This window comes from Sciurus vulgaris (genome assembly GCF_902686455.1).
Source record: "Sciurus vulgaris genome assembly, chromosome: 14".
Lineage (NCBI taxonomy): Eukaryota > Metazoa > Chordata > Mammalia > Rodentia > Sciuridae > Sciurus > Sciurus vulgaris.
The window spans coordinates 85,747,431-86,035,788 of record NC_136475.1 but is presented as its reverse complement, the minus strand read 5'-3'; the positions used below and the strand labels follow the sequence as shown (position 1 = coordinate 86,035,788).

The window sequence follows — 288,358 nt, the reverse complement described above, 5'->3', positions numbered from 1 at the left end:
GCTGGGGCTAGCTTCAAACTTCCAATTCTGCTGTTTCCTCCTCCTTAAATGACTGGAATTATAGGTGTACACCAGGCAACCACATATTATTATAGCAAACAAAGACAAGTGGAAGGATTGTTCAAAACAGAATATGAAACAAACTACGCATATAGGAAACCTTGATTTATGTCAAAGGTGGAGTACGGAACAGTGGGGAAAAGGTCATCTTTATCCAATAACCTGGTTAACTTTTTTTCCAATGGGGGAAAAAATGAATCTTGACCTTTATTTCACTTCATGCTCAACAATTATTTCTAGTAGGTATGTGGGTCTAAATGTGAAAGATAAACCAAGAGCACTTCCAGAAAATAATATAAAAATGTCTTTATGAGAGTCATAACTCAGACTACATAACCACATATAAACCTCTGTGTCTCAAAAGATACTGTAAAGACACAGAAAAGGAAAAACACAAAGATTTTTGCAACATTTGATTCATATTCAGAACATACAAAGAACTCGTTTAGCCAGGGGTGATGCTACATCCCTGTAATCCCAGCAATTTGGGAGGCTGAGGAAGGAGCATCCCAAGTATGAGGTCAACCTCAGCAATTTAGCATAGACTTTTACTGAGACTCATTCTCAAAAAAGAAAAAAAAAATTAAAAAGAACTGGAATGTAGCTCATGGGTAGAGCACACTCGTGTTCAATCCCCAGTACCAAACAGAAAAAAGAAAGTACTCTTCAAAACAAATAAGAGAAAGTATACACACACTCACACATACACACACACACACACACACACACACACATAATGAACAAGAGACTCAACAAGCTTTTAATAGTCTACTCAAAAGCCAATAAAATTAAAACAAAAAAACTACCCAACTGCCTTAGTAATAAAAATAAATTCAAAATACTACCACAAACTGGCCTCATATGAAAAAAATCCATACTACCTGTGTTTCTGAGAATATGAAACTATATTACAATTCCCATTACATCCTGCTTAGGAATTATTATAACCACTTTGGAAACCTATTTGGTGTTATCCAATAAAATATATCCAATATACATACTTGATATATCACTCCTAGGCATATAACTAACAGAAATTTTGCACCAAAAGCTAAATATAAGAAGATTCATGGCTCTTTCTGTAAGAACTGCAAGGAGCAAGCAAATGTTGAGAATGGCAAAGGTGAAAGGTCATTTGTGCAATGGGATTTATTTTATGCAATAGGAATGAACAAACTCCACCAATGTTACCACGTAGATAAATCTCATGAACATAATACTGAGGAAGAGATGTCAGAGGAAGGCTGTCTACATAGTTTGAGAATTCCAGTACAAAATGAAAATGTGGGGCCACTGTTCAAAAGCAGGGATAAAGTGCCTCTCAAGGAGAGTATCAACCTCCATTGATTTCCACTGTCTTTCTCTTACTGTGTGATTTTCAGTCGCTGTTTAATGACACTCTAGGAAAAAATAGACTTTTAAATTATTAGCATGAATTTTACCATTCAGCTTTATATTGCGTGATGCCAGAAAATGTGAGAAAGAAAAAAGAGGAAGGCAGGAATTTGGAGGGAGGAAACACACCTGCCAACATCGAGGTAGTACTTATTCCAGCTCTTTACTGTGAAAATCGGCCATTGAGGGAAGAGTTAAGCATTAACCTCCCCTTTTTTAAAATGAATTGTAATTTACTGTGCAGTGGTGATCGAAAAATCCTTATTTCATAAAAGAACATATAACAAATGAAGAATAAACAATAGTTGTATAAAGTTATTTTTTTAAAATAATTCAGTCAAGGATCATCATTGGATAAACTCATGAGATGAACAGTTGATAGAACACCATATCCACATCATGCTTTTCACCCTTCAGATGACTGCTAACTGAGAGGGAAGACTTGACCTCCACTAGGGAGACATCTTGTGATTACCACGTTAACGGAATCATCATTCCAAGTGTCACTAATAGCAATGCTTTTTATCTACCCATATGTTACAGCTTCATGAGAAAATAATTTTTCCAAAAACAATTAATTAAATCTAATCAACAGTTTATAGGAAGTGTCAGGGTATAAAGAAACACATTACAAGACACCATAGGAAACAAACAGATAGACTCAAAATGCAGATTTTCTACAAGGCAATGGGTCTGATTTCTCAAATAATTCAATGCCATGAAAGATATAATTGTACAAGAACTATTCTAGAATAATGGGACACAGCTCAAACTTTGTACTCAAAATATGTACCATGTGTTAAAAAATATATGAGAATTGTGAATTTTCTAGGTGCGATAATAGTATCTTGCCTAAGTGAGAGAATGTCCTTAATTTTAGCAGATGTATGCTGAACTGTTTAGGGGTGTAGTTTTCTCTGAAATGATTCTACAGGTAGGCTAAAATGTTGGCAGCTGTTGTGTCTCTTTGGAGGGCATAAGGCTGTTCACTCTACAAATCTTTCAACTTCTTAGTGTGCCAGAAAATGTTTATACTGGAAGTCAAAGTCTTATATTTGTAGTTTACTAACTTTCTCTGTAAAAGCTAAAATTATTCAAGCAAGGAGCAGTTGAACTGTCCTGATTGAAGCAGGTCAGTGAACCAAGGGTCTGTCCCTCTTAGCAGCCCTTCAGTCCATGAAGCAGCCCCGGAAGCATTCAGAAGGAATCAGTTAAAATCACCTGCTGGATAAATAATTTCTTATAGTGACAAAAAGGACAGAAATGGCAACAGAGTACCAATTAGATGCTGAGAAAAGGGCATAGGAAAGAAAACTAGCAAAGAGCACTTCCTATGTGCTCTAATTAAGATCAGTCCCCTCCCAGGGCATTCTGGGGCACTCGGATAAATTTCCACTTGACAGTCTATGCAGACCCTAACCTTAGATAGGAGACCTCCAGTCATTAGGTAGCACTGTCATTAAATCAGTAACGTTCACCATAAAACATTGAGCCAAAGTGTCCACCTCTCATTAACAGATACAGAGGGAAGGAATAGCTTTAAGTTGTCTTTCTTCATAAAAGACATGTACTTTTAAAATCCAATAGAATTGCTCTTTACTAAAAAGTTTTACATTTGATGAATTTTCTTAGGTAAAATAGCTCACATTAGATGTTCTTTATTTGCTTACTATTTGAAACACATTTCACTTTCAGAACATAGCCTACTAAATGCATGCATGTTTTAATTATGTACTGTTTAAAGCATAATTAGATAGTATGAGTTTTAATTAGGTACTGAGCTTTTATTTTCATTCTTTTGTATACTGTTGGTTATGTGCGGGTGTTTATGATTTGAAAGACCTGATTCTCCCTTAATTAGTTTCCACCCATTCTGAGATTTCTCTGAAATAATAAGCCCCATCATCCGTTGTGTACAATTAAATATGTACAATTTTCTATGAGACAAAGATTTTCTAAGGAAGTGAAGTGGTGGTGAACTTAATAAAAGAGAGTTTTTCCCAGGTTTCTTTTTTTTTTCCTTCAACTATGAATAGATGCTTGGGTAAAAGTTTTATCAATCTTGACCAGTCTCATAAATGTCTAAGTAGTATTTACATTAAAAAATAAGAACCAGTGGAGTTCCTTGAGAACATCCTATAAAAAATTTTTTATTGTCTTGATCTTTAATAATAAGCATTTCTTAATTAATTTTCTTAGCATTAACATACTTTCTAAATTGAATTAAAGGTTTTAATGCAAATGATCGAGGTCTCCTCCTTAATATACTCAGCAAAAAGTATTATCTTTATAGGCAATCAGAATCTAGTCAATGTTATCAATCATCCTTTAGGAGAGGTAACTAAAGGAAAGAAAGGTAACTACAAAGTCTGAATGACAACTGTGTCCCAGGTCCTCTTATGTTCGCAATTTCACTAAATTCTCATGACTGCCTTACTAGGTAGATATTACTTTCCACTCTGTAGAAAGTGTTTAAACTAAGATTAACATATAATAAGACCTATATTCTTAAAAACAATTATCTTCTTACCAAAATATCAATCTAGAACTTAAAATTTAGACAGGAAACCAAGAATATGCTACATCTACGAGTTACTGCATATTTGGGTGCATATATTGTGAAGTACACAGTTTTTATTGCTGGTAAGAAATCATGAGATGAAGCAAAGCATCAAAAAAGGTGCTTTTCAGCCTGCCTTGAATATTACAGAGACCAGGCACGGTGAAACTACAGGAATGTTGTCTCATTCTCTCAAATTCTAAGAAAAACATTAGCAGTGATCTTTTCATTTGCTTTTTCAGAAGTAGAAACAATCATATATTCTAAATAAACATGTTCTTATCTGTTCAATCAAAATAGGAATACCTACAATATGTCAGTAACCAAGGGGAAATTAATTGTATCTCATCTCCAACATGACCATTGGTCTTCCCCTCACCCAAAAACTGCATCAGACCTTTCTATTTGAGAGGTAGTCCCAGCACTAACCCAGAAACAATCATTTTTTAGCCTGATCTTTGCCCTTTATGTGGCATTATACTCCATACATCACACTATAGTTAATAGTAGATAAAATTCTAAAGACAAAAGTTGAGTCCAAGAACAATATCAAAGTAGTTGTCTTCTATCAAGAAGTCATAGTATTCTATATTTTGAAATTTGTTAAATTTGGATATTGTTACCTTATAGATCTAATATTAGGATTTGTCACAAATTTCTATAACATAGTTGCTATTCTTATGCCTCATATAAGTTGTTTGGAACCCAGTTGGACCCCTTGCCTTTGGTCTAGTTAAAACCTCCCCTCTGAGTGTGTGTGGTTTTTCACCATAACCACACAACTTGATTCTCATCTCACTAACCCAAAACCTAGCACACCCTGCAGTGCTGACCACGAAAAAGACCTGATGACCAACACAAATCATTAAGGTCTCCCCTTCATGCATGTTTTCTTTAAACCATCCAATCCACAATTCCCATAGGAATAACTCCATGGATTTTTTTAAGGTCATTTTTAGTTTGCATTATAGTTGTACATAAGAGTGATCTTCTTTGTGACATATCCACACACGCACAGAACCTGACTTGGTCAACCTCATTCTCCAGTACCTCCCATGGATCTTAAAGGCATAGTCCCACAGGTGCTCATTCACTCTGTGCCCAACCCCTCCTCCCTCTGCTCCTCCTCCTCTTTCTCCCCTACTCCCTTCCTGGGTCTCCGCAAACTGGTTGAACACGCTGTGGTCTCTGGACCTCCCACTGGCTCTCATGAGCTCCTCTCTTCTCTCTGAGATCTGAAAGTAATAAACTGCTTCTGTTATTACATGGGTTTTTTTTTTTTTTTTTTTTAACAGGGGGGAGGGTGGTGGTACTGGGGATTGAACTCAGGGGCACTCAACCACTGAGCCACATCCCCAATCCTATTTTTGTATTTTATTTAGAGACAGGATCTCAGTGAGTTTCTTAGTGCCTGGCCATTGCTGAAGCTGGTTTTGAACTCGCGATCCTCCTGTCTCAGCCTCCCTAGCCACTGGGATTACAGGAGTGAGTCACTGCACCTGGTGTATTTCGTGGGTTTTATTGTGCTCTCTTCTCTGTGCCTCACCTGTCCAAGTGAGGATCTTTGATCTTCAATTGTTCAGTTTGGTATGAAGTTAACTCTCCTCCCTCCCATTTGGGCCAATTCTAGGAATAAAGTTGACCTAGATCAGACAAGAACCAGTGGAAACAAGTTTCCCTGAGAAGGACATCAGACTTTGGGTCTACACTTAGGCATTGGGTCTTCAGCCAGATAAAGAAGGATCCCATGAAAGATCCACAGTAAAGATCCACAGCCATCTCCCCTAGGGCCCTGTCAATGCAAGCCACTATCCAGAGAGTGACCTCAAGACCAAAATTGCAATTTAAAAAAACACAATAAAATTAAGTAAGAATAGATACGTGAAAGCTGTCTTAATACCTGACATACTGTAGGTTCTTGCAATGTATACCTCCTAAAAACATTCATAACCTAATTCCTGGAATTTGTGAATGTTATCTGGTGAAAAAAAAAAGATCATTTCAGATATAAGTTCAAGTTCTTGAGGCAAAGAGATCATCCTGAATTATGTGGTTGGGCCCTAAATTTAGTGGAAATTGTCTTTATAAGAAATAGGGAAGTTTGACAAAAAGAAAAGAAGTAGGCAACATGAAGATGGAGTCATGTAGCCATAAGCCAAGGACAAAAAGCGATGCCTGAAGTCATTAGAAGCTGGAAGCAGCAAGTCAGAATTAGCCACCAGAACTTCCAGGGGAGAGTTCTGCCAACATCTTCATTTCAGGCATCTGGCCTTAAGAACTGTAAAACGTTAGAAACGGAAAATGACAAACCCCCAAGATAGTGAGAGCTGGGTAAAGGGAGTGAGAAAGAAAACCATACTTTGAGAGCATTGATCCTTTCCCAATACATTCTTTCCCAGTGATAAAAACAAACCCTGGGGAGGAGGTGTCCATTAAACCTAGAAAGAGAGTCTCCAGGAAGAGGCCAAAGCATTAATCCTATCCTAAACAAATCCTTTCCAGATATCGACCACTGATCCCAGGCCCTCCCTCCAGCCCAGTAAGATAAACCCCGAAGACTGACCATTGACCCCAGACTCCCTCCCATTTCAACCAGTAAAACAGACCCCAAATTCCTGAGTGCCCAAGTTGACACACTCATTAATTTAGTCACCTCTTGGTATAGCCTACATAAGCTCAGTCCCCTCCTTTGTTCAGTGGCTCATTTTCCACCAGGAAAGTGGGTCCAACCGCGTCACCCCATTCCGCACCCACCCTGTTCCCGTGGGAAACTTCGTTCCTGAATAAACAGCAGATCTGTGAAGTTTGCATCCAGTCAAGTATTTTTTGTGCTAAAATAAAAGAATAAATTTCTGTTGTTCTATGCCACCAATTTGTAGCAATTCTTTATGGAAGTCACAAGAAAATAATATAGTTCTCACATGGTAGTTATTAGGTCAAAGTCATTGCTATGCCATTTTGCTGGTTTAATTCAGTGATGCTCAATCTTCAATGCACATTAAAACATAGAGAGGCAATCCCCATTTCCTGAGTTTCCTGTTTAGTTATTAGGACTTAGTGGGTACATATCTCAGTAGTCTTTAAAATCTCCCAGGTAAAAATATATGGAGTAAATATTGAGACCCACAGTTATCATTGATTATTCACAATCCGTCTGCTCCTTTAGATTTTGTGTTCTATTAAGACATGAACTATGTCTGAATTGTTTCTGCCTAACACAGTGCCTGACATAGATGAATGAGAACCTAACTCTCTAATACATGTCTATTCAAATGTAAAATGTGATGTAACACAGCTCCTACCCTCAAGCAGTTCACAGTCATGGCAAGACAGGGAAGAGGGCAGGTTTGGGTAGAGAAGAGAGCCCTTATAGGAATGGTAACAATTATATCAATAGAATTGCATTCAGCTCAAATAATAGACACTCGAACAATAGCTTGGACAAGTAGACATCTGTCTCACACATAAAATAAATCCAAAGAAATCTTGTAGTAGTACAGAATTCATACATTAGTTCTAAAATTGTCAGGATGAAGCCAGAATTGAGGACAGGCAGTTAGTGTAGAAGAGGGAATCTGGTTGAATCTGGGAATGAAGGCCATCTGAGTCTGGGAAGTTGGAGACCTTCCTGGGAGACTAGAATGTCAAAAACCTCCAGAGCCCTTTGATATCAAAGTTGCCTGCCCTTACCATCCTTTTCCAAAAGACTGTGGGCCAAAAATTGCTAATTAATGCCCCTGGACTCCATTTGACCCCTCCCCCTGACCATCTGCTTCTCACCTTTTGGCCATCTCGGGCATCTCCAGGGCCTAGTCACTTAGGGAGGAAGGAGAGAGATGAGGGAAGAAAGAACAGGAGAACAAAGGAAATCCTAATCTATAAAAGATTTGGGGTGCACCAACTCCTTGGGATTCTAGAACATCAGTCATGGCCCCATTCTCCCTCCTAGAGAGAAGTCTGTATTATTACCTTTAAATAAAACTTGCTTAACATGCTTGTCTTGGTGTGCTTCTCTGGTTGTTATACTTCAACATCTGAGGAAGCAGAACTTGTCACCAATAAACAGTGGTATCAAGGAGCTTCCTTCTTAATTCCTCCCCGTTTCCTTAGTATACAGCTGCAATCCATGGCCCAGTTTGGTTGCCTGAGCTCCAGAGATGACAAGCACATTTCAGGACAGGCAGGGATGAAAATAAATATCACCTTCCCATTAAGTACCCTTAACACATGACATTTCCACTTGCATCCTAATGGCCAGAAGGTGGTCCTTTGACTTTTCTCTCTATGGGAGAGGCTGAGAATGCTTCTTATGTGTAGTTAAAACTGGAAATTCTATACTCAACAAAGATAAGGGAGAAAAGACATATTAAGGGAATGAATTACTATCTCTGTCATAATAATGTACTCTAATAGAACAAAGACACGGGGCCATAATAAAGGTCTATAATGCTTTTGGAGTACAGGGAAGGAAACTACAATTGCAACTAGAAGCATCAGGAAAAGTGTCATTTAAAAGTCGTCATTGAGCCAAGTCATGAAAGATAACCAAAAAGACATATGAGCAAAAAGGTACTCCAGGCAGAGGAGATACTGTGAGCAAAAGCATAGAGAGGGGAATGTACAGAGTATATATCAGAAGAGGTGTTGAAGTTCCCAAATAAAGGCCTTGTCCTCTCCAGCCTTTGTTAGGCCTGTGTTATGGGAACAATTTCTCAATTCTTCCACCTCCTGGTGAGGGAGTATTGACTTCTGTCATCTTCATGATATTCATTGACATGTTCCAGATTCTGCAATATTTATTTTGTATTAGTCTCATTTCAGTACTCATGTCTTTTTGTTCTTCTCTCATAGAAGCACCCACAAACCAGATGCCTTTATAACCTGCTCTTCCCCAGCGAGACTTCTACCATGGACCCCTCGATTGACCCGATTTCTAAGAGGGAACTCCAAACTGCTTGCCCCATGCTGCCCCCTTCCAGCTCAAAGAAGCTAGAGCAGTCATCACCCCCTTTCCCTACAGCAATAAGGAGTTCCTAAAACTAGAGGAGAGAATGAAGCCAGAACTGGGGACAGGCAGTTAGTGTAGAAATAGGGGATAGGGTCAAATTAAGGAAATGAAGTCCATGAAAGCCATCTGCCTCTGGAAGTCTGGAAGTTGGAGACTGCCCCTGGGAGAATGGAATGTCAAGGATCTTTGGAGCCCATTGATTACCAAATTTCCCTGCCCTTCTCAAGGACTGCAAGCAAGGAGCTGCTAATTAATGCCCCCTGGGCCCTTGCCTGGCTGAATTACTTTGGCTCTCCCCCTGCCCCATCTGCTTCTTACTTTTTGCATCTCACCTGCAAAACCAGGCCTAGTTACGCAGTCAGGAAAGGGGAGAGAGAACTGGAGAACAAACGATCTTCTTATAAAAACAAAAATGGAGGAATATAATATAATATAAAGCTTCTCCCCCACACTTTACGCTGTAGTCATTTCCCTACCTCCCAACTTACAACCTAGCTTGTCAGTTTGTGAACATCCTAGCTAGCTATTGGTTCATCAGTCAGCTTGCAAGTATCCTTCTCTGTTATTTGTCCCTTGTTAGCCAGCGGAATTCCAATATTTAGGAGAAGTTCCTGCACCATTTTCTCTCTCTTTTCCTTTCTTTCCAGTCCCAAGCGAACGCTCTAATTATCTGCCTAATAAAATCTCTGGTGTGAGTTCCTGTGTCCGGAGTGGCTTTCTAGGTGCTGTTGCTAGACTGTGACTCAGACCTGGCACCCCAGAGTGCCTGCTCCCCTTGATTTAAGGGTCTGAGCTGCCTTGGGGCCCAAAATGAACCGCACTTTTCTTACAAGAGGTGCATCTGATGTAGAGCAAGAAAGAAAGAGAGCATTCTGTTTTGAAAAAGAACAAGGTTCAAATCACAGAGATCAAGTTTTAAATCAGTAACCTCACTACTTAACAGACATAATGGGAGGCTTGAATGAGAATGTGAAACAGAGTTTGCAAACATGTATAAAACATGGATGAAGCAGAAGCCTAGACTTAGGGATGGAGGACATAATTGTAAGACTAATAACTTGGGTTTGCTCTGTTAGAATTAGTGAGATAATTGAATGTGTTAAATAAAAATTGTACTATTCCTCCCTTATGGAAAGTCTAATTGGAAATTTTGATAATAGACTTTGGTGACTTAAGTAATAAAAAATTATTTGGTGCAATAAGGAAATCTAGTTACCTTGGACATTTTTCACACCATTTTCTTCCTCCTTACAGCTTTCAAACCATCTAGTAGACACATGCAGAAAAATCTGTTTAAAAATGACAAGTAAAAGATGTTTTATAAACTCCAGATGGAATTTGGTCTTTACTTAGATCAAATATGAAAAGACATCCAGGCACCAGGGTGGATAAATAGCAAGCCAATTCTGATTTTGTGAAGCAAAATTTACTGCATCTTCCTAATTCAGCTTCAGTGTGGAAGCACAGTGATCACTCTACTTTGCAGGGCGGGTGAAGGAAAGTTGAGGGAAGGTAGAAGGCTACCATTACTTATCGAGAACTACTCGGGTCCCAGATGTATTGCCAGATATTTTACGTGCAATGACCCGAATAGGAATGAGGCTTGGTAAGGTAGATCTCTGGCCCAAGTCATTGTCACTGAATGACCAAGACGGAAAGCCTCAACTCTACCTCAGAAGCACTTCACACAGGGAAGAGTGACTTTCTTGCTCAACCACTCAACCGCTCACTAATTTAACTTCACACTATTAATTTTTTATTTTCAACTTATTCCTTTCACCTTTTAACCAAAACCTGTCTTTCTTCTGCCCTTTGCCCAGATGTTTCCAACTTCGATATTCACTGGTTTTCTTTGACATTCCCAAGTTATCTCACTTCCTGGTTTGTAATATAACAGACATTTTAAAATTTAAGAAAAAGTTTCACCAATGAAGTTAGCACGTGCCAATAATTCTGCCTTAGAACCCCTTCCATTCTTTCCTGCCCTTTGCATAAACAGCTGCTGATGGATTTTAAATCTCTTCCTTTCATTCTTCTGCAGGTGAACTAGAAAATACAACAAGTCTTTTAGTTCAAGAGAGAAATTCATATCAACCCAGGAATTAAGCTAACTGTATACAGAAAGCATTTGTTCCAAAAAAAGTATTTACAAGATGACTACCTGAGTCAAGAATATACAATACTTATCCCAAGTTATTGTCACTAATGTTTCCAAGGTACCAATATATCTTCCCTTCCACCCCTCCATCAAAGGCAACTGCAATCAAGCACATTTGGACCCGGGCCATTCTCTAAACACATTCTAGGTTTTCCCTCTCTAATTGTATATAGCCCTTTCTCCCTACCGAGCCCTCTCACATCTCACCGCACAGTCATCCTATAAAGTGACTGAACCTCACAAATTGCCTCCCCCCAGAAACCTTTCCAACAACCATAGCTGGAAGCCCCTTCTTTCTTCCAGTTGCTATAGCACTGTATTTCTTTTTTCAAGTACTTTTATAATATTTTATTGTACAATTATACACAGCCCAGGAAAATCACATAAATCAAACGTTTGACTTAATGAGCTACTTTAAGGTAAACACCACACAGGTTACAAGGAAAGCTTTTCATGTACCTCACATAAACCCAACTACTTCCCTCTCTGCCATAAATTAACTTTTTTTTTATTTGATCATTTTCTGCATTTTATTCCATGTTACTGGTTTAAGTAACACGTCTCTCTCCTCTATTAGAGTATAGGAATTTTCAGGGTCTTCTAACCTAATAATTTTTGTAGTTCTGCAGCTCTCTGATAATTTCAGATTAGTAAGGTTTATGAAAGAAATAAATAATCTGATATGACAGAGAATACCTGTAGTAGTGATACTGCCGTTTTCCGGTGACAAGTCCTGCTTCCTCAGGAGTTGAAGTATAATGCCAGAGAAACACGCCAAGATAAGTGTAAAGTAGAAAGTAAGAAGCTTTATTAAAGAAAAGTAAAAGTAGACTTCTCCCAGGTAGAAGAAGGGGACCCAAAGGCGGTATCCATGGGATGAGCAAATCTTGTCCTTTTTATAGTTTTTATTCTTCTGTTCTTTCCCTCTTATATCTTTCCTTCTTGCCTAATTAGGCCGGGTTTTGCAGGTGAGATGCATAAAGTGAGAAGCGAATGGGCAGGGGAAGGGCCAAAGTGATTCAGGCAGGTAAGGGTCCAGGGGGCATTAATTAGCAGCTCCTTGCCTATAGTCCCTGACAAGTGCAGGTAAATTTGGTAATCAATGGACTCCGGAGATCCTTGACATTCCATTCTCCCAGGGCAGTCTCCAACTTCCAGAGGCAGATGGATTTCATGGCCTCCATTTCCTCAATTTGACCCTATCCCGTATTTCTACACTATCTCCCTGTCTCCAATTCTGGTTTCAGTAGCAGAGGGAGGGAGAAACCGGAGGAGGAGTTGGCTACCTTAGGAAAGTGTCCAAGAAAAATCAGGATCTGCACGCTAAAAGGGGAGAAAGAGCTAGCAATGGAAAGAAGGAAATAGTAGCAAAACAAAACAAGCGTGGGACAGAACACATGCCTGTAATCCCAGTGACTCGGTGGGAGGCAGGAGGATCACAAGTTTGAGGCCAGCCTCAGCAGTTTAGTAAGACCCTGTCTTGAAATAAAAAAATAAAAGGACTGGAGATGTAACTCAGTAGTGAAGAGCCCCTGGGTTCAATCCCCAGTACCAAAACACAATACAGAAAAGAATAATAATAACATTTAAATAACAGAAAATGCCCTGAGGAGAGGGAAAGAATGTCACGTTCAAAGAATTTTGAAAAAGAAGGTCATTGGTACTGGAGTACAGAGAACAAAACTGTGAAAAGGAAGCTGAACCACGGCCATGACAGGCTGCGTTTAGGGCATGAAAGATTTCAGGCCTAGGTTTCTATCAGGAGCTAACGAGCCAATGCCTGACATTCCAAACCATATACGTCAATATGTTAAGACCTGGGTATCCCAAGCCAATGGAAACATGCCAAACCACACATGCTGAAAGATCGGCCAATCGCGTACTTTGCTTTGTTCAAATTTCCCGCTCTACTGTGGAGTTCATAAAAATCCCACTGAATCGAGACTCGGGGCCCTCAGCCAGGACCTGCTGCGTCAGTGAACGCTGTGAGTCCGAGCTCCAACTTGCAATAAAGACCCTCTTGCTTTTGCCTTGGAGCTGGCTCCCTGGTGGTCTCTGGGGATTGGTGATCTGGACACAGCACAAGGAGACACTCTGCCTGTCCACTTAATAAAATCTCTTGCATGAGTTCCCGTGTCCTGAGTGGTTTTTGGGTGTTTTCACTTAGGACTTGGATAAAAAGTATTTTAAAAATATAAAACAGATCATGTCAATATCCAAATTTAAATGCCTGAATAGCTTCCCAGTACATTTAAAATAAATTCAAACTTTATGACAACTTTGTACCCTAGATAACATTCTCCCTGTTCCCTTTCTTACCACAATCACTTGTGCCCAGATCACGAATCCCCAAAGATCACCAGGAAGCCATCTCCAATGCAAAAGCAAGAGGGTCTTTATTGCAAGGTGGAGCTCGGACTCACAGCGTTCACTGACGCAGCAGGTACTGACTGAGAGCCCCAAGTCTCAATTCAACGGGATTTTTATGAGCTCCACAGTAGAGCGGGAAATTTGAACAAAGCAAAGTACACGATTGGCTGATCTTTCAGCATGTGTGGTTTGGCATGTTTTCATTGACTTGGGGTACCCAGGTCTTAACATATTGACGTATATGGTTTGGAATGTTAGGCATTGTCTGGTTAGCTCCCGATTGGTTGTTTGTCAAAGGCCAGTCCTAATCTTGACTCATGTGGTATTCTCTTCGTTCTAGTGGAATCAGCTATCTGAGCTCCAGGAAATAGAAACCTAGGCCTAAAAATCTCTCATGCCCTAAACGCACAACCTGTCATGGCTGCGGTTCAATCCCTTTTCACCTGTAGGGTGAGAGAGAAAGAGAGAACATGCGCAAGAGAGAGAGCGTAAAAGGCAGGAGGAGAGAGAGAAAATGGCAGGGGAGCTATAAAGTAGTGGAATTTCGCAGGCTAATAAGAAACGACCAATGGTTGGTGAGGAGGTTCGAGGGTTAACAATCTGGACCAATTACTGGCTAGGAAGCTTGTAGGCTAACAATCTGGGTTGTAAAGAGGTGTGGGGGTGTGATGGGCTGAAAGATCTGGCTCCATGAGAATGTTATAGGCCAGACTCTAAGGGAAATGACTGAACAGACTCCATTTTGCTCTGAGACTCCATGTTATGTAGGAAATAAGCTTCTCCCATGGGAACACCCCACCTCTATGCCCACCAACAATTGCTTAGCTTCTCTCATGGGAACGCTGTGCCTCTGTGCCCATCATCAGTTACTTAGCATGACATGTTTAGCAATACAACATGACAATTCTTATGTAATGAAAAATTGCTCTCTTTTGATTTCTATTGCTCCTAAACAAGGGACCATAGTACCCACTCTTTAGTTTGTACCTAGGTAAGGGTCATTTTGACCCACTTCCCCCTCTGTCAATGATCTCATGATGTTAGTTTGTGATTTCAAATCATAACAACAGACACTTATGATTGATGTGATTTTTGGTATAAGAACCCCTACAATCCTATGGTTGGGGCTGTTCTCCCAATAGCCATTTTTTGGGGCATTGTATGAGACAGTCAGCTGGCCGGCTTAATAAAGACTCTCAAATTTGGACTTTTCAGTGGTGATCGGCCTGTTCTTAAGTTGCACCCCATAACAGGGGCGGCAGAATAATGGTGGCAGCAAAATAGCAGATCTGATGCTATTTTGAGCACTCATCCTTGGATGTGGCTTTAGCCAGTACTTTAATGTCAGTAGTACAGTCTCTTCTGAGCTCCAGCTTTGCATCTTCACCTGCCAATCAGATGTTTCTTCCTGAAAAACTCCTCTTCACCTCTGACTGGCAGATCAAAGAACAAGGCTGCCTTCTCCCAGGAAGGGACTCAGCTTCCACATCTCCCTGTTGGCTTACTCTCCACATGTCTTCACCCACTAAGCCCAGGTATGGCTGCTACTTAGGATCCTGTTTTATCCCCAGATCAGAGTTCACGTCAAACTCAATCCTAAATGCCAAAAATAGAACCAAAATAGATCTCTGCTTCTCTCAGATTTCCTAGTACCCTGCCGTTCTCGTTTAAACATTTGTATTTGCAAAAATGTTCAGAATCTTCACATAGCACTCAAGATTTCTCTTCATCTTAAACCTTACATTTTACTACTATACTAACTGAATTTGGTCTACTTATACTTTTTCCTTCACCAAAAATATGTTCCCCTTCTTTCCACTCATCAAGATTCTAAGTTCAAGTGCAGGTCACATGCCAATCCCTCTGTGAAGGCATAATTGACCACCCAAACTAGGATCAGTCCTCCTCCTCTGAACTTTCTCCTCAAAGTGACCTCTATCTGTATCAATCATCACTTAGACCTTTCAATCTTCTATTATTACCATATTTCCATATTTTTATGTTTTATCTTCCCAAATAATGGAAAAGTGGTAAGAAAGCTTGACTGTTTATCTGCCTTTGAACATAGAAAGATGCTAAATATGTAGAGTTTCTCATATTATGATTGATTTATCCTCTTAAACATTTATAGAATACCAAAGATATGACACTGTAATCTCTGGTTCCTTACAAAACAAATTATTTGAGAAAATTAAGTGAATACATGAATGCTACATTCTTCCATCTATTCAGATACATGCTCAATTTAGCACATTTTAAAGCAATGCTTTCTAAATTTTCTGAGTATTAAAGAAGCAGCTCCAATGTGCTATATTCTGTCTCTCGACCCTTTGCACTGTCACCAAAGCTTTATGGAGGCTGCACTTGAAATCAAGCTTAATTATCTCTCCTTGTCTTCACTAATCCCCACCCAGCATTCAATGCAATTCAAAATTCAAAATCCAAGAATTGAATTTCCTGACCCACAGCCATCTTAATACCCTATCAAACTGACTTTCCCACAAAGTTCAACAAAAGGCACTTTTCTCAACAGACATTTCTATGCATGTTCAGAACAAGATAGATATTAGAACACTCATTGTAAAATGCCCTTTTCCACTGGAATTGAAAGGGTTCAAGAGTTGATATAGAGGATCTGAATATTTGTGAAATAAATGCTGTATGTTTAAATTAACCATAGACTATACCCTCCAGAACCCTGCCTGCCCCCCAGGATTTAGTAATGTGACATTTTCAAATTCCAGTTCTTTCCTCTTCTAGTGTGTGACTTTATCTCTCTGCTTGCCTATCAATTTAGATTAAATGAGTTGTTCCTTGGTGTTCTAGCACACAGTATACACCACATAAGTGTTCATCATTACCGCAAAGTCTCTCCTTGCGTGTTCTATAAGGTAAGGAATCTTTGGAAAGTTAGACCTCATTCAGGTGTGTTTTAATAAACCACTGCTGCTTATAGGGTGGGTTTGTTTCTGTTAGAACCCACTTTGGTGGATCATTACTCTAGTATTCTGATACTAGACATGCCTAAAACTGGTATCTTAGGCACTGAACTAATTCAAAATATTTTTGATGACTAAGAAAATTAACTCTTTGACAGTCCTACACTTCCAGGATGCGGTGAATTACTAAGGGGGACCTCATACTAATTTCACCCAGGGGAGCACAAAACTACAAGAAATTATTACTCATGATAATACAGCTTAGAACCAAAGACCAGGGCCTACTTAATGCCAAGTCATATCACCTGACCACTGGAATTCTCATCTAACCTGGACAGAGGCAATGCTGAGATAAGTGGGGAGGACAGCTAGCCGCAGTCTATACAGACCACCGGTTAGCACAGGAGAACTTTCACTGTGACCTCCTCCTAATCACATTTTAGGTTCTTGTGTCCAGGATAAATCACAGTTCATTCTGAAAAAGACTAAAACCAAGTGTTGGCTGTCCTAACTTAGCACGTGCGTCAGTCTTCATGTGTCATTGAATGCAGTAAATAAGGACGCTAAGGGAAAAAGCAGACAAATATTTAAATCTTTGTAGGAGATACATTCCAGAAGTGATTTGATCTTTGCAGCTTTGTGATTTCACTTAAGTCTTCTATTAATAAATACTTAAGAAGGAAAAAGAAATTAATTTCCTGAAATTTAATTTCTCTTCATAATATTTTTCCTTTCTAGAGTTTACATTTTTCAAGGATTCTCATAGTCAAATACTACTGTCAAAAAGAAGAAATGCACAAAGCCTTGGGTTCAATCTTCAGCACCACAAAAAATAATAATAATAATAATAATAATAAACAAACAAATAAGAAGAAGAAACAAAGAGGGCTGGGGCTGTGTAGTTCAGTGGTAGAGGGCTGGCCTTGCACACATAAGGTACTGGGTTAGATCCTCAGCGCCACAGAAAAATAAAGAAAAAAGATATTGTGTCCATCTACAACAAAAAAAATTTAAAAAAAAGAAGAAACAAAGAATCCCCCAAAGGAAAGGAAATTTAAAAGCAGACAGATAAAATAGAAAAAGGGAATTGAAAATATTTAGAAAAGAAGGACTTGCATTTCATTATTTTAGTAAATGATGAAAAACTTGTGGAAAAGTTTAAAAGAAAAAATAAACAGGAAGCAGAATTAAATGAAAAGGCAAGTATGAAATTCAGTAACTATTTTCCAGAGAATAACATTAAATAATTTGCATAGGTTCTGTGTTGGGTGGTGCCAAGTAGTTAAACTCCTATTTCCTTAGATGATCCAGCACCAGCTTTCGTGCAAGAGTGAGGTTTGTGCTCACAGAAGCCCGTCCCCACAGAGGGCATCAAGTCAATTTCTACACACCCTTTCATCCTTTTGAGAAAGTAAATAAGAACATGGTTTCCCCTGGGCAAGTGCTTGACACATCCGAAATACTAAAGTCACAGACAAAATCAATCCCACTCTGAGAAGACTGAAAGAGAAAGAAGTGTTACCTCACTTCCAGCAATGGTTCTATGCAAGAAGGCAGAAATTATTCTCATAAGAGGTGCTGACTCTAGCCTTTCCATGTGTCTTTTCTGCATATTTCTCAAATGTACTGGAGTTCACGGCCATCCGCTATTGCTCCTAGCATGTTTCCAACAGCTTTATTGAGAAATCTTTTACAAATCATAAAATTCACTCATTTGATGAAATGCAACCATTCCTAATAGTCAACCATGACCACGAATCAGTTTTTAGAACAGTTTCGTCTCCTACTAAGCAAAATTTCTAATGACCATTAGAAATTTTTTTCTACCCCTAGACCTAGGCAATCCCTCATCTACTGTCTCTATAAATGAAATCATATATTGTGGTCTTATGTCTGAATGCTTTTGAGATATGATGTTTTTGAAGTTCCTCCATGAAGTAGTATGTCAGTTTACTCCTTTTTATTGCTGCATAATATCCCATTGTATGAATCTCTCCCACTGTCTACTCATTCACAGTTGATGAACATTTAGGTTGTTTCTAGTTTCTGACTCTATAAATAATTCTACCTTAAGCATTCACTCACAAGTCTTTGTGTGGTCATATGCTTACATTCTTCTTGGGTAAAAGTGTAGAGCAAATTGGCTGGATCATGTGGTAGTTTTATGTTTAATATTTTGAGAAACTGCCAAACTATTTCCCAAAGTGGCTGCACCATTTTCCATTCCCACCAGCACTGTATGAGGGTTCACATTTTCTACCTCTTCAATGACATTCATTATTTTCTGTCCTGTTTGTTACAGTCATTCCCAAATGGGGTTTCACTGTGGTTTGGGTTTGTCTCCCTAACAATGCATGAACAGCTCACAGCATTTTCAAATTGCAAGTTCCTTACTTTAAAAATTAGGAGACAAGCAGTAAAGAAGGGTTTATCTATGATGATTCAGAAATGTAGTGACAAAAATAGAATACACTTCTTTTGGCTTTTTAATGCTTACTTTTCCCCAGGAAGCAAAATATATAAATATATTATAAAGAAAGGTTAGATATTGCCCCAGTAGATTATGACCTTCTCAAATGGAAATCAAGACCTGTATCTGTTGCTACACTCAAAGCAGTTTTTATTTAATCTTTCCTCCCCTTTGGTTTCTATAGAATCTACCATATGTTTGGAGCTTTGTGAATATCTGAATATGTGAATGAATTAATGAACTCCAATAAACGTTAAAACTTAACATGTATCTGAGAAAAAGTCAACAATGCTAGAAAGATCTTACAGAAATGTGATGTGAAGTAATGCTGTATCCACACATTCAATAGATAAAGTGAGTCATTCCCTCTTCCTCTTAAATTGAATGTGTGCTCACCACCGCCAGTTACACTTTCCAAGTGAAATCATGTATCATCCCTTAATTGTATTACATCAACAGCATCAACACTGATTTTCCTACCACCAGCTTCCTCCAACTCCTGCTCACTGGTAAAAATAATACCTGAAGTCATTCCCCCATCTTTAAACTGTCTCTGCCTAGCAAGTATTACTAAGAAACAGGCCAAGCTACTTTGCAAAATATGCAGGTCCTATTGCATATTAAGTGGACCTTAAGGCCAGGGTGAGGAGGCTGGACATAGTGGATGACCCAACACCTCAAGAAAAATCCCCTTTCTGAGGCATGTTTTCAACCTAACCAATGGATTTGCTTAAACTTTCCATTGATGTACTTTGGAATTTTCAAGGCCTTTCTCAGCCCAGGGAATGAGAATAGGGAGGTCACAGAGAATAATATAGAATTAATATTTCCTTGTTTGGCAAAAATGTGAATACTTTCTAAAACTCCACAGTTCAGTGCCCATACCCACCCCCAAATTGGTTAGCCTATTGTCTGTCTCTAAAACAATTTCTGCTTCTCTTCTACTACTTGGATGAAAACTTAGATTTAATGCTTCCTGAAGTAGGTAAACTGAGCCTTAATGCTTTTTGAGCTCACAGATGCAGAAACCATGCTGATTCATTTGTTCTTGAGACTCTAGGATGACTCTTGCCATGCTCACATGCATTTTTGCAAGCATTATACACAGATTAATGCATCACCTCCCACTTGGCATGAGTTTACAATTTGTTAAAAGCAATTGCAAATTCAATTGTGACAGTAGATCTGTCTGTACAGAACACCATGCTCTCTCCAACTTCTGGAAAGCGTAATGCTACAGACAGTCCAAAGTAAATATTTCAAAATGCTGCTATATACTTCTGCCTACTCTTAATTTGTCAGTTTTGTTATTGATGCATTAAGAACAATCTCCAAATCTTTTTCCTAGAACACATTTGATCCACAATATTTTAGCACTATTAAAAGTGATTTCATTTTTGCCATAGCCAATGGCTTTTTCATGCCTTAAAATGACCTACAGATTTTGTGAAATGCCAAATTACATAAAAGTTTGGCAAAAGTTTTTAATAGTACTTCTTGTTATGCAAACCTCACAGACATGTGCACAAGTATATTTAAGTATCACATAAACTTGAGATATGGTTTTATATTTTTATAGATATTCCAGGTGGTAAAACACCTAAATTCTTTAAAAAAAATCTTTTAATCATGGCATAAACAGTTTGTGCTGGCATTCCAGGAACCCACGCATTTTATTAGCATATGCCTCGCTGTCGTACTTTGACAGTCCCTATTAATAACCAAAACACGTAGCACATAAATAGCATTGATAAGCAGAGCCAAACAATAATATAGAGACAAATATGGTGTGGTGACACAAACACTGAAAACATGTCAGGAAAGACCTCCCTGGTCTTTCCTGTGGCACTAACCACGGGACCTCCATTAATTTCCTCATTTTTCTGGGCTTCTGTTGCCAATCTTTCAGCTGAGAGTCCTCTCCATCAAGGTTTCCTGAAAGCAGAGTCTAGGGGAAAGGGCTGCATGCATGCAGTTTACTAGGAAATAACTCCAGAGAGCAGAATGGAAAGGCAAGGGGAGTGAAGCAGGAAAGGAGGCGAGGTCAGTGAAAGGGTGTTTATGTTATGGAGTTGGGCCCTGCTCAGGTAGTGCGACTCAGAACCTTCTGGGAGCACCATGAAGTGTGACTCAGAGCAACTCCCCCTGGGGAAGCATTAACTCATCCATGCCTCCTCCATCAAGGGTGATGCTCAGGGTGCTGAAGACCCTGCACCCAATGTTTGCACCCTCGTGAGTACAGAACAGGTCTCACAGGTGTCCACTCAGAGTTGTCAGGAGGTGAAGAAAAATGGGGATGAACTTGAAGCAAAGCGATCTTGGGTTGTCCTGAAGGAAGTAGGGCCAAGCCCACACAGAAGTGCCCATCTTAGCAATAACTAAGCCCAGCGGAAGTGCTGTTTTAGTAAGTTTTTCATGGCTATGACCAAAATACCTGAAAAGAAAAACATGGAAGAGGAAAAGTTTATTTGGGGCTCATGGTTTCAGAGTTTTCAGTCCATAGATGGCCTACATCATTGCTCTGGGCCTCGGGTAACACAGGACATCATGGCGAAAGGAAATGGAGGAGGAAAGCAGTTGAGGATACAACAATCAGGAAGCAGAGAAAGGCTGATCCTCTCAAGGGACAAAACAATATAAACCCCCAAATAACTCCCCCAATGACCTATCTCTTCCAGCCACACCCTACCTGCCTACAGTTACCACCTGACCTGAGGAGATAAACAGGAATTAAAACAGAGAGACAGAGACAGAGACAGAGGCTCTCTGTCTCTCTAGACAGAGAGAAGATAGGAGAAGAGAAGAGTCCCAGGCAAAAGGAAGAGTGTGTGCGGCCTCTGGTGCCAAGGAAGAACCTGTACTAATGCAAAAGAAAGGCTCTTGCCTTTAGTTGAGAATAGTAGTGTTTAAAGACATGTTAAGACTTCAGTCTTAAAACAAGAATAAAGAGAATCCACTGGAGTGCTTTATACTAAAGATAAGAGGAAAGGGTGGGAGTGGGGAGAGACATGACCATATTGACACCTCAGAAACTGTAGCATAAGACGTAAAAGTCAATGTTAAGGCCCTAGGGTTTGAGAGAAGAGTTGATAAGTCAAAACAGCTCATTTTCAAGGTTAAAAGAAATTGAACAAGTGGCAATAAACGATTGTAATGAGGTCATTTTGTGCCCTAAGAAATTGTAGGTGGCACTAAAAGACAGGGAATGTTCAGAATAAAGAAGGTGCATTAGGAAATGACCTCGAACACCACACCATGGATAATAAAGATCTTCTCATGAGGTTCTCCTGTGATATTTGGGGTCATGAAATTTTCCTTTTCCTTTTTTTGTTGTTCTTGTTGTTTGGTTACACAATTTCCTTAGAAGTAATATATGTTCATTTGAAAAAGCACAAGTGTAAAAAGGCAGATGATAATGATAATTCTAATGGTCATCCATAATCTCAACAGACTTTGTGAAGATATTACTGTCTGGCTTACGACTTTTAAGGGAAGCTTGAGTGGAGCCCAGCTTGATCTAGGGTAGATAGTTGGTTCTCTGAAGTACAAAGTCCCTACTGGAAATAACTGAAGACACGGACTGAGATTCCTGGATCAATCAAGTGTAGTGGATATAGAAGAAGCAGAATTCTAAGCCCTAGAAAAGACACATGTTAGCAAGAGGTCTGCAGCTGTCAGAAATAAGAACCAAGGTTTGTCAAACAATGTCAAGAGACAGAAGTGACGGAGTCAGAATTGCCTTGGTGTTTGAAGCTTCTTACTCCAGGCAGGTAGATTTTGTTTGTGATCTATAGAAAAATCCACCTGCTTTTAACACCTAAGTCAGGTTCAAACTGTTTTTTTTTTTTTTTTAAACCAAGTTCAAAACTGCCACAGATTCTTGTCAAAAATGCATACATGACTCACATGTGCACAAATTCTTAGTGTCCACCCCAAAGCTAAGGAATGAAGAATCTCTGAAATTAGATTCAGAATTGTGCATTTTCAAAATCCTAGATGATTCTCATGAACACCCACATTTGAAAATCACTAGTTTGGAATAAGGTTTAGCTTATTTTAAATTATAATTTTTCTACTGGCAAATCATATACAAAAACATATTGGAAAGATAGTGTATCATTATCAAGTGGAGTTCATCCCAGGGATTCAAGGTTGGTTCAACATATGGAAATCAATAAATATAATTCATCACATCAATAAATTCAAAGATAAGAATCACATAATAGAGGCAAAAAAAGCATTGGATAAAATACAGCATCCATTCATGTTCAAAAACACTAAAAAATCTAGAGATAGTAGGAACTATATCTCAACATTGTAAAAGCTATATATATTAAACCCAAGGTCAACATCATTCTAAATAGAGAAAAATTGAAAGCATTTCCTCTAAAAACTGGAACAAGACAGGGAGATAAACTACTTTTATTCACCACTTCTATTCAACATAGTCCTGGAAACTCTAGCCACAAGAATTAGAAGAAAGAAATTAAAGGAATACTAATAGAAAAAGAACTCAAACTATTCCTATTTACTGACAGCATGATTTTGTTTAGAAGACCTCAAAAGTCCACTAGAAAACTTGTAGAACTCATAAATGAATTCAGCAAGGTAGCAGAAGATCAAATGAACCCATAAATCAATTGTGTTCCTATACATCAGTGATGAATCAACTGAGACATTAAGAAAACTATCCCCTTCACAATAGCCTCAAAAAACCCAATATTTGGGAATCAATCTAACAAAGGTGAAAGACCTCTACAATGAAAACTACAAGCACAAAAAAAGAAACTGAAGAAAACCTTAGAAGATGGAAAGATCTCCCATGTTCTTGGATAGGCAGAATTAATATTGTCTAAATAGCCATACTACCAAAAGTGCTATACAGATTTAATGCAATTCCTATTAAGGTTCCAGTGACATTCTTCATAGAAATAGAAAAAGTAGTCATGAAATTCATTTGGAAAAATAAGAGGCCCAGAATAGCCAAAGCAATCCTCAGTGAGAAAAGTGAGGCAGGAGACATTACAATACCAGACTTTAAATTATATCACAAAAGCTGGGAGCGCTGTAGAGGAGGCCGCTCGGCACAGCGCTGGGACTCGGAGCAGCCACTGGGGCTCCGGCGGCTGCCCGGGGGAGGAGTGGCGGGGAGAACTGTGTGGACTCAGGACACCGGGGCCTGCCCTGAGGAGGAGGAGAGGAGTGTGGCCACTTGGATTCGGAGAGACTGCACCAGAGCTACAGGCGGTTGCCAGAGGAGAAGCTGCGCGGCGAGCTGTTTGGACTCGGAACGACGCTTCTGTACACCGGGGCCTGCCCTGAGGACGAGGAGGAAGAGGAGCGGCTGCTTGGATTCGGGTGAATACACGGGAGCTACAGGCGGTTGCCAGAGAAGGGGCTGCGTGGCGAGCTGTTTGGACCCTGACCACTTCTGAACCCCGGGGCCTGCCCGGAGGAGTAGGAGAAGGAGGAGAAGGAGCGCGGCGGGTCCTTTGGACTCGCAGTGACTGCATTAGCGCTCCAGGCGGCTGCTCAGAGGAGAAGGCGAGTGGTGAGTTGTTTGGTCTTAAAGTGACAGCTCCTGAACACAGGGGGGCTGCCTGGAGGAGAAGCGTGGTGGGACGCTTGGTCTTGAGTGGCCGCACCAGAGCTCCGGGCGGTGCCCAGAGGACCCGTGCAGCGGGTCACGTGGATTCAGAGCCACTCAGAGGGACTGCTCCTGAACACCCGGTTATCTGGAGAAGGAGGAGGAACGGGGAGGGTCACTTCGACTCGGAGTGATTGATTGCCCCGGGCTACGGGTGGTTGGTGGGAGGAGGAGGCACGAAGTGAGTTTCTTGGACTCCTAGTGACCGCACCGGCATACTGGGCGGCTGTCTGGAGGAAGAGGCCTGTGGCGGGTCTCTGGGACTCAGAGCGATTGTTCGGGGCCACAGGTGGCTGCTCAGAGGAGGGGCCACGCAGCCAGGCGATTAGGTGCAGAACAGGGTCCCAGGATCTAGGAGGCTTCTGGGTGGAAGAGCCGCACAGAGACAGGCTTAGGGCGGAGCGAAGGTTCCAGGCCTATGGGCAAATTCTCTGAGGAGGGGCAGCCTAAGGAGATTCATCTGCGAAGGGTGAGGCTCCCAGGCCCAGGAGGTAGGGCCGGGCCCCTGGAAACTTTGCAGAGGAAGGCAGCCCAGCCCAGGCAGTAGCTGTAAATTGAGGGGAACCTCTAGGAGGAAACTGACCAGCGAGACATCCCCACTGGGTGAGTCTTCCCTGCCTGGTGAGGTTTCCCCACAAGGACGGTAAAACCAGAGACACAGGCCCAAACAGGCCTTGCCTCAGCCCACAGCCTAGGTCCCCTTTGGATGACCATTGGTCAACAAGTGGAGGCACCTCTGCCCACTAGCAGGGAATATACCCCACCTGAAGGCCACCACTCCTAGAGAGGCAGCTTCCTTGTGGAGCACCGCATTATCAACTTCCTCCAAGTCTTCAGCCTACTGAAGGCTAAGAGGGGATATATATAGAAATCTTCAGAGACATTGTAAATCAACAGAGGAAATCTGCAATATCTCAGCGGTCCACTGATATCTGAACAATATGAGAAAACAAGGAAAGAAAATGCTGCAAACAAATCTAGATGTTACATCAATAAAACCCAATGACAGCATGGCAGAAGAAATGACAGAAAAGGAGTTCAGAATGTACATAATTAAAATGATCAGAGAAGCAAACGATGAGATGAAAGAGCAAATGCAAGCATTGAATGATGAGATGAAAGAGCAAATGCAAGCATTGATTGATCGCACCAATCGACAGTTAAAAGAGCAAATACAGGAAGCAAAAGATCATTTCAATAAAGAGTTAGAGATATTGAAAAAAAACCAAACAGAAATCCTTGACATGAAGGAAACAATAAACCAAATTAAGAACTCCATAGAAAGCATATCCAATAGGATAGAACACCTGGAAGACAGAACCTCAGACATTGAAGACAAAATATTTAACCTTGAAAACAAAGTTGAACAAACAGAGAAGATGGTAAGAAATCATGAACAGAATCTACAAGAACTATGGGATATCATGAAAAGGCCAAATTTAAGAATTATTGGGATTGAGGAAGGCCTAGAGAAACAAGCCAAAGGAATGAACAACCTATTCAATGAAATAATATCAGAAAATTTCCCAAATCTGAAGAATGAAATGGAAAATCAAGTTCAAGAGGCTTACAGGACTCCAAATACACAAAATTACAACAGACCCACACCAAGGCACATTATAATGAAAATACCTAACATACAAAATAAAGACAGAATTTTAAAGGCTGTGAGAGAAAAGAACCAAATTACATTCAGGGGGAAACCAATACGCATATCAGCAGATCTTTCAATCCAGACCCTAAAAGCTAGAAGGTCCTGGAACAACATTTTTCAAGCCCTGAAAGAAAATGGATGCCAACCAAGAATCTTATACCCAGCAAAACTTACCTTCAAATTTGACGATGAAATAAAATCCTTCCATGATAAACAAAAGCTAAAAGAATTTACAAAAAGAAAGCCAGCATTACAGAACATTCTCAACAAAATATTCCATGAGGAAGAGATGAAAAACAAAGAAGCAAATCAGCAAAGGGAGGAATTATCCTAAAGGAATTGTCAAATAAAGGAGGAAACAAGTTGTGTCAAACAAATAAATAAACAAAATTTTAAAAATGAACCAAATGACCGGGAAACCAAATCATTTCTCTATAATAATCCTGAATGTTAATGGCCTGAATTCATCAATCAAAAGACATAGACTGGCAGACTGGATTAAAAAGAAAGATCCAACAATATGTTGCCTGCAAGAGACTCACCTCATAGAAAAAGATACCCATAGATTAAAGGTGAAAGGATGGGGAAAAACATACCATGCACATGGACTCAGCAAAAAAGCTGGAGTATCCATCCTCATTTCCGATAATGTGGACTTCAAGCCAAAGTTAGTCAGAAGGGATAAAGAAGGTCATTTCATACTGCTTAAGGGAAGCATAAATCAGCAAGATATAACAATCATAAACATCTATGCCCCAAACAGTGGCTCATCTATGTATGTCAAACAAATTCTTCTCAATTTCAGAAACCAAATAGACCACAACACAATAATACTAGGTGATTTTAACACGCCTCTCTCACCACTGGACAGATCTTCCAGACAAAAATTGAACAAAGAAACCATAGATCTCAACAACACAATCAATAATTTAGACTTAACGGACATTTATAGAATATTCCATCCAACCAAGAGTGAATACACTTTCTTCTCAGCAGCACATGGATCCTTCTCTAAAATAGACCATATATTATGCCACAAAGCTAATGTTAGCAAATACAAGAAGATAGAGACACTAGCATGTATTCTATCAGATCATAATGGATTGAAGTTAGAAATAAATGAAAGAGTAAAACACAGAAACTATTCCAACATCTGGAGATTAAACAATATGCTATTATATGATGAATGGATAATAGAAGATATTAGGAAGGAAATTAAAAAATTCTTAGAGGTAAATGAGAACAAAGAAACGTCATATCAAAATCTCTGGGACACTATGAAAGCAGTACTTAGAGGGAAATTTATTTCATGGAGCGCATTTAATAAAAGAAGTAAAACTCAACAAATAAACAACCTAACACTACAGCTCAAAGCCTTAGAAAAAGAAGAACAGAACAGCACCAAAAGTAGTAGAAGACAGGAAATAGTTAAACTCAGAGCTGAAATCAATGAAATTGAAACAAAAGAAACAATACAAAAAATTGACAAAATAAATAGTTGGTTCTTCGAAAAAATAAACAAAATTGATAAACCTTTAGCCACACTAACAAAGAGAAGACGAGAGAAAACCCAAATCACTAAAATTCGGAATGAACAAGGAAATATCACTACAGACAGGATGGAAATACAAAACATAATTAGAAGCTATTTTGAAAATCTATACTCCAACAAAATAGAAAATTTCGAAGACATCAACAGGTTTCTAGAGACATATGAATTGCCTAAACTGAATGAGGAGGACATAAACAATTTAAATAGACCAATTTCAAGTACTGAAATAGAAGAAGTCATCAAAAGCCTACCAACAAAGAAAAGTCCGGGACCAGATGGGTTCTCAGCCGAGTTCTACAAAACCTTTAAGGAAGAGCTCATTCCAATACTTCTCAAAGTATTCCATAAAATAGAAGAGGAGGGAACCCTCCCAAACTCATTCTATGAAGCCAATATCACACTGATACCTAAACCAGACAGAGACTCATCAAGGAAAGAAAATTTCAGACCAATATCCTTAATGAACATCGACGCAAAAATTCTCAACAAAATTTTAGCAAATCGCATACAAAAACATATTAAAAAGATAGTGCACCATGATCAAGTGGGTTTCATCCCAGGGATGCAAGGTTGGTTCAACATCAGGAAATCAATAAACGTAATTCACCATATTAATAGACTTAAAGTCAAGAATCACATGATTATTTCAATAGATGCAGAAAAAGCATTTGATAAAATACAGCACCCCTTCATGCTCAAAACACTAGAAAAAATAGGGATAGTGGGAACATTCCTTAATATTGTAAAGGCCATTTATGCTAAACCCATGGCTAATATCATTCTAAATGGTGAAAAACTGAAAGCATTCCCCCTAAAAACTGGAACAAGGCAGGGATGCCCTCTTTCACCACTTCTATTCAATATCGTTCTTGAGACTCTGGCCAGAGCAATTAGACAAACCAAAGAAATTAAAGGGATACGAATTGGAAAAGAAGAACTCAAACTATCCCTGTTCGCTGATGACATGATTATATATTTAGAGGAACCTGGAAATTCCACCAGAAAACTCTTAGAACTCATAAGTGATTTCAGTAAAGTAGCAGGTTACAAGATCAATGCCCATAAATCCAACGCATTTTTATACATAAGTGATGAATCTTCAGAAAGAGAAATTAGGAAAACTACCCCATTCACAATAGCCTCGAAAAAAATAAAATACTTGGGAATCAATCTCACAAAAGAGGTGAAAGACCTCTACAATGAGAACTATACAACACTAAAGAAAGAAATTAAAGAACACCTTAGAAGATGGAAAGATCTTCCATGTTCTTGGATAGGAAGAATTAATATTGTCAAAATGGCCATACTACCTAAAGTGCTATACAAATTCAATGCAATTCCAATTAAAATACCAATGACGTACCTTACAGAAATAGAGCAAGCAATTATGAAATTCATCTGGAAGAATAAGAAACCCAGAATAGCTAAAGCAATCCTTAGCAGGAAGAGTGAAACAGGGGGTATTGCAATACCAGATCTTCAACTCTACTACAAAGCAATAGTAACAAAAACGGCATGGTATTGGTACCAAAATAGAAAGGTAGATCAATGGTACAGAATAGAGGACACGGACACAAACCCAAATAAATACAATTTTCTCATACTAGACAAAGGGGCCAAAAATATGCAATGGAGAAAAGATAGCCTCTTCAACAAATGGTGCTGGGAGAATTGGAAATCCATATGCAACAGAATGAAACTAAACCCATATCTCTCACCATGCACGAAACTAAACTCAAAATGGATTAAGGACCTCGGAATCAGACCAGAGACCCTGCAGATTATAGAAGAAAAAGTAGGTCCAAATCTTCACCTTGTTGGTCTAGGACCAGACTTCCTTAACAGGACTCCCATAGCACAAGAAATAAAAGCTAGAATCAACCACTGGGATAGATTCAAACTAAAAAGCTTTCTCTCAGCAAAGGAAACTATCAGCAATGCGAAGAAAGAGCCTACAGAGTGGGAGAATATCTTTGCCAATCATACTTCAGATAGAGCACTAATCTCCAGAATCTATAAAGAACTCAAAAAACTCTACTCCAAGAATTCAAATAGTCCAGTCAACAAATGGGCTAAGGAAATGAATAGACACTTCACAGAAGAAGATCTACAAGCAATCAACAAACATATGGAAAAATGTTCAACATCTCTAGTAATAAGAGAAATGCAAATCAAAACCACCCTAAGATTCCATCTCACCCCAATTAGAATGGCGATTATCAAGAATACGAGCAACAACAGGTGTTGGCGAGGATGTGGGGAGAAAGGTACACTCATACACTGCTGGTGGGGCTGCAAATTAGTGCAGCCACTATGGAAAGCAGTGTGGAGATTCCTTAGAAAACTTGGAATGGAACCACCATTTGACCCAGCTATCCCACTCCTTGGCCTATACCCAAAGGACTTAAAATCTGCATACTACAGAAATACAGCCACATCAATGTTCATAGCTGCTCAATTCACAATAGCCAGACTGTGGAACCAACCTAGATGCCCTTCAATTGATGAGTGGATAAAGAAACTGTGGTATATATATACTATGGAATATTACTCAGCCATAAAGAATGATAAAATTATGACATTTGCAGGCAAATGGATGAAATTGGAGAATATCATGCTAAGTGAGATGAGCCAATCTCAAAAAACCAAAGGATGAATGATATCGCTAATAAGTGGAGGATGACACATAATGGGGGGGAGGGAAGGGTTAGAGTTAGGGTTAGGGAGGGGGGCAAGTATGGAGGAAGGAACTACTGTATAGAGGGTAAAGAGGGGTGGGAGGGGTGGGGGGAAGGGAAAAAATAACAGAATGAATCAAACAACATTGCCCTATGTAAATTTATGATTACACAAATGGTATGCCTTTACGCCATGTACAAACAGAGAAACAACATGTATCCCATTTGTTTACAATAAAAAAAAAAAACTGTAAATTATATCACAGAACAACAGTAACAAAAACAGCATGGTATTGGCACCAAAACAGACATGAAGACCAATGGAACAAAATAGAAGACACAGAGACAAAGTCACATAAATACAGTTGTCTCAAACTAGACAATGCTTCTATAAAAATACATTGGAGAAAAGATAGCCTCTTCATCAAATGGTGCTGGGAAAACTGGAAATCTATATGTAACAAAATGAAATTAGACTTTTATCTCTCACCCTGCACAAAACTCAACTCAAAGTGAATCAGGAACTAGGAATTAGACCGGAGACCCTGTGTCTACTAGAGGAAAAAAAGTAGGACCAACTCTCTACCATGTTACCTTAGGAACTGAATTCCTCAACAAGACTCCTGAAGTGCAAGAAGTAAAATCAAGAATCAATAAATGGAATGATATCAAACTAAAGCTTCTTCACAGCAAAGGAAACAATCAAAAGCATGAAGAGACCCTACAGAATGGGAGATAATATTTGCCACCTGCACCACAGATAGAGCATCAATCTCCAGGATATATAAAGAACTCAAAAAATGAACACCAAAAAAATAAATAATTCAATCAATAAATGGGCTAAGGAATTGAACAGACCCTTCACAGAAGAAATGCAATCGGGCAACAAATATATGAAAAAATGTTCAACATCTCTATCAATTAGAATAATACAAATTAAAACTACACTGAGGTTTCATCTCACTGTAGTCAAAATGACAATTATCAAAAACACAAGTAACAATAAATGTTGTTGAGGATGTGGGGGAAAGGTGCACTCATACATTGCTAGTGGGACTGCAAATTAGTGCAACCAGTCTACAAGCAGCATGGAGATTCCTCAGAAAACTTGGAATGGAACCACCATTTAACCCAGTTATCCCACTCCTTGGCATATACCCAAAGGATTAAAATTCACATGCTACAGTGATGTAGCCACATCAGTGTTCATAACAGCTCAATTCACAATAGTTAAGCTATGGAACCAGCCTAGGTGCCCTTCAACAGATGAATGGATAAAGAAAATGTCATACACATACACAATAGAATAATACTCAGCCATAAATAAGAATGAAATTATGGCATTTCCTGGTAAATGGGTGGAAATTGCAACTATCATACTAAGTTGAAAAAAGCCAGTCCCTAAAAGCCAAAGACTAAAGATTCTCTCTGATATGCAGATGTATTCACAATACGGTGGGCAGGGGAGCGGGGAATGGAGGTTCACAGGATTGGATAGGGTGGAGTGGGGAGAAGGGGACAATAGACTGAATGTACATAACTTTCCTGTGTTCATATATGAATATACAACCAGTGTAACTCCACTCATGTACAACCACAAAAATGGGAAGTCATTCTTCATGTATGTGTGATATGTCAAAATACATTCTATTGTCATGTTTAAATAAAAAGGACAAATAAAAAAGAAAAGTAATAACAAAATAAAATATCAGTTTTCTTTATTACTGTAATATTCCTTAAACCAAAACAAAACCAGAAGAGGACTCATTACACTTTTTCTCAAATTTTTCCAGCATATGCTAGGAGGCGATTAAAACCTTCTTTATCAATGACTTCCTGCTGTTTAGGCTTCCAAAATGCTTAGCTAATATTAAAGAAGAAAAACATTCAATTTTGTTGCCATCTAACACACAGCAGAGGACAGGCTCTGTGTGAGTACAACAGAAAAAAATAAGAAATCACAAAAGATAAAAAAATGAATGAGAATCAACAAAATATCAGTTGTGTTTTGAGAGCAGACAGAACTGAAATTCATAAATAAGGAATAAAATTTATTTATAATTTATTATTTACAGATATAATCTTCCCATTATATCTAGCAACAGTCAGATACTCAAATATGGGATCGGATCCTAAAGTCCTAAAACCCCAAAATATATGTGACAAACTTATAAAGAATGTAGAAGACTAAAATTTGAATGTAGGCTTAGAAAATACTTACGTTAAATTACTTTAGCTAACAACAACAACAAAAAAAGAAGTGAACTTATTTTATTTATAGCCAGGTAGACAAGTTAAAACAAAAATCTTTTAGTTCTGATGTTAACTAGGTTTATAATCCCTAGGCCTCAGCATCTAGATTTATTATTTAGCTAAAAATTCAATAATAATTTATAGAAAGTGTCTTTAATTCAGATCTTTACAAAAACACAAATCGAGGTTTCGGACTAAGTATACGTAATGGAATAAGAATTATATATTTTTCCAATGAACTTGGGCATATTTATATATGCCAAATTATATAAGATACGGAACTGGAATCTGAAGTGAATTTTCAATGCTTTAATCCGAAAAAACACTTGAGCAGTTAGAAGTGGAGACTATAACAGTTAAAACAGACAAAAGCCCCTACCCTCAGAGAACTCATATTCTAGTGAGGAAATCCACTCAACGAACAGAAAATAAGCAACGAAATATTTTAGATAACAGTAAGTCCTTGGAAAAGGATAAAACAAGGAAGGAGACAGAGTTAGGTGGGGCAGGATGTCAATTCAAAATGACACACAGAGGACAGATCTCAAGGAGAGAGGGATAACTGAGCCCAAGCCTGAAGGAGGGAAGGGAAAAAGTCACGAGGATATCTGGAAAAATCTTCCAGGATCAGCAGTAGAACAAACTCTGGCAGGAAAGTACTGGATGGAGAAAAAGCAAGGAAACGATGGGGACCGGGCCTGACTGAGTGAAAGGCTGTATGACAGTAGTCAGTGAGGCAAAACCATGTCCCAGGAGCCAGACACCTAGGACCTGTATGCTGGGGCAAGAGGGAGGGAGCAAGTCATTGGAGGGGGCAGAGCAGACAACACGCTCATTCTTGACTCTGTTAAGAATAGCCCGTAGGAGGAATAAACACTGAAAAAGAGATTCATGAGGTCAGGGCACTAATCCAGTGAGAGGCACGGTGGCACTGGACGTGGTGAGGTTAGTTGGGGGCTTGGGAGGCATTCTGAAGGTAGAACCAATATGATTTGCTTAAGGGTTGGAAATTGGGGAATGAGAACAGAAGGGTAGAAAAAAATGATTCCAAGGACTTTGACCTGAGCAACTGCAGGATGGATCTGATAGGCAGATTCTGCTTCCTGAGTGTTCTCAGGGCCTGTTTTCATGTGTGGAGGACATGGATGTGTCAGTTTACCAGCATTGTTAAAGAGCTGATGGTCAGAACAATGTACACTTCTTCCTGACTCAAATGTAATTTCTTTTTATTTTAAGTCACTCTCTGTTACCTAGGTCTGTAAGTTGGAATTGATTTTTCAATATAGTGATTTAGCATGTGTCACCCAGAGAGTGCCTAACTTACTACAATTTCATTAAAAGGCTAAGCGAGGCCAAACCACAGAGGGCTGATGGATTCAAATAATAAAGAGAACGATAACTCAGAAATTGTTCAAGGTTGCTTTCACCGTGGCTAACTGCCAGACCAGTAACTGAGCTGGGCAAAGGACGGACAGCAAGCGAACGTCCAATGAGTAGATGTAGCTCCCCTAGTGCCTCTCCTTCTTCACAAACCAAAGTGAAGTGCTTGGCAAAACCACACAAAGTTCAGGTTATCAGAGAGTAAGAAGAAACCAGGATTCATTTAATTTTTTGCCATGACAGTGGGAGAGGGGCAATATCAGAATCAGAGTCCAGTCCAAATCCATAATAGGCAATTCCTGGTGTCTCAGTCTATAATTATACATGGTACTTCTCACTTTCATGGAGCAAATAGACCTGAGTGAATGGCCTCCTCCTATAAAGTGGCCATTCAAGGGAGTGAATCCTATTTGTTAACCACCACTAAGTGATTAAGATAAAAGAAACCATTGCACATCATAATTCATTTGTGTGTCACTAGCTACCCAAAGCCTGAAAGGATCTGCTAATGTGTGTATCATTGATATAATTTGGAAGCATAGCTATTTTTGAGACATACTGGACAAACCTAAATTCTAGACTGAAACAAATTTCATTTTTCTTTAAAAAAAAGAAAACCCTCTAATTTGCTTAGAATTGCATAGCTCCCATATACACCTTACATAGCCAAACTCCAACCATGCTAGAATTCTGCAAATACACTTAGAGCTGAAAATAGTTTTTATCGTAGCTTCATATTTCATCTGTAAAACCCACTGGCTCCAAATTGTTCACTAGTATCCATTCTGCTTCTTCCATCACTTCTAATGAAACAAGAAGAGGGTGAGAGAGGAACATGAGGAGGGTCTTCCAGACTCCACCACAGAGATCATCTTTAAACACTATGCAAGTCAATTATGTATTAAAACACTCTTAGGATAAGCCAGGAACCTTGTAAACATAATCAACTTAAATCTTTATAATAAACTACCTTAGGCTTTTCAGTGTATAGATAGAGAAAGCAAGTTACAGAAAGCCTCAGTAATAGGAATAAGCTCTGATAAGTAGTCAGCAGTGGTGCTTGATACAAACTCTCCCCACTTAGCTCCAGAGTCTGTGCCCTTAAATTCTGTAGTATGAGTGTACACACTCAGCCCCATTAAATTTCTCATAGAAAATAAAGTGGAAAAAATTACTAAGCAAAAGAAGAATGCACTATCTTACACTAAAATAAAGGCTTTGTTGTGGAGATACAGTAGCTCACTTATTGCTTTTCAAATGCACTTTTATTATGTACCAGAGTCAAAGACATCAAATCGCTCTCACACTCATGTATAAAACTATTTCCAGAAGGAATGCATATGGTATCTAGAGAAAATTAAAACTTTAAAGAACAATCATAGTATATTACTGCTTTAATATATTCATTTATGCTATTTTCTCTACCAAGAAACCATTTCAAATTCAAGAGTAGACCCTTGCTATGGTTTTCTCAGAAATAAAGTGAAACCTTGCTGTGTTTGGATTAGACTTCATCATCTCTTAAGAAACTCCACCATTTTTCATCTTCTTTTTTCCTCCATGATTGCTGCTGGCATTTCAAAACGTATTTTTCAAACTACAAAGTGAAGTAGAAGAAAAAAAATAAGATTCACTTAAAGCAAGAAAAAGAAACAACTTCTTTTTATGTAATTATTAAATGTCTAACATCATGGGAATTCTATGTTGAGTGCTAGTTTAAGTAGTGTTGGTTCAATTCACTGATACACTTTAAGAGCCATAGAACTAGCAGATAGTTAAGTTATACATGATCCTGTATAGCCCAATGTTTTCTGGACTCAATTATTTGACTAATTGAGCCATGGAATAAGATATCTTATTTTGTTAATAGGAGGATTTCTGGATAAGTTCTGAGTACTATTGAGAAACTAAAACCCATCACAATCTGTAATGTATTAACTTTACCTTATGTACCATATTGCTGAATGTATCCAGATAAACTATCATTGAGCATGAGAAAAAAATAAAGACATTTTTCAACATGCAAGAACCAAGAAGATTTTCTGTCTGCCTTGGTTAGGAGTCTTTCAGGATGCAAGCAAAATAAACTCAAACAGGTTTAAACCGAAGTACTCCATCAGCTCATGAAACTGGAAAGAAAAGTATGCTGGGGCCTCAGGCCTGACTCCAGGTCTCAACCATTATCATCAGCTCTCTCTCTATCCCACTCCCCACCTCCCCTTCCCCCACCTCCCTCTTGGTCTCCCTCTTTCTCTCCCCTCTAGACCTGCTTTTTCTATGTTCCAGCAATATTCTGTCTTCTACTGAGTACATCCTTCCTCCATGTTGCAGGAGGAGAAAGAATGGATCAAAAAACTTTGACTTTATACAGTTCACTAGTAAAAACAAAAGAATTACGTGAGTATATATAATTTCCTTGAATCATACACTCACCTCTTTTAAAGAAAAAAATCCCTGGACCTGGGGTGAGGTGTTATGAGTGACCAAATATTAATGAGGTACCTCTATTTGTGGTCACAGGCACAGAGTATTTTGACTAACAGCTCCATAAAGGTCACATCAAAGGGATGTTGCTAGAGTAACAAATTTCTAAAAGAAAGTGTGTAATTGCCAGAAGAAGGTAGAGGAGATAGTAGGCAGCCAAAGCAATGGTAATGCATTACCAATTTATCCTTTGTGGGAAAAACATTTTTTTCTACAGAATGTGCTTCTGAAAAACAAAAAAAAGTAGAATAGAGATTGAGAAAAAAATACCATAGAGACCAAAGAAACAGTAAAATGTATGATTCCACCCAAATAATCTTGATAATGTGCTTATGATACAAAATATAATAAGAATATATTTGTAATTGTTAAGAAAAGAGTTCTAAAAACAGAATAGGCTTATAAAGGGGGAAAAAATCCAAAAGGTTTCTGGATAGTTCAAAATTATTGCAATTGCTCTGGAGGAGGAAGGAAAGTAGATCAAGAGTAAAGTTGAGTATAGTTCATCTATACTCTGATGAACCCCAGATTTGTATGTCTAGCATAGATGTCTCACCAAAACTCCATTCTGATAAATGCTATTCTCTCTTCCAACATCTCTGCTTGAATATCTAATTAAATTCTCAAACCCAATGTCTCTAAAGCCTAATTCCTGATATCCAACCCCCAAACCTCTTCTACTCAGTGTATTATGTCTAATTTGATAACAGTATCATCCTGTAAGTTGCTACAATTATGCATAGTATCTTGGTTATTCTCTTTTCCTCACACTCTGAATCCCATGTCACAAAGTCCTTTTGCTTCTACTTAAAAAATATATGGAGTAAAATAAGTTCTTACCCACTCAATTACTGCCTTCTTCCAATGTTTTATTTTACCTCCTAATAAGTCTTTATCTTATTCTTCTCTCCTCACCAGCTGTGTCAATAACCAGAGTAATCCATTTAAATCATAAATCAGAGTTTCCTCTCTCACCAACTTCAAGCCTCTACGTATATCAAGCCCTATGCATGCCACTCTATTTAATATGACAACCTCCTCCCACATATAGGCCACCCCTCTCCCTTACCTCATTCTGCTTTTACTTAAGATCTTCTACATCTTGTTTGATTTATTTGTTATATTTATTGTACATTGTCTGTCTGCCCCCCATTAACAAGAGCATAAGAGCAGGAAATTTTGTCTATTTTGTTCACTAATATACCCCAAATGCCTAGAACCAGTGGTTACCCAAAAAATATTTTTGAATGAATAAATTAATTCTCTAAGTTCTGATATTAAGGAAGAAGAATAAGCATGTGAGCAATTGTTTTATGATAGTGCTCAGTTTAATGTTAATTCCTACCATTTATTAAATGTCTATCATCTGTCAGGTATCCTGTTGGACGACTTATAAACTTTACCTATAATTCTGATAAAAACTCTGAGAGATCTTACCATCAACAATTTGCAGATGAAGAAACAAAATTGAAGAGGTTGCTATGCATTAGAGTCAAATCTGTCTCCAAAAACCCATGTTCTTTCTGCTACAATGCACTGCTCTGCTTTTAGTTTCCTTGCTTAACACCCTTTTGGAAATGTAGGGTATGAGGCAACCAAAAGGCATGGTGCATTTTTTTCCATCTTTTGCTGGCCTCCTTTTCCGCTATAAAAATCGCAATGGAAGCTGTTGACTATCTCCCCATAGGTCAAAGAGAGAAGTACTAGTCTACTTTTTGCCATGGCACTCAGGTCAAAGGGAACTATTTAAAGAGTTAAATATTAAGTCAAAATGATGAATATATTAGCTGAAGTTACATCAAATCTTTTCTCACATATTAGTGAACATTATCAGATCTGAACCCATTGTTCTAATCTTGCCCCCTGAAGAGAAGGTTGTGTTTTAAGTTTTTAATGTGTTATTGTAAGATCAGATGCGGGTAGCCATAAAAGAGACCAAAAGTGGCTGAACAACGCTTTATTGGGATTGGCTCTCCGGCAAGATTCACCAGTCCTCCAGGGTGGAGGCCAAGATAGAGGGCCGGGGAATCCGCCCGTGGCTCCAGCTGGCCCGGGTCTTCATAGTCCGGAATTGTCTGGGGGTCCCGCTGAGTGACAAGTGGGTGCGAGGAACCGTTAGGGTTCATCTTCCAAAGTCTGATTGGCTGTTCTTCGGAGCGCGGGCTGCTTGATGTTCCACCGCGCATGCGCGGGTTGCCCACTGCCCCTCTCCCTCTCTTCTATCTGCCTGAATCCAACCTAACAGTTATATGCAATAAATTTAGAAGTTCTCCTGGAATTTGGCAAAATGGTCTTCAGCATAAATAAAACTAGGATTAAAATATATACACGTGTTTAAGGTGATATGAAGTGTGGACGTAGGCATAAATTGTTTTATGAAACTCCTATCACATAATCTGATCTGCCTGAATTGAATATTCATATATTCAAATGTTTATTAATGTCTGACTTCTTTGCAATCTATCATATTTTCAAAACAGCAGTGACTAAGTACCAACAACTAACTAATGGAAAACAAAGAGTACATTTTTAGTACTTTTTTAGGACATCAAGAACCCATAAAGTTTGACATCACTTAATGTTATGTCTTCATATAAAAATAAATGTTTTAATAGAGTATTAAATTTTCTCACTAATTTTTTATTTAAGCCAGTACTCTACATTATTAAAAACCAAACAACTTTTTCATGACTATAATTGTAAGCATGAAGATTTATTTTAACATTTAAAAGATTAATTGTTATGCTGTGTATTATGGATAGATAAATGTGTCTACTTTTTTTTAAAAATTTCTTCCGTTGTTCTTCTTGTCTGTAATATTTAAGAAAAATGAAAAATAGTTTTTATTTTATTTGTCTGATAGATTCAATTAGATTGCCAGGCTCATGAGAACAGAGAATACATTTTACGTCCATTATATATACAGGAGTTAGGTTGATGTGCACATACAATAGTGCGTGAAAAAAAAGGAAAAAGTGATGGAAAGGGAATAAAAAGTAAAACAATCTGAAAGCTGATAACAGTTAATGAAGTTAATGGTCAGAGAGAGCATAAACCTCATTTCAGTTCAAAAAGTTTTTTACCATTGGACGGATACGTGGTTAGAATCTGAAGTGTTACAATCTGCTTACTTGAGAAAGTCCTTAAGGACATCAAGAACCAATAAAAATTAGATTCATTATTTGAAAACAGAAATAATAATTGACTGATGGGAAGGTTTGACTAAGTAAAATATAGAAAGCATTATATATTTTTTTTAAAAATTATACAAATATACATTAGGATGACAGTAAATTAGCAATGATTTTGGCAAACATAATAATAGAAAATTAGGAATAGCTTAAGAGATAAGGTTAAATTTCCCTACTTCTTATAAGAATACAGCAACTTAGAAAAGGCTATCCTAAAGAGAGATGATAAAATAATATAAATAAAGAGAAATAAAATTAATATTTCATTCTTCAAGGAGAAAAATGTTGAATGTTTTAGGGGGCAACATAATTCTGAGGCAAAAATCTAAAATCCTTACCACCAATTACCTCGCAATTAAGTAAGGGAAACAAAATAGTAAAATGTATAATAACAGTTAAGAATAATAAATCTTATACTAGTGTGGAGATGTTTATCATGAGGTTTCTTTCAGTTCTAAAATTTTATGATTCCATGCATAATTAGTTTCAATCACGAACATTATAAAAAATAGAAAGCAGATGGTAGCTATATGGAGTATTTTATAAAAAGAATAGTATTTGGGAAAGGGAGAGTATGACAGAAAAGCAAACATAAAACCTTTGAAGAAAGAGAATTAAGATGGAAAGAAAAGAAGAGATATATTGAAGGAAGGAAGGAAGGAAAGAAAGGAGGGAGGGAGGGCAGTATGCTTTACTTTTAAACTACACCTAAACATAGTAGGATTAGAGAAATAATTTCTCCAAAGGCACATGAATCACTATGGCATTCGCTAATCTCTAGGGAGACTTTAATTTGTGAAGTACTAAAAAATAATTTGTTCTAAATTCTGGAATTTCAAGTTTACTGCTTCCAATCCCAGAAAATCTCTTTCACTCTTTTGATCTATAGAAACAAACCAAATTCTCCAAATTAAAATAAACTATAAAATATAAAATGAGGAACAATAATTTCACCTTAAGAACTAAGTCCTTCAACATATTTTGTTTGTTGAGGGTTTAAGTAAATGAATTAGGAAAGAGATCATATACTGCTCATTTGAAATATATGACAAATAAATAATATCAACTGTCCTAATCTTTATTCTTTTTCATTTTTATCAACCTTTAATAACAAAATTTTCTGATACTTAAAAAAATTATACATTCTTTTTTATTTATACTTAATACTGTTTGTATTTCTATTTTATTTCCAATTAGTCACCCTTAGGGTATTTATATTTAATTTGAAGAATATATCACAAGTTATTTTAGTGATTACAATAGGCCAAATAAGGAAACATATGAAAGTCAAGTGAGGCTACTAGACATATTCAGTCATGTGAAGAGAGTTAAAATGAAAGCTTAAGTCTCCTGTATTCTTTCAGCTGTTTAATGGATTTTTGATTCTTCCATTTTGTCAATTAAAGTTGCACACTCTCTAAAAGCAGGGACCACAATACTCACGTGCATATACTACATAGTACCTGGCAAGATGCTACATATTTACTGGATTTAAATAAATAACCTGATGGTGATTTTTAACATTCCTACTGAGTGCAGTGGCACACTCCTGTAATCCCAGAGGCTTGGGAGACTGAGACAAGGAGGATCACGAGTTCAAAGCCAGCCTCAGCAAAAGCAAGCCCTAAGTAACTCAGTGAGATCCTGTCCCTAAATACAAATACAAAATAGGGATGGGGATGTGGTTCAGTGTTGGAGTGCCCCTGAGTTCAATCCCCAGTACCCAAACTGCTCCCCACCACCCCTGCCACAAAAAAAAAAAAAAAATTCCTAAAAAAATTTGTAGTCACAAAATTGTAACTACTAATGGTATTCTGTTGTTCATTCAGCACATCATAGGGCATTAATTATCGAAGACATCACAACAGCAACACATTAAAATACTGCCTTATATTGGTTAGCACTTTGGATTTCCATTTACCAGAATTTTTCAGGTCTAGCATAGACTTTTATAGCATCATCTTAATGTCATCATAATCTATGGCTCATTTTAACTCCCAAATGCAGTTTCTGTTTAAAAAAAATACAAGACAAAACCTCCTTTGGAGTCATCTTACCAAGGCTTAAAGTGCTTTGAAATGTCTCAGCTTACAGGGAAGCTTCTGTCAATGTTGACAGTGCTGTTTCATTAAAGCTCAGAATCCCTACCAGGAAAGTCCTAGGGAAAAACTTTCAGAATTTAATTGGGGGACACAGCACAATTTAAAATGAACTCTGTGTTTTTCCTAAAAGACATTGTAATGATAGAAGGTTAATTCCTAAAATATTTGAGACAAAAGACTTCCACTAAATTAAATCCATCACTAGAAAAGTTAGCATGATAGGAGCCTTTAGTGCCTATTGCTAAATAAAAGAAGGTGGTCTGCAAAGTCTAAATACAAATTTCCAAAGTATGATGTTCTGTAACAGATCAGAAACAGATCAGTGATTGTCAGAGGTGGTAGGGGGTGGTGTGGTGTGAGGATTGAATACTTGAAGCAGAAGGAATTTGTAAGCCAGCAGAACGATAATGATGGATTTGTGAAATTGCATGTTTTGGCAAAACCCATAGAACTGTACAACACAAAGAATGAACCCTAATATAACTATGAACTTTAGTTAATAATAATATATCAATTGATTCACAAGTGTAGTGCATGCCACTGCAAATAGAGAAAGGGGAGGAAACATGGGAACTCTGTACTTTGTGTTCAATTTTTTTCTGTGAACCTAAAATTATCCTAATAAAAAAAGTACATTAACTTTTTAAAATTTACTTTTATAATTTTTAATATATTTATTTTATTTAGTAGGGGATACAGCAATAAATAAAATAGGTTAAGACCTTCACTTTCTGAGTTTAAACCCAGTGGGAAGAACTATCAATTAACCAGATAAATAAGCAAAATACATAATATGTCTAAACTAAATATTAAGGAGGTAAAACTAAAATCAAGGAATGTACATATGAAAGTTAGCAGGAATTTAAGGCCACACTGTAAGGTAACATCTGAATTAAGTTCTTAGCAAGAAGGTGCAAAGCAGTCTATATATATATATATATATCTTAGGAAGAAGCATTCCAGGAAAAGAAGACATATGTAAAGAAAAAAGGAGACAAGTGTCCTGAGGCAGGAACACATGTAACTTGTCCAAGAAGTAGCAAGGCTAGTGTGACTTCAGTAGAACAGACTAGAGAAAAATAGTAGAAAAAAGTTTGATAGGTAACAGAGGGTCAAATCATTATATAAGTCTTACTCATCAAAGTAAAAATTCTGGCTCTCAGTCAAAGCAAGAAAGGAAGACTTTGGAAGATTGAGTTGAATTGAGCTAAGTTGTGATGTCATGACTTGTATTTTAAAAAGAATCATTCTTTATATTGTGTTCAGAATAGACTGAAGGAGAGTTAGGACTGAAGTAGGGAAATCAACTAGGATCATATTGCAGTAATCCAGGCAAGAGAAGCTGAAACAGGACTTGCTGGTGGGCTAGCTGAGGGTTATGAGAAAAACAGGAGTGTCAGGATGACACCAAGATTTGTGCCCTAAGTGACTAAAGGAACGAAGTTACCATTCACTAAAATGAGAAATGCTGTGGGAAAGAGTTTGAAGGGAAATCCAGGAGCTTACTCTGGACCACCATGGATTTGAGATATGTAGTAGACACCATAGTAGAGACAGTGGATTGAATACCCGAGAGCTTCACGTTCAGGGCAAAGGTCCAATACACTCCTTTTCTTAAGTTAAATGTGCCCCCAATTAAAAAATACACCAAAGTACGAACACAGAGACCTTTAGATCATAATTTTATTCTTTTGCCCATAGACTGACTGGATAGGTGAAATACTTCAGCAACTATTTCTTCTACATTTTCTGTCATAGAACATGTCTGTCTTTTAAAACGTATATATTAAATCCACATATCTAACAAGGATAGCTTCAAATAATGATTTATTTTCCAATAAGGTGAGGAAATATAATTTATTCCCCTTCTGAAATCTTTGTTTTATTTCCCTTAGTCCAAAACTTACTTTGAGTAATATAAACTGCCACAAACTATTATGTCAATAAGAGTATATAACATCTGAATTATTATATTTTCCAGAATGATGACTGAATTTATAAATATTCTTTTACACAGTAATTTAGAACTAAAGATCAGCTACTCTGCATATTTTATTTTCCACTTTACCTAACCAAATAAAAGCTAAATGAATATTAACGCAGAGGTTTGCATACTTACAGCACCATCAACAGAACTTTTCCAAGCTGATTAAGTGTAGGGTCTGTTCTCATAATCACAGTTATGCATGCAAAAGCTTGTTACTTTAAACTCAAGTAAAACATTTATTCTAAGGCTGAATAAAAGCAAGTGTTTCTTGAAGTGGCTTTTTATCCTATGCATATTATTCTTCTGATCTGAAAGCATTCAACTTTTACATTTTAAGAACAATGATAAAAAGGACAAGTGAGGGGGTTCAATTTTAAATGTCTTCTGCCACAGCTCCCATGCAGCTTTTCCAAATTTGAGCAAGAAGATTCAAAAACGTAAGAACTAAAATGTCACCTTCCTTCTACCTTCCAACTAATTCCAGAGGAAGGACTCCCAAAATTAGGCAGGAAGGGAATATCTGTGTGAATGTAAATGTGTATATGGTTGGTGGTAGCAGGGGAAGGGGTGCTGGAGCGATGACACCAGCAGAAATAAGTTCTGCCTCTGGGGATATGTGATGCCTATGAAAAAAGCTCTCCAGATCAAAGCAGCGATGGGCAGCGGCATGGAAAACCATTTTAAACAGTGCAGCGTGTGCTCAGAATTTAAACTTATCACATAATCAGTTCAAAGTAGGAAAGAACCAGAGATGATTATAAGTGAATATTGCTGTTTATTAGTGAAAAGATGAAAGTATCCATAAAAGCCTCCTAGGGACTAGGAATAAGACCAGAAGCACATAGACCTGTCTTGGAGAAGCAGAACCAAGAACAGAACTCAATATCCATACACAGCAATAGAGAACAGGGAACAGGACCAAGATTTATTTGTATAAAAATAAAGGAGAGGGCTGGGGAGATAGCTCAGTCGGTAGAGTGCTTGCCTTGCAAGCACAAGGCCCTGGGTTCAATCCCCAGCACCGCGAAAAAAAAAAAAAATTAAAAAATAAAATAAAGGAGAATATTTACCTTGTATAAAGATAAAGAAAAATCCAATACGAGACTTATAATAATTAAAAGATGGAGGCAGAAGAGGAGGACTTCTGTAGGAAAAAAAAAAGAAAGAAAAGTTTTCAGAAAATTCTAAAAAATATCATAGTCCTATCGTAGAAACAACTGAATGCAGAATCCAGAAAAAAATTTTTTCAAGAAAAGGGAAAACATTCTAGTAACCGTCTATTGAGTATTTACCATGTATCAAACCTATTTCAAGTACATAGTATATATTAGCCCATTTAATTTTCACAATTATATTATCCCTTTTTTTTTTTAGAAATGAGGATTTACCAGATTATAAAACAATTAAGAATTTTAAAAGTGGACATTGAAAGTCCTCACCAAAAAACTGATAACTATGTAAAATAATGTGTATGTTATTTAGTGAGATATAACTATCCTACAATGTATAGATAGACTTCAAAACATGTTGTACACTTAAATGTACAGATTTTAATATATCAATGTACAATTTTAACTATTCATTAAAAATAAAAAGGAAAATGGAATTTAGAAATACATAGTTTTGAGACAGTTACAGAAATTTATTAATACTCAATAGCTTATAAATATTTACTAAGAGGCAGGTACTATTCTAAGCACATGAGATATGTAAGCAAAGACACAAAAGAATCTTGCCTTCAAGGAGCTTGTATTCTACAAAGATGTAAATTATAGTGTGAGGATTCAACTCCAAGTATCACAAAAAGAAAAAAGAAAGCAAATGCTGAAGGAAGGAATGCTACAGAGTAGAGAACTCCACACCAATTTTAATATCCCTACAGCTTTGAAAAGCTCATTCATTCTCTCAGCACCTCTACTCCTTCACCTGAAAAATGGGAGAATGAGTGGATTAGAATGGAGGTTCAGTATCTTTTTATGAACTATGAATTCTTTGAAAAACCTATAAAGACTACGAATGTTTCCTACAAAGGATCATATGCATATATCATGAAAAATAATAAATCATGTTCAATAGGATCAGGAAAATACTTTAATACTTATATTGACAATATATTATGAAAATATTAATGTAATGCTTTCAAACTTTTAAACATAATAGTTCACACTCAGAATAACTACCACACTTTAAAATCAATAAAGTTTAAAACCTCCAAGCTGAAAGAAAGCATTTATCCAAATAAAAAAAGGAAAACATTTCCATATATTTTGAATTTTTTTTAAATATGAAAGTCCAAAATCTTCTTGTACATTTTCATAACACATTTATTTCAGATAGGGATGGAGTTGTTTAAGCCTGGCTTTTCTTGACAAGCCAATCCTGATTGGTCGGTTGCACGTCTTAAGAGGTTGTACTCTTGAAATGCCATGTGAAAAATGACTACCTAAAAACACAAGACAATAAAAGTTACATAAAAGAGTAAAAAAATACCAATATGCTTTAAAATCTTTACTTATTACTGTTCACAATAGTAGCAACATATGCTGAGCATTTACTGAACATTTTTTATTTATGTGACAGACACTTTAAATGCATCACTTAATTCCCTATCCAGCTTTAAAATGTGGAAACATAAGCACCAAAAAGTTGAGTAACTTGCCCAATATAAAATAACAAGTAAATAAAATCAGCATTCCAGTCTGGCAGTCTGATTTAACAGCAACAAAACAAAATAGGTTTTAAAACTAACTTCATAAAGTAACTTTAAGCATGTCATTTTTCAATCAGAAATTAAACGACATTGGCATATTTTTAATGGTTATGCTTGGTTTGTAATAGAGATTACTATCAATATAGAGCTCAAGTGTATTCCATCTGTGATACATTCTATGGAGTACTCTGATTTTGAAGTTTTATTTAACACCACACTATATCATTTTCAAAGAAGTTCAAAATATTTCACAAAGGTTTACCTGTTGCTAAATAGATATGAAGATGTGTTGTACTACCTTTGATCATGAAATATAATACATCCAACTTTCAAAGTTTTTACAAAATAAACTGTAGAGCACATATGTAAAGCTAAAGTATAAATCAGCCTTTTGTGGACTAATATGACTTTACTATAGTATCACATTACACTAAAAGCAGTGTAATCAACACAATGTTAAACCTGAAAAAATATAAACAGCATCATTAAGTTGCACCAAACAGAATCTGTGTATCTATGTAAACATTAATGAAATAGAATACAAAACAAAACTATATGTAAACAAGGAGAAAAATAACTTGAGAAAATGACTGTAAATCAATTCAACATTAAAATTATAAATTTATTTATAAAAAGCAAAAGGAAAAATACATTTTATTATTAAATTTTTAAAATATTTCTAAACAGAAATGGATTGTCCAACTATGAAAAAATCATTAGATCATATCAAATATGCCAAATTTAGTTACAAATTAGACAACTTTAGCAACTTATACTAGTGTATTTCTTAAAAGATTGGGAGATTTTTATTTCAGAATAAAACCAAGATTAAAAGTCTATTTGGTTACCTCTTCAAAGTAAGATTTTCTTCTTTTATATTCAAACATGGTAGATACTTCTGGTGTTTTGCAACTGGTAGGAAATTGCTAAGTTGATTTCTATCAACAATAGGTCTTTCACAAAGCATATGACCTCAGTCATTAAGTTATTGAAAGAATGTAGTGAATGTACATCTTTATCTCCTTTGTTAAATAAGTGACCCCTTTATTATTGCTATGCACTAGATTAATTATTGCTTTATATTATTTAACAAATCTGAACATTCAAGATACTACCAGAAATTGCTCACTTTATAAAATCAGTGCTTAAAAATTCATGAAGTTTGTTAGCAGTCTTTTGGAAATAATGGTACCTTAAATAAAAACATTTTTATTATTTCACTGGCAAAAAAAAAAAAAAAAAAAAAAAAAATGTGGCCCACAGACTAGCAACATCTATATCACTAGGGGTTTGCTAAACATGCAGAATCATAGGACCTATCCAACGGCTGAAACAAAATCCCTTAAGGAGAGCCTCTGGTGATTCACACAAATATTACAGTTAGGAAAGCACTGATTAAATGATACATAAAATACCTGGTGAACTAGCTGGCATATAACACATGTTCAAAATAATTTAAAAATACTTGCTTTTTCTACTCTACAGAAAGAGAAGAGAAAGGACTCACTGAAAACATTAATGGTAAAAAATTACAAAATAAAATATCCATTGTAAAAAGGCTCATAACAACAAAAAGTATAATATACAATTGGGAGTGACATTTCTTCAATGGAAAACCAACTTAAATCTTTTTGATTTTGCTAACTAACATTTAATGTATTATATATATGTATATGCAACATCTATCTTACCATATGGTTATTGCCATGTATCAAAGCAAATATTTGAACATAGTTTTGCAGAGTGCATTTCCTAGTATTATTCCAGATAGCATTTTAATTTTTAATTGATTTCTAATTATTTAAAATTTAAATCAATAAATTATTAGTGTTTTTAAAAAGTGCAAAAAAATTGTATTTTCTAACAACCTTAGTAAATTTTTATCACGCTAAGAATATAAAAATGCAACAATCATATTAAAAGTTCTAGAAGATAACAAAAGATATTACCTTCTCTGAGTAGATAATTAAATTTTTCTTCCTTACATTCATCAGGAAAAAAAGCAAGTCTTTCAGGTAAAGGTTTTTTATCATCTGAAAGTAAAAGATTGATAAGTTACAGCAAAAAGTAACTTTTATATAAAAAATGTTAACATTATAAAACCAATTTATTTTTTCAGAAATTCTTCCTTCAGTTAGTTCTTAATATTTAGAAATGAAGTAAGACTCTTCAGAACTCCTTTTTAAAAAGTAATAAGTTGTTTCCTTCAACTTCAGCATATTATACAACATTCAAATAGATCTTTATTGAACAATAGTGTACACATAAATAAACATTTTCCTTCTATTTCATCTCTGTCTTCTTTTCTGACAAAATTACAAATTTACCCTACAGGGAAAAAAGCAGAAATTATTTTTATCATGGGAGAGAACATACCTTCCTCAAAAGTAGAATAGAGTAATTGTTTCTCTGATGTTCCACAGCAAAACTCATTGGGAACTTCCTGTTCTCCATTATTGGATATTGTTTTCCATTTAAACAAACCTTGGTGAGTTTTATGCTTACTAAGACCAGCTGCCTTTTCACAGGGCAAAGATGTGCATATTTTGTGGGCTGCAATCATTTTCAAATCTTTTTCTGTCTCTATTTCTGCGTCTTCAATATCATTTCTTTTTCCAAAGTCATTCTTTTGCCCATTGTTTGATTCCCTGGTGCTTGCAATTTCATTTTCCTTACTAATTTCATGAAACATTTGAAGTTCTTTAAGTACTAAATCAAATTTACTCTTCATCTCAAAATCTTTTACTATTGTCAGAGTTTCTGTTGATAAACATTTAGCAGTTAAATCCTGAAAACATTCATTGTTTCCTTCACTTGAATTAGTTTCAAATTGAAGATTAACATATAATGTAGAGTCATTCTTTGGATGAAAATGCTTTGAATTAACTAACTCACTTTCTTGCAAAATACTCTCATATTCATTTCTGTCCCCTACATTATTTTGATTAGCAGATTTCGTTTCTTCCACATTTACTTTCTTCCTCAATGACCCTGACTGCACAGAAAGCCTGCCACCCATTGGGAAAAAACTAGCCTCCTTTTCTAATGGAATACTGTGAAGTTGGCAGCTATCTGTTAAACTTTGTGGTGTGACTTTTACTTCATTTTTCAAAACAATGTCATATTTTTTTCCTTCTGTTTCACTTAGCAAGTTCTTAAAATTTGGCACCTGAGTTGTACACGTGGTATTGCTCTGTTCACTATGTACTGACTTTTGGCTTGCCAGTATGGCCTGTTGACAAACATTAAAGAAAGCTTCAAGTACGCACATAGAATTGAACTTACTAATCTTACTGTGCTCCCGTTTTCTTTCGGTATCTAAATCTTGGTGACATGTTTTTATTTCATAATATTTTTCATTCTTACATGCATGACTATTCTGTATAAATTGAGAACCACACTTCAGGTGTGTTTTAATAGTACTAAGACCACAGTGAGCCCAATTTTCCACACTCATGAGTTGTTCAGGACAACTCATAGTCTTATAACTAGTTTCCTTTGTCAAAGAAATTTCTTCCACATCATCAAATTCCATTTTTTCATATGCTTCAAAAGTTGGAAAGCATATATTTTTAGTCATTGTCCTGAAGGAGCTGATGTTTTCTTTCTTAGATCCTTCAAGAAGTTTGGTTTTAAATAGCTTTCTTTTCTTTAACAAAGGTCTCATATTATTTTCTAAGAGTCTTGAAAAAGTTAAAATCCATATTAGATATACAATAGGATTTTCCATTGTACTATTTTTTGGATAGTTTAAATGCACTATCCATTTGAAAATGCAGCCTTCTTCCAATTCAGAATCATTTTCAATTCTTATTAAAGAATCAAAATTATCAAACAAAGACACTATGTGAATTTTCAAAATGACATTTAAATGTTCTAGAACACTGGTTTGTAAATATTTGCTTAAATTGTAACTGTTTATATTAACATTCATATTCCCAGTTATTATATTTTGAATACCAATTTGCTTTTTGCACTTAAAAATTTTATACCAGGCCACAATATTATTTTTATTTCCTGAAATACTACTAAGGAAATTAAAATTTTCTATAGTGAAACTTTGAAAAATCTTGCTTAAATGAAAGTCTTTTTGTATAATGTAGTATTTCAACTGTAGTATATTATCATTTTCTCCTTTACCATTTAACCAATCAATTTTTATTAAATTTTTTTGGCTACCCGACATTCCTATCAACAGAGGCTTTGACTGTTGACGCACATTCATGACTTTTGTATTGTGATAATCTTTCTTGTTTACAAGGTCTTTTACTAGCAATTGTAGCAAATTCATTTCTCTAGGATTTTTCATATTTTCACAGTTGACCTTGCAATTTTTCATAATCCAACAACTCTGCCTGTTTCTTTTTAAAATACGTCCTATGTTACAGTCCCTGTTAGGGGATTTCTCCAACCTGTAACTGTTAAGACTTGTTTCTGCTTCCTCCCGATTTGCCTTTTCTAGAGTTACAGTGAAATTCTTTTTTGGGTCTCTTGCATCACACTTGATACTGCTGTAATGATAGCAGTTTAAACTGATCAAGTCTTTTTTACTCTCAAAATTGTTTTGGTTGCTCACTGACTGGGGGTTACTTTCATAATATTCAGTAAGACCATTTTCCACATCTACACTTTTTTTATCATCCTGTAACTTTTGCTTCTTAACATCAGGCCTATTTTGGGACCAGTAAATGTTTGTGAAATCCCTAACATATGCCTCCAATTTGTCACTCTTTTTCTTTGCCGTTTCCTTTAAATAGACAAAGGACACGTTGCTATTTAAAACCGTTGGAAACTCAGGGATTCTTATTGTGATGCTATCTCTAAAATAGCTGGGTTTGGCAATTTCCACGCTGCGCTGGTTTTGAGATTTTGGTATTTTTAGTCTAGATGATGAAATGTTATTTTCTTTTCTATTTGATGGCATAACACTGTCAGCTTCACATCTGTTCTTAATTTCACGAAACGTCGGTCTAGCTTCCTTGTAAAAGGTAACGTCTAAAAATGGGTTTTCTGCCTGCCTTATGTAACTATTGTCTTTCAGAACACTGTCCCTCCGTTGGGGTGAGGGCTGCTTTCCGTCCTCGTGCCTGCCTCCACGTGCGGAGGCTGGGGGCAGAGGCAGACCGGCCTCCGCCCCGGCTCCCCCGAGGCAGCGCGCGCTGGAAACCCCTGGGAGCAGCTGCCCGGATGGGGCCCCGCGAGCCCTCGGACCCGCGCGCGCGCGCCCTGAGGCGGGAGGCGGCGAACAGCCAGGCCCTGGAGGTCTGCTCTTCTGGCATCCCAGGCTGCCGGTCTGCTTCCCACTGACTGGCGGCGCCGCACGCGGGTCTGTGGGGCTCTCGAAAATCACATCCATTGAAATGAGGAACGCGTCGACGGGTCTGGGCCGCCACTCCCTGACCGCTGCCTCAGGCAAGCGAGGCACCCAAGGCAGCCGCCACCCCGCCTCAGAGACACCGCCAGGTTCTTCCAGACGGGGCCGCTTGCTACCGGGCGGTTGGGAATCAGGGTCCTCCGGAGAAGGTAATGAGGAGGGAGGCCCCCTGAGCTCGCCGAGCTGCGGCGTGGGGTGCCTGAGCGCCATGACCACGCGCCTAAGGGATCTGTCCGAGGTCCCGGCGGGGCTCCAGCATCTAAAGAGGAGAGAGGCGAACAGGCCCCGCCCCCGGCCCCACCCCGGACACGCCCCTCCGTGCGGCATCCCGGTCCTCCCCAGGGGAAGCTCCACCCCGAACCCGCCCCCAGACCGCCCCTCCGAGGACCCGCCCCGCCCCCAGACCGCCCCTCCGCGGACCCGCCCCCGCACCCAGCACCCCGCGCGCGGGCTCTGCCCCTCCGAGCCCGCAGCGCCCGCCGCGGCCGTTATATTGTCTATGTTTAGCGCCTCATTCTAAAACCACCGCCATAGCCGGTCTAGGTGTTTTACATATTCCTTCCGGAAAAAACTGAAGGGAAACGTCCGAATCTCTCCGAATTCATGAATGGAAACACCTGTTTTCAAAAATTCTAAAATTCTGTTCTCCTGAGAGGAGGCTTCTCCCCAGTGACTCGCCCGGGAAAGTGGCGCCGCCCGGAGCCCAGCCCGAGTCCTGGGTCTGCGCAGCTCGCTCGAGTCGTCCAGGGTCCCTTGAAACCGACTTCCACCGGGCCAGAAATGCGTCCCTACCCACCCGAGTATCCGAGGGCGCAGTGTGTGCAACTTACTATCCAGATAATTGTTCTTCACTCAAGACTGGAAGAAGAGAAAGAAGAGTGTTCCCATACTCTGTGGGATTCTCTTCCCAAACACTTTTGGATAGAATTGGAGATAAAAATCATGTTTGATCATCTCTGTTTAGTGTAAACAAATAATAATCCAGTCTCACGCTTGCCTAATAATGAATTCTTTAAATGCTGTTTCTTTTACTTTTTTTTCCCTCTGCTCTGACAAACATTTCTTTATGATTTTTCAGTCAATTCTAATTTTTGTGAATTCTGTAATCATAAAGAAAGTGATTAATGGAAAAACAGTAGAATGAAACAGACATTATTACCCTATATATATGTATGACTACATGAATGGTGTGAATCTACATTGTGTACAACCTTAGAAATGAAAAGTTGTACCCCGTTTGTGTACAATGAACCAAATTGTGTCTGTAAAAATAAAAAATGTTTTAATAAAAAAAGTGATTTTTAAAATGTTTATTATCATATGTACATGTATTAAGAAACATGTCAATACTGCTCAGTAATCAAAAATCTCAATCCTCGTGCTGGTTGTTTCAAAACCAATCTTTTATCTTTCTAACAATTTGTGAAAATTACTGTAACGTGTAACAGGAATCCTCATTCTCGAATCTGCGGGGGCATAGATAACAATGTACGACTAGCAAACTATTCTAGGTTGTGTTCATCAACCTCATGTCTTATAAATACTTGTAGATATGTTGTGATTCCAATTCTAGGCACTTGAGATTACTTTCATGTATAAATTCCTCTAGAGAAATATTTACTTAAATTTGAAAGCTCTTTAGTATAAGAACTTCATCAACATTGTGGGAATGTGGCAGTGGAGATCATACATCAGAGAGTTCTCAAAGTGCTATTTCTAGATCTTACGTTCTATTACCCAGATATTCCCCAGATTTCTCCCAAATCTGCGTTTCCATTCTACGGCAACCTGTTCTATCCTTGTGATCAGCGCGTACAGACCAACTTACATAGCTCAGTTAGATACATAAAGGGCACACTAGGAGCAAGATATAATACTAGCAGCAAGATTTTTTTAATCTGTAAAGCAAATGTCATAGCTCTGTGATTTCTAGATTAATCTGTAACTTGGTGTTTAGTGCTTCATTTTGCCAGCTTGATCAAAGATGCATTTATTTTCTAGCTTTTTATCATGGATTATTGAACATCTGTGCATTACAGATGTACACCACCATGCCCAGCTTTTCCTTTAATTTTTATAAATGCTAACTTGAAAACGGACCATCTGTAAATGAAAAATACAGAAAGTGTATCTTTAACTTATTCTAATCAAAATATAAATGAGATTTGTTCCATTTCAAATGTCACACCTTCCTATATTATGTTACCTGTCCTTCCTATCAAATCACTTACCTCTGATTGTAATAGTAAACTGAGTTTTAAGGGCAGCATCCAATTGGTTCCTTTGAGCTTGGTGTCTTACTACAGTTAGACTTGAATGCACGAAAGAATAAATGAGTTTAGGAGATAAAACCCATATTGAGGACAAGGCACCAACTCCTATTAAGAGTTAAATTAGAAGTTCACTCAGGGCAGACATAAGGGCACACACCTTGCAGTCCCAGCAACTGGGAGGCCTGGGGAGGAGGATTCAACGTTCGAGGCCAGCCTCAGAAATTTATTGTGACCAGTGTAAAAATTTAAATTTTTTTTTTTTTTTTTTTTTTTTTTTTTTTTTTAAGAATTGGGAGTGCTACCTAGTGGTAAAGCACTCCAGGGTTCAGTCTTCAGTACCAAAAAACAAAGAAGTTCACTCAGCACTGCCATGATGTGCCACATCCTCACAGTGAGGGTCCTACCTTAACTTCTTTAGCTTTATCCTTTTTATGGTTTTCTCCATGCTCCCTACCAGAATGTTTATTTTCTTGCTGTTCCAGTATGTTCTCAATGCCCTTCTCTTTTTCCACCTGGCAAATTCCTACTCTGCCTTAAAGGTCCTACCCTAAAGCCCTCTCCACTTTGAAAGCATCTGTACCTCCTTTCTGTTGTATCCAATCCCTGGGCAGAATTGCTTACCCCCTCATCAGTGTTCCTACAGCCCTGTATTGCTAAATCTAGAACGTTACTAACAGCTTATTGTTGAATTATTTATATGTCTCTTCATGAAATTCTGTGAATTAAGACAAGAATTTATTCATTTTATGCCCTCATCTATTAAGTAACTCAGTGAATGAGAAAAAGTAAAATGACACTACTATTAATATACCTTATGATTCAAATGAATCTTGTGGTGTCTTGAAAATGTTTTAAGTTTCTTGTTTGTTTTGTTTTGCTTTGGTTTTAAACATGCTAAGATAGAGATTTGCTTTTCTTAATTTTATTAAAAAGCAGTTTACATGAAAACTATTCTGAGCCATACCACCATGGAATAGCAAGAAAATAAATGTTCTGGCGTAGACAGCATGAAGCAAATTGTAAAAAGGATGACGCTGAAAAAATTGACTATTTTTTAGCGGTTTAATATCATTTAAATTTCATGGTACGACAAGAAAGGTAACATGGCAGTTTCTCTATTTTACTTCTGTTAGTAAATCATGTAAGTGGTAAATAAATATGCTAAACCTAAAGTTTTTTTTTCAGACCAAACAATAAAATATATTTAAAATACTTAATAAGAACCAGCAACAAAAATATTTAAAACAAACATGGAGGTTAAATAGGAAAATATCACTTACAAAAAATATTTAAAATAAATGCAGCTCAAAAACTACAAATAGCATTTTTTAATCAAGTCATTAAAGGCCCCAGGTGGAAAAATATTTAAGAAAATGTGATACTGTGTATCAGTAGAGCAATGTATAACATAAAATGTCATCTAAAATGAAACAATGTATATGCAAATGATTTAAACTACAAACCACCTCCTCCTCTTTAATTTTTATTTGAGGCATTATTCTTTATCCACTTTCCTAATCTAGAAATTCTTCTGAACAAAAGTTAGAGGTCCTCTTAACTTTTTCTCTTACTTACTTTCCCCAACATCCAATCCCTATTCAGATATTCATCAAATATGACCCTGAAATTAATCCCCACTTCTTTAGTAATGTTTCATGTTTATTTCAAGCCCTCGTCTCTTTCTGTAAATACTGCAATAAACCGATCTTCATTTTACTAGTCTCTCTTCAACTGCCCAACGCTATTACAAGAGTTTTCTTATTAATAAAATGTTAATCGTTTTGTTACTTCCTTACTCCTTTTGATTTTTTGATACTTACAGAGCAAAATACAAAACTTTGATTGGGACTATGTATAGTTCCTCCATAGGTCAGTTCCAAATTGATTTTTCAGCTTCCATGTCCATGTCCACAGCATAACTTGCTTTGCTGTGGTGCTAAACTTGTTGTCATTCCTTAAATATTTAAGGCCCCTGCAGAGTTTCAGTCTTGGGCATAGATTGGATCATCTGCTTAAAGGACAATGGCAGGTTTTATTTAGTTTTCTGCAGTGATTTCAAAGTTTGTAACCATCTTGCATTTTTTGGAAAACTACAGTTTTATCTGCTGAACATTCTTTTTTGACTCTAAATCTTACCTCATTTATGAACTATTATATTTTATGCATGCTTCGGTAATTAGAAAAATTGGAAAACAACATAGAATGTCCAATTGTTTACAACAGCAATATGATATTCTAACAAATTTCCTCATCAATTAAAAAGGTCTTTGTCACTAAAACAAAAGCAAGAGTTTGTATGAGTATTCATGCAAATGTAAATAACACTTCTTTTCAAAATAATTGTGAAGTCTTTCAATTAACTTTTCAGTTATTTCCAGTATTTTGAGATGGCAAATGTCTCTCTTCTTCAATCATACAAACTTATGCTTACTTGATTGATTTCTGTTTTTGTTTAGTTTTACTGAAATTGGTCACTTTATTTCAGTTGGTTGTACAATAAAAAGATTGACATGGAAAATTCATATAGCCATTACTTACTTCAGGTTTTTAAGGAATATAGATTCACATTAAATACAAAATATATTGAACATGAAAACTATGCTGAACATTTTTTTATTCAGAAAGTAAAATAAAATAGTATTTGGGTGAGTAAAGTCTGGAATCAAAATAATCTGAATCCATAGTCCATTTTTGTAGATATATAATATAAGCAAATGATTTATCTTTTCTGAGACACAGATTCCTCTAAGTGGGAATTATAGAGGAAAACCTCCCTCAGAGGTGATTGTGTTAATTAAATGCAATATACTATGTAAAACATTGAGAAAAGCGGTGGCATATAAGCCTGTGTTCATTTTTTTTCAATTATTATAGTTATTATTATCAAACTTTCAGTGTACTGAGCTGGCTCTTACAAACTCAGACAAGCTGATTGTCAGCATCTCTTCCCAGCTATGCATTTTAATGACTTCATGTGGGTAGTTTAGAGTAGGCCATGATGGAAGTATTTACATCACAGAATCAGCAAATGCTACAAATCAGACCTTTTTTTTTTTTTTTTTTTTTTTTTTTTTTTAGTTCTTCTTTCTAGAAAGCCAGTTGTTAAACAGTTGCCAACATGGTACAGCATCAACTCTATCTTACAATACTTCAGCTACAGTTCTACGTAAATCAGTTCACATTACGGGGCTGTAGCAGTAGTAAAACAAGTGGATCATATTAGTTTGGCTGAGATCAAAGTCAAGCAATTCAACTGTATTTGATGTTAGAACATATGTGAAGCTTTATTTTTAAAAATATCTTGTGTTTAAAATACCTGGTTCATCTCATTTGATAAGTTTTTATGAGTAGAGTTACCAGAATTAACCACATACAAAAAGCAAATATTTCCATATTTAAAGTTTTTTTCCAGTTCTGTCTGTAATTTTAGAATAGAAATAGGTTCAGATGGGGATGAAGGAATTGATCAAAAACTGTTTCCGGGCTGGAATTGTAGCTCAGTAGTAGAGTGCTTGCCTAGCACGTGTGGGGCACTGGGTTTGATTCTCAGCACCACATACAAACAAATAAAGATCCATTGATAACTAAAAAAAATTTTTTTTTAAAAAACTGTTTCCTCTTTCATTATCTAGGGAAGACTAGGCATTGCTTACTGCCAATGATCATTGATAATTTAATAAGTACTTTAAAATGGTTGGTCTCATCTGGTGTTTTGATTTAACTCTCCTTTGATTTGCTGAACAACTATTTTGTGCAAGAAAATGTCTGATGCTGTAAATACTATTATATAGATATTATGTTTATTGTTTATCATATAAGTATGATAATATGTTATATAATAGAAATACATACTTATTGATATAGAAATTATATACTATATAAATATAGTTATTATATCATATATGTATGATTCCTCCTCCATCAAGGATGCATTCTAGCAAAAAATATAGACATAAAAGGATGATTAGCAATACATGGCCTAGTTAATCGGGTTGTTCACAATTCGGTGGGAAGCTATTTTCTAGCCTTAACTCCAGCCACTTCATTCTCCTTTCTGCCTCTCAAAACAGAAAACTACTTCAATCCCCCAAACCTTAGGGGTGTTTTTGTTGCTATTGTTCAGTTCAGAAGACAGTTATTGGACATCAGTTTTGCACTGAGCTTGTGTTAAGTATCAGGGTCTCAAAAGTAAGACAGTTATTTTCCAGGAATGTGCAGCATAGTAAGCAGTAAAACCATACACATTTATTTCATATACAGTGGAAAAAAAGCCACAGTAAGGGTCTAACCAGGTACTGAGGAAAGGGATCCAAACCTAGTCTGAAGTCTTAGGAGATATAGAAAGAGTACCCAAAAACTGATTCTTGGAAGATCCACTTATATATTCCAGTTCTCTAAGCCTACAATTTTCTCTAAAACTCCCCTTTATCTCCATATTAATCAGGTACTCATTCATATTCCCAAAACATTTCAAACATCTATTGCAATACTCATAAAATCACATAATAGCTAGTTGTATATATACTATCTCTTCCATCAAATTATTAGTTTCTTGAGACTTGGAATAGTTAACTTATTTACCTTTCTATTTTCAGTATTTAGCATGAGACCTTCCACACAAAAGACAATATTTTTTTTTAATTGTAGGCTCGACTATATACCAAGTGGGTAATATAAAATAAGTAATATTAAATATAAATATTATTGGATCCTAATTTTGTCTTAAAGTGTAAAGAATGAGTAGGGCAAATCATTTTTAATCAATAATTATGTAGACTTCACTGTGACCTGCATAGAGACAATCACTCTTAAAACATAAAGTTATATGTTTTTGCATTTAGAAAGAATAGAAAGGGAAACCCTTTAAACTTATACATAGGCCTTGGGAAGTTATGATCAATTCCAGGGAGGTTCACAAAGAAAAGCAAGAGAAAAACCAAAGTCTAGCATGACCTCATTTCTCAGTAGGAAAAACAAAAATAGACAACTACATTAAAAAGAATATAAACATATTTCTTGGTTTCCAAATAATTATACTTACTAGTTGCCAAAATATGGTTTCAGTGTCTATTGCCAATTGTAAAAAGTGTTGCCCAGTCAAATAAACCTAGAAATTCTCTCTGTCAAATAGAATTTTCTTTCTTCCTTCAATCTAGTTACATGGAAATGCACTCAAACACTTTCACTCTGTATGAATACTTTCATATTTCACTACATCTTGTACATACCTACATTGCATAATAAGAATATAATCACCTGTTAAGATATTAAATTTTCCCTATATACACATATAATAACATCACATTATACTCTGTAGTTATAAATATGTATTAAATTGAATATACAAATACACCCAATAATAACTTGTTAACTATAAACATCAAAAATTGTTTTAATTTTTTCTCTTTAAAATCAGTATGAGAACAACTTTTTTCCACCAGTTATGGTTCTATAAGTGGATAATTATGTATCATACTTACTGTACTGTTTATGACAGAATCATATTGAGTTATAAGAATAATATATGAAATTATCAGAATTCTGAGTAATTTAAATTCTTTTTTTTTTTTTTTTTTTTGTACCAGGAACTGAACCTGCAGCCACTTAACCTTTGAACTACATCCCCAACATTTTTTATTATTTATTTTAAGACAGGGTCTCACTAACTTACTGCCTCTCCAAGTTGCTGAGGATGGCCTCGAACTTGTGATCCTCCTGTGTCAGCCTCCTGAACCTCTGGGATTAGAGGTGTGAGCCACCATGCCCAGCAGAATAATTTAAATTATAACTAGTAAAACAAATTACGTGGAAATGCACTCAAACACTTTCACTCTTTTGATAACAAAATAACTCGCTGAGAATGAAAATGAAAGAAATATATTTAATTAATCATATAATTGCTGAGATCCATTATGAATCAGGAACTTGGCATTTTGAATGATACAAAGAAGAGGTGTACTCCATAGTTTATGCGCACGCACGCATGCGCACACACACGGAAGAACTTTACAATACAGTTGGATGCTAAAATCAAAAAAGAGAAGTATGTGTCATGGTGATATTTTGTTGATTTTTCATTCAATTTGACACCACTGGAAATGAAAACGAAGAAAATGTCAACCTCAGATATATAGTCAGGGAGGTCTTCATAAGTCTGAATAAGACCTTGAAGAATAAACTGAAATGTTATAGTTATATGAATTAAGTAACACACAGTAATTTGAATTTTTCAGTGGGATCTGCTAATCCCTTGTGAAATTCCTCATTTGAAATACAAATCTGAGTGGGTCACTAAGAATACTACCAATTAGAGGTTGGAGGAATCGCTTGGGTGTGGAGATGCCCTAAATCAGATCTTCCCTCCAGAGCATCCTTCCCAGTTCAGCCTCAGCCTTCTATTCTACACTAACTTCAGGCAGAGGAGCTGGTCAGAAATTACTGACTGTCATAGCCTGTTAACTGCTCCATTCCCAGTTCACCCCATAAACACTAAAAAGCATCACCATAAACACTAAATTTTTTAAAAAAAGAAAGAAAAAAAAAAAAAAAGAAATTTTCCTGCTAAGAGAAAAGAGATTTGTGTCATAGATCTGAGGAGATTCATCTTTGGCATACTGTTTTAATAAAATGTACCACCAAGTAATAGCACAATCCTTGCTGTTCAAAAAGAAATATCCAAAGGAAAAAGTAAAACACTCACCTGACAGCATCCGGGCCACTCCATGTGAACTCCTTTAATGTTCCTAAGTAGAGCTTTCTTAACTGAAGATATTTTAGCAGTTACTTAAAAGACACTGACTTCTCGGATGACTACTGGTAATACCTAAAACATAGAGTGGGTCACTGTATACTTTTCTCTAGACCAAAGTGGCAAATCAGTCACACAGCTTTTAGAATAAAACAAATACAAACAGAAATAACACCATTAATGGCCTATTATCTTAGATTGGTGTATTTATTACCTTTAATAATAGAAGGAAGAGCATCAATCCATTAGAAGTTCTTAGAAAGGTTTATTTTTAAAATGCATGTTGAATCCATATAGACCAAAGAGGAAACTTTAGCCTTTATAAAACTGGCCTTAATCCATTGGATTCAAACTGCTTTCAAAATGGTCATACTCTAGAATTTCATTTATTATTTTTCAAGAAGTACAAAAGATGTATGAAATTTTCAATAATATTTCTAGGTATCAAGGCTTTAGTAGAAATTGGCCTTTATAAATTTAATCCTTGGGCTATATCTATTTATGAATGACCCTGAAGTTTATCATAAAACATAGTAATATGTCATTTTTGATAAGTAACAAATGTGAATTTTATGCAGTTAGCAAGCTTGGGTGTTTATAACTGAGTAACTAAATTAGTAAATCCAGTCAATTGACCACCCAGTGTTTGCAGTTCCATATAGCTCTGCTACTGTTATTTAACTTATTTAATACTCTATAAGTAGACAATAATATGATCATTTTATCAACAAAGCCATTTTATGCAAAGTAATATTCATATGTTTTAGAGTCAAGAAGGTCTTAGGGCATAGTCCTCCTGAATATCAAGAACCTACAGTATATTAAAGAAGCAATACAATTAATCTATTTACTCTTATTTTTCAACCAATCCACAATCAACATGTTTGAATTTATGACACTGCTACAATCTATATAACCAGAACTGAATAGAAACATACATGTACTATAAAACTAAAGCTGCTCTAAAAAATAGTCTACTTAAAAAAATATATAATATGGATCACTGGTAAAGTGTTATGTAAGTCTAATTACAAAATACTGTTTATATTACAGTTTTATTAATACTCAGTTTTATTCAAATATCCATCAACCTGGCCTAAGAAATCTTAAATAAAATGTGTATTCTAGTTTCTAGCAGTGGTACTATGATCGATGTATTTAATCTGATTTTCATGAGCAACAATATGAAAGGAACTCAGGGAAATTATTTTAAGTGAACTCGAAACTGAAAGCATGAATTTAATTCAGTTTTCAATAGGAAGAAACTGGTTCAGTGTCATCTTAGATGAAAATTAGCATTATTAATAATTTACTATCAAGAATAGCATTGAGTGTTAATAAATGTTTGCTGAGTAAGGATGGTAGTAATGGTTTGCTATATCGGGTTCATTTTTATGCCATATTAAGAGAAAATTATTATCATTACTTAGTTTAAAAAAAATGGATTATCACAGAAATGTAAGAGCAATGTTGATGTATTTCCATCAAAATACTCATAAAAGATAGAGACAAAAATGTTACCAACTGTGTTAAGATATAATTGATAGATTAAGGGTGAATTTCAACTTGCATTATATAGGGATAGATTTGGAGATATGTTCTTGGAACATATGCCATATATATCCTACCTTTTAAACCAGACTAGTATAAACGACCTCAAATTTAATTCAACCCCTCTATTGTCATCTAGACCAGGGTCATTCCCTTTATCATCATCTTATAGAAGAAAAAGAAAAATACAAATTGTAGCTTTTTAGCTGAGCCTGTTCATTACAAAATGAACTGATGGCTAAGCATACCAACTTGCCCTTTAAAGCTAAATCTGAAAGAAGTTACCAGTACCCAAGTGAACAATGAAAGGGCCTATGGAAAATTCAAGCTCAATTTTGTTGGAATCCTGGATCAATTAGTGCTCCCTCCAAGTAGGGGTAAACAACAAAATGACATGGAATTTATGCACTGAATATGCAAAGATAGGAAAGGAGACATTGCTCTAGAGACTCACAGGAAAAACACATTTCTTGGACAAATATTCTATAAGAAACAAAAAGAAATTTTAGAAGACAGCTGTTTTGCATCTTCAGAGAAAGAAAGGAAAGAAAGGAAAAGAGAGAGAAGAGGGAGGGAGAGAAGAAGGGGGGAGGGAGAGAGGGGGTGAGGAGGAAATAACCTCTCTGAGACCAAAGCAGAGCAAAACCCAACTGAAATAAAGGTAGAAACTCCAAAGTTGAAAAAGAAAACATACGAAATGTATTATCTTCACTGGACATAAAGAACAAAGTTAATAGTATGGAAAAACCAATCAATGTTAAGGAAAACAAAATTTAGACTTTCCATAGAATATAGAGGAAATAATAATCAAATCTAAACATGATGAAAAGAAAAAGTTTAGACCTTAGACTTTTCTGGCACATGGAGAAATTGACACACTCTTTCTATGCCAAATCCAAATTTCCAGAAGAAAATAAATAATACAATTGGGTGTATCAAGGTTTTGGTGTCTGATCAAGAATCAAACAGCAACCAGGAACTAACTTCTTTAAACTAGATAAGAGACAAGGGATCTGTAGATTTGCAGAGTAGGCATATTCTTCCAAAAGTATCTGCCACAGAGCCCAAATATATAAACAAAAATTAGATAGATATGATAATATGATGGAAAGATATAGACATATACACATAGGTATCATAGACATGTGAATGTAGTGTGTGTACATTTGGATAAATTAATAATCATCTATTTTAAGCACTAATATTTTCTAAAATGCCAACGTGCATATATTTAAAACATAGATTACTATTTTTATTATTATCAGTGGGCCATTTTTCCCTTTAGCTAGGTTAGATATGTATTTTTACTTAATCCTCTTTGTGTGTGTGTGTGTGTGTGTGTGTGTGTGTGGTGGTAGGGATTGAACCCAGGGCCTGGTGTCTGTTAGGAAAGAACTTTATCACTGAGCCACGCCTCACATACTTTCTTAAAGACAGTATCCCAAGTACTACTTGACAATACTAGAATGAGTAAAATCACCATTATTTTTCTTGGAGTTTGGAAACACATAGAAAGAATAACAGGTGCACAACCAAATTCCTTTCTCCAAACTTAGATGATTTCTCAAGTTTTACCCTTCTGATCCTTCTCTCTATACTCCCCTCTGTCAATCATATCTATTCTCCTGGACTCATCCATCACCTGTATATGAACAACTACCAGTTCTGTATTTCTAGTGCAGCCCTCTTACCAAAGTTCCACATCTGCTGGTCCTTGATGTCTGCCGACTTCCCCACTGGACGTGCCTACAGCCTTTCAAATGCAAGACACACATCCAGATGGTAAGCTCACTTCCTTACTCTGCTTTTCTCCAAACTCGCACTTTTTTTTAACAAATTAAACCCAGTATCATTGATTCCGTGAGCCAGTTCCGAATCTTATGAGTGTGTTTGACTTTACCTTCTCCTGTATAAGTAATCAAGCATCAGATTCTGTTCATGCTATCCCAACCATATCAGTCACTGTCTTTTCATTTTCACTGTTGTTTTTCTGGTTCAAGATCATAATTTGATGTAACTAAAAACTTTTCTTTCAGTTTCTTTACCTCCAGTTCTAGTCCCCTCATAGTTTTGTTTTTTGTTTTTTTGCAACTTGGCAGTAAAATTTCGTCTTCAAATAAAATCATACATAGAATTTCAATTTATGTAAAATGTGAAACTGAAGCTGTTCTCATTATAAGTGATCTTTTGCTGATTTTAATTTTAATTTTGTTTCATTAAATTCAAAATATAATAAGTCATACTGAAATAAGTGATTAAGCTATATTTGTGCTACCAAATATCAATGTCCCAACAGAAATATTGCAGTGGGGAATTTAGCAATACAAATATTTACCTCTTTTATATTTTGAGCAACTTGAATAAAAGTAGATTCCTTGATATCTCTGAGTTCGGTGGCAACATTTATAAATGTTAAAAATTACTTAATAAGTATGTGATTTGCAATTTTCGTGCAAAATTTTCCATGGAATTAGACTACAAATTTTTAGTAGTATGTTCAATGTCCTTTGTCTTTGTTTTGAAAGTTCTCTGATCTCCTAATGAAGAAAAACAAAGTGAGACAAATATTTTGGTTTAATAGTAGTGGAGTTTAATAGTACTTCACATTCTTCCTAGATTTATAATCGACTACAGCAAGTTTCTCGTTACCCCAAGGAAAAACTTGAGGAAAATGGAAACTAGAGGAGAATTCTGTTATCATCAAAAAAATAATTACTGGAAACTAGGATTTGATACTGAGTTGCACCTAGTTCCTCCACATTATGGGCATGTGACTTCTAGAAAGCATTGCAATATGGACTTCCTAAGGAACTATAAAGTGCAGATAATGATATCTGTTTGGGGATCAAGTTAACAGGATTGTAAAATAAAGGCCATAAAACAAAGGTATTGTATTATAGTTCTAAATGTTTATTCCTAAGGAACAGAAAATAAAATAGAAAAAAAGTAATTGAATGTCAATTAGTTAATGAATACTTTTAAATACTTTATAGTTTCTTCACACTAAAGAAATTTAACCTTCATAATACAATTTATCCAAGGGGAAAGAAACTAGTATACATGTTATAATGTCTTTATGCCAGTTAGGGGTTTAGAAATCTAATCAAAATAGGAGTTTTAACCTGTGACAATGTCACATATATATCAGGCTTTTTGAAATGAAAAAATGGACAACATAAGCTATTACCTGGTAATTATTAAATGGATTGCCAATATAATATCTTGTGTTTAATTACAGCTTCATAGTTTGTACAGTACTTTAATACATACTACCTTGGTTAATCTTCTCAACCTTGTTAACTGTCTGCAATGGGATAGGAAGAGAGTCTTCTGTTAAGCGACTATTTCAGCTGAACATGAAGGATCAATAGTACTATGAAAGGCAAACCAAGGTAAAGAAGAGTTTCTAAGAAGAAAGAGCATGAGTAAAAGCAGAGAGAAGAAAAATACTATCACGTGCTTAGTAAACTACAGATACCGTGGTACACCAAAAAGACAAGGCAAGAGATGGGAATAAAAGGGTGTGAAAGAGCCAGCAAATGGTCTCGTACGCTGTGCTAAGGAATTTTAATTTTTATTGCTGAAAGGGAGGAACCTCTGAATGGTTTTATTCAAGGGAGTGATAGGATTCTGTTTTTGAGTTTTGTGTAGTTATGAGAAAGAAAAAGCACAAGTCCAAGACAGAGGAGAGGCTGCATGACACGGTGGCAGTGAGGGATGGATCCATGAGATGTTCAGAAGGTGCAGTTCATAGAACTTAAGAAATGACTGGTGGACAGCGAGAGAAACACGAGTGCTGAAGATGACATCCAAGGCTCTGGCTCAGAGGACTGCATTGATAGTGGGCACCGAACTGCTGGGGAGCAGAGGAGAACAGATCCATGGGGACGGAGAAGTGAGGAAGAGGGAGAGTTGAAGATGTCGGCTTTGGCGTGTCTTTAAAAAAAATTCTGTGATATTCTGTAGGCAATTATAAAAGAAACTGAGGAGTGAGACTAATATCTGGATTTAGGAACATCAATAGCCATTGTTTTGAACACTCTGTAGGAGTGGCAAAATAAATTTTAAAGGAAGAATATGGTAAGAACACTAAAAAAAAAATGAGTGAGTCCTCTGTTTTTGTCCTCCTTCCGGTGGTAGGTGGAAATGGAGTCATTCTGAGAAAGGTTAACTCTTATCTAGGCATGTTTTTCCCCCCAAAATTTTAATACTCTGTGGTAAAGACTGACAAGTATCAGTCTCTGCCACATGGTAGAAAATACATAATGTGGTTTAAAATTTTCTCAGTAGGAGGTGGGAGGCTACTGAAGACAATAATATGCCCACTGTATTTGGAAGATCATCTTGATTAAATATAGGATGTGGACAAGACATTGGTAAGATATAAAGATAGAATCATAATATTAATTTAAATGGGATGAAGGAGAATTGAGGCTAACTAAAGAAGTCATTTTGTGATATTACTAAAGCATACTTTGACTCAATTTCATCCTTATCTGTAAAATGGTTTATAAGATCACCTATTTCATATGTAAATAAGGTTATTGTGAAGTGGAATATTGAATATCAAGAATATCTTGCCAAGCGTGGTGGTGCACATCTGTAATCCCTGTGACTCTGGAGGCTGAGGCAGGAGAATCATGAGCTCAAAACCAGCCTCAGCAAGAGCGGGGCGCTAAGCAACTCAGTGAGACCCTGTCTCTACATAAAATACAAAACAGGGCTGGGAATTTGTCTCAGTGGTGGAATGCCCCTGAGTTCAATCCCTGGTAGCCCCACCCCCCAAAAAAGAAAGAATATGACATTTTCAGTACCTAATGCCTGGCCCAATACAGGTGCTTAAAAGCTGTTCTCAGTAAATGAAGAATTGAACCACAAGGAATTCAACTGGCATTCACTATTGTACGTCACTATAACAAAATGCCTGCAATAATTAACTTATAAAGAGAAAAGGCTTAATTTGGCTCACAGGTTTGGAAGTTCCAGTCCTAGATTTGGAGGACCCATTGCTTTGGGCCTCTGATAGGAGTGACATATCAATGACATAGAGGAGTAAAAGTTTGTTTTGGGGCTCATGGTTTCAGAGGTCGCAATCCATAGATTGTGCCTCCTTTCTTCAGGACCTAGGGCAAGGCAGAACATCATGGTGGAAGAGTGAGGTGGGGAAAGCGGCTCAGGACATCTCACCAGGGATCAGAGAGAGAGCTCCTCTCACCACAGACAAAATATAAACCTCAAGGGCATGCCCTCAGTGACCCACTTTCTCCATGCACACCTTACCTGCTTACAGTTACCACCCCATTAACAATCCCTCTCAGTGGATTAATGCACTGATTAGGTTAAACCTCTCAACCCAATCATTGCACCGCTAAACTTTCTTATATCTTCTCTCACATGAGCTTTTGGGAGACACCTCATATCTAAACCATAACAGCATAGCCAGTAAGGAAAGAACAAGAGACAGGGGCCCAGGATCCCAGATATCCCAAAGGGGTATGGCCCCAATGAGCTAAAGACCTACCTCAAGACCCTTCCTCCTAAAGTTCCACAGCAGCTCCCTCCAGTATCCAAGGCAGCCAAGGCTTCACCACATGGACCTCTGGAGAACATTTAGCATCCAAACTATAACAATTACTAAATGCGACTTTTAGTTACTCAAGCATTTTTTTCTTTCTTAAAAATCAGTCCAGTGTATTCGCCAAGAGATTGTATTATAAATCCTACACCCGCACTCTGAAAAAAAAAAAAAAAACAAAGATCATCAATGGTTACTCTTTCTCTTCTTGAACTTTCCCTTCTTGGGATAGTAAATTTTAAAGGAGGAATGTGGTAAGAACACCAAAACATGAGAGAGGTAAACATATAAATTCAGTTGTGAACATTTTTTTTCAATCAATGTGGGTTGATTCCAAAGGGATATAGAATTCTACTACTTTATTTTGTCTTAAATTTTATTATAAGATTTTCTGGGAAGGTTGAGAGTTTCAGTACAAAATCTATATTAGAGAAAATAGGTTGAAGGGAGAAACAAGTCAGTAAGATTTGCTTTAGGCCAAAAGGTCTTCAAAGACACTTTTGGATCAAAGATATGGTCTAAAATATGAAGGTCTCAGAAAATGTATTCATATATTAATTGCAGTGTTTACATAATTAAAAAAGAGAACAGTCTAACATTGAGGATTTCCTAAAAAAGAAATAGCCATCTTATACAATCCAGCATTTGTTTGTGTGTGTGTTGTCACTATCAATAGTGGTACAAATTTCCAGTTTAATAGCACTTCTATAAATCCATAGGCCAGGCCCAAATGTAGGAGAGATAATAGAGTAGAATATAACATTTTAAAATTATTCTTTAGACTGCATACCACCTGCATTTGCTACGACCATTTCTGAGGTTCTAAGAAACTTCCAGGATACTCAAAATTTTGATCATGATTCATTCAATAGGGCTTTAAGAAAATTTGTTGTGGATTGTTCAAATTTCAAAGGAAGCTGATGTCTACAGCTAGAGAGTATATTTCAAACTGAATTTAGCTCCAGTCATAGATTGCACAGCACAGCGCAGTCCGAGATGAACTGAGAGAAATGATCATCTAGGTCCATTAAAACTTTTAACTCCTTCCCCGCACATAGAGGCATGGAACTCCACATGGGAATCACTGCTTTGTGGTCTTGCGTTTTCTACTTATTTTAGAAAAACACAGTAGAAGGAATGCAAAATGCATACAATGAAACATGTGTCAGAAAACAGTGGTAGAATTTTATTCTATGAGATAACTTCTTATTTGACTTTAGGGAAGTTATTTGGTTGGTGTATCTGTATATTTAAAAATAGAATAAAAAGTCAAGATAAATGTAAGGGTCTTACATCATACATGTCCTCTGTAAGGATTAATACACTTAGATTTTAGAATAAAGGCACTTTACCCTAATAAGAAAATTAGCATAACTGTTGTTTAAAAATTTAAATAAATATAAATCCATTTATTAAATTCCTGTAACGACTTTGAAAAACTTAATTTGTCTCCAAACTTTCTAAGTGCTCCCATGTCTTAAGTTCCACCCTTCTTGCTCATATATATTCTACACAAATATTTCAAATAAATAATATTACTATGAGCTCAGAGGGCCACAAGTTCAAACCTGTTCTACTCTGACATTTCACATTTCCACCATCATACTCAGTTTTTGACTTGTCCATGCCAAATTAGAGCAGGAGAGGAATATTAAATAGCGTTGTGTACACCTAAAAAGTTATTTTTGGTTTCATTGTTTGAATTTGGGAAGAAGTGAAGTGGAAGACTGAAATCTTCTGTAAAGAATATAATCTGCTGCTGTGAAAAGATACAATGTTTCAGCTAAACAGTAGGAAAAATGATAAATATATTAATTAGCCTGTTTATCATTCCACCTGTTATATATATAGCATAGCATCACTTTGTACCTTGTAAACAAATACAATTATAATTTGCTATTGTCCAACAAAAACCTTTTAAAGAATCTACCTTGCAACTGAAGAAAGGAAAGGGGCTCTCAGTTGTTTCTGGTCAATTGAGGATTCTATCTAGCACCACAGAAATAATAACCATCTCTCTACGGTACCTTAGGCTCCCTCTCCTACCGCCCCTGCCCTCCACCCTCCGCTGCCAAATTTCTAGGTTGTGAAAGCTGACGCCGCCTTTTGTGATGTTGGGATACTGGCCTTAGGTAATCAGCGCTAGATGTTCAACTGTTAGACATTCATTCAACAGGTGCAGTATTCCAGTCCTTTCCCCTTGGGCATAAAAGACGTAGGGCGGGCTCTCTCTCCTCTCCTGTGATTACTGGAGACATGTGCAAACGCCTGGAGGTGGAAAGCAAGAGCGGGCTCCCTCACCTTTTAGTTTCCCTACCATATTTCTCTCTCAAAGTTCATTCTGTTGTTCTAAGAGAGGAACTTGTTTCTGTAATTTAAACACTAACATTCATTCCTTGGATGTCTCAGAACTGGTTTCCCTACTGTGATTTCGTGCTGCATATAACATTCAACTAAAGAGCACTTTTTTAAAAAAAAATCAAACAATATATCAGAAGCTTAAGAAGATAAAGCTACATAATAACTGGAGATTAAAAGTTAAGATATCGCATTTAAGACGCCAAACAACGCTGCTACGCAAATGGAATTTTTAAAAATACGGTTGCCTGTCCATTTAGACAAAGCAGCTTCACAACAGCGCACTCATTATAACAGAGCACGGTTTAAAGTGCCAGGATATATTTCTTTCCCTAAATACAAGTTGACAATAAGTTATCTAAAACCAACTATTGCCACCGAAGAGACCTCCAGAGCGCAATAAATAGGTATATCTTGTAGAAGCGAAGAAATGACATCATGACCCCTTGGGTGGATGCAGATTGCAGTGCGGAGGCTGTTCTCGAGAGAGAAACCAGAGAACCCAGCATAAAACGCTTTAGTAGGGGAAATCAACAAAAAAAGGGGAAATTACTTTGAAAGCCTTGGTCTCTCGGGCCAACAAAAGCGATCCATCCAGAATTGACTTTGTCCCCGCCCCATCCTGGAAAACAGAAAGAAACTGCCTGGCCCCGGAGCTCCGCTGCGCAGTGCGCACTGCGGCCCAGAAGCGCCGGGCTAGCGCCGGCCGGAATCAAAACGTGCTCAGCTGCCGCATCGCGTGGTGTCCGCGTGGCTCCGGCTCCGGGTTTCCAGGGTCACTGCATTGGGAGGAATTGCCCCTCCAGGCAGGGACGGCGGGGGCGGTGTCCTGGGAGTCCCGGGAGCGTGCTGTCCCTCTGCGCAGCCTTCCAAAGGCGTCTGGCCTGGGAAAGCGTGTTCCTAAGCTCCTAGCTGGCACGGTTGGCAGTGAACGCGGCTTAACTTTACCGCCTGAGACCCTCACCTAGCATGAACCTCCGTTTGCCAGAGACTCCTGGGGCAGTTTCTCTTACAGTGCGTTGGAAACTGGACTCCCCTCTTGGAACCAGGAGCCGTTGCCACTTGGCAACGGAGATTAGTCAATGTAGAGCCCGTCTGCCAAGGGAGGCGCTCTTGGTGTCCGCAGTACAGAAAGGTCAACTCTGCAGTTTTCCTGAACGTGGTAAGATGTGGGAAGACACTCTGCAAAACAGTAAATCTCTCTGCTTCAGGAAAATGTTGATCTTCATTGTTCTCCCCGAACTTCCCTTTCTTGAAAATAAAACTCTCACCTGAATGTAAAACCCAGAAGCGATATTTGTTAACTGCATTTATTCCCAAAGCATAATACAGTGCCTTCCAATAGTAGGTGGTTCAGTGCATAATTGTTGTATGTGTAAATGTACAAACATACGTAGTTGGGGAATGTGATCAGATTAGGAACAACTGGGAATTATTTCCAGATAGGGAAGGGACCAGTATTTGCAGGACACTAATAATTGCCAAGTCTTCTAAGCTTTGCCAGGCCCATTGGGGAGCTGGATAGGGCTGACAAAAGTTGTAGCCCTTCTTGGGCACAAAGGGGGCTTTATAAATAGCCTAGTCCAAGGCCTTAGCCCGCAAACCTGGATTCCCAGGATGACTCATTCTTTTCCCTCCATTCTCCCACTCCTCCAAAAAAAAAAAAAAAAAAAAAAAAAAGGAAAGCATGTTCAATAAATATTTATTTTCCGTACGCAGGAGGTGTTATTAAGCTTTCATAGATGGTTAGCATGACTTTTCCAAGGCACACTGGTCAAGAAGCCTTGGGTCCAACTCCCTGCAATACACATTTTTTCCTTCTGAACTAGCACCCGGTGCTAGCTGAGCCAGCTCCTAGTACCTTCAGCATAAGACCTCCGAATGAAATGGCCCACAGCAAAATGAAAAGTACAGCCGTTCGTTCAAATGAGTCAGGTAGACCAGCTTACAGCTTTCAGAGTAAGCTTTCTTGTAATATTTCTGCATTTTTCTCATTCACCTTACGGGCTGACAAAAGGTAGACGAGGGGCAGGCTAGGACTGAGAGCAGCAGGAAAAACAGGCTTCACGTGTCCCATCTTGGTCTCAGCCTGTCACCAGGGTCGTAACCGCAAGGTGTGGTGAGCTCAACCCGCTGTCCCTGGTTCCGGTCCAGGTGCAGGTTTCTCCGGTGGGGTTTCCAATCTACCTTCCTTTTGAGTTTCTGCTAAAATCTGGAGACTCGGAATCCACCCGCGGAAACTCCGAGCCCCTCTAACTGAGCATGCGCCATTGCCGGGCGGCTTTTGGTCATAAGCTCCCAGGCTCTCCAAGCTGGGCTGCGGAGCAAGGGGAGGAGAGAGAAGAGGAAAGGGGAGGGGGTGCCTGGGGAGGCGGAGGCTCGCGCGCCTGCGCATCCAGCTCCAGGGACCCTAGGTTTTCTATGGGATTCCCAATCTGCAGCAGAGATTCACCGGAGCGTGTTGCGGCGGTGACTGGGCTTGCAAGGCGCGATCTGAGAGGGATTTCAGCAGCCCAGAGCTCCGAGCAAAAGAGAGAGAGAGAGAGAGAGAGAACCACACACCGAGACGGCTTAACCGTTTACCTGAATTAAATATATATATATTTTAAAAAGAACTGTTGAGTTTTATCATTTTCGTTAAGTGACCGTGCGCAGCGCTGTAACTGTAAGTGGAAAATACAATCTTCGTTGCATTTCTGCATGTGTAGCACAGCCAATTGTCAGGGAGATGCTTGGCTATTGTCACATACTTTGTTTTGCATATATGCGTTTAAATGCATGGTGACAATTGCCTTGGATAATACTGGCGATCAGAATGTGCTGTTGGTCCATGGGGGACCTTTAAGAATAATGGGGATGGGGGAAAGGGAGTGTTTATATGCGGCGTGTTTCGGGATTTGTCTCAAGCTAGCTAGATGAACTGAGATTCATTTTTAGTTTCAGTCTATAAATAGGCGGATTTCCATAGGCAGATTTAAGTACCTAATTGACGTGAAGTTTTCCGGTTGCTGATAAAACTATTGAGCGGTTGCAGTCAAGTACCAACCTGTCATCTGTGGGGTTGGTGCACCATTTTTCTCACCGCGAAAAAGCAGCAAAGGTGTATTTGCTAAGTAAAACTGAGTGGATGAGATTGGTATGACCATCGGGGTTGATTGCTAAGCGGAATGTTAGCGTTGAAAACCCAAGGAGTTAGGCGCAAAATAAGCACATTTCTCTTAGGACTTAGAACTGAGTAATTTTTGGTTTTGATTTTTTGTCACAATGGTGAATACGGGTGGGAGGGTGGCGGAAGAAAGCTGTTTTACCGCACCGTCGATTTTGAGTCTGAGACTCAGAGTTGCTGAATGGGGACTGTCAGCCCCAAACTAGTTACCTGCCTTTGCATTCCAAGTCTGTTCCTTCTGGGATGCAGGTTGAGAAATGCAAACCCAGATGTTACGTTTGGTAATGTTTCTTTAAAGGAGAAAAGGTCGTTTTGTGTTTTGAGTTTAAATGGGTTGTTCCTTGTCCAGAAGTGCAAGAAGGGTCCTTGCAAGGTCAAACTCCATGAGGAAAACAGATTGCTGAATACCCTCCTGGGTGTAAGGGGGCAAGGAATGGGGATGCTCCTTGCAGTGGAGGAGATGAGATGGTGAGAGTGCAAGGCTGCATGGATCAGTACCCTGCCAGATGCCGGAATGGGAATCCATTTTTCTAGAGTTGCCCTCCTGTCCATATTTTGGGGACTAAAATGGAATGAAAATGCTGATGGGTGTAAAAAGCACAAAGTATACACTGTGTGTCACTTCCCACTTGAAGGCAAGAGAAGCAAGTGAAATTTATTTCTACACATTAATTTTTAAATATTTAAAGGCATTTCAGGTTGAGCTAAATTTCAAAATCAAACTCTTGTGAAAACACATTTTATTCCCACCGTCATTTAAGCTGCCTGCGTTTGTGTGTGGTGTGCCTGTGAGTACCGCATCACTGTGCGCCTGGCTCCGGAGCGTGCTTGGTGTCTGATAACCTCAGGCGATGCTGCACTGAAGCAGGTTGGCAGAGCGGCAGGAAGCTTGCAGGCAGGAGAAGAGCAGGGCAGTGTGTCTGGGTTTCCACAGAGAAGCAGATCCCATCTCTCAGATAAAATTAAATAAATTTTCCCCCAATGAGGGGGGATCATGATAGCCCTTTGACCCTTTGATCAGTCCAAGTATTTCCAAACCCTCAAACGAATCCATAATTTATTGAAATGGATGACACTTGAAATTGGAAATTCAAGAATCACCTCTCCTTGGAAATCCAGAGTGTACATCATCCTGCCTTCTCTGTTCTTTCCTCCCCCTTACTCCAGAGCAGGAAGACCAATCGTTTGTCACAGTTGGGCCATACTCCTTTGTCATCACTGAGAGTTGGCCTTGGTTCAATGAGTGGTGCAGGTGTTGCTCTGCATTGATAAATGGGTGGTGGAGAAAGAAGGGAAATTGGCTATTAAAGCTCTTAGATATTTGGTCTCAGATTCACTGGATCATAAGCTAACATCTTAGAGGGTCAGATCAGGCAGAGATCTTGTAAAACACCTAGTCCAAACCCATTATCTACAAACAAGGAAACTGAGGCTTAGAACCTTGGAGCTATAGAAAAGTTGACTTCTAGTCTGTGGAATATACAACTAAAAAGTAACATTGAGTGGAAATGTTCCCTTCTCTTGCAGTTTTCAGCATCCTCAGTGACTGCTGCAGTCTTCAGATAAATGTCTGCTTCTCAACACATCTTGTGAGATGGTCTCCAAGGGCCTTTTATACTCTTTCTCTTTGCTTCTCTTTTCCTTGTAAGCTTTCTTTCTCCTTTCCATTGCCCCTCACCTCTAATATACCCACCTTATTGAGTTTTTAGTCTGTCCTTCCTGGCCTCCTCTGCTTCTCTGTCAATTTATTTGGAATCTGTAGAGTTTCGGGGAGCACTGGCAAAACCAAAGGCGTGAGCAACTCCTGTATGAAAACTCTCCCTGCTCTACTCCCCAGAATCCTCAGGGAATCAGCCTTTAGACACCCTGCAGTGCCTTCCCTACCCCTCTGCCCATCCAGCCTCCTCCAGAATTGCTGCAGCTGTAGGAATAAGGACCTAGTGGAGTGAGGAAGCTGCAGTGTAAACATAGTGGGCTCTGCCAACTCTTCCCTGGCTCCTAGAAGGCAGAACCCAAATGCCTGTCTTCAGCCTTCATGGAAATCCTCCAGAGGAAGCCACCTGCCGGGAAGGGGAGGAAGGGTACAGGAAGACCGCAGAAGGGTGCTTGGCATGGTGCTTGGCTACAGAGGAGGGCCATGGAGATTTAGACCCTTGAGAGCGTTGAACGTGCACGCCCAAATTTTCTTTAGGCAGCACTTTCTTCTTTCCTCTTGCGCAGTTTTCTTCCTGACTAGCTGATTGGGGTTGCGCAGCAGATGATGTGGCCTGCCCAACTGCCTCCCTTCCTTACTCCTTTCTTTTTTCAGTCCCTTGTTTTCTTCATTTCTCCCTTGCTTCCACAAAAATTTCCCAAGTGCCTAACACAATAAATCTCTAAGTCTCTTAAAGATAACCTGGATTCTCCTGTTCTTTCTCCAAAGATGTGATCTCCCAGGCATTTGGAAGATTACTGCAACCACCACAAATGTCCCCTTTAGGAAAACACCACCTATTTTTATCTCAAAAATGTCCAGGCATTAGGGGAGGTGGGTGAGATGGGTGGGAGGTGAGGCTGGAGGAAGACCACACTGGAGTCTCTTTCTCATTTGATAGAGGAGTTAACTAGTTTTGGAAGTCGATGAGACTGAGGATTCAGGATGGTGAGGGCTCGCGTTTGCACCAGTTGGCAGTGCAACATCACCCTCTCCCTTCTTCCCGGAACTTTACTGAATTAGAATGAGCTCTGTCTTGAATAGATTCTGATCCTAAATAAATAAATAAGGTTCTTTGTTAATTAGGTGTCATCTGGCTTCCCACCCTTTTCCAGGCTATTCTGAATCTCAGGATGCCTCGGCAGAGACCCAGACTTGTAGCTGATAAGTGCCATACTTTGATTTGCTATATGTGAATCACATTCTGTAATTGATCACATGACCAGGAATGTTCTAGTGCTCTGTATAGGAGTTTGCATATAGAATAATATGATTGGGAATGTTGTCCTGGGTAAGCCTGAGGTTTTTAATTTGGATTGAATATAGATATGGATTCCAAACATTGCAGAGGATCACCCTGGGGAGTTCAAAATGACACCCAACATCAATACCTTTTTTTTTTTTTTTTTTTTTGCAGTGCTGGGGATTTGAACCCAGGGCCTTGTACATGTGAGGCAAGCACTCTACCAACTGAGCTGTATCCCCAACCCACTACATTGATATGAAATGTGGCTTTCGGACTGATAAGACCAATATATTTCAATGTTGTTCTAAAAGTCTTTTCTTTATATTCAGTGATTTCTGTGCTCTGTGAATTAGTGATTATCTAGAAATATAGAAAGACCTTATTATAGAAGGGATCACATGCAATTAATCCATGGTTTCAAAACCAACAATATCCATCTCAGTTACATATAGTAGATATAAACATTAATTTTCTTAAAGTATCAAATAGTATAGAGGTAAATTAGTGAATGATGTCTATTTCTATCCCAGTGGTTAATTCACATAATTAACAGAAGAGATGGGCTGATAGAGTCCATGTAAGTTATCAAATTATCCCTACAATACAAAAAATATATAGTCTTTAGGGAAATGTTTATCTTGAAGATATATCTCCAATATGAAAACAGTTCACAAGGGTAAAAATTTCAATAACCTTTTTTCGCTTTTCCATATTTGTACAAAGTATTGCTTTTATAGTAAAAATTTAATAATATTTACTAATTAAATATGTGTTCTTTTAAGAATCAGTTGCATGTACTTTGTAAATTATATTGACAAATCATTTCTACTAAAGCCATGTATATAGTTAACATTGCTTTAAATACCCTTGTTATTAAGGAAAATGCTAAAGATTATCTTATAATTTATTTTTAGTGAAGGTATAAAGTATTATATTAATGCCTTTTAAATAGAATGCCTTTCCATCCACTCATCCTACTTTTATTTCTTACTAAGTAAAAAGATAAATTATTTTCACCTGTTTACAAAATTTGATATTGGTAAGTCAAAGAGGAAATGTAAATCTAGACTATGGCGGCTATGTGTTCCACTTCCTTAAATCATGGTCTCTCAAGTTATGGAATTATTTTAATGTGTTCACACTGTGAAGGAACCTCAATACTTTATTTCTCATTTATGGTTTGTTTTTAAAGATGACTTATGCTTTCTTAAATGAATCAAAATAGTTCAAGTTGCTCCCAGCTTGGTTCATTGAGAACTTTATTAAGGGAAGGATCTCTGGATGCTTTAGAAACTAGTTAATGAATGAAACAGAAATGGAATAGCAAATGACTGAAAAATCCTCGAGGAGGTTTGACACTTTAATAATAAGGTGCCTCTGAATACATTAAAGACATGTTCTATATCCTTATCAGCTAACTTAAAGCATACAAACTGGGTAACTTCCGCGGTTCTTAGGTTTCTCTGGATTTCTCCATGGCCTTACTTCACTGCCTTCTTATCACAGATGACCTGCTGTGCAACCACCAATTGCTTATTTTTGTTAAAAATAGTTCACAGTATTTCCAACAACTTGTTGGATTATTTCTGGGTGAGCCTTCTATTCCTTTTGTTCTAAATTACATAAAGGCATGGAACCTGTCATTTACCAAGTGGCCTTCAATCTCAATATAGCTATTAAAATAATTGCTGAACTCTTTATAGAAAGTGAGTTCTTTTAATTAATTATTTTTATTTTTGTGAAGTATTTCTCTTAAAAAGTGTTAACAAGTCTGTTAAATTTACTTGCAATTATTATACATTCATAAGATAAATCCTATTTTTCTTGGTTCATACTCATATAAGTACTTTTCTGAAGATAGAAATCTATCACTTTAAATGTACTTTTTCATCTCTTATTTGGTGCTTATTTATTATCTCTCAGGTTCTGAAAGACTATGAACTTTTGGAGAGCTGTGTATAAACAGATTTTTTTTTTTTTTTTTTTTTTTTGCAAATCATTAACATGTTAAATGTGCTTTGAAGCCCAGGTGATTTTTTTTTTTTTTTTTTTTTTTTTTTTACTGCAAATAACCAGACCTTAATATTTCTGTCCTTTTATAATTCAGAATGTTTTTTGCAGTTGATAGTAAACTGTGATACTTCAGGATTGCCCAGTGTTTAATAGTTTGTGTTGGTTATATTAATTTGTGATTAATGTGTTTATTTCTGATTTCTTTAAATCAAATCTTAAATTATAAATAAAATGTCTGCTTGGAGACTAATTAAGCATTATCAACAGAGTTGAAATGCTTACTAATATGATATTCTATTTTGAAAATATCAAGTACTGCTGTACAAGTCTGACTTTCAATTAGCAACTCCTATTTGGTGGAATTCTTGGCATTAGATTTTATTAGTTAATGGAAAACTATCAATTTTGTTTATTCCAGGAGTTCAAGTGTTTCTGCAACTTTTACATAAAGTACTTGGTGTTTGCTTTCTTGCTCACATGGGAAGTTTTATGAAAAATTTTAAAACATGAAATAAATATAATCTCACATACAAAATAATTATGGTATTCTTTCCCTAGAATGAGATGAAAACCATCCATTTCATTTTCATCTCTTTTAGTTTGTGAATAGGAAAACTCCTCATCAATATTTCAGTTGACTCAAAAAATCATAAGAGGAAATACAAGCAAGAATTTTTTAAGCTGTAAGAACTTAGTTAAAAATCCCCAGGCCCACAGTTTCTTAGTTCTGTGAGCTTGAAGAAATTGTTTAACTTCTCAGTCTTAGTTTTTGTACAGATTCACAACATTCTTGAACAGAAAATAGATTTTCTGTAAAGAATATAATGCTTCATTGTTGAAAATGTGTAATAAATGATAGACATTCTCAGCATTATCATCCTTTTCATCAGGAACCAATGTTTCACAAACAGCTTTGATCTCTGAGGTGTAGGAATCCCATTCACAATGAAACTTCTGAATAAGGAATTCAGCTTCGAAAAACAGTGGACAGTTAACAGTGCTTAACTTACCTGCTAAAACAAATATTTCCTGAGAAAGGGTACCAACCATGTGTAGTAACTGTAGAACTTTAAATAAACTCTTATTCCAGGTCTCGAGAAATGTATGCCTAATGGGGGAAGACAGACAAATGCAGCGCAGTGAGTCAAGTGAATTTAAAAAGGTGGTAGGGAGGCATAGAAGGGGAATTTGGGCGAGAAATAAATATCTACAGTGAAACCTGAAACTTCCTATTTCTTCCACTCCTTTAAACACACCCCTTTCCATTTCACCTTGACTGTCACCACCCTGCCATACAATTGGGAACCACAGACTATGGAACTGAAAGACATTTTCGTTTCCTTGTTGAATGTATATTAAGGTTACCTGTGGATTATGCTCAATGTCATTAGTTAACACAGGCCTTGTCCCCTATTCCCCATCCCCACAGTTGATCACTGAGCTTCAATAAAAACATTTGAAGAGCACTGCCTTTTTAAAAGGTTAAATATTATACTCTAATACTTCTATCATTTAACACCTTCCAAAAAAGGGATTTCTATCTGATACTCTCCGGACACCTGCCTCTTATTCTAGCTCATCTCATGACTAATCTTTCAGTGTGTGTCTGTGGGAGGAGTCTTCTCTGATCTACTAGTTCATTCTTTTCTCCCAGGGCTTTTACAAAGAAAATATACCTCCTGACAGCTCTTTTGTTTCCAGTCCCCGCGTGCACAAGCATGCACACACACACACACACACACCCCAAATCCAAAATGTCCTCACTCTTGGTCTTTAACTCTTCCGAGAACCTTTTCAGTTCCCCTCAGATCATTTTTTCCTTCTTCTTCTATTTCTTCCTCCACTTATTGGGGAATTTCAAGTACATTTCTTATCTGTGGATCAAAGGATCATTCTTTTCTCCCTTGGAAGCCCACCTAAATTCTGAGGTTCCTGTATGTAGTAGGAGGAGTCCCGGATGGTTCACAGAATTGGGTAGGATTTTTAAACTTCTCTTGAGCTTTTTTTCTTAGCTGTGAAATGAGGATAAAATCTAACCTTACAGGGGTGTCGAAGACCTCACACAGCAATGTATAATAGAAGTTAAAAGAGCTTAGCACAGTCAAGAACTCTTCCTCTTCCTGCAGACCTCCTTCTCTCCTGCCCATCTTTTCTCTGTCGCGACCACCCTCTCAGTCTGCATTACATCGTTTTTCCTACTCTAGCAGTTGAACTGTCCTGCTGTATATTTTCCAATAGTGAAAGAACAACTAATGCACATATATCCCAGTAGCATGACTGTGATTCTAGAAAACGTGTGTTAACTGAATCAACTCCCCTAGCTAGAGTTCTGCTCCTGTCTTTGTTTGGAAAAGCCCTTCCATTGATTTAAGACATTCCTCCTACTGAAGTTTCCAGAGCTTCCAGTGACTAACATTCATTCAGTCAATGAACAAAACTCTCCCACTCTGGTGACTCTACGGTGCATACCATAAATAAAATCAGAGGGCATCTGCCAACCCTTAATTGCTTTCTGATTCTTATCCTCTTTTTCCCTTCCTTTTTTCACTTCGGGAATTTAGCACCTGTAAAAACATTCCAGCAGTCTTCATATTTCACCTCTTGTGCCAGCTCTGGCACTGTCACTTGCATGCCTTTTGGCATCAAATAACATCCCAAAAAATGTGAAAGGGAGGCCATAGTGGAATATTCAACATGTTACAGAAGATGGTCAAGTCAGGACCAGTCAGTAAGGGGCTTCACTAACTGAGGGTTTGTAGAAGTGTGCACTAAGCACACTGGTCAAGAGCAGCATGGTGCTCAAAGCAGGCCGAGGGAGGGATGCCCAAGGCCACAGATGGTGGATGCATACATGCATTCTGTACTTGGTTTGCTCAGTGTGCTGCGATCAATGACTTTCTACATTCCCAAGGAAAATATTTAAGAGCAACAGATTTATAACAAAGCAGTGCTCATGACACAGCATTAAAAAGAGTCTTATTGAAAGTTCCTTATTCCAAATAATGGTTTATATTTGGTGATAAGCACATTTTAGACTTAAAGACATATTTCTATATTTCCAAAACTCTGAGAGTTATTTACCCTCAAAGAGTTTTGTGGAAACTCTATGTGGGGAGGAGGGCAACGCTTACTACATTCCACTCTGGGATATTCCCAGTGTATACTTTTATATTAATAATGCCTGAGTGGTCCTGTGGTCAAGTCCACTGTGTCTGTTTAACTTTGCTTGACTTTATTTGCACAGGGAACTGTGTTAAAATATACTCATTAACATTTCATTGTAGTGCTGAAGAATTCTGTTGGGAAAACAGCTTTAAAAAGACAAAAGCTGAGCTGTGTAATGGAGATTCCACAAACTCAGGATTCATTAGATGTGCATTTGGGGCCTCATGCTGTTCAGTCTTGAGAGTTATTTAATTTCTCTGAGTTCCTGGTACCTCATATGGAAATAAGTATGATATTACCTGCCCTGTCCAGTTGAGTCACTTATGAACATACTCAGAGGATTGTACAGTACCAAGTGAGGGTAAGGATGTTATTATTATCCATCAACTTTAGAATTTTAGTTTACCCTGGATTAAAACAAAAGTAACTTGTGAATCAAATTGCTAATTCCATGAAAATTATTACAAGGAGAAATAAGTCCACTTTTTCCTCCCAACCCCATTTCAGGTCCTGGGATATTGATTTATCACTTAATAAATCATTGATAACTAAAATCAAGTCTTCTCAGTCAAATTGAAATACATTTTTTTTTTGTTTTTGTTTTTTGGTACTGAGGATTGAACCCTGGGCTGCTTAACAAACACTAAGATACATTCCCAGCCCTTTTTATACTTTATTTTGAGACAGGGTCTTGCTAAGCTGCTTTAGAGCCTTGCTAAGTTGCTGAGGCTGGCTTTCAACTCGCTATCCTCCTGCCTTAGCCTCCTGAGCCACTGGGATTACAGGTGTGCACCACCAAACCCAGCTTGAAAATTTATTTTAAGGTAAAGACACTGGAGAGAAAACCCTAAATTGCTAAAGGTTTGAGACATATTCATAGCTCCCATATTTATCTCAGGATTTTGCATGTAGTTGTAGAACTTGGCCCACAGCCATTTCTCAGTGGAGTGAGCCTGTCTTCATTTCCAAAGAGAAACCCGTGGAAAGAAGGGCAACCATGGTCATATCTGTGTGTTTATTCTAGCAGGAAAGATTTGGAAATAAGATTGGCATCCCACTGGGGTCCAGAGTACTATGAAGGTAACTATACCTTGTATTCCTGGAATCAGCACGTGTCTACAGATCCAGACGATGTAAGGACAGTGAAACTGTTAGGAGAAATGAAAGGACCACGTATGCTTGTGTTCACAGAGAATCCATCTTGGACAGACCTTCAGCCTGCTTCTGCAGGCCAACAGGGACACATTCTCTGCAAAGACTGTAGAAATCACTTATGAGCTGCCCACGGCTTGCATTTTCAAAATCTGATCCTTCTGTAGGAATCCTTCCCTAGCCATCCTCCCCAAGTTCTCTCTGTCCTCTCCACACGTTATAAGCAATGTGTACACACAGCTCTCCTGTGAGCCATACAAGATGGAATATGGTTCAATCTTAAAGCAAGATGCTTTGGCAAGAATTGCTGGGGCGGGGGTACTACAAAGAACTTGGTGTGAGCTGGGAGCAGATAGGGGAATGGGATCTGGATTCAGGTCACCAAAAGCACTGGAAAACTAGGAAAGGTGATGTCTTCCAAGGAGTGCTCAGTGGAAGACCATGCACGTGGAGGGTTTTTGTCATTCATCTTTAGTCGTTGGCCAAAACTGAATTCATGTGAATATTGAAGTTCTTCCTAGGCTAAGTCTTGAAAGAAAGCAAATGAAAGCAGAGATAATTTGTAGCTTTTGATAATAGTAGCTAGCAATTTTGTAAAGAAGTTATATAAGCTAGCACAATGGCACATGTCTAATCCTAGCAACTCAGAAGGCTGAGGCAGGAGCATTGCAAGTTCAAGGCCAACCTCAGACACTTAGCAAGGTCCTAAGCAACTTAGCAAGACACTGTTTAAAAAATAATAATTTTTAAAGAAGTTTTAAGGGACTTGGGGATGTAGCTCAATGGTAGCACACCCTGGGTTCAATCCATGATACTGTCAAAAAAAGAAAAAAGAAAAAGGAGTTTATCAGGTACAGGGCATTGTGTTGAACATTGACACACAATACTTCCTTGATTCCACATTGCAGTTTTACAAGGTGAGCGTTTGTAAAGTAAGCTTTGTTCTGTAACTGAGAAATCAGGTCTGAGGCGGGAAAGTGATCTGTCCAGGGTCACACAGCTACTCAGTGATAGATGTCTTATTCAGACCCAGGATCCTTCCTCTCTACCAGTCTACAACCAAGCAAACAGGACTTTTAAAAGATTACTGCAGAAAACATACCGATTTGGAGAAAGAGTGCAAGCCAGTGTACCCATCAGCCAGCTGTAACCACTATTAAGGCCACCGTGTTTTAATTTCCATCCACATTCTTCTCCCCAATGGTGGGTTAGTTTAAACAAATTAAGGCATTATATAACTTCATCTATAAATATTCAAATATATATCTTCAAGGACACGCTAAAATATATTCACAATACTATTAGCAGAGCAAAAAAGAGCACTTAACACCATCAACTATCCAGTCAGGGTTTGAATCTCAAAATAAGTATTTTTCTGGCTTGTTTGAGTCAGAATCCACACTAAGTTTCTATGTCTGCTGTGGTGAACAGATAGCAGTCTGCTTTAGCCCAGGAGCTCTTCTCACAGGAGGGAAGTAGGGTGTGGCTAAAAGAGATATGGATTTACAGTCAGACGACTCTGAACAAGTTGTCTAAACTTCAGAAAATGAAAATTATACCCTTGTACTTGAAAGGATCAACACAATCCATTTGAAAGTGCTTAGAACAGTCTCTGGCACGTGCAGTCTTCCATGAATGTTAGTTTCCTTTCCTAAAAAGAAAAACAGAAAGGGAAAAGGGAAAAGTGGAGTCACAGGCCAAGAAGCTTGAGGAAACTTCTTGGAGTGCTTTGGCTACTGATCCCTGAAGAACATTCTCATTTTGTTTCTGGATGGAAATTTGACCACAATTGTGCCAAAGTGGCTAATGACTAATGGCTCTGAATCTTCCCCACTGACATGTTTGTAGTTCCCTCACAGAAGGGAAGGAAGTCTGTGACTTCAAAATTATGTCAGATTCAGAAAAATGACAATATTATAAAATATTTTAACATCATGTCAATTAAAAATAATATAGAAATTTAAATATGATATTATACTAGCAGAGGAAACTGATTCGTTGCAGAGGTAACATAATATAAAAATAAACAAATAGAAGTCATTAATCTGATTCAGGTCTGAGTTTGCTTTTGTTCATATGAATTTGGAAAAGTCACTTCATTCCTCAAAGTCTCCATTTCTTAGGGTATAAAGTTCTGAATAAGAAAATCTTAATCTAAAGATCAGGTATCAGCAACATGGGAAAATTTTTTAAAACTTTCTTATATACTAAAACAAAATCTGAATTCTTATTCTACTGCTTAGTTGAGTGTGTGGCCTTTGCAAATAATTTAATCTCTGAGCCCAGTCTTCTCATGTGCTCAATGTAAATTATATAACCTATCTCACAAAATTGTTTTGAAGATAAGAAATAATATGTATTGTATGCTTAGAAGAGCCCTAGCCTTTAATTGACAGTCAATAATGATTATTATTATCATGGCTACTCTTTAATAAAAAGAATCATATTTACTGTTCTCAAAGAGTTTCTTACTGACATCAAGAAGTTAAAATTATATTCAAGAAGTGAAACTGAGCATAGTGGATAGGCCATCTCTTGCATTGGACTCATCTAAAACCGTTTGTTAAATTAATGGCTATTTTATCTAAAACATGGGTGCTGGAATTTAGCACAACATATGTACAAGGGCTCACAGTAGAAGGACAGCAGCACAATTTTTGTGTGCTGTCTGTGCCTGCGTACTTAGAAAATGTAAAGTGAGCAACTTCTTCTACGTTATGTGGGACTGATTCCTATACCACCAGGGGTTGCTGGTGAAGAGTACTGCGTTTTCTGTGACAGGTCTATACAGTTATACACGTGAATGGAAACTCATTGGAAGATGGTGTCAGAGGAGGATAGCTAAAAATCCATGCATTATTCCAGCTAGCATCTCTGAATTGTAGTGGTTGGCTCCTGAAGACTAGGAACAAAGTCTTCATTCTGAATTTGGATCTAGCTCGGACACCATGGTTTTCTATCATGATGGTTGAGATGGCTTCATTATAAAACTGAGACTTCAGTGGTTATCTAGAATTAGATAGAAGTACACAATTATTCTTCTTTACTTAAGTGAAGGAGACAGGTACTTTTTTCTTTCAGAAGACTTTTCTCTAGTTTTACAAACTCTTAAAAAAGAGGTCTGCTGTTGGCATTCCAGGTAGTTAGTTGAGCAGACAGGTGGCTTCTTTGGGTCCCTACTTGTATCACAGCTTTGACATGAACTTCATTCAGGGCTGGGAATTTGCTCTTTCTAAGTACTTTGTAACACATTCTCTGAGTAAAAGGAAAAATACTTACTCATTGTAGAAATTATGGCAAATACAACAGAAAAAAATAACAATCACAATATGGTTATATTTTCCTCCATTTTCAATTTCGATTTCTAATTGAGATTACTTATTTCTTTAAAATCTATGCCCTACTAACAGAAACATGATTATTTCAATTGAAAGTCTTTACAAATGTAATTTTAAAATTCTTGAATGATAGTCTATCAGGTATATATATATAAAGTTTTACCTCAATATTCTCTTATTTTCCTACACTTTAACTCTTTAAATACCACTGAAAGGAACATCTTTGTATACATAAGCTCTAACCACGGCCTAGACAATGTCCTTTTGCATGGATTTCTGTCCATTTCCAGAAAAGTAAGTAATTTCTTATAACTGGTGCTTAGCAGCAGAGGTTTGGACTCCAGAGAAAAGCTGGCCTGCAGAGTCAGAACAGTTTTTACTTTGGGGAAAATGCATCTACTTAGCGATTCTCAGGGTGGCTGTAGGAGCAGATGGCTGCCTTCCTCTCAGAAGCTCCGGAAAGGCTCTCTTGATCAAAACCTACCTGCAACTGCCCAAAATCGCATTACTTCTGTCGCTGTTTTAGAGCAGGAAATAGGAAAGAGAGCCAGGTCTAGGCTGGGATCCCAGTACACTGATGTGTGGTGTTTTATAATTGCTTTGCCCTCACCATCCTGACCACTACCACCACTACCACCATCCTGAACACTACCACCACCTGACCACTACTACCATCATCTTTGTCTTCATCATTTCTAGCAGGAACCTTCCTCACCAGTCTGTGAATTCCTTGAAGGCAGACCCAGGGCCACATTAATCTCTGGACCACTCAGAGATCTGAACACCTAGCCCATCCTCAGAAATCATGTTGATGTGCTTTAAGACAGATTTCACTCATTTACATTTTAACCTGAACAAATTTATGGATTTTTCCCCCTAAAAGTAAGTTTGGTTAAAAGAAACTAAATGAAAGGCAGTGAGTGATAAATTTCAGGGTGTGGCATGTCTCCTGCCAGCCCCAAGCCTAACTTTGACAGTCCACATCTTTAACAGATTGGATTTTTTTTTCACTCATACAGCAAACATCTTTTGCTCCTAGTATATGTGAGGAATTGAGTTTAGCCCCAGAGATACACAGATACTTAAGACAAATCTCTGCCTTCAAGAAGCTCATGTCTAAAGCAGAAGCTAAATGAAGTGGTCCAGAGTATTAAAAGTGAGTATTAAGATGGTAATATTTTAACCAAGCAGAATACCTGTCTAGTTTCTTTCCCTCTTAAAACAGGGCATCAAGCAAAATTGACAATCCGAACATACCCATAGGATTTATGTTGTTCCAGGTTGATGAGTTTGGGCAACCCCAAGAAAAAACTCCTAGACCCTGACAGTTGCTTCCATTTTAAGGGTAGTTTTAAAAGATATTTATGCCAAATGTGGGCAGTATTCAGGTGCCTGTAGAAAATTCGGCACTTATAAGCACCTGTTTTTACATTAGTTTTTATTAGAAACATGTTTGTTAAGTTGAACAATTATTAAATTGGGTACAATTTTTAAAAAGGAAGCAAATTATAAAATATTGCCAGTTCATCACTTCATAAATCAATTAAGCCCTTAAAAGTGGTTGATTGCAGATATCATGCTAGAAGGAAACTTAGGTCTATATCGCCACACAGATCTGAATTCAAACCCCAGCATCACCACTCACTAGCTGCAGGGCTTCTATTTCCTTGCCTGCAAGATGAAAACTGTCAAGTCTATCCTGCATAGTCTTACAAAGATTAGATGAGATTATACATCTGGTCCACCTAGGACAGAGCTGGGGATAGAGCAAATGTGCAACACCAGGGAGTTGTAATTATGATTGTTTTAGCAGTGATAGGTAAATAAACAAGACCCCCAGGTTCTTCCATAATGTATTTGCCCTTAAACAAAGCTGTGAGACCAAACATTGCTTGTCTAATCCACCAGCGTATTCTCAGAGTCCAGTTCAGTGCCTAACATATTATAGATGCTCAATAAATATTCATTGAATGAATTGTCTCATTCATTCACACCAAATGGTCTCAGATGTTTAAGAAATGGAATAGAAAGGTGGGAATTTGTAGCCACACAGGGAATACATTTCAGGGGTAAAAGGAACTTTCATCCGCCTTAATTCTGTCACCTGAGACCTTTATACTTCCAGGGAAATGCTTTTAGATATTCAAAACTCTTCACAGTTAATCCAGAAAGAAGGAGAAAGGGAAGAGATGTCCTACTGAAGTGTGCTGTTAATAGTCATTAGCACGTGTTATCTGTTTGCCAGGGACACCAAGTGCTTTACCTGCATATTACCTCACTCATTTTCACAACAATCCAAGGAATAGATATCATCCCTGCTTTAGATGAAGAAATTGATACTCACAGAAGTCAGGTTCTTTGCATAAAGACATGAAGTTTGTAAGTGATAGCTCCAAGGTCCAAATCTGAGCATGCTCTTTCTACTCACTTCATATGTTTTGTGTGTGTTTGTGTGTGTGTGTGTTCACTTTGTAGCTTTTGTATGAGATACCAGTTCCCTGTTTCATGAACTAATTCATTCTTTCAGCAAATATTTATTGAACATCTATCATTTGCTTCTGTTAGTCCTTGTAGAATCAGAGTCTGGTTGGAAAAATAGATATTAAACAAGCACAAAACAGCATCAAATTACAAATACAAATTAAGTGCCTTAGGAGAAAATATGTGATGCTCTCAAGAAAATAAAACAGGAGACCTATTTGGGGATGTTTGAGGTTCTAGATTCCGGAGAAATCCACTGAGGTCTGGATTTCCAACTCATCCTCCTGGGATTAGACTTGTTTACAGCGCTGGTCCTTACAGAGGGTTGTTGCTACATTTCTGTCAGAGAGGAAGATTGTGTAGGTCTTTATCCTAGGACTTAGCATCTCCTGATTTATGCTTCACTCATGGGGTCTCAATAACGGAAGACCCCAGAGAGCCTTGGTAAATCTCCAAGGGACCCTTATGCTCTCATGGAAAATCCCCTGGGATGGTTTTCAGATAAAGACATCTGCAAGCACCTGTGTCAGGTGTTCCTCCCAAACCTCAGGTTGCTTTCATGTGGTGTGAACCTGAAGTCGTTAAATATGCCCAGCGCTTGGAAAAGGCTGTGCTTTCACAATTCCATGCAGAAGCAGAGAGCGCTACAAAGGCAGAGATGCTGCCAGAACTCTTCAGAGGGATACAGAACTAAAGACTCCCCAGCGGGAACCGGAAATGGGATCATTTTATGATCTTTAGAGATGTAGATATTAGGAATTAGCTGATGAAGAGCAGGAGGGGGCAGAGATGCTGTTATCAACAGAGGGAGCAGGAACCAAGTTATTCAGTAACGGCAGGAAAGTATTTCCAAATGCATGTGTTCTCACACAATGTTTTAAATGCTTGAAGACTCTTAGTGTCATGAAAAGAAATACTGATTCTATAATCAGGTCTACATTCCAATCTAACTCTCACACAATGCTTGGTTTCATTTCATCTATGAAGTTCAAGTAATGATGATTATATGACAGTATTATTGTGGTAATTAATATAAATGTTGGCACCTACATGTCATTTGATGACTTGCTTTTAGAGGTGGTAGAGATGGTGGTTTTAATAGTCAGATTAGTAATGCTGCCCAGGGCTGATTGACACTGACTTCATTGCGAGCTTCTAACCAATGCTCACAACTTCATTCTAAGAATTTTTCTTATCCCTATTATAAAGATTAATAAATTGAGACTTGGAAACCGTAAGTGACATACCCACAGTAATATAGCCAAAGAGGGGCACACCAGGTCGTCTGACTCCAAACCCACGTCTTAACTGCTCTCCCTGTCTTACTGAGTACACAATTATTATTATCATTACTGCCATTATCATTATTATGATCATTATTTTAAATTCAAGGCTCTTGAGACCATATGACATCTTTTCTTAAGAGTAAGAACCCGAAGGTTATCTTTAAGATATTGTATTTCTAGTATTGTCATTATACCTTATAGTTGACCTTAGCAAATCAGAGTTAGAGTCCACTTACAATGGTAAGAATCCCCAAGAAACAATAGCTTAAATAAGGAAAAAAAGGTATGTCTCTCTCAAGGAGTGACGAGTACCTTCTCAAAGTTCTCAGGAACCCAGACACCTCCAGCCTCTGCTTTGCCACACCTAGAAGGTGACTTCCACCTCATGATCTAAGTTGCCGGTAGCCCTACTTGCTTTCTAGCCAGCAGGAAGAAGGAAAGGGAAGTGAGGGTGCCCCCTTCCCCGTTAAGGATATTTTCCCAAATCACTCCTGAAAACTGGCATGAAAGCCATTGGCCAGAATTTAGTCACAGTTAGCAAAATCCCTGATAAAAATTATGCTTTTTCTTTCTGAGGAAGAAGAGAGAAAATGGATTCTTGGAGGAAACTGACACCTTCAATTTCTGTTATAATATACTTTTGAATTTAGATTGGCAGCTCCTTTAAAACATAATAGAAAAATCAGAACAAAAATAATAAAGTATGTCTTAAATTCATGTCTGAGATTATCATCAACTAAGTTTTTTACAAAGAACATTATTCTGGATATATAAAATCTTGGTACCCGTGCCTGGGCTTTGCAGCTAGCTCTTCACCTTGGTCAAATCACTTTATTTTGCTTAGTTTCATCATAGGTAAATTGAGTAGGGTTAAACTAGAATGTTTCTAATATCCTTCCAGTTCTACCTATTATTGAATAATATATGTAAATCTTATTCATTTTCTTACCATAATTTTAAAGTAATACAAGTGTTGTATGACAAAAATCTAACAAACCAGTTTTCTCAGGAATAAATATACATTCATCTTTTATATCCTGCCTCATCACAAAAATGATTAAAGATTTAGATCGTTTTTTGTTTTTGCAAAAGTAATGTGATAAGAAAATAAAATAAGCAGAGTAAGCATCAGAAAGGAGATTAAATTATCACGTTTCTGCTGGTCATATGCACATAAAATCCAAATGTTCAAGAAAAAGCAAAAATTAACAAAATTTGATAAGGAGGCTAGATACAAGATAGCCCAAACAAACAGTCTTTTCTCTTAGTTTATCAAAAAGTATGCAGAAATGAAAATTGGGAATAAATATTCTATGCATAGTAGCAACTAAGAAGATAAAAGTATTAGGATTAAAAATTTTAAGACAAACAAAATGGCTGTGGACAACAACTATAAAGTCTTTTTGAAGAATAGAAGGAATAATAACAAAAAGTTAAAAGACAATATGAAATCATCTATATGATTTTACATATATAAAAATTACAATGCAACAATTATTTATTACTGTAGACACTAAGCTCTTTAACATGGTCTTCAAGCTGTCTGAAATTCCAAAGTTTAAGGTATTAAAAAGAATACTGAGGGTAGGCTTGTGTTACAAGATGGCCAAAATGTACTAGTATTCTAATCAAATAAGATGAAGTAGGCATAGAGGTAGATTCACTAATGGAATAAAATGAGGAATCCATAGGATGTCTCAGTTTTTTTTTTTTTTTTTTTTAATGATCAACAAAGGTAGCGTTTCAGTTTAGGGAAAAGTATAGTTTATTTAATAAATGGCACTGGTTTAAATTGATTATACATTTTTGTAGCCAAATCTGGACCTGTAACTCATACCATATAAAACAAATTTCAGGTATACTACTAAAGAGCTCAAGTTTTAAAGTCTCAGAAGAAAATCCAAGAGACATAAACTAGATCTAGGCAATTGAGAAAGCATATAGTAGTAGGCATATTTAATAATTACATAGAAATTATAAACTTCCACTAGGCCAAAAGATGCCATTTAGAAATTTGCAATGTATTTCAGTGGCTTTAGAAGATAAGTACTTGTATCCTCTGGACCATCTGCCTGGTTTATAATTGAGACTGATTAAAACATACACGATAGAGCAGGATCAAAACCACTACAAGAAGTAAAGACTTTGTACTAAGAAAATTTGGATGTGAGAGATCAAAATTATTTTTAGTACTTTCTTAAGTTACCTCTTTGGGACTCAAAACTTTCCTCAGTGAAAGTAAGGGCAGTTTGTCCCGTTCAGCAGTTCTAAACAAACATTGAGTATTTATCATGTGCCAAGCCTATCCTAGGAAAACTTAGAAGCAAAAATAATAGACGTCCTCATGGAATTTTATTGTCACAGGGAGGGCACAACGAACAAATGATTAAAAGTTGAGCAGCCTTAAGAAAAAAAAAAAAAAGAAAGAAAAAGAAAGAAAGGAAGGAAGAATGTACTCCTGTGGGTTTGGGTTTATACAGTAAAAGGAATAGCTTAGCCTCAGGAACTCAGGATGGATAAAAGTGACATTAAGCTGAGATCCTAAAGAGGAGTGAGACTCAGCCTGGTGAAGAGAGGCACAGAGAAGGTGCTTCCCACAGAAAGCACAGCATGCTGAAGGGTTGGGTTTGATAGTGAACCTTGTGAGAAGCTGGAACTTCTTAACGAGGGAGTTGGGAGAGTGGCCTTGGATAAAGCTGAACAGTTAGGTAAGAGGTAGCTAGGCTACAGATTTGGGTGACCCTCACAAGCAGTGCGAGGACTTTTATTTTTTGTACTGTATCCTTAGGGCAGTAAAAAGTTATTAAACATTTTAGAAAAAGAATTGGCTTGATCAAACTTGACATTCTCAAAAGATCCCTCTGGAGACTGGATTAGGGAGAACCTGGAAGAAAATAGACCAGCTGGTTATCCAAGTGATGTAGACTTGGTCTAAAGTGTGCCACCTGGATTCAGAGATGTACAAATCTGAGCTATTTAAGAGGTAGGTACCTAGGCTATATGTGTGGAGAGGAAGGAAGGAGGGAGGGAAACCATGTTCTTGGACAGTCAGGTAGGGGGTGATACAATTCTTCAGATATAGCAGCCTGGCCAAGTACCTAGTCTTCCTGAGGCTGTTTATAAGAGAACCCAGAAGTTAACCAGAACACGACCCTCCCCTCGCATTGTTCTAGTGTTCACTGGAATTTTCATTGTGCATCAGAACAAAAAAGGTGACTTACACCAGACTCTCTCACCCAGCCAACAAGATCTGTGATACCCAGCCTGCTGAATTACTGTTAAATTCTACAGGATTTCAGTAAAACTTACTGAGATTTCCTGAAGTCTACAGTTCACGGAAGATATTTCCAGCACTACTTAACACTCCTAGAACTTCTTTGTAATGCCAACTTTTTTAAACTTCCAAGGTTAGCAGATGATTGAAAGAACATATAGTAACAAATAGCTGCTATAAATGCAGCAGCATTGAAAATCAATTCATATTTTAATAATAGCACTAGCATTGGCATATAATTGAATAATAGTGCATTGATATGTGAAAGAATCACTATTCTGTTTCTAAGACTTACTGTTCACATGGATTCACAGATCCTTGGCGATCATCTGGTGGATTCCCCCACCTCCATACTTCACCCCAGCAAATCCATAGAACAAATTTTATTTTTTCAGATGATTTTGAACGTTTTTGTTTGAAATAAGAAACAAAGCTACTGTTAAGATTTCCACATTTTTTTTTTTTTAGAAATCAAAGCAATATTCCTTTGCTTCCTGATGATGGCATTTAGGCACAGGTGTTCCTTCTACTCCCTTTTAAGTTTGGTCCTAAGTTTAGAACTTAAGAGTCTGTACCCAGTGAGTGCATTACATTAAAGCAGTTTTATCTGCCTCTAAATATTATTTTGCAAAGAGGGATTAATTAAGAGTAAACCTCAGAACTAGACCTACAGAGCTTTTGGGGATTTACTGCTGCCTGCTTCTCTGGATCTTGGATCCAACATGTTTCTCTGCCAATGCACTGCACTTCATCTTCTCACTCTGCAGTTGAGCTCTGGATCCACTATCAATGGGTGATCCAGTACTTTTATTCCAGAATTCTGAAGGAGCAGGTCAGCTGTTTTTACCTTTAATTGGAGAGCCCCTCCCACTCTCCGCCCTCACCCATCTCATCCGCTGGCAGGTGCTGTGCCACTCTTGGGTCAGTGACTCAACCTGAATTGGATTTGAGGCCATCTCTGCCTAAAAACCACTTACTTCTTTGAATATAAAATATTGATAGAGCCATTTCCGTGAAAGAGATGGAACATATTAGTAACTGATATCTTCAATATGTTGGGCAAAGAACAACCAGGAAGGTGAGATGGAGGGGGAAGGGAAATAACTACTTCCTGCCAAGAATAACTCAGGCACTACATCTATGTTTCTCATAATACACTATCCTCAAGGCAAAACCCAACAGGTTTATAATATTATCTTTATTTAATAGATGCAAAAAGTGTGACTTTAAGGCAATGAGCGCTGTACTTGATCACCTAGCAGATCCAGAATTGAGCTTTAGCTATTTGCAAGTTCATTGTAGGCAGCTGTGCCAGGCGTTAGTCAATACTGCCTGCTTAGTGGTGACAATGAAGAACACTGACCAATCAACTCTAGGTCCATTAAGACAGCTCTTAAGATATATAAGACTGGGGCTGTAGCTCAGTGCCAGAGTGCCTGCCTAGTATGTGTGAGACACTGGTTCAATCCTTAGCACTACATAAAAATAAATAAAATAAAGGCATTCTGTCCATCTACAACTACTAAAAAATTTTTTCTAAATATATAAAATAATTTTTACGAAAATCATAGGGACACCAGTGAAGTAAAGGAAAGGGACCAGAGGGAAGGAGAGAAGGGAAAAGGAGAAATACTGGGGAACGATATTGACCAAATTATATTATAAGTATATCCATGAGCACATATGAATGTGTAACAGTAAACCCCCTTATTATGTATAACTCCAATGCACTAATAAAAATATGGGAAACAAAGAAAAATATGAATAGGCAATTGTTAAACATTTGAAAATTGCCTGTCTACAGTCTGAATTTATAAGCCCTTTTAAAAACACATAGGAAACATATTAAAATAGAAATAAAAGTCATCATCCTACTATTCAAATTTTAATTTCTGTGGTTATTTGGTATTTCTATCTGATCTCTTACCTATGTGCATAATTGTTCTTTAGCATAGTGGTGATATAGATAAAAGTTTACCTTCTTCCTTTCTTTACCTTCTTCTTTTCTTTGTTAAAGACAATTGCTTTGATTATACCGAGTGTTTTTTCAGTCGCTCTTGTCTATCTTCTGTTTATTTATGTGGTCTTCTTCTTTACTTTAAAAAGGAGCATTTAAGTTCAGAAAATTTATAAGGTATTATAAAATAAAACAGAAAGAGTAAATTAGAAAACTTTCAAGAAAAAAGGAAAACAAGGCTTCTGATTTCTCAAGTCCATACTTTCAATTGCTAAACAGAAGTTGTCCTGGGTGGCCCAATAGCCTCCTCTGTGCTTCTTTGAGTGCTTCCAACCTGAAAGGCACTTTCAGAGCTAAGAGATGAACGAAGTTCTGCCTAGACAGGGGCCTAATATCATGCTCCATTTGCAATGAACTGCACATCTATCACTAAATAAGACTTTACTATACCATCTCATGAGGCTGTGCAAAGTGGCCTTTGAGAAACCACTCTTATTATTGCACTTCTGCTTTGAATGTTGTTCAAATACCAACAGCAGCAGCTAAGAACGATCACCCATTCATTCTATGTGCTTATAACGATGGCCAGAAACCAAATGCTCACGGAACTACTCTCCTTCCAACTGTTTCTATCTCAGAATTTCAAAACACCAAAATTTCTCAAATTGCCTTACAAATATTTTGCTAAACTGCCATGTCTAATAGAAAATTTTATTCAATCATTTTAAAAAGATGTGCTGAATGCCCATGAAGTATAGGCACTAATGAGCAAGACAGTCCCCACCTGCAGAGTGACCCCAAAATTCTGTGGAATCAGGCAAGCAAGCAGGCATTGCAATGCACCAAAACTAGCCTTAAGGTATGGACAGCAGATGCAACTGTGGTACCAACAAAGCATTCATAAGAGTATGAAACTAACCTGAATCTTTGGTTTATTTTGTGATACCAAATATGGATGTCACAAAAATGAAATCCCTGGACAATTACCAATGGCATATCAGAAAAAAAGTATCTTTTCCTAAACTTAAAATGGACATGTTTTAAGTTAGTAAAACTCTTCAGAGTTATGGCCCGGTTTTCTATTTAGTATTCTGTTATATGTTTCCCTTGAAATGAACATGATTACTATCTATGATAAGAGCTAGAGGAAAACATGATTATCCAAAATCAAAGATGGCCATTTGAGTAGTTAATCTTCAACATTGTAAAGCACAGAGGAAAAAAAATCAGTCTGGATTTGAAAGAACTCTGAATTACTAAGTGCTATAAAAAAATGTACTTTTTCATGCACATGGGGAAGTTCAGAGAATAGTATAAAAATATCCATTGCCCAGCTACCCAGAAATTACAAATATTAATGCTTTCTCACACTTCGAAATTGTTTATGTTTCTTTTCTCAAAACTTCTTACCTGCCTTCTTCTTCAGAAACAATCATTCTATTGAACTTGGTATGCATGTCTTTCAGGAATACTCCTATCATTTTTTCCTAAATGAGTACCATTTTGACTGGTTTTAATATTTAATTAAATGATGTCATTCTGTATGTGTCATTATTCATCTTGCTCTCTCAAAAAAAACTTCAGATTACTCTTTTTATTCATTCATTTAACTAACATAGTATTTTATCATGTGACTATATGCCAGGTCAATTATTTATTTCTTATTTGATAGACATTTAGGTGATTTTTTTTTTTTTTTTTGGTATTTCAAAGTTTCAGTGTGCATCTTTTTCACATACCTGCTTTTGTATACATGTGAGGTCTACATGTTGAAATGAATCATGTTCTATGTGCATTTTCTGTTGCATTAGATATAGATACTCCTCAAGTGACAATAGGGTTACATTCCAATAAGCCTATCCTAAGATAAAAATGCTATAAGTTGAAAATATATTTAATACACGTGATCTAGTGAGCATCAGAGCTTTGCCTAGCCTGCCTTACACATGCTCAGAACACGTACATTAGCCTATAGTTGGGCAAAATAATCTTGCACAAAGCTTCTTTTATAATAAAATGCTGAACATCTCATATAATTTATTAAATAGCAGTATCCCCTCAAAATGCAGGAAACACAGTATCTCATAGAGCATCTGTTGTTTACCCCTGGGATCACAAGGCTGACGAAACTGCCCAGCATCTCTAAACTATCTCCCAAATACTGCTAGACAAGGAAAAAGTCGAAATTCCAAATTCAAAGTACAGTTTCAGCTGAATACCTGCTACTATTGCACCATCATAAAGATGAAAATTTCATAAGTCAAACTGTCATAAGATGGGGATCAATCTATATCACCAAATTTTCTTCAGAAAAGATGTATTCATTTATGGTCCCATTAACAATATATTAGAAAGAGTTCATATTTCTTTACACCTTTGAAAGCACTCAGTATCAGTATATATTGTTTTAATTTTTACCAAACTGATTATGTAAAACAGACTTTAGTGGATCTCCATTTTCTTACCTTTTTTGGCCATTTAAGTTTTCTTCTCTGTAAATGATCTCTTCATAGATCTTACCTAATTTTCAATAGAACTGTTTTTCATTTTCTTATCCATTATTTGGAATTCTTTATATATCTTGAATACAAATCCTCTGTTATGTTTATTGCATAATAACTTCTCTTTGCCTGTCATTTATTTAACTTTGTTTATGTAAGTCAGGTTTACCAACCTTTTATCATTATTTGTGTGCATTGGGTTTGCTTTGGGTTTTAATCTATCTGACACCGTGTGTGTGTGTGTGTGTATGTGGAGTGATTGGTATGAGTGTGGAATCTATTTTAGTGGAATCTATTTTAGTTTTGCCCAGGAGACAATCACTTGCCCTGATGGTTTTATTGAGTATATTTCCACTTTAGGCTCCAGCTCTCTGTTCTTTTGCATTGCTTTGTTTTTCTGTCTTAAGTAGTGTACTTTGTAAACTCAGATATTTGGTGGAATAGAATCCTCTCCTTACTTTTCTTCAAGCTGGTCCTAAATATTCTTGACCTTTTATTTTTCCATTTGAGCTTGAAAATAATTATTATTAAGCTTCATGGAAAATACTTGGGATTTTTATCAGAATTAAAGTGTCTATATTTTTGAGGACATATTAAATGATTTGATTCCTTCTCTATTCAGATTTTTTCAGTAAAGTTATACAGGTTTTTTCCATAACATTTTAATACAGTTTTATGAGATTTATTGTTAAATATCTTGCATGTTTTTCCTAATATAAATAGTCCTTACATTTTAATATCAGTTTGTTATGGTTGTTTTTTTAAATAAATGCTTTATCTAGTTAAGGATATTCTTTCTAGTCTTAATTTACTGAGACACTTTCTTCTTTTTCATAATCATTAATGTGTGCTGATTTTAGTGAATGCCTTTCTTTTCTCTGTAATGAAGTCAATAACAATAGTAGATTTTCTAATATATAATTTGTTTGCATTCCAGGGATATTCCCTACTTCATAGTGATATTTCAGATATATTGCTGGATTCTATTTGATAGTTTTTAGATTTTAGTTTTTCTTGCTTTTCAAAGATTAAATTAGTCAGTTCTTTTCTTTAGCAGGTTCCTTGTACATAGCATATAGCTATATTTTTATGGTAATGACCAATACATTTAGAATTATATTCACCTTATTTTATATTTTTTTTATTTACTTGGCTTTTTTTGTTTGGGGGGGTTTGTGTTTGTTTTTCACTTTTTATTTCTTTTTCTGTTTTCTTTTGAATTAAGGTTTATTTTCTCTACTCTAATTAATCTGAAAGTTATAAATTTTATTTTCATTATAGTATTAGTTTTACCTTTTTAATATATATGCTTACCAAATTTTAAGGTTAATCAAGCAAGTGAAGGACCTTGAATGTTTTAACTCTAAAATGTGTTTTCTTATCATCCCTATCATTGTTTTCATTTCATGTTCCTTGTCTTGTTCTTTATTCCCAGTGCAGGCCATATAGCCCATCTCGTAGAGTGCCCGCCTCTCATGCTGGAGGCCTGGGTTCGAGTCCCCAGCACCCTGGGATTGTGTAAATACCAAACAAACGAAACCAACCTTTATTCCCAAAACGTATGTTGATATGTAAAAAGAGAGCTGTCCTAAGGTAACTCTCAAAGGGTGTCACTATCCTGATAGGGAGCCTGCGATTTGCAATGATACTATTAAACTATTAATGATACTATTAAACTATTCATTTAAGGTATTTATTAAGCACCTACATAGTACCAGGGACCCTTCTCGATGTCAACAGTGGTAAACAAAGTTTACCAGAGTTCCACCCTTCTAGAACTACTGGCAAAAAAGACAGTGAATAATCGCGTAAATGAATACATACATTAGATAAGCTCAGATCATTTTTCCAACTACAAAGGATGTAAAGCAAGGCAATGGGATTGTGACTAAGCTACTGGGGAAAGACTGGTTTGAACAGGACAGGAAGGTGTGAAAGGTGACTGTGAGCAGGGACAAGAATGGTGAGAACTCAGCTATGAGGGGTCTCAGGGAACAGAATCCCCAGGAGAGAGCAGAGCTCATGCTGAAGCCCTAACTTCAGAATGACCTTTGAATGATACCCATGGCCACACAAAGTCAGTGTGACTGAAGCACAGTCAGGAGAGGGTGATAGAGAAGAAGGTGGAGAGGAAGGGTGAACATATGCCCCATTTTTCTTAGGATTATCCAAAAAAAATGCCTGTCATACTGGTATAAATAATAATAATCCTTTCATTCTCAAAATGTGCTCTTTGGACAATAAATTACATGACATCCCTATGGAAAGGTAAGAAAGCACCCAATTATTTGCAAATGCATAGTAAATGAATGAAAAGTTTAGACACGAGCTAGAAAATGAGTTCCTCCTTTGTTCATTGGCCCTTCTTATTTTCATCTGAGTTTTATTTACGTTTATCTGATGCAGCATTGGGATAAATAAGATATGTGGCTAGGAGCTAGTTGTCCATAGAGAACATCTGTAGAGAGGATTTGAGGTTTAGATCTGAAAGGGATTGGTGCCATGACATACCGGCTGGAGCAGCCCAAGGTACTTGGACCAAAACAGATAATTAGCACTAAATAGGAAAAGAGGAAGAAGAGAAGGAAGGCAGGAAGTAGGGAGGGCTGCCTGGTCTATGCCAGGCAGTATTTAGTGGTCATCTACCTAACTGCAGTTTAATCTCCTCAATTTCTTTTAGAATGAAGAAATGAGAGTCACAGTTTGATCAAGGCTATATGGATAGTGAGAATCAACATTGGGATTTCAATCTCACTTTGACTCAGCCTTTCCACTGGGTTATCCTCAAGCTTCCCAGTCATGGGAACCTCTGAACATGTCATGATCTTTCACATCTCATTTTATCAGCAGTTTCAGTCTGACAATCCCCATTCATCCATCACAAAATTTGTTTCTCATGTGAAGCTTTTTTACAATTCCCACAAATGTGGTTGACTGATTTCTCTGCCCTTCCACTACAGCCATACAAACCCCCATCAAACGTTTTCCTCGCCCTTCTACCATTTATTTAATTACTCAGCTGTCGCCCACTGGACAGCCAACAGTGAACACCCCAGACACAGCTCCCTATCCTCATGGAGCTTATGGTTAGAGAGGATTAATTAGTAAAGAAACCCTTGCAATGAAGAAATGTCATTATTAAATCATGTGTTCATTCAACAAGTACCTCCTAAACTAATGGAGGCCTGAAAAAATATTGATAGATTTTGGAAAATGAAAATTAACTGTGGACATAGTCTAGGAGTATGAGGTAGGAGTAGGAAGAATGAAATTGGCATGAAAGGCATGGGCAAGATCATGGTGGCCCCTGTGGATCTCAGTAAGAGAGGCATCAAATGCCTGAAATAGTCAGACACTTATTCTAGCCAGTTCACTGTGGCAGCAACTTCAACATTAAAATTTAAGATTGGAGACTTCAGACAGGAAGTCTAATTAGATAGTGGTTGCAAAAAAAAAAAAAAAAAAAATTGAAGTGAGACAGATGGGATGGAGCAGAAGATGAATTCATGGTTAGAAATGATGGAATTTCCAACTAATTAGGATTGGGGGACAAGGAGTGGAACAGTCTTGCAAACATATGACTCCTTCTCACTTATTAAGACAGAGATGAGGTCCTACCCACTTGCTTCTTTGCAACATGAGCAAACCCACTTCTGATGCCTGCTTGGTGTGTTGTGTTCAACAACAACTTGGTAGTTTCTTCTCATATTCTTTAAGTACTCTCACTTGACATAGACTTTTGAAGTCCGTTGTGCTCACCTGTTCCATTCCTACGGGTTCTCAATCAGTCCTATCCTTGAACTTTCCTTGTTCTTTCTCTCTCTCCTTCTCTCCTCTCCTCTCCTTCTATCTATCTATCTATCTATCTATCTATCTATCTATCTATCTATCTATCTTTGTCTATAATTGAACTCAGTAGAGTTCAGTTAACAGAGAATTTTTCTCTGTCCCCATAAATGTTTGTACATGAACTAAAACACAGCACCTGTCCAGGTGAGTGAGCGCTCCTTTCTGGCCCTCTGTGTTCTTACAAGGAAAGCTCAGTCTCTTCATGCACTGTGTTTTCATAGGCATCTGCCACCTAATGCTTTATACAGTGCTTTCTTTCTTTTTTTTTTTTTCTTGTTTTTTTTTTTTTTTTCAGTGCTGGGGATCGAACCCAGGGCTTTGTGCTTGCAAGGCAAGCACTCTACCGACCAAGCTATCTCCCCAGCCCTACACAGTGCTTTCTTAGATGAATCACAAATTTGAATCTTGTCTTCATCTTCCTTATTCAGATTTTAACTAATTTTCCAACTGAGAATTTTTTGAGCACATTACAGTTAGTCCTTACTAAAAAGCAATCAAATCCAGTCCATAGAATTTTATGAGCACTTAAGGATGGGGATGCATTCTAAGAAAAGCCTCCTTGGATGATTTCCTCACCGGATATACTAACTCAAGTCTAGGAGGTATAGGTCAGCCCTCCACTTGGTCTCCTGATGCCAACGAGAGACCTGGCAAATACAAGAAGTATGAGGCTGGTGCTAGCGTGTCACGGCGCACTGCTTTGTAATAAAATTTTTATTAGTAGGTGTACACTCTGACACACCAGTACAGAGTATAGTGTAGTAAAGAGCAAACCAGTATCATGGTCACGACCATCATCCAGTGTTATGCTCCGTACACGACCGTCTGTGCGTTCTTTCTCACGGCAGCAGGTTTGCTCACACCCTCACCACAACACGAGAGCCAGGCCTGCACGGCAGTGGGGTGCTACAGGGCTGCGAGCTCACTAGGCAATAGGAAATTTTCAGTTCCACTGTAATCATATGGGGCCATCACTGTAGCTGTGGTCCGTGGTTGACATCATTGTCCGTCACGTGGCTGGAGTGCAATAGAGATTCCATCGGGCAGAACAAGACGTGCTGCCCGGGACCCGTTGCCAACTATGGACCCTGTGCAGGGAACACCCCAGGGTTTTCATCTTTGCCTTTCCTCCTCCCATTCCTTCCCGTGCTGTGACGGTCCTCAGGTGAGATGTGGAAAAGGAAAGAGTCTGGCTGCTTTGGGAAGTCTTCACTATTTTACCAAATTAAACTAGCAAACTTTTTTTGAAATGATTCTTTTTTAAATGATTTTTTTAAAAACATAATTTCACTAGTATATTATACTTATACATAATATTGGGGTTTATGCAGACATAATTATACGAGCATGGGATTTAATTTGTTCCAATTCAGTCCCCCGGACTTCCCCTTTCCCTCCCCAGCCCTCTCCCTTTTCCCTTTCCTCTGTTCCATGGGTCTTTCTCTTATTTATGTTTACTTTTTTAAAAAATTAGTATGTTATAGTTATACATAAAGGTGAAATTCACTGTGGTATTTTCATATATGTACATAGGATAGTGTGGTCAGTTTCATTCCACAATTCCTCCCTTTTCTGGTCCCTCCTCCATCCCCCTCTATCTCCTTCTGTCCATTAATCTCTCATCTATTTTCATGGTATTCCCCTCACCCTTCCCCACTTATTTTGGTCTAGCTTCCACAAATGAGAGAAAACATTTGACCCTTGATTTTTCTGGTCTGGCTTATTTCACTTAGCATGATGCTCTCCAGTTGCACCCATTTATCAGCAAACGTCATAAATGCATTCTTCTTTATGGCTGGGTAGAATCCCATTGTGTACATTTTGAACAGGTCTTTTTGGTTAGCAGAAGGAATGGAGGGTGATCCTCACAGGAGAAAATGTAAGTTGGCATTTCCAAGTGAGGAAGAAGAGAAATTCAGATTCCTTAAGTCAGAGAAAGCAAGGCAGCAGGGCACCCTCAATTATCTTAAATATCAGGGACAGCCTACTCTGGTTAATTGGAAGGTCAGATCATTGGAGACCATTTGGAAAACAATGGAAACAACCTGAAACTGGATATTAAACAACCTGGGTCCTATATGTGCAGGTCTACCTTTCTGAATTTAATTATTCTTTCTGCACCTCAGACTTCTCAACATTATAATAAAAAAGATTAATTCAATCTTATGAATATTCTTTCAAGCTCCTTTTAAAATTTACTTTTTGTCGATGGACTATTTATTTATTCATATGTGGTGCTGAGAATAGAACCCAGTGCTTCATGCATGCTAGACAAGCGCTCTACCACTGAGCTACAACCCCAGTTCCAACTTTACTATAAGTCAACATAGTAACTTAGAGGAGATTTCTCAGTGTTACTCATTTGCTACCACAGAACCTTGTGTGTATTAGGAATGTGATCATCATTCCATTTTGTAACTTGTAATTAAACTTCTTACGCATTGTATCTTTCTTTGGATCATTGGTTGCACAGGAAATAAGCAAGTCCTTTTTTGTCTCCATATACTGATACTTAGCATGGTTTCTACATTTTTTACTCATTCATAAGAAGGGAGAGAGGAAAACAATTGACTCTATTTTTTTGCAGTAAACAGATATAATTTATAGAGTGCTTCAATCCTGTATCTATTCTTTTTCTTATTAGCATATCAATAGTAATTTGCCATGTTTCAATCTTATATTCATTTTTTTTTAACTCTATTGAATTAACCTTCCAAAATTTGCAGCCCATTTCCCTAATAGGAAACAGTTATAGTTCTAGAGTTGTTACTATTGTTAGATGAAGCTGCAATAAATATATCCCCACATACAGCTTTTCCTTCTTGAGAATTTTTCCTTAAGATACCTTCTCCCACAATCAAAAGTGTTAATATTTGTTGCTTCCTAATTTCTAGCATTTTCTACTGGGTTGTACCAACATACAATTTTACTCTTACTTCATCCCTGGGGCCATTGGTATTTTATCTTTTATTTATATTCTGTTCAAATCCTTTGCTATCAAATCCTCTTCACTCCTTAAAAGACATCATGCTGCATAGTTTTTCATTGTTGCTATCTGCACTTTCCTGCTTTTCTAGACTCCCTAAATTTTGAGTATTTATGTACTTATGTCTCAGTTTTATCTTTTGTAGTTTCTACCTTGGCTTCTATGTTTGACTTTAATGACTAGATAAATGTACTTCCTTCTGTTTGTTTACTCTGTATTTAGCCAGGTGTCAATTATCTATTTATTTTCTTTGATCATTCATATCTCCTTAGTCTAAGGGTTTGCTTAAAATTGGTATTTGATTTACATAAAAATATATACATATCATTAGTTATTAACATTTTGTCTCATATTTTCGGTCTGATAGTTTTCTTTAATTTCCATATTAAAATTAAATTTTCATGTTAAAATTTGATATTGTAACTTGTTTCGACATTTGCCTTTATTCCAAATGTAAATTTTATTTTTAAATAGGTGCAGATAACTTACTTTTTTCATCAAACTGCTATCAAGGGGTGATGATGTCAGCAAACAACTACATTTCCTTTGTCCCTTGTTCTGAGACGCTTCCTTGATCATGTATTAGGTGATTATGTATAGCTGGGTCTATTTTGAGACTCTCCATTCTGTTATGCTGATCTATATGTCTATTTTTGTGCCAGTAAATCCTGCACTTATTTGAGGAGAGCTCAAATTTCCTCTCTCAAGCCTTCACTTCTGCAGGCTAAACATTCCTCGTTCTTTCACTTGCTGCTCTTGTACTGAGCATCAAGCCCCTTCCTCTCACTCTGGGGACTAGAAGTAGCAGGTTAGCGTGACACAACAGACATAGCCGCAGGGTAACCTGCGTTGCCACCCTGAGGTTGCCTCACTTGGGGAAGGAAGTGCCCAGGAACAGGCAGCATGCAGGCAACGAAGGGAACAAAAGGAAGTCCTGCACTAAAATGACAGTTTTTGTCCTCAAAAATACATTCTTGGTTTTTGCCTCCTCTCAGGAGGCAGACTAACTTGCAATGGCCATTGGAACCCAGGGCAGACCAGGGTTCAGATTTCAGCTCCACCATTTTCTTGCTGTGTGACTTTGGACACATTTCTTAAGCTTTCTGTTTATTGTTTACCTCAACTGTAAAAGGAGACAACGCTATCGACTTATGAAACTGTTGTAAAGATGAAGTCAGACCATCCATAAACAATGCCAGTAATTGGTAATAAGCTGTTACTGCTGCCAAAATATCAGTCATGGAGATTTATTATTTCATTTCGTATTTTGGAGTAGTCATTAATATAAACAATTTAATATTGAATGAACAAGGTAAGAGAGGTTTAGTAACTCTCTGAAAGACACGAGCTAGTAGAAGTGCAGAGTGGGTATCTCTCTCATCCTAGGCTAGACCCCAAGGCTCCTTCCTGCGGAGGACACTTGTCCACAGCATGGTAGGCAACGCTGATAATTGAGTCCTTGAATTCTGTAGAGGTAACAGAGGCAAAGCTGTAAATTCTTAGATAAAGGTAAATATGAGACTCAAACACAGTAGATGGTTGTCTTGCTGCTTCCTTTTTGTTCAACAGAGAAGGGCACTAGATGAATGGGAAGAGGCAATAGGGTTTACCTTAATCTGTAAATTAGTGGCATAGAAACATATCTCTGCAAACGAAGCATAGCTCAGCATATGGCTCCACGTGGCAGTGACACAGGCCTGGAGCATTTGTCATCCCCGCAGGGTGCCAAGAAGCAGCACTTCCTCTCCTGCTGCACCTGTTACCTGCACTCTCAGAAGGCACAGGCAGCCAGGAGGGAGGCGGGTGGGGGAGGCCACGTTAGCAGCCGCACAGGGGCTGCCAAGGCAAACACAACCGGAAGGTCTAATTTTAGCGCCTCCAGCCTTGGCATGTCCCTTTCAGTCAAGATAGTTTTCATGTGCCACAATAAAGTACTTTGTTCCAACCTTGCTGGATACTTCACAAAGGCCCAGCAAGGACAGGGCGAACCTAATTCAGAGCTGGACACACATCAAAGACAGGAACCTCGCTGGAGAGGGTCACCACCCCCACACCCTCTGGTAACCATGCCCTTTCCATCCATCTCCTGCAACTCCAAGGAGGGACACTTCTCCTTCTGTATGGTTCCTTCCTTTTCTTTTCTTTTCCTTTTTTTCTTTTTCATTTGTGTGTGTGTGTGTGTGTGTGTGTGTGAACTTTCTGTTGACTGTTCACAACAGGTATCTTTACTCCTTATGTTAGAGATTTGAAATCTACTCCTTCTCTTCATCCCTCCCTAAGGAAGCTCATTTTTGTCTGTATATCTGGATCTGGGATTTTTTTTTTTTTTTAATCTTTCCTAACATGTCATGGAAAATGTACCAAATTAAGAGCTAGAAATAATTGTACAATTGACTACCTTCTTGATTTATTTCTTAAAATGACCTGGCTAATTAGGTGAGGCAGAAACTTTCATAGAACTTGCATCCATGAGGAAACTGAAGTTCAATGAGGACACAGAGTTTGCAAAGGTCACAGGAAATCACTGACAGAGTAGGAACTAAACCCAGTGCTTTGGAGAAAGGTGTGGGCCCATGAAGGGATAAAGTGCAAAAAACCCACACAGGCCTCTCAGAGGACCCTGGAAAACTTGCTTAGGATGTCAGCCAGGTTTGCTGCCAATGGCTCCAGGTGGAGGACCCAGAGGGTGGGTTTCACTTTCAGGGAAATCATCATTTCCTTTTTTCTGGAAAGAGGGCAGGTTAGGTTGGCTCAGAGATGTTACTGTCTTCTTGAGTTTTTCCTTTGCTCTTCAGGTAACACCTATTCTCCACTTCACTGGACATTAGACCCAGCCTTAGGAACTCACAAGTGATAATCTGTGGAGATGTCAACTTTTTCAATCTTTGAGTTTTCTAACAGGTGACCTTGAATTTCAATCACTATAATAAGCATCAAGCAGAGCTCTAGCATTTACAAAGCTCTCTCCTCTCTTACATCTTTTTGAGCTTTGTGATAACATGCTGACATTGGCATTGTTATCATCAGTCTCACAGGTGACAAAACAGAGCCCTGGAGAAGTTGCTGACATGGCAGATTCTGACCCAGCAATCCTGATTCTGACACCATGTTCCCCATTAGCTTCTGCAGGTGCTGAGATGTCAACCTGGGGTTCTCCTGAGCATCTCCTCCATATTCATCACTTCACCCAGAGTGAACAGGGTGACTGGGAATGAAAGGTGCTTGGGGTTCTGAAATGCCGCTGTGAACCGATGGAAAAGGGCGCAGTTCTGATGGGAAGCAACACGGCGGTTCTCATTTCAAGACTCCTGAGACGGAAGCCTTTGTGAATGAGAGACAGTTTGTTTGTTTACATAGAAATTGTATATGTGCATTTTTTTCTGATTATAAACGTCATACCTGCTCACTATAGAAAGTTTGCAAAGATATGAAGGAGAGAGGGAAATGAAGTATGCTGCCTGCAGCTACGTCGTTAAGAATTTGATGTAAATTATGAACTGGTCAGACTACCTGAGCAAGTGTGTGTGTGTGTGTAAGGCCAGAGCAAGGTGATACTATGCACTGTTTTGTGACCTGCTTTTCCCGTTGAGCAGTTGATTGCAATATCTCCTCTCCTCTACTTTCATCTTTCATTTGGGGGAATCAAGTATGCACCACTCAGTTCTTGGCACACTGCCATCATTGCCTAGATAGAGTCCTTCTTGTATTTTCTTATATATTTTTCATTTTCCTTTATTTTCTGTATTTACTACACTCCCTCCAGTCTAAGATATTTAATATATGTCTTCAGATAAGTGTTTATCCTTGAAAATATGGAGTTTGCTTGCATATTTCTGTTCTAATTTAAATAAATGACACTGAGTCAGTACCAGTCCATGTGAGTCCCTGCAGATCTACTGTGTCACTTCTAATCACTTCATTTTCACCATGTAGCACTACCAAAATTTATTTAGTCAGTTTCCTATGAAAGACATTTAAATAGGGTCTTTAAAAAAGCATTTTGAACAATGCCGGAGTAACCACTCTTATAAATATGTCTCTGGAGATTGTTGTCTCTGTGATTATTTTCTTGAGATAATTTTGAGGGGCCACTTTGTAAAAATATTCTTTACTCAGTCTTTCAGCTTCTACAGGTTTTTTTTTTTCTTTTTTTTTTTTTTGCTAATTTCCTAGTAAGAAGCTCATGAACCAACTCTCTCTGCCCGCTTCCTCCCTCTCCCTCCACCTTGCTTGTCTCCCACTAATGGCACTTAGTACAGTCATCTTCGATCTGGGTTTCATAGCTTCTCTGTTATCACTCAGCTGATAAATTCTAGCAGCTGATGGCAGGGATCACGGAGTAGCTCATTGATTCAACAGTACTGCTGGACACCCGTTAAGTGGTGGGTTCTGAACTAAGTGTTATGTGAGTGACACAATCACTCTGTCCTTGCAGAACCCCCTCTGTGGTGCTCGGTGATGGGCACTGTTGTGGCAGGATGCAGGGACAGCAGCCATGAAACAGGCCATGGGTGTGTAATATAGGAAGTCAGACAATGAAGTCGATGATGAGAAGCCTCGCTTGTGTTTTGAAATATGGAGTTCAGGAGAACAACAAGGTGCTGTTAATGGGAACTGTCCTTAAAGCAAAAGGAACCCAGAAGAAATGCAGTCAGAGAGTTGGACGTGATATAAGATGTTGGAGCACAGGGTGGACACACAGGGAGAGTGGAGACTAAAGATGTGCTGGGAAGGAAGAAGGATGAGAGCTGCAGGGGAGGAATGGGCCCAGGTGAGCAGGCCTGGGAAGTCCTGCGAGGTCTGGAGCTCAGGATGAGCCAGTTCAAGCAGGGCGGTGACATGAGTGGGGTTTGTGGTTTAGAAAGATCATTCAAGCTGCAGTGGGGAAGATGGATTTCAGCTGGGCAAGGCCGAGGATGGGGAAGCAAGGTAGGAGGCTGCTGCAATGGTCAGGGTGAGAGGTGATAATGGCCTGGGCCAAGGTGAGTTGAGTTAGGAGGTAGAATCTGCCAACTACTTAACTCGACAACTGATTAGCTACAGAACATGAAGAAAATAGGGAAGTCCAAGATAACAGGATGAATGGGACCCTGGGAAGATGGCAGGGCCATTACCCAAAGAGAAGAAAGGACGAAAAGAGATTTTAGGAGAAAAGGAACATTGGAATATGTTGCATTCGATGTGTTTGTAGAATACAATGGTGGAAATGCCTAGCAGGCAGCTGGATATATTATCCAGGGTTCAGGAAAGACCTGCCCTGGAGACAGATTTGGAAACCATATGGTAATGCTGAGTAAAAGTTTGTTCAACGAATGATGAATTGATTGATTTTTAGCATCACATTTCCTTCAGGTAGAATGTCTTATTTATACAAAGCCATCCTCATAGGTGAACATCAAAGTTGTCTGTGTTTTAGACTCACCCACACAAGTTAAGTACCTTTTTAGAATTTCTATAGAGATTGCAAACGTCCCTCAGAGAGGGACAACAGTGGCCTGAGAGTCAGAAGATGAGTGGGTTGTGACTCAGCCACTACCACAGACAAAGGGTCGTGTCATTCACCCCTCCAATATCCCAGCCCTCACTCTGAGAGCAACGAGAGCTGTGCACCCCTGATGCTTCAGGCCCAGCCCCCGTGACAGGGATGTGCAGGTGACGTGGGACACTCCTGGTCTGCTCTTCTCTTGGCAGCTCCCTGCTGCTCTGAGATAAGGGCCACAGGCCCTTCCCACTGGGACTTGGCAGCACAGCCTAGAACACAATCTGTTGGACAGAAGGTTGTGATTATTAATGAAGGCATTTCCTCCGCTGCCTCCCAGGACTAAGTGAGGTTCTGACACTGCCAAAGGTGGCCCATTTCCTTTCATAGAAACCAGTGCTCGGAAATACATAGAGTGGTCGGGACACACAGGGAGATGAGAATAAGATGCAGAAAAGTGGGTGGCTACTTGAAACAGTCCCAGATGACAGGTCACCAGCTATTAATCAGCTCACACTTTTGCTCAGTGGGTGAGCGAAGAACTGCATGGAAACCATCCACTCAACAGTGGATGCTTGCTCAGTCTGGGCTACAGCATCCTCGGTGAATTTCCTCTGTTGGGTCAGAGAGGAAGCACTTTTGCATAAAAGAGAGTCAACAGGACCACAGTAGAATTTTCCTGTTTCACATTTTAGGTATTTCTGTTCACACATACCAGGCCTAGGACCAGGTATCAAGGTTAGAGTGACTCAATGTCACAGTATAAACCTTGAGGTATTCATCTGTCTTTTGGAGAAGCCCATGTGCTGGTCCCCATGATGAGGACAGTTAACGCTTCTGTAACTGAATTTCTGCTTAATGTTTAAAAAGGCATTATTGGGAAAAATACAACATGATATTTTACACAGCCAAAGAACATCCTTTTCATTTAACAAATAAGGAAACTGAGGCTCCACCAAGCTAAGTAATTTATGGAAAGTCATACACTTTGTATTTAGCAGAAATATTATTTGATCCCAGGTCTGACCCCAGCACACACTTTCCCCCCCACTAAACTCAGTCCAAGTGAAACTAAAAGGGACATCAAGTGTAATAGAAAGAAAAGGGAACCAACAAAATGGAGTAAATAAAAAGTGAGTAGAACATTTCTGAGTCATAGACTGACACCAGGCTACCACATAAGACTTTGGCCTGAGTTCCACTCCTCAGTGGAACTTGGGAAAAGTCTATCGTTTCTTGGAAAGCCGGAGAAGATGGAGGTTAGTCTGACTCTCAAGGACTGAGCTGTCAGTTTTGACCCTTTGCTTATCAAAGTTTCAGAGCACCTGGTCCCCACATTACCAGATGGATTTTTGCTGGGGCGCAACTAGTGAGACCCACAGACTGATGTCCGCTGGTAGCCCCCACCTGGAGTCAGGGATGTGCCATTCATTGAGCCAAGACTCCAGGACCACTTCAAGCTCTCAGGTGGGAACATGGCTGGAGCAGCTAGGGCAAGCCCAAGGAGGGAGACTACTCTTCACACCCGGGTCACATGCACTGTGACCATTCCACAGGGCCTAGGACCTTCACCCACCTCAGGGCACAAGGATCAAAGGCCTGGGCACAGCAGTAGCCCACAAGCCTCATGCTGAGGGCACTCTGGGCTCTGTTACCCACCCCCTACTGCCATGTTCCCTGGCGTAAGCGCCAAGACCTCCCCTGACCACCTCTAGAAAGGCAAAAAAGGGTTGGATCAGATGACAGCTCTCCAGGACCCACTTGCACTTTTACCTCCAGGTATTTATCACATTTTCTTGAAGAGACCCGTGGCCACCTGCCCTAACAGTGCCACTGCCACTGCCATCAAAGTTTTTTTTTTTTTTTTTCTCATTTCCTCACTTATTATAGATCAAATATATACTTTTACCTTTTATCTTGAGTCCCCAGGGATGAAGTCTGTGCCTCTCCACCTGTTTCATGCTTGCGGCCAGAACCTCAGTTGTAATCCCACGAGGTTCAGGTTCAAGGCAATGCCATTGAGAACACCATGAGAAAAGACTTCTCTTTCCTGAAGCTGCTCTGGTTTCCAGACACGGCATGAGACGCCAGCCTGTGATCAACGCTCTCCCTTCCCCCTGGGAAATGCCGCTGGGGCCTTGTGAATACTTGACTTTGGCAGGATGAAGAAGAGAGGAGTAGAAAGAGCCCGGGTGTCAGATATTCAGCTTTATTAGAAAGAAACCCCCACATGAGGGACTGGGGAACTCTGAGGCATGGATTTCAGGCTTGTTTTAACAGTCTCCAGAAACTAGAAACCTAGTCTCGTTTGTTTATAGGATCCAAAGGACATGGTAATGGAGGTTGTTTCAACACCCTTGTGCAGAGATAAACAAGCCTTGAGTGTTTGGCACACTCAAAGCCAAACAGCACACTGCAGAGGTGGGAGGGATGGGGACTCCCAACTGGGCAGAAGACTGGCTTCTCAGTTCTGCATCAGCTGCCCTTGTGATCTGGGAGAACCCATAACTGTCCTGGGCCTCACACCTCCTACCTGAACCTAAGGGACTTGACCCAGAAGAGTCCAGAGGCAAATCTTTCAGGCTTCAACCTTCTTCAGTGGGTGATGTTTGAATTCTTAATGCTTGACCCCAGCACAGGGCTCTTGAGACCATCTCAGGGATGCCAGGGAGAGAGCAGAGAGAACTCGGGTTATGTCTGTACTGCTCTGGGTGTTTTCTGCTTAGACCTGCTTTGGCTTTTCTTCATGCTTTGGAGCAGTATGCCCCAAGTTGACAATCACATTCTCCTGAGTTGCAAGGAAATACACAAATTTCCCCCTGAGGGAGGATCCCACAAAACTGTTAACAAAACAGCCAGGGGTGATTCTAGCATCTAGGCAGGATTAGGAAACACTGCTTAGGAGTCCTGAACTGGAGACAGGTCCTAAGTGCAGTTGCCTAATTGGTGGGAATGTGTCTCTGTGTGTCCCCTGTGTGACATCTTCTCTGCTGTGAGCACTCATCTCCTCGGGCTTCTCATTCCAGGACTTGTAAGCATCTCCTGCATTTGGGTCTGAGCCCTTCAAGGCTGGGACTCTGCCTTCCTTTAATACCACCATGCTAGCACAGGGCCTCACAGAAGATGCTTAGCTATATCTGCCTGGCTGAGTTTCCCTGGGGTTTTCTGCCTTCTTCCATTGAGTTAAATGTGCCACTGGTCGTTACTGATACCACAGCCACAATATCAAGTCCTAGTAGAAGAATAGAGCAGCAAGAACCAGTAGAGGAGGATCAGGAAGAAGGCAGGATGAGACTGAGCCTGGCATGAAGACTAAGGTTTAGACAAGTGCCCCGGGATGAAAAGGTCACACCAGGCTGGAATTGAAGCATGAGCAAGGCCAGACTCTTCCAGTTATTTCAGTGTGCAGGTGAGGAGCCTGGGGCTAGAAAGAAGACCTGATTCATTCATGGTTGACCTGAGTAATCGTGCGCTGGAACCAGCCGGATTCCCACTCCAGTCTCCTTCCGTGCTAGCTGGCATGGCACGCATTCCAGGGACCTGCAGTCCAAGTCTCTAATGTCCTTTCTTCTGCTGCTCTGGGCCTATTTCCAAGCCTCTTATCCATTGGTGTGCTTATGCTGCTGTGTCTCTGCACATGTGGCTGGGCTGCTCCATCTCAGCCAGTCTTTAGATGAATCTCACTAAGAGGCAGCCAGACTGATTGCCAGATTACCTGGGAGGAGCTGGCTGTGCAGTTCTGTGGGCCTCACTGTAGTCAGTAGGCCCTGGTATGTCCTAGGAAGCTGGAATTAAATAGAGAGGGTAAGGGAGGAGCTCAGAGCAGTGCACACATGCACACACATGCGCAGCGTGCCCACACACACACACACACACACACACACACATGCACACGCTTTAATGAAATCCTCTTTAACACCAAAGAATATGTGTAGAGAATGGATGCGGATGCTTCTCAGCCTCCTGCTGGAAACTTTCCCTCTTCTAGGAAATTCTCCTGACCTGCCCCGCCCCCAAACAAGGATACTTTCTTGCATGCTCTGCCTCTTCTGTTCTGGAACCTGCTATTGAGATAGGCTAGCATGGGTGGGAGGTGAACAGATCTCAAGGCAGGCAGAGCAGCTGGAGGTGGTCACAGGATCCAGGCAACAGATGATGGCCTGCATTGGAAAGTCAAGGGCATGAGAGAACCCGCTTCATCTGCGCAAAGTCTTTCCTTGCAAGTTGAGCCAGGGAATTTTAAATTTCTCTGACCTTCAATGTGTTCATCACTTAAAGGGGAGTAATGATCATCACTTTCTTAGAGCATTGTTTTAAGAGTTAGTTTTGGTGCACAAAAACCTTTTGTACACCACGGTTGTAATCAAAAATACCATTTTTTCTGGGATCATTTGCAAGTAAGTGGGGCTGGACTTCCCTTCCCAGAGCTCTGTCTTCAAGGAGTTTCTTAACTCTCCAAAGCCCTTCTGCCAGTTCCTTTTGTGCCTAGCACTGAACTTCTCTCTATTGAAACTGAAGCAGTGATAAATTCCTTAGGCTTTGGGCTGGACTGCATTTTACATTGTTGCCTAGAACACAGTTTAAAAGAAATACACTCTGGTAGCCATCCCTGCCCTTCTTGGGCAACAAAATGCTCAAGTTCTGACAGGCTCTCATGTAAAAATCCATAGAGCCAACATGTGCTTAGACAAGCCCTTCTGAAGTCTGTCACTCATATCTGATAGTCACAAAACTTGTTCAGAAAAATCAGTGAATGGTGGAGTCGGAAGAGCCATAAAATTGTCTTATCCAAATTACTCATTTTCTAAATGCAGAAACTGAAAAGAGGGGAGAAAAGGATTTTGCCCAAGATGACAGAGTAATTTAGAGAGACCTGGCACCCTCCCTCCCACACCTGATGCCCACATTATGTCATGGAAACTCTTTATTGGGAATATTAAAATATTTGCTGTCTTTTTTTTAACCCTTCCTGTCAACTTGGTCCCATAATGAGAGCTACTACTTGACCCATGTCAAAGCAGCCCAGAACAAAAGCTACACAGTTAGGAGCATCCATCTATCCACACTTTCATTCACCATCAAACAGTACCAAGTGTCATCTTTATGCCAACTACTGAGGATCCTGAGATAAAAGACATGGGCCCCAACTTCAAAGTGTCCAAAATTAAGGGATGAGAACAGTGAGCCCTCTCTGGGAAGGCAGGCTGTTTTCCATACAGTTAAGTCAACACTTCTCCCCTCTGTTGACTCTCCTCATATCTAGATTATGAGGTTGATCTTCCTGGAGGGAAGAAAACATGCCAATTGCCTCCATTCCCCTAGTTTATTCACTTCCTCAAAAAATACTTGTTGAAGACCTGGTACAAATGCAAATAGAATTAGGGATGCAGAGAATTAAGTCCCCTCTCTCGAGAATCTAACAATCCCTCGGAGAAATAAACGATGATCGTAGAAGCTTTCACAAGGGAAGGAAGACACCAAGGACAAAGTGTCTAAGTCTGCCAGGAAAGCTTCCCAGAAGTGGTATGTGAGTTGAGGTCACTTAAAGCAGGGGAAGAAGTCTGCTGAGCAGACAAAGGGGGATGTCACTCTAGGAAAAGAGAGAGCTTTTGCAGAGCCATGGAAGTAAGGAACACTTCTAGAAACTGAAACAGTTCATTACCGTTAGCACATGAAGTTCAAAGACAGATTGGCAGAAAATAAAAGGATACAAGTAAGCAGGACTTATACCATGCTAAAGGCGATAGGGCTGCAACCTGGACAAAGAGAAGTAGGGAAGGTTTTAGGGCATGAATCAGATGGCCAGGCTTGTACTTCAGAGATTCACGCAGGCAGCTATGCGGAAGGTAAGTTGGAGTTGGGAAGCTCAGAGAGGAGGCCAAGCATTAGTCCAGGACCTGATGAGGCTTGATGAGGGCAAAGGCAATATCATGCCAAGCCAGGCCAGAACTTGACTTTCTGCATGATCCACCCATTACCAGGCACACCTGAGCAGTAGTACTGACCATGACGCATAACCAGCTAGCATGGAGTTATGCATGAGTCTCCAAAGCTGTGATTCATAGTCCTGACAATGCTCCTGCCTGTAGAAGAAACTGTCGCCTGCCAGTCAGAGGGAATGGGTTAGGCGTCACAAATGATCTTCGAGTTTTCTTGAATTAACACATTGTTGAGTTTCTAAAGGCTCTTAGGGGAGATGGTTTTTTAATAACCTTTAATCCTGTTTCCCATCATTAATACAAAGTCACTTCTGAGCTTGTGGTTTTAGTAAATCTGTCTTTTCCAAATAAGGCAACCTGTCTGGCAAAATGAAAGAGCCCTCTTTCATCTCTTCCTGGAACTGTTTCAGGTCCCTCTGACCTTCCTGCTTTTGCTCCCCCTGTTCCTTCCTCTGAAAATAACTTTTGTCCTCTTATCTGTCTAACATTATGCACTGGAGTCTTATGGATCCAGGTTCAAATTTCCAGCTCCACTCTGCTGAGCTATGTGATCTGTAAGTCACCCAGGGTGCTGAGCTTCAGGGAGCTGTCCCAGTCCTTGCTGCCCAGTTGTCAGTTAAAGTGTGTGAAGCGCTCCATTTAGTGCCTTCTCCCCAGGCAACATTCTATATTGAGTGGCCCGCACTGTTAGGTGAGGTTCTAGTTTAATAATGACGGTTTATACTTCTCTATTGAAAGAACAAAGTGAAGTACTGAAAGGTTTGGCAAAAACACATTTTTTGATTGTCTGGATAACCATGAATTACAATTTTCTTAGCCAAATTAATTAAACCTGACACCTGAGTGCCCACTTGATTTCCATATCCAGCTGTGGCATCCCACACTTATAATTAAGAGACAGTTGCTAATAAGAGACTTGGAACTCCAAATTAAGAGCAAAAAATGAGAAGAGAAGCTCCATGGCGCAGGGCATAGGGGCTGATCCCCAGGTCCTCTTCTCGAACACAGGAGCTTGAAAGATAACTGACAGTTCAGATGTCGGCCGCTGACAGCCCGTGCCGCATGCTGCTAGGATGGGGCTTAGGTGGAAGCTTTCCCTGAAGTAGCAAGCATGGTCTGGTTCTATTATGGTGAGAGAGCTGTTCAGTGTTAGGGCAGGGTACTGACAGTGGGTGTGGAATCTCCTTTAGAAGAAGCTTTAAAAAATAATAACAGCAAAGTATGTGATGAGATGATCCCTTCTCACTGTTGCAAGTGTGGACCTGCCAGGAGCCAGGGAGAAACCCATTTCAGGCATGTTGCAGAATGAGATCCCCTTGCACCAATTCTTCAAAACCTAACTCGTTCACACCCATAACTAGATGTTAAAGATCTCCTGGTATTTTTCTTTTTCTGGTGGCCCCCCAGATTTTCAAGATTCTCTTGACCTTTTGAAACACTGTGGTTCACTTGTTATGCTTTACTTATTTTATTATTATAAAACAGAAACCTTAAAGGACAATATATATATATATAAAGGACTATATATATATAGAAAATTAAGGATATATATAGGATATATATATCTATATATAGGATATATATAGGATATATATATATAGTTGTATATATAGTTGTATATATAGATATATATATATATCTCCTTAATTTTCCAGCACTAGTACAACTATTTTAATTTCCTAATATTCTTTTGGGTCTTTTACCTACTCATTTCCTAATTAACCATCACAGTAAAGCTGGGGGAACTTTATTATATCTGCTTAATTAACGAAGAAATTGAAGACAGCATGGTTAATTAATACTGCCCTAAATAACACATAAAGTAAATGGCCATGTCAGGAGTAACAATTAGGAACAACTCCAGACCTATCCTGTCCTGCTGCATGCTACTGTGATGTTGGCCACGCACCTGGTTCATCATTAGTTATAGGTAACATTACCTTATGTACTAATATTTTACTTCCGGTCAATAACAACTTGGAATTATGTCAATTAAAATTCACCAACTAACCCCTAGAAAAGGCCACCAAAACTTTGTCAATTCTGAAGACAAATTATAGGAACCTTGTAAAGATGAATGAAAGAGAAATTAATGTGAGTTACTTTTAATTGAAAAGAAGCTACAACTTGAGAACTAGGTCAACTGAAATGCCCTATGATTACTTATCAAGTTTTCCAAGATCCCTTTTTTTCCCCCTTTTGGTGGTGGTGGCACTAGGAATTGAAGCCAGGGCCTTACACATGCTGGGCCAGTGCTCTACCACTGAGCTACATTCCTCCCCCCCCTCCTTTTTTTTTTTTTTTTTTTTTTTTTTTTTTTTTTTTTTTGCAGTGCTGGGGATTGAACCCAGGGTCTTGTGCTTGCAAGGCAAACACTCTACCAGCTGAGCTATATCCCCAGCCCCCTGGCCCTTTTTATTTTATTTTGAGACACAGTCTCACTAAGTTGCTTCCCTGGCTTCTAATTTGTGATCTTCCTGCCTCCATCTCCTCCATAGCTGGGATAACAGGTATGCACCACCAAACCCAGTTCCAAGTCATTTTTTAAATTTTTTAATTTGTTCTTTTTAGTTTTACATGACAGTAGAATGTATTTTGGCATATCATACATGCATGGAGTATAACTTTGAATTCTTGTGGTTATACTTGATGTGTAGTTACACTAGTCCTGTATTCACATATGAATATAGGAAAGTCATTCTACTCTCTTTCCTACTCCCATCCTCTCCTCCCTCCCCCCATTCCCCCGTTCAATCCAGTGAACCTCCATTCCTCCCCCACCTCCAGACCTCTTTCGAGTCAGCATCTAATATCAGAGAGAACATTCGACCTTCTGATTTTTTTAGAGATTGGCTCCAAGTCAGTTTTGATCAATTGGTTATAAAGTCTTCTTATTGTTCTTGTCACTAATCCCATTGAAAATCCCTGTGATTTAGATGTACACACCTGGGCAGCAAGTGCTAATGAATCATAACTCATAGAAGGAGAACAAAACGCTTCCATACACGCGATGTGAACAGCACAAAGAGGAATGGCTGCCTGGTTTCCCCTTTAGGGCCCAGGCTGCGTGACAAGTGATACAAGAAGGGTGAGCCTCGTGGTCCTCGAACAGTCCAAAGAGTCTTCTTTGCTCCTGTTTCTAAAACACGGAATAAAGGGAGGCAGACTCAGGGGACTGTGATCAGATACCCCAGAGTGAACCCCAGCTAAGGGGCTGCTCAGAACTCGTCAAGTGGGAAATGGGCACCGGACAGCACTAATTGCCTCGATTTGCTTTTCCCCAGGCAGAATGGGGAAACAGAATAGCAAACTGGCCCCCGAAGTCATGGAGGACCTGGTGAAGAGCACGGAGTTCAATGAGCACGAGCTGAAGCAGTGGTACAAAGGGTTTCTCAAGGACTGTCCGAGCGGGAGGCTGAACCTGGAGGAGTTCCAGCAGCTCTACGTGAAGGTAGGCCTGCCTTTCATTTCCATCAGCCAGAAAATGCTGTCTTCACGAGATGGAGCTTCACGTGGAACTTTAGCTTCTGCTAAAGTTTAACTTTGGCTATGCATTTGCATTGACGTAGCCAATTTGTTTCAATTCTGCCAGTTTTCTAACCAAACAGAAAAATGGGCATTTTTTTAAAAAAGCAAGTGTGTTTGCATGTTTGTGTGTGTGTGTGTACATATACACACATGCATATGCATGCACACATGTTTACAAAGATGAATCAAGCAGTTTCTGAACAAGAGGAGTAATTGGTAAAACACTGAATACTGTTTGGAAGATGACAACATCTGGGGAAAAACTGGGTTTGCTAATAATTATTAGCAAGCTGCTAATGACAACACTGTTTGACTTGTTGAAGGTTGTGTATGTGTGTTTCTCTGTTGAAGGGAAAGTACCTGGAAGGGCTAGCTTTGGTGGCACATGCCTGTAATCCCAGCGGCCTAGAAGGCTGAGGCAGGAGAATTGCCAAGTTCAAAGACAGCTTTAAGCAATTTAGCAAGGCCATAAGCAATTTAGTGAGACCCTCTCTCAAAATAAAGCATAGAAAGTGCTGGGAATGTGGCTCAGTGGTAAGCACCCCTGGATTCAATCTCCAAATACCAAAAATAAAAAAAATAAAAAGAAAGGAGATAGCCGGCAGGGATTTTTCACCAAAAAAGATCCTCTTACATGAGGATAAAAACCCAGATTTCCACAACAACCCATTTCAAAGAAGAAGGTGTGGTGTACCTTGACATCAATGCCTATGTGGTGCAGTCTTAACATCTTACACTATTTAGAAGCTACTCTTTTTCTGGACATTAAATAGAACTGTCCCATAAAAGTATAATTTCTCCTTAAGTGATATTGTTGTGGTTTGTCTATGTTTATGAATTGTGTTGGTTCTGGTTTTGGCATGACCAAACACTTTCCATTTTGTGTACACTTATATAATGATATACATGTGGAAGAAATACATTTTAAGCTTATTCTGACTAAAATACAAAAAAAAATATTTTTTTTATCATGTAATTACAGCAAATGTGAATTTGGGCATACGAACTACTCAGATGCATATGTGTGTATGAGAAGCATTGTATCAAATGTTAAACATTGTCATTATCTCTGAGGCTCACCACTTCCCGTAGGCTGTGATCTAGCAATTCCACTCCTGCCCATGTTACAAGAAGGGGCATGTATAAGAATGCTCATAGCTGCAACAAAACTTGAAAGCAACCTAAATTTGCCCATCAAAAGAAAAGTGGAAAATAAGCTACTGTTTTCTTATAATAAAATATTATACGGCAGTCAGTGTTTGAACTCTAGCAAAAACACTAAGTGCAAAGCAAGTTTCAATGCTTCTAAATTAAACAAAAATAAAATTAGAATATATGTTGTAGGATTACAAATAAATGCAATAAAATGTTTTAAAAGGGAAAGCAAAGAAATGAAAAATACAGGATCAAGTCAATGGTTGCTTCTGTTAGGAAGAGGCAAGACAGGGGATGAAGAATGACTGTGTGGTTAGATATAGATTATGTCATAGTCATAGTTACTTATTTCGTTGGTGGATTTGCAAGTGCTTATTGCATTGAAAGTTCACTAACCAACTAAATAAATGATGAGCTACTGCATGTGCCACTGATGAGTATCAGGAACCCAGGCTTATGACTAATCCAGTGCTGTACATCTGGGATCCCACAGGTATATACAAAATTATTTCCTTAAATGTGTGTGTACAAAGGTATGGTGTGTGTATTATAAGATCACCATGACATTCCTAAGAAGATCTGAGTAATTATATTCTTATAGACATATTTATATAGAATTGCTGATAAATGCATCCATTATTACTCTTGCAGAGAAGTGGGATCAATGCATTTCCTAGGTTGTTATTCCACTCTTCATAGTTTTCCAAGTCACATCTTCTACCATCTTCTCACCTGGAGTTAGCCTGTGCTTCAGGTCTATCTTTACTCTCAGCCCCAAGGAACATACAGACAAATGAGATATGTCAAGGTCACTTTTATATCACTAAAGCTCATGGAAGTATCACCCTGAGGTTAGAAGAGCACTGGATATCTGTTCCTCACTATTTAAAATCAGAGGAGTTTAGTCTTTGAAGAAATTGTTGAAATGCAGGAAATGAGATCTTTCTTTCATACACTGAAGAATTCAACACTGACAAAGCCCCCGCCTCAAGCTGGAAGCCATGTGAACATGAAGCACAGCTCATTGCTCATATACCACCATGCACAAGTACCAAAACCATCTGCCATGTCCCTACCTCACCCCAGAGCGCACTGGTTTTTATTGCAGTGGTGGTTGTTCAGTAAAGGAATGTATGACTCTCTGAACTCAGTTGAAACTCTTGGCAGCCTCTTATTTCAGCCTCCTAATGGTGAGATCCAAACTTGACCTGTGCTTTTGTGTTAAATAAGCAGAAACCAAGCAAATCTTTTTCACCTTCCAGAGTTGTCCAAGGACAGAAATTGGGGAAGAATCACAGAAGAAATATGCCACATACACAGAAAAAGAAAGAAAGGAAGTTCTGATAAGCTAGAAGGGAGAGGCAGGGAGAAAGATGTGGGTTATGTAATAGGCCCAGGAGAGGGACTGATGAGAAAAACTTGCTTTAATGCTTCTGAAAAATGCAAGTATTCAGCAAGACACAATCATTATCCTGGGGAACGGGCAGTCTGCAGTAATTTCTTCTCCGTGGGTGGGGTGGGGATGAGCCATCCTGTGCTCCATGGGGGGAGCCAAGCCCACCAAGGCCTGTGCCTTTCTGTCATTGCAGCCAGCCTGGTGCAGCTCCTGTTGTTGACCTGGCTGACTCAGGTTCCAGCAGTCACCTCAGTTGCTCCAGAACCAATCCTGATGAGCTTCAGGTCAGGGCAGATATAGTGGGAGACACCCATCTGCCAAGCCAGGAACCAAGCCCAGCTTCAGAGACCTCTGCATCTCAAAGGTTAAGGAACTTCTTTCTGCACTAGGTCTGCTTTAAAAACATTAGAAAGGTGGGGTAGAAAAAGAAGGCCATTAGTCCAGCAACACCAACAGTGAAGGTGGAATGGACACTCCAGATGGGAGAACGGGCTTCCACTGAGGCTCATGGCCCAACCCCTCTGCCAGATTCCCAAGGCAGCCCCTTAGCAGCCCACCCACCAAACTGCTGCTAGAGGGAGCTTTGCAAAATAGGCAGGGGAGGATCCTCCCCAGTTCCAAGCATCTTTCATCTTTTAGTCTCGAAGACCACAGTCACCTCATTTCAATCGACACAAACCCCAGGGGCTGTCACGGAGCCGGCCACGGATCAGACATTGGCGTACCTCCTCAGGAAGTCCTGTGATGTAGACACGCAGTGACGGAAGGGCGTCCCGCCACCCTCCAGGTTCCCCCAGCTAATGGGGAAGACACAGCTAACCACACTTCAGAGAGGAGTGGCACACATGTTTGGGGCTGAGGCAAGAATAGAAAGAAGAGAGGTCGATTTCAAAACGCAGTATTAACACAAGAAGTGAATTCACGCAGTGATAGGAGGAGCACTTCGCCCTTAGCCTTGGAAGACAAGATAATCCCTAGGTGATAGGTTGTCACTTTTTCAAGCTCCGTACCTGTTTTAGATGAACCGTGTGCCCCTCCCCCCAATTATGATGTCGGAGCCCTAAGCCTCAGCACGCAGAATGCGACTGCATGTGGAGACAGAGTAATTAAAAGGTGATTGAGTTAAGAGCAGTCATTAGGGAGGGTCCTAATGCAGCTCAACTGGGGTCCTTACCAGGGAAAACACAGGGAGAAGACAGCTGTCCACAAGCCAGTCAGAGAGACCGTCCTGTGGAGACTTCCAGACTCCAGGACCCAAGACAATAAGTTACTGTTGCTTAAGCCACCCCGTCTGGGTACTGTGCTACGGCAGCTCTAGAAAATGAGTACATTCCCCTTCCTTTTCTGTTGACATGTGCAAACTCAGAGCCTTCTGTAACTGATAAGAGGACACCTTCTGTCAGGAATGTCTGGCACCCCCGCACATGGGGATGTCTGTGTCTCTGGTCACAGAAGTTAGAGCAGATGCTCTGTTATTCCCACCACAGCATCGATGCCGATAGGCTGGGAGAACTTGCATTTCATCAACAAGAACAAAGTACCTGATTTTTCTCCCCATGAGAATTTCCTGTTTCCAACAATCATTTCAGTTGCCAAATCAAGATCATGAATTAAGATGGAGAGTTTGCAATATTAACTGCATTTTCAGAGAAGAGGCCACAGTTTGAAAAGAAAAGCCAACTCCAGAGGAAAGCAAGCAGCCATGTGAGAGAGAAAGTGTCCCTATCCCAGGGTCCTCTTCCTTGGAGGACTGCTGCCATTTCTAATTTGCATATCTACCATAATATAAAAGTCAAAGAAACCAAGGAACAAACCTAGTGGAGTCCTGTAAAGACCCCTAAATGAACGTTGATAGATGTTTACAGTTCGACTTCCAAAATTATTCTCCTCAGGAGTCATTTGGGCTATCTCAGGTTGAGTTGAAAGGTAATCACAAGGTTAGTTAAAAAAAAAAAAAAAAATCATGGAATTTGGAATCTAACAGATGTGAGAGTCAATTCCAGCTGTGCTACATTTACAGAATCTCTGCCTCTCTGAATCTGTTTTCTTATCTACCTGGTAGAAATAAGAAGGCCTGTCATGTCACCTCACTTAGTAGAAACCCAAGGAAAGCAGGAATGTCAAAGTGATGTACAACCCATCCTGAGTTGTGTTTGCCATTGTGTTTGATGATTACTTTTGGAGGGCCCAGGAAATGGGTTTTATTTCACATGCCAAGTTCAATGGCAATATAGAATGTTATAAGAGAGGGATGTGAGACTCCGCGAGGTTTAATGGGAAAATGAACCCTAATCAAACAGTGGTGTCCACTATGCATTCCGGGTGGACGGTAGTGTCCACTATGCATCCCAGGGGGGACGGTGGTATCCCCTATGCATTCCAGGGGAGACGGTGGTGTCCCCTATGCATTCCAGGGTGGACGGTGGTGTCCACTATGCATTCCAGGGGGGACGGTGGTGTCCACTAGGTATTCCAGGTGGACGGTGGTGTCCATTATGCATTCCAGGGTGGACAGTGGTATCCACTATGCATTCCAGGGTGGACAGTGGTGTCCACTATGATGTATTCCAGGGGAGACAGTGGTGTCCACTAGGTATTCCAGGGGGGACGGTGGTGTCCACTATGTATTCCAGGGGGGAAGGTGGTGTCCGCTAGGTATTCCAGGGTGGATGGTGGTGTCCACTATGCATTCCAGGGTGGACGGTGGTGTCCACTATGATGTATTCCAGGGTGGATGGTGGTGTCCATTAGGTATTCCAAGGTGGACGGTGGTGTCCACTATGCATTCCAGGGGGGACGGTGGTGTCCACTAGGTATTCCAGGGGGGACGGTGGTGTCCACTATGTATTCCAGGGGGGACAGTGGTGTCCCCTATGCATTCTAGGGGGGACAGTGGTGCCCACTATGCATTCCAGGGGGGACGGTGGTGTCCACTATGCATTCCAGGGTGGACAGTGGTGTCCACTATGATGTATTCCAGGGTGGATGGTGGTGTCCATTAGGTATTCCAAGGTGGACGGTAGTGTCCACTATGCATTCCAGGGGGGACAGTGGTGTCCACTATGTATTCCAGGGGGGATGGTGATGCCCACTATGTATTCCAGGGGGGATGGTGATGCCCACTATGCATTCCAGGGGGACAGTGGTGTCCACTATGCATTCCAGGGGGACAGTGGTGTCCACTATGCATTCCAGGGGGACAGTGGTGTCCACTATGCATTCCAGGGGGACAGTGGTGTCCACTATGCATTCCAGGGGGACAGTGGCACGGCTGGCTGCAGCATGGGACTGTGCCATCCCCATTCTCCAAGTTGTTTCTGCAGGACTGAGTTCTGTGTCCTCCCAAGCACAAAGCTACTCCCCAGTCCCAGCTGCCAGAAAGGACGCAGTGTAGCATTGAAGGACCTTATGACGCATCTCCTTCCAGCCCTCAGTGCCCTGGCCCTCACTCTGCTTCTCCAGAAAGGAGCCTGCCTTGCTCAATTCCTGCTGCTTATCATTTTGCAAATGAAAGAGATTGGTTCTCAGGGTCATAAACAGTCAAAGGCTGCTCTGCTGGGCTCTAGCCCAACTCTCCTGCATCTCTGCTTTCTTCATTGCACAAAGTTTTCTTCGCAAAAGATTGTTGGGTATCAGTGAGGCAGCTGGCAGGTGCCCCTGAGACAGGTGTGAGAGACCTAGAGTCCAAGATGGTCACCATTGGTTCAGCATCACCAATCTTAGTGAAATTTGTTCTCATGTAACGAGAGTTCCTGCCAAGTCATCCCATGTCCCTCCAAGTGATCGTTTCCTCAAGAGCTTTGTAATTTGGCTTTAGCAAATTTCTCTTCCAGCTTGTCTATGAGCAAGTTCATTCATTGGTTCATTCATCCTCATTTCCTTTGTGCATCTGTAGGACACTGTACTGTCACTTGTCACTACACTGTCCTCAGTGCACTCAGAACCTGGGGGAGTTTATTTTCACTTGACAAAGGCATTTTTATTTTACAGCAAAATATATACTTGGAGTTCAATAAGAAATAAAGAATCTTCTAGTTCAAAAGCATTGAAAAACAAGTCTACTCACAAAAGTTCTTTTGACACAACTACCCAGCAACATGTACTGAAACAAAAATAAATGACATCACAAAATCAGGAATATTTGGATATTTGATAATAAAGTATTTTAGTAGAAAAAGAAACATTTAAAAATATTTATTCATTTATCTGCAGTACTGGAGATTGGACCTGGGGTGCTCTACCACTAAGCTACATACCTAGCCCTTTTTATTTTTTTATTTTGAGACAATGCCTTGCTAAATTGTCAAAGCTAGCCTCAAACATCCCTCCTTCTGCCTCAGCCTCCTGAGTTTCTGGGAGTATAGGTGTATACCACCACACCTGGCAATAAACACTTTCTAATTATTAAAGTATAATGAAAATATTCTATAACTCTCTACAGGGTTTTAAAACTACACTTTCATATTTTTTTATGTTTAAAAATCTACTATCAGGAATAGGTTGTTCTTCCTGAAAGTTGTATGCATACATATTATGCATATAGGTTATAGGCGTATAACTTGTATCTCGTAGAATATAAAATCTGAAGTGCTAGTTAAGGTCTTTTCTGTTGGCTGCATGACTTTGGATAAGAGCCTTTGTTAGTCTTGTTCTAAGCTTTAGCATCTGTGCAAATGAAAAAAGTTGATAACTACCAGTAGCTCTCAAACTTCAGCGTCCAGCAAAGTCACTTGGACTGACTGCTCGTTGACAGATTACTGAGTCCTTTCCTCAGGGCTTCTGCCCTTCCAGATGGTTCTATGAGGAAAATCCCTGAATTATATTTTGAGAACTTGTCTAGACATTAACCTGGGAATGTCCTGAGACAGGCTTTGGGAGTTCTGCACACACTGAAACTATGTAAAATGTTATGTATATCTCTCTCATTGTCTTCATGTAGGGTTCGGTAGTCCCAAGAAAGGTCAAGAACCAAAATGATGCTTGTAGCCATTGACAGACTGAACATGCTAGGTTCCACGACAGCTGGTATTGAGTCTTGATTGACACTAAGACAAAAAGAGAAAAACTAGATAGACTTCACTGGCACAAGAGTAAGAATAATGATTTCAATCCTGCACTTTGTTGAATGTGTTTGCAGCTGGTAGGTAGTTTTTCTTCTGGCTCATTCAGGAAGTATTAATTAAGCTTTATGTTCTTCAGAGCCCCATGTCAGTGAAAACGGAGAGACTCCAGGGGGATGAAGTGCAATCCTTTCTTTCCCTTCATTCCCCTGAGCGCTGTGTGTGCCAGAGGCTGCGTAGCACTACCTCTGTGGAGGAGAACATTAGATCCCCACCCGGGGGGAGTCTGAGCCACCAAGAAGCCTTAGTCGAGACTGAGATTAAAACAGATGCAAACAGCTGTAATACTGGGCCCTGTGATCAGGACAGGAGGGACAGGGAAGAGCTGGGGGCCTCAGTGACGAGCTGATCCTCAGAGGAAGGGTGGATTTGGACATGTCATTCTGCTTGGAAAATTAAACATCTCATTGACCAGAGACCCAAAACTTGAATGAAATATACTTATTGTGGTTCAGAGCCCCGAGTGTGCAGGACAGTGGCAGAGGACACCTGTGTGAAGTACATTAGGTTGAAACAAAATACAAGAAAAAATCAAGAAACGACCAAATACAACCCTCCTGGTAGTCCTGCAGAGACAGTCCAGAAAGCAAGCTGTAGCAGAGGAGGCTCGTCCTGCCCCTGCTCTGCCACCACCTCTCTCCTGCCTCCACCCTCCTCGTCCTCTCTTCTCTGCAACCTCCCTGTTTCCTTTCCTTCCTTTCTTTCACTTCCATGTACTTCATTCTGACCTCTCTGGAGCCTCACCATGGACGGTGATGGAGCCCCTGGAGGTGCACCCCAATCCTGGAGTCATCGGAGTTGGAAAGCCAGGAGACTTGGCAACAGAGTGGCAAGCAGTGACAAACCGCTGGCCGTCGAGCCTTCCTGCCACATTTCTGTGCTTCTGTGTCCTCTGGGCCACGTGCAAGAGCACCATCTCAGCCCTTCTCTGGTTCACTTCACTGTGGAGCATCCAGTATTAGGTGCCCTCTTGTTACTCCACCCTGGCCATCCTACAGGACCGGAGCACAGTTTCTCCCTGGGGAGTCTTCCTTGATCGTCCCAGATCTCAAAGCCAGAAGAATCTCCTCCTCTGTCCTCCATGTCCCCATGATTTAGCTGCACCCACTCCACCTTTCAGAAAGAATCTTCAGATTTTTCCACACAATTCTGCAAACTTTTCTAACCTTTTCACTAGATAGAGTCCTTCCCTTCTCCCCAGAGCCTCACAATGCTTTAGTTATTTTCCCTGCATATAGGTAGATGCAATGAGGTTTAATCAGAAGGCAGGATGAGTACCTAGCTCTATCACATGCTAGCCACGTGAATTTAGAAAAGTCCTTTATGCTTACAATTTTGTAAACAAATCAACAAAACACTCTGACCCTCAGTTTTCTCATCCGTCAAATGGGGAGCCTCGCTTATTTCATAGGCTGTCATTGTGATGAGAGGTTGATTAGCAGCTCCATGTTAGGTACCTGAATGTGGAAGGCTTTCTAGACACTGAACAGCCCAGTGGCCCTGGAGCACTTACTGCCCCATCAGATATTCTATCCAAAGAAACTAACAAAGATCAGTATTATCTCTTCTCAACATCTGATCCAAATCAAGTTTGAAAATAAAACTCTTGGCTCAAAAGAGATTTTTTGGATGATCAGTTTTCAGGGATTCAGATTCTGCTTGTTAATACGAGGTAATTAGGAGTCGAGCACATTAAAAATCTGTCGGGCAGAGCTATAGACAGAGCATTTTAATCCCTGAGGGAAATAGACGTTACATAAGACACATAATGTCATCCAGATTGGGCTGGTGAGGCTGCTGCAATTTTTAGTGAGAACCTGGGAACTCATTTCCATTCAGAATGTTTACCAACATGATTGAAACTGCACTTCAACTTGAATTAATGTGGCAAACAAGAGCTGGGTCTGAAATCTCAAGAAAGATACAACAATACAAGTGAGTTCTGGGAAAACAGGTCCCTTGCCAGGCTCCAAGGGCACTGTTCTGGAGAGGTCGTCTCAGGGCAAAGCTAGCTACTAGCGTGGTTTGCATTAGAGAGACCACGCACCCCAAAGAGGCCCAAGTGATGAACTTGCCTTGTCTCGGTGGAGGGACGTTACTTCAGATGGCTTCCACACTCTAGGGATTTGCTCTCCTGTGATAGGGCAGGTGTCAGTTAGAGGGATATCAATGGTCATTGCCACTATGACATCCTGAAGGAATGCTATTAGCTGATACCTTAACTTCCTGGTCCTCAGGATAAGGTTGCAAAGAGCCCTTTAGAAGTCGCTCAGGCTGCCCTGTCCTCCTTCTTACCAATGAGGATGTTGAAGCCCTTTAGTGGGCAAGGGGAGCCCATGGTAGACCCACTTCTTAATTGCTTCAACTAACAACCAAGAGGAGGTGTTTCAACTCTGCCCTGATAATGAGAATTTAAAGCCAGAGGGGCCTGCTCCTTATTAGTTATCTCTGCAGCTCATGGCCCTAGGACAGTCTATTTCTAGTTAGAAATAGAGCCAAAGAGGAAGAAATAGCCCATTTCCATTACAGAGTCAGACTTGAATAGGCAAAACCATGCATGGGTTTCCCAGTGTAAAGCTGTTTCGCATTACCAGATTTTTCTGATCCTTGAAGTGGTGATACGGACTTGGATCTGCTAACATTGACCACGTTGGGGTCTGGGAATGGAGCTGACTGACTATCCCAGCTCTCCTTGTCTCCAGTGGCCCATCAAGTATCTGCCAAAAGAAAGCTCTGTCTGGGTCACTGTTTGCGCCCTTGTCGCTGTTTGTACTGGTTCTTGGACCACTGACTGTTTCTCCATGGAGTCAGGGCCTGTTCTGTGATGGCCGACTTTGCTGTGAATGGGATCATCCCTGACCTCTAAGTCAGCTTCTCCACACAGGAAACCCAGGCCTGTTTTCACTGGGGAGAGATGGGAGATGTCAGTCGTAGGTTAGGTCAAAACCTATCTAACTAAAATGTCCAAGAACCTCATTATCTCTGTCTCAGGGAAATCCCTTTGAGAATAGTAATGCAGAGAACCTATCAGTGGTCATTCACTCTCAATAAACAGCTACAGTGCTGTCCATAACAAGTCCATAACCAGCAGCTCTGGGCGTGTGGAGTCTGCATCAGACTCCCACACTCCCCTAGGCTCCCAGACCCGGAAGAAATGCAACAAGCTGTGTAAATAACAAAGAGAGGTAGAAAGTGATATTCACCCAAAGGCAGTACAGGAAATTTCTGTATAAATATCTCCACCAAAGCTTTCAAGATACCTTGAAATTTAAATAGGATTTGTAGTTTCAAGAAGGACATTCTTATCAGGAAGGTACAACCTCAGTAAGGTCACAAGGACAGCATCTTATTCCATGTGAGCTGCTATACCAAAATACCATAAACTAGATAGGTTATAAACAGCAGAAGTTAATTTCTCACGGTTCCCAAGGCTGGACAATTCAATATCTGATAAGGGCCTGTTTTCTGATTTATCTATAGTGCCTCTGTTGAGGTTTTTTTTTTTTTTTTTTTTTGGTACTGAGGATTAAACTCAGAGGTATTTGACCACTGAGCCACATCCCCAGTCCTATTTTGTATTTTGTTTAGAGAACAGAGTCTCACTGTGTTGCTTAGCTCCTCGCTTTTGCTGAGGCTGGCTTTGAACTCACGATCCTCCTACCTCAGCCTCCCAAGCCGCTGGACTTACAGGCATGTGCCACTGTGCCCAGCTCTGAGGCCTTTTTTTTTTTTTTAGAAGAGAACAAATCCCATTGGCTTCTGCTCATGACCTAATCACTCCCCCCCAAGACCCTACCTCCTAGGATTTCATCATAGGAATTTTGAGGGGACACAAACATTGAGAACATGACAGGCAGAAAGACAGGAGCAGAGTGTAAGGAACAGCAAGCAGTTCTGTTGACTAAAATCTTGATAAACAAAGAGGCATTGGGGTAAAAGTGGGTCCAGGTCACAGAGAGTACTGAACACCAGAAAAGTCCTAACCTCCCAAGGTTTTGCATCCAGGTTGCTTTCTAGATGTCTACCAGGTGAACCTTGCTAGGATGTGTTGGAAGACCATGGAAACTGGTGGCTGGAGTTACAGTCTGAACAACAGAATGGACAATACTGGGAGTGAGAAGTTACTTTTCATTTTCCCTCTTCAAGGCGCCCAGTGACTCAGTGAGCAAAGCTACAGGAGCTCATGCTGTACCCCCAACCCCCGCAAGTGACTCACAGACGAACTTGACTTATTGAGTTGAGTTACTCATCAAGTATCTACAGCTGCACCTTGTGTGTGCAGCACTGGACTCCACACTGGGGGTTTCAGCAGGTAGGACATCCACAGATATCCACGAGGAAGCTTTCACACTGACAGATGCAGCCGCCCAAGAGCTAAGTGAGGTCATGGGGGAGTGGAGGCTTTGGGAACCCAGAGGAGGGAAAGGAGAGAGCAGAGATTCCTGTACAGAGAGGCTGGAGCCAAGGGACAGAAAGGATGTAGACATGCAGAGAGGATAGAAACACCCCCTGTACAGAGTAGGAGGTGAGCAGGAGGAAGAGGCAGTAAGCAAGGCTCACACCGTGGAAAGGGGAGACCCCACTAAGAGCGTGCTGGGATTTTCCTTCGCATGATCTGTCTGTCCAGCCTCCCTGTAGCAGAGGCTGACTCCAACCCCCAAGTTTATTCAGTCATCTGGGTTCAATTCCCTGCCAGAGTTGTCTGCCCCAAGCCCACCACTTGCTTAGAGAGTGGCTTTTCCTGGGTCTTTGTTTCTGTCACTTTCCTAAGAGGAATTGGTGGTGGCTTGCTGAGAAATACCTGGATTTATTGACATGGGTGTTCCTGCAAAGGCCAGCTGGGCTGCACCCATGCAGTCAGGCCCCCACACCAACACCAGTTTTTCTGTTGAAGAAAGCCCTTCTCTCTAAAATAAAGACACACCCAACGTGTTTCCATTGCAAGCGCAGACAAACCGGCGTTCCATCAGTGGAGTTCACGAGGTCTTTAGGGACACGGGCAAGATGGATGTCGTCTTGTGTTTGCTCATTTGTTTATTTTTTGCCTAGTATGTATTTTTTATTACCAAATGGTACAAAGCTGTGAGGTAAATTTACACACATTATCATCTTGGCCTTTCATCTCTTTATCAGAGACAGAGACAGCAGCTCTGAATCTATTAGGTAACAGCTGGAAAGACAGCTGCTCTGGGCCACGCGAATCCAGGTCTGCCTTGAGGAGCTGTGAGTTCTTGGGCAGGTCCTTCACTTCCTTGATTTTCAGATCCCACTGTTAAATGGTTCTTCGTGTCCATCTTCCAAGTGCTACAGTTCAATTGATGGTAGCATCGCTCTCATTATGACCAAGGTCATGGTGAGAGTAGGGGGCGAGGCAGCTGACCTTGTGGTATACCTGTGCTGCTCAGATTCTTCTGGGCCTGTCCCTCTCTGTGCAGCCTCAGGTGATCACCTGCTCCAGGGAATATCCCTCCTTTGGTGGGGGGGAGGCTCTCTGGACTTTCAGGGCACCTACACCAGCCTTCCTCAGCACCCTAGCCAGATCCTACCAGCCCCCACTGCTCCTACGTGGAAAGTGGGAGGAGAGACAAAGTTGCCCCTGGTGCAGGTGCCGGGAAATTCGCTCAGTGACTGGGGCAGTGAGCCAGGGGAGAGCAGATCTCCCTGCCCAAAACCCATCTGCAGCAGCCAGTGACAGCCCAAAAGGTGTCACACTGATTGGAAAGAAAGGCTCAGGGAGACCTTGACTCCCCTACATGACACCCAGGCACGGTGGGGGCATGACAGAGTCCCTCCAAGGGCCGACCCATGGGAGACAAAGCATCCTATTCTAGGTATTGGGGTGGGGAGGCAGGAAAGGAATCTCTTTTCCCTGTGGCACCCATCAATTTACTGTCTGCTCCAGAGGGACTGGCACACCCTGGGCGTGTTGATGGAGGGGTTGGTTGACTTTACAACATAAAATGCCATAGAAAACCAGGCACTTTGATTTATGTCTAGAATATATCAGAGGATGGTTAGACGGACAGAGGAATGATGGATAGATGATAGTAGCTAACACCAACTGTTCATCATGTGCCAGACAATTTCAGGCACCCTGCATATGTGAGTTTATTGAATCCTCATGAGGGTGTATGAGCCAAGTGTTATTATTTGCTCCATTTTACAAGTGAGAAAACTAAGGCACAAAGCAGTTGAGGATCTTTCCCAAGGATTCCAACCCAGGCGCTTGGGCTCCATTGCCAACTCTCTTTACAAGTGACGTAGACAAAAGAGGCTGAACACTGGAGAGATTTTCAGGAAGCAGGTTCATTGCTGCAGGGTCCAGAAGGGCTATTGCCTGAAATTCTCTGGATCACAAGTCTGGAAATTCTTCAAACTTTATACCTACTGGGGATGAGGGCAGGCTTGGAGGTTTACATTTTTGTAGAAGTCTACATAACAGTATTGTTTTTTGTGTGTAAGTTCACATAAAGTGCTTTTTGTCCCATTTTTTAGATTAGTCAGAGGTTTTAAAAGTTTTACCACAAAAACAGAAGTAACATCAAGTCTGCAGGCAAACTGAGCTTTTACAAGAAAGAGCAACACAATCCTCACAGGGAATAGGAAGTTCTAACCACATTGAGTTCTCTGCAGAAATTTTTGCTGATATTCTATTAATAAGGACAATTATGGTAATGGTCTCTGGAGAAGCTTAATTAAGATTCTTTGGTGGAGGAGGGGGCACACTACACTAGGCAGACCCATCCTTGATGGCAATCTCCATCATCCCGATTCCATTAGTGAGTGGTTTCTGTGGTTTACTTTACCATAGTCTAGAAACATTAACATATGTCCAGTGCAGTTCCAGGTGACTTCTAGGATGGAGTGCTGAGGGGCGGGAGGAGGCAGGGACCTGGACAGAACTGTGTCCAGGTCCAGCTCTGCCACCCTCCTGCTGCTTGGCTATAGTCAAGTCCTTCATTCTCCAAGACTGAGGGGTCTCATCAGACAAATGTAAATGGTCTGCTGTGCCTACTTTTCCAAGTAGGCACAAGAGCCGATGAGGCAGAGGGTCTGACCAGCCTACGCTTCCAGTGTGAGACACCCTGGTTGGCAGTGCTGAAGTTGGGTCAGTTGGAAACCAGGGTGGGCTGACTGCCTTAGAGGTTGGAAAAGCCCACCTGAGAATAGCAGCTTCCTTCTCAAGCAGAAGTAATGGCCATAAACTATGGGATCGTACATCTTCCTGCCAGCACTGAGGAACCACAGAGAGGTGGCTTGGTTAAACAAGATGGAGTGCACTGTTGGTTACTAGGACTGGCCACCCCTTCCTCTCTGGCTACCATCTTTCTCTCACTGCAGAGGTCAGGCTTTCCTGGACTATCTCACATCGAGGATGTGAGCATGTTACCCAATCCTAGAGCAAAGGGATCAGAGAAAAGACAGGTTGGCACCGGGGAGGGATCTGGAAAAGGGTGTTCTCCCTCATAGAAAGATCAGCATGCTGGGTTGTCTGGTGTCTGCATGTGTCACCTGGAGTTGCTGCAGTTGACGTTCAATGGCGAGGCTGTGATTCCCGAGCTGAACACAGAGGAGTGGGAAGACAGAAAGACTGGAGCCCTTGATGAGGTCCCTGAGCTGCAGAAGAGTCCTGAAACAGTCCCTGGAGCACAGCTTTGTGGGATAATTAACCCTCTGTAGTCAAGGCCACCCTGAGGTAGGTCTTCTGTTCCTCTCAGAAAGCACCCAACTTAGGACAATTGAGAATAGGGCTTAAAGCCAGGAGCCCTGCATCCTGGCCACGGGACTCCTGTCGGCTATCAAATCATGAAATCTGATCCAGTCACAAACCTCTTGGGGACAGAGGGCCTGTTTACTAAGAGGGGTTAGAAATCCCTGGTCTATCTCCTGTAAAGAATATTTGTAAGATCCGTGGAAACATTTTTGATGTCCACTAGTACTTTGCTGTGGAGATATAGAAATGAATAACATATGGCACAAAGGTACCGATGGGAGTGCTGGTGGGGTAGAGAGGAGATCAGGATGACTGGCAGAGGGGGTGAGGTAGGAGAGGGAGGTGTGGGCTTTGTTTCTTCCTACCTTGACTAAGGGGGTCAAATTACATGACCTCTTGGTTCCTTCAACACCAAGATCCTAGAGCCCAGGTGCTCTAGTCACTAGATCCTTGCTGGACCTGTGTATCCCTGTAGCACAGGTCACTTGACCCCAGGGCCATCTCTTTATCCAACTGCCCACAAGTAGGGGCTGTGCTTATCCCTCTCTGTATCTCCAGCTCCCAGTAACCGAAGTGAAGTGGTTGATAGAATAGATTAATAAATGAGTAAAAGAGTTCTGCTTATAGCTTAACTAAAACTTAATTCAAAGAATAAATGAAAGGAATAAAACATTTTGAAGTGTGTTCTCCAGAGTAACAAACTGCAGCCATTCACAATAACCCTTTCAATAGAGAATGCTAAAATAAGTAGAAAGCAACATAACACAGCAGAACAACACGGTTCTCATTCTCAGAGTCAAGTGGCTAGCTAATTTTCTTGTGAATGCATGGAATAATTACCAGCAAAAGAGTAGTCAATGAACTTCCTTAAACACTATTTTCCCAAAGAGAAAATGAAAGAATAAAATGTAAAACTTGAGATGCCCAATATGAAAAAGCTATCTGATTACTTGAAAATTAGTCTGCTTATGTTTGAGTTTGTAATGAGATTTTCAGAGAAAAATGCAAAAACTGTAAGTATTTTCTTGTAGGAAAAAAAAAATGCAAGGCAGACCATAAAAGATAGAAATGGTGTCTGAAAATAGATAGCTTTGTCTGCTTTCTAAGTAAATCTCACTGCGCAGTCAAGGTAAGACTTATTTTTATCCATGTTCTCTTTAAAAATGTGACATGTCTACCAAAGGCACTATCGATGATGACATCGTGTTACAGCTAATATGTTGTGGCTTTGCAACTCAGTCCCAGTCAAATCTCTCACAGCCTCAGGAGCTGGTGCCCGGAGACATCTTTCAAGATGATACAGCTGGGTTGCCAGGGTAACTCATTGGATGAGGCTCTAGCTTGCTTTAGGAGACATTATATAAGACAAGTCCAACTTGGAAGAGTCAAGGAATATCCTGAGGGTAAGAGGAGATGGGGCTGTTGTCCATTCTGCTTTCAGGATGAGGACATAGTGGTGACATTTGGAGGTAGGTAGCATCAGACACCTAGGTCAGTCATCTTAACACAAAAACCATTGTAGACAGATTAATGGCTGGGTTGTGGAGAATTCTAGTTAATAGAGATTATAACAATATATATCAAATAAGGATGATCATTTTCTTCAGAATTAGTCTCACCATTTATTTATTTATTTATTTAATTTATTTATTTATTTTTGCGGGGCTGGGGATTGAACCCAGGGCCTTGTGCTTACGAGGCAAGCACTCTACCAACTGAGCTAACTCCCCAGCCCCTCACCATTTATTTTTAAGATTTCAAAGATATTTTAGATTTTCTGTTATTTTTGTGTCAGGAACATATGTTAATATGTGCTTATTACTCAAATGGATGAATGACTCCCATGAAGGACAAAAAATTAATTCATAGAGAAGATAACATAGAACCCTGAATGTATGTGATTTTATAAATGTGTATATATACACACACAGGGATATGCATATATATATATATTTATATATATATTATATATATATTCATTTATGTGGATGCCTCAGTGAGGATCAAAGTTCATGTGAGTGTGGCAGAATTCATGTGGCATCAACATAACTGAAGATTTTCTTGCTTTCTTGCAAAGTCCAAGTTGGTCTGGCATCTCCGCTCTGTGAGTCACCAGAGCCCCGGTCCCCTTTTCTCCCAGGGCATTGCTCTGATTCATTTGACCCATTAGCTCACCACAGTGTCACATTCTAGCTTAGGAATGGAGAAGACAAGAGGGGAAGGGGAGTGAAGATGTGTGGCTGCTTGATGTCCAATGGGGAGGGATTGGAGGCCCTGCCAAGCAGAAATGGATTCGTCCTTTGTATGCCTCTGTTTTACCCTGTTCTGCTGCCTGGGATGGACCTGACAACTGAACCTGGGCTTTTACTATGTCTGAGGTACTGAGGACTGATGGGGACTTCATCCAAATAAAGTGGTGTGCTGTGACTAGAAGGGTCCCACCAATTTGTCACCTCATATGCTGCAAGCAGTGGTATTTATCTTGAAAACATGAGAAAGTGTTATCTATAACTTGATGGGGAAGACCCCCAGTCCCCTCTGCTTGATCCTGACTTGGAGCCCTGCAGCAGGTGCTGATTAGGGCTCCTTTATCCTTTCTGTGTCTGTTGGAAGCGGGGACATACTTCCCAATATGACTTGACTACCACATAAAGAGTGGACCATGAGCAAATGTGGCATGGGATGAGGGACAGATGACTAGCAATGGGCGAGAGATGCTGAGACAGAGGAGCTGGGACTTGTACTTGTGCTCATAGTAAGTTTTACTGATACAAAATGACTGCTTGGATTTTGTATTTCACCCATCCATTTATCTGTCCATTAATTCATGAAATACTATTGAGCATCTACTCTACAAAATCCCCAGATTAAGAGCTAGAGATCCTGAAAGGAGCCAACAGTCATGGTCCCTGCTCTCGAGGAGCTCAATCAGTGGAAGAGACCAGCAAGTAAACTGGCAATGGCAGGGCTGGGGTGTGATACCTCACCTTGGGTGAGGCTCTGGGTTCATCCCTTGGCACCAAAAAAATAAATAAGAAATAAAAACACCAAAACTGGAAATGATGACACAGTGAGCTAAATATTGCCCCCAAGATGCTGTTGAAAAACAGGTAGTGTCAGAAGAGGTTCTAGAAGCGTGTGGGAAGAAATCATGCTCTAACCCCGTCTCAAGTGAAGCAGGTGGTGGTAGGAAGAAGGGACTCCAGGCAGCAGGGAACATTTGCAATCTTTTTTTTTCCTTGCTAAGATTTCTTTCTTTCGAGTCCTACTCCACAAAATCATCTTGCAAGGCAAGATCCTAGATATTTCTCAGGCACTCTAAAAATACCTCCGTAATCTAATGGAAACAAGCATGTTGGCAGGACGTTCCCCTGCCTGTCCATTAGTCAGCCCTTTATCAGAGAGCCTTGTCAAGGACAGAGAACATGAGGTTGGATGGCCAAGTGTCGGTGATATGGGGCGGAGGCATGTGGATGGCAGGGGCTTGGCCCTGTATCTCCACCGGGTGTTTCCAAGGAAACATCCTCTGAACTCCAGCCAGGCGAGGGCCACACTTAGAGGCCCTGCACTTTGCTCGCTTTGACCCAGTGGTGCCAGAGTTGGCTCCTATTTCCAAGGCAGACGAAAAGTTTAGGTGGCTAAAGCAAGTTGTTATGGCACTTTTCTGGTCCTGATGGTAGTTTTCGGAAAAACAGAGCAAAGGGAAAGGGAAAGAAGCTCATATTTACTGAGTTCCTATCAAGTAGATGCTGTGAGAGAACAGAGAAGATATATAGGATCCCCTGGAAGCAGAAGTGAATAATAACCAGAATAATCATCATAGCCAGTACTTATGAAACACTTAGTATGTGCCAGACACTCTTCTATGCATGTTCTTTGTGTTAATTATTTAACTCATAAGACTAGGTACCACTACTATCTCCATTTTACAGAGAGGCAGCTGAAACACAGAATGTATCGTGTCTAAAATTGCACAGCTAGTGAATGGCTGAGCTGTGCATAGGTTCCAACTTTTGGATTTTCCAGCTCTGACTCTTATTGTGTGCCCTGAGCAAGTGACATAGACTCTTTGGACCTCAGTTTCTTCACTTAAATGATACGGATAGCAATGTCTCACGTGCAGCTCAGAGATCAGGCATGGATGAGAGAAATTGAAAGGTGATCTCACCATATCACTAAACACAGGTGTTGTGGTTCAGATATAGGTGTGTCCCAAAAGCTCATGTGTGAGACAATGCAAGAAAGTCTAGAGGTGAAAGGATCGGGTTATGAGAGACTTAACCAGTGATTAAGCCCCTGACAGGGATTAACTGGGCGGTAACTGTAAGCAGATAGGGTGTGGCTGGAGGGGTAGGAGTAGGCCTTTGGGTTGTACATTTGTCTGTGATGAGAAAAGATCTCTCTCTCTCTCTCTCTCTCTCTCTCTCTCTCCTTCCTGGTGTCATGTTCCCAACTGCTTTCCTCCCTGACACCCTTCTGCCATGATTTTCTGTCTCACCTAGATCCTGGAGGAATGGATCCAGCCATCTATGGACTGAGACCTCTGAAACTGTGAGCCCCAAAATAAACTTCTCCTCCTCTAAAATTGATCTTGTTAGGTTTTTTGGTCACAGTGGCAAAAAAAATGACTAAAACAACAGGGGCCTGTGCTCACGTATGGCTGCTTTGGAGGCAGCCTTCATCTAGGAAATGAGGGAACTTGGCCAAATGGTAGATTTCTTCTGGGCTGGGAACAGGTTTGAAAGATCATTCCAAACCCTCTCGGTTCCAGAGCTTTCTGAGGAGGCCCGTGATGGCCCCGTGTGAAAGGAGCTGTCTCTGCCTTCAGCAGTCCCCCTTGGACTGTTCTCTGCTCCCTAACCCCCTACCCCAGGCCTGCCCACTCCACTCTGCTCCAGCTCTCACCCAAACCCGTTCCCCTAAACCTTCTTCATAATTCATTTATACTAACATACCAACGTCTGACTAGATTCCATGTGAACATCCTTCTAAGGGACGTATGGTTTGTCGGGAGAGCCAAAGGGCTCATGGTGAGAGTTTGGAGTCTAGGAGGACGGTCTTCTTTATATTCTAAAATGCACCTCACCCAAGTGGGCAGTGCAAGGCAGACCTTGTCGATCATCAGGGATTGGGATTTAACAAGCCATGATCTTCCCTTAGCATGTGCATATGTGCACATGTGGACATACGGAGTGTTAGAGGTGGGGAGAGGGTTGCCTTTCTTGGTTTTGGCCTCCTTCCAGAAGAAAAGCGTCTGTTTGCAATAACGTCCTTTTTGAAGGCTGAAGTGGTCTCAACCCTGAGTAAGGAGGCAGGTGGTCCAAGAGGCTGCTTAAACCTGTGTGACCCCTACAGCCTGTCCAGGGGACTCCTGAGCGAAGTTGTGAGCAAGGAACTCCTCTTTCAAGCACGTCACCATGTCAATGCCCCTCCCCTTCCGTGAGCACCTGACCAGTCCTTTCTCTGTTACTGGGTGATGGCTCCTGTGCTGGGAAAATCCATGAAGACATTCAGCCCCATCAAACCCTCACTCAGGCCAAAGAGAAGACCCTGAAGCCATGTCACGTCACCTGCAGAAGATGCCGGGGAAACAGGAAGTCTAAAAGAAGGCCCCTGATCTGCCCTTGCCTGAGGGAGCCCAATCATCCCCGCTCTGATTCCATAGGAAGAAAGTGGGAACAACACCTGTACTTTGAAAAAGCTTCAGGATGACTCTGAAAAACTTCCCAAGTTACTTCTCAGCTTTCCTATGTGGAAGTGGGAAGTCGGCCCTATGTGGCAACAAGGGTTTGATTTCCCAGGAGGTGGATTTGGCCATTCTATGGCTCATTCATTCACTCAACAGAGTTCCCAAACCCCTTCTCCAGGCCATGCCCAGGACCCAGTCCTCGGGCCTGGGGACGCAGAGATGAATAAGACACCAAACTGCCTCAAGGTGCTCCTGGTTCGGGGATGCAAGTTTCCTCTCCCCATCCTTCCTCACCCCTCTCCCTGCTAACTACTCCCTAGTTCAGCCCACTCCTTCTTTGTGCTCACTCCCTGTTGACTTCCCCTCTCTCCTCTCTCTTCCTGGAGCCCATGCTTCACTCTGCAGTATCCTTCCCCATGACTCATCACAGTCCACCAAGAACCAGGAAGACCAGCAGTAAGTAGGAGTTACTTACTTACCTAGGAGTAGGAGAAAACAAAGAAACAAGTTGAAAGGTCCAGTAAAATTCTTAGAAGACAGCTGATGAGTTGTGCATGACTGGACATCCCTGAGGTCATCTTGGCAGTGGAATGACATCAGGGTCTCAGCCCCACACTGGCCCCCATTAGACCTCAGGCCAGGCTCTTCTCTTCCTTGGGCCAGTCTCCCCATCACAAAAGATGTCAGGACTAAATAATCTCTTAGGACTCTTCTTGGAATAATCCATCCAGTGGTTCTTCTTGTGGGACACTCTTCACTCATCCAGGTCTCCTCACCAAGCAGAGGTGAGAGCATGTGAAGGAGAACTCCCCAATCCTGCAGAGCTAGACGGACCCACAGGCCTGGAGCTCCTCCACTCATCCCCTCACGTTGTGTCCTCTTGCCTGTGAGCAGAGGACACCTCTCTCCTTCACCAGCTCTTCATTTATTCACCCAACAAAAATGTAAGTAGCTCCTGCCATTTGCATTGCTATAGGTAGGACCATCAAGAATCAGACATCAGTCAGATAAGATCTTGTCCCCAAACACTCGCGAGCAAAGGGAAGAAAGATAAAGTGAATTCTACCTACAAGATATGCTTGGATCCAGTGGAAAGCAAAGGCCAGAGAAGTGGGGTGAGAGCTGGCACCAGCGTGGGGAGGTGGCTGGTGAGAAAAGGTTCCTGGGCAGTCCCGCCCAGCTGGGCTCTGGCGGGTAGAAGCCAACAGAAAGAGACCCCTGTAGCAGGAGGTTCTCCATGGTCAAAGCCCTCTGGTGTATAACTGCAAATTGGGGACTCAGTGGTCTCTCGTCACCGTTGCTTTTGTGGCAACACGGTCCTGGCATTGAAATCACAGCATCCGCTTGGCCGATGTCCCCGTTTGGGGAAACACTGGCTTAACGACATTCGGGAAATTGCATATTCATGATGAATCCCGCTGACAGATCTTCCAGCCCTTGTCCCAGGGAGGGCCACCCACAGCCTAATTCACTTCAGCATGGGTGTTCTGGTTATCATTTTCCCAGACACTCCTTTGCTTGCCATCTGCAGGGGAGCCAGCCTGAGGGTCTCCACGTGGCATTTCTGTTGACTTTCTTCTCCTTTCCCTCTTCCCCTCCAAAGCAGGCCAATTAGCCTCTGCCTCACTCTGCTTCAGCCAACCCCAAAGGGGGCCTTCATCCCTTAGGAGCAGGTCCACCAGGAAGAGACTTTCTGGGCACTCCCTTTGCATTATGCCCAGGGGAAGTCAAATACTGCCAGTCACAGCAGGGGAACGCCGCAGTTAGGACCCAAACGCAAGCTCAGAGACTTCTGGTGGGAGAGAATGGGCTTCCTATTTTGAGTGAGGTTGTGTTTCCTCATTTGAAAAATAAGAACAATCTCACAGAAGTGTTGAAATGAAATAGCCCTGCACCTGGGCAGCTCCCCATGCCTCCATTTCCCATACTTCTTTCCATTACGAGGGTAGGCCTTCTCTAACTCCATTCATGCCCTGGTTGGAGATTACTGAATAAATGGCAGCTCCATCTTCCTTAGTACAACTCACACGACATCCTGCCTCCCTTCGTAAGCCTCCTAAATGCACGACATATCCTTAGGTGAAAAAAAAAAAAAATTACAAAGCACTAGAGAGAGAGGTAGAGAGAGAGAGCGAGAGAGCACAATCCTATTTTTGAAAACCATACACTCATCTCTCATTGCCTCCTCTCTCTTCATAATGTTTAATTCCATGACGGGTTGGCAAGAGGGGCCTTTCCTGCCTGACTTTATATACTTCCTTTTATCTTTAAATATTCACAATAGCCATGTAGTATCACTTTTCATTTTAAACCAATGCCAAGCAATGCCAAAAACCTCTTGTGGTTCACTTTGTCTACTGGAAAAAGTATCAATTCCATTTCCATCTCCTGGGCCTGTCTTCAAGACTTGGCCATGAGTAATTAAAAATTCACCAAACAATGGCTTAAATAGAAGTCTGTTTTTCTTGCATATAAAGAAGTTTGGAGGTGGGTCATGACTGCTGAACATTTCTGAGATTCTTTGGGCCTTTCCTTCATGAATACAACATGACTTCTCTGGTTCCAGGCACCACATCATCATTCAAGTCTGCCAGAGAAAGGGAAGAGGTGCCAGGTGCATTTGTCCCCTTTGGTAATGAAGTCAAAAGATTTCCAAGAATTGCCTCCTACTCACCTAACTCTAGCAGACTTACTCTTCCATCTCTTTAACCCAAACTATATCACAAAGGCACAAAAATAAAAACAGGGAACAAGATGGTTATGATGAGTTTTAGTACCATCATCATCTATTTCCTGGGACCGGGAACACAGAGACATTGAACAAAAGCGCAGTTATTTCAGTAACCGAGAGGGTAGGCAGGAGAATTGAACTATCTGCCAAAGGGCCTGAGAACTTTCCTCACTGCAGAAATCCATGCACAGCAAACAAAGCTACTTGTGGTCCCCAAACGTTCTTCAACATCACACCACCAGCCCTGAACTCAAGCTGTTCTCTTGGCCTGTGACACGCCCCCTTGGGTGTTATAGTGAGGGGAACAAGTCACACATACTGTGAACATCACACACAAGTGAATCCCAGCAAGCTCCATGCTGCTTCTTGACTCCAGGTGGCCCCACAGCCAGCTCTCTGGCTCCCACCAGGCTCCCATATTTAATTGATGAACTCCAGTTGGCGACTCTGTTTTTCATGAAGCTTTATGAGATGGCCTGGTGTACCCTTGCTCCGTCAGCACTGCTAGCTCCCTGGTCTGTCCCTACAGCAACGCATTTCTCCCTGGCACTTCTTCCTGGAGACTGGCAGTGCAGTGGTTGGTGATAGAAGCTGATAGAGGAACGTGAACTTGACAAGCTTGGCCTACACGAGTTCAGTGTAGACCTGGGTGACCATTACTTGTGTGTGTGTCTCAGCTTCCCTACTGGAGGGGAGCTAGTTTAGCATTCTTAGAATAAGTTCATAGGGTGGGCTTGAGGATTTCCTTCTGCTTCATGGTACCTGGGCCCCAAAGTCATTCCCAGGGGCAGAGCTTAAGAGCTCTGGTGTGGTCCCTGAGGAGCTGTAAAGGAAGCAGAGCAATTCAATAGGCTTGTCACCCGTGGACAGGCCTGACAGTGGGCTCCTCACAGTCTCCTAATTCACTTCAGAATGGACACGCTTCTGAGAAAGATAGGAAGTGTAAACAACACAGAGAACAGTCTCCTTTGACACTAGCTGCCCCTTAGGACTTGACCCTACAGTGGGAAGGACCAGCTTTAGGATCACCGAGGAAGAGCCATCAACCCGACCATGCTTTTGCCCAACTTCTTCCTTAGCTGAAGGTGATGATCTCCCCATGAATTTAATCTCACAACTACCAGACAGCCTCTTCAGTCATTCTGGCCTGTTCAATGTGCAAAAGAGGAGGGAGAAAACTTTTAAGAAGAGATCCTGAGTCCAGGGCTTTGTCCACTGTACTTCAAGTCCCCCTACCCTATTTTCAAATCTACTTCCTGGTTTCAGGCATCCCTGAAATTAATTTAAAAGCTGATAAAGTAGCAGCAGTGGTCTGGCCTTGGGGTGCAGAGTCTGGCCTTGGCCTGACGCTGCTGAGCCCCGGACGGTGACGGCATCACATGCACAGTGGTGATCTGCACTGGGAAGGCAGTAAGCAGGAGCAAGGGATGCCATTGCCATGGTAACCACCTGCTGGGTTGGGCATTCTGGAGTTGAGCAGGGCTGAATTATTACCCCCATCATGTGTGAATTTTTCAATTTTGAGATGCCTATGTCTATACACACAACACACACACACACACTTACTAGACCTTTTCCTCTACATTTGTGCAGGGAATAATCATTGTGGTTTCCAGCACCCTCTCATCTTCAGAAAGTAGCACTACCCTGGGAAGAAATACATGGAGATGGGTGAAGGAAGGGTCAGGGGGACCAGCTATTGTCAGTACTGTTGATCAGAGGTGTTCTGCTGTCTGTGTTCAAGGATGCAGTCACGCCCTATATCCATTTCCTACTGTTGCTCTAACAAATAACTGTGCACTGACTGGTTTACAGCAACACAAGTTTCTCATCTTGTATTTTGGAGGTCAGAAGCCTGAGGTGGGTTCACTGGTGTCCTCAAGGCTGCATGTCTCCTGGCTATTCTGGGGGAACCACTCCCTTGTCTTTTCCACCTTCTAGAGACTGTTCTCATTCCGAGGTTCATGGTCCTGCCTCCGTCTTCAAATCCGGCAGCATAGCATCTTCAAGCCCCTGTCGACTTCTGCTTAAATGCCCTGACTCTGTTAAGAGTCCTGGTGATTACACTGTCCGTCTGGACAATCCAGAAATAATTTCCCCATTTCCAGGTCCTTCACTTAATCACGTTTGCAGTGTCCCTTTTGGCATGGAAAGTAATGTATTCACAGGTTTCAGGGATTAAAATATTAAATATTAATATTAAAATACACCTTTGCAGATGTAGCCTTATTCTGCCTACTCTATCCAAGTTCTGTGAATAGTGCATTATTGTAAGAGTAACCGTGATACTTCCCAGATGTTGAAGACCTAAACAGTGACAAGCACTCTTTGATATTCTTACATGTATTACTTGATTTAATCCTTGCTAAAGTTCTACTGGGTTGGTATAATCATCCTCACCTACACTTGAGGAAATTGGACAGAAGAGGTTAAGTGAAATGTTCCAGCAGGTTTAGGCAAGGGAGGTGGAGGCAGGAATTGGCTCCAGATGTTGTGATTGTTTTCCATCTAGTCACCCCAAGATCTCCCAGGAATTTAGACCAGCTAGCACAGTCCTTATCCCTCATGATGGATGACATGAGAAACTGACAGTCAGGGTGCAGGAAAGAAAACTGGCCTGAACACCCAACTGTGCACTATGTGGGGCCAGCCAACCTGCTTCATGGAGCCCTCACAAGACCTTGGGGATGACATCACCCAGGCTCATGGGAGACTACCATGCTCCAAGGGGTCAAACCACTGGCTGAGAGTAACACAGCTAATAAGTACAGCAGTGCCCCCTTATTCTCAGCAGATTCATTCCAAGATCCCCAGTACACCCTAAACTACAGAGAGCATCCAACCCTGTACGTCCTGTTTTTCCCCATGCATACATCTCTGATAAAGTTTCATTTATAAATTAGATATGTCAAGAGACTAACAACAATAACTGATGATAAAATAGGATAATTACAACAATATACCACAAAATAGTCATTTAAAACTTATAAAGAGCTTACTTCTGGAATTTTCCTACTCTAAGTGTAGGACTGTGTTTGACCTCAGGTAATGGAAAACTCAGAAAGCAAACTCACATTTTAGGGGGACTGTAATAGAACTGGTGTCAGATCCAGTCTTTTGTGAGTCCAGTATCAATGTTCTTCCCTCTTCTTTCTTGGTCTATAATGGTGTCTAACGGAAACCAGCCTCAGCAAAAGACCGTTACAGGATAACATCAGCAGAGGATAACATGGGCCATCTCAGAATCCTAATTTTAGCTGAAGATCAGTGGGGTGCGGAGTTGAGCAAGTTAACTAACTGTTAATGCAGTATAAAATTGCTTCAATTTTTTTAAAAGGGATGTTTTAAAGAATATAACACAAATTCCACACGAATGTTAATCAACACTGAAACTTCAGATTCAGCACCCCTAGTCTGCTGGGGTCCCAGGTATTTTCTAATCTAAAGGGCACTTTGGTGGAAAAGTGTAGGCTTTGAGCCTCAGCGTGCTCCACCGTATTTGCTTTCTTAGGAAAGGCAGTTTCTAGACAGGGAAGTCAAGTAACCAGGTCACAGACCATCTCAGGATATTCAGTTCCCACTCTCACTGGTGATCCAGTGGGAGGTACACAGGGGAGCACAGAAGTTCATTTTGCTAGAGTGTGAAGTGTCCACCATATAAATGGAACCAACCCTGGAGGGCTGAGCACGGACTCTCCAGAAAGTGGTCCAAAAAGTGCAGGATTTTAAGTAAGATGGCTCAGAATTTTCCTTTGTAAGCAGTTCACCTGGCAGCAGTATGGACGATGGATTGGCAGGAGAGGAGCTGTCCAGAGGCAGGAAGTCAGTGGGAGACTGTGGGAGGATCCAGGAGAGATCCAGGAGGTAGAGACCTGCCCCTCATCCTCTGGGAAAATCAGCTTTGAACATTGCCCAGTGTTGGGGGTTTTCTGGAGGGAGAACTCTGATTAGCTCCAACCTAGGATCCCTCACCCATAGTTCTAGGCTCTAATTAAAATCGAGGGCCACAGATACAGGCATTTACCCCCCACTCCCAGGCAAGTGTGTGCAAGAAGCTATTTATGATATTATCTTTTGAGAAAAAGAATTTCACACCTACTATTGTCTTTTATCCAGTGACTTATAAATAGATTTTAAGCCTGAGAAATCAAAGAGAGTACATAGTAAAAAAGAAAAAAAAAAATAGCAAAGATCAAACGATCTTCATTTACTTGTGTAAAAAAAATGTACAAAGTAACTCCTGATAAATTCAAAAGAGTGGAGTGAAATCTCTCACTTTAAACTCACTGGGGAAGGCTAATTTGAAGGCTACATTGTTTTGAAGGAGTGAAATTTTAATCCTCTCACATCCAAGTACAATAAAACCTTAAGAGAATATTTGTTTAATCAAATGCTAATAAGTAGAATAAGCTAATAAGAAATTGTAATAGACTTATGTTACATAATGGTGAGTCATGAGAAGTCTGGTCATTTTTTTTTTTTTAATATAAGAATAAACTTGTTAGGCGAGGTGGCGCATTCCTATAATCCCAGGGGCTTGGGAGGCTGAGGCAGAAGGATCACGAGTTCAAAGTCAGCCTCAGCAAAAGCGAGGTGCTAAGCAACTCAGTGAGACCCTGTCTCTAGATAAAATAAAAAATAGGACTGGGAATGTGGCTCAGTGGTCCAGTGAACCTGAGTTTAATCCCCAGTACCAAATAAAATAAAATAAAATAAACATGATGAAGGATAGCTACCTTAAAACAATATCTAGCATCTCTCATTTAGCCCAAAGTCTCACTTATTGGGCAATTTTATTAAAATCAACTGTTCTGGGAAAGCATTCTGCTGCATATCTGGCAAGCGAGGGCCAAGATGAGAGATGCACATCTGAACAGTGGCGTTCTCCTTCTGTCCTCCTCCTCCTCCTCCTCCTTTGCAATTCTGAGTCCCTTCACTTGCTTCTCCACTCTCCATCCATCAAGTCATCATGGAACCAGAGAGCCAAAAGCAGTCTGCTTTTCTAGCTCAGCTCAAACAGATTTAAAAATCTTTGATGAATCCTAGCAATCCACGTCATGCTTATTAAGACAATCATTTTCCACAATCTAGTGACCCGAAGATAGTTTCACACTAGAAAAGCTCTACTTATAATTGCATCAACAATATTAATAAAAAGTTATTTTAATAGTTACATGTAAGAACAAAAGCATCATCTTAAAGAGAAAAATATTTTAATAGCAGAAGATAAATCTTTCATTCCAAAAGAATTTGCTATCATATCTTTAACCATAGATGTATGAAAATCAAGACTGAGAAAGGGGCATGCTTTATGTTTTGGTCGTAGAAATTTTCCCCACAAAGTAAAATAAGAATTCAATACTAGGATCTGAAGTGGAAAACTATGTCTCTAATCATTGAGAGAACACATATCCCTCAAAAATCCATGAGAATCAACAAAATATTAGATTAATAATGTTTTGTCTTAAATAACTAGATAAATAATATTTCAAATGTAAAGGTCACTGCCTTTCCTATGTACCACCAACAATTAATCAGATAATATATTAGAAAAAAGATAACAACTTATAATAGCAACAAAATAAAATACCTAGAGGTAATCTTTAGGAAAAAGAGGGACTTATCCAAAGAAAACCTTACTGAGGGATGCAAAGAGACTTGAGTCAAAGGAGAGAAATGCAATTTTCCTAGGTATCCAAATCAAATTCTGTAAAGGTGTGGAGTATTCTCTGTTTAGGTTTAGAGGTAAATTAAATGTCATTTTAAAATTATTCTAAGGTCCACTCCGAAGAATGAACCCAGGACCAGATGACTTTTAAATACGTGGGATTCTTATTCTCAGAATTTGAAAATATGCTTTATGACTCTAGTTAGCAAAACAGCATGATCTCCTACCACAGCAGAAAAGTAGCACGAGTAACTGGTCAGGAACAAGTCAGACTACATGTAACAATGTAATTAATCAGTGATCGAGTACGGTGGTAGCCTAATGGCTACGGGCCATCTACTTGAACGTTGGTAGAGAGAGAGAGTGAAAACTGATTCTCCCCTTGCACAAGGAACCACATAAATTCCAGATAAAATTAAAGAGCTGGTTGCTGAAATGAAATTATAATAGATGATGATTAAATAATAAAAGTGGCTATTACTTGAGTCTCTGGATGGAAGTGATTTCCAAGAGTAAAAGTATTGGGAAATATCTGCTAGATTCATTATGTGACTGCATACAAATTAAAGAGCATGTAAATCCAAAAATGTCATGGGCTGAATTAAAGGCCAAGAACCTGCTAAGAGAAGGGGGAAAATTAGCCCTGGAATCTGCTGTAAATTATTATGAGGACTAAAGAGCTAAACAGGAACTTCAGTATCTTCAAGGCAACTCTGGGGAAAAGTAAGAGCACAAGCCTTCCTCACCATTTCTGGATTCAAAGCCAGGGTTGATTTGGGCTGGCCCATGCCACACCCAGGGCTTTTAGGGAACAAACCCTGCTTATGGGCAGACAATCATCTCCAGGTCTGCAGCTTACTCCCTGTGTGCCCTGGACAAGTCACTTCACCTCTCTGTGCCTTTTGTCTCCTGTGTACTATGTGGAAAATAACAAATGGGGTGGGCAGAATAATGTTCTCCCCAAGATATCCCAATCCCTAAAGTTTGTAAACATGTTACCTTACATGACAAAGAGGATTGAAGGTAGTAGATAGAACAAGGGTTGCTCATCAGCTAACCTTAAAATAGGGAGATAGTTCTGGATTATCTGGTGGGGCAAAGAAATCACAAAGGCCCTTAAAATAGGAGGAAGGAGGCAGAAGAGAAGGTTGAGACTCCGCCCACCATTGCTGACTTGGAAATGGAGGGGGGCTTCACCAGTCCAGGAGTGGTGGGCAGGGGGGTCTCTAGAAGCACGAGGAGGCAAAGGCATGGAATCTTCCCTAGCTTCTCCAGAAAGAAATGTAAGCCTTCCATTATGATGGGATCCCAGGACACCTGTCAGATTTCTGACCTCCAGAACTCTAAGATAATGAATTTGTATTGATTTAAGCCAAGAACTTGGAGGTTATAGCAGCAAAAGGAAACAAATACAATGAACAATATTCCCATGTGTAATTATTAAATGAGATCAACTATGTGAAATGCCTACTAAGATGGGCCACTGAAAGTACTGTCTGTTACCAAATAGGAGTGACTATCATGGGACTCCACACTGGTAACCAGGTTTCCTGAAGAGTCTCTACTCTCTGCCCAATCAACGTGAAATGATTTTTTTTCCCTTCTAATTCCACATAGTAACAAGCTACGGTGAACTACTCTGTCCTCTATAATGGTTGCTTTGACAGCACTTTGGCAAGATTCCCTAAGTTTGCAATCACTCTCAGCTATTGGTTAGGCATTTAAGTCTCAGTCCTATTCTTTAAAAAATTTCCACCTCCAACCCAGTTTAGAGTTCTCCTTCCCTCCCCAACACAGGCTGACTCGTCTGTGACTGCAGAGAGGAGGCAGGGAGTGGGGGTGGGATGTGTCACTGATCCTCTCTCAGAAGCAGCGCCTCCTTCGTCTACTACAGACTAGCTCCTCCACTTCTTGTGTGTACTGAGGTAGGGAGGAGATAGAAAGAATGGAAATTCGAGAAGGTTAATGTCCTATCCATGATTGGTCTTTCAGCTCCTGGTCCGTCTCTGGGCTCCTGTGAGCGGGCCATGTCTCCAAGGGGCTCTATCTATAAGAGTGTGGCTTATGGTGAGGCAGTGGCCCTAAGCCTTGGCTGCTGTGTCAGTCAGCTTTCCACAGCTATGACAAAATACCTGAGGAAAACGACTTGAAGGAGGAAAGATGTATTTTGGCTCATGGTTTCAGAGGTCTCGAGCCATGGTCAGCAGGCTCCATTGGTGGAAGGACATGGCAAGGCAAAGCTGCTCACCTCATGGGAATCAGGAAGCAGGGAGAGATGAGGAAGAGGCTGGGGCAAAATAAGCCCTTCAAAGGCACACCTCCATCTCTGCCCCACCACCTAGAGTTTCTACCACCCTCCCAATAGTGCCGTGAGCTGGAAGCCAAGCCTCCAACACATGAACCTTTGGGAGATAATTCAGGTCCAAACTCACAACTGCCCTCGGCAGTTCTAGCCTCATTCATGTGAGGACTCATGTACTCCACCTCTGTTACTGCCCAGGTCAACTCTCAGTCCAGTGGATACAAGCAGAATCCATTGTCCAATCCATTTAGGAAATGGGGAACCAGAAAGGGTGACTGGATTGAGGAGCCTCAGCCTTGGTGTTCTCTCTGCTCCATGTCTACAATTCTCCTCCCCCATTCAGAAGCACAGGGGCTACTAAGTAAATGCCTAGGCAACATCCAATCTGGGAGCCAAACGCCAGTCTTACCAGGTGCAGTGGTGCACAACTGTAATCCCAGTGGCCTAGGGAGGCTGAGGTAGGAGGATCTCAAGTTCAAAGCCAGCCTCAGCAAAAGTGAGGTGTGCTAAGCAGAAACTTAGATCTCTAAATAAAATACAAAATAGGGCTGGGGATGTGACTCAGTGGTTGAGGTGGCTCAGGTTCAATCCCTGGTATCCCCACCAAAAAAAAAAAAAAAAACAGTCCTTCCTTTGCATAGGAATTGCCAGGGGAAGTACTCCCCTGTTCCATGTTCCCTCCCACCCACCCTCTTTCCTGCATGGGAGCAGAGAACAGGCTAAGTTGACCTGAGAAGATGGTTATACGCAGGACTGTTTCTTGAGCTAGACTCCATGAACCTATGACAAACCCCAATTGCCATCAGATCTTTGCAATAAGGGGTGTTGAGCACCTTTTAGTCTCAGTTTCTTATATGGGTCACAATTTCAAGACAGGAAAAATCTCTCTGTCACTGGCTAGAAACCTCACCAGGAGTCTCAGAAGAGGCACAGAGAAGAGTCCCACATTCATTCACACAATGAAAAATCCAGCATTGAGATGCCAGTCTGACTTCTAACTTGCTCTGACCATTGCCAGGGCCTGCTGGGTCCAGCATGCCTGACACAGAGACTCTGAATAGGGGAAGCCCTGAGAGAATTTTTACCAGCAATAAAAGCAATAAAGGACGATGTAGTCCAGGCCTGCTTTTCTTAGACTTTCCCAGGAGCCCCACCTCATGCCAGTGCAGCATTCCAACAGATTCAGGGCCAGAATGCGAACCCAGACCCAGGAGATGCCCAACGTTTGGGTTTCCACCACATCACTGCTGTATAGCTGCCTCTGTGGAGCTGGAGGAAACTAGACCAGTGCAGGCATATCTGCATGCAGACAAATCAGTGATTGTGACTAGGGCTGTTCCTCTATTCACTCTTTGACTGAAGCACATACCTTGTGCCCAGCTCTGAGCTTTGAAGGATGCAAAGACAGAGAAAAATGGTCAGTTCCCCTTGGTGGTTTATCCAGTCCAGCAAGACAGACCCAGACACATAGCCAAAAATAAGGCCACAGAATAAGCACCACAGGAGAAGTATAAATGAAAGGATAGGAAAGCACAGGTTCGGGACAGAGATTCTAGCCTGAGTGAGCAAAGACATAATAGAGTGTGAGTTATTGAGGGCAGAGGCTGGATCAGAGTCCCCCCCCCACCCCCCGTTTATCTAGCACATATTGGATATCCAACCATTGTTAAGTTAAGCTGGCATGGGAAGCCTGGGAGCAAGGAGCATTTGAATAAAAACAAGTAATTTGGTATGTCTGCAAACAGCACAGGGAGGAGGGTGTGATGAGACATCAGTACTGGATGTTGAAGGTCCTTCAAGCCAGGCTAAGTCCACACAGTCTCCTCTAGGTAAGGAGGGACAGGAAAGATGTTCAAGAGCGATGTGAAATTTGTGTGCTAGAAATGTCTCCATCCGGGTTTGGATAACCTTCAAAGGTAGGAGTTGTGTATGTGTAGATTTATTCCAGGGAGAAATTCATGAGGACTGTGGTTATCCAAGTTATCAGATGTGGATTTCAGTTTGTTGGCATACAAACCTCCTTTTAGAACGGTGTTGGAGAATTCAAAGACCCACTGCACCGTGGGCCCCTCTGAGGTGTAAGGGAGACCTGACTCTGTACATCTGAGGTCCTTGAGTTTAGAGGGGTTGCCTAGGAAGGCACTGGGTTCCAGCAGGCTGCATTCTGACCTAGGCGTGAGCTCCCACCAGCCCTTCAGGTCCCGTCAGGACCTCTGTGGGGCCAGGTCTCAGGAGTCAGCTGTCTGCCATCAGCTCTCAGGTGCTGAAAAGCACATCTGCTCTCCACATCCTTGGTTTCTGCCTTGCCCCACCTGCTTTGGTCTGTGCCTCCCCACAGTCCCTGGCCTTGCCTCTTCCTTCTCTCTATGTCACAGCAACTTGATCCAGCTGGATAAAAAGAATGTCCACCTGCAACAGGGGGCAGAGCCAGACAACACTTTGGAAGACCAACTTTGGCCCAAATCTCTTGTCTCCTCCTCTTCCTTGGGCCTCTGCCCCTCCTGGTCCCTCTCCCAGGTGCCCAGTCCTGGGCTCTAGAGCTGCCTTCTCCCTTCAGGGAGGCAGCCCTGGCCTCCTTCTCTGCCCATCTCAGACTGAATTTTTTTTTTTAACCCAGATTGAATTTTAACAACTCTAATTAGATCCCTTAGTGCTCAGGTTGGCTCTGTTGAAAGGCTTGAAGCTGGACAGATTTGGCATCCAATCCCAGATCATCAGTTACAAGACGTTGGGCAGGTCACCAAATCCTCAGCCCCTTCCCTGTTACACAGACAACACGAACCATTTTGCAGGGTTGGTGGAAAGACAAGGAGTTGTTTCCCAGATGCCTCCCTAGGGTGGATGCCCCATAACAAGGGCCTTCCACTTTACTTAAAAAAGCCCCTTCACGCTTACTGAGTTCTAGACCTGAGAAAGAGATATTTATTCCTAAGCAGGACTGTCCTGAATCCTTTCTTTGTGCATGTCCCTGCTGATTCCACCAAAATTGAGCAGCTGGCAGTGGGTTACAACTGATTGCCATTGAAGTTCTACCCCTGAGTGTCTTGGACCACCTGAGGCTTCGATGCCTCCACTCCAGAGCATCTGGAGTGGTTTACTGCTCTATGAAAAGGGAAGACGGCATCTGCACTCCAGAGTCTGGTCAGCTGGGCAGACAGAAATCAGCAGACACACCCTGTTCTTGGATAGGAAGACTTAGAACTGCAAAGACACAGCTTTTCCTAAGCGAATGTTGGGGCTCAAAAGAGTCTCCATCAAAAGCTCATTGAGATTTGCTTGGTTTGGTTGCTTTGCCAGTTGACCTAATTATTTTGATGTTCCTCTGTAAGAAAACATTTTCAATAATAATCAAAAGAAGAAAAAGAGGAAAGTCGATGTTCTCTAAATATTGAAATGTATTATGAGCTGGCTATAACTAAGATACTACACTGTTGACAAAAGTATAGACTGCCAGTCAAAGAAGAAAAAAATCTAGATCAAACAAAGACCCCTGTGAATGGGATAAAGTGACATTTCAAGTCAGTAAGGAAAAAATAAGCTCCTCATTAATTCTTATAACAATTTTCTAGCCAATATACTCACAAAATATATGTGACTATTCAAAATTAAAGGAGAGAGGCAAGTTTCAGAAGAAAGTATAGGAGAATATTCTGAATCCCGGTGTGGGGAAGGCCTTTCAAAACATGACACCAGAAGTCATTTTAAAAAGTACTGATGCATTTGACATAAAAACCTAACTTTTGTGTAGAAAAAAAAAAAAAAAGAACACTAAAAATAAACAAATTTGCTTATGACTTTCCCAAAGAAAATACAAAAGATACTCAATCTCCCTAGAAGCCAGAGAAATACAAAATGTTTGGGTAATAACGTGGCATAATTTTTCTTCTGTCAGAGAAGAGAGCTCAGACCTAGTGCTGTCAAGGGTACAGCACTAATTAGCACCTTGATGAGCTACTGGACAGTCCTTGAGCAATATGGGTCGAAAATAAAATTTGTCCAACAATCCATGTTTAGGAAAAAAACAGATCAACCTAATAAATAGAAAACTTTTATTAAGGCATTAAAAATAATGAAGATGTTTTAAATAATTGAGAGTTAAATTTTGGTTACATAAGGCTGCAAGTGTCATGCAGTGGTAGAGTGCTTGCCTAGTATGCATGAGGCTTGGGTTTGATCCCCAGCATGAAGAAGAAAAAAAAAATTTGTTCAATAAATCATGGAGCATGCATACAATGGAATATTAACTAAAAAGAGGAGTATATATTTAAAGCCAGTAGCATGACTATACTTTCATGACATATCACTTAGTAAAAAAAAAAAAATCTAGTTAGACATCATAAATACGTGTGTGTGTGTGTGTGTGTGTGTGTGTGTGTGTGTGTGTGTGTGTGTGTAATGAGTGTGCTTGTGAACTTGTGGAGCTCCACACGGGCACATACTTAAACGTAACTAGAATAAAGGGAAGGCTTTTTATCAGCATGATTCACGGCTGTATCCCTGATGTGTGAAACTTGTCAGTGTTCAATAAATAGTTGCTGAATCAATGAATGAACTCCTCGAACAATGCTCACTGTTCATAATGGTTCTGAGTGGTAGGATTTTAGATAATTATTCCTCAATTGCTGTCTTCATAAATGTGTTTAAGATTGTCTCTTCATAAATGTGTTGTACCTTTGGCATCAGGGAAAAATGCTATTTTCTGAAAACGGAAGTGCTTTTTAAAAAAACAAACAATGAATCTCCTTCGATTATATGTTAAATAGATTACCCTTTGCAGAAGAATTATGAAAGACTTACGGAATGAAGAAACCAGCATTAAAATATCTCTTGGTTAATTTAGTATTAAAAGTAAGGAAAAACAACTATATATTGCCAGCTCTGGAGGAAGGTCACCTTCGCCTTCACATTAGTCAGGAGGTTTTGAGAACCTACCATGTTCCAGGCAGTAAGTCAGACCTGCCCTTCCTCTGGAGGCGGCCATGGCAGGACTCAGGGCAGGTGTGCAAACGCACCCTGAGGACAGCAGGTCAGATTGCTGCCATCGCTCAGGAAGGAAACCATTAATGCAGCTCGGGGTAGGAGAGCTGGGGTCTGGGCTTCAAAGGAAAGAGCAAAGTGACAGAGAACTAGCGGGAACCAATTGGCGGGGAGTGAGGGGAAATCCCAGCAGAGAAGGAAGTGTGGGTAAAGCATGGAAGAGCACTTTTGGAAAGACTTCCTATGGATCTGCACAGGCTTGGAGGGCCCAGGTGGGCTACAGAGAGGGAGCTAGAGAGGTTTCAGGGCCCAAGTCCAGAGAGCCTCGACCCGCAGAATGGCAGTGTGGGAGGGGAAGGTGGAGGAGCACCAAGCACAGAGAGGAGAGAAGTTCAAGGGTTCAATTCACATATGTTCTAGCTCATTCTGGGGCAGACGCAGGCAAAAATCAGTGCTGGCTTCCTGGGCCTGGGCATGAAATGGAGCGTGGGGGGCAGGGATTGAGGGTCACTCAGCTGAGTGCCCCCTTGGATTAATGCTCTCTTACTGCCATTGCGATATTCTCTGTAAATTTTGAACAAAAGGGCACCATGGTTTCATATCGCTCAAGGGCTCACAAATTAGGTCGCAGGCCCTAGCGAGACCAGAGGCAGACTTTGCATCTCAGATGACCAGGAGAAAGGGCAGCAGGGGCTACTGTCTCTCCCCACCCTGGCCTAGGGATTCTTCCCAACACATTGTCCAGAAAAGCAGTAACAAATCTGATGACCATGTACATTTTTGCCTGGGCTGGAGGAGATGCCCTGCGGGGTGTCAGAAGCAAAAATGAGGCCAAGGCAAAGACTCACTGTGCTCCTTCACCTCCCCTGACACCCTCGTTTCTTCTCCAGGATCAGAGACTCTTGGGGAGGAGTGGGGAGAGGAGGCAGACAGGTGTTTTGGTGTATTTGTATGTTTTCGTTCTTCCCGGAACACAGATACCATCACCACTGAACATGATTACCTCGCCACCAGAGTCAGACAGCTCACCCCAGCCCGCTGCTCCGGTGCGGCTTGCAGATCACCCAGGACCCTCCAGTCAGCACGGCCCCCCTCTCCTGCCCACGGGCCTGCTGCTAAGGAAGTCACGGCTGCTGCTTGGCTCTGCCCCGTGGTCAGATCCTGGCTGGCAGTTGGGTCTGAGTGGGGGATACTCAGCCTCCAGCTGCACACGCACACACACGTACACGCACGTGCACGTGCTCCCATACCCACCTCTGGGCACATGGGGCTTTGTTGCTGCCAAGGTGAGGGTTTCCTTCCACACATCTCAGCTTTGCTAGCTGCTTAGCAACAAGCCGGTGGGCAGAGCAGGAAATTAAATACCTCTCTGACTGCTGCAGCCACAGGGCTCCCACGGGAAAGGGCCACACAGGATGTCTGGGGCTGAAGGACAGGGGTGTGAAGCCCACACCCTCCAAAACACTGGGAGACCGGAGGCCGTAGAGTCAGGATTCTGGTGCTATGCCAGGAACTGCAGAGGCCTGCTGGGAGTGATGCTCCAGAAAATAGAATCCCTACAGAAATCTGTGGGTGGCAGGGAAGCTGCAGGGAGGGCTGATAACAGGTGGCAGGCAAAACGCAAAAAAAAATGTGAAATGGGATTCACCTTGGAAAGCGCTGGGTTCAGGTCATCCTTATGACCACCCCACAATGTCTCAACCTGGTTTCAGTTCTTGCTTTCAGAGTTTAAGGTCAAAAGCCCTCATCCCTAGGAGACCTGTAGGGCAGGTTATCCAGTTGCATTTCCTAAGTTCACATCTCAGCTTTGTTGTTTACCCTGTGATCTTGAGAAAGTGACTTCACCTCTCTGAGTTGTAATTTCCTCCTCTATGAGCCCTATCGCAAAGGTCTGTTGTGAGAATCAAGTTAAAACAGAGAGAAGGACTTAAAATTAGGTGTAGCGCATGGGTGTCAATCAGCGGGTGGCCAATTACACTGCTCTGGAATAAAGATACTTAGTCCTCAGAGACTAGACTACACCACAGACACCCACAATGCAGAGGGGAGGAGGAAGGGAAAAGAACTGCTTTTTATTTTTATTTACTTTCTATTTTTGAGCATCTTCTACGTGCTTGACCTCATACAAAAGGTTTCACATGAGTTTCTGCATCAACTCTTCCAGCTGCCCTGAGACTGGTCTTTTCACACCCATGGAAACTGAGGCTCAGAAGCAGAGGACTCTGCTCAAGGTCACACTTGGGAAGTGGAGCCAGGGACCAACATGGTCACTGTGGCTCTGTAGCCCTCACTCATTCCCCGGGATAATCTGCCTCTCCTATTGCTGCGCAGAGGCCGGGAAGATATTGATTTGTCTCTGAGTGATCAGGGTTTGCCAAAGAGAGCTTCTCCCTAGGGCGAAGTGTCAGGAATATTATGTAAAGCCGGCATGATTGCCATATAGCACCCCCTGGTGACAGTGCCCGGGATCAGGAAATATTAGTCAGAGTTTGGGAGAAACAGGGGGATGAAAGTACCAGGCACCTGGATTAGGAGGGCAACATGGATCCCAGCAAGCTCCACACACGAGCGGAAGGCCCAGCCACCCTGGCCTCCTATTGGCCGGGGAGACTCGTGGACACCAGGACAGGAAGAAAAATCTCTGCTGGTGCCTGAGGGCTGCAGCCTTCCTGCTTAACAAACCCCTGCTTCCCGGATCAAGAGAGGCCCGTGCTGTGACCTGTATGTATTCTTGAAGGTTTTGATGGTACAACATCCCATAATCAAAACACATCCTTTGCATCCTTAGCACTGAGAGCTGAGGGTTCAGGACCCAAGCCAGGAGCCACGTGAAGTTATTGAGCATTTGGAATGTGGCTGAGAGGAATTGAGATGTTCCACGCATGATAGAGACAGGTATTTCAAAGACTCAGGTGCAAAAATAGGCAAAACACCCCGTTAATATCTTTAATATCGATTCCATATGGAAATGATTCAGTTCTGATGTGTTTCGAATATAGTGGGTTAAAACAAGTACATTATTAAAATTAATTTCATTTGTATTTGTTTACCTTCTTAACATGGCTATTAGAAATTCGAATTGCACACGTGGTTTGAATATCTGGCTCAAAATATCTTTCTTTTGGGTAGGGCAGCTTCCGAAGGTATTCCTAATAAGCCTTGCTTCGAGGGGGTTTTAGCGATCCTAAAACATTTGCCTTTCTCTATCGTCGGAAATACCTGGAATGAGGACCCTTAAGCCATGTTGCTCCAACTCCTGCTTTACAGGCCAAGAAACCACGCCCTGAGAGGAGGAGCCATTCTGGTGCTTCGTGTTGCTGCCCACCTCCACCTGGCCCCAGCCCACCCCTGCCACCTGGGGCGGATGACCTGTTCCCAACTCCTCTTGCCCTGCCCTCCCCCCAGGGAAGGCACCTCTATCCCTGAGTCCGCGGAGGAAGACCTGGGAGCCTGGGGGATCTGCCCCGTGCTTTCCCTGCAGACTCAGAGATAAATATGGAACTGCAAGCCGAGAGCTTCCCCTGAGGAACCAGGGCTGCCTCGGCCTTTGATGCGCAAATAAGGAGGAAACCAGGGAAGAGGCTCCTCAGCCCCAGCCCAGCCCTCCTCTCCACCCTCCTGCCCCTGCTCCCCACCAGGCCAAACCCCGGGGCCACTCCTGGGCTGGGCTTTGGTTCCAGCACCTCCTGCTCTGCACGCAGGCCCCCAGCGCCACACACAGCCCAGCGGGCTGCCTTCTTCCTGCTACCTCTAGGACCCATCCAGCGCGGAGTGTGGTCTGAGAGAGGCAGCTCCCACCCCACGGAGAGAAGTGCCTCAGATGAGCAGAAGCGCCCTGAGAGCCCCGCCCAAGCCCGCTGAGTGAGAATCTGCATTTCCATAAGGCACCCAGGAGATGTGCCTGCGCACTGAGGTTTGAGCAGCCCAGCCCTGCTCACGCCGGTGAGATCAGTGTCCCGTTTACCTTGTTCCCACTGTGGTTGGTCTCGGTCGGTATCTGGCCCAGGGACAGGCTCGTGATGGATACTCGAACCACAGGCAGAACGACCTTTGCTGAGTCCTGAGATTGATGCAGCTCCTTCCCAGATGTGGTCCCACACAACTCCCGCCCCACCCGCTGCCTGGATCACACTAAGCCGGCAACCCTGGGCTCTGATCGGAGCCCCAAACCCGAAGCAATCTCTTGGCAACCTGCCTCCCCGAGCTTTGGAAGAGCTGCTGAGCTCCAGCTCTGCGATTTGGCTGCCTTTTCCTTGCTGGAGTGCCTGCAGGTGGTTCACTACAGGACAATGAAGATCTTGCCCTTTCTGACGTCTGAGTTCCTGTATTAGTTAGAGGGACATGGAATGTCTAGACCCAGCGCCAAACTGCTTGAGTTCAAATTCTGGGGCAAGTGACATAATATCCTGGTGCCTCTGTTTTCTTATCCATGTAATGGGAATAGCCCGTGTCACCGACCCTACAAGGTTGACAGAGGATTACAAGATTAACTATTGGTAATGTGTCTAATCAGCGCCTGACACTTGGAAAGTACAATAACGTTTAATTAAATAATTACCTTTTGTCAAAGGTAATGTTGAAAACTGCCGACTTAGAATCACAGGAGTTGGGAGAACCTCTGGGATTCATGGGGTGAAGGGCCATTGCCCCAGCTGCTCTGCAGAGGAGAGAGCCCTATAATCTCTCAGAATTTCTCATGTTGTAAAATCCTTTGCCTCAACCGAGTTACTGGTTTTGAGCAGATCTGGACTCTGCTTGACCTGGCTCTAAATGGCTTTGAAGGTACTAACAGGAAAGTTTAGATGCATCAGGATGCAGCCTATGCGTCCCACCAGGAAACCCCACGCCCATCAGTGGCTGGCTGTGCTCTCCTTGGATGGCCCGTGCTGCTAATTAACTTTGCCTGAGACTCTGAGTCTGCTTCCCTTACCACAGGGAGATTCTGGGCCACATTTATGCTTTTCTGCATCCCTCTCAGCACTGAGCCAGTACCTGGCACATAATAGGTACACGTGGGATGATAATTACTGACTGGTCACTCAATATATTTTTTTCATAAAAAAATGAAAGGACATCATCTCTGTATGTGTGCTTTAATATTCCTCAGTTTGGGGCACATACACAGAGTACAGTCTTGCTCGGACTATAATAATGCTAATAATAGCATCTTTTATTGCTGAACACCTATTCTGAACCAATCACAGTCCAGGACTCATTGCACATGGTGATCCTCACAGCATTCTTAGCAGGTCCATCTAGAAAAGGGAGCCACTGCCCCTTATTACCCAACTCTTCTCTGGAAGAACTGGTACCTATTCCTGGTCATTCTGATTTGATTTCAGTGCACTCTGCATTTAAACCCAGAAAACCCTGCAGCAACCCTCCCCTTCCTGACTCCAGTGTTCCTATGAAGAAACCAAGGCTTTGGAAAAGTTAAAAAACCCTTGCCCAGGCTCCTCTGTCTAGTAAACTGTAGAAACGATATTCAATCCCGGCATACCACCCTCATCTTTCTTCATGGTATGTCTTCTTTGCTTCTTGGTACATAACCAGATCTTGTCTTATGCCTCCAATGGCAGAGATGGGACTTTGTGGAGTTTGTATAATTTGGATAGAAGTCAAAGTCAGGGCATTAATGGAGGAAATGATAAATCTAGGGAACAGGTTGGAGTTGACAGGAAGACTCCTCCCTTCCAGGGAATAGAGGGCAAACCTTCTTGGTCAGTTGCCCTGAGATATTCTTTCCTCACAAACATGTTCAACTTCTGCAGCAGGAACCTCCCTACGATTGCTGTCACCAATTTGTTTTAACAGCTCTGTCTCCCCAGGATCCCAGACCCACTGGCCTAGGGCAATTTTTTTTTTTTTTTTTTTTTTTGGTGGTGGAGTCAAGTGAACTCAGGGGCACTTGACCACTGAGTCACATTTCCAGCCCTATTTCATATTCGTATTTTATTTAGAGACAGGGTCTCACTGAGTTGCTTAGCACCTCACTTTTGCTGAGGCTGGCTTTGAACTGGCGATCCTCCTGCCTCAGCCTCCTGAGCCACTGGGATTACAGGCTTGTGCCATGGTGCCCAGTCCAGGGTAATTTAAACAGGATTCTAAGATGCAGCCAGCTGAGCAGTCTCATTATGTTCACCGTGATGCTGTGAAATTAGCTGGGCGTAGGATGAAATGAGAATTGACCTTGAATAGACCACTTCATTCTTGTGGGGGAGACAAATAAAAGTTTCAGAAGCAGTTGTGAATTTGTTGTTCCACCTCTTTTGAGCAATTAATGAGAACACCTTTCCCCAAGCAGCTGCACCCCCACCAGCATCTCCAAAGATCCTGAACTCCTGCCTTGTTTCAAAACCCAGCTCACTTTAAAAACTTAATGAAACAGTCTTCTTTCTAATCTAGCAGACTGGCACTAAAGGGAAACACTTGACAATTTCCAGAACATGATGTGCTATGGACCTCCTATTTTGGTGACAAATGGGAACCAACCACAAGTTTGTGGCTCAAGATTATTCATCAAGAGGAGTACCGGAGGAATCTCCTTCCCCAAATCAAGATGCCATTGACACAGTCTGCAGGACAAATAGTGCATTGAACAGAAGAGAGTTCATTTGACTTTCAAGTCTGTATAACCGATGATCCCTTCAGGGTCTGTGACACTGTCAGTGGGACAGGGATGGAGGTAGAAATAGAGATAGAGAATAGACTTGAATTTAGTGTGGGTGTGGAGATGATACCGCCGTTCACCGGTGATGAGTTCTGCTCCTTCTAATGTTGAAGATTGAACACTAGAGAAGCAGCCAAGGCAAGCAGATTAAGCAGGTTTTATTTAAAGGTAATAATACAGACTTCTCCCAGCAGGAAGAAGGGGGCCATGGCTGATGTTCTAAAGTCCCAAGAAGTGAGCGCATCCTCCATCTTTTATAGGTTAAATTCTCTTTTGTTCTCCAGTTCTCTCCTTCCCTTATCTCTCCTTCCTGCCTACGTGACTAGGCCTGGTTTTGCATTAAGTGAGAAGCCATGGGCAGGGGGAGGGACAAGGTGATTCAGGCAGGCAAGGGCCCAGGGGGCATTAATTAGCAGCTTCTTGCTTGCAGTCCTTGATAAAGGCAGGTAAATTTGGTAATCAATGGGCTCCGGAGATCCTTGACATTCCATTCTCCCAGGGGCAGTCTCCACTTCCAGAGGCAGGTGGCTTCGTGGCTTCATTTCCTCGAATTGACCCGATCCCCTATTTCTACACTAACTACCTGTCCTTAATTCTGGCTTCAGAGATACGATTAGATTAAAAACAGACTTAGACATAGAGATACATATGCTCGCTTCGGCAGCACATATACTAAAATTGGGACGATACAGAGAAGATTAGCATGGCCCCTGCGCAAGGATGACATAGGGATACATAAAGAGATATTCACCTTCAGAATCTGATCCTACAATAAGGGCATGAGACACAAGGGACAGTTGGTGTAGGCACTTTGGTTAATAACAAATCCAAAAACCACAAAAGTAGCATCTATTAATTATTTTATTTTCTTTGTTCTCCAATTTTTTTTTTGGTTGCGGGCACTGAACTTAGACGCACTCGGCACTCTGTCACTGAGCCACATTCCCAGCCCTGTTCTGTATTTTCTTTAGAGACAGGGTCTCACTGGGTTGCTTAGTGCCTCATTTTTGCTGAGACTGGTTTTGAGCTCACGATTCTCCTGCCTCAGCCTCTGGAGCCACTGGGATTATAGGCATGCACCACTGCACCCAGCTTCCAATATTTATTTATTTATAGTTTACTTCCAGGATCAGAAAAAGCTAAGTGAAACAGAGGTAGAAGGAAGGTTGAAGTTTATCTGACTTGTTCCTCCTTTTACATCAAGGTAAATGAAGTCCTCAGAGAGAAGATGGCTGTAAGCTCAGGGGCACGGTTAGCGGCCAAATAAAATCGGGCAGAAAGCGGAGGAAGCAAGCTTTATTAGAATTTGGCCCTCAGGTGAAATTCCCAGCCCCCCAGGGGGCCGGGGTAGGGAGCCGGAGAAAAGCACAAGTGGCGCTGGCTGCCCAGGGTCTTTATAGGCTGGAATGGGCGGGGGTCCTGCTGAGTGACAGGTGGAGTTAAGGGACTTAAGGGTCAGCAGGTGGAGTTAAAGGTCAGTGGAGTTAAGGTTCAACAAGTGAAGTTAAGAGTCAGTGGAATTAAGGGTCAACAGGTAGAGTTAAGGGTCAGTGGAGTTAAGGGTCAACAGGTGGAGTTAAGGGTCAGTGGAGTTAAGGGTCAACAGGTGGAGTTAAGGGTCAGTGGAGTTAAGGGTCAACAGGTAGAGTTAAGGGTCAGTGGAGTTAAGGGTCAACAGGTGGAGTTAAGGGTCAGTGGAGTTAAGGGTCAACAGGTGGAATTAAGGGTCAGTGGAGTTAAGGGTCAACGGGTGGAGTTAAGGGTCAGTGGAGTTAAGGGTCAGTGGAGTTTTCTTGTCCGTTTGATGGATCACCGTTTGGCGCGCTGCCCTTCATCTCAGTTGCTCCGCTCTCTCTCCTACAGTCGCCCAAATTCCGACCTAACAATGGCTTGACCTTAGTCACACCCGGACACCCCGCCTCTCAGTCCAGCATCTTTTCTCCACAGCAAGTTGCTTCCATTATCCATCCTGGTACAAGAAGCACTTATAAAGTACCTACGGTATAGGGCATATGCATGCTGAGAGACCTGGTCAAGGACATAAGTAAAAATGGTTTTCCCGAGAGGGAAAGGTCCCGTCTCTAGAAATTTAGTCTAAGACAAATTTCTTCTCCAATGATATATGCAACTGTGCAATAACCATGAGCTAATAGTACTTGTCTTGCAATAAAGACCGCAGTGCAATAGAAAATGCATCCTGTTACCCAGAGGACCAGTGGAGAGCCAGCTCTGAGAAGCCACTCAGGACCTGGGTGGCCCACGGGAGTAGGAGCAGGGTTTGTTCTTGACCTCCTCCTGGGGCACCCACGAGGGGTAGGAGCTCCCATCTGGGCTGCATCCACTCTGATGCATTGCCTCGCTGGAGGGCAGGGACCAGGACCCGCTTCTTATGCTGAAAGCTTCTCCTCACCCTCCTCCCGCCCACACAGAGCTCAGCATACAGCCTGGCACCATGGAGCTTTTGCGAGTATCTGTTGAATGAACACTTTGGCAGGAAATTGTTTTTGGACTCACCATTTCTAATTAAGGGGAACTGTCTCTCTCCTCTTCCCATGCACGTGACCAAGTGCATGTGCCGCTCTGGGATGATTCACCCCTTGTGAATCATCAGCTAAAGTAGTAACGAGAATAGTCTGAAGGCCAAATGGCGAGCCTTCTTTAGCACAGCTGGCGTAAGGAAACTTCACAACTCATTGCAACCCTGTGACTGGCCATTTGCCGCTGGCTCCACAGGACTAAAAAAACACCTGCTGCTGAGTCACTTGTTCATCTGACAGACATTTACTGAATACCTACTGTGTGCCTGGCCGTGTACCAGACACCAGGGATTACTCTGGTGGCGAACGCAAACCACTCCCTGCCCCCATCTAACTTCCAGCCAAATGGGAGAAAGGCTGTGAGCCCTTCTTCACAACTCTGATAAGTGTCACCAAGAAGGGAACCCAGTGACCTACATGCAGTAAGTGGGCTTGATCTGTGCTCAGAGAGGGCTTTCCTAAAGAAAGAAAGGCCCAATTAAGGGCCAAAGAAGGAATGGAGTTAACTGGGTCAACCGCAGAAAAGGAGCCTTTCAGACACCTGCAGAAGCATGACTAAGGTCCCACAGCCTGCCTGGGACCAGAGATCACAGTCAGGGCCCCAGAGTGAAGGAAGCCTTGGAGCCAGCAGCAGAGAGGACCAGTAGCAGGACACAGAGGTGGGGTCAAGACCAGAGGGTCTTGGAGACCAGCATTGTGTGGAGGATAGATGGGAGGGCCTGAGAGCAGAGCTGAGAGATGAGGCACGTGTAATGTCAGTGGGTCTGGGAAGGCCATCAAGGCAACAGGGCCTGTCCTGCCTTAGACCTCATGGGTATGAAGAGTTGGGAGCAAAACCGAATACCAAGTTAACCCTCGAGGACGCCATGTCACCCAGCACCCCAGCTCCTGAGCATCGAGACCCCAACACCAACCACCTGCTTCCCAGGGTGCAGGAAGTCTGCTCAAGAGACTGGACACCACACTGAGAGCCTCAGTCCTCAGGGTGGGGAGTTGGAAGCCATTTGCTGGAGGCAGGCAAGCCACATGGGCTGAAAGCAAAGAGCAGATGGATGGTGTGAGCCACAGACCCCCTCTAGGGTCCCTGAGTGTGACCAAGGGAGGTCAGGACCCCAGAGTCCAGGAACCTGTCTTCAGGGCTAATGGAGAAGGATGAAGAGACTTCAGTTGGTGGGCAGCAAGGCCGGAGAGCTGGGGCTTTGACCAAACCAATGCTGGGCTTGGTCCCACCCCAGCCCCTTAGTGGTATGACCAGTTACCTAGAATAATGGCCCTCCGCCGAGTCCTGAACTTGCTGCAGAATTCAGCTGAGACAGCCTATGTAAAGGACCTGCTTTGGGCCTGGATTTCTGAGTCACTCGTGGGATGATCACTGCTGTGTTGGTAGCAGGACCTAAAGAGTGGGTCCAGGCCCAGGTCATGCATTCGGGGCTGGAAGCCCTGTTGACCCCAGCAAGGTGAAGGAAGTGACCTCAGAGCTAGAGCAACCATACCCCAGGGGTGCGATAAAGAAGATCCCTGGCTTGGGGAAGTGACTGTGTGTTCACAGGCATTCAGACATTTGAGAACAAAGAACATAGAAGGGACTGAGTGGCGGTGTTTTAAAAGCACCTGGGGTCTAGGAGGGACTGACCTCCTGCCTCTCTGTGACTGATCCTCCCACGTTGGGTCTCATCATGAGCTTTACTTCGGGCCAACTGATGGGCAAAGATCCATGCCCAGGTCTGAGGCTGCCTGGCCTTGGCCAGGAGCTGGGCCCAGGGCAGAGCCCTGGAGAAAGACTGCCCTCTACAGTTGGCTTGCTGCTCCTGGCTGCACACCAGCCATCACAGGGGGCTGGACAGGCCTGGCTCAAGGCCTGGCTTGCGCAGACCTCCCCGCCCCAGGTCAGGCTGGGGGCTACTGGGAGAGCCCCATCCTCCATCACACCGAGCAGGGAGCACACCGTGATCTCGGGAGAGGGAGAGACTCTGGGAGGAAACCGATCTAGTCCAACTGCTAGAGATATAAGGGCAATAAGAAGGTGCAGAGGGGGCTGGGGTGGGGGCAGAGGAGGACCGCAGCCGGGGCTGGTGCCCAGGGCTTCGCAGTCACTTCTTGTTAAGCCATCACACAACCTTTCTGTGGCCACTCTGGTCTGGAGGGCTAATGACACGACTCACATTCACCACACCATGTCTTGTATCACTCAACACCTCTTAGAGGAAATGCAGCTGTTAACATTCACAGCTGGATAGACTCTAGAGAGAAAGGAACACAGGGATGGCCAACTTCTATAGGAAGTTTTGCAATGGAGCTGGTTGATCAAGCAAGAAGCCTGTTCTCTGCCTAGGAAGCACAGAGACAGCAAGCATCTCCTGGGGCCCTTCTCCTACCCACCGGACCATTGTCCCTTCAGGGGAGGGGCGTGGAGCAGGGAAGACCCATGTGATTCCGAACATTTCTGACCCTTAAACTCGAAGCTATGATGAAGAGCAATGAATTATCAGCAGCCTGCTTGTGGGGGGAAGAGGCTACATACTAAGTTTTTTTAAGTGTCAACCTCATAGTATCAGCTCCAATACTTTTTTTTTTTTTTTTTTTTGTGGGTCTATATGCTTTACAATTTATCATAGGGAAATTTTATACTGATTTATGAGGTAGTTGGATTAATATGTTTTTCCTCCACTATCCTTTTTCTTTTTATTTTCATCTGCTAACATAGCTATTGGCACATAGTAGCTGCTTGATAAATATTTGTTGAGTTAAAGACTGAATGAGTCGTTAAAAATATCCCTTGGTAGCATTTTGGTAAATTCCCTGCAGTACAGGCTGCTGCCAGCAGGTGAAGATAAACACAGCAGAGGATTCCAAGCTTTAGAGGCAATGGAGGGACAAGAATTATATCAGTCTTCATCAAATGTGGACTTAAGTTGATTTCCTCAACTACTTGATCAAGACAGATCTCAAGGTGTAGCAGAAGTGGTCAGACAGGTCTGCATTTCAATCCTGTCTCTGCCACAGACAGCCTGGAACCTTTGTCTTTCAAACGCTTGTTTATCATCTGCAAAATGGAATTTACAGTGTTAGGTTTTGTTATAAGAACTAAAGGAGATAAATAACCCTTATGTATATTGTATAAATCAATAGATGCACTTTTTCAAGCTCAACAGGTTTTATCTATTACTAGTCATTAGTTTGTAGTTAGTGCTGCCACCAAAAATTATTTCCATATCAACATTTAAATCCAGGAGTTGAAGCAAAATATATTGAATTTACAAAACAAAACAAATTTCAAGCAACAGCATGTGAAGAACATGTGTACTTCTCAGGCCCTGTTGTCCTCCAAAAGAAATGAGTGAGTTCAAGACCCCGATTTCTTTCTAGAGATTGAAATCTCTGTGGCTTTATTTTCCCATGATGATACATTCAGAGTTGGATCATTACATCGAAAAAGGGGAGCATTTTCCTATTAGAAAAACTCAAAGCATTCAGAACATGATAGGATGAGTTTTCAAGGGAAACAACCCCTGCAGACATTCGAGGGCCCTTGAGCACACTCAGTTCTGCCCAAGTCAGTGAACAGACCTTCTGCAAGACGCAGGTGACTTTTAGAGCTCAAAATCTGTGTCCAATTTTTCTCTGAAGGATTCCCAGGTTTAAATTAATTTTTAATATACAGACCTCAGGTACTCAGCTATTTTTAGATAAAACTGTCAAAGATCCCTTAACTTAAAAGTATGCTGTGAGAAGAAAGTGAAGGCATTACATGCCAGAGACCTACAGGAATGAGGGGAAAAGCCCCCTGTGCTCACGTCACTGCCCACAGGCTAGTGGAAGCTGCACTGGGGGGACTGGGAATCTGCCTATGGCTCACTCAAGGTCAGATCTCAGGAACCAGCTACACCCCAGCCCCTAACCATAAGGCAGATGATCACATCAGCAAACAGCCCCCTCCCAGGAAGGGAGGAAGGCCGCTCACGCACAAGGTGTGTGAAGAGCAAACTTGTTTAATTCGAATTTTTTAGGTTCAAAATTGCTCAGTTCTAAACTCAGCATGTGCCATCCTGTCCTCAGGTCCAGACCCTAAGTACCGTTGGGAAATGGGTGGGAATTGTGCGGAGCTGGTCAAAGAGGATGGCAAACTCTTCCCTCCAGGGTCCCCCTCCTGGAGCCCCTGCCCACTCCCGTATTTACCAGATAACATGACCGTGGCACAAGCTGGGTTTCCCATTAACTGTGTGGTCCCAGAGCGCGGGGACTTTGAGGTATTGGCCTCTGTATCCCCAGCACCTATGACAAGGGCCTGGCGAGAGAAAGGTCTCAATGAAGTCTGATGAATAATGAAGAATGAAGGAGAGCAGGAGTGGAAAACATGTCCAGAATGAGGAAACAAAGGGTGACATTGTCTTTCACAGTCACAGAAAGATACTTTTGAAGGAAAAAGAAGTGGTCCTTGTCTTAACTAGCTTTTTTGCCCCTGAGACCAAAAAACCTGACTAGAACAATTTTAAGGGAGCTCATGGTTTTAGATGTCTCAGTCCATACATGGCTGACTCCATTCCTCAGGGCCAGAGGGTGAGGAAATAAGAACATCATGGTGGAAGGAGGTGGTGGAGGGTGTGGGGGAGGAAAGCGGCTCAAGATATCACACCAAGAAGCCGATCAACAAGGACAAAATATGCACCCCAAAGGCACATCCCCAGGGCCCACCTCTTCCAGCCACTCCCCACCCGCCTACAGTTATCACTTAGTTAATCCCTTTCAGGGGATTAATTCACTGATCTCATAACCCAATCGTCTCACCTCTAAACCTTCTTGCATTGTCTTATGCATTAGCTTTTGGGGAACAGTTACCTAAACCAAAATAGTCCTCAAATTATTATTTTCTGAGTTACTAAAATGATTGCTATTGCTTGAAACCACTAAATGTTGGGATAAATTGCTGCACTGTAATAGCAACCGAAACAGGTGACTCTAAGTGCTGCCAAAACCCAAGTCTACAGCAACCTCTCCTGCCCCTGGAATGCGGGTCTCCTCTCAGGACCTCGCATGCTGAATCCTTTTGTGGAAAGGCATATTTATTTCTGGGGGAATTTTTTTCCCCTTCCATTGTGCTTTGGGGTGTAGGAGGAGGGGTAGCAGCACTGAGCACAATGCAGAGATGCTCAGGGAGAAAGATGTCTCCATGTCCCCAAAGGGAGACAGCCATGGGGACAGAGGGAAGCTGGCCAGCTGGTCCCCTTAGCCAGCAGCATGGCTTAGAAAGAAATAAGAACACGAGTGAGCCACCTCACTCGTGATGTGCTGTAATGTGCTGTAGCCCCTGTAGTTGCTGGTTTTATTCATCCAGAACCAGAACCACAGACTCTGCCTTCTGCTTTGAATAGCACATGGTTTGTTTTTGTGTTTGACTTTGAGGTACGTCAGCCTGTTAGAGGTCAGAACCACCTGCTGTTTGTGATGGGCCTAGGTTCCTGTCCAGAGAGACCCAAGCCAGCCCAGACCGACGCTCTCGGGTCTTATCTCCTCTGGGTCTCTGCCTCCTTTTTCTCTGCCTGTCCATTTTCTGTCGCCCACGCACCCTCCATGACTGCTGGTTCTGTGAAGAAACCTCTTTATGTCTCTCGAAAATAAGCCCAGTCATGTTCTATTTTTAATGGGTTTTAAATGTCTGTTCTGCAAAAGAAAAGTCCCTGTAAAAAGAAGTTAGAAGCCAGAACTCACTGAGGGAGGAGAGGAGTTTGTGTTGGGCTCCGGAGCTGGTGGGGGAGAAGCCATGTCCAGCAATCTCTCTCCCGCCCCATGGGGCAGTGAATCCAGATTGGCACCACAGGGTGGTGCCTAGTTCCCAGGCACCACCTTGCCAGGCGGGCTGCCTGCCTCAGTTGCCCCAGGGGGAAAAATGACCAGAGGAGACACATAGGAGGAGCTAGCAGCACCCTGTGTGCTTGTTGACTGATTCCAGGGCCTCATCAACCCCAAAGCCACGGGTCACCAGCATCTCTCAAAAGAAAGGGGCAGTGCCTGTGTGAGAGGACACATGCCTTCTGCCTACCCTCCGCACAGAAGCACGGGGATGGGAGCAGGCCCGCCCTGGGCCTCCACTGCCCTGGACTCTCTAGGCCAAGGCCAGGGCACTTCACTTCCTTCCCTGCAGACCCCTGACCTGTGTGTTCTGCTTCGCAGTTCTTCCCGTACGGAGATGCCTCCAAGTTTGCCCAGCATGCCTTCCGAACCTTCGACAAAAACGGGGACGGCACCATCGACTTCCGGGAGTTCATCTGCGCCCTGTCCATCACCTCCAGGGGCAGCTTTGAGCAGAAGCTCAACTGGGCCTTCAACATGTATGACCTGGACGGCGACGGCAAGATCACCCGGGTGGAAATGCTGGAGATAATCGAGGTGGGCTCCAGAGGGGACCATGCCCAGGGCAGCCCGAACGGCTTCCTTGGGCCTGTGCTTAGGTGGCTTCTGTTCTTCCCTGCCTGGAGCCACACTGGTTGCACATCAGGCCTCCACTTGCCCTGCTTCTGTTCCCCACAGCAGCACAGCTCAGGGAGAAGTCACAGAACCCAGTATCGGCCTCTTCCTGTTAACAAGCAGGTGGCCTTTTAACCACCTGCTCACTGACCACAAGGTCTTCCACAAACACAAAAGACTACTGAACGCAAAAGTGTGATCAGGTAGTTTCCCTGGCCTTGGTGGCCCTGCTCTGCTGGACAGGGTACTTTTCCTTATACCAGCTTCTGGGGTTGGGCTTCAGATTCAGCCAGGGGTTCCGGAGTACCTCCTTCCGGTTTCTCACCATTCCCCAGCCTCCAGGGGTCTTTTAAAGCTGTGTTTGCAATTACCCAGGATTCCTCTGCCCTCTGCTCTGGCTGGATCTTCCCTGCTCTTCAGGCTTGGTAGCCTTCTTGATTCTCCTCCAACCTCCATCTCACTTAGGCCTTCTCCTCTTCTCCCTCGCCTAGGATGCCCTCTGTCCCCTCCCCCACTATGTTCACCTCTGCCCACATCTCTCCTCCCAGCAAGGCCTTCTTTCCAGCACTTCCACCCATCTGACCTCTCACCAAGAAGGTTTCCTGTCACAGCATTTATCACCCACTCCAAATGGCCCTGTGTAACAGAGTCCATCATAGAACATACACTCTGGGGAGAAAGACTCTCAGCTCACTGCTGTATTATCCCAGGCCCGGGCCTTGATCCTGCAACCTAGAAGGCACTCTGCAGCTGATGCCTGCCCAGTGGCTTTTCTCTGAATGTATAAGTGTGCTGGCCCACCCCTGCTCTGGCCGCTACAACCTGGGGAGAGAAATGCACTGCTTGCTGTAGGCAAGAGTCCATCCTGGAGCTGGGGTGAAGGGCACCCAACCCCAAGGGCAGAAATTCAGGAGGGGCGGGTCCCCAGATGAAAACTGGTAATGATGTTAAGAAAAGCAGCCAAAACCTGAGTATCCCAAACCCTCAGTACCAGGCTGCTCCTGGATGCCCACAACTGCCATTCTTCCTCAGTCTTGGGCTACTCCTTGTTCTGCCTTTCTCCTCTTAAACCTAAGCATTCTTGATGGAATGATTTCCTACTGGGTTATGGATTACATGTTTTTGCTTCTTGGCATGTCTAATAACTTTTATTGGTCCCTGGACATTCTGAATGTTACGTGAGAATATCTGTATGTTTTTTTTATTTCAGTGTTGAGATTTTTTTTTTTTCAATTTTTTATTTGTTGTAATTAGTTATACGTGACAGTAGAATGCACTTGGATACATCATCTATAATGGAGAGATTTGTTTTGCCAGGCAGGTGGGTTGCATGTGAATTAGTGTGAACTCAAGGCTGTTTCTACGCTGTGTTATGACAGGTCAAGGGCAATTCTTTGAAGGTGTTTCCCTGTTACCCTCTGTGGCCCTTCTAGGGCCTCTGTTGATTTTCTCATGTGTTCACTGAGGTCTCTCTACCCTGACTGGTGGAAAGCAGGCCAGTGTGTGGTGGGATTTATTCAAGGATTTAGGTGAACGATGATAGGTAATGAAGAGGTTTCCGGGGGACTTAGCCCCAGGGCATCCTCACACTTAGAAGTGAGTAACAGTGGGAACAAACAGAAAGGAGGTTGAGAAAGAGATGTCCAATAAGGTCCAAGCAAAATAGACAGAGTGAGAAGTATTGGATGGTGTGTCATCATGCCAAATGCTACTGATAGGAATAAGATTAGTACTAACAATTTACAATTACATTTGGAAACTTGGCCACTGGTGAACTAGCTAAGAATAGTTTCAGTGGAATTGGAGGATAAATCCCAATTGGAACAGCCCAAGAAAATGGGACTGGAGGAAGTGTTGACAGAGAGTGTAGGAAACTCTTTCAGGAGGCTTTGCTTAGGAGGAGAAAGATGGGCAATAGCCCTACTACAGAATGCCCCAGCAAGCTCCCTCTGGGTGAATGGATAAAGAAAATGTGGTATATATATACAATAGAACGTTACTCAGCCATAAATAAGAATGAAAATATGGATGGAACTGGAGACTATCATGCTAAGTGAAATAAGAAAGCCAAAGGTCCAATGTTTTCTCTGATTTTGTGGAAGCTAGGCCAAAATTGGGTGGAGGGACGGAGAAAGGGAAAAGTTGGGGGGATTCCATTAAAACAGAAGAAAGATCAGTGAACTAAATGGAGGGGACTGAGAAGGAACAGGATAAGGGAAGACAGCAGAGTGAATCTGACCTAACTTTCCTGTGTACATAATGAATAGACCACATAGAATCTCACCATCGCGTACATTCACAAGACACTATGTTAAAAAAAAAAAAAAAAAACAAAAAACCAACTCTTTGCTCCAACTGGTGAGAGTTAGAACATTCCACAGTCTTGTGTAAATGCAGAGTTATTCTCCATTTCTGTGGAGTTTCACCTCTTTGTGCAGCCTGGTTTGCAGACACAGATGAAGGAGACCCCTAGGCAGATTTCTGAAGTCCTCTCTCTACAGAGCAGTCTCCTCTCTGGTCTTCTGCCCCAGAAATTCAGGTTAACGCTGCCTTCCCCGTTCAGCTGCTGCCCCCTCGAGTCAGTGAGAGGTAAAAGGTGGGAGCACCACGCGATGCTGCCTAGGTCTCCTTCCTGCTCTGCAGTCCAGAAGGGACTCTGGGTGGGAAGCTGAGCCTCTCAGGGCTCCTCTCCTTCGTTACCTTCTTCTCAGGAATACCAGTCCTGTGCTGCCAGTTGTAAAGTCTGAAAAAAACTGCTTCTTTTATTTTTGTCCAGTTTTCTAGTTTACTGTGAAAGGCAACTTGGTAGGGACAGTCCTTCATGGTTGGACATGACCGACAGGGGAGTTCAGGCTTCTGTGATAAAACACCACAGACTGAGTGGCTAATAAACTCCAGAAATACATTCCTCATTGTTCTGGAGGCTGAATGTGATCATGTCATGGGCGGCTTTGGTGACTGGGGACCGCCCACCTCCTGGGCTGCAGAGGCACCTTCTTGTGGTCCTCAAATGCTAGAAGGGGTAGGTGGCTCTCTGGGGCCTCCGTCCTAAAGACACTGATCCATTCATGAAGGCGCTACCCTCATGACCCAGTCACTTCCTGAAGACCCCCTCTCAAAGACCATCACCTTGGGGTGAGAATTTCAGCACAGGAATGTGGGACACAAAGGTTCAGATCACAGAAGGGAGCTCTAAGAGTCAGACCCTGGTGTCGCCTTGGTGTTCTTATGGACAAAGCAGTCTGTGGGAATGACTGAGACAGAAAACCCCTGCCAGCCTCCTTCCTCAGGAGTCTCCCTGAGACTCAGAACGTGGTAGTGATTCCTCAGGACTATCTTTAGGCTTCTAGTCTGGTTTCCCTCTAGACTTTCCTCAACAATCCCAGCTCCAAGCCCTTTCCATCTAGCCAGCCGTGTCCCAGATGCCACCCGTTCCCCCTTCTCATTTCCTCATGCTTTCCTCCCAGCACCACCTCCATTATTCTGCCTTGTTTGGGCCCTGTCACCTGTGCCATTACATACCTTCCTGTTTCCAGGTCCCCTGTGCTGAGCCACCTTGACCAATGCACTTACGATAACATTTGCATTGTGGCATTTCTGTCCTTCAATGGCTTCTCATTGGACCAAGAACCTTTCCAGAGCAGGACCATGTGGCTCCAGGCCCAGCGCTGCAGCTCCGCAGCTGGTCTCCCTGAGATCTGTCTGTGTGCACTCCTCCCAGCTCCAAACAGGCTGACCATCTCTGGCTCCTCGCCCTTGTGTAATGCCTGGGAACTGTGGCTCAGAACCCTCCTTCTGCCTGGAATGTGCTTCCTGTCCCTGTGCCTACCTAAACCCCTCATCCCTTCAGGTCTTGGTCACCTGGCCTTATTCAAGATGCTGTCTTGGTCTACTTCACCCAGAATTCTCACCCCTCTAGGCTCCTGTGGCCTGTTTTCGACTGTTCTCTAAGGACCAGTTTCTCTGCAAGGTGGCAGAGAGACGGATATGAAAAGACATAGTCCTGCTCTTTGGGATACTACCAACCCAAGTGCCAGGGCCCAGAAAAGAGAAGGGGCCCTGACACCAGTGAGGAGGTGCTGGTAATGGAGGCGGAAGCGCTGGGGAGAAGGAAGAGTGAAGGAGCGTGCAGCCTCACTGAGGGAAATCATGTCTGACCTGAAGTGCTGGGCAGAGGGTTAATGATGGGTCTACACATTCTGGTGAATGAAAACATAATTGAGACTTAATTATTTCTTCTCAGGAAGCATAAGCAGTAACATATCCTGTGTGAAGAAAGGGCATACGAGACATCTGGATGCATGCAGGGTGCCCCGTGAGGCGTATACCCAAGGGAGGTCACAAGGAGGGCACTCTGGTGTTTGGTTTTGAGTCTGGGGCGCCCTCCCTGGGTCTCTGTGGAGACTGAGCACACAGGGCTGCACGGGGAAGGGCCTTTCTTGGTCACATTCAGATGCAGGGCTGCGCCGTGGTTGAGGTCAATGAGACGGTATTTCAGTTGCCAGCTGAGGCCAGGGTGCTGGTGTCTGTGTGTCTTGTTGCCTGACGTGATCACAGTGCGTCTGTCCTGGTCACTCTCTGCATACCCCTGCTCATGGAAGAACTGGTGATCTTACCTCTCAATGGACAGAGTAAGGGTAGCAGCTTACATTCAGACAACCTGGTTGCCTCTTTTAAAACTGCAGACAAAAAGCACAGTCTCTGCCTGTCCCTTGGCCCCCACTCAGGCGACTAGACTAATCTGGCTCCTGTCTACCAAGTGTCCACAAAAATGAAGCTTCAACAGTCTGCCTCTTCAAATTCCTTAGACTTTTTCCTCCATAGATCAACACAATCTAGCTACAAAAATGCACAAGTGCAAAACATTTTATCTCAGTGGACATTTTAACTTGCTAATAAGGCATTTGCTAGTAGTTTATTCTCCCTTGTTAGCATTTTTAAAAGCAGGTTTATTGAATTTGTAGTGTATAAGCATAAATTCACCCATTTTAAGTGTATAATTTAATAGTATTTTAATTAACTTATAGCAGTCCCAACCATCAACATGATCCTATCTTGAACCCGTAAGAATGCTCCTGCTGCAGGCCTATTCTGAAGGATCTGACTTTCTGGATATTTCACAGAAATGGGATCACACAGTGTGGCCTTGTGTGTGGCAGTGGTGGCAGCTGCTTCTCCTTCTTCTTGAAGTGTATTCATGTTGTAGCATTTATCAGTATTTCATTTCTTTTTATTGCCCAAATAGTACTCCATTGCACTAGGCATATCCTATTTGTATACCCTACCAGTTGATGGGCATTTGTGTTTCCACTTTGAGGCTATTATTAATAATGCTGCTTTGAACATTCTCATGCAAATGTGTACGGATGTGCGTTAATCTTTTTAAAGCACTTCTCTAAAAAAGAAAATTACTTCTACTTAGGAAACACTCAATGAAAATTATGGACAATTCATTGATCTGGAGAACTGGAATCTTCTCCTTCTGTTCAGTCCCTGTTCTACAGATCTTACTAAACAAACTTCTTTTAGAGCCCAATTTTAATGGTACACCTGGCTTTGTTGTCATAACTCATTGTAAGTTCCATATTGGCTGGGCCCACATTTTATTTTTTCTTAAATCACCAAGGCAAGTGTTTGCTGACTATCATCTGTACTCCAGACTCAGAATATTTAAAATCCAACACATCGTTTTCTTTCCTGAACCTGTTCCTAATCCATGATTCTTGATCTCATCACTGAACCACTGTTTCTATCCACTTCCTCCAGCCAGAATCTCAGGAATCATCCAGAATTCTCCTATAAGTATTTGGTCACAAGACTTATTTGTTTCTATCACCATCTCATTGAAAACCATCTAAGGAGTCCTTCAAAATAAATTTAAATTCCTTGTCATACATAGAACTTTGATCTTCTTGTTTCTCTCTCCAGCTTCATTTTTCACTAACATCTCACTTTACCCTTCCTCTTACTGCTTCCTAACTCCACATCCCCACTTCCTGCGAGTTAAATGGACTTTTTTCATTTAACCACTATTTATTGAAGACCTACTGTGTGCCATTGTTATCAAGTCCTGAAATTACAGAAGAAAGCAAATCACATGACCCCCAGCTTCACAGAACGTACTCTCTGGTGGGGAAGGCAAAGCGGTTATTACAGTAAAGTGAGAGATGCATTCTGTCGGGGAGAGCGGTATGGGTTGCCATGGGAACTTGAAGCACAGGAAAAAACTTCTCTGGGGAAGGAGAAGCTAAGCCTTGAAGGGTGAGTAGGATCCAGTTGGGTGAAGGGTAGGCGAGAAGAGCGCTCTGCTCTCCTGATTTTCTGGTAACATCGTCTCCAATGTTCTTTTCCCCAAGGCTATCTACAAAATGGTGGGCACTGTGATCATGATGAAAATGAATGAGGACGGCCTTACGCCTGAGCAGCGGGTAGACAAGATTTTCAGCAAGATGGATAAGAACAAGGATGACCAGATCACATTGGATGAATTCAAAGAAGCTGCAAAGAGCGACCCTTCCATTGTATTACTTCTCCAGTGCGACATTCAGAAATGAGCTGAAGTCAATGCTATGGACTGCACAAAAGTCTCGATGTTCCATTCAGTCTGCAGCTATTCACACACACACACACACACACACACACACACACACACACACACACAAATATTGCTTGGACTACCTATAAATGGACTTGCTTCTTGTGTTTGAAACACTTGTGTGCATGAGAATGTCATTTGCTAATGAATTTTAAAAGCATATATTATAAAACAAAACAAAACAACCTGCCACAATGTGATATGTGTAATATCATTTCATAAAAAACATCTTCCTCCAAAGCCTGGGCAGAAATGTGCTGCGAAGAGCTGTATGATTTCTTGTACCTGTTTTGCTAATGCTCGTGTCCCCTTGATTACATGTTAGTAGCACTGAGACCCCCATGGTAATGTAACTTAATTACGAGCTATGGCACCATTCTCCTGTAAAATAGAACTGGACAGACACACAGAGGGGCCCTTGGCTCCTGCGTCTGGTCCACACATAAGCGCTTGTATTATCAGTGAATATAAACGTACTACATTTGCATGCCTTTTGGGTTTGCCTTAATTCTTACCTCATTTGCATCCTATCAATCTGGAAAGAGCTGTTTTGGATGAATGCAGTGTAAAACTTTAAAATTCTGCTAAATGACACACTAAGTATATCTATCTCTATATACATATACACAAAGATATTATTTATTGAAAGTAAAAAAAGATGGAAATGTATTGATTTCTGCTTGTTTTCAAAGGCATCCAAAGAGGTGGCAATAGATGTCCCAAATAAATTTATAACCTTTGATTTCCCCCAATTCTTGTTTTGTAATTTTAAATTTGAAATCGATGTTCATTATTATAATGGTTAGGTAACAACTTACTAAATCCACCCTTAGACATGCACCTTTGGAATTTAAGGAATTAATGCCAATGAAAGGGGAAAACCCAACCTGCCAACTTTTCCAGGCTCCTCATAAAGGGACAATTAATGTGGCATGCAACATTTAAAGAAAACAGAAGACTTGTTCATTCTGAAAAACTGTTCATTATATGACAATAAACTTTATCTCAGTGTGACTTTGGTATTAACAACTTCTTATGTTCTATACAACATTTGGAGAGTTCAGCTGGTGGACTGAGACATGTCCTCCCAGATAGGCCACTAGGAAAGACTTCTGCTTTCCAAATCAAAAATACACTAGTATTTATTTTCAATCGTGGAATAATACTTTGCCCCTTTTAACCTTGAGAAAGGCAGGCAGGCAGAGGAGATTCCATCAAGAATTCTAAGAGTAGGTTTGCATTTTCAGAACTTACCTGAAGTCCGGTTTCTTCATACAGTGCTGTCCAAGTGGTACTTTTGCTGATGGTGGAACACTGGTATCTGATTCTGTACAGCAGCTATATGTGACTATTGAGCACTTCTAGTATGGCAAGTGCACTAAGGAATGAATTTTTAACTTTATTTGATTAATTTAAACAGTTTGCTATGTATAGCTAGTAACTCTTGTATCAGACACTGCAGCACTATATTATTCATTCAAGCTTTTTTTTTTTTTTTTTTCTCCCAGTACAGGGGATTGAACTCAGGGTTGCTTTACTACTGAGCTACATTTCCAGCCCTTTGTATACTTTTTTGAGACAAGGTTTTGCTAAATTGCCCAGGCTGGCCTTGAACAGCCTCAGCTCCTGAGTTGCTGGGATTACAGGTGTGCATCATCACAACTAGCACCAGCACTTTATATTCAGGCCTTGTTTATAAGTATTTTTCCTTTGTATTTGGATCATTAAATGATGCTAGAGACCTGGCACAGATTGCATTCACCCATTCAACAGGAAACTGTGACCAAGGAAGCCTTAGTACACAATACCTGAAACGTTGACGGAACCCAAATTCTACCCAAAGGCAAGTTCCATGTGTTAATAAAATGTCCCAGTGTTCTTACTCCCTGCGCATGGTGAGCCCAAATTGAAGATAGAGATCAGGGAGGTTCAGTGCCTCCAGGACTCTTTTCCTACACTGAGAGAGCATGGGGTAGATGAGCAGCGAAGGTTCCTCTGGACGGCATCTGGTTACGTAGGCTCTGGGTCATTTCATCACAAGCTTTGGTTGTCCACTGTGCACCCCAATGCCTTCTTTGCTGCGTGTGTAGGAGATAACCATCAAAAATACATATATGCAGATATCAAATTGTAAGAATGATGAAGAAAAGCACAGCGAGGTAGGAAGGGTGAGTGATGGGACAACGTGGTGGCTCTTTGCATGGGGTGGTGAAGTGACATGTGATAGAAGGCCTTCTGAAAGGAAGGTCACTTTCTGAAGCACTTATGGAAAACATACCCTCCAGCAGACTCACTAGTTCTTTTCACAAGTAAAAAGTAGAAACTGGACCAGCAGGTAAGAATTTTGTTCTGGAGCTCACTGCTGGGACAGTGCAGACTGGCTGGCAAATGACCCTGAAGAGAAGCTGGCAGTCCTTTTGAGTGTGCATATGCCCTCTGACCCAGCATCCCCATTCTTGGGTATATTGCCCCAAGAAATACTCACAAAGGGCCACTCAGGGATATGTCCCAGGACTCTGTGGTAGCTGTGTATGGGTACTGGAGGCAAGTTCATGCTAAAGAAACAGGTAAGTGAAGTATGGTGGATGGCCCCTACTTCACATCAGCTGGAAACAACAGGCTACACTATTCATATTCCAGAAGGGAATTAAGACTATCTCTTGATAGGGTAAAGAAAAATTCTAGAACAGGGAGTATGAGAGATCCTGTCATCTTTGTTAAACAAGCTGCCACAGTCCACCTCATGGCTACAGTTCACATTCCTTCCCGTCCAAGATATTTTCCCAGGAAACCATAAAGCCTCATACATACCATGACTTCAGGATCGAGCTAGAGGCCCAGGGTCTTATCATGTCAAGGTTCGGGTACACCCCACTGAGTCCCATTCTTCTTGTACAAAGACCTGTGAGCCAAAGGGATATCTGCTCCCCTCCCTCCCCGCCCACAGTATGAAATGGTGGTATATAGGCTTGAAGTTACGGCCAGACACGTATTTTCCAACAAGGGGGAAAGGAAAGCACATCTGTCTCTGGTCCACAGCGATTCTGAACGCCATTTCCCTGTTTAGGGCTCAGCCCTATTCTCTGTGGATTGTTCTTCATGGCTCTTGGCTCTGCCTTTTGTGCTTTTTGCTATCCTGAGCTATCTTTCCCTAGTAACAAAAAAAGCAATATAGAGTAGTTTTCTCAGTCTATTGATTGCCTACTCATAAAAGTTCGGGTGTACAAAGACTTTTGTACTGTCTTACTTTCAGTTTAAGCTGATACAGTTGTTTTAAAAGCCTTGTTTCTTATAAAAATCCACCGCATTGAAAGAGGCTTATTATGAAACTTCTACGGAACACCAAACATCTTAAGAGCCTTAGAAGAGGGCCTGAAAGACACCCTCTTCGAAGGCAGCCTTTGGTCTGAAAAGGTCTAAAACTGCTGCCTTAGATCCTTCTGAGGTCTCACAAAGGTTCTTACCGTACTACCCTTGAGTTAATTTTGGCACTGCAGCCTTTTTATAATTTGAACATCAGTTGCCGCCTGGAGGACTATGGGAATGAGAAATCTTGCCTCCTTTATGTCATTGCTTGTTCCTCTCACCTGTTGTTAGAGGCAGCAGAAAGTGGACAGCGGGTACTTGTCACCTTCTATCTAGATATCTTAGTTAGATGTATTTCTTATTTCCTGTTACCTCAGCCTCAGTGTTGCTAAACTTCCCACCACTACCTAACAGGGTCCACTTCCAAGCACACCCTCAATGAAAGCATCCTTCAGACTCCAGGGCTTCTATTAACATCTTTATATTCACGAGATCTTTCAGCCAGTATCATGTAGTTCAGGTTTGTTTTGGAACTTCTACTTCCAGCTACCCAAATCTTTTTTAAAAGTTACTGTTGCTATATGACAAATCACTCTAGTGGCTTAAAACAATTCTATCATTTCTCATGGTTTTTATGGGCCATTACTTCCAGAAAAACTCAGTTGGGAAGTTCTGGCTTAGAGTATCCCAGACAGTTGTAGTGAGACAGTGGAACACAGGGGGCGTGGAGCACTGAGGACTAACCAGGCATCCTTCTTTTCTTGTAGTTTTGGCTTTTCACTGCATGGTTTCTCCACAGGGCACTTCCACGGTGACAAAGGAATCCATTTCGGAGCCCATGAGATCAAGGCAGGAGTTTCATTTCTTTTCATTGGCTTTTCAGATTGAGCTTTGGGAAGTCAATGTCGTTTCTACTGCGTTCCACTGAATAGGTGAGTCACAAATCTGCACAGGTCGAGAACAGACTTCACAAAGTAAGATCTGTAAGAACATGGGAGGGTTCTGTTGTCGTGATCATTTTGGGAAATTAAATTTCACAGGGGATGAAGAAGGGAGGGAAAAAAAAACCACTCCATGGATCAAAGCTGAAGGTGAACCCCCGAACTGAGGTCCATGTTTAAGTCAAGCTGCAGCCACTTGGACCCAGCAAACAGGATCCTCACCATCTTCCTCCCTATCATAACCCAACAGTGGTTCCTTCAGAAAGGACCAACTACAAGCAGGTCATTCAAGTGGGCCTATGTTCTCCTGGGTCTAGCTTAACATCCTTGCCAGTGTCCAGAGTCATTTCTTGCTAATTTAATTGTTTAACCTCCTGCTGCTGTTGCAAAAATATAATGCCCCAAGATTGTTTTGTAGACTCAATTCTCTGCACTTAGCAGTCCCAAGTTTCTATATTTCCTGTTTATTTGTTGAATAGCTCAACTGTTTTTAAAAGGGCAACACATTGCTTTATGGCTTCATTTTTCTCATTACTCATTCATTCAGGATCACAATCTCTGGATAAACTACTTTTTTTTTTCTTTGATACTGGGAATTGAACCCAAGAGTGCCTAACCACTGAGCTACATCCCCAGTCCTTTAAAAAAAAAAAAATATATATATATATATATATATAATTTAGAAACAGAGTCTTGCTGAATGTTTAGGGCTTCGCTAAGTTGCTGAGGCCAGCATTGAACTTGTGATCCTCCTGCCTCAGCCTCCCAAGATTCTAGGACCTGACAGGCATGTGCCACCATACCACCAAACAATCTTCTTAAAGAGGTCAGACACTTATTTCTTCTAGTCAGAAACCACGTCATAAGCACAGGTTTAAACATATATCTTCCAAACAGATGACAGCAAAGGACGTACAGGAGTCTAGCAAGAAAAGGATAGTCAATTATAGCTTCTAAGTAAAATCTCTGTTGCCTAAGCTCCCCTGCATGTTTACTTTTGTTCCAGTCTATGATCACCTGGCCTTTTGTTTTGGGCCTGTGGTGAGGCAGCATATTATGGTGGGAGCAAATGCCAGAGGTTTATTTACCTCATGGTGCCGAGAAGCAAAAGCGAGAAAAGAGCCAGAGTCTCCCATATCCCTTTCAAAGGCATGCCTCCAGTGACCTAATTTCCTTTTCCCAGAGGTTCTACCACATCCCATAGTGCCACAGGTTGGGGACTGAACCAAATTTAAATGAAACACATGGGCTTTGGGGGTACATTTCAGATCCAAATAACAGCATCTATGTTGTGTGTCAGGTCATAAATTTAACCAGAATGTCATTGCCTCCAGACATCATAAAAGCTTAATCTTTCTTCCGACAGGTAATTTTCACTCAGGAGAACTTTTTAATCACACATTTTGGATCACTTGGTTTTCATCACAGCAATATTTCTGATTCAATTCATAAATCCCAGTCAATAGTTCCTTACATAAATTTAAGCATTTTGCTCTCCACATATAAAGGACCAGGCATTACAAAGACATGCAATCCTCCCCTTCTCAGTAACTATGCTATTTACATCTTGGCTCACTACAACTTATCACATTTGTCAGTTTGAGAATGATCTTAATCATTGTCAGTGCAAAGATTTGAGAAGGTAGGACTGAAGATGAAGGAAGTCTTTCTTCCTTGTTTCCTGGGACTTCATTCTAGGAGTTGAAGATCAACTGTATGATGCATTTAAGTGACTATTAATAAAGAGACTCAAGCTAGACAATTAATATACTACCTTTCCCAACTCACAAAACCATAAGCTTAATACGTATAATTTTGTTTTATTTTTAGAAGTTACATGTATTTTAAAAGAACAATTTCTTTTTATTCTTTTACTCTAATATTATTACTACTTGGAACATAGATGAAAATATTTTCACTTAATGATAGTTGAAACCAAAATTCTGTGAGACCAAAGTAATGAATGATCTTCAGTTTAACAGGAGACATTCAGATACCTGAGTATTATTTTCCCATTCTGTATTTAGAAGCATAATATTCAAAACTGTCAGAAAAATTCAGTCACTGAGATCCCTTAGGTGATAAAAGTTAATGCATTTGGCAAATTCTACTCCATTTATTTGAAAAAGCACATGTATGTTAAAATAGTTTTGATGCAAATGAGTTATAAATGTAACTTAAAAATCAGTTTTTATATGGTCAGTGAATGTTTAAAACACTCAGCACACATTTTCCTCTTTCTATAAATTCGTAGATCAGAAAACACAAATTTTTGGATTTTTCATTTGGCAGCTTATCTCACTTTAAATCAAAATTAGACTCCTTCATCACCAAAACCCAAATCCAGTTTTTAATAACTATAGAAATGTTCCTGCTCTTAAAATACTGCTTTTCTTAAAATATTTCCTTTTCAGTTTTATAAATACACATTCTAATATTTATTGCTAGTAATATAAGGAATGCTTCTTTTTGATATTGTGTTTAATAGTTTAGTACTAATTCTAGTATCAAACAGAAAATATGGGCAACAGTTTTATTCATGTTTTCTTAAAAAAGTCATAAATAACTTTTTTTTATAATACACTATGTTTGATCATTCTAAGAAGCACACTTTTTAACATTTCTGAAAATCAGGATGTCTTATTGTTGTCAACAGCTCAGCATCAAAGGTGTGCTTCTGGCTCATGTGGCTACTAACTGCTCTCCTGCTCCACAAGCGGCCACCCCTCTCAGTTTCCCCAGCTCTCTTCCCAGCCCGGTCTGCACAGACCCTCTGTCCTGTATCATCTCAGCTGAATCTGAAGCTGGAAGCCCCTGGACTGTAAACTGAGGGCTTTTAAACCAGGCCAGCAAGCATCAGGACAGGGTAAAACACTGCATCATTGTCCAGTTGACACTGGTTACAGATTCTTATGTAGGGCACAGGTAAAGATACGAGGAGAATGTCAGAGCTGGCAGTGCTTCAGTGCTTCATAAGCATCTTATAAACAGGCACATCTTACATTTGATGATATACAGTAATAAGAAGCCATAACCCAAACCTACAATTGCACCCCTGGGGTTAAAAATTGGCTGTAGGCAGGGATTTTGTCCAATGGACTTCTGGTCCTGTGGCAGTCCCTCACAACCAAAAAATTTTATTTAAAAAGTAGGTCTATTGTAAACCAGTTTTCCTCCATAGCCCACACTTGCACCCCACTTCTGCCATGTGAAATTCCTTCCTTCCCCTACTCCTGATAATTTAATGGTAGAATGTAATATTCTGGAAAAGCAAAACTAAATATAATCAGGTACTCAAATTTTTATTTTAATTCTTACAAAATACTATAGAAATAAACCCAAACTAAACAGATATGTACATATGCATATATATAAAATTTTACTTCTGAAAAACAATCTACAAAATTAGATGGTAAAAAAAACAAAACCAAAAAACAAACAAAAGGAACTCAAAACAAACTTAAAGCGATTTAAAACCAGTACAATGAATCTGATTTTCTCAAAGGAAAGTAACAGTAATTTTCGATTGCTGGTTTAATATAGCTGGTTTCCTAGGCTTACTTAAACACTTTATTACGGTCAGATAAAAGGAGATTCTTTTATTTTAGAGTATCTCCAGTCTCGTTTTATTCAAATAGTCCAGAACTTTTCCCCTCACAAATCTTTCACCATGAGGACAAGGCATATTAAATTACAAATGAACATCAGTTGTCATCATCTTCTTCAGTCACAGGTCGGAAAGGCAATGTAGTTTGTCCTCTTTCAGGATCAGACATTCGAAGAATTCTAATCAGTTTACTTGAAGGAAGTGAACTAGAGGAAGCAAAATTTATTACTCAAATTTCCAAGAAAGTTTTTGTTCATTGAAAAAAAATCTAGGTGTACAGCACTTGCCTACCATGTGCAAGGTCCTGGGTTCTATTACTAGCATGTCAGGGGGGAAAAAAGCAAGCAAATTAATACTACTTCATGAAAATATAAATCTGAATGGTTGTTATTTGCTAAGAGTGGGATACATCTAATATCAGAAGTTCTAGGAGAAATACAATTTGAAATAAGGAAATATTTGTTTTCATTTTTAAAAATTAACTTACTACTAGATTCCATGGGTTTTCAGTGTAGAGGAAAAAGAAAATAAAGGAGAATATTTTATTTTACTTATTTTACTTATTTTATTTTTTTTTTTAAATCTTATTTTACTTTATACCAGGGATTGAACCCAGGGATGCTTAACCACCGAGCCACGTCCTCAGCCCTTTTTATTTTGAGATAGATCTTGCTAAGTTGCTTAGGCTGGCTTTGAACTTGCGATCAGCACCACAAGGCTGCTAGGATTACAAGCATGCACATCCTTGCCCAGCTCAACTATTTTAAAACGCTTACTCTTGTCTAGCCAAGAAGGAGTCACCAGAATATTCCTAATCAAAAGTTACAGTCCCCATACGATCATAGGGCCACTTTAGAGGCAGAATATCAACTCTAAGTGACAATGCCTGACACACTGTAGGTACCCAACAAATGTAGAAGGAACTCAGCATAGTAGAGTTCTTTATTCAGAAAGAATAGTATTTTTAAATCCCCAAGAAAAGAGAGACGACTAGGGAAATCATGCATTATTTCTCTGTACTACATAGAATTACTAAAATTATTTTATATTATTAGTTGGTCATAGTAACCACAAAGAAACAAATTCAAAATAGAAATACTAAGAAGTCCATAATCATAATGTAATCAGTTTGCCTCAGTTATGGAATGGAGATCACATAAACAAAATTTTAAAGAGCTAGAAAAGGAGAAATCATTCTAAATCTCCTGAAATAGTATAGGTTTTCTTTTCATTGGTCATTTATTCATTTGCATTTAAAAGCTAAGATAAATATAAGTTTTTCAAAGAAATAGAAGATTCCCCCCCTTTACATATATATACACCCACATAAAGTTTTAAGAAGTTACCTCATGCTTTGAGGGGTAAGCAAGATAAATTGTCTAAAACGCTGGGAATCTGCCATCTTAAGTATCATGTCCATTGCAATTCTCCTGTTAACCATATCCTGAAGAACAAAAACAAGGTTAGGATTGGTACTATATTTTATCACATTTCTGTAAAACCAGCATTCTACTGGATGACACAAATTCCTGCATTTACTTTGTCTATGATGCCAAGGAATTCATACATGGAAAGATAGAATCAGAAACTATTAGGGTAGAATAACTGAATAAATATATCTTCCAGGTTATTCCTATAGTCAAAATATTTGCATGTATGGGCCTGTAGCTCAAATTCAAGTAGCAATTAAAATAATAAGAAAATGTGCAAATGACACAACTAAACGCTACAGTATAAATCTAATTAGTTCAGTCATGGTTTAATCATTCAGGGTAATGGTAACAAAAGTGTCTAGTTTCATATTTATCAAGTCTCTCAAATTGTCCCTCTATGGTTAAGGGACAATGTTTTCAAAAGTCTATCTTTCCTCATTACCTTCTACAGCTTGTATGATTGTAAACTAATTTGAATTTATAGGTCAATTTCTTGAATCTTTAAAATAAAAGTTAAAGAGGGCATCAATGTATACAAAAAGAATAATGCTTCATTATAGTGAGAATTTGAAACTAAATGAATAGACCCTGCTTACAATTTGAGTTAAATAACAGAGAACAAAATCAAAGTATCCCTCAACCACCTTGAAAATTCCTGAAAATTGAGATCAGAGACAAATGAATGCATATATCATTGAAGATCTTATTCAACTTTATATGTGGCAGTATGCATCATGTTGAGAACATGGGCTCTGGAACAAAATGGGCCACAATTTTGGCTATATTTTCTAAAAGAGAAAGAAACTGCTCAGAATTGAATTTGACATACAATATAGGCAATAAGACTACATAATGACATTTCAGACAAAAACACTGCATGAAAAGAATAATTATCATCTCTGACTTGTAAATTAGCTTGAAGATAATTCTTAGAAGCATTCTGACCCATCTTTAGCAATGACATAAAAGGAAAAAACGGACAGTGAATAATTATAGAGCACTAACAAATATAAATTCCGATTTGTGAATAATTATTTACTAAGTATTTATTATGGGCTAAGTGCTAGAAGACATAAACATAATTAAGACATAGTTAATAACCTCAAAAAGGTTATAGTCTGGTGGGAGATTCAAACATGAAAGTAGGTGATTATAACAATGAAAAATACTATAGTACATAATATACAATATAAAATTTATGTATCTTCATAATATAAAAATAATACGTTAAGGCAGCGTCAAGGAAATTCTTAGACGTTCTAATCTTGCTTGAGAGGATTTGGGTGGTCATAGAAGGCGTCATAAGGGTGACATGTGAGCCAAGTCTTGAAAGATAAGCAGGGCCTGACACACAGTTAAAGAAGGCCTGCTAGGCAGAGATGTCATGTTCAGAAAGTTACAAAGAGCTTAGTGCAGCTGAAGAGGTCCACAAATACTACCCCATGTAGGGTCTCAAAATTACCCTACAGAATTAAGCATTTCACCCCAAATATAATAATTAACCACTGAGGGGCTTTACATAGGTGAGATCAGATCTATTTTAGAGAATATAAGCCTGCTAAAAAGGTAGAGGACACACCAATGGAGGAGCGAGGCAAAAGTCTGGGAGTATGGACAAGATGCTCTCAGCAGACGAGAGAGAGAGAGGGATGATAAGCACCAGAGTCACAGTTAGAAGGGAGAAGAGGGCAGAGACTAGCTGAAGTAAAAGGGAAGGAAGAATCATAAATAAACGGCAGGGTTCGAAGTTAGGTGATTGTGGTGGTAATGACAGTTTGCTACTAAACAAGGTAGGGAATTCAGGAAAAGCAAAAGGCTTTCAGAAGAAGACACACTCAGTCTCAAACAAACTGCATTTGAGAGGCTGGTTGTTTACCAGGTGATAACCAGCGGGCACACAGATCTAGAAAGTACGAGACATGTCAGGATGAGAGGCTTCCAACTGGTAAGTGCCCATTTGCAGTTAACAGCTTTGGGGACTCTGTGTGTCTGTGTGTATGCACACACCCATGAGTGTGTAGGGAGTAGGAAGGAGGATACAGAGTCCTAGAAAATCAATAATAGTGTAATAAGCAAACAAAGAAAACATTTAAGAACACCAGAATTAGAGAAGGCAGCCCAGGAGAATGAGAACAGCAGAATACAGTAAAACCAGGAAGCAAGTTGTGAAGCTGGCAAGATGAGGGATGGAGGACAGGTCTGTGGTGCCATGGACTTGAAATAGAGTAGGTGTAAGCTCATTTATAATTTTTGTTAAACAAGTTTTGCTGGAGTAGGGTAGCCTAAATCCAGACTACAGTGGACTTAGAGAAGCAGGTAAGAGAGTAATTGCTGATTCGAAAGCACCATGTGAGGACATCACATGCAGGATCTCACTTGATCCTCACTACAACCCTGTGGGGTGAGAAGCTTTTTTTTTTTTTTTTTTTTTTTTGTGGTACTGGGGATCGAACTCAGGGCCTTGTGCTTTCGAGGCAAGCACTCTACCAGCTGAGCTATCTCCCCAGCCCGGTAAGAAGCATTTATAACCTGTTCCATTCATGAAGAAACTGAGCCCCCAAGAGCTAAATATCTGCCTCAACTCACTTAGGTAATTAGTGGTGGAGGGAGGCCTCAAATCCTAGGTTTTTAAACCTCAAAGTCAAATGCTCTTATAGCCTTATATTATATACACTGCCACAGGAGAGCCAACAGCAAATAGTAAAAGAAAGAGTGACGACCCAGTGACGATTCTGTGTTAGATATAAGAGCCTGAGCATGTTTCTGAGTTGATGGAAATAAGCTAGGGAAGAGGCTGAAGGACAGTCTATTGGCTGGACAGATAGGAGAGAAGAGATGAAATTCAGGACGGTCTCCGGATGCACAGTATGGTAGCAAGAGACAGAACTCCAACTCTAGGGTCTTCCCTGCTACCACAAAGATTGACAGGGCAGGCTCTTTCCCCTTATGAGAAAAATTAAGCAATATTTGCTTTCTAAGTGTACATTTTAAACTAACAAAAATTACATGCTTTAAAATTTAACAGTACCATGTAAACATCAAACTCATCCAGGCATCTGAAAGGCGATTCGGCGATGGACCACAGGGAAAGAATGAAGCACACTGTAGAGAAAGAACGCTCACCACCAGATAAGGCTCGCATGTCATTGAAGGCGGCTTTATTTCCCTCTCCAGGCTGAACCTTGAAGAAAATGAGGTGACAAGGAATAAAAACTAAGTGTGGGAAAAGTCAACTCTTTACAACACAGGTAAAAAAGGCATGGTTCACAGCATCAGAAGGAATGGATTTAAGTTAAAAAAAGGGGGGGAGGTAAGTGAAAGGGGATAGAAATAAATTGATTTGGTGGTGTGAAAGTATCTATTCCATTCAAAATATTTTACAGTAAGACAGTGAGCCACATAAGTGTTTTTTTTTAACTTTCAAGAGAATCAAATTGGAAACTTTTTACTGTAACTGAATCTAACACATCAAAATTCCAAAGATTTAATAAAGTTTCAATGTTAGCCAAACATTATTTATCAAAATAGAGAATTTAAACTAGTACTGACACTTTCTGTTTCAAACATTTAAGAGTGCTGAGATAATATTTTGTTACCTGAACTACACTGACATCTAGTGGTTACGCTGCTTTAAAAAGTATAATTATTCAGTATAAAAGAACACTGGACCAATTGGAAGATGCTTAAAACGGCCAAGGAATCACAGCAGAAATGGATTAAAATATATGTTTAAATAATTCTTCTTTGCCGATTTAAGCTCATGGGAACAATAAAAAAAAAGGCAATGAAATTAAAAACAACTTCTTTAACACAATTTCCTGATATAATAATATAAAATCCATTAAGAGGAGTTCTATTTCATTTTGACAGAATTTCAGATACATGCATATTCAACAAAGTGAAAAAACAGCACCACCCAGTTTATACTAATAGCATTTAGTTGCCAATATTTTCCAAATCACTATCTGAAAAAATGTTGCTCTCAAATAGGTAATCTTTAATATAAAAGTTTCAAAAATTTTAAATGTTTCAAAAATTTTAAATGTAAACATATACTCAATATGTTTTTGAGGATATAAGCACTCATTTTTCTTAGGTTTATGCCCAAGAGTGGAACTGTTTTCTTTAAAAGACCTTGACAGGTTTTCAAATGAATTCTACAAAATTATACTCCCACCAGAAATGGATCAGGGTTCTAAATCTACATCCTTACCAATGCAAGATTTCCAGCCTTGTTCATTATAGTCATCCTAATAGAGGTTGCACAGTAACTTACTGTGGTATAAATTTGTATTTCTTTGATGACTAACGATTCTGAGCACTGTTCCATGTGTTTATTCATTCTTTGGGTATCTTAATTTATGAGGTTCTTGTTTAACTTTTTGGATATAAGTTTTTTCTTAATATTTATTATTCTTTAAAATTCTAGCTGAGTCCTTTATGGTACATACGCAGTGCAAATATCTTCCCAGCTTACAGCTTCCATCATCACATTTTTAATATTACTTTTTTGATGAAGAATAGTTCTTTATTGTAATAAACTGTCAGTCTTGATTATTGCTTTTTGTGTCCCACTTTACAAATCTTCATAAAAGAACATGAAGATACTCTATTAATTTGAATTAACATGTAATAATTAAACATATTTAGGAATATATAGTATTTTAATACATATGCACAGAATGTATCGATCAAGTAAAAGTAATCAGCATTTCCATTTCCTTATCATTTCTTTTGTTTTGAGCCTTTGTTCCTCTTCCATATCTTCATAAAATAAATAATATGTTGTGAACTATAGTCACCCTGCTGTTCCGTGAAACAAGAACTTATTCTTTCTGTGCTTAAGAACTCATTATCCAACCTTCTGCCCCCTCTCTCCCCTGCCCTTCTGACCTGCTAGTAAATCGCTATTTTATGTTCATATCAAATTTTTTGAGTTTTCATGTATAAAAGATAACATGGGGTACTTGTTTTTCTGTGCCTGGCACATTTACCTTAATATGTCCTCTAGTTCCATGTATTTCACTGCAGATGAGAGGACGTCATTCTTTTCAACAGCTGAGTAATACTTCAGCTACATACATATGACGCATTTTGTTTATCTACTGATCTACTATGTGCACTGAGGCTGACACCATGTCTTCTTGACTAATGTGAAAAGGACATCAATAAACATGGCAGTGCAGCTATCTCTTTTGTATGCAGATTTCTTTTGGATACCTACCCAGAAGTGGGATTGCTTGATCATTCAGTCATTCATTAAATTCAAAAATTCAAAAATTAAAAATTTTTTGAGGGACCCTCCATTCTGTTTTCCATGAGTGTACTAATTTACATTCTCACCAATAGTGTTTATGAAAGACAAAGGGGAACTAATTTAAAACAACAGTATAGTCAATAATCTTTTGGACAAGACCCCAAAAGCAGAGGTGACAAAACGGAAAATAGAAAACTGGAATTATATCAAACTAAGAAGCAATTAACAGAGTGAAGAGAGATACCCTGTAGAATGGGAGAAAATATTTGCAAACTGCTGACCTGACAAAGAATTAATATCCAGAATATAAAACAAAAAATTCAATAAAAACAAGAAAAAAATCCAATTAAAAACTGGGCAAGCAATCTGAAAAGACTTTTCTCAAAGGAAGAAATAAAAACTGCCAATAAATTTATGAAAAAATGGTCAATATCATCAGTCATCAGGGAAATGCAAATCAAAACCACAATGAGATTATCTGGTCCTAGTTTAAATGGCCATTAAGGATGTGGAGGAAAGAGAAGACATTCTCTTCTTCTAGCTTTGCTGCTTTATATTTTACATGTAGGCATGGAGGTCTATGATCAATTTTTGTTTTGGTGCCAGGGACTGAATCCAGGGGTGCTTAACCACTGAGCCACATATCCAACGAGTTTTTTTTTTTTTTTTTTTTTGAGACTGGGTATTGGTAAGTTTTTCAGGGTCTCACTAAGTTGCTGGGATTGTAGGTGTGCCCCACAGCACCTGGCAACTTTTATGTATTTTGAAGCTATCTTATTAGGTATGTAAAAATTACAGTGTTTTTTAAAGTAATTTTTACCACTGTAAAATGCTTTTTATGGTATCTTCTTGTGTAAAACCTATGGTTTGATATTGTTTTACCAGATTTTTTTCAGCTAATATTTGCATGGTACACATTTTTTCCATATTTTACTTAGAAGAGTTCTCTGTCCCATGTTCCAGCATTAAAATTTATTAAGTATCTCTTCTTAACAGAATAAAGTTGGCTCTTACATGCTTCTATCCAGACTATCTTTTCCTTTGAGTTCAATTATTTATTCCATGTATACTTAATATAATTACCTGTAAATCTAGCTATAGGTCATTTATCTATATTCTTCTAGTGGTTGCTCTAGAGATTGTAACACATATCTCTGATGTATTAGTTGATCATAAATTAGTAATGGTATTACTTCTCAAAATGTGAAGAACTTTACAACAGCTTAGCTCCATATGCTTTTATCCCCTTTTAGTGCTGTCACGTACTTCACTTTTTATATCTTGTTAATCCCTCAAGACACTATCTCATCGCTGTTCTAGACAGCCAAAGCTATTTCATATCAACACATTTGCCTTTCTTAGGGATCTCTATTCCTTCAGAAGTTCCATGTTTCTATCTGGAATCACTTTTCTTTTACCTGAAGACATTCCTTAGTACTTCTTATGAACCAAGAGCACTGGAGAATTTCTTCAGCTTCTGTCTGAAAACTAAGACATTCCATCCTCATTTTTAAAAGATCATTTTGTTGGTTATAGAATTCTAAATTCCAGGATTTTAAAAAACAGTATTTTCAAGTCAGATGATATTGATCTTCCACAATTCCTGTTAAGAAGTCTGCCTTCAGTTTTATTGTTGCTCTATGGAAAGTAATGATCTATTTTTTTTCTTCCAATAATTCTTAATATTATCCCTCTGCTTCTGGTTTTCAGTTGTTTGACTTCTATGTGTTTAGGTGTGACTTTCTTCATATTTGTCTCACTTGGGGTTTTCTAGGGTTTCTGAATTTGGGTTGATGTATCGTTCTTTGCTTATTCTTTGCTTTATTCTATAGGAACACCTCTTATACTTACGTTAAACCTACTGATTGTGTCCCGCATACCTCTAAACGTCTGTTCAGTATTCAGTGTTCCTTCCTCGGTTTTCATGCTTTTCATTTTAGGTACTTCCCTTTGACCTCCTTTGAGTTCTGCTAATTATATCTTTTGCTGTGCCTAGTTGGCTGTTAAATCAGTCAATGAATTCTTAATTTCAGAAACTGCATTTTTCAGCTTTAGAGTATCTGTTGATTCTTCTATATTCTAATTCTATGTTGAAACTCTGCATCTTTTTTGTTCATTTTGTTTATTTGCTAACTCTACTTTCTTTAACCTGTTAATTATGGTTAAAAAAAAAATCAGTCAGCTCTTTCTTGTTACTATTATCTGTGAGTCTGTTTCTACTTTCCACTTTAAAAAATTACGAGTCACATTTACAAGCTTATTCATTTATTTAGTAATTTTTACAGCTTTGAGGTATAAAATACAACTGCACATATTTAAAATATACAATTTGATTAAGTTTTAGCAAATATGCACATGTATGAAACGAAGATAAAGAATATAGTCATCATTTCCAAACTTCCCTTCTGTTCCTTTGCAGTCTGTATCCCGTTTCACTAACCGATCTATCTTAAGGTCTCTATACCAGTATCCTGCTGTCTTTATTACTGTAGTTATATAGAAAGTCTTCAAGTCCTTCAATTTTGTTCTTCCTTTTTGAAGCTGTTTTGGCTATTTTAAATCCTTTCCATTTCCATGTACATTTAGAATCAGTTTGTCAATTATCTACAAAAAACTTGCTGGTATTTTGATAGAAATCGTGTAGAATCGACAGATCAATTTGGGGAGAACCGAAACCTTGATACTGAGTCTTGATCCATGAACACCATATTTATGCCATTTTCTCAGTATTTCTTTTTAGTTTCCATTTTAGAGGACTTGCATACCTTTTGTCACATTTTTGTCTAAGTATTTCATGTTTTGATGCTACTATAAATGATATTATTAAAATTTCAACTTCTGATCATTTGTTGCTAATATATAGAAATATAGTTCATTCTGCACATTGATTGTGTCTACAACCTTGGTAGTTAGTTGTACTTTACAGCAGCTCTTTCTGTAGATTCCATCAGATTTCTGCCACAGATGACCATGTTATTTGTGAATAAAGACAATCTGACGTTTTCTTTTCTAATACATGCCTTTTGGTTCTTCATCTTGAATTTTAGCATTGGTCAGAACGTTTACTACAATGTTGAACAGAAATGGATGAGTACAGATACAACTGCCTTCTTCCTAATCATAGGACATAAGCTTGATATTCTGTGTAAAACAACAATGGAGGCTCCAGATGACATAATATTTCACCAAGGGAGGGGAAACATATTCTTTTATGAAATCAGAGGCATGGTAAGGCTGACAAGTCAATCTGGGAGACAGCTGGGTTGGATTTGAGTTGCAATTTTAGTAAGGCTTAATTTATCTTTCATTCATCCCTGTTCCTTGAGCCAGCTGTGCACAACTTCAGAACTCCGAAACCTAAGTCACATGCTTAACACTTCTCAAATATCTACTGTCTTCCCTCAACAACCACCAAAATTCCAGAATCAGCAAATGCCTCCAGGAAAGAAAATATTCAATAACTGTCAGCTTACTTTAGGAAGGCTCTCCTATACCTTGAAATTCCAAGTTGGCTGTTGTTTCTATAGCTTCCCAATGTCTTCAAAAATGAATTTTTATTATTTCCCTGGTTTTCTTGTAGTTTGCAGTGAAAACAATGAGCTGTCAAGACGTATCGCCTCTTTACCCACAATTCCTCACAGTACTTTTACATTTCTATCTTTAATGACAGGGTCTCTTAAAAATGAACGGTAGGATCCACATATCAGAATGGAGTGTAAGTTCTCACTCTTCTGGTCATCCATCATGTAGAATCGCACTGGTCGTGCATCACACATGCACATAGGGTGATAATGTCCAGTTCACTCTACTGGCCTCCCTACTCCCACACTCCCTCCCCTCTGCCTGACCCAAAGCACATGTACACACATCGTGTCAGAATGCACTCTACTGTCATGTGTGACTATTTAGAAAATTTAAAAGATGGTAGGTGAGAAGCTACCAATGAATCTTCAGTGGAAATTTAAACAAAGAGAGGGTAAAAATTAACTTCCTGATTTGGCTAAAATGCAGAGGTTCCAAATGTCAGATGTTCTAAACACATAACATATCTTCCAAGGATTAAAATGATAGGATAATATTTATGGTACTAAGAATAATAAGTATTTGAAAAATTTTCCCCAGATTAGAGTGTGTAGTTGTTCTTGAACTGACTACATGATTTCTAATGCCATAGCCCCATACCCCGCGTTTTAATACATATCACTTATGAATGAATCCATAGCCACAGAACCCACAAAGCTGAATGTGCTTTGCCTATTCACAAGAGGCTGGAGCTAGGGACTACCTCAGAAGTAAACAATGGAATAACAATTATGTGAGGCAGAACCTTCCTGGTTTTCAGCAAAGTAACTAGAAACTATGACCTTTCCTTAGTGTCCCACATAACTTAAAATGCTGTGTAAATTTTTAAAAAGGAACTAATGAAGTAGAAAGACAAGATAACCACTTGCCAATGACAATAAAGTTCGTAATTATCATCCTAAGAAAATAATGTGGTTGTCTGGGAAAAAAAGCAAAACTAAGCTAGTAGCTTTATTCAGGAAGATAAATTTAACTTTTAACACATTAGCAAAAAAGAGTACCCTTAACTTAGAAATAAGTTCTTGTTTTCCCAAAGACAATAGCTTAAAGCTCATGAATATTTCATCAAAAGAAAAGCAGCTAATTTTCCTTAATGATTACAATGCAACAAATTAAGATACTTACTGATATAGTAAGAGTTTCATTCTTATGGTCAAAATTCATTTTTCCACAATAAGCTCGCTGAGATAATAAGTTGTCAAAGTACAATTTGCACCGTAAAGTCAAACACCTTAAAATGAAGAAATTGAGCATATTAAAAAGAGGACAAAGATACACAGAACTGTATTTTCACCATGATTTAAGCAAAGAGAAATATGCCACAATGTTGACATTGGTTGTTCCTTTAATAGGTGAGTTTTACGTGTTTATTTCCTCCTGTGTTTTTATACTCATTTGTGTGCCCACATTTTAATTAGTCCATTTACTTTTATAATAAACATCTATGTAATGAAGATGTCATCCCACATTTAATATACCCCATTATACAAGTCAGTCCACATGAATGTACCAATCATTTGACTAATTTATATGAGACATTATTACTCTAACACATAAGACAATTCTTGTCCTTAAAAGAATTAAGCTCTAGAGGTATTAAAATTAAAGATTAAACTATTCATTTGCCTATTTCCTCCCAACTTAACAGTATCAAAAAGGGTCAGGGCAATCTCTTTATTGTTATAATAATGCTTTATACAATGCCTGGCACAATGCAAACTCTAGTTTCTTCTCTACATAGTAGGTAGACATTGTACTATGAAGAACTTTCCTTTTTTCTTAAATATTACTTACTTATTTACCTTTTATTTATCAGGTTGAAATCAGAATTTTTCATTTTACTCACTGTACCATTTTATCCAAACTACTCATTATTGTCCTTATTTATTTTGATCCTCACCTTTGTCCCAAATTTTGCCAATGAAAGCCCCTTCAAGTTGGCTCCTATGTCCTTTAATTGTCATCCTCCCCACCACCCTTAAGTGCTTTCCTTCTTTTCTGGCATAGCAAGAGGCTCTCTTGTACCTTCTCTGCCCAGGTCTGCAACCAGCCATTTCTCCATGAAACCCTGGTTCTTTTTAGCATAGAATGGTATTTAGAAAATAAGTAGAATGTCAAATTCACAAGCTGTGTCTATGCATGTATATTTCCATACATTTCCTACATCCATACAGGAAATAAAGAAAATAAAACAAAATGGCAGCCAATGATACATCTCTGGCTAGTTGAACTTACTGATAGATGTTTTATTTTGCCTTTACATTGTTTTGTTATAATAAAAATTATTTAAAAAGTGTGAAAAAAATAAATTCTAGATAGTAAAGGTTTTTAAACCATCTTTACTCATTAATGTGTAAGGCTTATTTCTTAAGAATAACTTTGATTTTATTCTTTTCCATCCTATTTCCTCCCTAAACTGTTTAACTCCCCACTCTAGGAAATACTGACAGTCTGAATTCTCTTTTGCTACCACAGCAACCACTACTAGCTGGTTTTCAGAATTCTTGGTTTACTTTTTTTCTTGAAGTTTTAATATGTATTCTTCAATTGCTTCCATTCACAGGATGCCTAGAGATTATTGTCATGAAATGGCAAGGTTCTCCAAAGTAAAGAAGCAAACAATTTAGAAAATTTTAAGCATTTTTATTTTCCTCCTAAGACTAGGTAAGCAATATAGATCATGTCAGCAGTGAAGCATCATATCAAGGTAATAAACCACAATAGCAATACTTTTTAAAAATAAATTTAAATGTCAATTTCTGGGTAATCATATACAAACAAAATTACTCCACCTGGAAACACACAGATATAGAGATTGGGTTTAGTCTTTTGCCTCAAACTAAAAACCTAGATAATAAATATGAAACAACAGTTTTCAGACTGAATATTGGATGGCACAGACAGCTAAGAGTCACAATGATCTCTGAAAGACACAAATTAATTGAGCCCTATGAATATTCCAACTCCTACTCATTGAAAGAGTAAGGAGAGTGGGTCCCTACATAGAGCCTGGTATCTTCTTATTAGGAGACAGAGCTGCAAGTCTGGGGAGCAGAAGACTAGAGAGGAGAAGATGGCATACAGGGAAAACTCCAGAGATCGACCAAGGTTTTGCTCCAGTCTTGGGCTGACTACTATCAGTTCACATGTGTGGAGACACTAGTGAGCCTGGGAAAAGCAAGCAGAAGCACCTAGGCTCCCAAAGGGACATGAAGAATTCATGTTCCCACTGGCAGGAGTGAAGAACCTCATAATTCACAAGACAGAGTACTCAGAAAGAGTACTGCCTTGATGTATTAACCCCAATTAAAGGCTGCATTTAGTTCCACCTTAAAAACAGCCTCAATGGGATAAAAATGAATTCCATTTAATTCAAGTTTAAATAATACATCTAAAAACTAAAAAACACAACTATGAATATTCCCAATACAAAGAAATGATAAATGTCTCAGGAGATGGATATGTAAATTACCCTAATCAAATCATTACACATTGTCTACATGAATTGAAATATCATACTATAACCTATAAATACGTATTATTATTGTGTCAACTAACAAAACAACTGAATATGCACTTCAAAACTAACCTGCATATTAAGGAATATGGTCACCTGTATTTCTCTTTATGGCTTTATCTAAATTTCTCCATATGTACTGAAGGTAGGTGTATTTTTACTCGTTTTATGGTCTAAAGATTGTAGAATTTTGTATATAAAGATAGTTAAAAAGCATGTTACTAAAGGAATGCCACTGGGAAAAACAGAGATGAGTGGGAGGATAAGGGTATCTTGGATCCAGATATGTTCAGAGTCATCCTTCCCTATCAACTGTCCTCTCATTTAATTCTGCCACCTGTGGTATTAGCTGGGGTCAATCCATTACTAAGAATCTGTGCACATGCACCTCTGAATATGCTGTTCATATTCCTATTTATTTATTCAACCAATGTATACCAAGTGCCTTCTATATTTTGGACACAATTGACAGTGAGGAAACAACAGTGAGTTAAACAGTTTCTGCGTTGACAGAGCTATCTTATTCTAATAGACCATGGTAAATCAACTGGAATACTGCCTTAATAGGCCCCACCAACTCTTTTATCTCCTAAGACCAAACCATGTACAAGTGCAAAACAGGCTTTTTCATAACCAACAAGTTCTCATTCAAAGAACCTATTCAAGCAATGAAAGCCATCTATAAGCCATCTAGTGAAGAGTATCTAACAGAGTAGCAAAGTTGGACAAGCTTGCTTCCTATTAAAAGTTCCTTCAAATCAGAATTCTCTGATTACAGAATCCTAAATGACAAGTAAGTATGGTTTCTGTTACAAATAACACAACATATATTCTTTTAACTTAGTTTTATTATCTATAAAGCATAATGTGAAGAGAAAAATGCAAAATATGCAATTTTTTAATATACTCACCTTCTAAACTGTTGATATGTTTTGTATCTATGGGTCATTATTTCTTCTAGTAATTTAATAAATCTTTTTAAAGTCCTTACTTTATTATCCAGATCAAGGTATGTTTCCCTTGCTTCCTGGTACTGCCTATTTTACAAACAAAATATTAAGTAATTAAATATTCACAAGAAATGCAAATCAATCTCAAATGCAATTAGCTGGGAGAATGGGAGGGTAGAAAATATGGTGAGTACAAAGTAACAGCTGATCTCCTAATTCCCAGTCAAAACACACCTCCAGAATGAACAGGTTCCACAGAACAAATGCACTACAGAATGAGAAGAATTCAAGCCACAGAGAAGGTAGAGTAGGAGAGGAATACAGGTTGGCAGATCTCAGAGATACCAGCAAATATACACCTTCTCAAAATGAAGGGGTCACAAGTGTTTCTTTGGGGAAGAGATGGGGAGCTTAAGGTGGATGCAATTCAAAGCATCATATGTATATGTACGGAAAGATCACAGCCAAAATCCATTAATTTGTATAATTAATGTGTGTTATTGATTATAATAAAAAAAGATAAGTGGAAAAAAATGGGTTTCCCTTAGTGACAGATGTCCAAAATACTGAACAAAGGGTAAATATTAAATCTCTCTACACTGAACAAGATAAGATCAAAGAGTCAGAGAAGGAAGGCAAGGCTACTCAGAAGAGCTATCAGAGAAGGCAGTACTGACCACCTGAGACTGAAGTAAGGGAAAGATCCTACCTACGTATAAGAGGAAACCCTGGTCCAGGTTCCCAGAGTTACCCTTCCCAGCCTTCAAATAATCAGTCCAGGAAAATTCAGCTATTAAAAAGTGAGTTACAAAAAAATGTGTGGATAAAGATATTTATGGAAAAAAGTTATAAAGGTACAGCAAAATTCTATAAACAATAAAAAACTTACTAGAACAATACTACTAAAAAGACAGATAAAAATTTCAATTAAACAGCATAAATTAAAAGGAAACATGATTCAAATTCTAGTAGGAAATAATACTGCCTCAAAGTAGAAATAAAATACCTCAAAGAACAGGTAATGAGAGTGATTAACTGGAAAGTAGGAAGAGGTAAATTAAGAACCTGGAGAACCAAAGGTGGGAGAAGTTTGGGCTGGACTGAGAATTGAGGAAGAAAAAAAAAAAAAGAATGCAGATATGAAATCAAAATGTGAAGACGCAGAGAGGCAAGCAGAAACATGGAAAACACATTAATAGAAATAAAGAACAAATAAAACAAAAATTTTTAAAAAATGGTTTGACAAAATGATAGAAGACAAAAGTATCCAAAATATGTATAACTGAAAACCTCAAAACAATAAAACAGAAAATATTCAAAAGATAAACAAACTTCTAAAAGACTTAAACTTACATATTTTAAAAAACATAATGCATATAGAAAGGGAAAAGAAATCACAGAATCTTACATTACAGACAAGTTGCAGGGCTTTAAAGAAAAGTGCAATTGTAAACAAGATACTCAAGAGAAAGTCTAACTCAAATATTTTACATTATACAAAACTATTCTCTAAAATATAAAAGCTAGAGGAAAATACTTATGAATCTGCAAAAACATAGACAATGGTCACATATGAGTCATTTTACAGGAAACAGAACAACTTTTCAAATGGTTGCATCTGGAAAACAAAAAAAATAATTCCTCACACTAAACACAAGAATAAACTCCAAATAGAACAGAGATCTAAATATTAAAAAAATGAATATATGTAAATTATAAAAATGCATAGGTGGTGCCTCCATAATCTAGATGTAGAGAAAGGCTTTTAAAATATTTGATACCAAGCCAGGATCGATGGCACAAGCCTGTAATCCAAGCAACTCAGAAGGATTAAGCAAGAGTATCACTAAGTTCCAAGCTAGCCTCCACAACTTAGGGAGGCCCTGTTTCAAAATAAAAAATAAAAGGTGTTGGGGATATGGCTCAGTTAATGCTTTGAGTTAAGACTTCTTGGGTTCACTCCCTGGTAACACACACACACACAAGAAAAAGTTACACCAAATCCAGATATAATAAAATAATAATAAAAAGAATTAAATAATCTTTTAGTGGAAAAAAAAACAGAACGAAACAAAAAAAATCTCAATTAAAAGAACTCAAATGATGAACTGAGTAAAATACTAACAACATATGGCTAGTATTTCTAATACATATTATCTAAATATGCTTTAAAATTTTAAATTTAAAGGAAAAATGTTTAAAATGCTATAAAAAGTGGGAAAGAATATAGATAACTCAAGGTACAAAACTGGTTTTTAAATATATGAAAAAGGTTTTAGGTTTACTGAAAATGATGGAATATAGTTAAAACTACATAAATATTCCATTTCTCAATCACAGGACAGGAAAACTACTTAGAACCTTTATAAAATATACTCTGTTGGCAAGGTTGTAGGGAAGCATCCTCTCAAACAATGTTGGTGCAAATGCAAAAATGTTCCCTAACCCATGGAGGGGATTTAGTAACATCTAATAAATAAATCACTCCTGTATTCTCTTTTTTTACATTAAGTTTTTCATGGTGTTAACAGCTGCAATCTTCTGTAATTTAGCCATTCTTCAATAGTTGCGCACTATTTCTAACTTTCCAGTGTTACAAATAATGCAACAGACATCTCAACACAAACTTTTTCTCAATTTTATATTTTGTTACAGCAACAAAATAACCTGGATCATTGAAATTTTAACAAACATTTAGACACACATTGCCTAAATGCTTTTTCAAAAGACTATAATAATAACTAATATACACATTTCCCACCTATTCTGTTTACTAAGGAGTATCTCACTAAATCTTCTAACCTTTTAAGGTTAAGTATTATAATCACATTCATTTTGTAGATGAGGATATTAAGGTTCAGGGAGATTAGATAACTGTCACAGCCACATCAGTAGGTGACAATAGTACTGCAACTCAAACTGAAACATTCTTTCTTTAGAATCTGTGCTCTGATTAAAGTTTTAACTTATTTTTTTCCTGGTTGTGCTGGGGCTCAAACCCAAGGTCCCACATGCCAGTCAAATGCTGTACCAGTGGACTATATCCCCAGTCCAGAGTTTTCATTTTTACCAGTAATGTAAAACTATCCATTTCACCGAAATTTCATTGCTTGAAGTACTAATGGGTTTTCTGTAGAATTTAACATGATGTATTTTTGATTTCCATTACTTGATTTGTGAAATGGAATATTTTCCTGTCTATATGAATTTTACAGGTATAAAAAGAATTATGTTAAAAATGTCATTTCATACTTAAGAATTCAGAAAAGAAAATGTTACAGTTAATTTTCAGTAACACATATGTAAAAGACTGGTTCAGAGTTGGGGTACAGCTCAGTGGCAGAGCATAGCATGCATGAGGTCCTGGATTCCATTCCCTAGTTTTACACACACACACACACACACACACACACGCGCGCGCGCACGCACACACGCGCACACACACTCACGCACACACACACTCACACAAACTAGTTCAGCTACAACAATATGCCTTAGCAACACTTCATTCAAATGAAAGATAAACATTTTTTTATGTCCTGCTAATATGCCTGGATAATAAGCCAGAAAAGCTACCAACCACTTACCTCATGATTTCCTCTCGATCTCCATGACTAGCATGTTCTGCCTGTATCTTTTGTCTTAATCGATTAATTTCCTTGTCTAGAATTGATGCAGACTTTTTTACTTCTATTCGCTCTGGGCAGATTTGTCTTGCTTGTGACATTTTCTCCTAAGAATACAAATGTTTAGTATCTTTTTAATGTTTTGTTTTGAGATAGGATCTTATTATGTTGTCTGCACAAGCTGGGCTTGAACTCATGATCCTCCTGCCTGAACCTCCAATGTAGTTGGGATTTCAGGTATGTGCAATTAAACTAATCTTCAGTATCTTTAAAATTTTTCTTATATAATTCATTATACCATTTTTGCCAAAATATGCCAAGTAAAATTCTGAACTTATGTTCAAGATTTATATTTTAATTACACTTAATATCAATGTTATTTATCTAAACTTTATATTAAGGATACAGCTCAGAACTGTTATAAATCTTCAAGAGAATATTACTTTAACTGTGTGTAATTTTGATAACTTGTAAGCTCTCCACAATTTCCTTTGAAACAAACTTTAAAAGAGCAGTCACAAAAAAGTGGCCCACAAGGAGCTGAGGTCTCACACAAATTTTCCATGTGCTTTACGATGCATACTAAACATCAATGGAATTGAAAGCACAAACAAAAAGACCCTAGTATTTGTAAATGATGCAAAAATACAAAGAACTTTTACATACCAACATTTATTTTATACTCAAAACCTTCTCTACTAAGTTTTAATAGTGAAATGGATTACAGAGATTAAACTGCTTTCCTTAAGATATAAGCAAAACTAGAATCCATCTAGTTGTAAGACTAGTTTCAACTTATTCCCTGAAGTCAAGGTTGCTACTTAGTTGTCAACAAGTATGGTTGGCAGGAGCTAAAATCCAGCCCAAACCACACCCCAGAGACTCAGATGAAGGGGTGACTTTTTCTGACAATATGTTGGCTAAGTAGGCATCAAAGGAGCTATATTGGCCAGGAGAGTGCCATTTTCTCAGCCATGCAGACCTCTATGGGATTGCTGGAGTCTTGTCTATTAAGTCTTCACACTATGAGGGTCCCTAAGCCGCCTCTTGTGGTGATTCACCCAAGCACCTATTAGTCTATAAGAAACAAATTCAGACATTTGTCTGTTTTCAAAAACATGACATTAGAGAAAACACACTTTAATAATCATGAGTAAGGCTACCAAAAAAAATTAACATGAAATAAAAAAAGTTATAGTCAACCTCCAGCTCCTTTACTTTCATGTCCAGTTCTCGTTTCTTTTTATTTAACGTATCCAAGTGTTCTTTTTGTTTTTCTTCATAATGCCGCTTCCCTCGTTTTTGGTTATCCACTTCAGCATCAGCAAGATTTAACTCATCCTGTTTGAATAAAAACAAAACAATTTGTAAAGATTATTTTTAAAAAACTTGCCAGTCCAGGTATAAAATTAACAACTCACTAAAATGGGTAGGATTATGCTGCATGAAAAGACAAGTGTTAAGAGTTTATGTTTACGTGCTGGGGATATAGCTCAGCTGGTAGAGTGCTTGCCTCACAAGCACAAGGCCCTGGGTTCAATCTGCAGTACCGCACCAAAAAAAAAAAAAAAAAAAAAAAAGAGTTTATGTTTACAACATGTCTGAAGTGAGGAGTTTCCCAAAATTAAAAAATCATTTTATATCCAAATTTTTATAAGAAGTCTCCATACATTACAGTACATTCAACTCTATTTTTGTAAATAAGGTAGTTTTTAAAGAATCATTTGCCTTAAAAAACTTAATGTAAGTACTGGATATAAGAGTGCCCTCTTAATTTGTGGGGATATAGTTCATGGACATTAACGAACCTTATAAGTGCTATGTTTTCCTATATATTAGGTACAAAAGATTAACAATAACAGAATAATTATAACAATATATATATTTGTCAAAGTGGTCTCTTTCTTGAAAGATCAAAACAAGTACTACTTTGGACTGCAGTTGACCATGGGTAATTGAAACCAAAGAAAGTAAAATTGTGGATAAGTGGGGACTAATGAAAATAATCCTAGAAAATATGCAAACTACAGTAATAGAAAATAAAATAATGGTTATCTAAAGATAAGGGTCAGGAAATAGGGAGGGAGAGATTAAGAAAGAACATAAGGAAACTTATGGGCATGAAGGATTATGTTCTTTTTTCTGATTGTAGGGAGAGTTTCACAGGTTTACAGATGTCAAAACTTACCAAATTGTACTTTTTTTTTTTTTTTTTTTTGCTGTGCTGGAGATCGAACCCAGGGCCTTGTGCATGCAAGGCAAGCACTCTACCAACTGAACTATCTCCCCAGCCCAAATTGCACATATACATATGCATATTTATTGTACATCAATAATCTCACTAAAATGACTTTTAAAAAGGCTCCTATGGGGCTAGGGACACAGCTCAGTTGATAGAGTACTTGCCTTGCATGCACAAGGCCCTGGGTTTGATCCCCAGCAGCACAGGGAAAAAAAAAAAAAAAAGGCTCCTGATGTAAGAACCACCAAATAAATTTTAGTCAGTTTAGTCAGTTTTATTTGTATTTTTGAGCCTGACATTGGTCAAATATACCATAATCATGTTTACCTTCAAGAATCATAGCTGTAAAAGAGACAAATAAACAGAATCCCAAACAATATCATAAAAGAGAATAGAAATTCAGAAAAGGAAAATAACTATTCATATCAGAAACCAAGAGACCCTCCTACTACTACAGACATTTATCTTCATAGGCTCAATGTGGATGTCATTTCCTGTACAAAGGATTTAATTTATACCAAAAGCATTACGTTTGTGAGTGCAAATCAAAATAAATTGTTCAAAGTGGGGGAAAACAAGAGTACCTAAGCTAAGACTTCAACGGCTGCGTATTTAAGTGGAGCCCTCTACAATCTGTACTATCCCTCATCACAAAATGAAAATCCTACCCGCAAAAAAATTATATCTGGAAGCTGATTATATATTATGATGGAATATTCTAAGGAATTAAGTTATTTTGTTTCCTAAATCCTCTTGGTTGGGCTGTTATTGACACCTTGTGTGTCCTGACATGGAGAAGGAGAAGTCTCCTCCTGGCTGATTACATGCAGGTTTACTAAAGGACCCACCTCCTACCTTTCAATGATCTGCAGCCAAGGTTAAGAGCTAAGATCAAGAATTCTTATTCCTTCTGCCCAGTTTCTGCTCTTGAACTTATTTACGGACTCCCAGATCCGAGAACTGCTTTAACCTAGAGATCCCTAAAAGAGCAGAATACAAGCTGGGGGTGTAGCCCGGGGGGTGGAGTGCTTGCCTAGCAAGCATGAGGTCCTCAGTTTCATCCCCAGCACCACAAAAAACAAACACAAGACAAAGTCACAGAAAATAGCTTGTTCCTCATCATTTCTCATTTTTATTTTTCCTGAGACAAATAATTTACATGCTAAGTTTGTTCTTTTCTGATGGAGTACAACATTTTGATTAAGTAACCCTATTCAATTATCTATGAAAATGTTTCTCTATGTTTTAAAAATAATTTCACTGTTAACTCCTGAGTTCTGAATTTTACTTTTTCTACTACTGAAATTCTTAATGTTTATTTATTCTATTTATTTTCTTTAAAAAAAACTAATTTGATATTATTTTCTATTCTTAAATTTTTAGTCTTTTTAATTCTTATTTCTTATAGTAACTATTTTCTCATTTATCTTTCTCAAGATTCTGAATATTTTTCCTTGTACTTTACAATTTAATTTTCTAATCCTCCTAATCAACTCAGCTTACTTTCTCATTTTTATTCTTCTCACTCTAAGAAGAAAAAGTCCAGTCACCTTGTGCTGTCAATGCAGGTAGGAACCCCAGGGAGGCCCAGGATGCTGAAGAACCCCCACCCCCCGGAAGAGCTGCTCTGTGCAGCTCTCCTCCAACTCTCTCCTCCCACCTTCTCCCAGCTCTCCACACTATGTTTCTAAAATTTCCAATGAAGACAAATAAAGTACTGTAAATGCTTTTAAACTTTAAAAATATTTAAACACATTTGGATTCAAAGGGGGCAATTTCCCTGAAAATTAGAGTGATATCAGTAACTCTCTCCCGTAAAAATACACTATTACCTCTTCTCAGTGTCTCATATATAAAATTTGGGGTTCTGAAAATGAGTTATTCATAATGTTAATAAGCTACCTAATAACTAAGCTATTTAGCAAGATTGGAAATTTACACAATTTAATTGTTAAATAACTTTATTTCCTTAAATTTAGCCTCAAAAAGCTTAAGTTAAAAATAAAAAACTGACTTCAGCCTGGAATGTAACTGAGATAGGCTGATGAATGGGAGTTGGGCAGGACTTTATTTCAAGCTGTAGTTTACAGTAATTAATCCATTATTGAAGGAAAGGTGGGACAAAAGAACAGGCAAGTACATAAATTGTATAGATGTATAAGATGTCCCTGAACTTTGGTCCTGGAAAAAAAATATATCGCAAAATAAAGAGGCAACAAAAGCTGTAATTGTCTGGGGGAAAGAGAAATTCAGTGGTTTATTCTAAAGGCAAAAAGCAGAAGTATTTTTATACTAATTGAAAACTGATGAAAAATCTGGTTCTACCATTCGCAACACTCCATTTTATGTGGTTATATTTACATTTAATCAATAATTCCGATAGGGTAATATCCTTAAATACACTTTGGACATAAAACTAAAACATAAAATACACCACAAACAGGGTAACAGTGATAAATACCTTAAGCGGATCTGCTAGCTCTGACAGTTGATTAATTTTCTGTTTAATTGCATCATACTTGTCTTCCGCTTCTACTTTAAGACTTTTATGATGCTCCATATTTTCTTTTTGTTGCTCCATGTTTTTCTCAACCATTTTCATTTTGATTTTATTTTCTTGAGCCTCATCTTCCTGATAATATTTAAAGATCACATAAAGTTAATAGACTTAAGTTATGAAACAGAAAAAAAAAATGAACCAATTCTGTGAGGAAAAACTATAGGCTACAGACAAATTGCATCAAAGATAAGCACGAGAATCTTTTCATATCCTTAATGGTAAATTTGGAAATAAAAGTACAAAAATAAGAAGGGAAGATATTTAGCACACAAGTCAAACAATATTCTGATTGAGATCATAATCAAAACAAATAACTTTTATTTACTAACCTTTTTTCAAAATAGTTAGTGGTATAATATATATTACCTTATGCCACACAATGTGTGAGATGTTATCAAAACTCAAGGCACAGTCCATGCCTTCATGAAATTTAATCTATCAATCAAAGGAGATAAAACAGAAAACTAAAAAGTAAAAAAGTGGAAACATTTCTAGTAAAAAGTCACAGCAGGTGCCATGAGAGTGAAGTTCTGCTAGCCTGGGACTCTGGTGCTTTGTTCACTGCTTATTCCTCAGCACTTAATATACTGCCTGATAAGTAGATAGTTCACAAATAGTTGCTAATTTTTAACAAGATGCATAACTTGTCTGTTTACTGCAGCTCAGAAAAAGCTAAGCTGAATGTCATGAACAGATGTCTGAAGAAAATAGAGAATAACAAACACATGGAGAATTAAAGTGGGAACCATTAACTTAGGAAAAGAGAAAAACAAGGAAGGAAAGGCAGAGAAAATATGGTTGACTAAAAGGTGGTATTGCCTTCTCTGTCTACTTGTACTGATGCTGTTTAACTGAGATGACTAAATGGGCTATTGTACAGAAGCACAATTAGGTTTTTGATGAAGTTTTATTTCATGAAGCAGAAGACAATCAACTATGCATATTAAGTTATATACACAAAACATGTCTGAAGGTCAGGCAGTTTCTAACATAATAATGCATGGAGATAGCAATCATAAAAAGTAGCTTTAAGTGAAGGATTAAAAAAAAAAAACCCTGAGACTTAATGGTCATTAACCTATATGACAGTTTTATCCTTAAACACTATATTCAATTAAAGAGAAGAATTTTACCAGGGTTGCAATATCTACAGACTGGTGTTCTTCTATATTCTCAAGTTCCCGAATTTCAGAAATACTTTTTCTTATTTTCATCTGAAAGGAAAGTATTTAAAATTTAATAACATTAAAACAAAAAAAGAAAAAAAAAAAAGAAAAAGAAAAATACTTAGAAAGGATAAAGAATGCACTAATCCATAAAGCGCAATGACCGAGAAAGATCCCATGACTGACAAGTGGCGCCTTCCAACCAAAGGAAGTTATAAATTCTTCCAGCATCATTCTCACTGCTAATCCATTCCCCCCGCAAGAGATAAAAGTAATCCACCTTAATATTAAAACTGATGACTTTTTTGAATACACAAAGTAATTTTCTGAAACACCCAAAATTTCAAATAATTAGAGATCACTCTAACCCACTGATTCTTAAAGTAAGATCCAAGTAAACCTTCGGCATCCCCAGACCCTTTAAGGGAGTCTACGTGGTCAAAATTATTTTCATAAAAAACACTAAAACATAATTCATCACTCTTAGAAGCATTCTCTCACAAACATAGAGGTGGTTTATAAATATATGATGCACAATATCACAAGGGACTGAATGTAAAAACTGATATAAATCAAGTGAATTTTACTGAAACGGACATTAGAATTTACAAAAATCTAAAACGCCAATCTCTCTAAAATCTTTTTGGTTTTGAAAAATATATTTTTCATAGTATTTGAAATTAATTATTAAATATTCTTAGTTTTATGTTCAGCCAAAACAACCAAGAGGCAAAAATTTTACTTTTATTTTTATAAGTGTTCAATATCTCTAGTAATTAGAGAAAGGCAAATTAAAACAACCCTAATATTTCATCTTACTCCAATTAGAATGACTATTAGCAAGAACACAAACAATAAGAGATGTTGGTGTGGATGTGGGGTAAAAGGCACACTTGTACATTGCTGGTGGAGTTGCAAATTGGTGCAGCCACTCTGGAAAGCCATGTGGAGAATCCTCAGAAAACTTGGAATGGACCCACCTTTTGATCCAGTTATCTTACTCCTCAGTTTATACCCTAAGGACTTAAAATTAGCACACTACAGTAACACAGCAGCCACATCAGTGTTTATAGCAGCTCAATTCACAATAGCTAGATTGTGGAAGCAACCTAGATGCCCTTCAACAGATGAATGGATAAAGAAAATGTGGTATATATACACAATGGAATATTATTCAGCCATAAAAAAGAATAATATTACGGCATTTGCAGATAAATGGATGGAAATGAAGAATATCATGCTAAGTGAAATAAGCCAATCCCAAAAAAACCAAAGGCTGAATGTTTTCCCTGATAAGTGGATGATGATATATAATGGGGGGAGGGTATGAGAGAATAATGGAGGAACTTTAGATTATGTAGAAGGAAATGAGAGGGAGGGTGGGGTATGAAAAATCGTGGAATGATTTTCACCCTATGTACATGCATGATTACACGAATAATATGAATCTAAATCTTCCACAACCATAGAAATGAAAAGATGTACCCCATTTGTGTACAATGAATCAAAATACGGTCTGTAACATTAAAAAAAATTGATAGATATAATCCACATAAATGAAAGTTCATTTAAGAATGTAAGGGCTTGCAGCCAAAGAGTTTGAGAATTTCTACTTGAAGTGAATGACCGTATTTTAAAATAAACCTGAAAGTGTTAAAATGAGAAAAACAAAAACAAAACGAGGTGGTCTTCTTTCTTTACCTTTAACTCTTTATAATGTAGTTGGCACCTTTTAAGAAGATCTTCATTGTGTTTAATATCCTTTTCAAGGGCAGACAGATGCTGCTGAAGATTTATTATCTGGGCCTTCTTATTTTCAACCTCATTTTCCAAGTCACTTTCAAGAGAAGATGAAAAAATACTTTAAATCTATTTCTCAATGTAATAAACACTTTTGACTGTCACAGAAAAGCTTGTTTGTAATAACTTGTTTACAAAATCCTCTTCTATTAAATCAGTTTATAATTTGGGCAAATTTTTAATAAAATGAAAATCTATTACAGAAATGTTAAAAAATATCTTCCAAACTGAAGTTTTATTTATTTCCTTATATTTACAATATAAGGAAATACTTGTATTTACAATATGACTTCCATATGCCATGAATGTGTGCACAGGGGTAGGAAGAATTAGAAACAGAACTAAGGCAGGATTCCTCAAAAGGAATAAAACCAGGAAAAAAACTGTCACACTAAAATGTGACCATGACACAGTATTACAATATCTATAGCACTATGGAAACACAAAAGCGAGTCTGGGAGAAAAGACAACTTCACTGCATTCTCTAAAGCTTTCATCAGCTGGGCCAACCAGGGGAGAATTCAGAAAAACATACACAAAGGCAGTGATGAAAATAGACGTAACTAACAGCTCCACATTTTCTGCTGATAGGAAAAAAAATGCCAAGAATGTGTAGGGAGTGAAAAGGAGTTCAAGGAAAAGAGATGGAGATAAGGACCCAGATGCCCAAACCCTCCAGGCAAGAGTCAAGTGGCTTCAGATGCTTCCCTGCCTCACTGAATCAAGTTCCCATCTCAAAGCTGTGTGCCTGGAGGCAGAAAACCACCTTTGCTGTGAACAATGTTTTCCTTGTCAAAAGGGTTGTCCAAATTACACTGAGATGCATACTTTCCCACATTTTAATACCTCTGAAATCTGAAACAATTTTTCAGTCCATGCTTCAAAATCACCAGCATTTTGTTCCTTTTTATTGGTAGGTGAAATAGTACATTAACTATACACTGGTATATACCTTGGTAGAATTTTCAAATAAAAGAAAGATCACTAAATGTCAGTTGAATAAATGATGAATGATAAAAATAGAGAAAGCTATACCATTTCTGATAAAAATGGGACCAGTTGCAAAATTTTAATATGGCTCCACAGCATCTAGCATGAAATATTTACTTTATCATATACAAATCTATACCTTTATTAACTAACAGTCATTTTGCAAATGACAAAATTTACCAAGTAAATAAATATGGAATGGAACCTTGAGACTAAACCAAAAATTTAAAAAAAAAATGATCAAAGACTAGTGTTATCATACAATTTTCTGAATATCAGCAAAAATTCAAGCAATCAACTCATTCACAAAATTGCTAAACATGACAATTTCATTTTTTCTAGATAGGACTAAATGCCATTTTCATACAGTATTCCTCTTTAGTTTTTAATTCATTCTTACAAGGAGAAAGAGCACTTGCTACCAAATGAAAGTTGTTTGTGTGCGACTGCAGGTACGCTCCCTGATGATGTGGACCTGGTTCTCACTTCGCACTGTGCTTTGTCTGTTTCTTCAACACTGATAACCACCTGACCTGGCTTTCATGCAGTCTACCTCCCCTTGCTTAATTCAAGTTCCAGGAGAGAATTTTTGTGTACTCTGTTTCCAGCTGAACTTGAGGCTTAGATTAAGCCCAAAACATGCATGGCATGTTAGGTTACATTAGTGATCACTAAATATCTTGTTGTCTGAAGAAACAAATGAAAGAAAAAAATTTGAAAAAAGGACTTAAAAAATGAAAAGGTAACATTTTTTTCTGGTACTAGGGATTGAACCCAGGGGGTGAAGTATCACTGAGTTCTATTTCTATTTTTTTCTCTTCTAATGACAGGAACTCACTAAAGTTGCCCAGGCTGACCTTGAACTTGCAACTCCTGCATCAAACTCCTGAACAGCGGGGATTACGGGTGTGTGTCACCATGCCCAGGTAGACAATATTTTTACAAAATCAGTAATTATTCTGAAAGCTTGCTTACATATTATGTAACTGAAAACCACATTGGGATAATGAATAAAACCAAATGTCACTTTTTTTCTGTTGCTAAATAAGAAGTTTTACTAACCCTTCCAATATCCATCATAATTATTTTATACTGCTTTCATAAATCACATGAAAATGAGTATTATTTGAAAATAAGAAATCTATTACAACTAAACTCTCATTTTCCCTAAACAATCAAGTCATTTAGAATACTTCGCTCAATTTTCTTAGGTATTTTTTTTACTTACATTCTATATGCTACTTAAGATCTTTAAGTCATTAATATAGGCACAAACAACTGAATTAATTCAAGTCAGAAATCATGTTTTTTATGGTACAAAAATTCTTTGTGCATGCTCTTGAATTAATAATTTTTGGTTTAATTTCTCAGTTTGTCTCCTATAACTGCTCTATTTTTCTAGGCATGGGTCTAACTGCGTTGACAGACCTTTCTAGAATGATACAACTCAGAGTACCAGTCAGAAACATAAGAAGCATTAGCCACAATGAAACCAGCAAATGACCCTGAGAAAAAATCAGCAGAACTCAATGGTGGACACAGTAATATAGTTCATTTACCATCTAAATTAAATTTCTTTACAAATCCTTGTGGACAGGTAACAAACACTGTGCGATCAAAGGTCAAGAGAACATATTTTGCGTTCTAAGCCCTGAATACTGTTGTCAAAGTGATGAAGGAAAATAAATGTCAACTCAGAACTTCACATCTACCTAAAGGATCTTATAAGAGCAAACACTTAGATAAATTAGAGTTCTTTGCTGAAATAACTTTAATGAATGAAAATGAACCGCCAAAGGAAGTGGGAATAATGCAATAAAGATCAACTTGACTCCAACCTTATTTCAGAATCCACGTCTCTGCTTAGAAACTTAGGTCGTGTATTTTCAGATGAATAATAACGTCCTGCAAAAACTTGATCACCATCAGCAGTAAAAGCTTCTCTACAATTTTTGGGTGGCTTTTGGAACTGCATTACTGCACGAGCTACAGAATTATTCTAAAAGAATAGAGGGGAAAATACATTTTTAAAACAATGTCAAAGCATTTCCAATGGACATAACTTAAAAATATTACCTGACTTTATTACTGTAAGATAATTCAAGTCTTTTTAAATGTTCAAATGAAATACGTTCATGAAATTAACATAAAAATTTCGAAAACAACTTCCAGATTCAAGGAATTAAAACTATTTAGTCATTAAAACAACTTAGAAAAAAATGTTTTATGATAAATCAGTATCTTTATTTTTAAATTCTCATATAGTATTCACTTCAAAGTAAAATTTATTTTAAGTAACTTTTCACATAAATACATTTACTTTAGAAAATGATATTGTTTTTTCTAAATGCTGTGAGTGGCTAGTAAATTCTAAGAAAAGAGAAGCATATGAAATTATATAGGGAAAGTCTAGAAATCTTTAAGCCCTGGAGGAAATGAAAAGAGGATGAGGTTTAATCAAGGCCTCATAAACCTCTCTAGGGACAGACCTTCACATCGAGGCTTCATTATTTATTTCCAATTATTTTTCTAAAACCTGAAAACCAAACTCATAATTATAGTAGAAATGTTCATATGTACACATTTGGGATATCAAAACCCTTATTTTTAGTTTTTATGAATGAGAAACAAAGACTTTATATTATGTTGTCTTGATTATGGATTTGTTTTGAATTTCCTTGCCTCCTGGTTCAGCAAATTTGTCAAAAGATGAAATGAAATATGATGACCTAATCTAACAAGTATACAAAAATATACATACAGATGAAGAATAAATATCATCTAATTTTTATAGAGCACAGTGATAGGAAAAAAATTTACAAAACATCAAGTAATTTAAAAAGAATTTTTATGTGTATATATATATGCATATATATGTTTACACATATACACACCACACTTGTGTGTGTGTGTATATATATATATATATCTACATATAGATACATAAAAAAGCAAATAAAAAATGAATTTGGTAGCCAATCAAGTAAAAAAAAAAAAAAAATTATAGCAGTGTACCAAAAGAATAATATTCATTTGTGACCTTATTTCACAAAGAATAGTTCAAAGTTTTAAAGTTATCTGGGGAAGAAAACATACAAACCAACTAGCTCTATATTACCATATAGGTTTTCCTAAGTATAAAGTATAAAAGTGAAATGTAAAAATATTTCACAGTAAAGAAATAATAGGAATTTATAAAGCCACCTTGTGTTTTGAAAATTTTAAAGTAACATAAAATACAATGAGCATCTCATCTTACTTTGATTAGCAGCACTGTCTCTATGCCCCTCATGTCGATTAGACTATTAGCAACAACTGCATTATCTATTTCTAAAGCTGTCAGAACAGTTGGGAACTCTGGATGATGAGCAGCTCTAGGAGACAAAAGAGGCAAAACTTACTGAACTTTATAATTATAAATATGTATGTAAATTTTATATACATAAAAGTTGTATATATTTAATGGGTAAGATTACTTAATCATTCTCTCCTTTTCCCGCAGGTGAAGATGCTTCAAAGAGTTTAAGTTCCCTATTGTCATAAAGCTAGTTAATACTGTGCAAGTACTTAAACTAGGCAGTATAGATTTAGAATCCAGCTTAACCTTTATGCCCTTTTACTTATTATAATTAACAGTTAAAATTTCCTTAAATCTTCCACTATAATCATACATAAACCTAAGTCAATTAATTAAGATCCATTAGGTCCCAAGTTTTCAATTCTACATAGGATGATGGAACATAGTGAATTAAAACACATCTTAATTAGTTAAATAATTGTCCTGCTAATACAAGACAAGAAAAAAAGAAGGAAAGTTTATTACCAACAAAGGAGAGAAAAGATTCTTAAGAATTGAAATTTGGGCTCCTTAAAGAAACATTCAATTTTTCAAGTAAACATTGAAACACAAGCTATTAAGAGCACTAAAGGATGGACATACTAAGAACAGTAGGTACAGGAGCAATGAATTGCTGAGGGGAAATAACTACAGTATTCTTAGAGTTTTTAATCAGTCCTAGGATTCCAAAACAAGTCAGTATCTTTATGTTTTATGCATCTTCAAGCATTAATTCAACATGTATTTGATGAGTACCTAACTATGTGCAAGGGAGGTACTGCTCCAGACAACAGAGATCTTTTAGGCTAGACATGTAAGTTATTTGGGGAGTTAGGGATAAAATGTTTTCTCTCTCTGCATAAGAATCTGAGTTATGTTTGTTTATTTCCTTCTCTGATCCCTGGTTTCTAAAACATAATCCTCACCTTAAAAAAAAGAAGAAAAAGGAGGGGAAAAAAAAAAGTTTCTCATGAAGCTTACATTTTATTGAAGGAAAATATAAAAGGAGGCAAAGGTTGCGTATAATGCTCACACACAAAAACAGGCAATAAAAACCTCACTGGGCAGACACCTGAGCAAATGAGAGACTCATGGGGAATAACGAGTGCAAAGGCTCTGAAAACAAGGTGGCCAGGGCACAGCAGTAGACTGAAGAGTCAGGGGGACACTTTAAATTCAAGACGGAAACAGGGTCGGAAGCCGAATCATGTGGGCCCTTGCTAAAGGAAAGAGATGAAGTTTACAGTGCTTGGTACAGAAAAATGACAGGATCTGACTGCTGTCCTAAGACTGTGGTATCAGGAGACAGAAGTGGGAAGATAAGCCTACCGACTGCAACACTCAGGTGCAACATGAGAACGGCATGAACGTGGATGGAAGCCATGTGTGTTCTGACCCTGCATATATTTCTAATGTACAGTTGACAGATGTGGCATAGCTGAGTCAAGGACCACTCATGTTTGGATTGAGCAATGGAAAAATGAAAAGGAGGGGATTACAGGAGCAGGTTTTAGGGTGGAAATCAGGAGTTTGGCTTTTAGACATGTTATGTTTGGAATGCCTATTGGACATCTAAGTGAAAAAAAGAGCCAAGTACAGATGCAGTTTGGTGATCATATGTATTTAAAGACATCAAAATGGGTGAATTCACTTTGGGAGGAAATGTAAATCACTAAGGAGAGGTCTGGAACACTGATACAGTCAGAGGTGAACAGGAAGAAGCAAAAATACTAAACCAGAACACTTGGGGAATTAGGAAAATCAGAAGTGCTTAGTCCAGGGCACCAAGTGAAAAATGTGTTTTAGGAAGAATGAAATGATCAACAAATTCAAATGCTGCTGGTAATTCAAGTTAGTAAATATAGTAACAGTTGACTATCAAACTCAGCAATGTGAGGCTTGTTGAAGCTTTGACAAGAGCCATCTGTGGGCTCAAAAGCCAGATTGGAGCTGGTGCTGTGGCACACACCTGGAATCCCAGGGACACTGGGGGCTGAGAGAGAAGATCACAAGTTTGATGCCAGCCTCAGCAACTTAGTGAGTCCCTGTCTCAAAAAAAAATTAAGTGTTGGGGATATAGCTCACTGGTAAAGTACCCCTGAGTTCAATCCCCAGTATAAAAAACAAACAAACAAAAAGGACAGGTTCAAGAATAAAGGGGGAGAAAGAAAGCAGAGATCCAGACAACTCCTTTTGAAGAGCATTCTTAATGAAGGGAGACAAATGAGATACTGATAGCCAAATGGCCTTCTCAGGACAGAGTTCAAGTGGAAGTAAAAACAAGGATAGGAAAGCACAAGGGGTGGATGCTCTCGAAATGTCAAGCAGTGTTGATGGAACAAAGTAGGGACCAAGGAGATAAAGGAAAGGGAACAGGAGTCTAGAGAAGAGGAGGCAGAAGATTCTGGCGAAATCTGAGTAAGCACATATCATCATTAGATGGAGCTGCTACTACTAGTTTGCTCTAAAGCACCAACTCACCATCGTGCCTTCCTTTTGCTATCCTTCTGTGGGATTTACTTCACATGGGCTTATATTACAATAATTACATTACTATCAATTGGAGGAAGTTGACAGATGTTATAAAATCAGCCCAGGAGAAAAAGTAAAAGCGGAAAGGGCATTAGCAATGAGATGTCAGTGGCAGGCAACAAGGAGAGGACACTATGAAACAGGCTCACCAGGTAAGTAGAAAGCCTGAAGGAGACACAAACGGGAGAGGAAAACTTGTAAGTTCAAGGAAGCATATGGGCCTCACTGGTAAACGAAGTTCCAGGACAAAATGATTTTATGATCCATTAGGCTTAAAAAAGAAACATTTAATAATATGTCATTTCTAACAGCTGAGTAAAAAGGAAAATCCCACAATCAAATTTAAAATACAGGAAAAAATATGCTTAACATTTGACACATTTTTAATAACTCCAAACACAAGAAAGGAGTAGATAAAAAAAAAAAAGTGCACAAAATAGGTTGAGAAGTATCTAAGGGGCAGAACCTCCAAGAAAAAGGTTTCATAATAACAAAAGGGGTAAAAGTTTTAAGGAAGGTGTATCTAAGTGTATCTAATGCCTAAGAGAAAATAAATACACATACAGAAATATATACATATTTCCCTTAAAGCTGGCAACAAAGAATAGCTGAAGAATGTGATGAATATTTTAGGAGCAGACAGTAGTAAGTAAGTGCAAAGTATACCTTAGGAAGAGTTTGACCTAGTATGTTTAAAGGACAGAGGAGTCAACGGAAAGTGTGTGGCTGAGGAGTTATTTTTTTAAAAAGGGTTCACAAGTCAAGCAAGAAAGTATGTGATTCTGAGCACAACAGAACAGCCTTAGAGAGAAAGAACACGTCCTCTGTTGAGAAGGAGGTAAGAGAACACATGCAGACATGTCTTTGGCTGGGTGATGGCAGGATAAGTAGTTCAGCAGGTTCTACTACTGCTGAAAAGAAGTGGCTCTTTTAATAAAAAAGGAAACTACAGTTTCTGACTATCTGTCTCCCTGGGAGCTAGGCATGTTCCTAAGTACCTTTATGTGTGAAGTAACTGAAGTTGATAATATTAAATATATTCAGGATTCTGGTCAATATCCCGTCAACAAACAGGACTAGAATCTAACTTCTTCCACTATTTTCAACAACTCTGTGCTTCAGCAATCTACTCTTGAAGTTAAAACATGGATTTTACTATCACTGGTACCTGTTCTATTAAACTCTAAATTTCTGTCTTACCACAGCTTCCAGGATATATTCTCCCAGGCTGGTGTTAAATCTGCCGTCTAGTCTTACGCAGGCTGACCTAAACATTTCCCCTAGACCTCACTTTCTTTGAACTACTCACTCAAAAGCATCTTCAATTTCTTTCTTTCTCTTCTTCTTTCATACCTACACCCTCTAAAAACCTGTATCATAGTATTAATCCAATAGGACATATTATCATCTATAAATAAACACAAATTAATAGTGAAAAATCCTGCAGCCTCTGGAGGACTTTAAGTTGGCTTCCTCTTAGGTTTGTGGCAAATAATCTAAACCCTTAAATAAGAAAATTCCCAACCCTTCTGCCCAACTCCTGAGGCCCAGCACTCAGCACATGAATTCACCAACTTCCAAAACAATGGACACTATATTACACAAACTTAGCTCACCTCTCTACAACTTCAAAGGATGCCAGAAGTCCCACATTATACCACTAAACCAACTGGAAATCACACAGGCCGTGAAGCACATGTGCCAGCAGGGTAAGGCCAGGCGTTCTCCTTCACAGGGGTCCCTGGGGCAGTTCAGAGGGCAGCTGGTACAGCTCTCCAGGACTATCCTTTCTTGGCTCCAAAACGACAGTGCAAGTTCAAGGATATTTCTCACAGAGGCCACTACCTCTCATAACAACTTCCTAAGTTCTCGGTCCTCATATGGCATCCCACCAGGTGTGCCTAATTCTCCCAGTCCAGTCACATTAACTTGTCATGGGTCATTTTTACCATTAAACAATGCTATCTGGTAGCACAAATGAAATTTCATTTTTATCAGGTTTTAGAAACCTGGGATCAGAGCTAGAGATAAACACAGATCAAATTTTCAGGAAGAGGGAGAAAACACTTTATGCTTCACTCCCAAATATTTATATACTATAGCCTAAAGTTCAGAATCAACACTTCAAAACAGGACTTCATCTACTTTTGATAAATCAACTTTTTCCCTTATACTTTTCCTAAACCATGCAGTGGCACATCATTCAGCTAGTTACTCTAGCCAGAAACCTAAAAGTCATCCTTGACTTTTCCTTCTCTTATAATTAATAAGTTTTATTGAATTTGTGCCTGAATCTCTCTCTTAATCTATCCCTTCCTATAAAAACTGCAAATGCTATTTTGGGGGAAAATAATTTACAATGCCATGCCTTCATGCATCTTTCACATAGAATTTTATTTGCCTAGAAGGTAATTAGCCTTTTCTGTCACTTGACAAACTCACCAGTTAAAAAACTGAGCAGTTATCATTTCCTTTCCAAATTCTTCCCTTAATCATATGACTTAAGGACTTCTTCATTTCAGCTACATCTGCATCTTATTCAATTTTATCAAAGCCCATAAAGAATATTTAAAAAGACATACAAATTTACTCAAATATGAAAGACATGACATTAGACTTATTTTTTAAAAAAAGAAGCACAAAAAGTGTTTATAAGAAAATGTGGAGGCCAGGCTCAGCGGCGCATGTCTGTAATCCCAGCAGCTCAGGAGGCTGAGGCAGGAATATTGTCAGCTTCAGCAAAAGACAGCCTCAGCAAAAGTGAGGCACTATGTAACTCAGTGAGACCCTGACTCTAAATAAAATACAAAATAGGGGATGTGGCTCAGTGGTTGAGTGCCCCCAAGTTTAATACCAGTAAGCCCCACCCCCCCAAAAAATGTGGAGACGGGAAATATATTTTAAAATACAATCTGAGACAGGGTTTGGCTATGACGCCCATAATGGCTTTGAAGCACTGGGCTCCAGGGATCCTTCTTCTTCAGTCTACTAAGCAGGTGGGCCTACTATAGCTGTACACCACTGTGGATGGCTCACTGACTGGACAGTAGTTAGCAAACATGTCAGTTCAGGTGCTCTTAAGGTTTGTTAGGGTCATCAAAGTTAACGAAGTGCTTTATGAATTATGCAAATCACTTTGAGAGTTTAATTGTGGGTAAGGAGTGCCAATGTTCCTTCCTTAAGACCCCCTCTTAATTTGGTTAGGTTTACATCATTTTCCTCATTGGTATAGTTTCTACACCATACAACATTGGTGTCCTTGAACTCTCTCCACAACAAATCTCAATAAGAACCTCAGTCTTCTTAAAGAGCCTCTTATTTATCTTTCTCCAATGCCTACACTGAAAATAGAGTGGTTTGATGAAATTTTATAAATCCAAAAGAACAATATGGTTAACATTAAAAGCATATTAACTCTTTCCCACCTTACACATGATTAAGCACAATCAGAAACAGGATTTAATTTGATTACCTGTGTCTTACATCATACATCTCATTCCGAAATTCAGAAACTATTATCTGTGGCCGTGAGGTCCCTGGTGGATAAAACCTTTTCATCAGTGCCTGAAGTACTCTTTCATCAGCATGGTTATGGCAACAATAGGCTTGGAGAAGTCCTTTTAAACAGGATTCAATAGCCAAAGCATGCTCAGGGTCCCGAAGACGAATACAAGCTCCTGAAAGTGAGAAATCAAAGAGGGGCTCAAGATACTTATTTTGCAATATTAATATAATTCTTATTATAATAATTTATAAATGATGATATTTTCATATAAGGCTGCTTAAATGATATTACAGATCTTATTTTATCTCAATTGGAAATACCCACATACCCACTGGATACCCTGGAGAGGAAACACAGCAAATTCTACAAACAAAATTATCCCACGCTAATGTATGTCAGCAGTGGCTTTTCTATGTTTAAACTTCTGTAACCCCCACTGGTGTTTCGAAATCAATCCTCTATTATTTTTCTATAAAACTGCTTAATATTTAGATTTCATGGAGGAAAAAAGCCTCATCCACTGAAATGAATGCTGGTATATAGGTACATATTTAAATGAAGAGACATTACTGCCATAGTTAAATGCAATAGTTTAGTATTAAAATGTATTTAAATTTATAGCATCATTTTTACATAATGATATGCAGAATTAGAGATAACTCCCAGGAGAGCTTAATTTAAAAAAATTCAAATATTAGGCATATATGAAGATAGTTAAACACAGATTTCAAAATTGAAAGAGGATTTAGAAATCATGCTGTCCAGCTTAAATAGAAAACTAAGAAAGATTAAGTCTTTATAAAGGCTACATAAAATTCAGATGAGTGTTCTTTTCACTATACCTTTATGCCACTGGATTATCTCATTAATCAATTGCATTCCAAATTATTCATTATTCAATTAATGAGAATCATTAATTGAATACATGATTCATTAATCAATTACATCCAAATTATTCATTCACTTATTCATTTGGGGAAAAGAAAAAAAAAAGCAGATTATTAAATTCTAAAATTCCTTTTCCAAAGTTCTTTTTCAAAAGAATGTTTTATGCTTTACAGGTACAATAGGGAAGCTACAAAATTTAAAGTGATTTTATTATTATAAAAACTAGTATAATTAAAGTACACATAAAAATAAACACCTAGCCTGTAGTCCTAACAGCTTGGGAGGCTGAGGCAGGAGGTTCGAGAGTTCAAAGCCAGCCTCAGCAAAAACGAGGCACTAAGCAACTCAGTGAGACCCTGTCTCTAAATAAAATATAAAATAAGGTTGGGGATGTGATTTAGTGGTCAAGTGCCCCTGAGTTTGATCCCCAGTACTCAATAAAACCTATATACCTAGATTCAATAGACATCTTTGTGAAGACAGAAACCTAACTCCTAATGTTTATTATATACTCACTAAATTATGACAAATACCTAAAGGGCCTATAGGTTTATGGGTGAAGTGTCCCCGTCTGTAAGCTTCATCAATTGCCTCCAAAAGAGCTGGAACATGAGAGCCAAATCTTTTCAGTCTATCAGTTTTACTATCTTTCAGTTCTTTCAGTTGCCTCTGATTATAGGTCAGTGCATGCTTCACATCAAGTTCTTCTCCCCTAAAAAAATAATAGAAAGAACAGAAGAGATATGTGACAGTTACACAGAAACAGTCATTGGTATGCCCATCATACCTGCATACCACTGAATGACCCAGCTACCCTAAAAACTAAAAGCAAAGTTTTTTATTTGAAAATAAACTATACTACAAGTCCTCAAAACTTACTATGAAGAAAATGTTGCAAAAGTAATGAACCAGCAATCTGAGAAACTGTCCAAATGTACAAGTTTAATAAGTCTTGGAAAAGTTATTTTAAAAGATACCTTATTTGTAGAAGAAACAAATAAACAAAAACAGGATTTCTTTTCAAATACAGAGCAAAACTATATGAAAATTCAAGTAGTTGAAAAAAAATATTTTAAGGAAGTTGTAACTTACTTAATTCTGGTATATTCTTCTTTGTCCTTTTCTATGGCTTGTTGAAACTGTTCAATCTCTTGATTGATTGAATTTTCCTGGTCCTGTAAGGTCTTCACTCTCTCTTTTAACCAACATATTTTTTTTTGTCTTTCCAACCTCTCAGGTTCCAAAGACTGATCAGTGCTAAGAGTAAAGAAAGAAAAGTGAAAAATGTTAAATAACATTTAAGACTGATCAGTGCTAAGAGTAAAGAAAGAAAAGTGAAAAATGTTAAATAACATTTAAAACTCATAAGCCCAATAGTTACACTAACAATACAGAAAATATAATACTCCAACTACACCTAAATTACTTTGTCATAAAATGAAGTATTCATGAAAACTGCAAAATAACTCTTACCTTTTTTTTAGTTCTTCAATTCTTTTACATAGCTGCTCATCATCTTTCTTTAGTGCTTTATATTCATTTAAGGAACGGTTATATAAAACCTAACAACAACAAAAAAAAACTAGACATTCTTCAGCAAAATGAAAAAACAAGTATCTCATTCAAGTCCACTTTTGTCAAAGTTTAAAATGAAAGCTTATACATTTTTAAAAAAGCATACATAACCATTTGAAATAATTACATTTTTAAAGCATAGAAACGACACAAATTTTAATTCCAATATCTAGCCCTTTTTAAAACATGATTTTAAAAAAAAGGGGGTAACAATCATTATATTCACTATGCAGCTTTACTATTCCAGCTTGGAACGATTCTCTCACCTCAGCTTCATTATAGGCCCTTTTCTTAGCAGTGACATCTGCTTTCAATGCCATACATTCTGGTGCTCGTGCATTTGTCTCCTGACTAATCTTTTCTAGTTTATCTTGAATATCCTTGTATTTTTTCTCTGCTTCATTAAGTCTGCCCTTTAAAAAAAAAAAAATTTAAGTACATTTTATTTTTTATCAATAAAGAGAGAAAAAATTCAAAAAGTTATATAGTTCACATCCCCAAAATAAATTTAACTTCACAAGAGACTAGGTAAACAAATATAATTGTATAAAATACTAAAATGTAACAATTTTAATCAAGTTATCCAACAAATATGCTAACCATCTGGGGATATGAATATAAAACAATTGTCTTCAAATAAAACAACTCATGAAAAACAGCTTAAAATGGAATCCTCTAGACTACAAAGGACAAGATATGACCAAATCTGCACATCAGATCATTCTGAAAGCATGTGGAAAGCATAGTGGAATTAAAAAAAATAATAAAGGTTTCAGTAAAAAGTTAATATTGCAGAACAAGAATCTTAAGGGACCAAAATGAGATATTGACAATAGGGATGGACTAGAGAGGAAAAACTGGTGAACTATTTACATAGATGTTAAGGAATCTTTTCTATCAAAAGGCAGACTTTAGATGTTATGGGCACACTTCCCTACCTTAGGTTGTACGGGCCATCGGGTCTCTGTCACAACTACTAAACTCTGTCATTGTAACATGAAACCACTCAAGAAAAATATTCTGAAACATTATTTTATAATAAAAATTCAAAATAAGATTTAGGTGTTACATGAATTAAACATAATTCATGATATGAACATTCATTCATATCATTTTAAATTAGGTTCTAAACAAAAAGTTTAAAGTCTGCTTTAGACGCTTTTTTTGGTACGAAGATTAAATTCAGAGGCACTTAACTACTGAGCCACATTCCCAGTCCTTTTTCTTTTAATTTTGAGACAGGGTCTTGCTAAATTGCTTAAGGCTTCCTAAGTTACTGAGGCTTGTCTCAAACTTGCAATCCTCTTACCTCAGTCTCCCAAGTCACTGATATTATAGGCATGTGCCATCACATCCAGTCATTAGACACTGCAAAAACCTTTGATTCAAAACTCATTCTACAAGCGAAAATAAAGTGTATACTTTGTGAAAGGCTCTGCATAAAAGCTGGGAAAGATATAGATAAAATGAGACAGTCCTTACCCTTCAAAAATTTGCCATTTACTACACAGAGTGCCAAAATGCTTAAGGGAAGAAGATTTACAGAAGTAATCATCATCATGAGAAAAAGAGGTAAGCATCTATTTCTTGGACTGGGTTCCATGGTTACATTGAGAGATGTCTAAGGAGAAAAATACTGACAGAAAAAAATCTCAGAATACTCTATCAGAAAATCTGAAGTGAGAGAAGTGGGAATGGTAGAACTTCCATTTATTACCTGAAGAGGGTGTAAGAAACTCATCCCAGAGATCACTAAGTAAACGTACTATTTTCACCATTTCTATTGTTTTTATGTGCTCAATTATTACCTTTGATGGATTAATGCCATAACCCTTAAAATGAAAGTCAAGTATGGCAGCACGCATTTGTAATCCCAGCAACTTGGAAGCTGAGGCAGGAGGTTTGCAAGTTTGTGGCCAGACTTGGCCATTCAGTGAGTATCCATTTCAAAATAAAAATAAAAAGGACTGGGGATACTGCTCAGTGGTGGAGCACTTCTAGGTTCAATCCCCAGTACTGCAAAGAATGAAAAAAATCAAAATTTAAAAAACCCTTAAAATGAATATATATTGAAGATTATATCCCATATTACACAACCAAGAAGGGGGGCCAAAACTTCCAAAACAAAGTACAAGAAAATACTACAACATACATAATCTACCCTGGCACAGTGAGTGTATGGGGAGGGAGCATCCTATCAAGAAAGAAGCCAGGAGTTCTAGAATGAGTGTGAGGAGCTCCACAGTAGTGGCTGCGCAACCTTCTGAATGCACTGAAGTCCACTCAACTAGACCCCCAAAATGGGGAAATTGTGTAGAATATGGACTATGCCTCAAAACTGTTCAAAAAAGAAAGAAAAGGCAGTACAAAGACTGGATCTGCTAGACAGCAAAAAATGTCCATATAGAAACCCCCCACAGAAATGACTGCCTTTACTTATGGTTCAACCAACTTCTACCTCTAGGCACACAGGAATATGTCTGTGATTTTTTTGGACTTTTAGACAGAATACTTTTTACATGAGCTTTCAAAGTTCAGGTTAAAATTAATCTAGCCTAATAAGTTATCTAACTTTGTTCTACCTATATGAAATCCTGACAGGAAATCTGGGTTCTGGGATCTAAAACTCAGTTCCCTTAAAGTTCCATTTGCAATCTCTGGGCATTGTTTTCAGTTCTCAATTCTTATACTTCTTGAACTAGCTTGGATGCTACTCTGTCATATTGGCACCTCTCAATTTCTCAGTTCTTTTGTGTTTCAACTCCTTAAAATGAACCCAAGAGTGAAAGCTTAACATTCTAATACCTCTCTGTCATGTCCACATGCCTGAAAGATATGCAACCCTAGCCTCAAATAGGCCTACATAGACAAACACAGTTTTGTTCTTTTTTTTTTTTTTTCAAAAGATGGTTGCCACAATAGTCCAAAAAGTGTAGATCTACTTCACCTGATCAATAAATTCAAATATAGATAAAATATAAATTCAAACTGCCACTTTTGTAGGCCATAAGTAGTCTAATATCAGCAATTTCATAGGATTTAACTTACTACATCTGTATAAAAAGATATCATACCAACCTGTTGCTCTTCCATTTTCCTATCAAGTCTAGCAGCACGATCTTCTCCAATTTTGATATTATCTCTGATAGCATTTAATTGTTTTTCAATTTCGTTGACCTAAAAAGAAATTATACAGCAAATCATTAAGACACCAAAATGCTCCTTATGTTACAAATACATGTGAGTAAGTAATTAGGTGAAAATTACCACTGCCCAAGCCATTTCATGTTTCAAATATTCTAAGTTAGTCTTCATTGTACTTAAGCCAGCAATACTCTGAAAGCGTTCTTCTTTCTCCAAACACTGGCGCTTTAGCTCAGTAAGCCGCTTAAAATGGGGGGGAAAAAAGGATATATTTCTTAACAACATTAAAAAATTTTACAAATTTATTTCTTTTGAAAACAATGCCTATACAAGTATCACATAAAGGTTTGTTAGAAAATGACAGAAGTGAAAATAAATGTATTTTTGGTTCTTTGGTAAACTTTTGCTAGGTGCAATAGCTTTGCTAATTTCTGCACTAAAAATTGGGCAAAATAATCTTCAGATGAAGAACATGGGAATTAAAGGTCAAAAGTACACAAGTAGAGCCAAGTGCCAAAACTCACTTTCCCATTTTCTTTCTTTATTCCACATCTGAAAGATAGGCTGATTTGTCCTTAAAATATAATCAGGACCCATTCCAAAGATAACTGAAGGACCAGAAGAAATTCATTCCTCAAATTCAAACAAGTTTTATTTTTCATATTCAAGTTCTCTTAATAAGTAACAAACAAAATCACCAAATATCAAGTATCATGTCATCAGAACAGCCTGTGAAGGGCTTCTAGACTTCATATTCTGCACACCTGATAGTGTTTCCTCTTCACTCATGCTTTCCATATCCCATAAGAGCCTTAACACTGTAGACCTTACTTTCCCCCCTATCCAATTCACTTCCCCTCTCTCTAGGATTCTTTTAATCCATATCACTCTCTTCAGATCTCATACACAACTGCCACTCCGCTCCCTCACTCATTCTCCCCATCTCTAGTCTCAGAGAATATAAAAGCCAGACAGAAACTCCCTCCCATTTCCAACAACCTTAGCTATTAATGTAAAGTAGTCATATCTACTTCCTATGGCAAAAGACGGGGATCTCATTATATCTAAATCCAGTCTCTATCCCTACGTAGACTGGACTGTATCCCTTTCGACTCTCAGAGGTCTAAATCCACTGACTTTGAATTCTATCTTTTCATTCTGCTTTCCACCTCACCCTCTTCACTGGCTCCTTTCCATTATCATGCTTTCAGCTCTAGGTACTTAATTTCTAAGAAACAAAGAAAACCACCACTACCCATCCTTGCCACCACCTCCTCCTCTAAAATTCTTCCATTTCAACTGAGTTTCATCAAAATTATCTCCATCTTTTCCATTTCCTCACATCTTCCAGCTCCCCAAGTCTGGAACCTGTTCTCCCTCTAGTAATGAAACCCTTCTTGCCATAGTCATCTATGAAGATTATGCCACTGGATACAGTTCATGTTTGTCAATACTTGTAGTATCCGACCACACATTGTACAGTTGTGATTAATTCCATCTCAATTCTCTCTTCCCTTGGCTGAGAACTGATTCTGCCTTTCTTCTCCCTTAGATCATATACTGAAGACTGCCAAATGGTTATCAAGGCCACTTGATTTCTGTATTCTTAACTCAATGTACAACTTTATATTTAACAATTTCATTTGGATGTCATATAAGCACTTCAAAATTAATGCATTCAAAATTTTATTATCTTAGAAACAAAACAAAAAAGAAAAAAGAACAGAAAACCAGCTTCTTTCTAAGTTTCCTAACTCAATATACTCTACTGCTGAGGTGATTAATCTAGAGGTCAGTCATTCCTGATGCCTCCTGTCTCATCTTTGCCCCTCTATGCCCAACACATCTACCCAAATCATTTCAAAGCTCTTCTCTCCCTTACTAATGCCACCCTCCTCTCTATGAACAATGATACTTTCTTTTTTGATCTCCCTACATCTGTTCTTTCCTTAGAGGAACTCACTCTCTTCTACAGAATAATCTAGAAAAGATTTAATCAAGTCATCCACTTTCATGTCTCCATTACCTGTAAGTTTTACAAGGCCCTGCATAATCTTGACCTCTTATCTGTAACTCCAGTGTTCTTCATTCTAGTCATTCTATAATTTTTCCAGTTTTTCAAAAGCATCACAGGCTTTCTGGTACAGCATGCTATTTCTTAAAACACCCTTTCTTACTCTCACCATATTTTTGCCTGTTATTATTCATTCTGCAGTCCTCATTTTATATATCGCTTCCTCAATAACTCCTCCCTGTTGCTACCTTCGCCCTCTGACAGCACCCTTCTAAGTGCTTCTGTACAAGTCTATAACTCCTTTGGCAGAGCTCACCTTAATCACATCATTTACTGTATTTCCTACTGAATGGTTAAGCTTAGGACCCCCAAAACACTGATATTAATTTTGTAACTATATGCCAATGGTCAAAGCACAATGCTAATAGGCACATGATATGAATATATATTTGCTGATAGAATCATTTCTAGTTTCCAACCTTCACATACTATTTCTTGAGGATTTAACTATTCAAATCTAGAGTTTGAGAATAAGGGGCATTTACTCAATTAGAAAAACATTTCTTATTAATATTATGAAGGAGGAATTCTGCTACAAGATAAAGGAAAGAAATATTTTTTACTGTTGAAGACAAAATATACCATGAAGAAAGTGGGTCTTTAAACATAAGTGTCTCAAGAAACAAATTTCTTCAGTGTACTGATTTATAACTTTTTACAATAATAAATGTAACATATCCTGTGTGCTTTTTAAAAACATGCAAATATTTCCTTTCCCCAATAAAACATATTCCAGGAGAATGTGCTATATGGGTTATAGTATATCCTGGCACACCATATAATCAAAGTGTGAAAGAATAATGTTGGGAAAAGTAAACTTAGTTTCTTAGTTTTCACTTAATGAACCATACAATAACAATTATGAACCTAAGTTAAAATATGCATTTCTCAAAAATTTTTGCAAGTAAAAAGGTCAGTGTAATATCTGATAACTAACTTAAGTCAGTCATTAGTACAATTCTGTCTCAAAAGTTCAAGCTAAAAAGCTGCTGAAACCTCAACCAGTTTTTAAAACTAAATAAAAGAACAAGATAAGGAATCAGGTAAAATTGATAGGATTTAATGTAGTGGCTAAATAGCTAAAATGTTTAAATCTTATGACTTTGAGGTATCTTATTATTAGATAGAAGTGTATTCAGGAATATAAAGAAAGTATAAGAACAAAATATAGCAGATGTAAAAACAAACCAAAGTCATGGTTGACAGAAATGCTGTGGTTTGGATATAAGGTACCCCCCAAAAACTCCTGTGCTAACTCAGGAGATGAAATGATTAGCTTTATGAGCACTATAACATGATCAGCAGGTTAAATTCACTTGATGGATTAATAATTTTAATGAATTACTGAGCTTAAGTACAGGTATGAGGGGGTTGTAGCTGGAGGAAATAGATCACTAGATGTGTGCTTTGGGGATTATATATTTTGTCCCTGCTTCTTCCCACTCATCTGCTTCCTAGCTGTCATAAGGTGAGCAGCTTTCCCCTGCCACGCCCTTCCGCATAATGTTCTGCCTCACCTCAGGACCAGAGTGATGGAGTCTGCTAACCATGAACTGAAACTGTGAGACAAGATACTTTTTTCTCTTCTAAGTTGTTCTTGTTAGGTATTTTGGTCACAGTGATGAAAAGCTAACATAAGGAGTACATTAGCACTCTTCATGGATGCCAAGTTGGAGAGTACTTATGTGACATCTATACCAAGTTATCAGTTGCTTAAAGAATGTTAACTTTATAATAATACAATGATCATTTACCCATGTAATTATAAATTAATATTATTTAATATCAGTTTGAAACTTTTACTTACTAGCCCAGCACAATAAGTGTTAGTTTTCAGACTATTTGTAGTGGGAGTTAGGGATACTTTATTATGAAACTAATCGGTCATGTATTAAAGGATAAGAAAGCAAGAGTATCATGCTCTCTTGTTTATGGTCTAACAGCAGAAGACAGGTACAAACTCATTATTACAAAACAAAAAGTAAAGGCTACTAAATATCCTTCACATAAAAACCACACATCCCAGGCTGGGGATATAGCTCAGTTCGTAGAGTCTGTCAAGCACAAGGTCCTCAAAAGATTTACACTGACTATTTACAAACCTCTTCTCCTTGATTTATCTGTTCCTTTGTTCTTTCTTTAGTTTCCATAATGTATGAATAATCTTCTTTCATTTGTTCAAGTTGGGTTGCTTTCATGAAGAACTTTATCAAAAAAAAAAGAAAAACATAATTGGGAGTTTATAAACTTCCATAGAAAAATGTGAAAAATACAAAGAGGAATTTTGTCCATGAAATTTTAGACCAATTATGCAAAAAGATATTTAAAACACAGAACATACACATAAACACAAAAATTTCATACTTGAATTTACTAAACCTGCTATAAATTTATATCTGTACATTCATTTACAAAAGTTCTTAAAATCCCATGGGGGAAACATTTTTAGGTATGATAATAAAATTTTGAAAGCTGATTTTCACCAACTGTTCCATTTTTAATGCCCAAAAAATGGAAGAAAATATTCATATCTTTGATCTTAGTTCATCTTAAATTTTTAGACTATAAAAAAACTAATTCATTCAAAAGACTACAGTAAATTTTAATAATAGTTGATTGTTGGCTTTTTAAGTTTTAATAATTTAAAGCTTACAAGTTATTATGTATATATGGCCAATTGTTGCCTTGTATTTTCTTAAAGATTAGTTTCAGAAAATAAAATCTACCTTTTCAGAATAAAAAACAAATGATAAAAGGACTTACCAAGAATATTATAATTATACCTCATTTAATAATTTTATAATCTAATCCTACAATATTACTTTAAAAGTGGCTTTGAGGAAAAAGAATCTCAGTGTTTATTATATTAACAATAATAATGCTTGGCATATAACTGGGGTTAAGTTTGTATTTACTTTGGTAACTCTTACTTTGTATTTGTCTCCCTCATTTTTAGACTGCAAGAACTGCTTACTCATCTCTTGTGTTAAAATAGAGACTGGGTTATCCACCTAAAACAAACAAAAAGCAAAAGTTCATTTTTAAAAATTTCATTTTGATGCCTTAAAAATAAACTGAAATATACATTATAATTGAACCAGGGTGTCACCAGGATGGCTAATGATTACACAAATGGTATGAATTTATATCATGTACAACCACAGAAATGAAATGATGTACGCCATTTGTGTACAATGAATCTAAATGCAGTCTGTAAAAAATTAAAAAATAAATAAATAATTTTAAAAAATACCTGCCAAAGGTTATAGCATCAGGGTAAAAATACAAAGAAAATGTCACAGATGTTTTAACACATGGAAAAATATTTCAGAATTTCATAATACAAAAAAAAAAAAGTCAACATTTTTCCATATTAAAAGGATACAAGCTCAAGAACTTTCTGAGGTTCTGGTATTAGAATGTTTCTACTTTCATCTTTTTTTTAATAGATGAGCTCTCCTATGTCCCTGGGATCACAGCTGTCATGTAGGTGGATGGCTCAATTTCTCAGTCATATACTTCAAGTGATCAAGAGCCCAAGTGGTTGACCAACCAGATAGCAGAACATTACTACAACAACACAAAGCTGTTCTAGATAGCATTGTGTAAACCAAACTGGGAAAGAGACACAAACTACTCATTGTTCTTTCTCTTTGCTGAGCGTTTTGGCAATCTCAATCTTGGGATAGAACACAAAGGATAAAGCATTAGAATGAAACAGTGAGGCCTGAATTCCAATCCAGGCTCTATCAGTAATCACATCTAGAAAACCTGAAGTACAAATTTATTTTCCCTGGCTCCCAGTTTCTGACCTGCAAACAAAGGGTCTGAAGTAGATGATCTCCAAGGACAATTTCGGTGCTAATATAGTACCATGCATGTCCCATTTTCAAGTAGTTCAGCTAAAGTATCTCAGCCAAAAAGGAGTCAATCCTTATTTCCTACAGGCATGACCAATAACTTCAAAATACATACAAAACTTTTGTTCTTTCTAGAATAACGAGTTTTTTCCCTCAAAAATTTAGCAACTGAGTACAGAGAACAAATAAGCAATTTTGTCTATAGTAGAAAGCAAAGAAATTTTATAGTCTTATAATTTTTAAATAAATTTTAGCATATACCAATTTGGATTAGATGCTCCTTACTGCTCTACCAAACTAAGGTGTTGTACACTTAAAAAATCATGTTGAATTGATAACTTTTAAAGAATTTCACTAACAACAGTTATAGTACATACTTTTCCTCTGTTCATATCACTCTTTTTTTTTGCAGTGCTGGGGATTGAATCCAGGGCCTTGTGCTTGCGAGGCAAGCACTCTACCAACTAAGCTATCTCCCCAGCCCTTCATATCACTCTTATAAGAACATTTTAATTATCTATATACCACAAGTGAAACCACACCAAAAATAACTACTTGCATTAATTCAAAACACAAATTTAGCAATTACCTGGATATTAAAATGATCCAGAATTGCAATTAGTTCTTCTTTCCTTGTGGAAACCACAGCACCTAATTATGAGAAACATAAAATGATCATACTGCTTCTAGGGCAATAATGCAGGAAAAAAAAAGTACAACCATCTATTAAACATAACTATTAATGACCTTTCAATGTATCATTAAGAAAAGTATCATTCAATACGTATAAGTCTAAGTGAACTGGGATGAAAGCCTAGTTATGGCACAAGAACACAGAAGAGGAAAATGTGTCCGTGTGCAATGACAGCATCTATCCTTTTCCAGTAGCTAAACATCTTACTCTGTTCTTCTTTTCTCATCTTACTCTATTTTCTTTTCAACAACTTTAACCTCTCATCTCTTCCTTTATGTCCCTTTTTACCTTCTATTAACTCTTTCCATAAGCTATAGAAACGATTGGAATGAAAGGAGATCTGTAGTTGAGAACAAAATGGCACATTCTGTTTCAAACTGCCTATTTTTTCTAAGCATGGTCTTGCCACTAGAATGTCCTGTGATAAAATAACTGTGTAATATATGCGTGTACCTGTATGTGTGCATGTATACATACATAAAAATCAACCACATTATAAGGTTTCAAGAGACTGGAAAGAAGTGTCCTTTCAATGAATTGTATTTACTAATATCATATGAAATGAAAAAATAAATAAATAAATAAATAAACAGAAACCAAACCTGTTTCACTTTTTAGTTTATAGGATCGACTTCCATCCATGCTGATGTGCTGTTGCACAACTATGGAGTCACCATACACATTTGCTCTATAGGCGTCATCTCCTCTGTTCCTTAATGTTATTGTGATATCTGCTGAGCTACAAAAATGAGGTGAAGATAAGTCACATAAAGATACAGTTCAATTATAATACCAGGATACCAGATTTTCAAATATTTCCCACACCCCAAAATAATTCAGTTAATTCACTGAAAACTTAGTTTTATATCAATAGCTAAGGACAATAGTCTACAACAGAATAATATTAAAGATATTGTGTCTGACAAAGAAGTTGAGAACAGAAGTTTGATAAAAAATAATTCACAGGGCTGGGGAGATTTGCAAGCACAGGGCCCTGGGTTCAATCCCCAACACCGCAAAAAAATAAAGCACAAATCTGCCAACAGCCTGTTAAAGTTTTTAAGAAGTTTAAAGCATTCATAGGTATGAATATCTTAAGATAAATAGGAAAAAAAAATCGATCCTTATTTGCCTATGACAAAAGACACTAATGAGCACTTATAATTTGTTTATATGCAAAAGCAGACAATATTTTCTCTGATTCATATGAACATCTGCCCAAATACTAAAGTCTTGATACAGAACTATTTAAATTGGCAATTAGATGAAACTTAACAAACTTGCCTTCATGAATTTGTAAACATACTCCAAAACTTTGCATTTACAGAAAATGTAAGAAAAAATACTCAAGATGAGTTTCACTGTAAACTACTAATGTGACAAGAAGTGTCTGCCCCTCCCCTTCCTCTTTACAAGCTCCCTCGCAGAAAGGGTTGAGCATTCCTATCATTCCACATCCCCTCGTGCACGGACTGAGCTAAATCTAGAATTTTGTACTAATGGAGCAATCAGATACTCTTCTCTTTTAAAATTCAACTTGAACTGGTTAAGTCCAAAAATAAGCCTTTATTTTAGTTAACATTATACTAAGGTCAACTGTATAGCTTTGGTTATATAAGATATCAACATTAAGGAATATGGGTGAAGAATACATGGAAAATTCTTGTACTATTTTTGCAACACTTCTGTCTAAATATTTTCAAAATAGTTTTTAAAATTTGAATTTAGACATGACCAAATCAAGAAAGAGTGATTCCTTGGTGCTATAAAGTCTGAGTTCTATGTAAGTTCAGAAACCAATTTGGTACATTATACTCTAGTGAGAAAATAAGCTGCAGAAAAGCACATAGACAAGCTGACAGAAAGAACTCACAGATACTGGCAGTGAATCATGGATTTGGAGAACACAATATCATTTCTTACACATACACACAGACACACACACAATGACAGACAGAAACTTGTACACATGAAGACACAGTGACAAAGACTAAACTGAAGAATAAGACACACAAATTCCTCCACAGACAATGAGAGGGAAGAGTCACATACCCAAACACTGGTCACAAAGAGAGAAGGAAGGAGGAGAGCACAGGCAGAGAAGTACAGCTGTGAAGGAAGAAGGGTGTGAGAGGTGCTGCAGAGGAAGAGATGCGGAAGAGACCCAAGGAAGAGAAAGGGAAGCAGAGGCCTCAACAACCAGACAAAAACAAGAGACAGAGGAGGCAGTGGTTCCTTAGCCTGGTTCCTCATAAGATCCAACTGGACTTTCTCCCTGCAGCTCCCAAGACATATATTCCTACTTCTTTATGATAAACATTCTTTCCTAGAGCAACCTTGAGTAGATAAGTGTTTATTATATTATTTTTAAGTCAAATTACCTAATTAAAACAGGTCCAGTGGCATATGCCTATAATCTTTTTTTTTTTTTTTTTTTCCCCATGTAATCTTAAGACTCAGGAGGCTGAGGCAGAAGGATTCCAAGTTGAGAGGTCAGTCTCAGCAACTCAGCAGGATCTTGTTTCAAAATAAAAATAACTGGAGATAGCTCAGAGGTAAAGCTCCCCTGGGTTCAATCCCCAGTACCAAAAAACCAACAAACAAAACAAAACACACAAAAAAATGCTATGTTCCTGAAAATCTGTAATTAATGAGATTTTTTTTTTTTTAAAGTTCCCCCAGTTGATTACATACACTCAAACAGGAGAACCATTAACAAAAACAGGACAGAGGAATGACTGATAGCATGAGATATGGAGCAAGAAACTATTTTATTTCATTAATGAATACTACTAATCTATCTACATTATCAATGTTATCAAAATTTCTCTTGATTAACAAACATGAAGATACTTCATTATCTTCATTCCTAGCTACTCCCTGCATTTGAGAGCTATCTTTAATATACCAGGAACTCTGGGGCACTGTTATCCTCCAGATTTATGTTTAATAACACTAAAAGTGTTTTTGTGAAAAATTAATTTATTAAATAAGCCTCATAATAAATGCTCAAAAAATTTGCATAAGGAGACAGGAAAAAACAAGCTATCAAAGCACTAACTCTACTGTCTCCCCCTTTATAGGGATGTGGCCTTTGCTGATGCCAAATTTGCATCAAGAGCTGGTATACCAATGCCTATAAATATAGGAGACTCCAAAGTGAAAACAGATACTATTAATAAGAGTTGTTCCAGAATGACAACATAGGCAGTGCCACAGTAAAAATATGGGTTCTGTCTGAATTACAGAAGAATCTGTCTACCCAATGAGAGCTGGCAGCAGCATGCTCCAGTGGAAAAAAGCAAGAAGGAAATATGATGCATCTGCTCTCTGGGTAGTGAGTTCCTTACAATAAATTCCACATCCTTAACTAAGTAAATCAGTGGTACAAAATGGAGCATGAGTTTCTGTCCCTCTATAACCATGCCATAGTCAATATCAAAAATAGAACTATTGCAAATATCCCAAGATCACTAGGGCTAGTATTAGAAAGGCTAAGAGTACAAAGAGGGAACTGCACACATTCAAGCAAGTGGCCTAAGGCCTAGTTTCATTTAGAAACATTTCCATGTGAGGAAGTACACTGGGAGAATTCATTCACTGACCCCATACCACTGTAAGACTGGTGGATGAGCAGAGGACTGAGTTCCAGGCAGTGTCCCAAGGCAGAGTTCTCTGGCATCTTCTAACCATGTTAACTAAGCATCTCCAAGAATTAAAATACCAACAAAAAGGGAGCACACATCCTGGGGAGGGGCACAGTGCTTGAGACGGAGGGCGAGTCTTCAGTACAACCTCAAGCTTGTACTAGACTGACAAGCTCCACGCAACATGGGACAGCTTCACAGACTTTAGCTGTGGAACCCTGTAATAGGCACAGAGCTGTGAATCGCAATTAGCCCATTCTCCAAAATAGTGATGACAGAATCAAAGACTATTAAGCAAAGAAACTTTTTACAGATAGCAAATGTGTCAAAGAAAGGAAAATAAAAGGAACAGAAATGGAAAAGCTCTTTTCGCTCCTTTTTAAGATAAGGTCAGTAAAAAGGAGACTAAGTTCAGGTTAAAGTTTTTGCTATTATTAATTGTTTTAAAATATATTAATGTTCCCCACTACAAGCAGTTGTGTCCTTGAAAAGTCAATGATTTGTGTAAATTAGTGTAAGTATCTTTTAAAAGAGTATTCAGGATAGCTCTCAGTTAGAAGTTTCTGCTTTATTTCAAGTACTTCCCAAAGGGAAAATTAAAATCTGAAGTATTTTAATTTTGAGACATAAAACACTGAATGGTACATAAAAACATCATTTCTTCCTCAAGCTTGTATTTGAGTCATGTCTTTACATATCTGGCTAAGTAAATGAGATTACTGGACAACTAAGAAACCAAGTTAAGTATAAGAAAAGAGTTGGGACCATTAGCTTAAAAGTGATGAAATACTGAATTCTTTACTTCAGACATAACTTTGTTTGGAGGGAGGAGGGAATCAGAAGACTTTATTGGGCTGGGACCCAAATAAGATAAGTGGAAACAGAAACTGTGTTAGAGAATTGACATCAAATAGTCCTCTTCAAAGCCACAGAGCATGGGAAATTATTTTTTGCATATGTTTTATTCTCTTGCATCAATTTGAAATCCTAGCTTCAAGTTAAGATTGCTCTAAGGCTTCTGAGCAATACACAAAAGCTGGCAATCCAGATTAATATCCTATTCTCATTATATTTTTGAGTAATAAAATAAGAATTTAAACAGATATAACACCAAGGAGAAAGAAAGTCTACTACATGACAAAAAGATATCACTGTTAATTATCAAATCTTCCAAAGTTCTGGGCACTGGGTGCATGAAAGAAAAAAAAAATCTCTTCTCAGGATGGAAGAGAATATTACAGTTTGGTACATTTTACTGTTATGAGAAACAAGAATTCCCTCAGAAGTTTCTGGAGTAGTATGAAAAAGGATAAAGATCAGCCTGGAGAGAGAGCCGCTAGTGGCAAAAGGCCATGCCTGACATAACATATACAGTTACATACATGAGGGTAACACAGGACAAAAAGAAATACGAACAGAAAAGTCAAAAGAGAGTATCAATATGACCATTGTGTAAGGGTTCAGATAAAACTACTGAGAGACATGTGGTGATTATGGTCCTCAAATCAAACTCACTGGGCAAAGGAAATAAAAGCAGAATCAGAGTAGAATACTTTCCTGGAATTCTTAAAAAGCTAAAGATAGAAACTTTGTGCAGGAACAACATGGCTGGTCACTGACTTTGCTCTCACCCCTATCATATTAATGTGGCCTTGCTGATGCTGGGGTTGGGTCTACAGTCAGAAAGGGGCTATATATATATAAATATTCCCTTATTAACAGAGTATACAAATCTATCACTGCTACTGCTTCCAGAGAAGTAACAGAAGCATGACTATAGGTGGGCAGGCAAATGGCAGGAAGTTACACTAGCTACCTGAAAAACAGAAGACAATAGTCAACAGCGGGCCATGTTGGCAACAAGGGCAAGAGAAAGGAATGAAGATATAGAACCTCTGTTCCCATTCTGGGAAGGCATTTTATTTCCACCCATGTCTGCACGGACTGGGAATCAAAAATAGCTCCTTCTTACTGAAGGAATAAAAACACATAAAGAGAACAAACACTTACTTCTGTCCATCTTTCACAAAACCTTTTAAAGAGGATCCTCTATTAGTAGCGACAGCTTTTCCACCAAGACCAACTATGAGAGCTGTGAGTACTGCACTCTTCCCACCTAAAAACAGGTGTTGAAGAAATCACATTCATTAAGAAAAAGTTGACTCCTGCAAGCTGAGGCAAAAAGACTGCAGAATAAATTAGTCTCATTCTGAAACAAAATGTTATAATTCAATTTTAATTTTCTTCCAGTACTAAAACAGCAAACTTTAAAAAAAAGGATTGTAAAAATCAAGAAATATTTAGCTGTCACTACTAGGAAAAAATTAGTATATTTCAGGAATCGTTTTTGCCACTAAGGAAACGGAAAGAATAATTATGATACCTTTCCAATCTGAAACTCATTATATTGTCTTGGCTCATCAGCCTAATACATGAACTTATCCCTCTATTTAAACAAATATACTTATGTAATTTTAATTATATTTTAATTAAGTACAATTATTGCTTTTTCCACAAATTCTCAGACACCAGAAACTATTTTTAACATCTCTCAAATATAAGTTCGAAATGGACAGGAATGTTGTCTCTTTCAATGTTGTAACCTCAGTTTCAGCATAAAATAAGACATCCACCCATCTGTTGTATGAATAAATGAACTTAGGAAAAAACTAGCAAAATCATAAAGATGTTTTTATATAACATTTTACTAATTATTATCCCCAACTTGAGTATTCATTTTCTAGTTTTTTGAAAAGTCTACTTATTTCCATCTTAATATATCAAAAGCTCCAATTCAAAATCTCTGAAAATTACCCAGAATATGGTAACCTTTTCCTAAACACCATGATCAACTAAGCTAATCAACTCATCAGCTCATTATCTTCCACCATACACCCCAAATTAGCCAACAATGATTAATCCAATGATTAATCCAATTTACTTCCTTCTTTCAAATTCCTATTCTAACTCTCCCTTCTCTCAATACCAAATGTACTGCCTCCACCACTTGCAATACTTCCACCCTTCTATTTTGTTTAATAAAATCATTGTTTCAAAGGTTTTTTAAAAGAAAAAATGCCTAAGAAGTTCAAAACCCAGGAATCTTTTTCTTGTCCCACGTGATCTCTCTGTAGTACTCACCTCTTTCTCTGTCCATGCCCTTCTCCTAAAAACCACTGCCTTCTTGAACAATTGCAGAAGAGAGAAAAAAGAACAAAACGGACTCTGGAGCTACACATATGCCACCTCCTATTCCAGCACCGTTACCAGGTTGTAGGCTGTGGTGTGACTCCTCTCCTTGTGCACTACTTAGGTGGAGCTATCAACAGCTGGCACCTTGCCCGCCTATCACAAGAGCTGCTTAAGTTGTCTTTCTGCCTCCTACATTTCCCCACTTCTAATCTATCCTCCACATGTGGCCAGTTTATTTGTCTTGAATTTCTTATCTGTGTCATTCCTTTACTCGAAATAAAACTGGCTCTCACTAACATCTGAAAAACTCCAAAAGCTTAATTATGACATTCGAGATTCTTAACAGCATAGCCTCATGTCAGAGCCAGCTTCTGCCCCTCCCTATATACACCACTATTATTATTCATCATTCCCCATACACATCTTCTGTTCCTCCAAACATGTGAGGATGAGCAATCTTTGCCTGGAATACTTAGCCTTCTTCTCAAATGAGACCTAAAGAGTTTGTCATTTTCATTCCAAGTACCACCAAATATATCACCTCCGCATAAAAGTGTTCACTGGTCACAAGAGTAAGAATTGTTTTCATGTTTAGAGTCCCAAGACACTTCATTTGTGCTCTAACAATTATCTAGACAAAGTAGTACAAGGCTGCCTCAATCTCGATGAGGACAGCCTGTCCACTCTTCTATGGTACTGACTTCAAGGTAAACAAATTTTTAAAATATGAGGGAAACTGCTGGGTACAGGGTACATGTGTGAAAGTCCCAGATACTCAGGAAGTTGAAGAAGGAGGATCCCTTGAACCCAGGAGTTCCAAACAGGCCTGGGCACAGTGAGAGACTCATCCAGAAAAAGAGAAGAGAAGAAAAAAGAAAAAAAAGGAATATTTATCCCTACTGCTTAAATAATGTATTTAAAGTTAACCCAATATATTCCTAAAGTATACAGTGACAGTAACTACTGAGAATATTACAAGTTAAAGACCCATAAACAAAGTATTTATCAGTAGTATGAGATACCAGTTTCAAAAAGTGAAACGTAAATGCATTCTCATCTCAAAGTACTATTCAGTCAAAGAGGAGGGTAAAAAGCACTTACTTCCATTATTACCAACAACAAAGTTGACATTAGAACCGAATTTAAAGGGTCCAAGCATTGAATGGCACATGAAGTTTCTTAGATGAATACTCTCAATTATTCCAACTTCTGCTGCAGTCTATTAATAAAGAAAAAGGAAAAAAATAAATCTCACTCATTATAAACTTATTATAAAATCACTCATTATTATAGACTTGTCTATATCTACAAAATCTCCTGCTGGGATTTTTATTTTTATTTATTTATTTATTTTTTTGCAGTGCTAGGGATCAAACGCAGGGCCTTGTGCTTGCAAGGCAAGCACTCTCCCGACTGAGCTCTCTCCCAACCCTCCTGCTGGGATTTTGATAGGAACTAATTAAACTTGTATATAATTTTGGGAAAGAACTGACATTTGTCAATGTTGAGTCTTCCAACTTGTTAAGTCTGTCTCTCCATTTATTTATATCTTTGATTCATCAGCACTGCATAGTTTTTAGCACAGAAGTTCTACACATATTAAATTAGTTGTTATGGTGTGGATATGAGGTGTCCCCCAAAAGCTCACATGTAAGACAATGAAAGAGGGTTCAGAGGGGAAAGGATTGGGTTGTGGGAGCCTTAACCCAATCAGTGAATTAATCCCTTGATGGGATTAATTGAGTGGTAACTGAATGTGGGTAGTGTGTGGATAGAGGAGGTGGGACATTGGGGTCATGGCTTCAGGGTATATATTTGTATCTGGTAAGCGGAGATCTCTTCCTCTACTTCCTGATCATTATGTGAGCTGCTTCCCTTTGCCACACTCTTCCGCCATGATGTCCTGCCTCACCTTGAGCCCTGAGGAATGGAGCCTGCTGTCTGGAACCGAAAGCCCCCAAATAAACTTTTCCTCCTATATAATTGTTCTAGTTGGGTCTTTTAGTCGCAGTGGCAAAGGACTAAAACATTAGCTTTACACCTAAGTATTTCATTTTTAAAGATAATTTTAGACCAGTTCTAGATGCACAGTAAAACTCAGAGAAAAATACAGATTTCCCATATGTTCCTTCCGGGCACATGTACAGCCTCCCCCATTATCAACACTCCCCAACACAAAGGTACATTTGTTGAAGTTAAAAAACCTACATTGACATATCATGATCATTCCAAGTTCATCTTTTACATCAGGGTTCATTCCTGGTGTTGTGATTCTATGAGTTTGAAAACATTAATAATGATATGTACTGACAATTATAGAATGCTTTCCCTGCTCTCAAAGTCCTCTGTACCCTCATCCTTCTCTTAACCGCAACCAACCACATACCTTTTAACTGTTCCCAGAGTTCTGCCTTTTCCAGAATGGAAACTTAAAATCACATAGCATGAAGCTTTCCAGATTGGCTTCTTTCATGTTGAAATATGCATTTTTGTTTCCTCTGTGTCTTTTCATGGCTTGATTGAACATTTGTTTTTAGTGCTAAAAAAATACTCAACTGCCTGAATGCAGTGTGGTTTACTGATCCATTCATCTTCTGAAAGCCATCTTCTTTACTTTCATGTTTTGGTAATTATCAATAAAGTTATAAAAATCTGAGCAGGCTTTTGTATGGGTATTAGTTTTCAATTCCTCTGGGTAAATACTAGGGTGCAGGATTGCTGCATTGTATAATATGAGTATATTTAGTTTTGTTAAAAATTGCCAAACTATTTTCCAAAGTGGCTGTACTATTTTGCATTCCCAAGCAATGAAGGAAAGCTCCTGTTGCTCTATATCCTTGTCAGCATTTGGTGGTGGTGGTGGTCTGGATTTTCTCCATTCCACAATGTATACATTGGTATCCCATTTTAATTTGCAATTCCCTGAAACATTTTATTTTTTTTAGGATTTTAAATGACATATTTGCATTTTAATGTCTATATGCTCAATGCCACTATATTTAAAATATAAATTTTGAAAATGTTTACCTTCTAATTTTGTTGAATGCACTTATTAGTTTTAAGAATTTTTTTTTTGTAAATTCCTTGAGATTTTCTATGTAGTCAGGTCATTGCAAATAGTGACAGTGTCATTTTTTTCCTTCTCAACTTCTATATCGTTTCCTTTTCTTGTTTTATTTGGCACCATATAAACCTCCCAGTACAATGTTGATTAAGAATGATGAGAACAAATATTCTTTTTTAAAAAAATATATACTCTTTTGTTTTAACCCTTATTTTATTCAAACCCAGTGCCTCACACATGCCAGGCAACTGCTCTACCACTGAGCTAAAACCCCAGCCCTGAGAACAGATACTCTTGTCTTATTACTAATCTTTAGGGAAAAGCATTCAATGTTTCATCACTAAGTATCTTAGCAGCAACTTTTTCTCTCATTGCTCCTTATGACATTAATTTCCTCTATCCCTATTTTTCTAAGTTTTAATCATGCAGGGATGTCAAATTATGTCAAATACTTTGGCCCCATCAACTGCTATGACCATAAGCCTTGTCTTCTTTAAACTACAATATGATGAATCACACTGACATGATTTTCTGATACTGAACCAGGCTGGCATGCTTAGAAGAAACCCATTTGATCATAATGTGTATTTCCTACTTATTGTTAAGTTCTACCTTCTAGTAACTGTTAAACATTTCTGCATCCATATTCATGAGGTAAATGCACACGTGGTTTGCTTTTTTGGCTCCTCCTTGTCTAGTTTTGGTATCAAGATAATGAATTGAAGTGTTCCCTCCTCTTCTGTGTTCTTGAAAAGACCATGTGGAATCCATGTTAATTCCTCCCTAAAATATTTGCTACAATTCTCCAATGAAACCAACTGGGAATGGAGATTTCTTTTTTAAAGAGGGTGTTAAAATATGAATTAAGGTTTCTCAATAGTTACAACAGAGTTATGCAAATGACCTTTTTACCTTGGGTGAGTTGTGGTTGTTTTTGCTTTCCAAGAAAACAGTCTACTTCACCAAAATTTTCAGATTTATGTGCACAGAATTATTAACTGTATTTCCTTATCCTTTTAATCTTTTTCATGTCAACCATGTCTATAGTCATAAACCCTATTTCATCTCTGATATTGGTAATTTATGTCTTTTCTCTTTTGTTGAATGAAGTCTGTCAATTTTATCCATCTTCTTTGAATATTTTCTCTATTAACTTTTAAAATAACTAATACAAACTCAAAAAACAGTCAGAAAAGGCTATTTGTACCTTGGCTCTTTAAAAATCTTACTACTTTTTCCTGATAATGCATCATTATAGAATATGGACATAAAACAGCCATGAGAAGCCAATCAAAAAACATAATTTTAAGCGGGGGTGTGTGTGGGGGTGGCACATGACTGTAATTCCAGCAGCTCGGGAGACTGAGGCAGGAGGATCTATAGTTCAAGACTGGCTTCAGCAAAAGTGAGGCACTAAAAACTCAAGTGAGACCCTGTCTCCAAATAAAATACAAAATAGGATCGGGGATGTGGCTCAGTGGTGGAGTGCCCCTGAGTTCAATCCCCAGTAAGCAAAAACAAAAAGCAAAAAACCACAATTTTATAATTTTGCACTTACCAAAGTAGAGGTACCATTAGTGAATGAAACTGTACATTCATCTTCATCACCATCTTTATCAAAATCCTCCAGTTCTTCTTGTCTTGGTCTTTTGGCATTTTCAGGAGAAAAGAAATTTTCTTCCTTTCTTTTGGCCATCAGGTCTGAACAAATATTTATAGTAAAAATGAAATAAATCAAGTACAGCATGTGATCATTTAATAAACATTAAACTTAACAAAATAAATCACACAAGCTCTGGAGGGGGAATTCGAGAGACAGAAGAACAGTGAAAGAAGAACAGTGAAAGACATTCCTACACAGTGTTTAACTTTTAGTCCACTACTTTTCAAAGTTATATAATGACAGACTCAATTCTGCAGAAATAACAAAGATGTATATATATTCTGGAGTAACTGTTTTGGGGAACTGTCTTTGTCAGGTCTTGATACTATGATAATGAATGCTTCATTAAGCGAAATGGGTAGCTTGTCCCCCTTTTTAGGCTCTAAACTGTCTTCTGGTGAATTGCATTTTAATGTTTTATGAAAATGAGAAAGAACTATGCTTAAACCTATTCTATTCAATAGTGAAGGCCTTTTTAAAGCTAATTTTATGAAATAATTTCCATTTTTTCCTTATATACTGGATTTTACAGGTTCACAATATATTCCTAAACTGCTATTTTATAATTTGATTTCTCAAAACATGGATAACAAAGACAAAATTATTACGTCACAACTTACAAAATTCTTATCTGTAGTCACAACTTTTTTTCATGCAAATTTTACTGTTTGAGAGCTATCTTGAACATTTTTCTCTAAACTAGTGCTTGTGTTATCAAATCGAGCTTTTCTTTAAGGAGACTTTTAATGATAATTCACATATTTTTATGCAACTAAATATAAGGGGTATGTACTGGGGCTAGAGTTAAATCTCTAATTCCTCCTTCCAAAACACAAGTTTAAAAAGCAATTGGAGAGTTCTGCTTCCAGGACTATAGAATAAAGGTATTTTTCCTACTAAAAACTTTGGATGTAATATATAAAATAAACTTAAGAACATTCTGAAAGATGAAAAGAAAGCATTATCTAGACCAAGGATCCGGACCCAAGAACAACATAGCAGTGAGTTCTCAGCTTGTTTCACGCCTTCAATATTCCAGACTTGGAGTAACCACAACTGGGAAATATCTACATGGGCAGGAAAAAAAAAAAAAAAAAAAAAAAAAAAGCCCCAACAAAGTCTGATCTTCTCTATTCTTTTCTCAAGAAAAAGGATAATGAATAAGATAGAACACTCTTAGACAATAACTGCCTTACTTCTGTCAAACACCACTGAAAAAACCAAGGCTCCTTCTCCTCTGATGCCAGCAAAGTTCAAGCATGGACTCTGATCCTGGGAAGGCTAAATAAAAAGGAGCATCTCCACAACCCAATGGAGGTACAGTCAGAGAAGGCTAAGTAGACCAAGCAAGCAGACCAAATTGGGGGACCAGGATAATGGTGTCAGAAGAGACCATTTAAAGGACCTAGACTTCCATCCACAGCAGGCAATAACAAGGTACTGTTTATTCCACTCCCTGGATTTTTGTTAGGAGAAGCCTAGTGAAAAATCAGGACATGCACAGATATGGGGAGACCACCCTTACTGCAGTATCATTGAGGACCACACAGAGGACTGAACTGCCACCTTAACCTACCAGTCACCCCAGCTAAGGAAGCAGTTCTGGTTAAGTTCTAGATCTGACTCTCCATGACCTAATATCAAGGATGATAAAGGCTATGATCTCCTAAAAAGGTACGAAGACCTTAAAGGGTTTTTATTTAAATCTATCAATATTTATCATATTAGAAATTACAATTGAGAAATCTATACAACAAAGAACACACAAGTACACCTTCTATTAGACAAAGCAATGACATCCATCACATGTTGTTACCTCTGGAAAACTCCAGTGTACGCTCAACAGTAAATCAGAGTGAAAAAGGCAAATGATGTTTTACTACTATTATGAAAATAGTTTTGATCCTGTAGACCTCAGGAAAGAGCTTCATGGATCCCTGCACTGCACTTTGCAAACTGCTGCTGCAGAGGATACTATAGGCAAATCCATGATATAGTGCCACACATGATACAGCATAGCAAGCAAGCAGTAAAGTTAGAGCAGTTAGAATAAAAGGGACCACAGAAAGACCTACAGATTCTTTATTGCAGTGTGGTCCAAGAACCAACAAGCATCATCCAGATGCTTCCAGGGAACTGGGTATATAACCAAAATCTCAGGCCCCACCCTAGAGCAAGTGAATCAGAATCTTCAACCAAAAAGCCTTTGTGATTTATACATAACATTTCATATAATCATATACAAAAAGTATGTGATTTATACATAACATTTTTATAAAGTTTTGAGGAGGACTGTGAGTAATCTTGTTTAAGAACTTGGGCTTTAGTCTATTTTGAAGGCAATGTAAAAACCTAATACAGTATGACAAATCAAATGCCACTTAAAGGCATATTATGGACACACCCAAAATCAAATGTTTTCTGGGACAAAATTGCCATTAGAGTCACATCTACATAATATTCAGCACCATTCTTTGCAAATAATTTATCCTGAATCTCTTATAGAAGCCAAAACTTCAAAAATCAAACATAGTTTTCAAGTTATTTAATAACAAGAATCAAAGTACATTATCTTCAACTTGTGGCTAACTTACATTTCTCAAAATACTACCAAGTTATTACACTTTCTTCTCTCTAACCCCTTCTCTACTCCCTTTCCAAACACTAAGCAGTAATTTACTTATTGCAGAATAGCAAAAAGATGCCATTACTTTTTGATTTTCCCAACATTTGCCTTCTTAGATACTATTTTTATTAATACCTAGTAAGTGATCTCAAATTACAAAACTGATTTTAGTATTTTATCATTAGAGAACAGTGGTTTTACAAGCTAAATCGAAGGAGAGAGATGCACTAAGGTGTTACAAACTTCTTACAATAAACATGAGAATCCATACCAAATGGAAGACAGTACAAACACTATATGATGACAATGTTTTTATTTGCTGGGTATAGCCTGGGATTTGCAGTTTGCAGTTAGGTTGCCAAGATAACTTGCAATCTACCACACTGAGGAGCCTACCTTTTAAAATAGGAATCACTTGGTAATTTAATAATGATGGATTTTCAAAAACAGATATGAATGTCCTGATGTTCTCAGAGTTAGAGGTTAAAATAGTAAAACTGTTCCCAATGGGATAAAGAAAGACATTAACTGGGAAACACACACACACACACACACACAAACAAACAAAAGAACCTAGAATGTACACACAAAAAAGAAAAAGCTCCTCTGGCAATTTTCAATACATAGATATAGCTCTACACAGCTTTAAGTATTTGCTAACACAATTTTAAAAAATCTGAATTAAGGAACACATCATTTCTCCCTTATAGGAAACAAATACCATCAAAGCAGAGACACTGAGGATCATCGATTAAAAAATAAGTTCAAAAGAAAAAATCAATATTTAAAGTATTATAGCATGTAGCTACATAAGAAATTTGAAAGCTATCACATGAATTTTAACAGGATTATAAATTTCTAACAAATTTTAATAAGTATCTAGTAATTCATACTTCCTATTAATACCAAAGTGTGGACTAACCATAGTAAAAGACATAACAGAATAAGAACTGTCTAGTGCTATAAGAGTTTTAGAATTATTGGGAGTTTTTTTGTTTTGTTTTGTTTTGGTACTGGGAATTGACCACAGGAGTGCTTTACCACTGAGCTAGATTCCCAGAGCTTTTTATTTTTTAGTTTGAGACAGGGTCTCGCTAAATTGCTTAGGACCTCACTAAATTGCTGAGGCTAGCCTCACACTTGAAATCCTCCTGAGTCACTGGGATTACAGGCATGCACCACCACACTAGACAGAAGTATCAGGTTTTTATTAAAGGCACGTTACTGCTATTTTTGAATCTGCCCCAGCTTGTGTTTACCTCATCCCCAATTCCACTCTTCCCACCACAAAAGACACATTCATTCTACACTGAACAACCTCACATTTGCATGTGTGGTGCTGGGAACTGAACCCAGAACCTTGTTCATGCTAGGCAAACACACTACTATTGAGCTACAGCCCAGCCCCACAATCTTATGTTTAATGTAAAGAATTAAGTATATTGTTTAGAATGTATTATGGGATTCACTAGATATTAAGTACTTAAAACTTTTTTAAGTCCATTCATCAAAAATTCAAGATCAGCAAAACTGGGAAGTACTGTTCACATTTTAGGTAATAAAAATGTGAATACTCAGATTTGTTTTCAAAATATCCCTATGGTCTCAATATAGTGGACATAGGAACAGTGAGAATAATTAGATTTAGTGAGATTAACTAGATGAAGAGACTAGATTCTTATCTTATAAAGGGCTGAACAAAAACTTTGGCCAGTATCAGGGATGAAAGGAGATGAAACCAAAAGATTTAAAAAACTGGTTATAATTCCAAATGAGTAGAATTAACATTTGTTGAATAACTATGCCTTAGTTTTTGAGATACTTTACCTTTTTTTTAATCTTATACATTCTTACAAATAATGCTCTTATTTTTTTTATAAAAGGGGAAGTTAAGACTCTAACAAAAGACCTGAACTTAAGTAGCTACAACTTAGTTCCAACTCATAAAAGGTAATACAACTTAGCAGAGCCCAGATCCAAATCCAGGTTTGTCAAACCTGAAGTCCAACCTTTTTTAATGGCCAGTTTCTTACCGGCATAAACAAATGAAATTAGCAGCTTATTCATAGGCAGTGAAACCCGCTATTAATCTTTTCTTTATCTTCTTGTCTATCCTTTATTTAAACTACAAAAATTTTCCTATTATGATGTACCTGTCATGTTTTAATTAAACTTTAGCCTTGCTTTATAAGATTTTAGTTTGTCTTTCATCTTCTCACTTAATGCTAACTGCCATTATAAGTACACAGCAGGTTTGTCAAGGAGGGAGGATAAATAATAGATTTATTTTGTTTGAAAACAGTTTTAAGAGTTCCCAGGATATTGAGAGAGTTTTGTAGGTCGTAAAATATTCAGCAGAGGTGGATTTGGAAGTGCCGGGAAGAAAACTATAGAAAGTAACTTGAATTTGGTGAGGAAGGAAAACATGTTGAGGAAAAGATGTAACTCATTCAACTAGTAAATAAAAAATTTGAACATTAATACAAGGTACTATACTTGACCCTTTGCTAGCTGAACCTTAGGGTTTGTGCATACAGAACTGTGGCATTTAATTCCAGCCTAAATATACTTTTATATAAAATGTTGAGTTACTTATTAATTTCTGAAAGTCAGTCAAGTATTTGGGGGTGGGGGGGGCGGGGTGCTGTAGATTAAACCCACAACCTCAGGCATGATAAGCAAACAAACGACCAATGACCTACATCCCCAGACCAGCCAAGTGTATCTTTGATTTTAAAATTTTGTTTTAAAAATGACAGTCAAGATTTAGGTAAGTATTACATAAAATTCAAGACTAGGCACTCAGTAAAATAAACCTTTAGGGAATAAAACTTGTTTTTCACTGTAACAACTTTAACATTCCATTTGAAATTACTTTTTGCCAGTCAATACTAAATGTTTTATACTAATTATAGATAATGATATGTAACTTTGTTTTTCCCCCATAGGTAAATATAACTTTGTTTCTCTCCCATCCCCATATTTAAGACCTGAGTTACAAACTAAAACTTAAGGTGGTACTAATCTGCCCAAAATCACATAACTGTCTCAAACAAAAACATATTTCTAAGCAATATCCTAGCAGTCTCCAAAATTCTGTACTTGCACTCATTCAGCAAACGAAATTTTGAATATGCATTCCAATACACATAACACAAATATGTCAGTCTGTACGCTTCACATACTAAGAGAATGAGATAAAGTAAATCCAAGTAAAAGTTCTGATATGTTCCCTCCCACCTCCATGGAACTCTCTGCAGACCACTCTGCACATGCTACTGTCCATTACAAAAGCCTACACGTTTCGGAACAGCTTGTCCTTTAAACAGTGGCTCTTAATCTCCTGCTCATTAAATATACCCAGAATTATAAAAACACATAACTTCGGTTTTCAGGGTTTAAGCATCAAATAAGTGCTCTTTCTAGGAATCTCATCCCAGAATTATCTCAAGCCCTAAGACTCTGACAGCCCTTTCTTTACCCTCGAGTCCTGTTTTCTGCAATTCCCAGCCGCGATTCTTTTCCAGTTAAATTCCCCAAGACATCGGGGAGGAAAACATGCCACCACAAAACCTTCCGACACCACGATTTCATCTGGATGATGCAGCGGCGTTTCCACGAGACCGGGACTTAACGGCAGACCCCGCCGCCGCGATGCTTGCACATGTCCCTTAAACACACTCGGGCTGCACCCGCGGGTCCCACGGACTCGGGACGCGAGCCCAGCTCCCTGCGGGACCTCACCCGTGACCGCCGACGCCGGACGCCCGGGGACGCGGAGGGCGGGCCGGGCGCAGACCGCCAAGTTTCCCGCGGCCGCGACCTGCGCCCTGCGGAGAGGGCGCCGCGGTCCACCGCGCGCTCAAGGGGTCGCCGGCACCGTCCGCGCCCGCGGGGCGGCCCGGGACGCGGCGGCCCTGCAGCTCCCGTGTGGGCCCGGGGGGCCAGCTGAGGGGCCAGGGGCGGGGGACGGGTCCCGGGGCCAGGGACAGCGAAGCGCGCGCCCGCACCTTACCTCCAGCAAGTCGAAATCTCTCCAAGGGACCCGACCGCCGGGGCTGTCGCGGTGCGACCGGGCGCAAATGCCACCGTGAGAGAGTCGCGGCCTCGGCTGGCCGCTGTTGGGCCGCCGAGAACCGCGCGCCGGCCGCAGGAGAAGGCAGGAGCTCCGCCGCCCCGGCGCCCACCGCGGGACGGTCCGCGCCTGCGCCCGCCCAGCACCCCCGGACTTCTCCCGCGCCTGCGCGCTTCAGGCATTTCGCGCCACTCGAGCGCGAGTGGAGGGGCCGGAAGTGCCGGCGGGCGGGCGGAGGAAGCTGGTAGGCACGCCCCGCGGTGGCAGTGGCGGCGGAGGCGGTGCCGGCGGCGCGGCGGGAGATTTACCTACAAGCAAAGGGAAATCGCCGGACGCCCCGGACGCCCCAGACGCCCCGGACGCCCCGGGCAACAGGTTCGCGCATGCGCCCGCGGGCCGGCTCGGGGCAGGAAGAAGCCGCCCCAGGAGGCTCGGGCCGGGAGAGTGACTAGCCATTTCCCGGAAAAGGCGGGCCGGCGGGGGAGGGACGGAATTCGAAAGTGCCCGCCGGAGCTCTCGGCGCGGCCGCCGTGCCGCTTCGCTGGCGTTTCCTGTGGAAAGGAACGAGGACTCTTTTCCCTTTGAGAAAACCCGAAAGGTGGAGGCGGCAATAGTTAGGCTTCAGTCCAAACTGGTAAACGACGAAGGGCTTCTTCCACCGAGGTGGAAGGGCGGTCCGGGTAAGTCCCGTGGGACCCTGGAGAGCCGACCCTGTTCTTCCGCCGGCTCTTCGGAAAGGCTGGGCTGGGGGCGAGCTCCGAGGTCGCGGGCTGGTCCGCGGCCCGCCCTCCTCCTCGACGGCTTCTGCGGCGCCCCTGGAATAAAGGGGAGCTCGCGGGCCAGGCCTCTCGGCCGCAGTCCTGCCTCTGCTTTTTGCCGGCAGGTGGGCTGCGGGCCCGCGCCACCGAGTGCAGGGTCCCCATTGTCCCCTCCGGCCCCCATGGGGCTCAAGGCTATGTGGACGAGCCTGTCCGCTGCTCTTTTACGTTAGTTTGAGTAGTTCTGTAGGAGTCGCTTAAGGCATCGGGGTTGGGTATTTACAGTCTCGCCCCGCGCCACCCTAGAGTGTAAACCACGTCCATAAATATCGCACCGATGAGTTCCTTGGCTTAGCTTTGCGCTCACTTCCCAACCCGACGCTTATCCACCTGTCAGTCATTACACAACCTTTCCCCCGAATATGCAGACCTCGTCGAGTAAGCTAGTCAAGTTCCATGATCCGGAATCTTCCGGGTGGGGAAAAAAATGGCATTTGCCGCCACTCCACCCCCATCTGATGTCCAACCTCCGGTTTCCCAAGAACATTTTACTCGTGAAAGTAAATATATGTCGTGGCCTTTGCCAAGGAGCAATGCAAAGTTGTATGATCAACAGACTAAAATACGAGGCCAAATCGATCCTGATTGGAAACTAATAGGAAACATTCGTGGAAGTTCCTACTTAGATGTCACTTCCTTCAAGAAACCTTGATGCCCAAGACTATTTCCTACTGTCACGAATGGCTCGCTCGCCTTACCTCTTTGCCTGTACTGGTCACATTGTGATACTGCCCTTTTTTGTCTGCAGTCTCCCCCTACCAAGATGCTTAAAGGCTAAATGCAGAACCTGAACTTAATGTTGTATCTATGGCATCCAGAAGCATTCCTGGTAAATAGTGAACACCTTATATTTTATTGATAATAAGTCTGAGAGTAAGCCTTAAAGCTTAGGCCAAATTCATATAAGAGTAAAAGTGAGGGCTGGGGAGATAGCTCAGCTGGTAGAGTGCTTGCCTTGCAAGCACAAGGCCCTGAGTTCGATCCCCAGTACCGCAAAAAAAAAAAAAAAAAAAAAAAAAAGTGAAAAAAATAATTTAAAAATCAGCATTTGTGAGATACGTGATAAGTCCCATACAACACAGTCTTGCACTGGAACAAACTTTATACCATTTAACAATCTTTATGAAAATAATCATCCGAATGGATTTGAGAAATTTATTCCCTGCCTTTTTGTTAAACTTTCTGATTTTTTGCATCAAGTTGAAATAAATTAGGAAACTTGCTTTAATAAAATGCATGTTTTTACATAAATCAGACCACTGACCTCTTTTTGTCTTTAAATTTGACCCATTAGTAGAATTAGCAAGGTACTGTTTTTTTCTCACCTCATTCAGTTTTATAATTAACCAATAAAAACTTATTAGGTTTTAAGGAAGTTTTAGGAGCATAAATTGATTTATGGGTACCATATGGTTACATCAAAGGATTGGTTTTTGTTTTAACTTGAAGTGCATTCTTCAGCCCTTTATTTAAGTAGAAATACCAAGCAGTAATTTCTGAAGTAGTTTTTTTTTTTTTTTATTCCAAGCTACCAAAACTGCTTATGTGATTCAAAGGATATTAGAAACTTGGAATTAATCTAGTTGAATAACTATCACTTTGGAGAAAGATTAAATGTATTTCCAAGGTCATACAACTGATCAGTGGTATATCCAAGGCCAAAATCCTAGGCAAATGTATTCCAAGTCTAGTGCTCTTTTCACTAAACAAAATAAATTGAAGTCATTAATAAGATATAAAGCTGTTTGATGAGTGTTCTGATTTTGATACCCATAAGTAACCTAAATAAAGAAGCCATTTGTAGGTTATAAAGTTATTTTCTATATGTTTTTCGAACTCTTGGTTCACTTACTTTTTTTTTGTTTGCAATGCTAGGGATTGAACCCAGGGCCTTGTGCTTGTGAGGCAAGCACTCTTATCAACTGAGCTATATCCCAGCCCTTGGTTCACTTACTTTTGTATCACAACTGTTCCTAAGAACTATGAATATGTTAGGAGACACCTTTTCATATGTCATATGTACTGTATGGTCAGAATGACATTGATCAAGTCATTACATAATGAAAGATTTGAATAGAAACTCAAATCCCACACCAAAAATTTCACATTTTTACCCTATTATAAAATTAAAAGCAAGGCAAAATTAGTCTTTGGTGGATTAACAGGTGTAGTAATTTTTAAATTTTACTTGATGCTGAACTATTTTTAAGTAACCTCATGTTGATTATGATCTACAAGAACCATCTATTCCTCTAGTGTAGTTTGGTATCTTAAAAGCTGTTGCATTCTGCCCCTTTTGGGAATTTCATATGCTTTTGTGTCTTAATCATAGCTGTTTAATATTACTTCAGAGAAATGGCTGGTACAAAGAACATAAGGAGTGGAAACTGTAGATGATAGAAATTTTGGATTAATTGCATTCTTAAACTAAGGTGTACTTTTGAATACATTTCATACCATTTTTCCCTTTCAGATTTGAGATGTTCTTTTAATATCCTGCTTTTATGAGTGGTCTTCAGAGATCATGTATTTTTAAACTTCAGTTGTAGATATATTGAAGCTAATCCTAAAATACTGATTTTTTAAAATGTAGGCATTTAGTACACATGTAATTTTACAGTAATCCCTTTTGCATTCTATAACTGTCTAAACAGCCACCATAAATGAAAATTAATTTGTGACACAAAGACTTACCCAAGAGGAAATTCACTGTCCATTACCAGAAAGATGGTGATTTAGGATTTTCTTCATGATCAGTCTATCTAATGTGAAAAGGATTGTGTGGGAGTAGACAATAGTGAAAGTGGAATCAGGGAGACTAGTCAGAAGACTTACAGTTGTATGGAGACAAAATTATGGTGGAATCCAGAACTATGCATCCTTGTAAACAGGTGGGCAGTTAGAGGCTAGTTAGGAGCTGTGGGGACATGTCAGATGATGTGGGAGTTTATCAGAGAAGATGAAAACACTGAAGAAAAGGTCTAATTCCTGTCCAACCCCCAGTCTTTTAGATTGCTGCTTAGCATAGTTCTGATTCGTAGTTTTTACTTGAAAGTAATGAATACTGTTAAATACTGTAATAATTCAAGAAGACCTAGTAGAAATGCATTATTGATGAATATCTAAGGGAAAAAAGGATTTATTGGATTGTGACATATAAAGAACATAGCTCCTGTAAAAATGTCCCCTTGATTCCTATCATTTAAAGAAGAAAGTGAAAAACTGGCATGTTCCATAATAGGAACTCTTTGCTTATGAAAGAGAGGGGCTTTAAATATTTTTTAATCCCATTTCTGTAGATACATGGGGACTGTGGGTTAAGGTACCAGAGTGGTTTAAAAGATTTTGAGATGGACTAAAGAATATGGTAACCAGGAAGACTGATAGTGAAAGATATTTTTCTAGAAAATGTCACAAAACTAAGGAAAAATGGAGAAGAGAACACTTTTTAGCACAGATAATAGCTCAAGTTTTACTTTCTGGAAACCAGATAATTCTGTCAGTATTTTTATGAGCAGTGCTACAGTGAGTATTGCTGTATATAATTATGTATACATCTAAGAGTATATTTTAAAGTAGATACCTAGAAGAGGAATGGCTAAATCAGAAGATAATTTGCATTCACACTTTGACTACTAGAGTCAAGGTCACATTTAAAAGAAATGGGATCAGTTATGATAACATTGCTCTAGAGAGGAATTACTATTTCCTTCAGAACCAGTATATTCCAGTATCCAGTGCGAGTCATAAATGAAAACAAAATTATCCCCTCAGACTTTCTTAGTTTTATGTATTCTGATGGTTAATACTTTAAAAGTATTATTTACTTCATCGTAATGATTTTATGCACCCACTCTTTCCAGAATTAACCAGAAATTTTCACATTAACTCACACTCTGTCACAGTGGAATATCTATGACCAGTGGAGTTTTTTGATGTAGACAATATTAGCATTAGATCATTATTAACTACTGAATGTTTCTTTGTGTTTAACTCTGCATATTTTTCTTTGTAAACTAACATGTCTGTGTATTTTTGTGCATTTTTCATAAAAATGAGTGCACAGACTAATATTCAGTGGTAGCCTGGCCACATCATAAAGATTCAGAAAAACAGGCTGAGTTACACAGCAACACTTGGAATATTTATTTTCTTTGCATCCATGTGCAATTTGAGAAACTCTGCTTTTAAAATGAATTCTGTTAAAGATAATTCAGTGATTTTTAGTCACACAGGTTCCACATATAGGTGATAACCTTTAGACTTAATGTATTTTTGCCTCCTGCCTTGTTTTTTTGGAGTGAAGATAATCTGGGTTGTATATGTAGGTAGGAGTCAGATTTAATCTTTATTGCAAGTACTATATAATATCTACATCAGATAATAACAAAGAGAAAAAAACAGTTGTAGATGTTTAAAAAGGAAAGGTTGGCAAACACAGCAAAGCACAGAACAACATCAGAGGTTAAGACAATTTTGTTCTTAAAATGTCCCTTACTATACATAGAAAATTGTTTAGCATTATTTTCTTTGGATGGTAAAACTATATATAAGTGATTCAAACCTTTTTTAAAACTTCAAATTTTCATTTTTCTGCAATGAACATGTGTGACCATGCAGTTTAAAAAACCATTGTCCATTAGCTGGGCATGGTGGCACATGCCTATAATCCCAGCAACTTGGGAGACCGAGGCAGGAGGATTGCAAGTTTGAGGCCAACCTCCTCAACTTAGAACCTGTCCAAAATAAAAAGAACTGGGGATGTAGTGTAGCTCAGTGGTAGAGCACAGCTAAATTCAATCCCCAGTACTGCAAAAAACAAAAAAAGTGCAGTTTTTAAAAAGTAACTCCATACTCTTCCAACCCTCCATCTTTCCTTGTTTGTTCTCCCCCCACTTTCCACCAAAATTTTCTTTCATTAACCCCCTTGGTTTTTTTTTGTTTTTTTTTTTCCTTTAGTCATTTCCTGTTTCAATGCTTGCTCACTTCTTTTCTTTTTGTTTTTCCTCATGATAGGGGACTAATCCCCATCCTCTTTTTAAAGCATCTCTATATTGTCTACTCATCTCTGCATTTGTAAGCTTCTGTTATTAGCTAGAACAAAGCCAGTTAACTATTTTTAATGTTTCAGGTGTTTCAGTTCACTTCAAAATGCTGACTGGTGAAAGAAATGAAGATAATCATCTACACATTTTCCTGAACTAGCTCAAAATATATTGTTTGAATTTCTGTTCTGAACGTCTGTTTCCTCTAACAATTATTTTGTAAAATATTTCAAATAACAGTAGATAATCAACAGAATGGGAGTGAATAACTTGTGGCAAATTTTGGAGCCTGTTAAGCAACACATCCACTTGCAGAGTCTTAGTGGGAAAACCATTGCAGTTGACTTGAGTCTCTGGGTGTGTGAGGCACAGACAGTCAAAAAAATGATTGGAACCGTCACGAAGCCACACCTCAGGTACAGTAAAAGTTCTTAGAGTGTGAATGTGTGCTTGTGTAAAGTGTCTTCTTGGTATCTTGGTTTTATTTAAACTTTATTTCTTGTTGTTTTATATTTTGAGACTTTAAAATACATTTAGCATGTCTAAACATGCCATTTTTATACTAATAACTCACAGATTTTTACCTCTTACTCTTCGAGCTTCAGATTCACATTCCTACTTAATCTAACCTATACTGCAGGATGTTACAGTTGCTAAAAGCCAGCATTTGGGGAGCCATTATCTCCCATCTTACCTCACACATCCAGTGCATGAGTAAATCTTGACAGTTCTATTTCTAAAACATGTTTTGTGTTCACAAACTGCTCAATGTCCATAGATCCCACCTCAGTTCATGCACTTCTCTCATCTGTACAGCTGAAATAACACCTTCACTAGTTTCCCTTCCTCTGCTCTGCTCACAGACTCCTCCTCCAAACCACTTTTCACATAGCGATGGGAGTAGTAGTGAATCTCCCTCACATAAAAACATTGTTGTTTTCTACTCCATGTAAACTAAATCTTAGTAATTAAAATGTTATTGCACGTAACGTTTTTGGTACTAGTTTTAATATTCTTGTCTTTGTGTCATACCATTTGACTTTTATACTGTCAATATATTATGGTTAATATATTACTAATTTATATATTTCAGGAACTTATTTTTTCGTATCTCATGTTTAACACAAATGGATGTAAAACTGGTGTTTGTTATGGAAGGGGAACCGCCAAAGCTGAAAGCTGATGTCATGAGCAAGAGGAATCAGATTCGGTATGGGCCTTCTGGAAAAGAATGGTCTCAGAAAACGGGGAGATCACATTTTAAGTCAGTCTTAAGAGAGGTGAGCATTCAGATTCAATTTAATAATTCTGATTTGAATTGAAGAGTACATTTTACTCAAAGTTTATAAACTTTAATACTCATTAACTATACTGTGAAGAGAAGACAAGTTTGTATAGAAAAATAATATTTTAGAGTGAAACTGATCTGAGCTGAAGTCCTGGCACTGGCATTTAGAAATTTTGAGAAATTACAGAAATATATATCTAAAATACAGATACATGGTAGGACCTTGAGTATCTTTTATAACATCTTCAGCACTTAAAGAATTCCAAAACACATGAGATCTCATTAATTCATACAACTTTCATTCAAAATTCATGGTAGTTCATATATAGATAGTTCATTATTTGGCTTCCCTTAGGGCTTGTAATTTTATAAAGTAATTATTATTATAATGTATTATTTATACACTACTTTTAATTTTAAAGATATAGCTTATATTTTTATAAAAAGGAGTGGGTGTGTAACTCATTGGTAAAGCATCCCTGGATTCAAACCCAGTATCACAAAAGAAAAGGGAAAGGGAAAGGGAGAAAGCATGCGCTAAAAATATATTTTTTATATTCTAAAATATAATACAAAGATATAGTCTTTGTCTCTTTTCGAATGTATGATTTTAAAGATTCATAATAGTGTATAAATAATTTTTATCATGGGCTTTTCAGTTATCAAACACATTTCCCTGTTGCCATATTCTATTCAAAATCACAATTCGTAGTGGTTGTACAACATGTATAAAGCTGTGAATTACTTGCATGTGTACCATTGTTTGCTTTTTAGTTGTTCTCCATTATACATGAAATTATGATGAGCATTTTTTATGTATGTAAGCTGTCTCTTGTGATTTGAGATTTTAGATAAAATTACCCAAAAAGGAACAAAATTTTAGAGTAATTTTGTAGCTCTTGCCAGGTTTTTCTACCAGTACAAATGTGAGATAAATCATTTTGGTGCACTATCAAGAACAGTGGAGATTGGCAGATTTGTCTTTGTATTCTGCAAAAGCAAAGATTTCATTTAATAAGTATTGGACTTTTAATGGTTAGGTTAAGAAAGTCATCTATTTTGAGTCTATCTTTAAATAAGGTCATGTCCTTTACCTACTTATTTCTTGAGGTTTTAATTTTTTGTGTGTGCAAGTTCTTTGTATATTAAGCATATAAACTATGTTTGCTTTGGATTCATTTCCCTGTTTTCCTTTTCAATTTTGGTTAAACATTTATTTTAAAAGACACTGCATAAACTAAGTCACCTGTCTCTTGCTGAAATTTTGAGTATATTCTTAGGTAATTTTTTAAAATAGTTTTCAGTTAGTGAGTAGTCCATCTTAATGACTGTCAGTAATTGAAAAGATATCTATTGGATTCTAAATATCATGGTGCTCTAAGGCATTTTGTGTCAGTTCAGTTTTGCTGGTCTATTCATTTTCCTATTTTTGTATTCTCAATTAGTAGGCCCCACATCCTTCTAATCCACTGCCAACATTTAGGTATGAGTATGAGAAGCACGAATTACTCAGTCTCCTACACCAACTCCACTACACGATGCAAGAATAGGGTAGGGAAAAAAATGTAGCCAGCCTCATCACTTCTGTGCTGGTTCTTTGAAAAGAGTTGTTTGTAGTCACAAATGGTGCAAGACCGGAAATGACTTTGCTTATGAAAAGACACTTCTTACCAGGGGTTAAGGTAGAAACAACACCTGTAATAAAACCATTTCCCTAAAATCGACTATCCAGAACCCTGAGAAGTAATTTTTTTTTCAACATAGTATTTTGTCTTTTTGAATCTTATCTACCTTGGGTAATATCTGGCCGAAGTTTTTGTTATATATGGTAATATTCAAGTGATGAGTCATTCTAAGCCAAAGGTGTTTATTCTGTCAGTCTCTAAAAGTACAAGTCAAATCCTGTTTTTTCCAGCATTCTCAATATTCCCCAATACAAAGAGAACAATATAGGACAGAAAAGATGAACTAGGCCATATGCATAACTGTAAGCTGCTCAGCTGGATATCTTAACTATTAATCCATAGAAAACTCACAATGAATTATTGCATGCACAGACATTTGATTTCCTAGGAGGACACCAACAACTGACTCCATATGGTTTCTCTACAATATGAGAGTTTCATATTGTGGAGGCAGGATAAGTAAAAGAAAAAACCTTTTTAAGTCTTCAAGCTAAAGTTGTATACTAGGATCTTCTTCCAAAAAGCTCATATGGGTTTGACCATCATGTGAGATAAGTATTGTAGTTTTGTAGTTTATGTAGGTGAATCTTCATGTGGTCAGTTTTTAATTGAAAAATATTTTCAGAATCTGAAGGTATAGCATTGAACAAAAAAAATGACAAATACAGATTACTTTGTAATTGACATTAAAAAAATCTTAATTTTTGGTAACAAAAAATCTTAATACAAAAGTAACTTATCACCAGTCTTAAACACTTACCAGCTGTTGGTCTATGCCATCTACGTCTCGATCTACTGCCCTATTTCCACATTATTTTGAATCAAATGCCACCCATGATATTGTGTAATTCTCAGTATTTCAGTGCTGTTTTCTAAAAGATAGCCTTTAAAACATGAAAAAAAAAAATTAAGCACAATATGACTTTTATTATCAGACCCCAAAGTTTAGTGTTCCTTAAGACCATGAGGTATCAATGTTCAAATTTCCAAGCATTTCTTAAATATAATTTTTAAAATACCTAATGGCTACTCTTAATACTTGTAATGTAGTAAATTAAACACTGAAGAAACTAGCAGTAGAAATGTTTTTTTTTTTTTTTTTTTTTATTTCTTGCACCCCCTTTTTGCTTCAGTGCCTAGATATGCTAGAATGCCTAGGAATCCCCTGGGTTCAGGCCACCGGAGAAGCAGAAGCCATGTGTGCTCACCTTAATGCCAGTGGTCAGGTGGATGGCTGCCTCACCAATGATGGTGATGCTTTCCTCTATGGGGCCCAGACTGTCTACAGGAATTTCACTATGAGTACAAAGGTATTTGTTTTCTTTCTTTAGTGTTTGTTTATAAGTTAGTTACTTTTTTTAAAGGGCTGATTAAATGAAATAATACATGTAAAATGCTTATTGTAATGCCTGGCAAATAGCTTTACTAAATAAAATGTTTACTATTATTAAAAATATCCTTGCTGTACAGTTCAAAGAGCTAGAAAAGGTTTTGAAAAATCTTGCCATAAATAAATGATAATGATAATATTTGAGGAAGTAGGTATGATTAATTCAGTTTAAAAATTACACATTATATACATGTACTGAAATAATTCTTAGTATCCCATGCATATATACAATTTTGCTTTTTATCAATTTAAAGATAAATTTTCAAAAAAAATTTAAAAATCACCACCACATAACTCATTTTCTTAAAAACTTGGATTTCTGTACTAAAGACTAGACTTTCACATAATTTAAATTTTTTTTTTTTTGTAGATTGACACAGTACATTTATTCTATTTATTTTTATGTGGTGCAGAGGGAGGATCAAACCTAGCGCCTCACACATGCCATTTGAGTGTTCTACCACTGAGCCACAACCACAGCCCCCATAATTTAATTCTTAATTAATTTCAAGAAAATACCACAGAATTGAATATGAAATATGTCGCTTTGACCCACATTTCCAGTTTTAGTATTTTATCCTCAAAATGACCTCCAAATATGCAGAGAGAGTGTAGGCAATATGTCCATTGTAGCATTATTAATACATACAAAAATTTAGCCAACAACCCAGATGTTCATTTATAGAGGACTGCTTTAATACTGTTAAAGAGTCATGGTCCTCAACAGGGAACACTGCCAGTAGTCAGTTTGGTTGCAACAATTCAGAATTAGGCAAGGAAGTCTATAAAGACCAAGCAAGCTAAACCTCCTGTCAGACAATCCTAATTTCCCTCCCAAAATGCTAATAGTATTGCCACTGAGAAACATTGCCTCAGAGTCCATATCAAATGCTACACAATCATTTAAAAGGTATGTATTATTGACATAAAAGATACCCAGGAAGATTGTTGGGAGAAAATGTTGCAAAATGGTATTTTATGGAATTCTACTTTTACATAAAAACGTAGTTAATAATAAACATTAGCTATACACGTGTCAAAATAGTTTTTTGGAAGAATATGCACCAAGGTATTAATAATGATTAAGGCAATACAGTTATAGGGAGTGTTTATTTTCTATAATATATATTATATGCTGTCTTTTTATAAACCAAAAAGCAATAAAGAAGAAAAAATAATCCACTGTGTTTTTTTTTTTTTAAACTGTTTTTGAAACTATCACTTTATTTCTATCAAAGTGTCAGAGTCTATGAAGATTCTGGTAATAAGAATGATTTTCCTACTTAAATTTTGGAATAATTAAACATTTAAAGGTGACTACCAGGTGCAATGACACATGCCTATAATTCCTGCAACTTAGGAGGCTGAGGCAGGAGGATTGCCAGTTCAAAACCAGCCTCAGCAACTTAGTACGATGAGGCTTTAAGCAACTTAGTGAGACACTTTCTCAAAATAAAAAGGGCTGGGATATGGCTCAGTGGTTAAGCATCCCTAGGTTCAATCCCTGGTACCAAAAAAAAAAAAGAAAGAAAGAGGGACGATAACTGACATATTGGTTTTTGTAATGTTGTTTAGTCCATAAACATTTACCTTTTGAAGATCACACTACACTATTCTTTCTTTAGGACCCTCATGTTGACTGTTATACAATGTCATCTATCAAGAGTAAACTAGGTTTGGATAGAGATGCTCTGGTTGGACTAGCAATACTTCTTGGCTGTGACTATCTTCCAAAGGCAAGCTGAAATCATGTTTACTTACTTCCATGTGTGTCTTTTTGGTACCTTACTTGCTGTATTAATATGAATATAGTTATTAAGAATCTAACTTGAAATATAATTTTAGGCATAATGAGTCATTCACCATAACTAAAATAATCAGCATTTCAAATGGTATGAAAGAGCTGACAGGTGACACTGAGCCTTATAAACCAGAATATAATAGAATAATAAATGGTATTATAGGTTGAATCTCAGTTAAACCATTACTCTAAATGGAGAGATTTACATTCAAGTTTGACTACCCTAATAGTGTAAAGAAAAACATAGTAATTGCTCTTTTCTTATTTCATACCAGTGCTAGTTTCTGTCATTGTTTTGTCCATTTTTTTAGTTCTCGGTATCCATTGTAGCTTTCCAGTTGTACATATGCTTATTGTTATTAATGTTGCTAAGCAACATGCTTCTTGAGATAAGCCATTCATATTTCCATGCCACTCAGCATTGCACTGGGTTTTGTTCAGTGAAACACTTTATTTATATCTTAGGTTGTACAAAATGGTACTCTGTAACAAATAAGTATAATAAGGTGAGTGGTAAATTAAGAATTATAAGACTAACCCATTTTTTAAATTTGTTCTAATTACTTATACATGACAGTAGAATGCATTTGATACATCATACATAAATGGAGTATAATTTCTTATTCATCTGGTTGTACATGATGTAGAGTTACACAGGTCATACATGCACATAGGGTAATAATGTTCAATTCGAAAATGAACCATTTTCTTAAATACTGTGCACAAAAATAAAAATGACAGGCCCTGTAGGTACTATATATTCATATCATTGTTTCCCTACAAATCATCTCTATCCTGACATTATCTATCCATCATATTACTTCTGTTCCTAAGAGAAGTACAAAGAAGAGTGGCTTTTGGGTTTTTTGTTTGTTTTACTTGCACCTAAGAGAAAGGAAAAAAATAACAGGAGAGTAAAATAATTAACTGATTTCTAACTTATGTCTTCAGTGGCTACATATAGGAATCAATAATTTTTTTTTTAAACTGGTAAAGGAAAGCAGAAGGAGAGAACTTTAAATACAACAAACCATTATTTTATTGTAATTCTCCTTCTGAAATAAAAGACTTATCTCCTTGTAAGTAATGATATAATTAAAATCTAAGAATAGCCCAATGTTGAATTCAACAAATTTTGAACTTGCAACTTGAACTCACAGAAACCAACTTTAGCTACAGTGGTGTTACAATATGCAGCAAGCTTTAACTGGTTTGATTTTCTGTATCCTTTGTAACTAAAGATTCTTTCTCTTTATGGTGTTCTTAAAAGTTTTTAAGACAGTATACTACCATGACTTAATATAAGAATGATGATATTCAAAATATTTGACAACTGGTATGTCAAAGTCATAGGCTATAGAGATGGAACTGACTTTGTTCTTCTGCTATAGTGCAGACTAGCTTTTTACTAGCTGGATCTTGGGTGTAGGCGAGTTGGCAGCATTCAAGCTTTACAGGGTCAGGCAGATATTCAGGGTGCTTGGTTACTGGCCATTTACTAACCATTTGGTAAGTATTTTAAAACCAGTACTCTTAGTGCATTATGGACAAACAGCAGCCTTATTTATAGCCGTATATTCATAAACTTTGACAGGAACCAAGAAACAAGAGACTCACCTGAAATTGTGATGTGAATATGTTTATGTGTATAATTTTTGTGCATTGGATTATTCACATTTTAATTTTCTTAAGTTTTTAATACTAAAAGTAAACTTGGACCTCTTCTTTTTTGATGTTTCCAGGTCTTTAAATATTAAATGTTCATATAATTAAATAACTGATTTTCCTGATAACAAAGTTAGGACAAAGTAAAATTACCAAAATAATTAACTTAGTAAGTGAAAGCCCTCTAAAATTATGTCCCTTTCTCCCCTAAAATAAAGAACTGTCAGTGGTTTGGCATATAACTTCTAATTTTCTTTTGTTTACGTAGTCTAATAATATAATTGCTAACAAATCCACATCATACATTATTGTGCAGTTAGGTTTCACACTTAATAATGTATCTTACATATTTTTCTATCCTCACCCAGAGTTCCCTCTTTGTTTTTTTCAGCTGCATAGTCTTCCATTGAATGAGCTTACTACACTTTGTTTAAGCATTTCCTAGTTACTAACATTTGAAATTTTTATTCCCCCTTCTGAAAGGGAGTCCCTGGAGTTGGAAAAGAGCAAGCATTGAAACTTATACAGATTTTGAAAGGGCAAAGTTTGCTTGAGAGGTAACTAAAAATAACTTTTTCTCACACCATTGGACTTTCATTCTTGTTGAACTTAATAGTATTACAAAAAGGACTATGCCTTCCAAAAGAGGGTCTTTGTATTTTTTAATTGTTCCGTTTTCATTTAAAATAATTTATTTTTACTTACTCTAAAGCTTTTCCAGAGGGAAAATGAGATCATACATTCTGAGCTCACAGTATTTTTAAAAATGGTAGCTCACTAAACACTATTAGTACCTTTTGAAATGCTTTTATTTGTAACCACAGGCATTTTGCTACAGACTGTTTACCACTAATACTTGATATTGTATTTACTTTCTATACATGAAATATTTGTGGCATGTTGTAAATATTTAATAATAACTCAATCAAAATTTTTGCTTGACTGACGTTTGTTCTCCAGGTACATATTTAGTGATACATAATTATAATTAAATTGAGCTCTGCAATTTGAGGATTCAAGACAATTGAGATTCAGATTATAATGTAGTTTAACATCTGTGCTACTTAAAATCCTGTGAATTGTATTTACATGACAGAAGCAGTCATTAATAAAAAAATAGCCTTAATGACAATAAGGTATAGAATCAATGAGAAAGAAAAAACTGAGACACGGAGAATTCAACAGAGTTTCGGCCCCAGTAGTTTGGGATGGATGATGAGTGCTTGAAAAGAAATGCTAAGTGGTAGAACTGAAGAAGAAATGACTATGAAAGACACTTCACATCCCTGTATTCTCTCCTGTAAAGCTTCTTTTTTAATTATAAAACTACTGACAGATCTAGGACTTCAGCTAACCCATTATTGACATCAGTGATTACTGTGCCAAAGCAGGAAGGAAAAGGATTCTTTTGGCATTGGGATGAGTGAAGGAATCATTTGGGAATTGTGAAGAATGGTAAAAAAGAAGGAAAAGCAAGCAAATATGTTAGTGGCTAACACCAGCAAATACGTACTTTATGCAGTTTCGTAAGTGTTTGTCTTAACACTTAAAAATACTGAAATTATATTTCTTTTTATAATTATCTGTTATCCTAATTTTCATAAATTTAAACTGGTTTTCCCTAGATACTTTTGATTTTTATAGCTCCTTATCATTTATCCAGAAGCAATTGGTGCTAATTTTTAGCAGGCTTGTACTTGGTCTTTGTGATAAATGAGTCAGAAAATCTAACAGCTAAAACATAATTCTAAGTACCATATATTACCCCAAAGAACTAAAGAGGTAATTTAACTTTTTATTAAAACTTTAACTTCTGTAAGTAGAGGGACACAATTCAGGTAAGCTTTATGCTTACTACCTAGCTTTGGTGGTTTTATGTTAACATGGAATGTTAGACAAAAGTGAAATTAACTTTTATTAGAAATTTCCATATAATTTCCATTTAATTTTTTTTCATTAAATGAGTAATGTTTTTGTTTGCATAGCAGATTAAGAAATGGTCATTTAAAATAATGCAGATTTCTTAAAGTTTTTGCCCAGAAGCTTAATTTTTTATTTAGTTTATACATTACTCTTTGTTCTTATTTCTGATGTAGAAAAATGTTCATGTATCCAATTCTGTTTGTTTTAAACTCTGGCACTTAGAGAAGAGATCAAAGAGACATAAACTATTCTCCCCATGTATTGCTGAGTAACAATCTTCTTCTAAAGAAACACTGAACAAATATGTAATATTTGATTATAATACCCACATGTATGTATATCCTTTGGCAATTCTGCTTTTTTTGTGGGGCTGGAATTGAACTTAGGGGCACTTAACCATTAAGCCACATCCCTGGGCCTTTTTTACATTTTATTTAGGGTCTCCCTCAGTTGCTTAGGGCCTTGCTAAGTTGCTGAGGCTGGCTTTGAACTCGCTATCCTCGTGCCTCAGCCTCAGCAGCCGCTGGGATTACAGGCATGTGCCACAGTGCCCAGTCAGCAATTCTGCTGTTCCTAAGGCCACATTTAAAACTTGTGACTGAGGGTTTTTACACATAAAGCTATCAAATTTATCTTCCACCAAAGGGAACATAGTTTGGTAGGTGTAAGGGAATAGAATAAATTGACATTTGAGAACATAGCATTTTTGTGACCTTTTTTTCCAAAACCAATTTGTATTGCAGGTTTAATCAGTGGAATGAAAAATCATGCTACTCTGCTGTACAACCGTCAGTAGCTAAAAAACTGGCTCACTGTTCTGTGTGCTCCCATCCAGGTAAGCAGACAGAGGGAGTAGCCCAATAGTATGGGAGTCTGATAGCCACACTTTCATTCCTGTTCTCGTTGTACTTTTTCATACCTTTATTAATGACACTTTGAAGGCTTTTTCCCACTAGATTGGAAATGGCTTGGAGTCAATTTGTTATACACAGATATGGGCTCTCAGTAAATATTTGTTGAATGAAATGATGTGAACAGATGATAACTGTACAATGAGTATGATTTCAAACTGATAGCTAATTACTTAGATATTAAAATTGTCATGCTTTCAATATAAATCCATTTTAAGAAAAAAATATTTGGGGAAAATGAAACTGAAATCATTTTATTTTGTGGTGGTTATTTATTTATTCAAATGATTATTCATTGTCCCACAGTGTGCTTTTAATATGTGTAAGAATAAGGCCTTCAAAGTAATTTCTAATGTATATTTACTCTTACTGAAAATAACTTGGATCTTCATTAGTCTTGGTTAAAAGAAAGAAAAGAAAAAGATATCACTGAGCATGGCCTGTGTCAAAAAGGCCTTTCACTCCCAAAAGAGATTAAAAGATCATATCAACTTATCTCAATATAAGTTTTCACTGACTTTGTTCATTTACAAGTGAAATCACGGAAACATATAAATGCTTTTACAATATGCCAATAATGTGTCATTCTGTGGTTTCTTGATACCTTATAATTGACAACTTTAACTCATATCAAGTATATATGTTCTTCCATACTCTGAAAACACTGTAGAAGTTAAGCACACTTTTCCTTTTTAAGGAAACTCGAGCCCCACACCTATGCTGTAGTCATAATCTATTTATGTTCCAAGCCTAGTTTAAAAATAATTATGTGTAACTGAGAGCCAGACCCTGACAGAGGTAATTAACTGGAATATGCTTTTAATATGCTAATCAGAGAAACCCTCCCATTAGTTATTCTATTAGATAAATCATCATTTTGGTAATAATTGCATTATGCTTTTCTAGCATATAGCTACTACATAAAGTTTTCACTCTATTCAACCTTAATTTATTAAAACCTTTCTCTACGCTAGGTAGTATCAATTTTTGAAAATTTAGATAATGAAAAAAAGGTAATAGAAAGTAATTCAAAAGCACTGAAAATTATCTTTTTTTGTGTCTCCATAAAGGCTCATCTAAAGATCATGAACATAATGGATGCAAATTATGTAAAAGTGATAGATACTGTGAACCGCACGATTATGAATACTGCTGTCCTTGTGAATGGCACCAGACAGAACATGATAGGCAATTAAATGGAGTAGAGAACAATATTAAGAGGTATGTTTTTTAAAAGACATTTTTTTTTTTCCTATCATGATCTGTATATATGCCTGTGGTTGAAGTATTTGCACATAACCTTCTCCCATATCTAGATTAGTCATACATTTCACATATCCTTTTCATGATTCTGCTCTAAAATTCAGCCATCTCAGGAGATAGTCACTGGGTATTCAGCTGCAAACTTGGTGACTGTTTAAGAACTTCATGTGATGTTGTTAAAAGAGAGTTTGAACAAGTTCATTTCAGATTCTGTCTAAAGTTGTCTTGATTATAATAACATATATTAAATTTATTTTCAGGAAAGCTTGCAGTTGTGAGGGATTTCCATTCCATGAGGTAATCAATAATTCAATTGTATTTTATTTCACAAACTTTTAAAAAAGTTTTATGGTCCCAATTCCTATTTTCTTTTCCCCGGCTAGGTTATTCAAGAATTCCTTTTGAACAAGGATAAATTGATGAAGGTAATCAGGTACCAACGACCTGATTTGTTATTGTTCCAGGTACCCTAAAATGAATTATTACTTCATGGTACAAAGTTAGATACTAGAAAGAGAAGAAGGAATGTTCACTGTGATTTGTCCAAGAGGTTTAAAAATTAAAACAGATAGCTGTTGACTGTTCATATATTTTTTAGCACTTATTTCTATCCTTTACTCCTTCACCACACAGTGGCCATACTTTCCAGACCATAAGAGAAACCACAGTAATGCTATTTTTTTTTTAGAAAACGTCTTAAGTTTCCATATATAGACATTTTATCTAGGACTATGTTGGTGGGGAGAGAGACTCCACCAAAGAATGTCAGGATCACATACATGATTGTGGAAGGCAATATGAGTTACAAAAGCATTGAGATTTGAAATCTGTGACCTAGATATAAATTCAAACAGTCTTTCATTCACTATGTGACCCAGATATGCATTATCCTCAAAACAAAAATAACATTACTTATCTCACAAAGTTACTGTGAGGATTAAATGAGATTATTTTTAATCCTCAGGGTGACTTCTCATTAATTTTAATTTTAATTCTAATGGAAAATGGTAATACCTAAGAGTACTATTTGTTTTTAAGAACCTTTTAAAGTCTCATCTTATTTTTATTATATTTACAGAGATTTACCTTTGAAAAAATGGACTGGCCCAATCCCTATGCATGTGAGAAATTGTTGATACTTTTGACCCTCTATGACATGAGAGAAAGAAAACTTGGTAGAAGGAACTCAAATCAATTACGGCCAATACGGTAATGTAGCTTAAGAATTATATCATGAAGACTCCATGTTCCCATTAGAATATGTGACGATCTGAAATATTCATAGTATCTCTCGAAGTATATAACTCTTGGTTTTCCAAAGGTGGAGGAAAGACCTTCTGGGATATTAAATCATATTCAGGGCTTTTAGTTAAGATAGCATAGTCAATTCATGTTGTGACATACTCTCCTACTTCAAAAAAAGTAATAATAGGTTTATAAAAAGAAAGAAATATAAAAAGAGATAGCCAGACTTAACAAGATAACAATTTTAGTGGACTAGGGAAGAAACAAAAGTATGGAGGGAATTGGGAGGGGAGGGCTGAAACTGATTTTTCAGAGCTATAAATCTAGGTGCAGCAACATCATCCTAGAGGGAAGCCCCTGTTGGGGAAAAGAAAAGGAGGGTCCAAAAATGCAAGACCTGATGAGGTCAGATTTGTTTCTTAAAACCCAATAACGAGGCTAGAATTGTTGCTGGAAAATACTCATCAAGAAATGAAGACGAGGAAGTGAGAACAGAGATAAAATACGAAAGAATTGAAGAAAAATAGTAGATAAAGAAATATAATAGTTTAAAAAAATCAACAATTGCATCATGAATTCACTCCAAATCAGTTTTATAAAATAGTTAACACTGATGGTTTTGAATTTTTTTTTGTTTTGTTTTATTTATTGGCCTTTCTGGATACTAGGAAGACTCAAGGAAATTAAGTATATGTCCATTAGAAGGAGAAGATGAATTACAAAAGCGAATAGAAATGATTTTTAAATAAATGAATATTAAAAAGTGAACTATTATAAATCTTAAAAATTAGAAAAAAAATCTTAAGAAAAATCATTTAAACATGGGACTCTAGACTTGATCACAGAGGATTAGGGAATTGGAAGACTACTAATCATGTCACAGAAGACAAGACTAATAAATACTTAAGAGTAGTTTTAACTTGAGAATAATTGGAGAGTTTCTACCTATTTTCTAGAACCAACTAGAAGGATAAGTGGACAAGTAGTTTTTGAAAAGATAACATTTGAAAGTTTTCTAAAATTTAAAACAGACGTATTCTTAGATCAAATTACACTTCCAAGTGCAATAAATAAATCCAGCATATTGTATCCAGCATATCTAGACATTGAGCATAAAACAAATATCTTAAAAAGTGCTAAACTAGTCAGGAAAGAATCATTAAAAATATTGAAGACATCGATGAAAGGTTACTGGAGAAAAAGTGTAGTTTCAACTATCATTCAACAGATAATTACAAAGGAAATATGGTACCTTCAGAAGTGGACATCAACTTAATTAAATTAGTAATGACCAATAATAGGCTAGTAGATGGACAATATATCTATTCTACTGTAGTAAACTAAGAAAGACTCCACATCATCTATATGTATGTATGAGAGAGAGAGAGTGTGTGTGTGTGTCTGTCTATATTTACTTATTTTTGATTTTTTGGCCAAGCTAGAGATTGAATGCAGGACCTTATGCATTCTAGGCTAGTGCTGAACCACTGAGCTATATCTTCAGTCCTGTGTAATGTTTTTGCCAAAACAAGTTTCGTCTCAATCTGATGAGGAAAATATAGTCTAATGAATCCAAAATGAGGAACAATGCACAGAACTGCCATTCTGGATTTTAAAGGGAAAGTCATTATGGAAAAGAGGAACACTGCCCAATAATGGAAGGAACGATCTACTGAGAAAAATCTAACAATAAAATTATTCTTGTGCACCTAGCATAAAATTATTCTTTTAACTAATCAAAGGAATAACTAGACAGTAATTTCTTACTTTACTTAGAATAAAAATCAACGGAAATTGAATTATTCAGTCTGTAAATTGAAAATTTCTATGACAAAATTAGACTTCATTAAATGAATTTATTTTTCAGAATTGTTAAACCTCGAATCAGAAATGGAGTTCATTGTTTTGAAGTAGAATGGGAAAAGCCTGGTAGGTATTCATTATAAGAAAAATGTTTTAACTTATATGTGTAGTAAATTGTGTGTGTGTGTGTGTGTGTCTGTGTGTCTGTGTCTAACATGATGCATATAAGCATGTACCATAGATCAATTTTTTAGTTTATTTGTGTAAACTAGTTTACTTGTATTTTAAGTAGACTGTTTTGGAACTGGGGATCAAACCCAGGGCTTTGCAAATGCAAGGCAAATGCTTTGCCACTGAGCTACATCCCAGCCCTTAAATAAACTTTGATTAATAATATGATAAACTTCAAGTGATTTTTAATGTTTTAAGTTGGTATTTATTTTGTAATGATTAAGAAAATATCAAAGTATTCTTTGAAAAATTCTACAGAAGGTCTAGTCATTGGATTTCATATATGGCTGTTTCTAAAGCAGTTGAAATTGCTGGATAATCACAGGGTTCTCTACCTTTCCTTTATTCTGTTTAATTTTCATGAGAATTTATAATTGTCACATTTCTCTTATTTTTGCCACACAGAGAAAGTTTGAGTTCTGAATTATCTTCCGAACCAGAGACAAGTAAAGCACACATAATTTAAAATGGAAAATGATCCCAAGTGTTTATCTTTTTTTAAATTAGATTGTGTGATTATATTTAGATGAATTAAAGAGTAGATTTGTTCAATGGAAGTTTAAACTGTAGTACACTTTGAATAAAATTGTGTAAAGAACGAGATAACCATTCTAAGCAATAGTAAGAAGATTGAAAGCTAAAAAATTTGGAAATTGTATAGGAATAGTTCTACCAACTAGTGTATTTTCAGGAAAGAAAATATTAGCCTAGTTTAGCAGTACATCTTCCTTGTCTGGAGCCGAGGAACAGGTACCGACTTTTCTTTGTCCTTGTGGGAGCTGTTCCTTAAGGGAAGAAGTGAACTAACCAGGAAACACGTTCAGATCACTTGTTTCCTTTGCTTCTGCTGTAAACTTAGATATTTTCATTATAATTTGACTTTGCATGTAGTTTTGCCCACATATAGAATACATGGGAATCTAGTCTACTATTTTTATATGGTATTATAAATTTGCATATATGCATTCTCATTTATCATCTTCTTGTGAATCCAGTAGTACTGGGAATATCCTCAAGAGATTTGTGACAGGACCTGGGTTATACGTCTGTGGTAGAAAACTAGCCTAGCATGTGTTAGGCCCTGGGTTCCTAACACTACATTCCTAGTACTACAAAAGAGAAAGATAACTGTGACATAATATTGTTGATGACCTTTTCTATTCTGTTCTTTTCAGAAGGCATCACTTTTTTTGAAAGCTGATGTTAAAATCATAGGAAACTATTTAGTCCATTCCTTATCCAGAATTTTGACACTTACTAGGAGAAATTTAAACCAACCAACTTTATCCAAAGAAAGGTTTTTTTTTCCCCTGATGGTCTGGGAATTGAATCTGGGACTGTGTATGTGCCAGGCAAGCACTCTACCACTGAATTATATCCCAGCCCAAAAGTTTTTATTCTTTAAACTGCTGCTACCATCTCTGAAGCAAAAGATTTTCAAGTTCTAATTTCAAACGAATTTCCTTCCAGCTCTTTCCAGACAAAAGAAAATAAATTCTATACTATTGGAATAGAGGTCTTGTAAAGCAAGATTTGTGATAAATTATCAATTTGTGGTATGGTAGTTAAGTATGATTTTTCAAATCCATAATTAAGTCTGCTTTATTGCATTTTTAATCTTTTAGAACATTATGCTTTAGAAGAACAACAACATGGAGAATTGCTTCTACTTACAGTTGAAGAAGAATCATTGTTTGAAGCAGCCTATCCTGAGATTGTTGCTGTCTACCAAAAACAAAAATTAGAAATTAAAGGGAAGAAACAAAAAAGTAAGTACTGGTTTGGATAATTGTATATAACATACACCCATGTTATGTAAAATTCACCTGTTCTATTTGAATCTGTCTTGTCTAAATTTTGTTGGAAATTCTATAAAATCAAAAGAAATAGTGATACTCTTCCTCTTTGTCTTCATATACTTTCTTTTAAAGCTGAAAAACTAGAAGTATACCATTCTTTTCTGTGTCTACTAACTTAACCAAGTATTAATTGGTTAACTGATTTTAGAGCATTAACTATGTGTAACATTTGGGGTTATAAATACATATTTTTTAATTATTTCTTAAAATTCAATGAGGAAAACAACTCAGTTATAACATTGTTTCCAGAAGAAACTTTATAGTATTTCCAGGAATGAATTGAGAAAAAAAGAAAAGGCAAAAATAGCTCACATGGATTTGTGATCTGAATTCTATATTTTTACTCAAGGAAAAGAAAATACTTGTTCACTGTATTTTTTTTTTCTTTTCAGATACGAAAATTAAGCCTAAAGAAAACACTTCACCAGAATCAGATGATGTAATGAGTTTTCAGTCACTTAAGACTTTAAAACCCTCATGTAAAATCTTTCCTAAGCAGAATGCCAAGTTAAATTTGGAAATTTCTCCTGATCCTGCATTACCACAGGAATCTATTTCTGCCTCATCCAATGACTTGCTTTTACCTGAAAATGCTTCCTGTTTGAATACACAACAGCAAATGTCTTCTCCAAGACCTTCAGCTATAAAACAAATTAAAGATGTCAGTAGGTCTCTAATTTCAGAATCTAATCAACCCAGTGCTTCATCTTGTAATATATCTATGATTACTGACCTACACCTGAGTGCCATTGACTGGGAAGGTACTTCTTTTAGTAATTCTCCAGCTATTAAAATGAACACTCTCTCTCCTGTTTTACCACAATCAGAACTTGAATCACATCTATCGGCCATCCCCAATGACTTTGGAAATATCCCACAACAGTTGTCATGTGAATCAGAATGGTGTACCACAAACATCAATAAAGTATTGGACAGGAATCTGCAAAAGATTAGTCCTGAAGAGCATTTGCTTTCTGGCATTAATGATTTATATCTTCAGGATTTACCTTTAAAGAAACGAATACAAATGAAATCAACATATCCTCAGGATAATATACAACCAGATATTCGTCTGAAAACTTTGTGCCTTCCAAGTATAAAAGAATCTCGTATTGATAACAGTAGTTCTGACTGTCTGTTGCATCTTTCAAAAGATCTTTCAGAAATTCATTTGCAAAATGAATCCAGAAACTCTAATGTTCTAACAGGAGACCAACTTTTTCAAGAAAACTGTGAAGTGAGTACTTCTGTACCTTATCCTGTCAATAATCCAGTAGTAAAGACCACCAGTATTCAAGTTGAACCACCATATCCTGTAATTGGTCATAGTAGAAAAGTTGATAGGCAAACCACTCAAAAAATTGTCATGAAGAACAGCGCTTGCCTTGACAAACATTCCTCTGATGTAGAAAGTGCCCTAGCATTTGGGAAAGCTAAGTGCACAACTCAAAAAATGAGTTGCAGTTCTCAGAAGCATAACCCAACCCACTTCAAAGAACACAGCCACAGCAAATTGTGTAACCATAAGATGTGTATTGAAGAAACCGAACTGTGTGTCAATTCTTTTAAAACAGCTGGAAATGAAGAAAAGTGTTTCCTAGATACAGCAGAAAGTTCTCAGAGTTTTCTGCAGAGTCATAAGAAAGACAGGGACCCTGGTACTTATTTGGATAGTCCTCTTCCTTTAAACCAGAGATTAAAAGTAAGGTTCCAGAATACTTGAAATATAAAATATTTAATATAGGCCATCACCATGGCACACACTTGTAATCCCAGCGGCTTACAAGACTGAGAAAGGAGGATCACAGTTTCAAAGCCAGTCTCAGCAAAAGCAAGGCTCTAATCAACTCAGTGAGACCCTGTCTCTAAATAAAATACAAAATAGGAATGGGGATATGGCTCAGTGGTCGAGTGCCCCTGAGTTCAATCCCTGGTATATAGTTTATTATTCTACTGCTGTCAATATTAACTAGGCAGAGGGAGCATGGCTGGTTAGTGTTTGGTAGAAAAATTTAATTTTTATATGTTGTGAAAAGTTTCTGCCATTTTAATTAAAAGATGGATTCTAAAATTTGGATTTTAAAAAATGACTTTGTGATGAAAACTTTAGATATATATTTTTAGAACACTTTTTTTTTTGTTTTTTAAGTATCCGTATTGTTCTTTATTAATTTTAAATAGTGCATTATTTGACAGAGAGAATGCTTTATTCATTACTCATTTTTACTTTTTCTTCCGCAAGCCACTGAAGCATTTATTTATATTGTAGCTTGTTCCCAGGAGGGTAACTATTTGTAATTGTCTTGCAGCGTTATGTACTGTACCTTTCCTCATAGTTATATTTTCCAAAGTTCCACTTTTGGTAATCATTTTTCCTTTGTAAGGGGCAAAGGAGAGAGGTTGGTCAATATATGTAGTAAAAATCATGGTTGTAATGGTTGAATAAACTAAGGTAAGTTACTCCTTATCCCTGGAAGTTCATGGTATATCAAATGGAAAAAGATTTTGAAAATCCATAATGTAACCAGAAGAGGATTATAAACTACCTCATTAAGAATGCAAAACAGCTAGTTGATAACGCAGTGGTACTGTGGGAACCAGTTTCCTTGCTTTCAATTCTTTTGAGTTTTCTGCATTTTCTCTTCTACAGCACTTTTTTCTTTCCCTTACTTTTGTTTTAAAAATTTATCTATGCATTATCGACTTGAATACATCCAGATACTAAGGCTTTCATAAATTTGTCTAGTACTGAAAAATTCTAGAGAGCCTCCAGAGTGGGAAAGAGTAAAACTGCTTCTATTTGCAAATGACAGGATCTTAATACATTGAGAAATCCTAAGGAATCCATTAAAAATCTATTAAAACCGATAAACTGAAGGATATAAGATCAGCATACAAAAATCAATTATATTTCTATATACTCACAGAGTGTACAGATAGAAATGAGATTTCATTAAATGAAAATTAAGAAAACAGTTCCATTTACAGTAGCATCAAAAAGAAGAAAACACCTTGGATTAAATTTAACAAAATAAGTGGAAAAACTTATATTCTAAAAGTACCAAGTATTGTAAAAGAAATTAATAAATGGAGAGACATCTCATGTTCATGAGTCAGAAGACTTAAAATGGCAATGCTATTCAAACTGATCAGATTCAGTACAACCCATCAGTTCTGGGTTGCTCTTTATTCCTTTCCTCCTCCCCTCTTCCCAGCAACTGATTGTAGCATCATATGGAAATTCTAGAGATACCAAACAACTAATTTTGAGATAAAGAGAAAATTGAATGATGAAAAAATATTGTACTGGCATAAAGTTAGACATATAGGTCGATATAGATCAATGGGATAGAATCAGGAGTTCAGAAATATGCCCTCACATTTATAATCAGTTGGAGTTCAACCAGTGCCAAGACATTGCAACGGGGAAACAATAGTCTTTCAATAGATGTTACTGAAACTATTTATATTATTTATTTATATGATATTTATATGAAAATGTAGTTTAATCCCTGCTTCACATTACATTTTTTAAAAAGCAAAGTGGATCAAAGACAAATATAGGAACTAGAACTATTAAACTCTTGGAAGGAAGTAGGTTTAAATCTTCAGGGCTTTGGTTTAGGCGAGGGTTTCTTAGATATGACATCAAAAGCAGAGGCAAGAAAGATAAATTAGACTTCTTCAAAACTGGTGTTAAAAAGGACACCATTAAGAGAATGAAGAGAGCTGTCATGGTGGTACATGCCTATAATTCTACCACTTACTAGGGTGAGGCAGGAGGATTACAATTTCAAGCCCAGCCTGGGCAATTTAGTGAGACCTTGTCTCAGAATCAATAAAAAGAGGTGGGGATGTAGCTGAGTGGTAGAGTATTTGTCCAGCATGCACAAGGCCCTAGGTTCAATAGCCAGTACTGAAGGAAAAAAAAAAAAAAAAAAAAATGAAAAGACAACCCATGAAAGGGGAGAAAATATTTGCAAATCCTATTACAATTCAGTAGTCAAAAGATAACTTACAAATGAGCAGAACAGACATTTCTCCAAGGAAGATCTACAAATGACTGATTAGCACATGAAAAAATTCTTGACACCATTAGCTACCAAATGCAAATCAAAACCACAACCTGTTATTGCCTCACATCCAATAGAATGCTACAGTTATTAAAACTGAGGATGAAGAAGACATGGAGAAATTGGTACTTCATAATCTGCTAGCAGTAATATAAAATGGGGGCAGTCACTTGGGAAAACGTCTGGTGTTCACTCAAATGTAGAATTACCATGCAATTCTACACATACACCCAAGGGAAGAGGAAAATGTCCACATAGAAACTTTTCAACAAATGTCCATTGTTAATAAAAAGTAGTAGTCCAAATTGCTGAGGAGAAAAACTAACATGTATTAAGAAGCAGCCATATGCTGAGTGCTCAGCTAAGTTCTTCACAACATTTTTATCATATTCAGTGACTCTAAGGACTGAGTCCTTATTGTTTCCCCCACCCCCCCAAAAAAAAAAAATCCCATTAAAATGTTCTTCCAATGGTCTGCTTATCATAATTTGTCTATTACTCTGAGCGCTGATAATCAGTTTAGTACCATCCAGTTAAGGCAAATACTTAATTAAGACAATATCTACAATTGTTCTTGAGATTTTATGAGATGAAAAAACCAAATGTGTGAGGAGTGACTTATTTGGATTCGTTTAGCTATAACTATGCACTTTAATGTCAGTTTTTTCTCTTCCTCAAGGGCTTATTTCACAGCCTGAGTTTTGCCTCACTTTAAAAGCATTCCATGTTGCTCTAATTCCTTGCTAATGTGGTCATGTTGGTACACAGTTACCACAGCTTACTGTTCATGCGTTTGGTTACCACTTTATGACCGTCATGTCTCTGAAATTCGAATGCCCTTAACATCTGCCTCTTGCCTCTATATTGGGGCCCTACTTTTGTGTACTTACTCGAGGCTTTGTAAGATCAGTCTTAAGTCCTTGGGTGGATGACCTGTACTTTGAGTGACATGGCTCAAGCCTTTTTGTCAGACATGCCTAGGTTAGGTTTTTTCCTGCTACAGACTTTTTCTATGACATTGGAGATATTTCCTAACTTCTGAGACTCATTTATTCAAATATTTACGTGACATCTATTACATAGCAAGCATTGTGCTGGGCCCTGGAGGTATAGTAGTCAGTAGTATCCTATAAATCTACTTGAATATCTACCAGTTATCCTCCATCACTGACACATTATGCAACACTCAGTAAATGGTAGCTATGTCCCACCATCTGGGGTAATGTTCAGATTTGATTTTAAGCTGGATACAGCCAAATACTGTCCTTGGTATAAAAACAGACAACTACAAGGGAGCAGTATAAGTGTAGGAGAGGTGTTTTCAGAAAAAGGAAGTTCTTTCTCTAGGTTAGCATGATAAAAGGTATTGTAAAACCTGGAACATGAGCTTAGGTTCTAATATTGAAAGAAGAAAGTACTTGTTCAAATATAATTTGGTAACTAATATCAGTCTAGTTACCTAACATTTATTGAGCGTCTCAATATGTTGGTGCTCTGTGAGCTTTAAACAAGTTTTCCAGGTCATCCAAGTAGAAAAGGTTAAAGCCGGAACTAGAACTCATATTTTCTAAGTCATTAGTGGAGGCAATTTGCTGCATTTATGTTTCCACACATCTTTCAGTTCTTTCCTCATATAACACTTCAGAGTTTTTCCCATTAGTTTGAGGCATTCACAGCTGTAAACCTCAGCTCTAGCCACCTAAGAACACTTGTTACTCCCTCAATGGACGTCAATGACTTTCCTCATAAGTTTCTCCCTGAAATGCCTGCTCCTCCCTAGCTGTCAAAGACCAGATCAAATGGCATAGCTTCTCTAATTCCAAGCAGATTAGTTGCTCTATTTGTGTTCCCAAAAAAACTGCATAAGCCATCATGAGAGTATCACTTTCATGCATTTATTCAACTGTCAGTCGAGTACTGTTTGTCCTTGTCCTTAGACAAGATTGAGATCTCTGAGCACAGGGATGAAATCTTAAACTGTCTGTCTGAACCCTGCCCAGGAACTGACAGTATCTCTTCTCTGCTTTACTAATTCTTATTGACTTATCAGAGAATCAGTGTAAATGCAGTCCTCTCTAAAAAAGATGGGTATTGCTTCTGTGGATCTCTACTATTCCTTGTAGACTTCTTTAAATGGTTTTGCGTTTGGTTGGGAGACATTTTTGTCTCCCACCCCAGAGAGCATCCTGAGAGGAGAGAAGCCATCTTGTACTTCTGAATCTGCAGCAGAGAGGCTGGCACAGAAGCCATTCAGTGAACGGATGTTGACTGGTGGTGAATTCAGGCTCTTATTTCTTCACTTCCTCATGAGGAAAGATCAAATCCGATTGGAATGCTCCCTTCATCAGCTGGGTCACTAATCACTGGTAGCCAGTTCAAGTACCTACTGAGATGCTTTCTGAGGGTGAAGGAACTAAACTGCTGTTCCTGTTGTGCTGAAGCACTTAGGGTAAAACAGCTTAAATAATATTGCTAAGGCACCATCCTTTCATCTGCAGATGAACGTGGCACTGTTTATCACCTTAGCCAGAACAAGCTTTTATTAGGCTCAGCTAACAGCTTGCATTAGCCTCTTCCAAGGACTTGCCACATTGTCTTTAAAGGGACATGCTGCAGTGTCAGCGTATAATGCATGCCCCAGTGATGGTCCAAAAAATATGGATCTCTTGAGATGATTGGATAGCTCATTTAGGCCTAGGTCAGATAAATCCGATAAATTGCCTGTTTGGCAATGGAGGAGAGAGTCAACATCAAAGTTGACTCTGGTCAGATTGACTGACTACTTTGCTAATGTTTGGAAGAATTCTTTGGATTTTTTTTTTTTGTTGTTGTTTTTTTTTAATTTAAATTTACATTTACTGGGATCATTTCAAAGCAGTTAAATTACCTTGGTACATTGATTGACAGGAACCTACCAAATATATCTTTAGCTTTTTCATAGTACAGTTTTAATATAAATATAGCCTTATTGAGATACAATTTAACTCCTATACAATTCAACCATTTAAAGGGTACATTTTCATGATTTCTATATAAAATTGCATGGGCATCAACAATCGATTTGAGGATCTCCACCAGCAGTATAGGAGGGTTTCAGTTTTCCCACACCTTTGCTAAGTCTTGTTATTTTGTTTGTTTGTTTTTTAGAATACTTTTACTTTAAAACAACATAACAAAATTATGGATTATTTTTAAATTAAGATAGAAGGAAATTTAATCTCCACAAGGGAAAACAGAAGCATGCCTTTCTGTTAGCACAACCCAGAGGAAACAGAAGACCATAGGTCTGAGTTGGTTATGATAGGCTGATTGCTGTGGTCTAATTGAGTATTCTGTGTTGCAATCAGGCTGGCTTTGTCACTCTCCTAGATGTGCAACTTGGGGCATACTACTTCTCTGAACCTCAACCTGAAGGGTGGAGGCAATAATTACCATAAAGGGCAATGGGGAAGGTTTGCAGAGAAAGTTCTAGAAAGTCCCAGGTAAAGTGGCTGGCACCTAATCAATGCTCAGAAACATTATTTCCTTCCCCTTATCAGGATCCTGAGCTTGATTATCAGCCTCAGGAAAGAATGAGAGAGTAGGGTAAATTTTTCTCTTCTGCTCTTCCTTTTTTCCTCTCACTGACACACAACATTTATACATTTTTGAAAATTGTCTTCAATATGCCATATTGTTAGAAAATATTCCCCCCAGGTCTGTTCATTTTATCCTTAAATACTTTGCAGTGAAGTTTGATTTTCAGATTTATGATGTTAAGATAGTGGGAAATTTCTAATTATCTCGTTTAAATTCTACCTACTGCAGGAAAAAAAAAAGATAACAGGATTTTCAGCAACAATTTTTCAGCTTTTTTTTTGTATTCCCGTTTTATCTAGAAATTATATCTGAAGTACAACATTCTGCTCCAGAGCATCCTGTGCCTTATGGTACTACCACGAAGTTTGTGAGCAACATTCAATTGTACACATTTAAAGTCAGGAAGTCTTGGCTATGTGTCTCAACTCTGCCACCTCCTTGCTCTTCTTGGGCAAGTCCTTCAACCTCCCTGTGCCATCTTTTCCTTATTTGAGGAAATAGTAATAATAATTAGGGCCAGCTCATATAGCCTTTGGGAGAATTAAATAAAATAATACATATAAATTTTTGGTACCTAACAAATATAAATGGCTAACTAAAATTAATTTGTTAAAAGAGCATCCTTGGGAAAGAAAGATTTTGTTGGAGAAAAACTATTCAGTTCATGAATAGTTCATCCAGGAAACAGAGAGAACAAGCAAAGTACCAGAGAAAATATAAACCCAAAGGCATACCTTACCTGATTATGGCATACCCATAATCACCACCCAGTATTTTTATCCCTTCAAATGATCAATCCATCAAGTGGATAAATCTACTGATTAGGTTACAACTGGCAGAATCTAGTCACTTCACCTCTGAAAATTCCTACATTATCTATCACATGAGCTCGTTAGGGGACACTTCATGTACAAATTGTAACAGGAAGAGATAATGGTAAGCGACCATCTTGGCATTGATAATGTTTATTAGTATATTGATGGTGGAAGGAAGAGAGAGACTGCCTGGCACAAAGGAAGCCCAGGATGTTTGTACAACTAATTCACCCTTGAAGAAAGGCTGCCCTTCAGGCCACATGGAGTTTCCTAACCTTCCCTTGTCTTTTTCATCTTATTACAAAGCATAATCTGGGAACTTCTTAAAGTAGGCAGAGATTTGATCAAACTGTTACCCTACTTTCATATAAGCTATAGGCTTATTTTTCCCACTCATTTTGAGCATCAGCCACCTCATTCAGATTTTACCTAAAAATAGTGATATATCCTCATGGAAACAAAGAAATACAATAGAATAAAGCCTTATTAAATTACCATTTCTAAGTCAGTCTCTCTTGGACTGTTTAATGGAACATATACATCAACTCCTCTCTGGCTCCCCAAAATCACCAAAATATCAGACCCTTGGAGGCAGCCATGGTAAATGCCATGAAACCCAGCAAGCCACAGTATGGCTGGAAAGATCTTGGTGAACTCACATCAGGGATGAGTACCTCAGGGTTTCCTTCCTGCTCCTTGAATGATCTCACAGGGTCTCGCAGGATAGCCCTCCCTGGATGTTTCCACAGCAGTGGGGTTAACCAGGGGCTTATCACCAGAACAGGATTTTAATTTCATTCTTGTTGGAGAAGCATTTCTGCTTTATCTCTAGAGATGTATGTTAAACATCCTTTTCCATGATCTGTTTCCTGACTCTGACTTCAAATTAAGGACAAAAGAGACTAAGCTGCCTTAAAAAAAAACCCTTCCCTTTCTACATCAGTGTGTGTGTTGATGGCAGGGCGAGGGGAGGGTTCTATCGGGAAGGCAGGGAAATGTGAGTTTGAATCAAAGAACAGATGAGTTGGAAACTAAGAGGTCTTTTCATATCTTCTCATGACAACTTGCAAAGTTATTTGTATATTTCCCCCCTGCTTTTCTTATCATATGTAGTTCATTAAATGTTTGCTTTGTTTTTATTGTTTTATTTTTGTGGTGCTAGACTCCAGGGCCTTGCACAGGCCAGTCAAGCTGTCTACCACTGTTAAATCCCCAACCTTGGAAAAAGTCTTTATATAAGCACCAAAGTGAGCTATATTTAAGAGGGATTGTCTGCGTTTCCTCAGTATTCTATGCCAAAACCCCAAAAATGTTGACCTTCCAAAACAGCAAAAACTACTTATATATTTAGAATTATCAGATCAAAACCGCAAATATTTCAATTGTTTTCCAACAGCGTAACACATCTCTTCATCTGCTGTTTAACAGATCCCTGCCTTTTTACTGAGTCAAGTCTGAAAGGGCTGTCCTTTCAAATGCTTTGAATCCAAGTGAGAATGCATGAAGGTAGACTACAAGTCTGCTCCCACGGGAAGGTACAAGTCCTTTGCCTTTTTGTTTTCAAGCACTACAGGCTGCAGTTATTGTTTGGATGTGATCATTGTTAAGATCATTTACATTTTTGTTAAACTGAAAATGCTGACTGAACATCTGATGCCAGAGGCTCACTTTACAGGGTTATTTAAAAGGTCTCCAGTCCAGGTTCTGAGGGCCCCTCAGCTTCACAGCTGGGATAGTTTTAGGAGAGGTGTGAAAGGACTCAGTACAACCAGGTTTACATCCTGTGAGACAGACCAAAGGACATTTTCTTAAGCCAGGGAAACAGTGACCTGAGTAATTATCCCACTTCTGTCAGAAAGGAATGACATCAGGCAAACCTCCCTAGACTTCAGCTTGCTTCTCTCTTATAAGCAGTGATGATACTACCTCTTCCCCCTACTCTTGAGGACATTTTGAGGAAAAAAGCCCTTTTGAAAGATGTGTGTCAATATATAAAGTTCAGCATTATTGATCATATTTGCCATGTCCACTCATGAATCAAAAATGATGTATTTAGAATATGTCATAATCCATACTTTTTTGAGGTAATGATTGTCCCTAGTTCACATATGAAGAGAAAAGAGTCAAATTGCTGGGTACAAATGACTACAAGTAGTTCACATGATTTGGAAATTGTGTTACATAAAACATCCGTGGGTCCTGGAAGATGACATTGGATGTTTACTTATGCCAAATGCTTTGCTAATTCTTCAAATTCCTCAAGAGTGTCTCACAAAATCTCTGAAAGAGGCACTTTCTCCCCTCCCTATTTATACGTAAGAGGGCTCATCCAAAGTCAACATCCAGTCAACAGCAGGACCAGGATTTGAATCCAGAGCTGGTCTAACTCCAAAACTCCACCTGCTCTCTCCCCACTCCTTTCTGCTGCTTTGGCAAGAATTAAGGCATTTTCATACTCCACATCTAAGTTCATGGGACTTTTAATGAAACCAAGCACCAGAGGTGCCATGACCTCTACTGATCTGATTCATAGAACACTGACTACTAAATCAGATTAGCTCAGAGTCCCATAAAACCAGTCTCATGAACACTTAAGAGATTATCATGAAATTTATTCATATTTCTAGAATTAAAAAACGACTACTACAATCAACACGATGCTGGGGGGGAGGTGTTGGTGTGAGAAAGGAGTAGGATGAGAGAGGCACGGTTCCAAATTTTCCAGAAGTTAGGTCTGTCCTTCAAAGTTCTGTCCACCTGCAATAGATAGTCCTGAGGTCTTGGTCATCTGAAAATTCTTAGTGGAACATTAGTTAAGAGCATCTCCTCTTTAGTGTTCATTTCTTACTGGAATTACCGTTCCACAGTCCCTGCAATGAGCAGGGACTTTGCTAATTGTGTTAAGTGTATATTTGCTCATCTTGAAAGCAATACAAGAGATTAAAGCAACACACCTGAGGTCACACTTGGATTGCTACCTCTAAAGGACAAGGGTCATCATCTCTTGCAGGAACAACTAAAACAAACTTCCAATTGATCTTCCCGCTCATGTCCTATTACACATATACCAGCAAGATAGATCTGTGAAATCAGATCACATTCTAACCTTCCCCTTCCTGGCTTCCCATCACACTCAGCTGAGTCTCCACTTCCCTCACGGAGCCTCTGAGGTTCTACACAGCTGCCTGCCTCCCCCATCGCTGTCACCTGCTTCAGTCCCCTGCTCTTCTTGCTCCAGGAGCACCAGCTTGCTCGCTTTTTCTTGAACACACTAAGCTCATTCCACACTAAGGCTCTGGCACTTGCTGCTCCCTCTCCCAAGATTTCTCAAAGATGCTTGAATAGTCCCTCATCACCACTCTGGTCCCCACTTTTCAGCTAGCACTTTGGTGATCATGCAAGCTACGTCGGCACCTCCCACTCCAGTCCCCACGTCTTCACTTCTTACCCTGTTAATTTCTACACAAGTTAGTAGATTTTTTTTCACTCTTTTGCTATCACTATAGTAACAGCACAGAATAAACTTCATCTTCTTCATATCCTTAGAAATTTGAAGAGTAGCATG

General features: G+C 38.8%; 4 protein-coding genes across 8 annotated transcripts; 2 read left to right on the top strand and 2 right to left on the bottom strand.

Moving 5' to 3' along the window:
* Window positions 1–46,212: 46,212 nt before the first annotated feature.
* On the bottom strand, window positions 46,213–52,182 carry RAD51AP2 (RAD51 associated protein 2; the record flags this gene model as incomplete). The annotated part of the gene is made up of 4 exons (XM_079111613.1): window positions 46,213–46,331; window positions 48,548–48,631; window positions 48,975–50,591; window positions 50,778–52,182. The coding sequence occupies 4 exons, from the start codon at window positions 52,180–52,182 to the stop codon at window positions 46,213–46,215; spliced, it is 3,225 nt and encodes a 1,074-aa protein (XP_078967739.1).
* Window positions 52,183–71,517: 19,335 nt separating this feature from the next.
* On the top strand, window positions 71,518–179,560 carry VSNL1 (visinin like 1). 2 transcript variants are annotated; one of them, XM_079111147.1, is made up of 4 exons: window positions 71,518–71,639; window positions 119,287–119,453; window positions 171,658–171,873; window positions 178,308–179,560. In XM_079111147.1, the coding sequence occupies exons 2-4, from the start codon at window positions 119,292–119,294 to the stop codon at window positions 178,503–178,505; spliced, it is 576 nt and encodes a 191-aa protein (XP_078967273.1). In that variant the 5' UTR covers window positions 71,518–71,639; window positions 119,287–119,291; the 3' UTR covers window positions 178,506–179,560. The 2 variants fall into 2 exon arrangements, with proteins under 2 accessions (XP_078967273.1, XP_078967272.1); XM_079111146.1 differs by lacking the exon at window positions 71,518–71,639 and adding an exon at window positions 72,814–73,142.
* A 5,713-nt stretch (window positions 179,561–185,273) lies between these two features.
* Window positions 185,274–253,542, bottom strand: SMC6 (structural maintenance of chromosomes 6). Of its 2 annotated transcripts, XM_079111133.1 has the most exons (27): window positions 253,340–253,542; window positions 246,594–246,736; window positions 243,073–243,190; window positions 240,790–240,895; window positions 235,735–235,871; window positions 235,028–235,089; window positions 233,509–233,589; window positions 232,681–232,782; window positions 228,628–228,747; window positions 228,439–228,537; window positions 225,627–225,773; window positions 225,259–225,347; window positions 224,878–225,042; window positions 224,319–224,497; window positions 222,865–223,069; window positions 216,783–216,897; window positions 215,362–215,522; window positions 212,435–212,570; window positions 210,701–210,781; window positions 209,469–209,639; window positions 205,969–206,106; window positions 204,727–204,872; window positions 201,101–201,226; window positions 197,798–197,903; window positions 190,862–191,014; window positions 187,747–187,844; window positions 185,274–186,606 (listed from the first exon to the last, which is right to left on the bottom strand). In XM_079111133.1, the coding sequence occupies exons 2-27, from the start codon at window positions 246,729–246,731 to the stop codon at window positions 186,498–186,500; spliced, it is 3,288 nt and encodes a 1,095-aa protein (XP_078967259.1). In that variant the 5' UTR covers window positions 246,732–246,736; window positions 253,340–253,542; the 3' UTR covers window positions 185,274–186,497. The 2 variants fall into 2 exon arrangements, with proteins under 2 accessions (XP_078967259.1, XP_078967258.1); XM_079111132.1 differs by lacking the exon at window positions 228,628–228,747 and having other exon boundaries at window positions 253,340–253,474.
* A 2,571-nt stretch (window positions 253,543–256,113) lies between these two features.
* GEN1 (GEN1 Holliday junction 5' flap endonuclease) lies at window positions 256,114–280,310 on the top strand. 3 transcript variants are annotated; one of them, XM_079111135.1, is made up of 13 exons: window positions 256,114–259,678; window positions 260,356–260,542; window positions 263,369–263,545; window positions 265,251–265,361; window positions 267,575–267,648; window positions 269,758–269,849; window positions 270,996–271,146; window positions 271,449–271,485; window positions 271,572–271,613; window positions 272,267–272,397; window positions 274,301–274,362; window positions 276,093–276,236; window positions 276,719–280,310. In XM_079111135.1, the coding sequence occupies exons 1-13, from the start codon at window positions 259,518–259,520 to the stop codon at window positions 278,047–278,049; spliced, it is 2,700 nt and encodes an 899-aa protein (XP_078967261.1). In that variant the 5' UTR covers window positions 256,114–259,517; the 3' UTR covers window positions 278,050–280,310. The 3 variants fall into 3 exon arrangements, with proteins under 3 accessions (XP_078967261.1, XP_078967260.1, XP_078967262.1); XM_079111134.1 differs by having other exon boundaries at window positions 256,115–259,678; window positions 271,572–271,652; XM_079111136.1 differs by lacking the exon at window positions 265,251–265,361 and having other exon boundaries at window positions 256,115–259,678; window positions 271,572–271,652.
* Window positions 280,311–288,358: the final 8,048 nt, after the last annotated feature.

Coding starts and splice junctions, on each gene's coding strand:
- GEN1 (XM_079111134.1), top strand. CDS start 259,518: ATGGGAGTGAATAACTTGTGGCAAATTTTGGAGCCTGTTAAGCAACAC. Junction 263,546..265,250: donor ATTTCACTATGAGTACAAAG/GTATTTGTTTTC, acceptor TTCTTTCTTTAG/GACCCTCATGTTGACTGTTA. Junction 274,363..276,092: donor AGTAGAATGGGAAAAGCCTG/GTAGGTATTCAT, acceptor TTAATCTTTTAG/AACATTATGCTTTAGAAGAA.
- SMC6 (XM_079111133.1), bottom strand. CDS start 246,731: ATGGCCAAAAGAAAGGAAGAAAATTTCTTTTCTCCTGAAAATGCCAAA. Junction 225,774..228,438: donor GGAAAATGGAAGAGCAACAG/GTTGGTATGATA, acceptor TTTTTTTTAAAG/GGCAGACTTAATGAAGCAGA. Junction 206,107..209,468: donor AGCTAGCAGATCCGCTTAAG/GTATTTATCACT, acceptor TTATTCAAACAG/GATGAGTTAAATCTTGCTGA.
- VSNL1 (XM_079111147.1), top strand. CDS start 119,292: ATGGGGAAACAGAATAGCAAACTGGCCCCCGAAGTCATGGAGGACCTG. Junction 119,454..171,657: donor TCCAGCAGCTCTACGTGAAG/GTAGGCCTGCCT, acceptor TCTGCTTCGCAG/TTCTTCCCGTACGGAGATGC. Junction 171,874..178,307: donor AAATGCTGGAGATAATCGAG/GTGGGCTCCAGA, acceptor CTTTTCCCCAAG/GCTATCTACAAAATGGTGGG.